The sequence below is a fragment of the Falco biarmicus genome, chromosome 2 (genome assembly GCF_023638135.1).
Source record: "Falco biarmicus isolate bFalBia1 chromosome 2, bFalBia1.pri, whole genome shotgun sequence".
Lineage (NCBI taxonomy): Eukaryota > Metazoa > Chordata > Aves > Falconiformes > Falconidae > Falco > Falco biarmicus.
In genome coordinates, this window is record NC_079289.1 from 57,394,367 (window position 1) to 57,676,676 (window position 282,310).

The window sequence follows — 282,310 nt, forward strand, 5'->3', positions numbered from 1 at the left end:
GAGAATTCACCCTGATGAGTAAAAATGTTTTGATATGCCCCACGGAGAAAGATAAAGGTCCACACAATTTCTTCACAGCTACTTGTGAGGTGGATTGGCTTCTGCTTCTGTTTCGTAAGCTGATGCCACAAGGCTGACCTCTGTGGGACGGCTGTTCCGTGGTTGTACTTGTTGGAGGGACAGAATTTGTTCTCGGAGGATTTGTTTCCTAGCAAGGCTCACTTTCTAGGAGAGCTCAGAGCATAGCAGCGCTGTTAAATACTCAGCGAACAAAGATGGAGATGTAATACCACTTTCTTCTACAAAACTCTGAACTGACAGGAGTACGTCTTCAAGGTATAATAGAAAACCGTAACTTTGAGTAATGAAGTATAAACCACAGTTGGTGATCAGCAAGTACAATATATGATTTCTGTAAACTCCGCAGGTTAAAATGACGCATTATTCCAAGACCATATCCTGGCACCAACTGTTTGGCTGTATGGGTAGAAATTTTAATTGATGGGTATCTTACTCTGTCATTACTTAAATGCCACAAACCATCACTCGGTTAAAGGTTGTAGGAAAGTGGGTAAGATTGTTTCCCTGTGTCTCGTAGGGAGGGAGAACACAGTCATTTCTGAGAAGCTGGTGAGGTAAATCCATAATATAGTGTAATTGGCAACATCTATTCATTATTTAAGGACTAACAACCTAAATTATGATTAAAGTATCTTAAAGAAAATTAAGAAAAACTACTGCTTGTTTAGAATATGTGTATTTTATAAATCTTAATAGATGTTTTTGACTCAGTATTTTGGATTGAAAAAAATACAATAAAGAAGTTGCAAAGGTGTGCAGCTCATTGTGGGATAGCCAGCAGTGGGCAGGATGCTGAAAACTGATTTAGGTAGCGCATTAGTTCCGTTATGAACAAAGGCTAATGGATTTTGCTCTATAACCACAATTTATTTGGCTTTCACGACACTAGTAGCCAAACACTAGTCACTTCCCAGTAACTACTTCTCCCAAGTTTACATATCCTTCCAAGGGAAGTTTATCCCCACCTTCCAGACAGGGAATCTGATGAAAAAAGTTATTAATGAATCAGCTGGTGCATACGAAAGCCTTCCACAGAGGAGCTGCACTTTCTAACGTAACTGAGGGAGCCCACTAAAACCATGGACACTCAGATCACAAAGAAAACAGTTTGTTTGTTCTGATCTTTCTCATAGCACTGTGTCTCGTTTTGTTTCTTGAAGATGGGGTTTTCTAGCAAAGCAAATAATTAGTGGGATGGTCTGGAAGAGATGGGGACCTCAGGGAGGGTGGGCACCAAGGTCTCAGAGAAGGGGTCCGCAGCAGTTCAGCTGCATTCAACCAGTGGTGATACAGGTGCCAGGTGCTGTGCACTTCCATAGGTGACACTAGGTTTGGTATTCAAGGTGGTCACTTAATTTCCATGGAAAGATCAACTTTGGGACTAAAACATATGGACTAGCAAATTCAGAAATTTGCTAAACCAGACCAGATGCAGAGAAAGGGAAGTTTTCTACCACCCCAGCCTGCCAGCCTGGCTCAGCAGCATTTGGCAGGTGTTCCTCCTCAGAAAAAGGAAAAGAGTTCATGCTCCGTGGCCCAGAAGGGACTTGGCTTCTCTGGCAGGTCTGCCTGTACACACACTCAGCGTGTGGGTGGAAGGGAAAGCAGGGGGATGGGAACTGGAGCAGACAGCTGTACGTAAATAAAGTATCTAAGTAAGCTTTATTTACCTGGAGCTGCCCCAGGCTGATGCCAAAAACCTTTGGCTCGCGAGCAGTGCCTGTGGCAACATGCAAAGTGAACGTTGGCCCAACGAGTTAATGGTAGACAATACACTGTGAAGTCCCTTCTGCCAAAAAGTGGGTTTGTGTTTTTTGGTTTTGCTAATAACATAACTGGAGGGCAATCATTCAGAGCGTTTTATTTCCGGTGTGTTTACCCTGTTTGATAACATAGTCTTCTCCGTAGAGCCGGTTACATTCCCTTGTATTTCCATTGATGAGGAGAGGGCAGGGCGGATTGCCAGTTAGGAAAAGCAGCCCCATGCAGACGTCTGTCCCAAGTAGATGAAATCCACCACGAGGAACAAGGGCTGCCCCTGCTGCGCTGGGATTTACCCCTTGTCTGCTTCCTCTTTATAGCCACCTCCATCGTAGCAACACCTTCGCTGCTTTTTTCCTCCACCGTTTTTCCCTTGGGGAATCTGAAGGATCGGTGTTTTGTGCAAAACCTGGATTTAACAGGGAACTTCAGTGTTTGGAGCGCAGGTGCGTATGAAAACCAGCATTAGCTGACAGTTGTGAGGAGGTGTTACAAATCTCGATTTCGGACTTCGAGATGTGACCATCCCTTCCAGCCTTGAAATACCTGTGTGGGTCCAGCCTCCAGCCTTGACCTTTGTACCATGTGCCACAGCCAAATGCAGAGAGCACACGCTGTGTTGTGCCTGTGCAATACATCAGGCATGAGACTGGGAGAACAGAAACACGCATAGTAAACCCAGTTTTGGTGCTGAGTTACTGTCAGACCTTGTGCAATCCATCTCTGAGACCGGGAGATTCTCACCTGCCAAGTGAGGGCACTCCCAGCAGGTATGTGGGGTAGACAAATAGGAGTGTTAGCGTAAGTATTAAGGGCAGCTGGTAAGGGAAGTAGGGCAGAACAAAAAGGTTTCTGATTCAAAGCCTTTATATATTCCTTTCTACTACAGAGAAACATGTGCCTTCAAAGCCTGTAACCGTATTTAAGAAAAAAAGATAACAATAAAGCTGTAAGTATCCTGCAGCAAGCTAGGATTCAAGTCTTTCATTAGGAGGTGAAAGCTTTTTTTATTCCAAATTACATACCTCTGCCTTTCTTCATCTTAGATTTGAATTTGGCTGGCACACAGCATCACACTGTCCACCTAAGGCAATGCAAGTTTGCTAAATGTTGCTCAAAGCATATTGAAACTGCCCAACCATCTCTTCAATGGTTTGTTTTCTTTGTACTTCCACATTGATATTCTTCTGAAATTTCAGATTTGTGTTGTGAGACCTGACATTTTCAAGATAAATTATTTTAGCTTTTTATTGCACGGTGCCTGCTGAAGTTTCATCACCAGCATGCTTTCAGACAAACTGTACTTAGCTTTTTCCTTATGGACAGCACATCAGAGTGTCAGCAGCACAGCAGCTGCTAGGGCTGGCTAGATTATCTTGTCAGTTTACACAACCAGCCCTACAAAATGAATCATGTTGTTGACTGGACAACGCAAGCACAAGTGTCATCCCTTGGCCGATCTGTGTTTTGACTTGAGCACATGTTAGAAGACTGGAGTTAAACTAACCTAATATTTAGGAAATAAAGTGTGATTTGTATTTTACTGGTAGACCTACTTAGATGATTATTTATAAGTGATGCACACGTTTTTCCCCCCTCTTCCAATAAATCATCTTATAAAATTGGACACTCACATATTCAAGGGGAAACATCCCTTGACTTTGTACATCATTTTTGGGGTGGGAAAGGTGGTGCTGCTATAAAAAACATTCATGACTTCAGATGTCATCGATGTCCACAGTGAAAATAATAAATTTTTAGTTCAGATAGTAAGACAAGATCATGTCATTTTCTAGAGAAGCATTTTCTGGTGTTGAAGTTCTGCAGCTGGAGACCAGAGCTGACACCACGCAGCTACTGCAGCCCTGTTGGAAGGTTGCAGATGGGCCTATGCCTCCTGAAATGGATTTTCACATTCTTTACACAGTTATTCATATTTTCACTACAGAATACAAAGCTTCCTTCTTTCCATTACCTATATCCTTACTGTATCTCAGATTTAAATGAAAATCTAGCAGCAATACCTGACAGAATTGAGTGTGTAATTATATGTCAGCAATGTCACTTATCTCACTGCTTTCTCACAAAGTTGCTATAAAGTCAACTTTTGTATTTCCTCTTAGAAATCTTGGTCAGTTTTGTTGCTACTGAAAGATCCAAACATCCAGGGCTCAACTGGATTAACTCAGCCCACTGTGTTTTGAGGCATCGGCGGGAGCAGAGGACAGAAGGGACACTGTAGTGGAGGAAAGGGCTAGAAGAGGGTTTTGTGGTGGGGGTCCCACACTGGAGTACTGTCTGAAGAGGGGTGTAGGAACATCTGTAGCTTACTAACCTGGGTAGGTGGTCAATGAGGTCCTTAAAAAGACAGGTCTCGCTGCCTACAGCCTTCATGAAATTTGTTTGAGACCTCCCAGGTCCTTCATTAGCTGTGAACACCCACACCAAACCCTCTCTTGTGAAGTGTCTCTCCCAGCCTCCAAACCCCTTTCACGCCTCCTGCTCCCCCTTTTGCACTCTCAGGCCCTCACCTGGACCCCCACTCCTGCAACACAGCTCGGTCTATGCCAGCAAGAAATATTGGGATGGCGCTGGACAATATGGGTTCACACGTGAAGCAACAAAAGCATCACCGGCACACTGCAGTGTCTCCGAGGGCTTTCCCACCTCTCTACTTCTCTTTAGTCTTTTCCAGTAGCACGTCTAACTTTCTTTAGCTGGCCTTCTTATTTTTTAATACTTGTCCAAACTTAAAAAAACCCAACCAAACAAAAAAGTGTTACAATTGACCCATGCAGTTATATTCTTATTTTCTTTGGGTTTGGCACTCTCTTGAGCAACTGATTCCCAGTAAGCAGCACAACACAATTCACTTTGTTCTTTCAGCTTTTAAAACAGGGTTGCCCCCTTATTTTCTTATGTTTGGAAAGCCCAGGATTTGCTATTACTTGGATTTGCTTACAGTTCCTGCTAACAGCTCAACCTATTTTGCTCTTAAGGGAGGGTGAGATTTTGAAAAGAAAGAAAAAAAAATCCCAACAAAGCAACAACAGAAAACCAGCCAGCAACAGCTTTTTGCTTCTTGCAGACATCTGAGTAAAACACATTCAATACAAAGGCAAGGTTACAATACAACAGCACATAAACTGCCTGAAATTACATAATATATTTCATAAACTGAAACTGAAGCACATAAATAACCTCATCCTGCGTGTCAGCATAACGTGTTGCTGGGTTACTCACTGCTTCCCTCAACATAAAGAGTTTTCCAAGAAACAGGAGATAGTCTTCCGAGAGTAACCAAAGGGAGAAACAGAAAACAGGAAGCATATTCCCACCGAGCAATGCTGTTATACAGAATTGCATGGAACCTACCCAATAATGGAAATAGGTTTTTAGGAAATTATCAAGAATTTTACCACAAAGGTTCATACTTCTTCTAAAGATGAAGCAAGTTGTATTCATTTTAGGTATTTTACCTTTTTTTTTTTTTTTTCCTTGGGGACACAGCTGTCAGGGCGCAGAGAGTACCAACAGACTCTGCAACCTCCACCTACAAACAACTTTGTAACTATAGCCAGATCAATTAATTTCATGTGGGAAACTTTGCAGTGTGAATCTGGGAGGAAAACCACAGATTCTCAAATGCGTCCTGTGGGAACGTAGGGCATCTAGAGTATTTTCAGGTCAGGCCAAAAGCAAAAAGCCTGGCAGCTTAAGAAGTGCTATTCCAAATGGTAGCATTTTTTCCTGTTCTGGATGCACTCGTTGTTGGAATACACCTGTTTTTGGAATATACCCAGCTGTTTCCTTCTTTTCAGTACACGTTATTCCTATGTGTTGAAACATATTCTGTTTGTCAGAAGCAACTCCCAGTGATCCCAACCACTGACTGAAAGAAAACTGACAATCTACTAGCAAAAAAGATTGCCTGTGGCCTTCTAGCAGTATCCTCATCAAAGAGGTAGCATCAGTAATGCAGAGATTTTGATTCTGTAATTTCAAATTGCAGTTTTGGTACTGAAAGCTGTCCTGCAAGGAGTGAATGAGAAGAGTCACTTTTCAGCAGATCTAGACAGAAAACATCTTCGATAGCTACATCACAACTAATGTTTTAAAGAACAGTAATGCTGGGAGACGGGTCCTTTTCCACCAGTGGGACTTTTTACCTTCTTTGCTCCCTCCTTCTCTCATAACTGAAAATCAAATCGCTGTCTCTCAGCCTCCTGCCTGAAATCCTGTTGTTGAGGGAATGTTGCAATGGGAAGAAAAATTAAGGCTGTAACATGATTGAGCTCTTGCAGTCTCCAAGTCTTCCGGTAGGCGTGGCTGCTACGTATGGAAAAGGTACTGACCACAAACCCTACTGCTTATTTTTGTAATCTTTTTTTTTTTTTAAAAAAAAACAATCACAACTAAACAGTGAATGTGATAATCGAGTTCTGCCACTCATAATTCACTTACTGTCTTTTGGGGGAAGAAGTTAGAAAAAAAGGTAGCAAAAACCAGGCCACAGTGTCCAATCAAATCAAACGTAAACAATGAATATAACCATGGAGCAGTGTATAATAATCTTTGTTGTCACAGATGTCACATTTTCAGAATTCTGATTATCCAGTGCTAAAAAAAAATTGAAGATATAGCTGAAGTTTCAGGAGACTCTGTAAATTATTCAAACATCTGCAGTTAGCTACATAAAAAAAGAAACTGTTTAAAAATAATATGCTGTCAAATCAGTCTTGCACAATATATTGATCAATACTTAATTTGCACCTCTCAACTGTCAAAGTTTGCAGAGCTTGCAATTATTTTTCTACTGCAAATTTTTATAAATGAGCAAGTTTTACAGAAAAAGCTGTTATTAACCAGAGGGTAACAGGCCTAATGGGTTGAAAACAGGGATTCAGAATTCGAAGCTTTAATTCTTTCTTTGCTATTAACACTTCAGTGAATAACCTAAACTTTTCTGTCTGTAAAAACCTAACGGTTACGAGCCTTTGCAGATATTAATCAGATTTTTACACAGAAAATTATCTACTTCTTTAATCTAAAAATGCTATATAATGTGATGATACCTTGCAGTCAAAATTGTCTAAGTCTTCTCAAAATGAGATCATGGAGTTCGCACGTTGTAAGTCGTGTGATCCCACACACACGCTACGTGGAAATGTTTCTTTTGAAAGATTTCAAATTGCTCGACCTATACAACAGATCCACTATATACAAAAGAAACATTTTCTATAATCGAAACTGTCCCACACAATGCAAAACCAACGCTGAGCATACTTTCCCTACAGTCTATGTTGAAAAGAAAAGAAAAAAAAAAATAAGGTGGGTAAAAGGTGGGTGGGTGGGTGGTGGTAGGAGTGAAGGGGAAGGGCATGCAAGCAGAATAAATTGCTCTATCTTTTTATTTGTTTGGAAACTGATGTGGAACAGATTAGCCTGCAACATAGTGCGTTCTTACATAAACAAGGAATTATATCTGGTTGATAGCACCAAACCTCTTTAAAGCACTCCTAGCTCATTATAGGTAAAAGCTCTTAAAAAAAGTAGCTTGAAATGGAAGGGCTCATTGTTAGGGAAAGGTCTTAAGACACTTGAGCGTTTTAGTAACAGGCTACAGAATCATCTTCCAGAGAAAATACATAGCATAAGCTACAAAAATCGCTTGCAGTGACTGAGGATCAGTTTGTGTATCAGAAGTTAATCCAGGCTTATCCCTCCAGAACTGTAGTTACTTTAGATGAAGCAAGTACTAGAACAGAGCCCACACTTACCTGTTTCAATAGCAGACCCAAACTGATATACTTTTAAATTCTATATAAGTTGAGCTTGTATACTGTTATTAGAAAGCAGTTCTTTATTAATACCAGTTTCTAGTACATTATTACATTCCTTTTTACAAATGTAATATTGATCAGAAATGTTTTCTTTCTCAAGTCCTGCCACTGCTGCAGTAGTACTTGCCTTATGCTTATGGTAAAAAATTAAGTCCATCCAAGCAGAAAAGGTTTCTCTGCATCTTCTCTGTAAGAAACAGGAATACCTGTTTCATTATGGCATACATATAGCTTTGTAATTCGTGACCTCCTTTCTGATAAAATCAAGTTGCTTATTAATTAAAACCTCTCCAGTGCTTCCTGCTGTGTCCCAAAAAGAGGTATCCACAGATGTATTCACCCTCATATTGGAAAAGATTAAGCTTATTCTCTCTTTTTGAGAATATTTTCTGAAAGTGGATGAGAAAACATGGCCAAAGAACAAGGTATCATCCTCTTGCTCCCACATCCATTCACTTAGTTCCTGTTTTTGCATCCTACTAAAACAACTTCATTTTCTTTCTGTTATCAGATAACATAAGCACCTAATGAGGCCTTTCGGCTACAGCTGGTTTCATTAATATTCACAGTGAACTTTATGGTTCACTTGGCAACAGCTGAGCTGGCTATCTGCCTGAGACTGGAAATACTCCAGCCAGTAATGCTTAACAAGCTTCTCTGCAGCTCTGCAAAACCTTCCAGAAAAGGTGTCTAATTGCACTCAGCTGAGACCACTGATTTGTCATAGGGCAAACACTGCCTACTATGGAAAAAATCCAGTATCTTTGGCAAGGTTGTACAGAGATGGATGCTGCCCCACCAAAGAGTCTCAATGATGCCCCACCTTGTTGTGTGGGGTCATTAATGAGCAGGAATGCAGATCTGTGGTGCAAGACGACCCTAGTAAGGATGGACTGAGATGAGATTTAGGACAATATTGTAGTACACATGCACAGTTCAAACTATTTGTGTCTGGCTCACTGTAAACAAGATGAGCTGAACCATGACATGGGAATGATGGTCAAGAAGATGCTCTGTCTAATGCTGACCATGAGTATTTTCTAAGCTTGAATGTTGCTGAAAGTGTACTATGAAAGAGGAGCTGAACATAGTGAAGGACTTTGGCTAAATGGCTTATTTGCAGGGGAGACATCTGCTCTGTTTGGCCGTAACAAGGCCCCCAGACCCGAAGAGGATGGAGAATGGCCAAAGCAGGGTGTGCAGAGACTGGGCTTTGCAGTCTGGTGAGGAGAAAGACCAGTGAGCAGTCTCCCTAGAGGGAGACCTTATCCAAAGGAAGCTACGGTACAGATGGGATCGAGCACCAACAGTATCTCAGCAGTCAAACAACTGAAAATTCACTGGCACATAAGCCAGGTTGAAAGGTTAGTCCTGGCAGGAGCGATGTGCTGCACTTGACCTATCTTCTCATGATCAAACATGTATTTTTCACTCCTGCTGTTATGCAACGCAGTTGTACATTATGAAACCATCACCCCATTCTCCTAACAGGTGTTGCTGCATTTTGTATCGAGGTGAAGTTGGAAACATATGAATCTGTTTTAAAATTAATTGGATAGAGAGGCGTTAATTAACTTGGTATTCAACTGTCATTGTAGTAACTCAATATTTTATTTTTTTTTGTTACAGCAGTCTGACATATTTTTGTAACCAGGACAGATATGAGGAACAGAAATAATAAAATGCACCCAACTGTTTATTTAATGGTTCAGTTCTCAGTCTTCCTTGCGAAGAGGTTCTCAAGAACATAGGTTCCAGTAAAGGAGAAGCTAGGCCTGAGTCAAGGTCAGGAAGCTGGATGACACTGTACTCTAACCAAAGATTTTCTCCTTTTGTATCACCAAAAAATAAATAAAATGCAGTTATTGTTAAATACAGGATCTGAAAAATGGTTCTGATGACAACTGTGCATATAAATTGCATACAATACATACAAAAAGGGAAAGGATGAGTTAGTACCAGTTTGGGCAGAATTTGTGAGCTTCAGTGGCAACGTAACAGATCCTGCCAGAAAAAGAGGGAGATTTGTTCATGTCTTGATTTACATATAGAGATATAAATCAGCTAAGGATAGAGTCAAGCTGATACGCATTAATGTCTTAATTGAAAGGAATAAAAGTTAATTAAAATAGACAAACAAGACAAGTAGATTAAGAAAAAAGGGTTGAAATAGTTTGAATCGAAATGCTTTCTATCAAATATTTAACTGTTTGACCAGTAACCCTAATGTAATTGCATCACATGTGAGTGCCTTGCAATTGGGTAAAAGGAAAAGAAAAAAAATGCCAAAATGAATGACTTATGAGCTCTAGGAGGATCACGGCTGAATAAATGACTTTTACATTTAAAGACAACAACAAAGTATGTTGTGGATTTTTTCATGTGCTTATTAATTTAAATTAACTCAGTTTTCAGTAGAGCCCCAGTCAGGTATCTGCAACTTGAGCAAGAACAGCTGTCAGTCAAGAAATAGGAAAAGGTTTAAGCCTGTAGCTGTTCCCAGTGCATCATCAAATGGCTATATCAAGTTGGAACAGTTTAAAAAAAGTCAAATTATGACACAAGATACCTCTGGTGTGAAATTGGATTGAGGAATTCCACGTTCTAAGAATTTCGACCCAGGGCCTGGTTTCTTTTAACAGGATTAGAAAAAAAACAAATAATCTAACTTTCATGCTGGATGGACCAAATGGTTTAACCGTCTTGTAGAAACTGATAGGTACCACCCAAAACTGAGATAAAGTAACTTTCTTGCTGCTGCCGGAAAGCTGGACGCAGAGGAAAGGAATGAGAATGAAGCTCTAGGTCTTCATACAAGATACCATTCTCTGGAGCAAACAGCCCAGGCATTTCTTCCCTTACAAGCATTTCAAATGGCTTTCAAACACCAGCAATATTAGCATATAATTGCTTGTCAACTGCTTCACTAGTGCTTGCAGTACGAGCTTGCAGTGATGAACAGCTGGCTGAAATCTGGCAGCTGAACATGTCTTCCGATACGTAACAACATGCTGTCCTGAACACAGACCCAGTCAACAATAAGACCACTTCCTAAAATCATCATGCTGGAGACTGCACACATCTATTTTTCAGAATGTTGTTATAAAATAGCCATGAATCAGAACAAGTTAGTAATAACTAACATTAGCTTAAGACAGCTAATGATTTCGTGCTATTTTTCAAATTTTGGCTTCAACATTTAGGCCTAAGAGAGGCCATTAGCTCTGAACTAAAGCACACAGCCTAAGCTTTGTACCACAGGTTACCTATACCTGAAATAAAGAAGTAATTAAATAAATAACACTCCCTTACTGTAAAGAATGTCTGACAGAAGAACCCAGACCTCTGGAATTCAGCACCATCAGTAGCATTCAGTGTAGTGGCTAATGGAGATTAAAAGCCTGATTTGAATTTGTAATCTGAATTTTCCTGGCTTCAGTATCCAATCTCTGTTATGTCTTCTTTCTCCACATTAAAAAAAGCCTCGCTGCATCTGTTATGCACTTCGGCAAGGCTGCTTTTCTGTCGTACACCCCTTCTCCATTTTCTACTTGGTAAGTTGAAACATTCTTCCCCCGCTGTCCGACCGTATAAATTTTTTCCTCTGCTCCTTGAACATTGTTTTTTGTGACTCTTGTGTAAATTCTTCAACATTTTAAAGCCTCAGCCCCAGTGCCTGTCCAGTAGCAGAGTGGTTTCATCGTGGTCCCACAGGTCCTGTAGGGCAGGGAGTAAAACCACCGTGATACGTTCCATTTACAACCACTTGCTGCATTAGCCCTCTTTACCACAGAATTACATTAGGCGTCTGCTTGTGGGAAGCTTGATGTTCAAAACAATCCTTAAATCCTCTCCGCTGGTGCTATTTTCCAAGAGGCAACACATACATTTAATTTTCGTTTCTTGTTCCTAGAAGTATAGCTTTGCAGCATACCGTGTTTAAAAGTCCTAGTTTGCAGCAGTTCAGATCGGTGAGGCTGGCCTTTGTTTTCATGCAGTTTATACCGGCAGTTTGGTCTTTTTAAAAAAAAATGTTTCCCGGATACTAATGAAAATGTTGAATAGTACCACTATGACACTAATAATTTTGGGAAGTCTTCTGGAAAGCATCTCCATTTCATTCTCCTTCAATGGTCTCTAAAAGCATTCGCCAGGCAGGCGCTTCGGTGCCGGACACACGCTATGTTACAACGGTCCCTCCGTGTGGGATGATCGCGTGGTGCCACAGGGAGCCGGGACAGGAGCACTGAGGTTGGCTTGAATGAAACAGGAGCGGGAATGATTTACATGAAAGCACAAACAGCAGCACAGGTTAAAGGAACGGCATGAATTGATAACCGAGGATGCAATTAACAGCAATTAAACTGGTAAACATTGAGGAATGTGCTGTTTACATCAAGACCAGGAGGCCTGAGCTCCGATAAGGCCACGGCAGGGTGACGTGTCAGCAGAAGACCTGAGGTCTGATAACAGGACAACGGCAGTTGGGGCTACAGCACATGGTGTGTGCCAGCCCGCTGCTTCTCATCCCAGCAGGAAGAGAGGGAGCGACCATAAAGATACCCAAATGAGGAAGGACGAACTACAAGCAGCAACCTTCCCTACGGTTTATAAGGGATGAAGTGAGCAAGATTATGGTGGAAAATCACATTGTAACAGCAGAAGGATAGAAATATGTGGATGGTTGTAGTGGTTTAACCCCAGTCGGCAGCTCAGCCCCACACAGATGCTTGCTCATCCCCCTACCCAGTGGGATGGGGGAGAGAATCAGAAGGGTGAAATTGCAATAACTTGTGGGTTGAGATAAAAATAGTTTAACAGTTAAAGCAAAAAACTAAACAACCCACTCCTCCTCAAAAAAAAAAAAAAAAAAAAAAAAAAAAAAAAAAAAAGAGAGAGAAGAAAAATAAAACAAAGATTAAAAAACCCCAAACCCAAGAAAAACCAGTGCTGGCAAAAGCCTGATCGCTCACCACCAACCATCCGATGCCCAGCCAGTCCCCAGACAGCTGCTGCCCTGGCCAACCTCCTTCTCCTGCAGTTTGATTGCTGAGCACGACATTACATGGTATGGGATGTCCCTTTGGCGAGTGAGGCCAGCTGTCCGGCTGTGCCCCCTCCCAGCTCCCTGTCACCCCCAGCCTGCTCACTGGTGGGGTGTGGTGACGAGCAGAAGAGACCTTGGCTCTGTGCAAGCGCTGCTCTGCAGTAACAAAAAAACCCCTGTGCTATCAGCACTGTTTCCAGCACAAATCCAAAACATAGCACTATAGCAGCTACTAGAAAGAAAATTAACCCTACCCCGGCCAAAACCAGCACACTGAAAAAGTTTTCCACTGCCCAGGAAGACCCCCAGGGACCTGGCATTTACTCAAGAGCCACCATTCCTTGTCTTCCACAGGGATCTCCAGCCTGCCTGCTGGGACACGGCCTTCTTGGTGCTCGTGAGCATGTGGGTGTGAAAATATGACCGGGTGCAGTCTATGAGACAGCCAATGTGACTGAGATTAGGTTTGTTTAAAATAAATACCGCCTTCCCTTTCCTTCTGGTCTCGAGTTGAATATTCACCATATTCATTTCCTACTGCACGCAGTCAATGAACTACAAAATAGTCTCTGAATTTGTAGTGACTGCGAAGGAGGAGGATAGCTGTATGACCAGACCTATTTTCTGCAGAAGCCTATTTCAGTTCTTTGTTATTTGAATCTCGTGACAGACCTTCCAGTCTGGTGTTTCACACCAGCACCATGGCAACAAGCATATCATCATCCCACACAATTTCTCTGAATATTGGGATGACGTGAACATTATTCTGAAATCTCTGTGTTCAGAGATCTCTTGTGAAGGAACGCCAGCAGGCCAGCCAGCACCTTTCAGTCTCCTCTGATACGCTGGTTTCAGTTTTCAGGCCTGTAGATACCGAATACCTGTAATAAACTTCCTGTTGGTTTATAAGGGAGCTATGAAATATTTCATTATCTTCATGCAAAAACATGTTTTTGTCACTGTTTCTAAAGATAGAACATAACCACTTTGAACACGCCTCCACACTTAATTTGACCTTTGACCACCTGCCTAGCAATGGGGCTCTATTGCAGCTAGCAAGGTATTTCAGTAAAATGCCTTAATATCTTCATCTGTGTAAGGCAGATTTTTCTGATCAACCTCTTAAATTCCTTAGCTATTTTCCAAACTTTGATTTCTATTTCCTTTTCTTTCCACTTGAATATTTGATTTTTTTAAGTGTCAGTATTTCATCGCTATCCTCAGTTTGTTAAAAAGCAAAAGCATTTCCTCTCTTACTGTCCATTCAGTCAATTTTTTTTTAAAAGCTTCTAGTTTTTACCAATTTATTTAATTAATAAGCTGAACAGATTCACTCATCTTTTGGAATAAATTGTGAATTTCATTTAGGGTTATCTCTGCCAGTTGGTAACAAATATTGTCAAGTTCTGATCACTGGTTCCTAGGCATGCACCAAAACCCAGTATGGCAATTATTTTAATTACACTAATCTATAATCCAAGCCGGCTGTGTATTGTCAGATACAATGGTTTTCTACAAGCATATCATAATCAGCACATTTTACTATTGGCTGCGAGTCATCTTCCCCTGCAGATGTGCACAGCAAGTTAATCATGCAGTTCTGAGCTTGAACAACACAGCTCTTCACCAACACATTGCTGCTCGCTCCGTGCTTTACCAGCTGGGGCATTCCTTCGTTTCTCATTCAGTTCCTGTGGTTCAGAGTTACCAGTATCTCCAAAACACACAACAATCAATCTTAGTATAGGGTGTCACCGCCCCCATTTTATCTTTCTCAAGTAAGTGCTTAAAAAAAAAAAAAAATCCAAGTCACATAATTACTCTAGGCACATTGAAATACATTGTTTCAAAGCTTTATGTATTTTCACAGTCTACTAGCACACCGTGGATGAGAAAAATACCCAGTTGTTTCAAATTATGCATACAGAACAGGGATCCACCACTGGTGATGAGAGAAAAAAGTTAAGCAACCAGAAGAAAAAGCCCTCAACAGGCTGCTGATGGATGAAAAGAAATTTTCTGTCTTTTCACAGGCCTTCTAAAAGTAAATAGTTACATTGACGATTCTTCCATTTCATTAGACCAATTATAAAAGGTGTTTGTCCCCTTTCATCCCTTGTTATTGATTACTACGGATAAAGCAGCTCCTAAACCTTCACTAAATGAAATACAGCTCTGGGCTCATCTCTCCCCAAGCAACACTCCCAGAGCTCCTTGGAGTTAGGGAATAAGCAATGAATTGAACTGTCTTGCTTAACTAAGGTTCTTTCCTTGCAGTTACCTGTACGTCCTTGGGAACTTACGATCTCTTTCATTTTCAGTTCATGTCACTGAAAAAAATGATGTTACTCAGCAGCTCTGTCAGGAGTTCCAGCTCTCTCTTGGTAGTTACGCTAACACCACTGATCAGAGCAAACCAATGCAATCCTTTTCTGTTCAGATTCCTTCCAGGCTCCAGATTCCATTTTTTCAAATACTAAATGCCAGCTCAAACTTATTTACTTAGTGGTTATCAGTATTTTCTTTCATATAGCCTGATAACTGTTTTAGATTGTATGAGGACAGTGGTCTACCACTCGAAGAAAGTCTGTTGTCTTGTTTTTATTAATTTGAAAATCACGTCTGTAATGTGGTATATATGTCTTTACCAATTCTTAAAATACTAAATAGAAACTAAACCAATTTAAAAGAGTATTTATTTTGGGACATGAGCCTGTATTAAAAGAACTCAGCTGCAGTTCTGTCAAATTTTGTTCACAATTTTCATGTCCCCCGTCTTTAATTTGTCAAGTCAAACATTTACATTTTTGGGAGTCTGCTATTACAGTGACAAACATGAAGAGATTATACAGCACTAGCTACAAAACCCACCATCCCAAGGAACCTGGTGTTCAGGTAGCCAGCATGAATGAATCTTACAGGACAGAGACAGGCAACATTAAAGAAATAAAAAAAAGGCAATATAAACCCAAGCATGTGTTAGCTGAATTCACGCAGTGTTGCTTTAAACTTGATGCAGCAAACCTGCAGTCTGTGGCTGCGTTATCCAGTATCTGAGGTAAGTATGTGAGTCTGTGGGGTAAGAAATAACAGACATGTCAACCCGAGATAGAAGGGAAGACTCTCCACCGAGGTGTTGGCTTCGGAAGGTATGGTACCCCATTACCCACAGCTGCGCGGCATTTGAAGTCGCTCAAGCCCTCAAGCTTGTTGTGTACGTAACTGCAGCAACAGTAAAACAGCATGCTCAGCACCTCGAAAAAAAGGTTTTTGAAGCACATGAATTTGAAAGGCTCAGTTTCATGATTTTCCCCGACCCCACACCCCTCATCTTTACTTGCCTTAAGCCCAACTTGCCTCCTCATTCCTTGGACTTCTCTTCCTCTGCAGTACGCGATACAGCGTATCGGGCCAGACTGATGGAGTCGGGTGTTGGGTCTCTGGTTCAGCCACAGCCTGTCTGTACAACTTCAGATCCACAGACCCTCTCTTCCCCGCGAGGGTGCTAAATAGCCTTGTAGGCATCGGTCAGGCCCCAGCATACAGTGGTAAGTTCTGTCTCTGGCATGGCCAGGCATCCTTTTTTCAAATATTCCATCACTTCTTCAAGACCCTGTACTTGTTCAGCGGCGAAGTCCCAGACAGTCAGAGGTGACAACCCTTCCAGGTACCGGCCCATACCCACCCGCATGCCCTGCTACCCATAACCATAGTGCCTGGGGACATATCCCTGTGGGACATTCTGAAATATCTGGTTAACCTTAGGAAAAGCTGGAAACATACTCTTGAAACATGCTAATAGGGAGTATGTTGGTTACCCAAGGATGTTCAAGATCCTGAAGAGTTACTGTAAAAAGGGAAAAAACATCAAACCCCCAGGAAAAGAAGAGGAAGGTGCCATTCTTCATTTCATCTACCAGTTTGTCCTTGGAGGAGAAAAGGGGAAAAGTGTAATTGTTAATTGCCTTCATGAGATGGTTCCCGACATAGGGGGAAGGCAACAACGCAGGGCCCAAATACCAGATTAGGCTCATGGCCAAGGCTTTTATTTTATTTCTCCCAGGCAAAACACAACCAAGTGCTACACTGTACAGCAAATGGCAGAAGTCAAATACAGCCTTTAACAAGCTCCCAAATTTGACGTACAGCAAAAAACCCAGGGAGCATGGCATCAACCAGATAAACCAAAGCTGAGAACAAGTGAATCAACATTGCAACCAGCAACTGTTAAAAAAGGTAAGGTTTTTTCCTGTTAAAACAGGAACATGCTGTGGGCATATCTGTTACCTCAAATGTTCAAGTCCCACATTGGGTGCTAAAAAGGACTGTTGTGGTTTAACTTCACATAGCAGCTAACTCACTCCTCTGGAGCAGGACAGGGAGAAAATCAGAAAAGTAAAAGTAAAAAAACTTGTGGGTTAAAATAAAGACAGTTTAATACATTAAACCCCACCCCCCCTAAAACAAAAAACCAAACCCAAGAAAAACAAATGATGCAAACCCCCCCTGCTTGCCACTAGCTGAGTGATGCCCAGCCAGTCCCTAAGCAACCACTGCCCTGGCAAACCTTCTCCAGAGTTTTTATTGCTGAGCATGACGACATGTGGTATGGAATATCCCTCTGGTCAGTTGGGGCCAGCTGTCCTGGCTGTGTCCCCTCCCAGCTCCTTGTGCCCCCCAGCCTGCTCGCTGGTGGGCTGGAGGAGCAGAAAAGGTCCTGGCTCTGTGCACGTGCTGTTTAGCAACAGTTAAAACATCCCAGTGCCACCAACACTGTTTCTATCAAATCAAAACCATAGCCCCATACCAGGTACTGTCAAGAAATTTACCTCTATCCCAGCCAAAACCAGCATAGAACCCAAGTCTTTATAGAAAAAATAACCCATATTAGACAGTTAATTTACATGTTGCAGAAGTAACAACAGAAAAGGGGAGCTGATACAGAATGAATTATTCAGGAGGAGGATGTAATTTAAATTATATCTAACGATTAGGCAGTATTTTTCCCTTTCAAGTTAACTGCAGTAGATAGTCTTTTTTTTTCTGGCATTTTCTACTTAAGGAGGCATTCTATAATTTTCTAGTGTATCTTAAAACCAAAACAATACATTAGAGGGTGTGTTCTCTCACATAAATGAATCATGTAAGACTATAAACAAAGTGTCCATGAACTCAGAGTTCCATACATGCTAATCATTAACACTACCCTATGTAAACCTACATCAACCTTTTGTCAACTACGTTTCGCTATTTTTCATAGGCCAACTTTCAGCAAGCAAGCAAAATAAGTTAAACATATATTTAGATGTATCTAAATCTACACAGATAACCATATTCAGTTATGAAAACATACTACATTTATAAGTTGGTTAGCAGATACAACTCCATCAAATTGAGGACACTGTGCAAAAGGTGTTGTACAACTGTAGGAAACCATCGGTTCTGCTCCCAGGGCAAAGGGGAAGTCAGGAAAAGTAGGGCAATTGCAAGAAGCCACCATGACGTACCTGATTTCTATTAATATATTGATACAGAAATCTTCCTGAATGGCAAAACAACTTTACGGGACCACTTTCTCCTAGTAATATTTTTTGAGAGCAATTACATTGCTAGATAACAAAGTTTTTCTATACCCACAAACAAAAAAGCAATAGCATATATGGTACAGCGGGAGAAAGGGGACTATCTTTTAACATATGTGTTCACTGTCTAGAAGTATTTATCTCTGGGTGGGTTTTGGTTTTTTTGCTTGTGTTTTTTGTTTTTGTTTTTTTTTTTAATTTAAGGAATATGCTTTTTAAACAAACAGGAAGCTTGTTTCGGAAGCGTAACTGGGAAAAGCACAGTTATCCAGCATTTCAGTCCCAGGACAAGCTGTTTCAGAAAAAACCTTTAATGATTAATGGCAACAGGAGTTTCAGGCTGTGCTACAGAAAATGACAGTAAACCATATGTCATTAAGGAAAAGATGATTTCTACTGTCATGTGATAAGGTTAGGAAGTCTTCAAAACTTCTTAACTGTATGGGTGAGTAACAACTTTTAGTTATGGTAACATGCTACTCGAGTCAAATGTGATGGATCCAAAACTGATGTCTCAATTAATAACCTAAATTCCCTTTGTTGACAAGGAATATGAAATAAACCCTAGAATTGTCTGCATCTCACACTTAAGCTGCAAAAAGCCAGCTTTTTTTCCCCCCCTCCCCCCTTTTTTTTTTTTTCCCCTCCAGTCAAGCCTTTCTCTTTCCCCAGTCTCAGGGACAAATGTAAAATAATAACCAGAGCACACGGTGAGAAAAGTAACTACCTTTTTCCTTTTAATATAGATGTAGTACAGAATGTTTAATTACAGCAGGACAGTGCTTCCAGTTAAATAAAATTAAAAACTTTTATTCTCCCAAATATAAAATTACTAAATTAATGTCTTAAAAGAATAAGAATATGGAAAAAGCTTTAAATTATACCACCATTTACCACAGTAACCATGATTACCAATTACATACTCCATTGCTTTGGCAAAAGTTTTTTTTCTTTTAATAACTGCTTATAAACCTAACATAGCAAAGACTGTATACATCTTTATATTGCACTTATTTATATACAGGAATAAATGAACTGTAAAGTCTGCATATACTTGGAATGAGCAAATTTTCACAATAAACTGAAAGCAGAAGGTTAAGAGCTGGTATGAATATTAAAAAATGCTTAGAAATGTAATACATTTATGTACAGACTGTACGGACTGTATTAACAAACAATATGTACATAACAATTTACTCCTATTGATATTTTAGTATAACTCAGTGTTCATTAATACAGACCTTTGGTTGCATTTAGTTGTTTAATAAGATCTAAGCTCACATACCTCCAAAACAACAAGGTATAAAATAAAGCACAACAATTTGCCAAATGGTACAAAAACTACTATTGTCAGTTCCATTAAACCCAAAAAACTAGTGTCTCTGTCTAGCCCCAAAATAGTTCTTGGACGTGGAATCAATCTCTATGTGCCATACACAAAAAGAACACCCAAATGTTACATATCTGCAAAATTACATCCCACAACACTTTTTAGTAATGTGCAATTCATTTTAATAATACTTTCTAATGAAAAAGAGAAATTAAATTTGACTTCATAATTTTCCAACACGCACTTCTGCAATGACATTGTGACTACTTTTAAAATGTTACCAGCAAGATTAAAAAAATAGATGTGCGCCTCCCTTACTCTAAAAACTATCACCAGTAACTGCTGTTTGCTAAGTGTGCTCAGACGTTCGTATGAATTATGCAGCTTGCACGTGCCCAACATTTAGCTTCAAAATCATCCTGAGTTTGCACACAACGAAGCAAATCCACATACTTTAAAAACAAACAAAAACCCCTGAACATACTTCCCTTTACAAAACAATCATGCAACTGAAGAAGAACTGGGCATCCCATGAACTGTTGTGCTTGTTGGAGTTCCACTTATGGCGTTGAAAATGTGTAGCGAATTAGGTATAACACTGGCCTTTTCTTCAACCGGAGTAATCTGAAAATGCAAAATACGTATTTACCAAAGTGTTACAAAATGACACAAGAATTTATAAAATAACGAACCACTTTCACAATATGCTGCTTATCAACTCAACTTTGCAGTACCTTCTCAATCGCACAGAACTTCTTTTTGAGGGTGGTCACCATTTCCAGCTATCCTCCTCTACTAGTTGTAGGAGGACAGTATTTATTTCTCCAATGTCAGTTCTCCTAATTTAGGTATTACACTGTCCTCTCTAGAGGAAGCTTGGACAGCTTCTCTCACTTCTCTTGTTAACTTTCAACAGGAGTTTCACAACAACAGGCATGCTTTTTCCCTTTTTTGTTTTCTTTTTTTTTTTTGACTTAAGAAATGCTCAAATCATACCTCTATCAAAAGCTTTCAGAGCACCAAAAAGACTTTACTCTTGACAGCTATAAATTTACTGCTAAGTAATGCTAAGATTAGAAATATTGGGGGAAAAAAGGAATGATATAAAAATCAGACAAACTAAGAGCACAAGTAAAGAAAATTAATTACCATCCCATCTGATCATATTGGCAAGCAGCAGAGAAGAAAAAAGAAACATCTGTTAAAATTCTTTTCTATATTCTTTGTAACAAAATTTTTGCAGTTGTTTAAAACCCCACACTATAATAAGACAGCTAATAGTTTCTTCAATGACATTAGAGTAAACATTGTGAGAAGCTTTTTCCAAATACAGCAATAGGCAGGCACATAAAGGTGACATTTTTAAAGATTTCAGTGAAAAGCCTCATGATTCTAAGCTTCCAGGGGAGTGACCTATCTCATTTAAAAACCCCAACCAAACCAATACCATGCTTTAATTACTTACAACTAATTACATTTGCATAAAAAGAACACAGTGGTAGGCTAATAGTAAACATTACTGCAGCCAGCGCTGTACTTCCATTTTCTGTTCACACTATCTTATAGGTATTAGTTGTTTGCCCCTTCTTTTCTTGGTTTACTTTTAGACAATGTGATTTACTCCTGAAGTTTCAAGCATTACATGCTTTTTCTTATCATCAAACTTTGGAAATTCACACACGAATATTCTTCTAATGTACATAATCTTGCATTGAATTAAAAGTATTTTTTCTTGTGTACATCCTGTTATTCTTTTATTTTTTCCTATGCTAGGGGAATAGTAATTTTTCATTTATTGTCATTAAACTATTTGATCAAAACATTCTCCTCTTTTCCAAAAGGGTCTTCTGTACAGCTGTCTAATCCTCCCACATACCTCGTTCATCTAAATCAGGTGTCCAATCAGTTCGTCTCCTTTCTAAAACCCTTCACTGCTCTCTGCTTTTCAGTAAGTCACACTGAAATACAGTCAAACTGTCCCATTTTTGTCAGCTAAGCAACCTCTTTTCCTGTTGAGGGATCTTTCAAAACTGTTTTCCTTGACATGCGTATCTGAAAGATACTGTTTTTTTATTAAAAAACCCAAGCAAGCCACACACAGATTCTGACCAAATGGTAACATTCCCTACAAACCTTGTACCACAATATTCTCCATCATTGGTAGTTAAGAAAAGCTAGTTTTGTGGTAAGTTTTTCCCTGTGATAGTATAACAAAAGAATACAAGAATGAAAATAAAGCCTATGTGCTTGCTGTATTCTTGTGCTTCACCATAATTATATCATAGCACAGCGCTACTCACAGCACAGTATCTGAGAAAACCACATCAGGAAATAACAGACAGCAAGAAGGCATGCGAAGTGAACTCTAGATACGACACATTTTTGAACAGGGGGAAAAAAATAGCCATAAAAGTTTTGGATACGATCTAAGCAAGGGTGGAATAAAGGCAAATCTCTCTTAGATAAGCCTATGGATAAGCTGTTAAACCAACAAGTGTCTACCTTTTCGAGCAAGTACTTCTTGGATAATAATAATTTAGAGATGTCAAAAAATTGCAGATGGGTAAAGTCATTGCACATCTAAAAGATGCAATCCTGAAAAAAACCCTGGAAGATTAATAGAGCATTTAAATGCCAGCTACACTGAACACCTCAGGTAGGTCTCAAGTTTAATTTTTACTGTACAATTTGATTTCTGAATAAAGCCTATAGTTTTTGTATGGACAAGAGAACCTCTAAGCTCCTCTTTGTATCAACTGGTTATCCAGACCAGGATGCATTGGTTCCTAGACTAAGAAAAGTTGCTATTATGGTCACACATCTAAGGAAGTCTCATAGACATGTGTATTTGTAAGGTAAAATATTATCAGAAAACACAAGTATTTCTTGTGGGACAGAAATACTAGCCTTGAGTGTTGAGAGCTATAAGCCACTCTATGGCTGTGGGAAAAGATTATACAAACACCCATGGATTAAAGAAAAGGAACCTGATGTGACGAATTTAAATGTCAAGACGACAGGGATCAAGTATGAATCTTCAGTTCTTCCTGTCCTCCCGGAAATAATATCCTTGCCTCTGAAGTGAGGAGACATTTCTACCATTGATCCCAGATGCAAGGTCCTACATCTCAGTCCATGAGAGTTTTGGCTTTCCTTCTCCTATATCCTCTTTGTCTGTAGTGGATTCTCCTCAAGAAAATGTGTTGGAATACTTCTTGAAAGAAGTTTAACTCTTTGTCGTGGAAGTAAATGCTTACATCTCCAAAATCTAAAGAAAAAGAGCTAACCTTGCAGATCCAATTCCCCTACAGTTACCAGGAAGTACAGACTAAAATGAGCTTTTTGGGTCATAGAGACCCTTGTAACCACACATATGAAGTATAAATGATACATATACTCATGTCAGTAAATTTGTTTTATCTTGGCTACAGTCTCTCTCCTGCAAAAAACCAGACTGGTGTGAACCAGATCTACTTTCTTAATGAGAAAGACTTGATTCTGAAGGTCAAGAAAGCATCTGCAGAAAATGCACAAACAAAAAAATGAGGAAGTTCCACAATTCCATGATATGCTTATACTCCAATAAAGAAAAAAAAGAAACAATCCTCTTGTATAAAGCATTACATACTCTTTTCCTAGTGGGTTCAACATTACAGCTACATTCTGAACGTTGGTATGTATGATTTAATATTAGCACATACTTGTTCATGCATTATTTCAGAAAGTTCTTTTGCCATTTCTCTGTAGTTTGCCTTCATTTCTTCTTGATATTCCAACTGATCTTCCTTTATAAGTCGTTCATTTACACCCAGAGCATGCCCACAAGCTTCAACAAATTGCCTGATTTAGATAAAAGAATAATAAAAAAATCTCAATTAGAAATACAAAATCCAAAAGATTAATTCAAAATGCCAGCTTAAAATATGTTTTCATACGGTCAGAAACTATAAAAGTAAAAAAAAAAGTCATTATGATATCAATCTTGGGGAAAAAAGTCAATTCCCCCCACCCCCCAAAAAATAAAACCCACCACCAAACAAAAAACCACATACCTAAAAACTTCCTTTAGTAGCTTTACTTTATTGTCTGGATATCTTTTGGTGTTTGTGTCATCTAAGAAAGCTCTTGCATATGCTAATGGACCAGCATTAACCTAAAAAGAATAAAGATTACAAAATAAAGTCAGTTCTCTGACATACGGTCTTAGCAATAACAGGTACTACAGGTGTGTGTCTGATTTCATTTTCTTGGAACACAGTGATTTCAAGAAAACTGGACTTATGAAGTAAGAAAACTGCTGGAGCTGGCACATAAGAGCATGAGAGGTCTCTACAGCACCCTGTATGAACCTGTCCTGGCACAAAGAAACCACTGATGAAGTGGCAAAGTAACTGCTGATAACAGCAATTTGTCATCTCTATTTATGAAAGTGAGGTGGGAAAATGAGGAAAATGAGCTAAATCTACTACTGTTTGATATGCTTATCTATTGAAAACACTCTTCCAAGCTGAAAATTCTGCAATAATTTTCTGAAATTTAACTGTGCTATTACGGCAGCTACATGAAAAGTGGATTCAATGATTTCTGACTCATCCCTATTATTCTTTTATGTTAACAGTGACAGCCCCTCCTTTCTCATCCAAAATGGTAGCTTGACAACTTGCAGATTCTGGAACCTTGGTTTATTGTTGCTTTTGTTTCTTTTGTTCTCTTCAACATGAAAACAGCTCATTTCAGATAGCTGTGTTTACCGTTCCTTTGATTTGAATCAACTAAAAATAACAGAGCAGCACTTTTGTCACTGCCTTCTTAAGACCCTGACCACACTGACTTGTACATGCTACAACTGTTTTAGGTACCCTATTTTGATAAATCTGATGGTTTCCTTATACATTCAAGTAACAAAATGTTGTACAGTGAGATTTTCTACTGTTACCCTCCTTCTATATTTTGGCATTCCCTCTTCATCTCCATAGGGATCTTACCAAAATACAAAAGCAATAATTACCATGTTGAACCTACTGTGAGCAGATCTGCATCTAGCCAAAATATGCTCATTCACTCTCATATGGGAAGTCACTGTTTCATGGTAGTTTCAGCTTTACAGCAATACCAGGTGGGGCTCAGACCACCATAGATTCCAGAGTTGAATCTTAACCCTTTTATGTAACTGTCCATGATCAGTGTTTACATGAAATATTTTTATTGCTTTTCCTATTCTGGAAATAAATGCAAACAGTGAGCGTATTTCTAATTTAGCACAGTCTTGAATATACATAACAAACTAATGATGAACCAACTACTTATATAATTTTCCAGGGACAGAAGCAAGTGGAAGAGCTGAATGACAAAGTATATGGTCTTACCTGAACACTGACACTTCCTTGTAGCTTCAGCTGCAATTTGATCATATCCACTTCAGCTGAAGAGCAAAGCTGCCGAAGTTCTGCAACTTTTTTACTCATTTCATCAATGGCTACTTCAATTGGGTTTAAATCAGTATGGTGCTGATACATTACTGGAATGCGCTTCTTCACATAAGGGAAACAATGTATAGCTACAGATGGGAACACATTTAATATAGTTAGAAAAAGGTTTTTGAATGAGGTGTGTTTTGAAATAATTTTATGCTAAAATCTCATTTTGATGTAATTAGTTGCCCAATTTAATACCCTATTATATAATTAGAAATACTACCAAATGTACTGGGAAACCAAATATTGAAAATGGAATTATGTATAGCTTTACATGTATTACAGCAAAGAAAGGTCACTGTCATTACTGCTTCTAACAACCAAAAATTAAACCATTTGAACTTGATTCATACAAGAACTGTAAAAAGAATTGTTTATCATCCACATATCTCTGAGAAGAATCAAAAATAGCAAAGCTGTTCCTCACAAGTATTATGTCAGCTGTCCATAGCTAAAGTCACTTATTTAAATTGGTTTTACCACTGTATTAAGATAAGTGTGAGCTTCTCACATTTGTCATTAAAGACAAACCCACAAAACAGTCTTTTTCTAAAAAGGAAAGCTAGACTCCAGATTCTTAATTCTTGAAGCTTAAGAAAAAAGACAACCCAAAAAGTATTTGAGGATTATCCCTTGAAGAAACCAGTCTGAAAAACCTAGTTTTGGCTAAAAATGCAAAAAGTTTTTTAGCGGACAGCTATGAAGGACTTTAAGTAAAATGGAAAAACCCATACAGAACAGAATTAGAATATTTGAATTAATGTTGCCACTCAAAGCAACTTGTTATTTCACAAATTCACATTTACGCCTTACACAGGAACACTGCCAAACACACTGTAACTATTTCCCTTAAAAAAAAAAGTACAATAAAATGTTTTGTATCAGTGAACTAAGTATCTTTAAAATTTGAGCCCATGGGAGATAGATGGGCACTCTCCGTTCTAAAGCCAACAAATGAGAAACTAAAGCACAGTGATTAGACCAAAGACACAATGAAACTGGAGCTGGAAATAAAACCAGACCTTGTCCTTCAGGCTCTCCTCGTGCTTTTAGCTAAAAGAACCAATGCCGCATTTTACACATCCGAAGACTGAAAGAATGTTGAAAAATGCCACACCCAAGACTGCAAGCATAATACCACTGTTCTTCAATGTTTTATAGCAAAGAAAGGTGAGCACAGGGAAGGGCAAAGAGCGAGATGCAGACTTATTAAAAAAAACCCCAAATTATTTAGAAGTCAAGGATAGTTAGAACTTAGTTGCATATGAGATTTTACTCTCTTTTTCCAGTGCTTAGGGGTTAAGAAATCACAGTCATATACGTATTCTCAGATGGTCATTTATAAGTGTTTGCATATCACATTTTGGAGTATTATTTTCAAGTATGCATTGATTTCAAAAGGTTGTTCTAACAGTATTTCGGTATACTTTGCAATTCTTATCATCTCTAACAGTTGCGTGCAATCTTCTAAAGGATTTTTTCTGACAAATACACAACATATAGAAAAACCTAAGTATCTAAGAAATAAGTGCAAAAAAGAAACAAAAAAGTAGTTTTAAATTAAAGGAAATTTCCATTCAATCAGTACCTGTCAAAATAGTCCTTCTCTTACACTGTTCTTCTACTCCTCCTTGTCTTTTACCAGCTTGTGTAAAAGGCATCTCAAACATAAAGCGACGAATGTTATGAGTCCTTTCAAAATCTGTTTTTCTTTCCTGCAATTCTTTTTCTTCAAAATATGGAATTACATGTGTAACTTGAATATATGCATATTTTGAATCTAAATCCTTAGGATTTACCTTAAAAACATGAAAAAAAAATTAAAATCAAATAGCTACATTGTGAATAAAGTGAATTTAATTGTAGTCACATAACCTTCAGAAATCAAATTTCATTTCTTAACCTTCAAATTATTGAAAATGCAGGAGATGTTAATGCTCTTATAGGGTTTCTCTGCATTGTTTCTATTGGGAAGACAACACAGCTAGATGCATTACAACATGTGGTTGTGGGGTTTTTTTGTTTGTTTTTTTTTAAAAAAACACATTCATTATTGATAATTGCTCTACGCAGAACTGCAAAAAAACCCATAATACACAGTTATACCCATGATTAACACTGGAAGGCACACAGATACAGAAAACCCAGAAACAAATACTTGTCCTACATGACTGCTGATACAACAGTAGATTGGAGACCAAAAATTGCTAGTGATAAAAAAAAGTTATAGAGTTAAAAATAAACCCCTACATTGTGAATAGCTCAGATATGGCCTTCAGAAGGCATTCCTCCCAACCTGTCTGTCTCCACTGTGACACCCTATGAAGGTTCCCAAAGAATGTAATGGTGGGAACAAGCCTTTACCACTCAAGCTCATTTTGTTTCTAGAACTGCAGAACTAAGAGCCTCATAGACTGCCAGGTCTTTAATTTGCTAAAAGCAGCAACGAGGCTCCAGTATCAATAGATAAGGACACTAAATCTTTGCCCAGCAGGGTCCCTAAATGGACCAAGGATGATGATTTTTTTTTGTAAATTCCCCCCAACTACAGGATAAAGCGGGCACCTTAAACCTGTGCATCTTTCTAAATGTTGTTGCCTACCACTTTAGTCTCATGTCAAATACTCACGTTATCTCTGCCTGTCTCTGACCCATTTCAATTCTATAAACTAAGTGGGAAAAATAGCAATGCAAATAGACACATGAAGTCACCAGGTAAGTTCTGGAGCAAACCGGGAACAGAGCTAAGATCTCCCTGCTGTAATCCATTTTTATTAGAACATGCTGCTTGATTATTATTACTTTTTTTATTTAATATTATTGGACTGGAATTTAAGTGGTAAATTATATAATTTACGTACTCATTCTGATATAGCTGATAGAAAAATGTTCCCTATAAATGCTGACAAACATATGCACTATAATTAATTGTAAAGAAATCAGGAGAGTACACTGGAAGAGCTGTGAAAAACTGAGATTACAATATAAATCTCTTGCCTTCCATGGCAAGAAACCTAGCCTTTGTGTAAGTCCTCCTCTCCTTAAGTTCCAGCATTGAAAAGCCCACCACTGCTGCACTTTCAGTCCAAGAAGTGCAGACCTTTGTGATCTTACTGGCAGAATCAAGTAACAGAAGAGACAGGAAATTATCTTAAGAAAAAATCACCATAAAGTCTGAGGCCAAACAAAAGTTAAAAATTGGCTGAGGAAGGGAACAAAAGGAATGCAGAGAGGCAATTTGCACAGTATGTGTTCTTCTCAGCATACGGGATATTGTAGCTCTCTTTAGTTCACCAGTTTTGGAGCCTTCAATTGCAAAGGAAAGTATTTCCTGCGACAATTCCAGATCTAACCAGATGACTCTGCGTGAGCATTTTTTTTTTCCTACAGTTTAAGTGTTTATAAAAATTGAACAGGCTCAGAGACATAGGCAAACCATAACAACTGATACAGAGTTAAAAGTATTAATTACATATGGTACTTTTCTCAGAAGAGGTACTTTTCTCTGTTTCCTACTTCTTTCCTGAAAGAAGTTCGGACTCTCAAGATGCAGAAAAGGGACAAACTTCCAAAGAATGAGTGTGCATGAACTGGCAAGAAATATAGCTAAAGTTAACACAAACTGATCATAATCCAAATTTGTCCTAAGACACAATTATTATTTTGAGAGGTAACACCATGGAAATTAAGGGGTTTTTTTGTTGTTCTTAAAGGTAACCTTAATAGAAGATGATATTTCTGTCATGCCCTTCAACCACTAGCATGTTTAGACACATATGTTTGTGTGCCAAATGAGTAACAGACAGTGATCCCACAGTATTTCAAGTGGATTAGTGGAAGTAATTTATTAGAATTTTTTATAGAGGATCAAGATCATACTTTGCCAGAATCCTGAATCATTTTGACATTTTCAGATCCAAATTTGTCAGAGTAGAGTTTTTGGAGTCTTTGGGAAATTTCTGAAAGAGGTGTGAGTTTAGGCTCTTTATAGATATATTCCTTTCCGTCTTCATCCTCAAAGAATCCCTGTAAAAAATAAAGTAATCAAAATCTTGGGAAAAAACCACATAGAGCAATGATTAAGATGAACATAATGCGTGTGGTTCAAAGCAAACAAACATTTAACATCAGGATTCAAGCAAACATAAATAAAGAGAAATTAGAATCTACGTAAAAAAGGTATTCCTAAGCAAATAAAAAAAAAACTCAGAAAAATGTAATTATCTACTACAGAATGAGTGAAAGATAATGACAACACACAGTTAAAATTTTAAAGGTTTTGTTGTAATTTTATGGTGTGCCAAGCCTTTGAGATAACTTTTTTCACTTTTATATAAAAGTGAACTTTCGGCACTGTTTCACTTGCCAAAAGAGTTGCAACAACAGTCTTGTTGCTCGACAGGACTATCTGATTCATAAGTGAGTACTTTGGCAATAGTTTCCATAAAAATAATCTGAAAAAATCTTTATGTAGTAATAAAAAAATAATCCCAGAAAGCGAAGTTTAATTTATGTAAAGATCTTAGGTTTATGTTGTACCATATTACCATATACTTCTTTATTTTTATTACATAAGGCATATGTTTTAAAACCGTAACTAAATGCAAAGTAGAGTACATGGGAAGTGAAACAGGTCATTGGTTTAAAACAAGAAGCCATGTCTGAGTTCAGGTTTGAAACAAGAAAATAAACACTTCTGTCATAAATGAAATAGACAAAATAGAAAAGCACAACATAACATGTATAAACACAGGCTAGATTGACAAAAATACCCACATCAAACTAAGGTGAAATGCAGTAGTTTTTACTGCATTGCTTGCTTTGTAAGCGGTTACTGTAATTACCTCAACATCTGTTTCACTGTCTGTAAACTGGTATTGCTATAAAGTTATAAAAGACAACAGAATACATGTAAAGTTATACTGCTCAGAGTATTTTACAATTCTCCATGCTCAGCTGAACAATTAGCAACTGGGCTATGCATGTAGAAAGGGTATTACTTGATGCTGTGTGATACCATACTGATGCATACGCAATTCTAGACACATATTGCAGGATGTGAAGCTGTCCAGTACACAGCCAGAACTTTTGTTCAAAGCATGCAATACTGATGCATAGAAAAGGGTGATTTGTTCCCTAAATGGAACTTAATGCTATTTTTTGAATTGCAATGGCTATCGATGCATACCAATCTAAGAAGCAGCCTTGCAAACCACACTGTAGCATTACAGACATTAAGTCAATACGTTGTTAAGAACTGACATTACAGAAAACTTACCGCTGCCTTAAGGTAGTAAATAAAAGAAGAAAAAAGAAAAAAAAAGTAAAAAATTTACTGAGGAAAATAATGAAGAATTGTATTGGAATTGATAAATGTTTTAAACTAAATTACTGATGGTGAATAAGTGTTTCTTAAAGAACACGTTTCTTGTCCTTTTTATGTCATGGTATCAATATAGATCATTAAATAGTATACCTTGTAAAATAAATTCAGGTTTTTCTTACTGCATAGAGCTGACAAATGATAGTTAAATAATACTCACCTGTCCAAAGAACGCTACCCTGAAATAAGTACCCAGCAGTCTCTTGCCTGTATGCATAACTTCTGTTACTTTACTGTATGCTCGATGAAGAGTGTCATATAAATGAGCAAGCCTCTAAAAATAAAAGAAAACAATCATAGTGTAGAGAATAACATAGAACTTTCCTACCTTAAGACAATAAATGATGTCCTTATAGCCAGTAAACATGTTTAACTGAACAGTAGTAACAGGTTTAGCACTTGTATCAGAATGACAGTATGCAAGATTAATTTTTAATTTTTATTTAAATAAAAATAAACTGTTTAAAATGAAAACAAATTTTTCAGCACGTTCAGATTTCAGTTAGTTTTAGTAATTTTGTTCTGTGATGTCCAACATGTCATGCAGTTAAGACTAGAAAAATCAGAATTTTTTTCTTCCTCAAATTTACTTATGATGAATTGAGTACCTCAAAATCTCTCCGTTTTTCATAAATGGGAATTATGAGTTTATATATGTCAGCAATGAGCTCATAGCGTTCTGCCTTCCAGAGTCCATCAGCACACTGCTCCAACAATTCCATCAGCACATCCTAGATTTGGACACACATTTGGTAACATACAACAATTCAGTACTTGTGAAAAGCACAGCAAATAATTATACCAAAGCTCTTCCTAATACAAAGGGAGATCTTGCCTCAAAACAAGATTATCTAAACAAAGTAATTTAAATTATTGTGGCAATCAATAACTGCTAAAAGGAAACAAAATAGAACAGAACGGTCTGAGTGTATCACATGTACTTTTTGTATTTCCCAGGAACAGTACTTTTCTTTTACGTACTCCTGACTTCTTAAGTTCTAAAAATGACACCTGTGTGAGAAGCCAAAGTCTTACCTTGAGACACCTGTCTTACTTGCAACACGCTTTTTTCCAAAGCGGTGTTTCCTTGGGTTTTTTTTTTTGGTTTTGCAGAGAGCGCATTATTTTTAAAAGACAGCAATACAAACATTTGACTGTAATGGTTCTGAAGGAAACTATCAAACAAATTACATCAACAATAAAACAAAAAGTTACAATACCAAAAATCTGTACTCAGAAGTAATTACCAAGGTACAACAGTGGAATTTGGTATATGTGGTCCAGAATGAAAATAAATATAACAACAGTTAGAGAAGAGAAAACCTGCAGGGTCAAAACAGAGTCATATAAGCAAGAAACCACCTTGGCTTTGTTGGGTTTGGTCCTAATACCCTTGTAGCAAAAACATAGTTATTTAAGGTTAACTAAGAACTATGCTTATCTGTATGTTAGAATGGAAGCATACATTTTGCATTTCTGCAGTTACATTGTAAATATAAAGTCTCTGCCTTCAGTTTGCCATAATTTTTTACTTTCCACTCATTTAATTTCTTCTACTTCAATAAGCATAACAAAACTAAGGTAACACTATTAGTTAGTCTAGTTTTCATAAATTTAAATTACTTGTCTAACTCCATTAACTCAGTTATAACAAACAATTTTACAGATGTTACGGAGCATCTTACAGCTCCTGTGATGAAGCTGTCATATACTTGCTCATGGCTTGAGTGTGACAGAATCACTGTGAAGAAGTCCGTTCCCATCCACGTACCCTAACACATCTCAGTCCATGTTTGGACCTCCAAGAATCTCCAAGAGAATCCAAGTCTCAGACAGAGATGTCAGAAGACATGAAATTTCTACTTCTTGAGACCTTCTGGTACCATTCTTGCATTGTACTGGTGAAGCCAGAATCTGGAAATAACTCCTTTTATCCTTAGAAGGGATCCAATGATACTCTATTCCCTTCCCACCTTTGGTAGATGACTACGACAACATAAAGACATCACTAAGAAAAGCCAACTTTAATACTGAGAGCAAAAAGAGACTGAAAAATGCCACCCTTATCTGTGTGCTGCAATGGTCCCTGAAACATATCCTTTCCCCCAGTCATTATGGGGCTGTACAGACTCCCCAGTATCTCCATCCTCAGCAACCAGGCAGTGAGAACGGAAAGACCAGTGTCACTGCTGGATGACAAGGGCTGCCCACAAACACTGTTTTATGACAAGAGACTTAGCTCAGACACCAGAGGGCATCCAAATGCAGAAAAGCAGTAAAATCTCATTTGCACATAGGAAAAAAATATAAAGAGCAAAAGCTTCATGTGTGAGAGCTGATAGGAGGGAGGAAAAGAACCCAAGATTTCTGGGCCACCTATCTCAGTGCTTATCCATTTGCACTGGAAGACTCCAGCAAGAGCTTCCCTCATAACCTGTGAGAACAGCTTCTTAACCCTTTTATGGCACACCTCTTAGAAGAGTCTGGTTCTGCCACTAACCCTCAGGAGCTGGACTTTTTCCAGTTTGTTGGTATCTCTCTTGACTTTGAGGGGTCAGCACTGGGCACAAGATTACAGATCAGGCACCAGAAATGCTAAGTAGAAGGGGGAAAACCCACTTCCCTCTACTTCTTGACTTTTTCTAATACAACTCAGCGTGCTACAACCACAAGGCTACACTGACGATTCCCATTCAACCTCTTGTCCACTAGTGAACTCCCAGGTCTTGCTGCAGAGCTGCTGCCCAGCCAGTCCATCCCCAGCCTGTACTGAGACCTTGGCTGATTTTTTCCACAGATGCAAGGCCTCGCACTTGTCTTTGTAGAACTCTTGAGAGGCTTCTGTGTTCCTTCAGTTTGAGATCCCTCTAAATGGCAGCCCTGCCCCCCGACGTATCAGTCACTCCTCTCCATTTAGTTTCATTCACAAACTTGATGATACACTGTATCCCGTGACCTAGATTGCTAATGAAGATGCTAGACAGTATCAGCCCGAGTATCAGCCTTCACCACCATACAAATTATCTTATATGTTTGTTAAGTACCTATTTCGGTTTTTCATAAAGTGCTTCAAATATATTGAATTACACTGCATGTGATCATGTGAGCTGTGATGCACTTTCATTTACAACTCTGCAAGTCAGAAATCCTCTCATGGAAAGTCAAACAAGAGACCAGAAAAAAACAAATAGGAAGGTAGAGATTGACTTAAAATCTGTGGTGGAGCTGCATTCTGGCAGAGTTTATTTTGGAAAAGTACAACAAAACTGAATGAAATTGCTTCCAACCTTAATCTGCATGGAATCTGGCACTTGCCACAGGCCTATTAGCCATAGCTCTGATCTCTCACAGATGGACTGCTTACAGTGAAGTCTAACATGGAAAGGGTGTATCAAGTTCCAGATTTTCACCTTCCTGTTTCTGACACCCAGAAAAGTTTTAGTTCTGCAAGAACAATTTGATTTGTGCTGCTGAATAGGCTGTCTAGGTAAACACCTGTTTTATTAAAAATGCACACAGTAACTTTGTTTAAAAAACAAAACTGAACCACAATTTTGGGTTTTTTTCTACTGGCTAGTTTAGGAAATTAGTCAGGGTAACCCTGGCCTGAGAAAGAATTCTTTTAAAATGAGAGAATTTTTAAAATTTCAATTTTTAAAATGAGAAACTACATGGTCTTAAGATAATTTCACTGAATTAGGGAGACTTTATATAAACTGGAGAATATAAAAGATGTTTTGCCCTTCTTAAAAACACGGAGGGACAGCCCCTGACCCCCCATACTTGTAATTACTCCTTTGGAGATTTAACTCTAAAGTAACTAGCTTCCAGGGAAACTCTAAGTCTTAAGAAACAAATGCCACATGAATCTTGTTACTGTGTATAGGAAGAATTCCCATCGGATCACCATTTTGCTCAGCAGTAGTAAATACAGCTTGAAAGATATTTCTGGTTTCTTGATTTCTGTACCCAATTGATCTATCACGTGATTTTTTTTCTTAGACTAATGTAGTTTTGCTTACAGAAGAACATACTGACTAAGCACTCCATACATGAATATGTTCCTACTCATGAAGCAACTAGACTACCTGTTTTGAAGTATTTCTGTAATATACTAGTAATCTTAATCTATCCATGATTTTTAGTCTACTAAAACCCAAACAATTCTACCCTATTATTACTCTTCCTGGGGTGAACTATATGAAGCTATCTGAAACATCATGACTTTTTTCAATATTTCATCAGTTAGAGTAATACATGGTTAAGTTTAAAAGGGCTGCATGCAGGGAAAACGGAAATTTGGCAAGGCTTGAACCTTTTGCGAGCTCAACAGGCTTATAATTTCACTCTTGGCTTACTTCCATTCCATGGAAATACTGAGGGATGGAAATAAATTTGCATAGGGTTCAATGACCTAGAAAAAGCAGTATATTCTTTTTGCAGGACCTGACTAACAAGAAAAAGAATAAAGACATTCCAATTTAAACAATACAAAAGAATTTAGCTCTGACAAATGGTTTGTCAGGTAGACACTGAGAAGAATTCCTAAGAAAAGTTTCCATCAGCAGTAGTCACTAGAAACCCAACTCTCCAACTCTTGGCTCGCTTAAAGCAGCATATATTTTGCTTTGAGTAACATGATAAATTTCATGCTAGATCAGGAGAATCAGTCATTTAAAGAATATAATATACACATTTTTTACAAAATCAATCTGCTATTGTCTTTGGAAAGGAAAAGCACTGTATTTCTCATTTCAAGTAATTCCAACTCCTGACTTCCCAGAAAGAGGCAAGTCAACGAATTTTGTCTTAAAACTATAGAGCAGAACAGTACCGAGGTACCCTAGGCCTAAAGCCAGGTTGAAACCATCAAGTCTTCTGTATGTTCCTCCTAAATCTGTCAGCATTGTCACAATTTGACCAGTCAAATAATTTTGTCATATACCTTTGCCATATACAAACTAGATCACAAAAGAAAAAAATTTTTGTTGTACAATTATGCTTACACACCAGTAATTTTTCCAACACAGCTACTGCAAGTAGTGGTCTGTCCCTCCCTCCCCTGCCTATACTGGCAAATATATAGTGTACACATAGCTCTTCATGAGCAAGATTATGAATAACCTTTTCATATAGGCTTCTTAAAAGTCACTGTAAAGCCAGCTCAGATGGATCAGCAAAGACACAAGGAGGGAAACTTAACCCAGGAAAAAAAAACCAACAGCATTGAGGCAAGCCTGGTGTGAGTAAAACCACTTTCACTGTTATGGCATTTTTGCTTAGGGAAACTGTACCAGCAAAAATCAGTGAATACATGTTCATGATTACTAGTGTAGTAATAATCTAAATCAAAGCCAGTTTCAAAACAAACCAGATCTTGCTTACTAATAAATAAACCACAGTAGTGTTCATCCTGTCAAGCAGCTTGAAAACCCCGTTTTGCTTGCTTTTATTCGATAGTGGTGGAGTCTATGTCCTAGTGCTTTATTTAAAAATATGCATAAAGTAAATTCTGTAAAGCTGCAACAGCTCACAGAAATTTTTTATTTCAGTTTTAGGATGAGGTTAGCAGCTAAGAAAACAATTATAATATCCATCATATTAGTCAGCCTCCAGATTGAAACACGAAACTTGGAAAAACAAACAGCACTTCAGTGTGCATCAATTTTAACACTTTTATGCTTGCTTACTTACTTCATTGAAGTGAACATCTTGCATTCCAACATCCTCCATCATTGAAGCTTCTTCATCTATATTAGGTGTGATTACTCTGAAAGCAGTACAACCTTGCCTAAACATCCCTGCCATTGAAAAAGAAAAATAGACAAATTTACTTTTCTGCACCAGGATAAAGTTAGGCCATTTTGTGATGCTGGAAAAGGCAGAAGCAATGTTTAAACATAATTACCACCAAACTGATAAATAAATAAAAAACATATCCATCCTCCCACTGCATGATTAGAATACTAGACCTCACATAACTCTGTAAGTATAAATATGTTTTAAAAAATTAACAGATGTTAATATCTGGACTCTTATCTACCAAAATAAGTAGAGTCTGATTCTTCCTGTTTTATCTTAAATTTGTGTCCAATCTACCCCACCCTGAATCTAAGATCTAATCAAGGTAACTTTTACAGTATTTAATTAAACTGGCATGAAGTCATGCTGGAACTCTGTACAGAAACAGGCCCTGGCATATCAGCTTCCTCAGTCTGAATAACATGAATGGACTGACAGCAACCATACAAAATAATCAAAAGATGCCAAACCAGGTTACTCAGCTGTACATATATGAAGTCAGTCTATAAACAAGACAAAAACCCCAGCAATCTAACTTCCTTTACTGAAATAAGTACTTGGCAAAAATTGGGTTTAGAACATGAAACCTACCACTTTTAGCCATTCTGTTCTGTTCTTTTTTATTATATCAGAATGTTGAATTAAGAAATCAGGATTTTTGGCCAAAACCTGTACTAAGTAAAGCCTCAAGAGCAATCTGTAAATACTACAGAAGCACAACGACTTGCAGATACTTATCTCATAGCGCATTCCTACAAAGATTCTTTCTGCTCAGGTGGCAGCCTGACCTCCGGAGATTTTATTGAATGACTGCCTCAAATCCATGTTTTTGTTTTACTCCCAGAAATATCACAGGTTCAACTCCTTTATATTACTAAGAGGAAATAACTTTGGTATGACAGTAGACAGAAATAGCAGATCACCCGAAGGAATACAACACAGATGATCACTAGTTAGTTGCTATCAGGCTTCCAAGAGGACACAGTAATTCTGACAAGCAACTTAATTTCAGATTTGGTCTCAGAGAAGCTTCTGAAATCACTGGAGCAGAAAGGACAGCCTTCACACTACACAAGTATCTGGCAAGAGGCACAAAAGGAACAGAGAAGAGCCATCTTGTAGACCCCGACTTTATTTCGTTTTGAACTGTCATGCAAAGGCAAAGCTAAAAAGCTGTGAATATGAATTTGTCTGTCTACAAAAAACCCACAACAGCTCAACATAATAACGTTGAGTCTTAACAGATTTCTGAAATTTTCCAGCAGATACCTATTTTTCTTATTAAAAGCCATATAGTATTTTAATTTTCTCAAATCCCTGAATGAGAACTCTTCTAATCCTACAGATAGAAGGTAGTTTTCTACCTTATGCCCCAGGTCATCAGAAACGCACTTTTACAGACACGCTAGCACAGAACACCAAGACAGGTGAAGAATTCTGGGCATTATTATCACTGACTCAGCATCTGAAAATCTGAATGAATTTATTTTGCCTTCTCTGGCAATGCCATATTTCCCTATATGCAGCGAGAGATTAATTGCTGAACAAGAATGTTCACCAATAAGTTTGCTTTAGAAAGGATCTGACTTCAGCTATTAGCAGCTCTGGTGTAAAACTAAAATTTTTACTTTCTTAAAAATTTTACTTTACCTTCAGCTGAAATGCTGCCTCTTAGGTATGCAAGTATACTCTTAAATGTGTGAGTATGCTATCCATTTAGGTGAGAATTTTTTCCTTGGGGAACACTGAAATGCCTACAACTTCTTCAGCAAAACTAATGCTTTTTCTAAACTATAATGAAAAAATATAAATATTAAAGTAAGATTTCAGAATCATACCTTTTCGTGTGAGATATTCTGCAACCAGTGCTGCTACATGGACATAGCACATTGCTGCCTAAAACAGAAATAGTTAACGATCTCATAAATTACAATTATAATGGAACTACTAAAACCAAGGTATATGAGAAGAGCCCTAGCTTGAGATAATGTCTTTAGTTTTCCTTTTTGCTGCTTTGCAGGAGATGTCCTATGACTGGTGTAAGAATTCTCCATCTCATTTATGCAAAAGACTATGCAAGAGCACTTGCTCCTCCTTTACCAGAGCATTGAGTAACACTGACAGCAATATACAATGTGAGAGCAACCACAGATCACAAATTACAAGGTAGGAAAACCATGCTATAATAAAACCAGGCAATTCTCTTTTGGGGATGTATTTTAAGTGTTATGTGAAATAAAAGAGCTATTAATTACTCCGCTCAACATTTGATGCTTCTGCTAACCTGTTTTGTCTGCCTTTTGGCTCCAGACTAAGAAAAATGTAGAAAAAAAAGTAGTGACAAACCGTCTACAAGCAGCAAAAGAAAAAGAGATCTGACCTATGAATAAAATTTGAAAGAATATGGTTGGTGCAGCCTGGAAAACAGAAGAAAGAGGAGGGACAGAGTAATCTTCAAATGCTTGAAATATTTTATGAAATTGACACTGATCCCTTTTCTCCACAGACAGGACAAAAACAAGATACAAGTTTTTTCTTTTAGTAAAAAGGTGTAGGCTTACAGCAAAATGTTATTCTAACTGTAATTATCAATTGAACAATTTACATAGAGGCTGCAGAATCTTAGACAACAGAGGTGAAGGAAAAAGTTTAAGTATCTGTCAGAAGCTTTAATTCATACTTTGTGTGGGGTTGTGCTTGGTGATTTACAGAGGTCCCTATCTAGTTGTACAGCCAAAGACTATGTTTTCAATAAGAAAACACTAAAAACAGACCTAAAAAAACCCACCTTGTGTTCCGAGAAAGGTGAAGTTGTTTCCTTCAAAATAAGGAAAAAAAAAAAATCTAACAACAGAGCATCGCATATGCCTTCTGTGTTGCTACCATATCAAAGAAAAGAATTCTAGTACTAGATGCCCCATCACTGGAAGTGTTCAAGGCCAGGTTGCTTTGATACTTGTTTAAATGATGCCAAGATTAACTCACATGCTTATGAAACAACTTGATATCATGCAACACTATGTTTTCAGATGGAACAAACTACCAGAGACAGAAAAATTCATTCTGTATGTTGATAAAATATTTAGATCAAGATATATAAAAATGCTCACTCCCAACTCTCCTTTTTGCTAGCAGTAAATACTTTAACAGCACAGTGAAATTAGATAGCTTTCTTTTTTTGAAACAAAAAAATTGGGATTTGTCAATTTTAAGAACATTAGGAGTTTCTATTAAGCAGTCTGGAATACAGTCAAGCTAATTCTATAAAGGCAACTGAAGAGGAATTCAAGGAGTGTCTTTAAGTGTTTTAGCAACTGATAACAAAGATATTTTTAAGTATAAGGTCTGTGTCTTCCATGGCTTGCATTGAGCATTTCTGGATTAGTAGTGTGTCAGCTATGGTAGTTAAACAAACACCTTACATTAGTAATCAGAAATTACACACATTTGGTAGGACAAAAACTTCTCAGTCATTCAAACTAATGCACTAACAATTCAAAATTTATTAAAAATGCTTATTATATTACACACTGACAACTACAATTAGCACCTTGCATTTCAAGAAAGACAAGCTTTAGCTTATCACAAAACTAAAACTAGTTTGATTTTTTTTCTCTTACCTCTGAAAGATCTCCATTTTTAACATGGATCCTTGCCATGCTGTCTAACCATGTCTTCCTTAATTCAGGTGTACTAGCGTAAGATTTTGCCAAACTGTACTGGAGGTCTACAAGCATTTCTGGATCATTCTCATGCTCCTTCATCTGAGCTGTAGCCATCAGTACTGTACGAATTCGTTTTGTTAAATCCTTAACATCAGAAGGGAATGTAGTGTGCTAAAACATAGAAAAGTGAGGTTAACAACTATCTTTTTCTACTCTTCACATAATAAAAAGTTGACACATGATTGCAAAAGATGCTATGAAAGAGTTTTCAAACATCATTCTACAGTATGAAAGAATAATAAATACAGACCTTTATAATTCTGTCATTATTGGCACAATTATTGATGATGGAAAGAGACTGCTGAAATCTAGTTCCTCCAATTCCAACAACATCAGCAATTAACTGGCTTACTGAAATAATAACCTTGACAGAAACAAATGTCTTGTTAGTGCATATTTCATGAAATACCCTTGAAATGTACCTATGAAACAGTTACAAAAGAAATTTTTTTTTTCTTAATTGAAAGATTACTCCCTTAAGTAAAATTGTATTTCATTTTTTCCCCCAGTTACTTGTATAGTAACACTGGCAAGAAAAAATAGGCTTGTGTAAATTTAATGCACACTCATCCTCTGCTCTAAAGACTGACTGCAAGGTGAACTAGTCAGAGGTCATAGAACTAGTAAATTATTACTCCCAGCTTTGTCAGAACACACTGTTTTCTATGTATTTGTTTTATTTTAGACTTTTACATGCTTGCAGCTGCACTTTTCCTTCTTCATACACAAGAGGGTATAGTACTTCAAAACAGAACATTTCCTACCAATGAACAAAAAATATTTCCTACGAAACACAGGGCCATCCAATTGTTTCCAAGTATTTCCTTGTACTGAACAATTTTATTGCCATTTTCTTACTCTTAGAATAGTACCAGCCTTACTTGAACCCAAAATAATTCCTTTTCTTTATCTGACAGGGCTTTGCATACTGGTATGCAACCGTGCACCTACAAATACAATATTTAAAAAATGAAGAATAAAGAAAGTATACTAACTTGCAGATGTGTCCTAACAAAAGACTTCTTCCCTGTGTAATCAAAATTATTTCTCATTAAGAAGTAAAGTAACTGTGAAGCCTCAGTACGAATTGAACTCAGTTTGGAATTACAATACTTCAGAATTTCATAACACAGTGCAGAACACATATCAGCTCTACCTTCATAAAACGTAGATGGAAACTGGGGAAAAAGTAGAAAAGAAAGTAGTTATTTGTTAAAACTAGTTTGAGTTCTTGATAAAACAAGCACGTCAAGAAAAACACAAATATATTAATATTCCCAAACTGGAAAATACAGACAGTTATGTTGGAAGAAGGGTTCGCCGGAGTCAAGACGACGCTCAATATGAGTTATGCATCTTGCTCAACTTTATTAGTTTCTAACACTACTTATATAGAACCGATACACATGCATATTCGTAAAGCAGAAATATAATTGGGTAGTAGTCTCTAAACATGCGCGGTTCTCACACCCCTAATTACCATGACTAAAATAAGCATTCTATCCATGTAGCTAATTGTGTTGCTGTGCTTCAGCCTTGTAGTTTGTTACTCCCTATTTTCCCATACCGGTCCTTATCTCTCTTGGCCCTGCACCTGCTTTCCCAGCAGCTGTAGCTTGTTACAGCCACAGCCTGTTGGCACAGCATAATTACTTGGTCTCAGGATTCAAGAATAGCTCAAGGCTACCTTTCTTGTTAACTTCAGCACAGCAACTTCAGTACAATTCTGATTACAGGCCTATTCTAATACCAGGCCTGGACTGTGCAGATCTTCAGAGATTCTAAGGCCATGCTTCTGCAGCCATTCTTCTACACAGTTATAGTAGTTCAAGACACAAACCAATTTTTACAGCAATTCAAAACACAAATATTCCACACTGTTGGGATTAGATCAGTCCTTATTAATCAATTTTAATTTGGGATTTCAGTTCTTATATTTTTACATAATATACTGTTAACTAAAGAACTAGATGAGTACTTGAAGATCATTTTTAAACTTCTTACCTTAAAAATAAGTGCCCTTAAAGCAATGAAGACATTTTTCAATGCTATTTCAGACTGATTCTTTTGAAGGAAGCAGAGGTATACATCAAATACTTTCTTCATCAGTGGATTATGTCCATGATCAGTCAGTAGTTGATTCTTTAAATCGATAGCAAAAATTTAGTTTTGTACAGTCATACATTTATACTGTTCTAAGAACACACACAGATCACGCAAAAGCCAGAAATCAAAAGAAATACAATCTGCACAGCATTACCAACATGTTTAATAATAAATAATAATCTGAATTTTAATTAGGTATGTATAACATTTCATTAATCTTGCTTTTAGCCAAAGTGTTGGCTTCTGAATAGACTTATAGGACACAACTGTATTTAACAGCTTTGATTAAATTAATTAGTATTAACAGTTCTTTGAGAGGCACACTCAAAGTATTAACACATTTTGCTCACACTGGCTTTAGCAGCTCAGACAGTGGAATTTTCCCATAGCAGTACCTCCTACTACAATGCTCTCAAAAAACCTCCTCCCAAAACAAACCCTCACCCACTAACCATCTTTCGTTACTGTCCTAGAACTGAAACTGAAAGGGCTCTTAAGGACAAAGATATTAGTTACTTTTCAGAGTTTTATCTGCATTGATATTCCAAAGCTCATTCTGAGGCATGCAATACACAGGGTTGCTCTTGATTTCTGTATCACCAACAGCTCCCTTCCATCCAAACTTTTTTTTTTTTTTAATCTGGTCTCCTCCAATTTCTCTAGCAGAAGTAACGACTGTACATCTACTTTTAACAGTTCATATTGCTTCTGGTTTTCTCTGGGGATGTTTTCTCCCTTTGTCCACTGAGCATATGCATTAGGTTCCTATGGGACTCTAGGATGAAACAATGAGGTCTCTCTTTTTACAAAACACTAAAATAGGGACTGCTCAACCTTGTCCAGGGAGTCCAGAGCTGAGAGGACCATGTCAGGTATTGCTCCCTCTGACTCCATTGGCCCTTCAACACAATTCTATAGGGCCTTGCACCTTCTGCAACTCCCCTCCGCTTGCCCCACTCTTGTCATTACTGTATATAGGCATCTAAACAGTATGCTGCACGGCAGCTCCATCACCATCTCAAGTAAGTTTTAAGGTAATACTAACCCAAATAATCTACTTCAACATTTTTTTTAAAAAGATACTTGAGGCTCAGCATAGACCTAAGATCTTGTAGCATGCCTTAAGCTCTCTCAAACATGGAAGAGATGTCTAACTACAGATGTCTCCTTTTCTATTCATGGAGACGCAGAAGGAATTCTTCAGGCTAAAGAATTTCAGCATAATCCTAGGTATTTTGGGTGTTTCTCAGTATTAAAAAATTGAAGGAGGCAGTCCTCCATTAGAAGCCATTCTGATAATGTGACCTGCAGACCAGAACTCAGCCTGGTTTTAAGCTGTGTGGATTAATAGATTCAAATGCTTGCAGGAGACCAAAGATCTCCAAATGCTGTCCAGTGAAGCCACAGGCAGGCCATTTTAGAGGCAGTCAGACATAAATAGTTCGACATAAGCCAGTCAAGCCTGTTTGGTCACAAGATGAAGTTTTCTCTCTTGGACCAGTATACAGATCTCTGTAGATGACCCAAAACTAAATACCTAACTAAGTTCTAAAAGATGGTAAGGCTCACTACTTCCAGATTTATAGAAAAATAATGAAATATTGTCTTACAAACCCCTGTCCTTATGAGGAAATTGATATAATATCCTTTCTTCAGATGTCCCAACATCAGAGGTAGGCAGTTCACTAAAACCACCTAGAGTAGTAGGAATTCACACAAGATCATTTAAAATTCTACCAAGAAGCAGACATAACTTGTGACACAGCCTGTAGTGACGGGACAAGGGGCAACAGTTTTATACCGAGGGTAGGTTTGGATTGGACATAAGGAGAAATTTTCTTTACAATGAGGGTGGTGAGACACCGAAACAGGTTGCCCATGGAAACTGTAGATGCCCCACCACTGGAATTTTTCAAGGGCAGGTTGGATGGGGCTTTGAGGCAACCTGATCTGAAGATGTCCCTGCCCATGGCAGGGGTTTGGACTAGGCAACCTTTCAAGGTTCCTTCCAACCAAAACTCTCCTATGATTCTACAGTTTTATGTATTTTAGTGCAGTTGATTGAATACAAGCTCCCGGTTCTCCTGTTTTGTTTGGATCTTGCAGACTATTCCAGTATACTCTTACCTACTTCCTCAACATAATACATACAGATAACCTTGAAGAACTATCGTTCCAAGCATGACGGGCAGCTGATAACTAAAAGATTAGTGTTCATTCTTCTTTAAATCTTTAAAACTAGGTATCTTCATTTTCTATTCTGTCATGAAGTCGTGGACAGAACTGGTTCTAAACTCTTAATTAAATTCCTAATAAAAGGACTCATTATAAATAAGCTCATGTTTTCATAACTGAAGACACTAAATCTGAATCTTCAAGCAAGGATCTGGATACATTGCTCTGAATAAGAGAAGCAGCCAGCCAGACCTATCATCTCTCCTTTTTATAGCTTTACCTTTAATGTCTGGAAAAACTAAAAAACAAAACAAAAAAAAACAAAACAACAAAAACAGGAGGGGTATGCAAGTGGGCATGCTGTAAAAAGATTCCACAGGAGAGCTACAGTAACTGATACAACTAAAAAGAAGTCTTATTAGTGAAGAAATTTAAATAAAGTTACAGAAAAGGAACACACACAAATTACTGTTAATTAACTGAGACTTAAGCAGCCACCAAATTCAATATATAAGTCTGATAGTGTCCAGCTATGACTTATGGTTTTGCCACACAATAGCTTTATCACCCCACACGGTCTTTCTAAAAGAGTTTTACCACTAATATTTGGTAGACATTGAAGTTTCTTTAGGTATTTTTAGGAAGTTAGGATGAGGAGGCACTCTTCCCACGGATTACTGCTGATCAGTAAGAAGTCTGTGTCCAATGTGTAACTAAGGCAAAGCATTCTGCTGCAAAAGGTTATCAGCTTTTACATGAAGTAATAATGAAATACAGTGCTAGAAATGCTAAAACCACAATGCTATGTTACTAAACTATAAAATATAAATATAATTCTAAAATATTTTTTCTGAAAGATAATTATGGGAGATATTAACACCAAGTCAAGAACAAACCTTAAAAGCCATTGTGAATAATGACAGAGTATCCAGAATCGTAAGGCAAACTTCAGTGGCAATATTTGCTTCAAGTAAAGACTGGTGAAGAACATCTGCATCTGAATGGCCATAGCCTACAGAAATTCCAAATGAAGTGTAAGTGCTGGGTATGCTCATTTAAACGTTTCTTTTTTCAAAAGACTTGTTGAAGTAGGAAAAGATTAACAAGCAAAAAGCCTAACAGAAGTTAGTATTCAATACAGAAAAGGAATTCATATGCATTTAAATATTTTTCAGATACGTGCATGTAATTATTCTATCATAATTTGCTCAAGATCACAAAATACATTAAGTATGAATATCAACAACAGAAGCATTAAACAGCAGTTAAAACATAAATGTCTGATGTTTCATATATGTGTATGTATACAGAGGTATACATATATAAACGTACAGAATTATATATATTTACACATATATTCTTAAAATAAGTACCGCAGGAGGGAGTTACAGCTGAAAATATGTATTGGTAATTTAGCAATGTTATAATGATCTCAAAGTCAATAATAAATCAACCATTATAAAAATACAAAATGCTAAGAGTTGAAGGAATACAATCATGAGAATTCAGCTGCTTTTAAGTACAAGTAATTAATTCCGCTCTGTAGCAATATCATGCAATTACTCCATATAATAATAATTATTAATAAAAATATTTCATTGCTTCTAGCTCCATACTGTATTTAAATAATTTTTAAAACATATCCCACTTCAGCACTGGTTGTAGTATGTTGTTTATGTTTCCTAACATTGATTTTTTAAGAACCAGATTGACAAATGTGCCCTGGTTGCTTTTTAAAAGTTTAGCCTGCATCACGTTTATGTGTTAGATTTACAGTCAACTTAGCATCGCTAAATCAATGACAACCATGACAAACATGTTGAGACCAAGAAAAATCAGAAGAAATGACATGTTCTTTTATAATGACATCTGGCCACTTCCTTCCACACCTTCTTGATTCCCTGGCTGAACTACGTATGCATACCTATAACCACTATTTTCTTTGGATTTATACATTTTTTTCTGTCAGGAAATATACACCTTTTTCCTATCATCTTTTGCATTCTCTTTGACTCCACCTCTTCCTACTCCCATGTATTTTCTTTGTGATTTAAATCCAACCACCTCCTTCACCTCTGTAATGATGGAAAGGAAAAATTGGCATTTAGAAGCAGTCTTAACACAACAGCTGTTTGCCAAATAGTTTACTTTTAGTAAAAGTGTTCTCTTCCTTAAAGAAGTTTAAAGTAAAATCCTTTTTCATAGCAAACACCTTTGGGTGACCAGAAACCCTTAAGTTAGCCTGCGGTTTTGGTAATGTTGAAGATACCAGAGAGGATGACTATTTTGAGAACTGCATTGAGGACAGGGGAATTATTCTTTAAAGTAGTAATTTGTTTGCTCTTCTGGTTCAGAAGAAAGGTACAAGGTTTATTGTAAATATTAAGTAAAAACTGTAGTCAACGGAGAGGATTCCAAAGAGTTCAAATGCTGTTCTTCACATAAATAATTTAGAAGAAACATATAAACAGGTTGATCACTCCACATTATTACTAGAGACAGAAGTTTTGGGCAGGATGTAAAAAAGGAACACTCAATTTGGTTGAGTTAAAAGACTGTGTTTGCACTGCTTTCTCCATACACATGCCAAAAACTATCCTTGTTTCAATTTGCTATTGTTTTAGAGAAGCTAATATTGTATTCTTCATGTATAACTAACACACCGGATTCTATTTTTCACACGTAACTTAAAAGGAAACTATGGAACTACAATTACCACATACAATATAGACATCTACCTGGGTATGCCCATGAACATGCGCCCATACCATCACACTACTGCAGAGTAACTGCATTTAAAACCATCTAAGAACACTAAAAATGGGATAATCTCTAACAACTTTGGGCTTGACAATGATCACATACTGCTATTGCAGATCACAGTGTATCTCTAGTATTTCAGTATGTTTGCATGTCACTGTTCTAGTGAGCATCCTCCTCCAGCCCCAACAATAGAAATACAAATTGACATTCTTGGAGTTTGTATTGAGATGCTTTAGACATTCAAACAAAAGGCCTAATTTGTTACATACTTAAGCACAAAACTACACTAAAATTTCTCAGAGATGTGAAATATCACACCATTACTTCAGTACTATTCCTTGCTTAAATGATTAGAAAGGAAGAAATTAAGTTTATAATTTACATTTATAGGCAACTACCTTGCCAAAGAATCATGATTTTAGGAACCAGTAAAGCAACTAATTCCACCAGATACGTCCTTCCTGTCTGCATCCCATACAGGATACGTACAATATTCATCCAAGTTCTGAAAAGTACGTTGGATACAAGATACAGGCAGACTGACAACTAAACAAAAAGTTAGACCACAACAAGACCAAAAATATAAAAACGAATTTCACATTTGACATGGCTTTTACAGCAACATATTTTCACTTTGTAAAACCTTGGTCAATACAAGGTGCAACATCCTGATATTCATTAAACATCCAACATTAAAAAAACTATTATCACTTTATGCCAAGTTAGCTGAACGAGACACCTTCCTTCATGATTTCCTTCAGATGGAAAAGAACAGAAAGTTTCTTTTTACATAAGCATGCATTTACTAAAATCTTTCAGCTCACTGTTTCCTAAAAATCAGTAAACTTTGCCAAGTTTGGGATGCATGAAATTTCTTTGTACAAGGCCCAGAAACAGCCATGTTATTTATTTCCCAGAAATTAGAAAAAAAAAAATTAAAAAAAAAAAAAATCAGTGTTTACCTACAAAGTATTTTACCTTACTGAATGTATAGTCACATAGTGTAAAAGCTTTTGTGCATCAAAAAACATCCATGAATTATTACAATACAGCAGTAGCAGACTGATTACAAGAAAAAAAAGTACTAATTTGCACACCTATATGGTTTTCTGACATTTTTAAAACCAAAAGAACTGCATTTCTCCTATTTAAACAGGCATGAGAATACATTTATAAACAGAGGTTTGGTGGGATTTAATTTTTCTTTTTTTCAGTTTTCCTCTAGACTATGTGGTAAGTCTTGTGCAATTATACTAACTGCTGCTCTATATTACAAGTAATGAGCTAAAAGATTTTAAGAGACAGTTAGATATGCTTTGGGAAATAGAAGGATGAACAGAGTGACCAAACAGTTAAATAATTGCTTTACTGCACACAATTCTTTTCAGTATCAGTGTTGAATTTTACTGGATTAGTCAGCCAGTTTCACTGTTTTTTAAAGCTGAAAATTGAAAAATGGTGCTTCAGAATACTTTACATACAGTATATTTTGCAATTTAAGAGCAGCATGTTTAAAAAGATAGGCCACAAGCAGATTTAGTTTTCAATACAGCAGTCTTATACAAGCTGACTTCAACCTGATTAAATCTTACCATTGTCTACAGAAATTCCAAGAATACTTGATATCTTTCTCACACTGAAAACAGAAAAATCACTTCATTATTGGACGCTTTTTCACTTCCAGACAAACCAAATCATGGGATTCACAATCTTGGTAGAAATTCTAAGAAACTTATTTCTCCTTAGAGGATGTCAAAACATGGAGATACGGTCAGAGCACATATATTTACTTTTAGACCTATCATTTGCAAGACCAAGTGGGGGGGAAGGGGAAATGAAGCTTAATAAAGCAAATGGAAAAAATACGTAATTTTTTTAACAATGTGCAGCACAAAGTTGAGGTGCGTATAATTAAAAAGCATTAAAATACAATTTTAAAATACACTGTGGTTAACCATGCTCCATGTTATGGCATCAGCCAGCATTGATTGTTCTGTTATAGAGCAGGGAACAGATCATTGACTGATTCCAGCTATGCGTTTGACCTAGAACAATAAAAGTCATTGAAATGCACTGGTGTGGCTCTGGGACCTGTCTCTGGTGTTGTGGTACTGGTTGAAGATGACAAATGTTATCATGTCATGAGACTTACTGTGGTTAAAAGTGAGAGAGTTATCCAGGCTGCTCAGCTGCTGCAATCTGGCATGCATCATTCCTGTTCTGTTACGGGAAACAGGCAATGTCTGAGATTTTCGATCATGAACTATGGATCCCAACCCCTCCTGGTTCCTGCAAGATGGGTGAAATGGGATAGAAGCAAAAGTTAGACATGTCAAACTGCAGCAAGACAGGAAGTGTTAGTTAAGCACGAGAAGTTTTACAGAAAGAATTATAATGCAACCTATTTAATGTTTTATTTATAAAACAAAAATAGGTAGCTTAAAAAAAAGCACCACAGCAAACTCTTTCTTAAAACCTCAAAGCACGAAAGCAAAAGCACACAAGCAGTTGCTCTTGAAGCACTAAGTTTACTTCAGAGCTTTTGAAAACATATTTGAGAACATAAATATTCTGAAAATATTCAGAACCCAAAACCAAATCCTCTATTTTGATTGTAAAAATTTTAGAAAAAAGTTAGAAGGACACACAGTGGTAAAATTAGAAAGCACACATGCAACAGGAGAGCAGGAATTAACTGAGGTATTATCATGTACATCTTACCCAAGCAGGAAGGGAGAAGAGCCATATGCTTTGTTAAACTTGCAGCAATCAAGTGAAGAAAACAGAAAAGTGATCTGTGTTAGCTATCAGTACAGGCTAACTTCCTATTGTGTACCACCACCAGAGCTGATGAAAAATGAAAACCAGTGCTTGAATTACAGAATACCCTGTTCCCTTTCATTCTCTGTCATTTGTGTATTTTAAGAGTACGTGCATTGACCATGATACGCTTCAGTGTAATGACAAAGTGAAAGACTAAAAAGCTACACTTACTGGGAAAATCCAGTACCTCTGCAGAACACCAGATGATTTCTATAGCTTAACATTTTTAGTGTTAAAATGCAGTACAGACTACACAATCAGTAAACAAAAAGTAAGAGTGGTAGTCTTCTCTACAAACTAGTTTAACAAATTAGCTCGAAGAATTTTTACAAAAAGCCTGAAAATTACAGACTCTTGTAAATCCAGAGTTCCAAGTACATTTAAACACAAAGGTTACAATAGCCAGATTTTTTTTTTGGCCTTTTTTTTTTTTTTTTTTTTTTTTTTTAAGGTATGTGAACAGAGATGAGATTTATTTCCAAAAAATCTCCAAGGACAAAGTTTGTTGTTTGCAGAAAGAGATTCACATACCATTAAATCTAAATTAAAAACAAAACCTTTAACATTGTAGTTAGAATGCTTTACCACCCAAAGTCAGCAAAAACTTTCTCACCGAGCTCAAGAGGGCCAGTATCTCAACGCCACAAGTTTAATTATAACAGTATTATCATGCCAACCACAGCATAAGGTCTAAACGAGTTGCTATATCTCATTTCATTAAAAAAATACTTTGCATTAAAAAACCCATTAATGCAAAGATGTTAAAATAATTTAGTACATGTTTTTGACTCCCACAGATTTTCTCCTAAACAGGCTTCAATGGGATCCTACAGGTATCTAACAGTAAGTACTTCAGACTTCAAACTGAGAAACAGCAGCATTGGAATGTTCACTACTCACCTTTCAGTAAAAACACTATATATAAAATTTCTAAAAGATTTCAATGGACATGGTTTTACGGCCAAGTGAGTAAACAAAACAATTAAATCATAAAATTTCTTCCCCAAAACCACAATTTCCAGGAAAAAATGCTGTAAAAGATAGCATTTAAGGGGTAGATTTTACAGTAACTGATAATAAACACAAGATGCACAATAACAGATACCAGACTTTCAGACAGGATACAGATTTGATAATACAAGAGCCAGTGACTTACTTCAAACTGTTATGTATCATTTCACAATAACTCTTCTACTCATGCAGTTTATTTGTAATAGAGATTCAAGGCTTATTGTACACACTATTAGTGAACAAGACAAGAATTTGAATTCCACACAGTACCTGGCTATGTATCGTTTTCCCATGTACTGGAACTGATGCAAGCATACTCTGCAGAGAACACATAAGTCAGAGAAGCAACACTTAAAACAATCTCTTCTAGATTTATGTACATCAGAATTATTCAACTATTATTTTTTTAACTTTAAACTCTTCGGTCATAAAACTTCTTTATTTCTTTATTTCTCCCACTCCCTTCCAGTCCCCAAGCCAAGAAAAGGTAAACATGTCTCTTCTGAAATCAGTCATGGATGGTTGTTGTTTTAGGCAAGTCTGGATTAACAACAAAAGGTACATAAGGCTGCCTCCAGAGCACACCTATCCCAATGGTCTGAATCAAAACAGCTAGTGCGAGCCCAACAGTCACACGGCAGAAGAGCCAAACGGCAAAAAAAACCAAAGCACCTTAGAAAACTGTAAACAGTGAGTTCAAATGCTTCATTTTGTATAGATTTTTACTATTTATAAAGGAGAAATGTTTAGAGTTCTTTAAAGTGTAAATTCAAACTGAAAGTCGATTTTCAGGCTTCCTCTTCCATGTGCCAGCTGTGAATGAGGGAGAAGACTGGGAAATAGTCTCTTCAACTCAGCTCCATTTTGTACTCAGACTTAAGTAGATTAGCCATCTCCAAACTGTGGAGTCAGAATGGTGTTTGCCTCTACCAAACTTTTGACTACATGCAAACTAACTGCAATTCCCCTTTCTGATATCTTCTTGTCTTTTTTAGATTCTTAGTTTTTCTGAAAAAGTTCTTTGCATGGCAAGTACCTACCTACCAGAAACACTATCTTACTGATGTAATGAGAAACTACCATAATGACCTGTATTAATAAAAATCATCATTGATACGAACGTTTTTTGCATTGGCAAAATACTCCTAGAATTAGAAGAGATGGATTTCATAAACCTTGTTCCTGTTCCAGTTTAAGGAACTGTGGTATCATCCACTGCAAGATGGAAATTTTCTTCTGTATTCTATATACTGCTATCGTGATGTAAATCATCTTTGATAATTTGTAATTTGAGATTACTGATTTGATCACAAACCAATCCTATCCAGTTCTTAAATAAGAAATATCTAATGGCAAAATACTGTTCACCACTGAATCTGTACAGTTTATGCCTCAGGCTTCAGAAAGTCTATTAAGTAGGCTCACTTACTTCGTCAGTTCTGTGTCTGATACAATCAATATCATGCCAGATGTAGTCACATGATGAATTAAAACACTATCTACAATATATTCCTAAAACAGACCTTGAGTAGCACATTCTACTACACAATTAACAACTGATACTACATTGATTGAGCCCCTACTACAAAGGAAAGCAGTCTAGTGAAACAAGTAAGGCAAGCAGAAAGGCTCCACTTCAAGCCAATAGCACCTTCTTTGCTTTTTATTACTGTATCAAGCAATTCTCATGAACAAATGCACCAAGTGTGCATAGGGATGGAGTGTAGCCATTGATAACAAATACTGGATTCAACCTGTATCTTCTCCCTTAGGGAATGGCACAAGCCACAAGAGGAATGCTAGGTGGACAGTTCACGACCCTTCGTATCTCAAGTTAAGCAATGCAATCAATTTTGATATGCAACCACTTAATTTCAGCAGTTCACGTTACAACATGCATTTTAATGCAAACAGGTAACAAGACAGCTGGCTCCTTTCCATGAGCACAGCAATATTCTGAGCACTACTTGCTGTTTAGGAACTTCCTGAGATCACTTCTGTATAGCCTACTTCCAGAATCTATCATGGAATTGGACAGACATGCAATTGTGCACATCAGGTTAAGGACTTCTAAACAGACCAAGATCGTGTTATTTTTTCAAACAAATAAATAAAACCATGTATACAAACTTACATCCACACTCATTTTTTTTAACAGCATAGCAAAATGTGATTTTATGAGAAGCTCAACAAAAATCTTACTCTGTAATCGTGAAAAAGTCCATGAGTTCAGATTTTGTAGCCTTGTTCCAATACGTAAACAGAGCGTCTAGGAAAATGAAAAATATTAAAAACAAGACAAAGGCAGCAAACACACAAAAGTATTTAACAGAAAAGTTAACTATGTTGGTTTTAATTTTCAGATAATGAGGATTCAGAGAATATGAAAATGGCTTATGTGGTACAGATAACTTACTATTTAATGTTTTCCTTTAAATTGATTGTACAAATGCACATATTAGTTCTCCAAATGAGTTTCTACAATATGCTTTTAATTAATCCCATATTAAAATATTCCCATACAGTTTCATATTTTAAATAGTAATAATTGTATAGTCAGCAGTGACTACAGTGTTCTAAAAATATAAGACTTCAAAATACTTTGAACTGTTAGTCCTATAACCTGCTTCTTTATAGACTGGTCTCAACATTTTTAAAATTCAAATTGACCATTTCTTCTTTTTTAATTTACAATGTTTTACTATGGATAGTTTTTCAGTACAGTTTCAAATTTTCTTTATTTGCACAGATTTCAAAAATGGCTATCTATTTTTTTACAAAGCTTTTAGTTACATAGCCAAGACCGGTCTCTCTTGCCAAAAAAACTTCAAAATTAGCTTACAAACTCAAAATTACAAAGATGTGTGGCAAAATTTGTTTGACACTCGTTCTTTTCCAGGAGAATTGAGACCAAACAAATCCCCACCATGCTTATGTCAATTTTAACTGGAATTTCCTAGAAATTCTAACTAATTTTTACATATTTCAAAGTGTAAAATAGTGAAAAGATATTAGAGTTTTATTATAATTTTAATTAAAATATGTAAAACAACATTATTATAACTACATGAAAAATCTCATTCGTGATTAATTGGGATAATAAATTAAGAGTTCAAGTAGTACATAAACTTGATTTTTAGAAATTAAAACCAAAACAGGCACAGAAAATAAATTAACTACTTTTGATATATGTTTAGCACAAACTGAAAAATTCAGTGTTTTTACAAAAAGGATTTGCCTTCTTTCTTAAATACTGATCAAGGATAGGGGAGTGATTCAGAGCTGTATGATCCTAGTAAAAAATTAAGGTTTGTCATTCATGCAGTGCTTCTATACCTCTGTAACCTTCACCTAGGTAAAACGACTCTCTCAAAAATTTGGTGGATCATCTCACAAACATCCCAGGAGAATGAAGAAGCACTAAATGTCCCCATTCCAGAAATAGAAATATACATTGCGATCAAACCATTTGTTTCCCTATCATACAGGAAGTTCTGCAAAATAAGAGGAATGGACTAGCCCAAGACTCTGCTACTGATCAATAAACTATTATTCACCTCTATTTTCCAAACTGGACTGCAAAATCACACACAAATATTCGCTTTCTTACCAAGTCCTTTAATTAACCTCGTACTTTGAAGGAATAATCCCTTAATGCTTACAAGGTTTCAGTCAGAGTTTAATTTGACCAGTCCCACATATTTGTAACATACAGCATAACATGGTACCTATACCTCAAATATTATGCTGATTTTGAGAAAGTATTGAAATCACGGGCATAAATCCAACACATTACTTGGAATTTATGAAAAATATGTGGAATTACTTACCTTCTGACATACTTCTTAAAATATGAAGGAAACACATGAGCAGACTTTTGATCTCTGCTTGGTCAAGTTTGTCATATCGAACTATAGAACTTCCTAAAGTGCTGCTCTGTTGGTTCTGAAAAAAAGACAGACAGACATATATTGGCTGAAGAGTTCTGAAACTGATATGAACTAAAATGTTTTAAACTGCCTTATTAATTCCTGCAACAGAAAAAGGATCCCAGAATAGAGACAAAAATGTTTCATGTAGAGACAGGTCACTAAAACACACACTACACACATGAAGTATACCAAATTAAGCCTCTTTACCTTTGTTTATTTCCTTCTTTGTATGAATTTTTCCCTCAGAGGGAGGAATAATAGGAAAAGTCACCTAATTACACATAGATACCCACATTGTGGAAATCAGGCATGCCCCTTCTGTTTAGATGAAATACTTTAAAAATAAATGCTGCTATTAGGTGACACATACATGCTCCTTTGCTTTTGAAGAGACTTTATTCTGAACCATAGACAGATCTGCACCTACAAAATTCTTTCCATTTAAAGATGTGAGAACCTCAAGGGAAACATACATGAATGGCAATAAGCATTTTGGAAGTTTAACTACTGATAAGTAACTTGCCCTTGCCTCAAAAGAAAAAAAAAACCAACCCAAACAAAAGCCAACAAACCCTGAAAACCAAACAAACACACCCCACATCCACACACCCCCAAGCATAAAAAAAACTTTCTCCCTGCTTCATTTGTTTATGCAAATTCTACACTTGTGGAAAGTTAATCAGCAATTCCTAATACTTAAATCTGTCAAAAAAGAAAAAAAAAAAAACCCAAACCTGATTTTTCAAAAATGTGTATCACGAAAAAAAATAAAACTGTGAGAATATATACATCGAACTTTGTACAAAGACTTACTTGTAAAAGAATAATTTCCACACAATCAAATGTTGCAAAATCCTCAGTCTGAGGCTTTTACACATATACTACATAAATATCTTTTAAAAAAATAAATTATGCCCTTTTTTGTGCCTAATTCTCACTTCCAATATAAGGCCACTTATGTGAATGGAAAAGGAACCGGACATTTAATAAGTTTTCTGTAAGTTCAACAGTCTAGTATGATTGATCTGTGCAACTCTGGTTTCTACAAGACAGCTGGATCACCTTGATGCTGTGACCTTTTTAAGGGGACATGCCAGTGTTGGAAGATATCCTGCAGACAGAGAAGTGCCAATACCTCAAGGGCAGAGCAACCCTTCCAGGAACACTCCTCACAGAGCAGGAGACATGCCAATCCATGAGGGAACATCTCACAGCATACACATCAATTGACTGGTAAGCGCTTTAACACATTCCATGTAAAAGGGAAGAATTGCTGTCCTAAAACAATCTGTGTAGATCTTGTCACATACTAGACACTGAATGGATGCACAGTGAAACTGAATGTGAAACTATGATTAATACTAGACACAAATTACTGTAATTTAGGAGAAAATGGACACCTATATAAGCCTGATTATTGCAGAGTAAAGACCTCACAAACTATGAAATATCTCTGGTGAACAAGGAGGTTCTACTATACAGCTTTATGGAAACAAATAGGGCAGGGAATTAATGGCTGGCAAAGCAGGAAAAGAATGAGTTTCCTAGACTTTCAGATACTGTCCAGAGCACTACGTATTATTTCTCTAAAATAGCTGAACAAGTACATGGATAAAACTAGGATTATAGCTACTCAAAACTTTATTTCAAAATCATGTCAATAACCTATAAATAAGCATGTATTAAAATAGAAACTGATATACTTTCAGCCAGTTCTGATTCCACAAGTGTAGTTCTACAGGTTATTCTATTAGAACGAAAACATGGCTCTTCAATAATGGTATCAACCAACGAGCAAAAAGTTGAAGATAACGTGCATGGAACAACTGATCTACTAGAAAGAAAGTTTGCAAAGCAACAAATAAGAAGCCAGGGTTAAGTATTATTGGGAAAAATACTAACAGCATGCTCAACAAATCCTGTATTACCTAAATTGGCAGACCAGAGCAGAATTTTCAAAGGATGTCGATTCCTTTGAAAACTCTTTTACTTGGTAAGAACACTACACATAAGTAATTAACAACATGACAGCTAAGTAATAGATGACAGCACTGCCATTGAGCAACAGTGTATGTACAAGATATTTATTTACTTGGTCAACGTCAAAGAAGATTTTTTTAAAAAGTTTATTTATATTAAAGACCCTCAGAGTCAAATTCTGCTGATATTTAAGCTGATTGGATTGTTATGCTTAAATTAAATCATGTACATGAACTATTCCAGGTTTGTCATTTAAAGGTATATTTTACATGGTTACATTGCACATATTTGGCTTGATATTCAACTGTTGCAAAGCAGTGGCAAAACTACTGATCACACACTTCACTCAGAAGCTTAACTATACCAAGCACAAAAACCAAATACTTCTTGTAACTGAAGAGAGAAAGCAGCATGCAAAATTTTCTCTGGCAAAGCTGGAATTGTCAGAAGTGAAAAATCCATAGTAACACGGTTTTTCTTTGCAGGGTGAGAATTTTCTTCTTCTTCTCCATTAGGGCGCATAGCATGAGCAGAGTGCCTTCTGAGAAGCTTCTCTCTCTGCCACACGAAGGCATGTCAGAGTCAAGGGGAAAAAGTTAACATGTTGTGACTTGCACAACAAGATCTAAGAAAATGAAATGTGATCAGTATCAACACAAGCTCTAGAAAGACATGACTGAATACCTCATAGCTACTGCAGCCAGAGCTCCTAATTTGTAACAGCTTTAAAAGTGAAATGATTTAGAAAATTCAAACTAATATAAAAGAAATCACCTAAAGAAAGCAGAGCAACTGTTTTTTCAGTATTTAAAAAATGCTATGCATATCGTGTACAGAACAAGATGGAGTGAAGGTGTCTACAAAATCAAGGAACCTGATCTAACTAGAATTCAGTTCTCTCAAGCAAAATTCAGTCCACTTCATCTAGTGCCTTTTCCTAGCAAAGGAAACAACAACTGTTTGCTTACATCTCTACATTGAAAATCTGTTTGTATTTTCTGCAAAACAGCTTAATAAATGCAATGCAAAAAGAGTTCATATGATACTTACTATGCAAAAGAAAAACTTGCATAAAATAACGGCTCTACAGTTATTCTAGAAAGCCCATTCCCAATGGAGATTAGAGAAGTTAACCACTATGAGAATTAAGATGAAACTTTAGGAATACAGGTTGGGGTTTTTATTTTGGTTTTGGTTTTTTTACCTTGTCAAGAGAATTGCTCTTGTCACTGTGTCTTTCTGGGAGACTGTTTCCCGAGTCTGTACTTATAAGAGAGCCTCTTGAGTCAGCATTCCTCACGCTATTAATATTTGGAGTTGATGTGGTGTAGGGGGAAGCTAAAAAAACCCAAAACAATGTAAAAGTCTCCAACAATACATACACTGAAAAAAGTCACTCTATAGTTTAGTCAGACTTCTAAAACCACCATATATGTATATATTTTTTAAAGGAGGCAAAGAGCTAATTCCATTCAGTTACTTTCAACGAAGACAAACTTATCCTAGAGGTTCAGCAAAGTATATCTTTATGTACATACACACAGACTTTTGTACAACTACAAACACACATGCATAAAAACAGATGTAGCAATACATATACACACTTACATGAAGAAGCATGTATATTTAAGAAGCTCACCTTCCCCATTTTTCATCTTTCTTTTTTTATTTTTTTTTTAAATTGAGTAATTGACAACTAATTACACCAGACAAAAAACAAACAGAAAACCACATTAAAGCGACAGACAGGAGGATGCCCACATGTGTGCACAAGCAGCACCTCTACTTAGAGGTGGTCTCCAACATCATATACAAAATGGTAAATTATGGCTTTCTGGCTATAAGTGACTAAGGCTAGTTTTGTCTCCTATTCCTCTGCATCAAGACAAGAACTATCATCTTTGAGGGGGGGAAAAGCATCTTTCTCCAGGAAATAGCTTTAGATTCAAAAAGAAAAGCAAGATCAAAAAGATCCCAAAAGAAAGATTTCATGTAGACTGTGAACAATGACTCATGATGAAGAGCCGATTGCATGAGGGTTCTGTTAATGAAAGTAGCGGTAACATTCACGTATATATGCAGAAAGCAACCAAAATTTGACACGGAACAATAAATTCTCGTAACAAATGAAAAAAGGAAACAGGCTCCTTTTAAAATTATTTTATTATTTTTTAAGTGCTTACCAATGCCAGAGATAACACCAAATAGATCTTTAGGAAGATTGTTATCCAATGTGTTTCCTGATTTTTGTGGTGTTACTAGCTGACTTGCAGTTGGCAAATTAAGCGCATCATCCTTTGCACTCTGGAAAAGAGGAAAAAGTGATTACTGTTTTCCAACATTATGGACTTAGTGAATATGACATATAAAAATATAGCTCTAGATGATAAAGTATATTTCTTTCTTAAATTTTAATTTCTATTAAATATGGTCAAAAGCACAGAATGAGATGTTCAGGTATTTGCACAAGCTTGGAATAGCCTAAAATATAAATTATCTTAGGAAATATTAAAGAAAATGAATACTAGATTCAATTATAAACACTATAAACCAGATATTTCCAAGAACTCAAACTACTATTCCAAACACATATTCTCTTGTTGGAAGGTTATCATGAATTTCTTTCTTAATACCAAATGGAACATAGCATGATACGGTCAAAAATAAAATACATTAATAATTAAATCTTAGATTCAATAACTGTATGCAACTATATCAATATACACCTTCACAAACTGCATTTGAATTCATTCTCCTGTAGCCCTGTTATACTACAGCTGTTCCAAAATCACACTCCTTTAAGGTTAAAAATTCTTCCTTAATTTCTAGAAAATTAATCTCTTTTTTGGTGGTCCATTTATTCCATTTATTTCAGTGTTGGACTGAATTGAAAAATAAGATTTTTTAAGAAGCAGCAATCTACTACCAATATACAATCTTTTCTGCTGAACAACGACAGTAACTACTGAAATTGTTGGGATTTTAGCAAACATAACTAATTCTCTATGTGTTAGATGACAGGGGAGAATCCTCCTGCATAAAAATGAAGCATGTGCAAGTGCCTCCCAGTGCCAGGATCTACAAGAATGGAGGCAAAATGTTCATGCAAACTGACAGACAGACTAAAGAGAAGTGTAACTTTTGAGTAAAAAACAGACAGAATTTAATGAAAACCCCTCTCACAGAAACTGCATCAAGACTAAGCAATAGATATAAATGGAAGGCCATTAAATTGCAGAAACAACAGGTTAATTTTAGTTTCAAATACACTGTTCCTTCAGTTTGTTTGACTGCTCTTCTTCAAACCCTTAAAAAGATGCAGTGTGTTCAATCCTGTGTGGTCTATAGTTTGTACTGAAATATAGGTGCATGCACTGGAGATACAGAAAAAGCAAGATGTTAATGGCAGTATAATCATATGGCATTAAAATAATGCTGTGGTAATCTGCGTGGCCTAGCATTCTCCAAAAATCTTCCGACGATCAGTAAGGGCACTGTAACCTGTATGTAGGACCAAACTAACCAATTACCACGTTAGACATAACTTAGCTTGGTAAGAGAAACTGCAGCCAAAACCAATAAATTACAATAAAGATAATTTAGAGTATCAAATAGAAATGTCACTTACATTGCTGGAAGGGTTAACGGGAAACGGAGACACATCTTTAACATTGATTCGCTGAACATTTTCTATGAGCAGTCCAAAGAGTGGCAAATACATAGTGGCTATTCTTGCCTGATGGCTCTAGAGTATAAACAGATGATTAATAAATTACAGATTTAATTTTAAATCACCAATTATTTTTTTAAGCTATTCACTCCTTAATTACAAAAAAAGAATATTTAATAAATATTTGTCAAGCCAGAGCCTACATTCATACCATCCCTATATTTCATTCTAATTCACAGGTCAGTAAATTTTATTTACTGTTTTAATAAAACGCAGAAAACCCCCTAAATTAATGTGACTTTTGCTAAGACTTAACCAATTAAATTAATATGATGATGGCTTGTAAATTAACGACATCTTCCATTAAAATTTTATGGCTTCTCCACAGCAGATCTGACGTTAAAAAAAAAAAAAAAAGTCAGCAAAATTAAAAATCACTCAAAATTTACTACCATGACTTGTAGCTTGCGTATACTCATTTTACAAATAATAGATGACAGGATAGCAGCCAAATATTAAGTGCTAATGTTTAATGAAAATAAGAGATTTAAAAACATTTGTAAAAATCCGATTACTTTACGAACAGCAGTTAGATTATACTGTGCTGAAACGTAAAAACATGTAATTATGTTAAAAGGTGCTTTGTGCTTTCACTTTGTAAAATCTGAGATTTTCAGATTGATTTTGGTATAATTTTCATACATTTTTTCATCACAGTCTGAACAGGAATAGCATTGCTACAAATTAACAAGTTTTTTGTGAAAGAGAAAAACTTCTTGTATGTGTGCACACTTACTCTATTATTTTGTACTACTAGTATAGCAACATACTTACCCTGGAAGCATATCTATCATCAAAAGAATGCTTTATCATCAAATTCTTGAGCACGCTAATAGCAATCTGCCGCACATCTCTGAACTCTTGTAATGCATTGCCCACCTCCCTGAGAAGCAGTCCAACTAAGAAGTGATTTTTACAGAACTCGTCCGTTAATGAATAGTCCAGGTGAAGGTCTGGAAGTAAAGTACGTAAGTTCTATGATGTATTTATATATATCATGTATAATCATAGTTACTCGTATATCCCTAGCTCAATTTACTGCATAACAATGCATTTATTAAACAATTATGATGTATATTCAAGCAATAGAAGCTGAAGAAATCAAAATACATTATTTTAAAAAAATAATTAAATACTGTCCAATATTCAAAAGTGTTCCTATTCAATTTACCTGGACCAGCATCTCATAGCTCCAAATTCAAATTTTAGATCTATATACAGGTACTGGAAACACAGAATGCACAAAGGCTGCACATATTCTACCTTTCAGGAACTTAGTTATATGGCAGAGTTTAATAGTTAGTCTGTGGTTCAGTCCCAGGTTAGCAAATATGAAGGACTGCAAGCAAAACATGGATTAAGAAGCTTTAGATTTTTGTACTGCAGTTTTAAGTTCCTTTTTCATTATCTTACCCCTGTATCTATTATGAATATAGACTATAGAGCCTCCTAACAACTGTGATCTTGGTTAACTGATATACTCTAAGAAAATAATCCCAAAAATTTGCAGTGTGTAGTAAGTGTAATTAACAGACTGCATTTGCAACACATACGTCCAAATTAAGCCATTTCTTCTCAATATATCAGAACACAATAATATTTAAACAAGATAACTTAAATCGATCTATGGAAATTAAACCAGTATTGTAATACAGTAGGCAATTTCCTGCTACAATTACACAAGACTTTTCAAGAAATATTTATATAATTGGTGTTAATTCCAACAGAATTGAAGTCAAAGAACATTTCATTTGAAATTTCTTCTTAAACCACCGCCATGCAAATTTATTTCATAAAGTATTCCTAGCAGTAACTAACTGTAAATCTATACTAAGCCTCATATAAATATTATATAGACACATACACACACAAAACCCAGGCACATCTGACAGAGTAAAGTCAGACTGCTCCCCCCTTTAGAAGTAATTTTTGTGCAATAAAATAATCCAGTTCATTTATGTACTGAATATATGACAGCTTAAGAGAAACTTTAGTTTGAAGACCTTATTTATTAGAATGCATATATGTTTAACCTTATAGATGAGCAGGTGTTCAAGAGTTGCTCGTATTCACTGTTATTGTTCCATACAGTAATCGGATACAGATGCTACTTTCTAAGCACTTTCATTTTTCAAAGAACTCTTTCAGTAAGGGAATCCATTAAGTCAGAAAGAAACATACATAAGACAGCACAAGCACAGACATTCTACAGGCATTCTTGCCACTCACTTAAGAGCCAGCTGCATCACACGAGGTCTCTTTTGCTTGAGACAGCAAAACAGAGTCAGAAACACTTCCGATAAAGTTTTCTTTCCTGGCTGAACTCCTAGTTCAGCAGGGAGCAGCATTTTACATGGTTCTTTACTGTGTAAGCAGAAACAGTATTTTCTCTAGTTTTGCTTTTAGGATCCCCTAAACCAACAACTCACAGTCTTTTTCTATGGAAATATTTATGCAATGTTGTTATCCAAGATGCTCCTGAAGGCTGAAAAAGCCAAAGACAGAAACAAGTTCTATGCAGCTCCAGCTCTTAGTTCCAAATCTTGTTCTGCCACCTCGATGAAAGTGTTGGTTAGTTATACTCAAATTTACTAAGCCAGCAGAGTCTACTGAATAAATATTTAAGAAAAAAAATAACCTTATCTACAAAAATATGTTAGGCAGGTTTTCTTATTGCTTATAAAAGCACCTTCCTCACCTCTGCTTATTGATGCCTGCTATAGTTCAATGCCTGGAAGAAATTAGTAATATCTTTACAGCCACAAATGCAATAGCTAACATACTATTTGTTTTAGCACAAGGCTAGATGTACCAGGATTCCAGGTGGGTGGAACAGGACATTCATGACTGAGCTCCAGTGTCAAAAAAAAAAATTATGCACATGAGGTAGAAGCAAGAACAAGCTACAAAAAGAGGAATACAGAAGCACCAATCAAGTACACAGGGACAGCACCAGGAAAGCCAAAAATCAGCTACAGCTGCAACTGGTAATGGACATCAATGGCTACAGGAACAGCTTCTACCACATCAGCATTAAAGGTCTAAACAAAGAAAACAAGGGATATTTGCTGAATAGGGACTGTGATTTAGAGACAGTGGACTTGGGTAAGGCTGTAATACTCCATGCCTTTGTTACCTTATCCTTCACTGCCATGGTTTCCAGGCCTTAAGAGTCTAGAGACTGTGACAAAGAGAATTACCAGCAGTGGACTAGGACCAGATCAGGGATCTCCTGAGACACCTCCAGTCATGCAAATCCACAGCACCGGATGAGATGCTGAGAAAGTTAGGTGATGTCATTGAAGACCACTCACTATCACCTTTAAGCCATGCCATGGTGATTAGGGGCCTCCCATAACTGGGACCTCACAATGCCTGAAGGTAGACATTGCGCACATCTGCAAAAAAGGGCAAGATAACTCAGGGAACCACAGACCTCACTTTGGTCCTTGGGAGAGTCATAGAGCAAGTCCTCTTGGAAGCCATTTTTCAACAAGTGAAGGAGAAGAGTGGGAATGGGCAGGATAGATTTACCCAGGGTAAACCATACTTGACTAGCTTGGCTTTTACAATCAACTCACTAGATCTGTGGATAAGGGGAGAATAGCAGATGTCCACATGGTCATTGTATCCAAAGTGGGACATTACAGTCTAGGTCAATAGATACCTAAATGTGCAAAAGAACTAGATGGATCATTGGGCTCAAAAGTTGGTGTTTCATGGCCTGTACCGTGCCTGCAGACCAGCTACAGGAGGAGTTTCCCAAGGTCTATCCTACTTAATGCTGCTTCATCAATGACCTGAAAGAGGAGATGGAGTGCACCCTCATCAAGTTTGCGGACAGGGTACAGTCCACACCCTCAAGAGCAGCACTGCATTTCAGAAGAATCTAGGTTCTACAGGGATGGGTCAACAGAAGTGCAATGAATTCAACAAAGACAAATGCAAAATTCTGCACCTGGGATGGGCAAACTTCCTGCAATGGTATCAGCTGTGGAATGACTAGCTTAGGAGCAGCTCTGCTGAAACACACCTATGGGTCCAGGTGGACAGTAGCTTCAACAGGAGTTAGCATGACACCCTGACAACATTGAAGGCTAATAGCATACTGGGCTGTATCAACAGGATCATAGCCAGAAGTGTTTATTTCCCTTTGCTTGGCATTTGTTAGACATATCTGTAATACTGTGTGTAGTATTTGGGTCTTCTAGTACAAAAAGGATCCTAACTTGAGTGAGTACAGTGAAAGACCACCAAGGTAGTTAGAGGGCTGGAGCATGTACCCTATCAGAAGAAACTGAGGGAACTGAGCTTGTTCCATCTGGATGAGGGAACGCCTGATGTGACCTGAGCAGAAGCCTGGACTACAGACCTAAGTAAGTCCCTTTTAACCTGAATGGGCATATGAAAAAAGTAAAAAGTACACCAAGCCTCACACTGCACATCTGTCTACAGGAGTGTTGCAGGCTTCTGTAGCTAGCGAATTAAAAGCTAACTCATGAAAAAAACCCAAACTTAATAATCATAGCAGGAAAGGGAGGCAGAGTTGAGGATGTAGTTTACCATATGTTTCAATGACTTTGGATAGATTACTCTGCTACCTAAACTATTCCTTTAAGATTAAATGAAAGGATTACCACTTCAGGCTTTCATTTAATAATTTTGAGGTTTCCAACATCTCATGGACCTGAAGTTACACAGTCTACACGTCTAATAATAAAAAGGTGACATCTAAGAAATAGAACATATTCTTCTTTGGAAGAACTTACCTTGGTATCTCTGCACTCTGCCTTTTCCAAATGGCATTGGTAGATTCAAAGGTATGTAGTGCTCATGATTACAGACTACACGGAGAAATTCAAATTTGAATTCAAAAAGAGTCTGCAAAGTAAAAGTATAAATTAAATAACCATGCAGTGATCTGAATAACACATTAAAAACAGCTTTCTAAGACAAAAGGGTGATTTCTCTCAGTCTTGCAGTATGAGGGATATAGACCTGTCAAAGTTCCATATGCCAGTATACGGTAATTCCAGCATAATTAATACTTGTCAACTGGATATAGTTTTATTTACCGTTCCCATTGTCCAAAGTTATTTGAGTTTACTAACATATTATGTACTTATGTAAGAAAAGTTTAGACCCACAAAAGAAATTCTTTGGATATCTGGTACATGTTTTCACCACTATAGTAAACATACAGAAATTTATCAGATACCAATTCCAACTTCAGCCTCTCTCACATTCATGCTTAAAATTTCTGCTTACGGTTGCTCCCCCACCCCTACCACTTTCACAATACAGAAGCTCTAGCATGGTAAAGTTGAATGTGAAGATGGGAATCAAAATATGAAAAAGATTAGATGAAAAAAACCCAACAAAGCCACCACCACAAATGCTCTAGCCACAGCACAGTGACTTCTAACGTAACTGCGAAGAAGTCTGAACACTTAATGCAGGATTCTATCCACACGCATCAAGAAGATGCAACTCCTAAAAATAGTTTGTTTAAAAATACTGAGTACCTTTGGATCTCCTGGGGCAAAGCCGCTGATGTAGTTATTGATTTGCTTGAAAACAAAGCCTCTATCCATAAAAGTAAAACATCTCTGGGGAAAACACGCAAAAACAAGATAGAATTGATTTAGTCACAGCGCTCAGTAGTTTTATTTCTATATTTAGTAAGTTTATTTTCCAGACATAGTATTTCAGTTTGAATGTAAAACACAATAAAACAAGCAAATTAAATGTATGTATACACATACAAATACCAAATTTTCCCCTTAGACTGTAGAATGTAAACAAATTGCAAATAAAAAGCAGTTGAAGAACTCTGCCTTTACAGAAATAAAAATGGCATGCCGCTAGCAGCTTTACCTATCACTATTTCTCATCTTTTCTTCTCCCTACTGGATCTTACTGACTGAAAAAGGAAAGACACTGAAAGTCTGTTTACATAAAATGCAGGCAAATAAAACACTACTCATTGTATGAAGCTTTTGTAGGATTAGAAGGTAGCTTAGATTATATTTGTAAAGAAAAAAGAAAAATCAAAATAGATTTTGGATGAAATATAAATTCATTTTAAAAAATATCACTTTTGAACAGATGGCTTCTTGATTACAAAAGATGCAAATTATACATCAATGCATTTTCACTTGGACATAAAATTATATTTAAAAAACATTATGCATATCCAGTTTTATGTGAGTTGGCTTTAATATTCTTTAAAATCCACGAGAAGCAGCATTATTAAAATATTGAGCCCAAGTCGCTTGTGTACCTACTTTTATAAAGGCAGCAAGGCTATGGTTTGCATTTTTTGAAGCCTCTGGATTGTCTCTGTACTTCTGAGTGATGTGTGGCATTAGCATATTAACAACTGTTTCAACTGCATGATGAAAGGAAGCAGAAAATCTCTGGTTTCGCAACAGCTGGAAACAAATTCAGATAAAATATTTAATATGATTTGTAACACTGAAGTGTTATCAGAAAATTTACTTCAGAGAAGATACAAATAATCTGACAGCGAGAGGAAAGACAAAGATAGTTTTCAAATTTTCTCATTTGTCATTTAAAATCAACATTTTCTTTAAATTCAAGATTTTCCTGAACTTTCTACACTGAAGGGTGAAAAGCATTTGGTTAAAAGAAATTATAACAACATGTGCTAGCATCTGTTATTAACATTCAAGCAAGGCAATCTGATGACAAAACACACAGGTATGAAAGTTCATAAGTGTAATGCATAACTACTTTTCTATACTACAATAAACTTGATGACAGAAGCTAGGGGTAAAAGAGAATCCTTTACCTATCTTCCTTTCCAAAGCAGATACCAGCTGGTTCACATATAGTAACTGCATTATCAGACTCACCTTACCGTCTTAAAAAGACGGTTTTTGCTGTTCTGCAACTATCTCTTTAATAAGTCCTTTACCTTTTGCTGTTGTCCGAGTTCTCATCCATACTTTTCTTTCTCTGGCTTGTCAGCAACTTCAAATCTCAGCTCTTCCAGACTTCAGAATCTTACTCCCCATGTTTCTCAGTTTCCACAATCAGAACTGTTTTCCCTTGCTTTTAGGTAGTAGTTGCCAATTACCTTAAAAGATTTCCTGTACATTCACAACCTCCTCCTTTCCACTCACCATCCTCATTACCTTTATCAATGATTTTGCACATTCTGACTAGTATGGGTCAGTAAGTTCTCTTCAGCTTTTTGGCACTAGAGAGTCTCTTTTACTTCTATAAATCTTACAATCTTTAATAAAGATTCTGTCTTTTGTCTGATGGGACTTCATGACAAGTGGTTGAAGGCTGAAAAAGTTGACATTAACAAAAACTGTTCAACTGTATAGTCATTTTGTCTTTTCAAACTGAAAACTGAAATCAAAACATCCAAGAGCTCCAAATACTTTATCTAAATAGTTTTTTGAACTACATGGAATGCAAAATTCCTAAGCAGATCAAACCATTGTGTCAAGGCCCTACATGTAACTGTGATTACACAATTTTGCTCCCTTTGGGTTTGAACTGTGGCCCAAAGACTCTAGCTTTGTTTTTAATAAATATTTTAAAAAATAGATATTAAGGTTGAAAAAGATCCTTGTCTAAATATCAACAGCACACATTAACGAAATAACAATTAAAAATTAAAAGTTCTGTTTGTGGGTATGCCAGTCAGTGTCCTGTGATATTCTTGTAAGCTCAGTCTTTGCTGGACAGTATTTTTTAAAATACTACGAAATTCTTGCTATAGAAATACTTTGCTGCACCCAGAAATGCATCTTTTTATCAGATCTCATAAGTAGGAAATATCTGAACGCATATTTCATTTATTACTTTACCCAGTAATACAAAAAACCCAATTTATTTGATATTTAATGGGCTTGTAAATCAAGAAGTGATGTTTGCATGTATCCTCATTCCTGGACAAGAGGCGAGTTCTGCTCCTTTTTCTTTCGTGTCACAGGGAAGATGACAATGAGGTTAGTTCTAAAAGTAGAACTGTCTTTTTTAACATGAAATTTGGAGACAACAACAAATATCTGTCATAAAAAGTCACTCCAGTAGTTTATAAGCTATGAACCCTACTTCATGTTATTGCTGGGGAAGAATAAGAAAGAACAGCAGTTCAAGGTGACACACAGCAAAGTACCAGAATCTAAAAGGTGCACGTCAAGATAATTTGTTTCCTTTGTACAACTGAACAGTTCAGATTTGAGGGTTGCTTTTGCAGATGCTATTAAAACTAAACAAAATGTGAACCTGAAATGAGTGGTGTTCCTACACAGGCATACCTCACATGCTGCAACACTCTATTGAATGGGGTATCAATAGAAACCAGACAGGTACATTCCAGTATCAAGCTTAGGGGTTTGGGGATGGGGATTTTTTTTTTTTTGGTTTGGGGATATTTTTCCTCTTCAGGTAGAATTACTGCATGCTTCTATACCTGTAGGTCCTAACAAAAAATGTGGCAACATTTTGGTAGTTTCAATGCTGCTTAAGAAAATCTCTGCATGAACAGAGCTTACCTAAATAATTTTGCATGATAGAAAGATTACCTAAAAAGACATTTTCAGAATTTATGATCATATAACCCCATGTAACAGACAAAATTTGATGTAACTAGTTGATGTAAAACATCACTGAAAGGTCATAATTCCTAGACCAATCTTCAGCAATATAAACATACACTGAATTGGCTCCTGTCTACATCTTTCGGGTGCATTTTACTGAAAACCCCAACCTTGCTTAAAAAAACCCTAGAAATTGATCTCAGAAGATCACAGCTTTTACAGCATGTTATTTATAGCATAGCATAAATTACAAGAGGAACTGCTCAGTATTTCAAGTACACCAAACCTGAAGCCATTAGATCTCAGCTACTGGCTGTTATTACTAAAAAAAGAAAATAATCAGTGCCTTCTCTCACAGTTACTTAGGTCACTTAGACATCAAAGAGAGAAAGCTTTTTCCAAATAAAAGTAATGGTTATGCCTGCTCCAACTCACACCATAACACCAGGTAATCAAATCTATCTCAGGCATGTGTAACTGACACACTATTCCTTTATCAACTTTGTTTTCCCTAAAATGAAAGTCATGTTAAATTGAATTTGTTCCTCAGATGTACACGCTGGTGCTCTACAAATATAATTATTAGGATTACACGGGTCAGTAAAGACACATTAGCTTTGAGTAAATGAGTCAGTATAGCACTTGTGGAGGAAAAAAATGGTAATAAGAAAACATAAAAAGATAGGAAGAACTAGTAGTAATGTGAATGCTCATCAATGGTAGTATACCATACTGTACAAGAGATCATAAGGGAGAGGATACCAAAACCATGGACACTGGCAGAGTCATTCTGAGAAGTAAATTACATTTGGTTTTTTTGTTTGTTTACACAGATTCCTGCTTTAGAAAAAGATTACATTCTACTGTACTTATTTTATCCACCATCTGATCTCAATTTAAAAATGTAATCCCTGTTGTAAGGAAGTTATAATTAAATTAAGGAAATGGGTTTGCATGGCAGCAAGTTAGTGGTTTCTCTTAAGTTTTTTTTAAAGCAATAAGATGTTTCCAAACTTGTGAGGACTTCTGTAAGTTTGTTAAGATCAGGAAAAATTATATAAACTTTGTTTAGCCAAGCAAAACCAGCATGCCATTGTTTTTTGGAGTATCACCTAGCAATTTCAATATAAAACTTCCTCAAGCTATGCCAAGTTTCACACACACACTATGTTTTGAAAGCCTTGGACAGATGCACCACATTCTGTAATTAGAAAAACTGCATCCTTCTCTCAGAGCTGAATACTGCAAAATAAAAAGTACTATCAGGTAAGTACTGAAACCAACAAAATTTTTTTCAGGTTTTTTCAATATAATTTTTTATAAAATTTTAATTCCATTCCAGAAGTCTCTAGAAAAATTCAGCTTTAAATGAGAAGTAGTGTTTTCTAAGACTATACTTCCATTTCAGCTGAATTAATTAAATGAATACAATTAATTTCACTGATTATAAGCAGCTCAAAATAGTGGGGTGGAATAAGAAATACTCCATTCGCAGAGTGAAGCATGAACTCCTTCCTCAAGGAATATCAAACCAATAATGGAAATTTAAGTTTAAAGGTCCAGTTATTTGAACAGATACTATGAAACAGAAAAAAGTGAAGAGCAGAAGTCTATCTAAATATTTTTCTTACTTCAGTTTGAATTAACGGTATTACTATTGATTAGTGGTAGAAAAAGTTGTCTTTTTGCTAGAAATTTTGAGGAATTCTCAAACAGCTGGTAAGTTAAAATGAGTAAGAAGTTTGACATTTTAAATGCAAAAGGATGCACTGGACTACATGGACAGCAAACCTTTTGCCTGTATACACACATTCTAAAACCCCCTAAATGAACAGCTGTCACACTTCCCTAGACAGTTTAAGAATTTAGTGATAAAAGCTTGCCTTTTTCCATGCTTCAGAAGGTACTTAAATCTGTAGTACTAGTACCATGTAAATAGTCGATTTCCCCCCCATCCCCTTAAACTAAAGGCCTATTTCTAGATTAAACAGACTACAAATAGCAGGTAAACGTTTATGTCCATACATCAGACTGCATCAGGTTGTTTTTGGCAAAATGTCTTCCCTGACAAGTATCTAACCTCCTTTAAAAAAATCTGCCAATAAAGGTCCCAGAATTTCCAGAACCACTGCTCCAACTAAAAGCTGAGATTTTATTAAAACCAAAATTATTTCACCTTTTCTTTTTAGAAACAGAAAGGAGATCACAGTCATCTTCATATTTTAAATTGAGACAACTCTTTTTTTCTTATATAAAACCACAACACAGCAGCTAGTGTCTCATGATGCTACCAGCAAAAATTTGAGGTCCTCTTCAAATGCAAATTATGTATCAGTAATTTGTGCTAAAATGAATCCAGTTGAATACAGTATGAAGGCAGATTTTTTTATCTACTACTAGATAACAGTCAGTCTGGTGATATGATTTAATTCTCGTAACTAAAAGTAAACCAGAAAAAAAAAAAACATTTTCATTCTGTATTAGTATTCTAAGAAAAAGCGATGGATACTAGGATTTGGACATCAAACACATTACTTTTAGAGAATATCCAATGATGAAAAAAATCGTTTGACCAATTACCATATGGAGTTCACATGCTTCTTAAATGAAAAATGAATCAGTAGCTTCTTTAAAGATTAAGTCTATTGAAATAGACAAAGTCCAGACCCATTGAACAGGGACTCAAACTTGCTGATCATACCACAGCAGAACAGTATTAGGTATAGCACTAAAGCTTTTTTTGCTGATCATTCTGCAATTGTTTTTTCCCCTGTGTACTGCAGACTTCCAGTTACGCTCTAAATACACAGTGAAAATACTGACAAAGATTTCAGAACAACCTGGTACGTTACTCAGCTGGGACTATTTTGTATACTTGAAACTTTACATTCAATACTTTTTTTAATACAGAAGTAAACAAACTAAAAAGCTGTCATCAATGTAAGAAAAATACCATTTACAGGACAAGCTTGTAGAAAAATGCCTATTTCTAAAATTTTAGCACTCTCCTTCCAACAGAGGAAATAACATAGAATTAAATATTGATACTTCTTATTGTATACAGAAGGACTGTAAACTGCATGATTTGCTGTTCTTAGTCATTTTATATCACAGCTACTGTATTGCTCAGGAAAAAGCCACAGATTTTGGGGTAGTACTTACACTAAAGTCCACAGTATTATCTATTGCTTCCAGCTTCACTGTGCCATAAGTATTAAGAAATCTTACTAGAGAGTCTGATGATTTACACAAATTGCTCTACTGTATAGATTTTAAGGGGTTTCTATCCTTTTATAATAATGTTAAGTCTAGCCCTGTAGCTTTTTCCATCCAATATTTCAACTGATTTCTCCTGCTGCTTGGCTCTTTCCCTCACTTTCTTACAAATAAAGTTATTATATAGAAATCATAACCATGTATATACAAAACTTTCTTCTAATATGGAATAAAAATATGTGAATGGAGAAACAAGAGCCTATACAAATTCTCTTTAGAATATTTTTTTTGCAGAAGTTGACATACCTTCACTTTAGAGTTTTCTATCAAATGCTGAGCCATTGATTTTATCAGAACATCAAAGAAAAACCATGAATACTGCAGAGAAAAGAAAACATCTTGTAAAATTGCCACATGCATTCAACAACTATTTCAATACACTTAGCTCCTATTCTTCAGTTATGACCAGATAAGAACATGAAGTAAAAAGCACAGTTCAACATATACCTTAAGTAGCTTGTTGCTTGTAAGAAAGTCAGCAGATGGCTTTAAAATTGTCGTCATTGACTTTGTCAATTCTTCATGTACTGTCTTATATTCAGAAGCAACATAGGGTTCAGCTTTATAAGCATACTTGGGGAGGAAAATCAGAATAAAACATGAAACTATGACATAATATGAAACAATTAAAATTGAACAGATACAACTGAATTTAAATATGCTTTTTTTAGAGAAATAAAAAAAAACACATTTAATTTACTTTTACCTACCTTGACATAAGATCTCAGGTAGCTATCCAAGCCTTCTTCATGACACTGAGCAACAATATGGATAATGACTCTAAACAGAAGTCAGAAACCAAGTAAGCCTACAAAGCAAGCTATGATTGCAATAACACAAACGCTACTCAGTTACAGATTTACGTGATAACCCAGTCATCACCTAATCTCTATGAAGCACTTCAAATTCTTTACCTTGTCACGTTGACTGCAACTTCCTCTTGAGTTGCTCTGGTGAGAACTCTAAACAACTGGTTTAGAACAGTTGGCAGGAAAGCTATCATCACATGGCCTTCCATAGCATGAAGGCTCTAAAAGAAAGCAGTAATACTGTGAGAAACAATGGCATTTAAATCACAAGTTCTAAACCGATAAAACTTACTGCAAGTCTTTTTCCAAAAATACACACTGCTTGCACTATTTGGTGTTAACTACCTGACATACTGCATAGAAAGCAATTGAGAATAGTTTCCAACATAAATATTTGGTAAATGTTTTCTACATTAAGGTAAATTAGGGGTAAAAATTAGGTTTTATTAAAAGCATTTTAAAGTAGTTATTCATACTTTCCTTGAAATGCATACTAGGTCATGTTTCAATGCAAAGGCTATCTGTGTACGCCACAGCAAGCTGACACTGACACTCTGGTATACTTTGTTATTTCATCCACCAATGCAGACACTTAGCAAACACAAGTTCCACAAAAACATACAGGTTGCTTACCTGTGGTAAATGCAATATTAGTTACTGCAAAACAATAAACTAATACGTTAAAAAACAGAATGAACTAAAATCCTTAACTACCTAATGCTGGAAATCGGAGTCAGCGAATTACTAACCATTCAGCTTCTTCATGATATGCCTTTGCATTCCATCACAAACAAAAGATATTATAGTCATAACCACCCTGACATAAAAGGCAGTGTATGGCATTTCATCCTACATTGTTTCATGCCACAAAATTCCCTCGAGTTCTAGGGAGTTTGAGGGGAAAAAAAAAAAAAAAAAAAAAAAAAAAAAAAAAAAAAGACTGAATGTGGTGAACGTGCATACAGACAACACATTGCAAACATTTAGATTCAGTGTTAACTAGCTGCCTTGTCTTTGAATGTTTGCCTGCATGCATATTCAACACTATTTAGAACTCAAAACAGTCTTCCTTCCTACATGATCTGTGATTTTTCTTGGAAACAGCAGTTATATGCTACAGTATCTTTTCTATAAGCCTTGCATATCAGAGCATTGGGTAAACATGCAAATAGTACTTTAGCTCACTTTTGTCCAGGATGCAGAAATTTCTTGGTAAAGGTGATGTTTTAAGTAGGACTCTGAAATGGACTCATAACACAACTTCTGACGCCTTTGAGTATTCAATTACACTCAGACAAAAGACACCAGAAGTAGCTGTGCCCTTTGATCTCTCAGGCAGCAACGGAGGTAACTGCAAGCAGATGCCTCAGCTTATGAGATGCTAAGTGGTGCTTGGGCTCATGAAACATGAAGGAGAGCATACAAACACCTCGAATCAGGTAAGTCTCAGAAAACCTTTAATTAGAAGTGTCAGGTGGTGCTTACACAAAATCCTGTTAGGGAGGGCAAGAACAGAAAAAAAGAGAACAGGACAACATTATCAGGTTTGGTAACCCAAGTTACTCTGCCAGTAGCACACCGACTTCGTGGAGAAGAGAAAATCTTAAGTATTTAAACATGTTATTGCCACTCCAGCATAGACATTAGCTGCAGGAAACTGCCACCAGAGAACTGGAATGTTGATCTTTAAGGAACATTTAGCAGTCAGGCTGGCCAAGTCTGGCCCAGGCAGGTACAAACTGACATACAAAAGGCAAACTCTCAATACACAGGAGAAGTAACAAGGATCTGGGTCCCTGTGAGGCCTAGCTAGACAGGAATTCGGCCCAACAGAATTGAGAATAGCCATAATTTGTAGTAGACACAGAAGATAGCATTAGTTTTCTGTTAACATGAAGCGAAGCAATAAAGTCAATCTGATGTGTTAATCTAGTGGTGTGGAACATGTTCACAGAATCATAGAATCATTTAGGTTGGAATAGACCTTCAAGATCATCAAGTCCAACTGTTAACCCAGGACTGCCAAGCCCACCACTAAACCATGCCTCTAAGCACCATATCTATGTGTTTTCTGAATGCTTCCAGGGACAGTGATTCTACCACCTCTCTGGGCAGCCTGTTCCAATGCTTGACCACCCTTTCAGTGAAGTATTTTTTTCCCAATACCCACTCTAAACCTCCACTGGTGCAACTTATGGCCACTTCCTCTTGTCCTGTCACTTGTTACCTGGGAGAAGAGAGCAACTCCCACCTTTCATACTGTACAGTGAGAGTGTTCTGGTGTTTAGTAACAAGCAAGAGCTGTAATGAGGTTCTGCAATTGCATTATTCTACCCCAGGAATTTTGGCAAGACACGGTCTTGTCACTGAACCTAAAGATTTTGCTGATGTAAAATTAATGTAACAATAAATAAATCATTTAAGCAAAGGAGTAAACTACCCAAACAGATTACAGTATATGTGATTATATACAACGGAAGTAAATCATGTGATCTGGGAGTGATCCAAAAAGTGGTTTTTTGAGCTTTCCCTAAAATGACGCTTTAATACCTGATAGTCACTTTGTTCTACCAGATTAACAAGAGTTTTAAGTACCAAGAAGAGAATCAAGCCTTTGATCCAGCCTGTCTTTTTTGACAGTCAGCAGGTAGCAAGATAAATCTCAAATTGCCATGCTAGTCCTTGAAGAGATTTTGATTATATCAGATCCAAGTAGAGCTCTGGTAAACTTAAGAAACAGTGGGACCTCTTGAAGCACTGTGAATCCTGATGAATCAAACAGGTCAGAAACTGACTGAGGGTTGTTTACAACTTCAGCTCCTGAGGTAAGAATCAACCAACTGCCCACAAAGTACAAGGTCGTTCCATTCCTCATAACATGAACAGTCACTGCTGCCAGAACCCTGGTAAAGAGGCTTTCTATGGTGTGCAAACTGATTTTTTAATTGTAGTGATTCAGACTTGTTATGTATACAGAGATTTTAGTAATAATGGTTCTTTTCATTTAACATCTGACTATTCCTTTGACAAACTGATCTATATTACAGCATCAAAAAGAGAAAATTCTGTTTTTTCACCTGAACTTATCAATAAAGACATTCAATTCCCTGAGTTCCAGCATGGGCAACAAACCTTCCTTTCTTCTTGATACCAGAAAACCTCTGCCATTTTCTCTGGCACCTCAAGCAGCAGGGAACTCACATCCGTTGAAAAAAAGTAATGGAAATGATACTGACCATTTTAAAGAGCTTTGGTGAGCCACAGGTCAGACTAAGACCTCTCATTCACACTGACAGATACTCAGAACATACCATCTTATTATGCAGAGAGAAAAAAAAGAGGCTAGATTCCAATTATAAAGTTTCAGTGTCCGAACTGATCTCAAAACTACTACCAGAGGACAAGACGGCAAAGCTGACCCAATGAGAAAAATGCCTTTTATGACTAGGACTGCTAAAAACCTGGATGATTCCATTGCAAGAGGACACTGAATACCAATAACTGTAAATTCCCTGCCAGAAAAGTACAGTCGGAAGTGAGAGGTAAAGAGGTTCCCTTCTTCAAACAGAAATCTCAGGCTGCAGGACCCACAGCGTCCCAGAGAGACAGAAATCCCCTTGACCCCAAGGCAAGATGAAACACTCTGAAGTGTGGTGAAGAGGTGGTTCTCCTCTTCTGAGATTTCTTCAGGGCACAAACCACATATACACAGTTAGAAAGACTATATTTTGAAAAGCATCACGATGACAGAGGATTTCCAAGTGTGGTATCAGGGAGGGATTCTGCACATAAGCTGTCTCCAGCTACAGTAGGACCTCTTGATGCTGTAGAGAGCTGACTTTGAAATTTATCTAGGGCAGGAAGTATCTTTGTGTTCTTTTTAAACTGCACATTCCATTAATAATGAGACCTACAAAATGTCTGAAGCTCCTCAGTTTTCCAAAATTATAAATACGTAATATAATCCGTTATTCACTATCATTTTATACCTTAAGGTATTTTACAAGATCAGTTCCTAGTGCACGAGCTCCAGACTCTGTTTTCTGACAGTACTGAAAAAAGTTATGCAAGTGCTGGTCCTGTCAAAGACAGAAAGAACAAGAAATAAAACAATATCTAATATTACTATTCATAATTCAAAAAAGAACACATTAAAAATATTTGTATGTAGAAATGCATATGCATGTACATAGATTAAATTTTCAAAAATAATTTAAGTGCACTACTCCAAAGACTAGTCTACTCTACATGTAACATTATTTTTTTTAACCCAGATAAGAAATTTCCAGTGATTTTTGAACACCTGTTATACAAAACACCACCTATATTTGCCTCAAACCAACCAACATGCAGAAAATATCATACTCAATGTTAGTTATCCCAACTGATCATAACATGTATTTTACAAGCAGCTATAATAAGATTCATTGCTTTGTATTTAGCTTACCAGTAAATAGCTTTCAGACAGCTATGACTTCTCATCTAACAGGAAAATTTAGACTGTAATGGATGACAACAGTAGACAAAATGCTCACATTCTGAGTAGTTTCCATTCAAGATCTACTGTTTTTCAGAGCTAATGTGAAAGACAGGTATCATGCAGAGTATCCAAGAGACAAAAAAGTAAGAGATCAGCATAATGAGTTTAAGAAACCTCCCAAATGTTGTCTAAACATATAAAAAACATTATTTCTGAAAATTTCTCTGATTTTATTTGTTTTATAACTCACCTGTGTATACACAGTTGACACCAGATGAGTGGATATTTTTAATAGTTGCTTGCCTCCATCTACCCATTTAATTTCAGGACCAGAGTGCTGCACACACACATGCAGAGGATAAGTACAATAATGCAGCAGTATACTAGATTAAAACAATTTGTTTATAGTACCACAAAAAACACTTTTTAAACAATAAGTTGAAGTAATGTGTGCAATGAATAAAGTCATAAAAAAAGGAAAATTATGCAGGCAATATTACCAAAAGCATTTATGAAGCTTAAAATGTTTTTTGGAAGTCCCACAGTAGTTTCCTCACTGGCTAAGAGAATTGCTTTTCGATGTTGATTTCATGTTTCCCCTACAGCTCTGCAAAGAAACTTCTGACTAGAGAGAAATATCTACCAGTTTTCTAAGAAAAATAACACAAGAGTTTACACAGATACTGACACAGTTTAATCCTCAATTTAGGTCACAGAGAGGCAGCATCCAGTGCTTCCTCCCCACCCCATTCCAAAGAACTGAGAATAGGAATGCTCAGCTCTCTACCCTGACAACCACTTAGGGAGAGATTTTACTGCTGTATCTATAACTAGTCATATTGGTCCTAGCCTTCCACCCATGGGCATGAGCAGAGACGAATAGCAGAGGCATAAAGAATACACCTACGATGTGAAAACATGAAAGATGTGAAGGAGATGATGGTTGGAAAGCTTACAGCAGAGTTTAAAAACTAAAAGGTTGTAGAATAAGAGGAGAGCAGCAGCTCTCGCTGTTGATTTTAGGCCTCCTCCACCACAATGAGTCAATTTTGTCTCTGCATTTCATTCTCTTAGTCAAATCCTCTATCACATTTTACATTTTGTATCCTCCTTGGTATTACTTTTACTACTACAATTTTGCAAGCTTTCTGCTTTGTAAAAGACAACCATAAATTTTACTAGTGAAGTATAAAGATCACAAAAATCAAGATGTGAGAATAAGACTTTTTCAGGAATAAAGGACTTACTGAAAGGAGACAGCATGAAATGCTAAAAAGAATTTAGTAAAGGACTTCAGATTATTTGCGTATCTTCATAAACTCGAAATAGTTTAATGTATTTTAATATTACTGTAACTTCTAGTTAATTATCACTACCAAAAAATGAAGCTTAAAACATTCTTAAGTACATCAGCTAAATAATAACAGAAATAAGTACTTAACAACTTAAAAGAAAAACTACATTAGGGCAGATTGATTCAAATTCTGGTAAGTCAGAATTTAGTCATAAGTTTTGTCTCCCATTTCTGTTTGGGTTGGTTTGTTTCCTCTAAGCCAGATGCCTAATTTTTGCAAAGTACTCAACTTCAACTACAAAAGAAAAATATTTCTACTAGAAAATTACTTAAATCTTATCAGACTGGGGAATTACAACAAAACCTTCTCTCCACTTAATTTTTTTTGTTAAGTATTAGAGTAATTTTATATAACATACCTTCCCAACCCCTACTTCTTGATAATTAAGATAGCCTGATGGAAGATTTGCTGACACTGGGATGTGTTGCTCATTGGTCACCACTCTTCCATCTTTTATTAGAGGAAGCCAAGAATATCCAACTATGGAACATGAAAGGCAAGTAATTTCAAATATGTTACAAATCTTTACATAAATTCTTACAAAAGTCTTACTGTACACTTTTGATACACAACTCAAACCAGACAATATTACTTTAAGGTATGATATGAGTTACATTTAAGGTAAAATGATTTGAGCTTAAATGATTAGAAATAATTAAAAAGTCAAATAAATTGCCACTGAGTTTGGAAAAAGCATACATTTGATGTACATTCTAAAACAACATTGGAAACATTTAAATTAAAATAAATACTTAGCAAAATCTTTCAGTCTACAATGTAATTAGGGAGCATTAAATGGATCACAAAAATCACGGGTTACCCGAACAGCATATTTCATAAAATCTCCTCAGTAGTTACTGAAAGTAAAGCATTAGCATACAAACCTTGTGTTTCAACAACATCCTTCTTCTTTGTACTCCCTTTGCTTGAATTATCACAACTAACATGGTAGAAGGTGAACAATAAATGGTGCTTTTCATGTAACTGCGTGGGCAACTCTATTTTAATCTGAAAGATAAAGAATCACCACCTTTGTAGAAGTCTTCAGCTAAAACAGTGACGTGCCTCACTGCTTGCAGTAAGCAAGTCCAGGTTATGTGTTATTTGAAGCATGATCAAGAATCACACAAACAAAACTTACAAAAATTTACTTATAGTGAAAAGGGCCCTGGTTTAACTGAAGTAACTTTGCAATCCTCAAATTTTTTCTTGTATTTTTGAAACTTACATAATATCTAAACCAGTAAAAGTTACCTCAGAAAGGTAGCTTACCTCATCATAAAACTCCGGATTTTGATGGTGATGAAGAACAGCAGCAAACGCACTTCTAGTAAATACTGGCCCACCTGGCCTACCATAGATACACTAATAATAGAAAAAAAAGGAAAAATAACAAAAAAACCCCCAGTGATTCTTTTTCTTTCTCCACTTAGAACCTGTTTCACCTAGAATTTGAAACATTTTAACTTGTGTTTAACTTGGTTCCTTTGCACAGACAGGGAATGACACAATGTGTACTCTGCCTGCTGTGCAGTAGAGCTCACACTGTGATTTCACCTTAGGATTCCTATACATTTTTCTACTTCTTTTCTTCCAGGCACCTCTTATACACTGTGGTAGCTCATGAATAAACACACTTGGCTCTGCAGTTGACCTAAAGTTTTACTGTTTTAAGTTAAAGAATTCCTCCTGTGGAGCAGGCATAAGCCACCCTTGTTTGCAACAAGTTTATTCTTGGAATTTTTGTTGATAGAAAGAAATTACATGCTCTGAGAGTTCTTTAGCAATCTTTTATATCAAAACCAAGCAAGTATCTAGAAGCTACTCTCATGCCAAATGCAAAAGGACAGAAAATCACCAGCCCAATTAATCCAGTGCTACTGTGTTACTTAGCTAACTGTTCACTATTTTCTTTCATCAGCTACAAAAATCAAAAGACTAACCTTTAAAGGCAAAGAATCCTCTTCATCAGAATCCTTGAACTCAATGCATACTGCAATATTTCTAGCCTAAAGCAGTATTTAAAAATAAAAAACCAACACTTAATGGAAGGCTTATCACAGAAATATAATATGTAAACAATCTTAACCAATCCTGAGAAAGAAGAATGTACGGTTTTCCTGTACTCACCTTTGCAAAAGACTTTTGACTGTCATATTTCAGATACTTGGGATAAACATAAAGATGATTGTTGTAGATGGTGAAAGGCTGAGTGTGTTTTGGTATGCAGGGAACAAACTCCTCTATTTCAAATGTTATTAGTGTCTTGGTACCATTTTCAAACTGTTTCATGGGAATGTATGATGAGTTAACATAATCTGAAAATAAATATAAGAAAACAATAAAAAACTGGGAAAAAAAGCTTGAATGTTCATTTAGTGGTGTTTATTAATACTTACTTGGAAAATCTGGTGACACATTATCAATTGTAACATCCAGATTTCCTAAAATAACAGGAAGTTTGGCCATCTTTTCAGGTCTATAGGAAGGAAAAAACCCACAAAATCAGGCTAAATGCAAAAATATCAGATGCCAGAGAAAAGAGGTAATAGGAAACAGAGGCAAAAGTAATACCCTGAAATAGGAGTATGAAAGGAAAGGTGGTTTGGGGGTGGATGACTGATCTGGTGTTGCTTTTTGCACAGATTTAGTTTTCTTCCCCTTTAAATTCTCAAAAAAAAAAAAAAAAGGCAAAAAAAGCATGCTTTATTCACAAGCGTGGAAAAGGTTAAGCAAAAAACCAATGTTTTTCTTTAAATCAAAATGAAAAACTTTGTTAGATAGGGGGGTTTTGCCAGGTAATAATATAGTTTGCAGAAAAGGGGGGACCTATAAGTAAGCTTTTTAAATCTCAATGGCCAGTAATAAGCGTTTATGGTAATGGGGTAGACTTGGGAGAACAGCAAAGGGGTAGAGAATCAGTAAGTTAACAAAATGCATCTTCTACTCTGTCTCCTCCTTTATCTGGAATAATAACTCATGCTGTAAAACATTTACTGTTAAATAGCCTACTATGAAATTTCTTAGATGTTATCATGCAACTAATTCAGAAATTTGATTTGAAGTAGGGGTATTTTCCATGTTAAACCACCAGTGCAGAATCCTTTATAAGTAAAGACAGTGAGCAGCATGATTTTTTAAAAATTATTGCAGAGGAAATGGATGCAAAGTTTTCCCAAAATGCAATCCTGTGCTGTGAAGCAAACAACTTTTTCTGTTTGGAGTCTGTATTGGAATTGTAATTGTAATAGCTAAAACTTAGACATTACAATCTCTTTCTTACTAAAATTCCTGTGAAATACTGTACACAACTCCACAAACAGGATGCTGAAATAACCAAAAGCATTTCCTTAATTCACAAAGGAAAGTGATGTGGCAGGCTAATTTACTATAATAGCTTCAGTGTCAATAATACTGTTTATGGCAAGGAGTATTTCAATGCTATGTAAACTTCAATGAAACTAAGAAGCTTGCCATAATATAATTAAAGTATCTGCTACAAACCTCATCTCCTTATTAGATTTGGTAAGCAAGAATAAAATAAAGAAAATACAGGCCAAGCCTTTTGCAATTAGCGATTGTTCAGATCGATACAACTCCAGCTAACTATACAACAGAAGTGGAAATGCTCAATATTGTGGAAATGAGTGGATTGCTCAATTATTTTACATCCAATTCAATAAGAAAGCGGATTAAAACTAGTTTATTCATATGGTCATGTCAGTAGGAGATTCTTAAGCCTTGCATACTAACTGATGCAATCTTTAGGAATACTTTGTAAGAAAGGATGACCACTGTTCTGTTACATAGGCATCTGGAGCGCATGCACTCCCAAGAAAGTGGACTTGATACTGGCATTCTCTGTCCAATGTCAGGGAACATGTGATTTCTGCTCATACTTGTTTTCCTTTGAGAACCAGAAGAGTGTACTGTGCACTCCTACCACAGAGCTACTTCAGGATATGATGCTTACTGCATGTTAGACACAGCATTATATTTCAATCCTGCTTGTAGCCCCCAGACACTGCAAAGAAAAGACCTGTAGCTTGTATGAAGGCCTTGATTATATTTATACAACTTATATATTTGAAGTGAAAACCATAAATACATACATCAGAAGATTAGATGCTCCAGTTCAAGATCATAACAAAAAATGGCACAGCTTGGGGTGGGAGGTGTTAGGGTGTGGTTGTCTTGTTTATTTCTTAAAGCGGGGAAATTAGACTTACTTCCTGAAATCTGCTAACAATTTCAGCATGTCTTCATTTGAAAGTTTATTACTGTCTTGTCTGAAGAGAGGGGAAAATCTTGAATTTTTGTCCAGAGTTCCTGAGGCATCTTTAAACAGTGTCCTGAAAGTCAAAATCTTACTTTCAGCTGAGTTTATAAAGTGTGGAAATTCACTTCAGGCAATTTCTTTACTAAAAATTAGAACATACTGCACTATCCTTCATATTAAGCATTTAACACTCTTGTCATTGTAGGTGAATTTTAAAATATAAATAGCTCAGTCTAACAAATCAGTTGTGAACCATTTCATTCTTAGCAAAATAAAAAATACTGACAATAGAAAACAGTTGGAAATATTCAATGGTTTGAATAATAATATAATGAATTTTTATAAATTTTTTTCATACTACAGAGCTGAAGTGTAAGTTTGTCAGAAATACTTGGTTAGTTGAAAGCAAAATAAGAAAAAACTTAAATAGCACCTTAAGTTTTACAGGAAGTGAGATAGAAAATTACATTAAAAAAAAAGTTAGGAAAAAATACAGATTGATAACATCTGTCCTTACCTAGCTGCCCAGGCAAAAGGCATTCTGTATTGACCTAATCTCTGGCATGCCTGCTTGGCATTCTTCAAAACCTTCTGTGCAACCTTCAAGGGACATAAGAAATAGCCACATTTTAAAAGCTACATTTTTTTGTACCGTTAGTACACAAGAAAAAAACCCCCATATATTGACACAGGTATGAATTGGAAAATCTTCTTTAGAAGATTAATCCTAAGTATGCAAGTGAAAGACAAATTAAAATATCTCTTAACATTTCAAGTTAAGCAGGTTGATTTACACCATTTCACAAGTGAAAACGCAGACCCGTCTACACTCCTGATAATACATATTTAATTAAACAAGAAAAAATTATTATATACAAAAACTCATACAAAAGATGGAGCAAAATTCAACTGGTTTTTAAGACAAAATTGTGACTCCAGATAAAAACATTTCCCCCTGACACTTGATCCCCTATTCACCACCCACTCTATATACTACAACACAATCCTGTAAAAAGTAAAATACTCTGCAATACTTGTATATTACAAGTATACACAGATTGATAGTGAAGAGTTCTATGAAGACCACATGGACAATCCTATGTATGAATATTGCAACATTGTTTACATTAGAGCTTTAAATTTTTGGTTTTGTTAACTTTTACGTGAAGAAACAATTGCATTGCACAGAACCAACATGTATAACAATCAGAGCTAGAAACCCACTAGCCTGAGATGTTCAACACTGAGCTGAATCATTTGAGTTAAAGCTGAAGCTCCTGACAGAGCAGTGGGATTTGCTCTTCCAGAAACCAGCTTCCCCTATGTACCTACACAGAGCAAAATTATTTGCCAGAGACAAAAATCCACAAAGTAAACCTGCCAGAATATTATCCCTGATCTCTGCTGATGACATTATGAAGGGTTGTTTCTATTAGTGTGTTGTTTGAGCCAACTCTCCATTATCCCTTCCTGTAAAAAGGGGGAAGTTGCACTCAGCAGCATAGAACCTTGGTAAGTAATCATCATTAATTCACTGTATTCAATGTTTAAGGGGAGAATAAGAGATCTCTTGGCTACAGAATTTGCTGCTTCCATTTTCCCTTTTTCTTGTCCAGAGCAGTAATTCTGCAAGGAACTGGAACTTGCTCATTGCATTGACACACATGGAGGCCTGTATAGCTGGTACTGAGTTTTTTTTTTCATATTTCAAATTAATACAGTGTAATTCCTGAGAACAAGAACAGAGAAAAAAAAAAAAAAAATCAAGCTAAGTGTTCAATTGTATAACATCATAAGCAAATGAATGCCAGAAATCCATATGAATGTTCCTATTGGCTATGCCTGCAGTACAGGTCAACACAAGCCTAGCACTTGGCATTAAATTTGGGAACACTTGGACTTAATTAACCTTCCCATGGGGCTCAGGCCCAAGACCACCAAGATCAGTTACTCAGTTCAGGTTTGTTTTAACTCAGTAACAGCATACACTTCAAAACCAGACTCCTGAAATACAAAGCTGCTGTTTTCCAATGATAGCTGAAAAAACAGTAACTCAAGTATTCCTGGAAAAGCAAATCAGTAGTCTGATCTATATTAAGACTAAGCGAAAAATACAAGGTTTTTTTATGTGTTAACTTAGCCAATATTAAATCAGTAGGAAAGAAGACTGTTCCTTTGCAGAGACTGAAAGTTAACCCTTCCTTCTTCCCTTTCACTAGCTGAAAACAGGAAGAATGTTGACAGTAGCTGATGTTGCTTACAAATAACCCCCACTTTTCAGAGTACCCTGGTCCAACTATTTAAGCATAACTGTAAGTCAACAAAATTAAAACTATTTCTTCAGCAACAAAAAAGAAGCAGCAACTGACAAAGCTTCTTGTAGATATGTTTCAGAAAATATTAAAATGTTCTAGCATCCTAGGTACCTGCAAACTTAGGATGTTTCAGTGGTTTATTACCAAAAGTAATTTGGAGTTCTATGAAATCTGCAAAGCATTTTATACATAAAAACAGAGGCGTAATGATCTTAAAGGCTCTTTAGGAAAAAACAGCAAGAGCGCAGATAAAGTTACAGTAAACTACAGTCACCAAAAAGCAACAATGATACAATAAATAAAGATGCATTAACTGAGACATACAGTTAACCTCTGACCTATATTTAATATTTCATTGTTCAACAAATTTCAACTTTTACATTGAAGTATAATACTCTTCTGTCAAAACAGTTCATTTAAAGCCATTATAAAAATTACAGATTATGTCACAATTATAAAAAGTAAAATAAATGTTAGTTTTAATTTTTAATGTTTCAGTTACTAGTAGCAACTACAACTTAAAATATCAAATCATTCAGTTATCTGAATTCTGTATAAAAGAACTAAGCTTTTAATTTATATTTATTAATTTGAAATCTACCAGTCTTGCCTCAGCATTTTTTCCATGTCACAGAAAAAGATAACATACCTTTGAAGAATCTGAACTCTTCATGTATGGTTCAGCACAATGTGTAATACTTCCCTGTAATACTTTTTCTATTCTAGCCACAAGGAAAATGTCAGTATGAGGACATGTGACAGAGAATATTCCCTGGAAATAAAAGAAGAGATAAATATAAAATGAAAATGCACACACATTTTACATCACATAATAAAAAGCTATCTGAAGCATGCAGGAAAACTCTCTATTCGTATCCAAAATCCTACTAATTCTTTAGGTTACTGGTTCTTACCTGCTTTGGATATTGTAACACAGTTTCGTGAATGTCTTGAATTCTGTGTAAGCTATCACCACTGCCATTCATCATTTGTTGAGATGCACTGGATATCATGTGCCTTACTGAGGTGTGGTTCAAATCAACATGGAAATCTGCCGAAATCTTTCGGTTGTTTTTAATATCAAATAGTGATAATGTAACAAAAAAAGGTTCTACCTAGACATTTAAAAAAAAAAGAATCAAGTGTCATTGCTGGTATCTATATTACTGTAAAAATGTGTATGAAAGGAAAATGAGTAACATTTTTATAAACATTTACACATGGCCATCACTCTAGATACTACTGACAAGATATAATAGTAAAAGAAAAATTCCACTTTCTACAACACAACAAAAAGATAAGCAGCAAAGTTACTTTTTGTAGGATTTAGGCTCTCATTTTGATTTAAAGGTGTAGAAAAAACCCCACTGCATGTTTCTCAATCACAGTAAGGACTTCCTGCTGTTAAGAATAGTGCCAACAAAATATTAAGACATTCATTACCATATTATGAGAAAAAAGTTATTTATTTACATTTGTCGTTGGTCCTTCTTCATTTTCTGCAACACAGCATTGCAAATTAAAAGATAAATCGTTACACTTCACAAGAATTTTTTTTCCAAGTTTCTCTTCAAATGGCTTTACTTCTGGTTCAATACCAGAAAAGTCAAGTTTCTTTAAAAAGAGAAAAGAAAAATTAAGGTAAATTGTCTTTCACCTCAAAAGTTTCAACATAAAAGAAAGTAACATGCTTCCTTGTAAAAATTCTAACCTGTGCATCTGGATCCAAGGCAAAAAGTTTAACTCTGCTTTCACTTTTCAACTTGATTTCTGCTTCTCTGGTACTCTGTTCAAAATAAGAAAAAAAAATATCTTAGTTTAACACTATTAAAGTGGTTTTCAACAACATTCCTTTTTCTGTAATGTTCAAAGCTTTACATTTTTTAATTCATGCACTCATATCTCCCTAACTGAGTTTTGCAACTCCTTAGTTTAAATTGCTCCATCATGTCCAAGTAAAAAGTGAGAGAAGATTCCTCTCTCCTCTAAAGGCTTGTCCAGGCCTAGAAACACAAAAATTTAAATCAGCAACATGCAACCTTCCAAGATCATGGGAATTATACTCCAGTATAGCTCGTATAGCACTTTGGCTCCTTAAACGATAAATTTTGTAACACTATTTTATTAAACAACAACAACAATAAAAAGAAAAAAAAAAAAAAGAAGGTGGTGGTATGAATGTGGGTTGAAGTTCAGAGCTATTCTGAGACCATATGATTGCTCAGGAAACAACAGGTTACCTAAATTAAGAAACACCATCATAGCTCAATTTTTTTCTTTTTCTTGTTTGGTTTTTTTGTTTGTGGTTGGTTTTTTTTTTTCCCTTAAGTCCTACCGCCAGAGTAGTGGTTTTCCTGTGGGTAGATGGAAAAAAACCCAAAAAACTTCCAAAAGATAAAACCCTCACACTGAAAACTCAGTTTGCAGAATACACTATACACTGATCCTGCCTGGGACCTGTGGATACCTGCCTATTACTTTTGTTTTACTGTTTGTTAAAGCAGAATAAAATAGAATGTGAAAACTGATGGTATACATTGGTTACTTTTTTTAAAAAAAGGTATTATTTAAAGACTATTCTATGATTTTTAAAGTCACAGGACATGACAAACAGACATGCATGTGCCAAAATTACCCATGTAGGAGAGTTGCCATTCCCAAAGTAGTAGCTGGCTAAACAGGGATACAAAGTATTACATTACAGACAGGTGTCTATTTTTGAATCAGCCTGTATGGGTTCGAAGAAGTTACCAACCCAAAAAGCACATCAGCAACCATCAGCTTGAAGGGATCTGCTGTCTACATCTGCTTTGCTGGAGGTTGAAGAAACTGCTACCATGTCTTAAGAAAAAAAAAAAAAGAAAAAAAGAAAAAAAGAAAAAACCCAACCCCCAAAACCATCAGCCCTAAGAGCTTGAAATCCTATTTTTGGTTGATAATAATAAAAAAAGAATTTGACTTAAAGGACGTATTACAGAAGAGGAACTTCTGAAGTGTGATTTTGAGTATAGATGCTTTAATGGATTTTGTTTACTTCATTATCTGCAACACACACAGAGGAAGAGACAAGATTTGCTGTGAAAGACACAACCCAGACATTGGTACCAGCAGAATATTGGCAGACGTTACTTGTTCAACAGCTGGTATGATTGAGAAATACAGGACTAAACTGTGAAGAAGATTAAAGATGGCAAGAAGGTTGCATGTATGTTTTAGAAAGGGAATAGTGAGTGGCAAGACCTGATGAGGAAGATGCTCTAGTCATAGCAGCAAGACAGAAACTGTTTCAGCTAAGGCACCTTGGATTGTTTTAGATTCTTAGGTGTTTTCTGCACTAAAGACAAGACAAAAATGCTTATCTGACAGACATGGGGCAGGCAGTCAGAACTCAAAAACTGAAAATGTATGTACTCATTGACCCTGTCCTTAGTACGGCAGTGACTCTGTAATTCCATTTCCTCATCTGTAAAACAGGGACAATGTTTTCCTACCTCAAGGAATACTGGGACCCACAATGATTAAGGAGGTACTTGGGTTCACTGATCATGACAGTCACATAGTTATTTAAGACAGGACAATCTGTATTCTCTGAAGATTGAAAAAACAAACAAACACACACACACCCCCCCATACCAGAACCCCTAATTCACTCCTGGTTACAGATACAAAGAACATGAAGTAGGCAGCACAGACAGAGACTTATGTGTGTACATCTGTGCACTGAAATGCACAATACCATCTTACTTAGTTTATAGTATAAACTAACAGCTGTTCAGAGAAAAATGAAGGCTTGGAGATGTACTCACAAGGGTTAAACCTTTCCTAGGAAGACTGTTTTTTCCCCTATTGTCAGGTGCTCTACAATCACCCCTGAAGGAATTTCTCTTTCCTCAAAAGGATATGAGGTCAGCTATTGTGAAAATCTCCCCCTAGAACCAACAAAAATAATAGAGCAGCTATAAACTCTTCTAAAAGAAGCCTCAGTGCCTTGTAAGTCTTCCACTAGGGTAAAAAGAACCAAACCCAAAAAACAGCTGAAAAGACAGTTCAGGCAAGAATAGAGGACAAAAAAGCTCTTGAAACAAACAGTATTAATATAAAGTTATCAAGCTAAGTCATAAACAGTGTACTAACACAAATCGGCAGATTTTTCCCTGTACTTTTCCTCAGGGAAAAAAGGATTGAAAAATACATTAGAGCAAATCATCTTGAAAGGTAGTGTTTAGTAAAGATGAACTTGAATGGGAAAACTGAAAGACTTATTTTTAAGGAAACAGAAATTTAAATAGGTTATAACCACGAAACAAAAAAAGTAAGTGTTTAAAGAGCCGAGAAAAATAACACGCTAGAAAAATACCTAGTTTAAAGAGCTGCAGGCTTCTGATCAGAAGGTTACGGAAACAGGAAGCAGCATTTGTAGTATTAAAACTATAAGCAGGTGCTGCAGTCCTGAATAAAAGTCCCCTCTGGAAGTCATATGGAACCTAAGAAATCCAATAACTAACTATAAACAAAGAAAAATTTCCCACACGATAAGAGCATCTGGTTTTATATTTGTTTCTGTAATAATTTTCATAGCCTCATGTAAGTATGCTGTTTGATGCTTGCAGTTCTTCCAACGAAAACTTGATTGTATGCACCACAGTCCCAATTAATTTCCAAATACAGCCATAGCTGGAGTTACACTGTCACATAATAGCTTATTGTGTACATGTGCTAAGTTGATTACAAAGCAGTAACAGAAAGAATTATGTCAGCCAGCCGTATTTGGGTGCTGAAAGCCTGTTAATGTATTCTGCCTGGACCTTTTGATATGTTAGATATTGTAATAGATAAAATTTATTTTACTGCTTGTACTCAAGTTTGTAAATACTCCTGAAGGGAGTGCAGCTTATTAGGTCATTCAGATTCTCAGAAAAGGAGGAGAGTGCATTCCAGAGCATGGTCAAGTAGAAAAGTTTCAAGACTGCCGGCTGTGCCCCACAGAAGAAAGAGTAAGAAAGTCACAGGAAGGAGTTTGGATTCTGCAACTTCAATAGAAAAAGGTCACCAGCTCCAGTCCTTACATGATTTAACAAAAATTTCTCTCTTACAGAATTCACAAAACTTACTGCAACACACAAGTCACAGATTTAACTGGAAAAGTCTGCAAATGAGCTGAGGAAAAGTTACTGATATTTTCTATTAATTTCTATTTTATTGTATTCTTATTTCTATTTCTACCACACCTCTGTAAGAACAAAGTTGAAAAGCAAGAACTATGTCAATACAGGAAGTATACTGAACTTGCCAGTTCATTACGAACACAAGCATCTTAAAATACACTCATACCATCACTGCTATTAAGCTCCTCTGGACTTCTAACTATAAAAATAAAACTTCAGTGTAACTAGATTGCTATAGAAATGCTTTAGCACTTACCTGCATATAATATAACAATGCCAAATATGCAAAATACAATAGACTAATAACATGATAAAACACACTGCTTTTAAACAGAATATCAAGGTTTACATAAGCAACAGACAGTAGGTAGTTTGCTTCCAAAACAGAAAATAAGCAGCTCAATAACCACATCTATTCATGTGGTCTACTCAAGCTTTCAAAGCACCACAAACTGACTGGAAGCTAGAAGCCAATACCTTACTTTTACTGAAAGTTCATGTGGCTAACATGTTTAGTACTTTATATCCTGAGCTGGCATTAACAATATATATTACCTTGGCAATTTCAGGATAGTAGTTATCAAAATTACTTGATGAGCTTTCTGTTCTGCTTTGTTCATCATCTGAAATTATAAAACAACATTAAAAAAATATTTTAAAAAAACAAGCGAACAAACAAATAAAATCCCAAACCCTCAAACTACTCATACAAGACTCCATCAAAAAACATCAAAAATATTTTTGCTATTTTTTTAAACTCCTACACCCTCAAAGAAGAAAATTGTTAACATAAACAAGTTGTGGATGACTCCCTCATTTCATTCTGATGCAGTGACTTCTTGGAGGCTGTAACCAGTTACATAAAATGATATAGTAGAAGTAATTTCTAGTTTTACCCAGAAAATAGCTTTAATATTAATTTTGACATCTGTACAAGGAAAAGAGATACTCATTGCACAAATTTACATTACCCTTTCCACTATGCATTGTAACTTGATTTCAAAACAAGTTCCCTCTGTTCATTAGGTTCCCATCTCTACTCTCCCATGGTTACTGAATTTACAAAGCAACTATTCAGTTCGCTAAAACCATCTTACAGTTTCAAGGTCATTTGGGGACCACTGACTAAAATGTCTTTCACAGAGGCACAGGCTTCCCTTTTTCTCGTTTGCTTTTATTGCAAACATTATGCTGAAGTCCAGCAATCGTCACCAAAGACTGTGATAACTCATTTTAATCTCTGATGATCCCTTTGGTACATTGTGCTATTTATAAGCAGAACATTCTTCTATAACCTCTTCCAGGTCCTTTTGGATATGTATACACTTGGTCTCAAACCAGTCGCCCTCTCCATCCACTCCCATGAAGAAAAATGCATGAGAGGACACCTAGACTATCCTTTTGTCACCAAACTATTAAATATACCTACATCAAATTTTTTACAGATACCTATTTTACCTATTCTTAAAAGGGCTCCAACAGAAAAGATTCTACACCCGAGCAATCTATTTCAGTACTTTAGGGAAGCATTTGTGGTAAAGGGAGTAATATCCAAAGTGCCCCACTGCAACCACAATTTCTTATTCTTCTACCTACAGTAATCACAGAACAGATTATTCCATTTTCAGCAGAATTTGACACATTTCAGAACAAGTCCCTCATAAGTTTTCTCTTTTCCTTAAACTGCCTCAGTCCTGATTTTTCCTTGTGAGTTCTATTTTTCTAGACTTCTGTCATTGTTCTCTTCTAGACTTATCTCAACCGGTATCAATACAGAACAATGCTATTTTAATGCCAAAAGGTCAAAACTCTCATCAGTTCAGACAGACAGCAGAAAGGCCTACAATTTTTATGACCAAAGAAAACAAAAAAATGTAGTCACAATAAAGCCTTTCTTTCCAAATGCATGCACATACATGCTGTCACATAACTGTATTAGCGTTGCTAGAAACCCTACTTACCTTCGTGAGACTCTCCATTTCTTTTTTCTTGCATTGCAGCCTCAAAATTAAGCTGAAGGATTTTGTTCAGAGTGTTTATCCATTCTTCCATTTCAAGTTCACTATCTGCAGCTAGAAGGTAACTACTTTTGTCTTGCATCTTGAGCTCAAAGGCAAAACGTCTGACTTTATTGTTCTATAAGAAAATTTAAAAATCTTTACAATATCTTTACATACCGTCTACTCACAATCAAAGGAAGTTATATGCTTTTCAGAACTTTTAATAAAAATACAGTTTAATATTTTGAACAAGCATATTATAATTACACTTTTTCCTCTCTGACATTTGACCTGAAGTTATTTGTACAGCTGCAACATGTGGAAGTATGAAAGATAACAGCCCATTTTTCAGTTTCCGCTCATCATTCTGTTTGTAATAATTTTTAAAAAACAAAAAATCCAATTTCCAAATATCAAGTCTTCCCGTACTCCTATCATCTAGAAATGAAGCTAACTAAGATCTACTGATGAAAAAAAAAAAAAGCATGAAACTATTAATATTTGAGTGAAAATCATTTGCAAATTGGGATGTCACACTGGAGGTTAAATCATAACCAACCTCAGCTCTGAATGCCATGATCTTGCTAGTCTTTTAAATGCACTTGAAATTGGGAATCAGTTCCTCCTTTGTTCCTCAACCATTACTGTCACCCTCTTTGCACAACTTAAATCAAGCCTTCAAAGGCTACCTAGCTTGACTCATGTTCCTGAGAATGAATTCACAAGTCTTATATGAAAACTCTATAGTCATCAATTTAATTTTAAAAATTGGTAATTCATTAGATAAACATTCAAACACACCATAAGACAGACTTAATGGTTGGGGTACTTTTTTTGTTTGGTTGTTTGAAGTTAAATTAAATGCCAAATCACATTTTAGTTTTGTTATAACTCAGATTTTTCAATTAACAGACTAACTACTCGGTAAAACAGTCTGCTTTCTACCAAAGATGAGTTTCCGTTAAGGAAAATAGAAACAAATGTATGGACTTCAGGTCTAAGGCAGTCTTAACAATTAAAATCAGTACTGAAATAAATGAAAAAAATCTTAGGAACAGTAACCTTTAACTTTCACAGCATAAAACCTTGATACAGGCCATACATATCACACTTCTCAGTTTTCACATATCACGGAACTGGAGCAACCATGCCTATATATGACTGTATGTGTGAATATATACACTGCATATATTATGTGACTGCACTTCTCTGTGATGCAGAAAAGTCTCAATATACTTCAGCATTAAAACAAAACAAGCAAAACAAAACAAGCAAAACAAAACAAACGCAAATGCAAACAGTATTTTGGGAACTGTCTTTTCATGTAAGTTGTGGAAAAAAAGCCCAAACAAAAAAAAAAAAAAAAAAAAAGAAGAAAAAAAAAAAGCCCAAAACAAAAGAGAAACACCCCAACAAACAACCCCTTCCATTGCATATATTCAGCATTGCTCTTATACAAGTACTGATGAAGGTGCATATTCTGCTCTATTCTGTTTTATCTTTAATGTCTCTTAGTGAAGTTGGCATTTTTCTTTCTTGTGCACCTACTGCCTTTGAAAAACAAGTAAGTATATGTACTAAATGAATTCAACACAGAAATGACAAATTTTATACGAATACAATAGGAACTAACAACCCCTCATCAAAAAGATATGCTATGAAACTGCTGGTACTGTAGAGTACAGTATGGTATTCAAGAGACAATCCAACTGTAAACTTTAAGCATCTAAAGTACAATTTTACTTAACGACTACTGTATCAGCCTAAAACCTTCCTGGCAGTAGAACAAAGGAACAGCAATTAAAAAAAAAAACAAACCACAACAGGCTTCTGACAGTCTGGAAATTTCAGGTTACTTGAATTGAACTGATGGAATAGAAAGCATGGAACAGTACTTCATGAAAAGATGGTTTTAAAAAAAGGGGGATTTTCAGAATTAAAAAAACCAAAACCACAGAATCACAGTATGGTTAGAGGTTGGAAGGGGCCTCTGGAGGTCATCTAGTCCAGCCTCCCTGCTCAAGCAGAGCCACCTACAGCCAGCTGGCCCAGGACCATGTCCAGGCAGCTTTTGATTATCTCCAAGAATGGAGAGTCTGTAACTTCTCTGGGTCACCTGTGCCTGCACTCAGTTACCTTTGTAGTGAAAAAAGTTTCCTGATGTTCAGAGGGAACCTCTTGTGTTTCAGGTTGTGCATGCTGCCACTGGGCCTGTCACCAAGCACCACTGAGCAGAACCCATAGTAAAATGTACACTGATGAAATCCCCCTGAGCCGTCTCTTCTCCAGGCTGAACAAACCCTGCTTTCTCAGCCTTTGGACTCTGTCCAGGATGTTCATGTCTGTCTCTTACTGGGGAGCCCAGAACAGCATGCAGGACTCCAGGTATGGCTTAGCCAGGGCTATTCATCTGTTCAGATGGGAAGAACTGCCACCCTCAGCCTGCTGACAACACTTGTCCTAACGCAGCCCAGGATACCATTAGCCCTCTTTGCAGCAAGGGCAGATTGCTGGCTAATGTTCAATTTGGTGTCCACCAGGACCCTCGGGTCCTTTTCTGCCGACTGCTTTCCAGATGTGTGGCCTGTCCAGCGTGTACTGGTGCCTGGGGCTGCTCTCCCCAGCTGCAACACTTCACACTTCCCTCTGCTGCAGTGCCTTTCTTTCATTTAACTTTGGAAAATCTCAGTGTTTTCTGATGATGTAAACTAATATTGTAGTGTCCACAACAGTCTGTACCAGAGCCACAGGCTGAGAGCCAGAAACAAGCCATCACCTAAGTGGGAAACAAAAGGAGCCAGAAACAGCCCAGAAGATGGAGAATACATATTATCAGAGAGAGGGACTCCAAAGCAGACTAAGTTGAGCAACAGAACGAAAGATACATGTTAAGTGGGGGAAAAAATAAAAAAAGACTACAATTGTGTTTAGGAACCAGTTTTTTTGTTTGTCAGTTTGTTTTGAAAAACACAAATCAAACTCATTTCAGTGGAGTTGGCAAGAATTATACCCCTAAGGCAAAACAATGTGTGTAAATCTGTATACAGAACTTGCAATATGATTAAATTTATTACAGTTATAAGACTTTCCATGCAAAGTGTCTATTAAGTATGTATCCAAAAACATTACTACAATATTTGGAAGAAAATAATCCTCTGTAAAGCTGTTGTACCTCTCTGCATAGATCTTCAAACAACTTCATGCTAAAATAAAAATCATGTAAGAAATACATTTTTATTAAACTTTGCCTACTTCTATCCAAGTTAACAAAATCCTAAAACTCAAAAGAGTTTTTTTCCACGTATGTTATGCCTAAGAGAACAGTTACATGTTGTACTCTTAAATACATAACAGAATCACAGAAAAAAACACCACCAAAACAAACCAAACCCAAAAACTTTTCTGTGGCACTTGGAAGGGTGACTGAATTTAATACAATTCGCACAATAAAAATCCCACACAAGAAGCTATGCAAAACATTTTGCAACTCATGTAAGCACAAAATGTAATTGAAATGAACTTTGATTTTATGCTGTCTTTACTTTGCCATGATTTAAGGTTGGGAGGAGTTTGTGTCTTTGCCTTAAGATTTTATTTGATATTTTTGATAAATACTCATCGTCAACTAGTAATCATGTTCTTTTCAGAAAGATTTTTCAAATTCAGCCTCCTGCCCTTTAAAAACTCATTCACTGCTTTTGCAAGATACAGATTGTCTAATTGTTCCTCTGCATAATAGGCACTTATCTATATCTGACAAGTTTATCTGTATTTTAACAAAATCCATTTGCTATCAAGCAGAATTAACTGGAGAACAGGAAGAAAAATTATAATTACCTGAACCACTCCCATACATGAATCTAGAAATATTGACCCTTTAGGTTCTTTTGATATTTTTTCATCTTTGTAGAAATTGAGATTATAGGATCCATCACCAAGTTGGATTAAGTGGAAAAATCTTCTTTTAAAAGACTAGCAAAAATAAAGGAGGAAAGAAAAACAATTGGAATACTAGTATTAATCAGCTTCATGTTACAAAACCTGTAAGTGCTATTTACCCAGTAAGTTATAGAAAAAAGCTTTTATTTACACATAACCTAGTCAGTATCCTCTGAAAATAAATCAGAAATCTTTAATTTAAAAAAAAAAACCACTTAAAAACATGAAGATTGTATTGTTACTGTCCTCTACAATGTTATACATAATAGATATTTATTGTCATAACCATAGAAGTACCTTAAGTTTGCTTCTAAATAAAGAGGCAATACAAATAAAAACATTATATAGCCCATTCTCTACTAATAACACACAACACGGTCCAGTTAAGAAAATTATTTTAAAAGCTGGACTTCTCCCATATACTGGATTTTTAATGCATTTTTTCTGATTCAAGTACAATAAAAGGAAATTAAGATTTCACAGATATAAATTACGTACAGGCTTCCCTCTTTCATCCCACACTATTTTTTTAGAAGTAAACCACATACAAATTGACTTCTCAAAGGCACAGTGACATTTAATATCGGTGCTCAGGTTTTACCACCCATAAGACATTCTTAAACTTACTCTCATTGTCACACTGATTGCACTATTCATGTTGCCTTTGTACAGCCATCCTTGTTTTGTTATTCCACCCTTCTGAGACCCAAGAGATGCTGCATCCTGAAGATGAAGAAAGGGAAACTTGAATCGAGATTTCTCAAACTATTTTGCTTTCTATGTTTTACTTCAAAGACATTACTTAAGAATTTACAGAGAACTACAACTCAATTTCTTGAATTGGATCCGCCCTTCTATAAATCAGAATCAAAACTTTCTAAAGAGAAAAGACCAAACTTGCCAGTAGTGGCAAGTTCAAAAACAGCAGACCCAATGCATTCATCACACATCACACCCACTGCCTGTATACCACTTCCATCTGCCAGTTGATGGAACAGAATAACTACATTAAAACACACAGGATGTTAACAACTACCAAAAAGCAGCACTCTACTATCAAAACCAATCAAAATGAGAGATTTATAATTGCCGCAGAATAAATATTGGATCACCAGTTCAAATAATCCTTTGGCATAGTACCAATATGATAATACCATAGTTTCCAGTTAATGTAACCCATTTTGACAAAGCAAAACCATCAATGCATTAGACATGTAGAAGATTTTCAGCCATCTAGAGCAGAAATACTCCTGATAGCTGATTTTGAATGTTAGGATAATAAATTAAGTATCCAGTTGAAAACAAAACCACAAAACTTCCTCAAATGCCTTGACTACTTTTTCTAATTCCTTTTCTCGGCTATTAACAGAACATACAACAAGAAGTAATTACATATTGGGGATAGAGTCATTAGTTCAACAACTGAACAGTAAAAGCAAATTTTGCAATAGTATGAATTAGTTTCCGGAACTAAATTAAGGAACATTCTGTAAAAAGTTACTATTCATTTACAACTTATTTACTCTGCCTAGCCTGCATATTCATATGCATATGCACATGAACTTCAAAAAAAGTGCAAACTGAAGTCAAAAGACGCATCAATCCGTTTCTTCAAAAATTCTAGTCAGCTTCACACTATGGAAGTTAGGCCCCATGAGGATGACATGGTCACCAACTATCAGAGCATCTGATACAACGCCCCAGAAGCATAGACCAAAAACACTCAGTACATTTTCATATGGCCCAGGAGGTCTCACTGTCCAAGTAAAACAGTCTATTTGTTTCATATTTTCAAGTCATTAGTCCCCACCCCCTTCTGTTATTCTAGATAAACATTTTTCTTGTACAACCACCAGGACACAGAAACAACTTAAAACACTGGGTTTCCAAGTACGATTCCCCACCTCCAGTGGCGGGAGTTATCCCCACGGAAAGGATGGTTTAAAACCATCTTTTACAGGAGTAAGATGATGAGTTATCATCAAAACTTGGCACAAACCAACCAGTGTTTTCCTGTAATTTCACAAACCATCCATATAGACAGACCTGACATTAAGAATTCCTTCATTACCTGTATCAACAAAAATTAAAATATAGCTCTATTTAAACTCTTTTTCCAATTCCAAGCCTCTGAGATGCACTGCTTCCCAGCTCTGTTGAGCTGCATACTGTTTTCCAACAATAAACCTGACTGTCATTTGGGCCTCTCTAGTTACACCATTTCTTTCTGTCAGGCAGAATTCCTGCTTACAGAGCCAAAAAGCTACTGACTTTCCAGCTGACCATCTGTTAATACAAAGGAACCCACAACTCAGTTAACACCCGACTTCTACACTGAAAACATACTTCCTGTTTCCAACTGGTAAGTTAATTTCCTCACTTTTATTATTACTGCTGCACACTGTGCTTCACTTTTTTAATGATCTTTCCCACAAACTCTGCTCCAAAATTTACTTCAACAGCAACTATTTCAACAAAACCAACTTCATATCTTGATCCCATACCCCAGGCTGATTTAAAAATTCCATTTACAAACATCAACCTGATGGCCAGATAGCGCAAATTTGTTTTGGAAAGGTATTCTCTCTTTTTTAACAATGCAAGATTAAACTAATCTTTATCTGGTTTTCCTCCAATTTTCAATCACTTGCAGCTTTTTGTTTTCTACCATTCTCTTAAACAAATCAGCTTGCTTAAACACACAAACAAAAGTGCAAAAAAAAGACCAAACAACTTTTAATCTAACATTTGTATACATGCTTTTTGGCATACAAAGATGTCAGTGCTTGACAGAAGAACGTCTTGCATTAATTCTTCCCTTAAGGAAAGAGTTTATGGTGCCCCCACCCTATTCCCATTAAGCTCTCTTTTCTTCCTAGCATGCTTTTTTCTTGTGTTTATATTTTAAGTTCCTGAAAGAATAGAAGACCTCTTCTCCAGTGGCTGTACCCCTGAAAAGAGATGTGACATTCCTGCCTGCTCTAACAGGAAACTGGGCAGAAGGAAACAGGAAGTCCTCTCCACTTACACTTCCTAGTAAAACACATACCACCTGACAACAGCCAAGCTATAGTTTTTCAGTGTTTAGCTAACTCTAGCCAGAAGTATTTCTCCGAGTCACAATCAGTCAATTATATCTTCACCTAACTTTTTTTCATGTTTAGCTCACTGTTTCTTAAAACACTTCTGTTGTCAGAAATGCTACCACAGTAAATAACGCCAAGTCTTTTCAACTTCAGTATAAATAGAAATCATAATTATTCACATCTTACAAATAGGAAGATTTGCATACAGACGCATGAATTTATTTGCCCAAATATCATACTGCAGATTAACAGCAGCACTGGAGAAATGGCATCCTGAGACTATCTGTTCAGGAATCTACCTATCCTGATGCACTCCCTGAACTACTTTTTCACATTTAATCCAGGAAAACTTGTAAGGAACTACTTTTATTTCATATGCATAAGTTCTGAATACGAGGAATTTATAAGCGAAGTAATTGTAAAAGGGTAAAAACTAAAAAACAATTATTTTGTTTTAATTCTTTTCTGTGACACAAGAGTTCAAGTACTTCTAAAAAAAACTACTGGTATTTAAACACTGTTTTGAAATAGGGCGTGGCATAAAAAAAATCACAAAAAGAACAGGAGCAGTTATTGAAAAAAAGTCTTTGACTTTTGAAACGTACTTGAAAATTGCTTGAGGCTATAGATCTATGGTCTCCCTAAGCCAGTGACAAAAAAAGAAAATACCTTGAGAGTTTTAGTTCATTTTTTTAGCTTTTGTTTCCATGATGGATCTCCAGGTCTTATCCTATACTCAAGTTTGTAACAAATCAACATTAATTCACACTGTGTGCTATACTGTCATGCATGCTTAAGTGTGTGCACTGACATTGTTGGAGCAGATTCATCTATGGTTTTACTCTACTTTGTGATTAAACTGCTTGAAACATTTCCCTATATATATCCATCTACACAGTAACAGTATAAGGCAAGACAGATTTTTTGAAAGCTGAAGGATTATAGATCACCACGCATTAAAACTTCAATTTCACCATCTGTCAAAACTTGTTCTACTCATGTGACAGACCTCAGGAGTACAAGGCTATGTGAAAGAAGATTGGCAAACAAATGCAGTTATTTTACCTATCGGGCTGTTCAAGCTAATCTCCATTGGCATTTACTGACATCAACACTTGGTTACCCAACTTGTAAACTCTTCTTACCCAACATGTTCTACCGAAAGCAAAAGAAAGTAAGGAATTACTATTATCTCACCTCATCTTTATCTGCTTCTTCATCCACTTCATATAAGTGAACTGGAAGCTTCTCTGATTTTGTCCCTTTACTAGGAAAGAAAAAGTTTCTAAAATACTAGAAATTTTGTGATTAATTACATATTTTATAGCTGCAAAAATAAAGATGTTATTTTCCTAACTGAAGGGAAAAAACCCACAAGAATAACAGAGAGTAAAAGCATGTATTTTTCATGAAATATATTTCTCAGCCAACAAATTTCCTAATTTGCACATCTGCCCACAGTCATCTTTCTGTTCTGATTGTCACTGTCCCTATGTGTAACTGAAGAGAACCAAATGCCTTCCTATTCACTGCACTCCTAATATCTTAGAAGCAAGAATTCATACCTGCAACTGTTGGCTCCTGTTCGGACAATGTGTTTAAATTCCTGCTGACTACCGTGGGTTTTGTTCAAGGCAAGTAAAAACCAGATACTGACTTCTACAAAACCTGTGAGCATACTGGAACTTTTCACAGGGAAAGGAAACTATTTCTTAACTGACAGATGTAGGAGAGTAGGTAGGGAAGACATAGATCTTCCAGAGTTGTGGGATTCAAAGTATTGAGCCACTCTCAGATATTTTAAGTGAAGGGTCTAATCCGTATACTCTCCCTGAAAAAATCTGAAGTTGGAAAAGATTTCTCTAACAGATGGTTTAGAAACTCTGTAATACATGTAGAACAGGCTTTTACTTTGAATCATCCTGTGAAAATCTGCACTAGTTCAAACACTTGCTCTAACCGTCTTGGTTAAGTTCTATTCCCTAAGCTCCTAAAGAGTGTTCCAAAAGCTGCCTTTGAAGCTACAAAAACAGGATATCACCATTTTAGTTTCGTCTAAACATTAGCCTGTTTTATTTATCATACGTACATTCACACTGACAATGATACAACTTCTTGTTTTGATCTGCCTATTAATAAGGCAGTGTTATTATGGTATCTTTCCAGAAAATGGTTTAACAAGATTTTACATCTTTGAGTTCATCATTATAAATTCCATCCAACGAATCTTTATCATCTCTACTGACAATTAAACACTGATACAGCATATTTCAAGTTACATATTACATATTAATGTATTTATTACATAAAGGTATTAATATATTAAATACAGGTAAAGTTCCTTCACCAATGCAAAATCTTTATTATACCACTAGATAACATACATACTTTGGAAGCTGTCGAAACTCTCCTGAGTAATCTTCATATCTATAGTTAACAACGTGCCAGTCTGAATTGTAGGTTTTGATGCACTGTTTTAATGAAAACCAAATATCAATATTAATTGGAAGGGGATTAACAGCATTCCCTAGACTCACACACAAAAAAACCCTCTTAAATTATGGCTGTTTATGAACTATCATGGTTACATGCAAATCTCTGAAAATTCTGGACACTTCCCTTCTTTTGCAATCCAGTCTAGTGCAATACAGCTTTTTCCAACAAGCGATATGTTTCAGTGGGATGCTATCATCTGCCAGATGTGTATTTTATAAAACCAGAAAATGGTGAATACACTCAGCATCTGGATTAACCATCTTCAGTTGTCTGAAAAGTTAAAGCAGCGTTTTGCTGCAGCTGAAAGCATGACTGAAACTTTAGAAAACACCATTAAAATACAGATATATTATTAAAATAGCATATTCAATTTCACACTTATACAGAGAAACTAAAAAACATCTTTACCTTAAATTTATACTTCTAGTGTAATTAAATTAATATTTAAACTGTATACTTGCAGATGTTGAAAAGCAATTATGTCATTAAGCTCTGGTCTAGATTACAGAAAATACCATTTTACTCCACTCATATTGCTACAACATAAAAGTACTGATTTATCTTGGCTTTGACATAAAACCAACAAAATCTGTTGCCAGCAATCGTATGGTACAAAAATTAATGTATCACACAAATACACTTACATGTACACAAACATAGCATCTAATAATTCAGAACTATTTTCTTTATATTTCAAAATACAAAGTTAGTACTTGCCAAGCAATCGTTTCTGCAGAAACTCATTAAACTTCATGAATTACCTGTAACACTCCTCCCTCCTTGTCTGTCTTCTTCAAATTTATCTTAGAACCTTATCTTAGAACTGTTTAGGTTAGGTATTAAGGGTATGTATCACTGCGGATAAATCACTTTGAGGTTCAAGGTAGATTCAGCTATTTGAAGCTCCTTCAGGTTTCTCAGAATTACGACATTCCTTTGTTTCAGAAGTTAAAATACCAGCTCAAAGTATATCAGTAGAAAACCAGTAGATAGTATTAAAAGACAAAAAATTGTAAACCTTTCATTCCTAAAAGGCTTCAACAAGACACTGAATGAAATGCTACATCAGTCAGAACCAAGGGTATGCCAACATAAGCAAGGAGTTATGAGAAACTTTACGTCTGAGGATGTTTCTTCTATATATTGCATACAAATGGAGCAGTCATAATGAATTTTGGCCTCTACAAGTATTACAGTTATGAATTATGAACAAACTAAGAACAACTTGTGCGAAACACTTTATCTGGAAATAAAGACACAACAATTCATTCTGGATTTACTGTTGCTCCCGATACTTATATATAGAAATCACCCATGCTCATCCGGGAAAGCCCAAAGCATGAAGAAGGTGGCAGAGAAGCATCTGCAAAAGCCAGTTACACAAACAAAGTAATTCAAAGCTATCCTGTAATCCTTCTTTTCCAGCCATTGATGGAAAAAATACTAGGTTTTCCTGGAAATTTTCCCTTGAAATCATTGACAAGTAAGTGGCAGTAAATATTTTTAAAAGTTTCAGGTTTTTCCCCCCGTTTTTTTAAATAAATGAAGCAGAAGAAAAACAACTCAAATATAATACTGTTATTACACAGCCACATACAATTCCAGTATTACCTCAGTTACAAACAAGCTTTGAGCTTCCTTCTCTGCATTTTCAGGAACTGTTGAACGAATGTATCGACTCTGCCGCTTCAATAATGCTGTCTGATAAACAACAAAAACAATGTAAGAAACTTGCAATTAAAGGAAAGATGACACATAGCAACACTCAGTTGTATCACTACAACTAAGACAGAAGCAGAAAACACTTAAGACATCTAAAAAAACCAGACAGCAGAAAACATCCTGTGAACACACCATTTCAGAAGAGCCAAGTAATGAGAATTTACTTTCGTTCAAAGATCAGCAACGTGTTCCTTCCTTCATAGCAAGGGCAAGATTGGAATCAGTAAGAAATAGATGCCATAGAAAAGTGTTTTCCTCTGTTTTGTTAACATCGGCAAGAAAACACCAATAAAAATAATTCCACTGTGACAACATAACTCCAATATTCTGAAGACAGATATTAGTGTTACTACAACACATAATAAAACCTGTTACTCAAAAAAAGTAACAAACCCACACCAAAATGAGTAGTTCAGATCTCAGCTGGCAAAAAAATGAAACTTGCACTGTTAAACTGAAGGTTTAAAAAGAAGGCTGGGATCACTGAAGCATGCACTTCAGCCTATCAAGTCAGAATTTATTCCTACTCTATACTGGAGTTCAAAGAGGCATAGAAAGGCTGCCAGAGAGCAAGAAATCTCTCCATGACCATGAAATTCTGCTTCTCAGACCAGGACTATAGCAAGCCTTAGGGTACTTTAAAAGCTTAGAAAATCTTCTGGGCCACAGATGAAAATAAATACACAGGAACAAAATTATTTTGCACCATGTGGAAAAGAATCTCACAGCTTCGGTCAGAGGCAGACAAGAGAGTTTGCATAGCCTGGACCAGAAGGGGGCTATGATCCCTCACCTCCTACCTATACTCCACATGTTGCAGCACCAGGAAGGATCACAAAAAAACATGAAAAAACTCCACCTACTAACAGTCAAAAAAGAAAGGGTACACAAGTACATTACCTTATCTCTGTTGAGAGTTTGGTTATTTCTGTCATTACCAAAGCCTCATCCCATTATCTGGGGAGGGTATTTGAAGTTAGAATATTCAAGTACAGTCAAGATTCAAAGAAAAAAAGAATTATCCCATACTCATGGTCAAGTCATTCATCTAGTCCAGGACTTCACTGAAAAGTAACAATGCTAACTGCTTGGGTAGGAGAGGTGGGGAGATATTAAAAGCAAAAACCATAAACCAAAAAATATGTCATTGGACCAATACATCTTGCAATATACAGTTTTTAAAAAACACAAAAAATCCCACGAACTGCAAGAAGATAGTCATTCATATGCTAGCAGCATTTAAGAATGAATTTTTCTAGAAACATATTCCTTATTTCAAACCATATTGAGTTTAAAGCATTTGTTTTCACAAGCTACAGAATTAAGAGCATTAAGCTATATTATAAGAGCTAAAGGCCAGAATGTCTAGATACTCTTCTCAACCTGCAATAGTCTGATATTTGATAGGAAATTATTTATAGTTTATATAATACATAACTAATATATGTAATATAAGTGTTTTCTATAATCATACAGGTAGACTGCTTTTTTAAAAGTTACTGTTATTTAAAAAATAAACAACCAAACCAACAGAGATTAGAGTGGCGTCTTTTCAGGTATTTTTCACAGGAAAGCCATGAACTCATGAATGAAGTCTAACCACTATAGCAAAACTCAGTAAAACTGAACTAGCAGAGTACATACTCCTAGAACATCTGCTGCTGTTATCCTGCTACACAATTATCAATATGATATTAAGTTTTTTCTCTATTCTTTCACATATAAAAAGATTTTTATCTTAGTACTGTAACAAGATCAGTGACAACAGAGAAAAAATCTAATTTGTCGATTTTGTCCATATTAGTGACTATCTTAATGCATGCTGACTCATTCTCAGCTCATCCATCAGCTGCAGTAGTTAATCAAGAAATTGATTGAGCAATATATTTTGATTTAGAGCAGACACCTAAAAATAATTACTGAAGCAACAGCACAAAAATATTTTAAAATGCAAGCATGCACCTATACATTATATTCCAAAAGAAAAATTAGGAAGGAAGGGTTGTCTACTCCACAAACTTTCTTCACAACTATGTTTTCATAGAAGTTAAATGTTTCAACTGTCTGGGTTTGAGTTATCATTTGATTTACGGCAGCATCAGGAACTACAAAGTGTTTGTCTCGTGCTCTCAAAGATGATCAAAAACCCCCCAAACTTCTAATTACTATGCTGTCAAACTAAGGAAGACCACTTTTACCACTAGCCAGGATTCACACACACATTACTGAAGCACACAGTTAACAGACTCTTGTATTTACTTATTTATTTAAAGACTACTTTCTGAGTGAGTCCCAGGATTTAGGATAGTAGTATTATGTGCTAAGGTTTCAGAGAAGACCAGAGCAGAAAGGACATTTCACCAAGTCTCACAGCCAAGGAATACTTGCTGCTCAAAACCTGATGGAATACAAATGGTGAACCTGTCCATAATCAGTACAGACTGCAATGGATATCGTTTCAGATTTCCAGACTTTTTCCTGTCACAAGGTTGTGCTTGCTCATGAGACTTAACATTATGTGGGATTTGGGAATGTATAACCAATTTGAAGTTTTATTTCCCATTTCACTTATCTCAGGCTAGGTGGTGTTTTCATGCTTGACAGTTTTAGCAAACTGCTCTGATTCTGAGGTTTAAAAAAATGATATATTTTACTGATATTAAAATCTGGCATGCACTTTTCTGAGTCATCTTAGTCCTCCTTGTGCATGCTTTTAAGGCAAAGCAATAGTAGGGTTCTTAAGACAAACATGCTTGCAGGTGGCACTAAATAACTGCCAAAATACAGCCAAGTATTTTGTAGTCTGGTGTCTTAGTACAATGCGTACTTATGCATCTAAAATAAACATATAAATACGTAGCTAAAGTGGGCCTTTTTCCACATCATAGTTTATACAAAAGTCAATGTTGCAAAGTATGAATCAACAAGATCAGTCTTCAGCTCTATCAAGATGAGAAATAAGCATGTGTAATTATTTTATATATAAAATATTTAATAAAATAAAATAAAACAAAAGTAAATCACACACAAAGAAGTCATTCTCAATCATTCACCTCATTCAGGGACATAAGGTGCCACCACCTACATTTTCATGGCAAAAAATAATGACGTATCTTAAATTTCCAGTGTAGGAAGGTATCTTCCTCAGCAATTCTACACTGATCAACAGGTCCACATGCAGACATTTTAGAGGAAAGGACTACAGTAGATGTAGGTGTGAGACAGAAGCCAGCCAACAGACAAGATTCCCCAAAACCATTTGACTTGTCTTCAGACACGTCCGTTTTCATTTGTTATTGCTTAGCTTTTGCCTTTCTCCTTCTTGTGTTTTTAACATGGTTATTTTATATTTTTCTCTCTACTTTGGAGGTGTTCAAGCAGTTTCTGTCATCTGATAAGGTTCTCCTTCCTTCTCTGTAAATCTGATGATGTCCACCTAGTGACAGTAGTCTTACCCTGAACAGGTTTCAGCAGCTACAGTGAACAAAAAGTACAAAATATTGCTGCTGAAACCACATACATACTGCCAACACCAGTTGTAAAAATTATTTTTTCCTCTTCACATGCTCTTTCCAGTGCTGGCTGTTTAATATGAGCTAGTAAACTTTCCTCCCCAAACCACTTCACCCTCAACATCCCTTTAGGATGCTTGAAATTATCATCATTCAAACTACTGGGAAAGGAATTCTTAAAAAAGCCACAACAGTGTACTTTTTTAAAAATATATATATCTATCTATAAAATACATATATCCAATGGAGGTTATTCATAAAGTCCTCTATCTTACTGGTAAAATAGTGCAAAATGCAGCAAAAATGGGGAGAAAAGTACAGGCTAACAATTCAACAGTCACGCATGCAGGTTATCCTTACTTTAGATGATGTTACAGAGAGACAAATGCTCAAGAAGTGACAAAAATTGTTTTAAAAGAGTCAATAATAAAAGATGGCACGCTGTATGTTAGACCATGCCCTTAAAGCTACTACATGCCAGAAGAGACTTATCAGTTGTATGGGAAGTGTTAGAAGATGTCTTATAAGGTGACTTCCAAACTAAATTAAAGCCTTGATTTAGAATAGTTGGCTAAAGACTCAAGGAAAAACAAAAAATAGATTTTAAAAGAAAAAACTTAGTGAAATTTATTTGAACATTTCAAAATATGTTATTTTATTCTGACCGTTTCACTTTGTGCTCTCTAAAATGAGGACTTCAATTGAAGTTTTTTTTTTTTGCTTGTTACTTCTATGCAAGATGTGCTTTCCTGTAGGATGACCTAGGTTTGCTTTTATTTCTGCAAAGCCAATGTATTATCTACTTTCAGAGGTATTTAACTCCTTTTAACTAAAAGCCAAAAGCTTTAAGTGAAAGTGTGTTAAATCCATATGGCTCAAACCCAAAACTAACAAAGGTGAAAATGTCTAAGCTAGGCACCTTCAAAGTATTAGTGGGATAACTTTGTAATGTCATATTTATATTGGGTAGGAATGCACCCACATTTTCTTAGTTACAAGTAAACTTATACTATATTGGGATAAGTATTTCCTGTTAAGAACCACAGAACATCAGGGTTGGAAGGGACCTTTGGAGCTCATCTCGTCCAAACCCCTGCGCTAAAGCAGATTCACCTACAATAGACTACAGAGGATTGTGTCCAGCCAAGTTTTGAATGTCTCCAGAGAAGGAGACTCCCTGGGCAGCCTGTTCCAGGGCTCTGTCACCCTCAAGGTAAAGAAGTTCTTCCCCATACTCAGATGGAATTTCCTCTGCTGCATTTTGTGCCCACTGCCCCTTGTGGGCAACACTGAAAAGAGCCTGCCCCCATCCTCCTGACACTCGCCCTTAAGATACTTGTAAACACTGCTAAGACCCCCTCTCAGTCTTCTCTTCTCCAGGCTGAACAGCCCCAGCTCTCTCAGCCTTTCCTCTTAAGGCAGATGCTCCAGTCTCCTAATCATTTTCGTAGCCCTCTGCTGGACCCTCTCCAGCAGTTCCCTGTCCCTCTTGAACTGGGGAGCCCAGATATGCACACAGTACTCCAGATGCAGCCTCACCAGGGCAGAGTAGAGGAGGAGGTATCTCTTTAGTATCCACCTATTAAATTACATTTCAGTTATCTAACTGCATTACCTGAAAAAAAGAAGTTATCCAAACTAATCACAAACATTTACCTCCAATTTCTCCAAAAGTAATTTCAACTTTAGCGCAAATTCTATAGGGGTATCAATCTGCCTCTTTGAAACTACGTAGCTTCTGTAATCTATGGAAAGTTGTAGAAGTGGTATCTAGTGCTGAAAAGTAAATATTCTCAGTGCCATTTTAAGTGCTACCCTTAAGGCCATGCTGGTTACAAAACTGCCTTACTCTTAATGTAATTACAAATTAACAGGGCTTGGCTTCCTTTTTAGGAAGGCATTCTCAGATTGTAATCCACTTAAATTAAGTGTGAGGACAAACGTGGTAAAAATAAAAACTGAATGCTCTAAGAGGAAATGGCTTGAGCAGGTTTTTTAGACAATGGTAGGAGTTTCCACCTATAAACTCTTTTAAGTGCATATTCAGGTAGTTCTAAATACTCTAGCTCAGTATTTTAAATTCATCATGTGGGGGATAAGGGCAGTAACAAAATCTGAGCCAAGGCTTACCCAAGAGCTGCCCACACATTGTGTGACAGCAACAAGTTAGGAAAAAGGAAAAAAATATCTATGTGAAGCAGCAGAATAGCAAATACAGAAAATACACCATTATTTAAATGATTCAAACAATATTCACAACCATATCAAGACTAAACGTTTTGAATCTGTAAATATGATTACAGAAAACTGCACGAGGTTAAAAGGTTTCACAAGGGGAAAAAAGCACATAAGGGATTTCTGTTCTCTGACTTGGTTAATATTTTCTTAATACACTGAACAACTGATTTAAACACATTGTGTTGTTGAAAACAAGCTAGACAGATCAAAGTAGCATTGGAGAGTCATGCATACAATAGTAAGTTTGTGCCAGCAAATCTTAAAAGGTAATAAAAGTTTGATAGATAATACAGTCTGATCGTACAAACCAGTCTTCATATAAATAAAGTATAAAATGAGACTCTGCCAAAGACCATATGGGGGAAATCCAGAAAATGTGTTCAGATACTACACTGCTGATGGATAAAGAAACAGGAAGTTTGACTATATTTGAAAATTGCGACTACCTGAAGGAAATCCTCTGATGTAACACACACTTTAATGACTGCCTTGATGAAAATCTGGCCACAGAATCCAAACACAGGATGACAAAAGGCATTAGAGTTTATGAACAAAATTCAGTCATTCCCTTTAAAGCATCAGACAGAGCTATGGACTAGCTTCATTCATATAGGCCTGAGATTAAGAATTGCAGAAGAGGCCATCTGAAACAGCAATTAAATACTTCAGACACCCTCCAGACTGCTCAAACAAAATGCCTGAGGATATTCTTGATTGGTTTGTTTCTTCTCCATTGATAATTCAGAGTTGTTCACAAGAACGACCCCCAGCAAGTGAACTAGTCAATTAGAGTACACTTAGCAGAAGTATCCTTCATTCCTATTGATAGAGAAGGGCCACACTGTAGAAGAGAATCTGGGTGATAAAGCCTATGCATGCTCTTCAGTCCCAAAGCCAACACCTGGTGTAGGGCTTCATGATGAGTGATTTGGGATTTGAACACTAGCATCATTACATAATGTTCATAGGCAATACAACTGCCTTTTGTAAGAAGTCTTACTTGGCAGTCCTTCAAATTTTCATATGTGGATGAGAACACATGAAGCCCAAACTACTCTCTAAATACCTGTAGTTTGCTAAAAACAAAATTTTAGCTCAGAGTGGGAAAGCTACAAGTAGAGTTATTCATGTAAGGGCCAGTAAAAATGAAGCACACAGACTATATTCAAAACAAAGTCCAGGTGCACTCAGGTCAATACTTTAATAGGCCAGGTAGAAATCCTCAAAAACTCTGTGTAATTTATGGGACTTTATATGCCCTTCTGTAGAAATACACCAACTGATCACCAACTTTCCCCGTGATAAAATATAAACTTAGCTTCAACTGCCTGGCTGAATAAAGTGCTCAGCTTTTCAGGTAGATTTTTAAAGAACTATTCTAAGGTATTCAATTATGATACAGTACCCAGAAGTAGTTAATTTACAGACAGTTCAGACATCTGCATACTTCTAAACTATAGATCGAAATTTTGACTTCAGGTATGGGTGTGTGTGAGAGACTTTCCTCACTATTTACACCAACTCCAGTTTCTAAGATGTTTGGTGGTTATCTTAACCATCTACAACAGGATTCACAAAAGCATACTTAAATAAACTATTTATTTAGATAAACATAGTTATTTGGTAGAAATACATCAATATGATCTTAAATCTTGGTTAAGTCTGGCTCAGTAAGTCAGAGCCCTGTTATGCAGGGTGTATTTTGCCAAAACTGAATTTTGGCTGGTAACACACTGCTGAGAATAACAGCTTTCATTTGATCAGGTTCAAACCCTTCACTGTTAAGAAGCAGGAGGGAACAGGACACAAAATAATCAATTTAACAGTTACAGCATGACAAAAAGTAGATACTTTTTTTGAACAGTATGACATGATTTCCTACATTAGAAAAGGGAGGAAATATCTAAAACTGACTGATCATCTACTTCAAAAGGCAGTAAAATTGCTGAGTTGCAGAAGTAGCCCTTATAATCTGGAGAGATGAAGAAACTGTGCTATCTCTTCTTCCTGACAGAATAAATCAAGCAGTGTAAAGGGACTCATGGCAAAGAGTCTGCAGGGCTTTTGTAGCTAGAATTAAGAAACAAACAAATGGGAAGTTATAATCTCATGACTACTACTGCTAAAAATCTATCTTAAAAAAAAAAAGGAGGGGGGTGGTGTGGTGTGGTGTGTTAAATTACCTGAAAGTCATCATAAGGGAACAGTAGCATCTCACGTAAAGCATCATTCAAAATTTGTGTTTTCCTCTGAACGATGACATTTTCATAGTCTATTGGTTCTATGACCTTTGGTTTTGCCTAGGAAAAAAAAAAAGAAAACAAAAAGGAAAAATAAATTCAGGTACATTGAGGAAAAATTACAATTGTTGACTCATTTTAAGAAGTTACTCTTTAAAAAATTGACAGAATGAGATTTCACCTAGAATGAAAACTTAAGAGTATTCAAAATGTAGACTTCATGTCACACTATACCATATGGATAATTACACTAAAATAAAACTAATAATTACACAGACAAGAACACTATTCACCACAGAAGAAGGAAACAACTATTTCACACAACACACCCTGTCAGCATTTATCAAAATAATCACATATGTATTCTCACTGCAAAAAAAATTATGAAGAAATTACTAGTCTCTTATGTTGGTGGTTGTGTTTGCTTGATACTGCCCAGAAAGCTCAGATCTGAGTTTAGCAGGGATTAAAACAACCTTAGTTCAAAGCAACGAATGAACCTTGTTATAATTCAGTAGTGAACTGCAGTTGGGGTAGGCTAATTGAAATTCCTCCTCCACAGTTTTTTTTCAAAATTCCGATAGGCCATCTGCTTCCTTTTAATTGCATGAGTAGCTTTCTTCAGTTACTATGCACTGATTCAACATTTAAACCCCACACCGCTGTCAAGGCACAGCTGGCTGTGCACAATCAGACAGAAAAACTTTACCCTGCCAAGCATTCTGTTAACGGCAAAGCAGGTTCAGAGAGAGCTCTCAGCAAGGCAGCACTGCCTTGGAGTGTGCAAAGTAATGCAAAACTGGAGTTGTAATCTAGCTTGCACATTCTGCAGCTAAAATTGTGTATCACAGTATCAGACATCAAATTATTTCCTTTTTCTTTTTTTTTTTTTTTTTTTAACATGGCAATTACAAGAGACTTCCGAATTGAAACTTTCTAAAGATCAGTGGTACCAATCTCAAAGTAACGTATATCAAACATAAGAACAACAGCAAGGTCAGCTTATACCATCATTATAGGTAATCAGACAAGATGAGATTCATATATAGTTTTGCATAACTTATGCTAATAACCTTTGAAATTCCAGCTGTACTACACAGAGCAAATATCTTTATGTCCAGCAGTAAGTGCTTAGCTCACAGGCTACTCAAAAGTTACTTGAGATTCCCTCATACCTACTACATGGCAGTTTTACTGTTAAGAAAAGTGCAAGAACATAACAGAGCATAACAGCTGAAAAGGCAAAAAAAGCAAAATCTGGAAATAAAGCTACCAAAAAACCGATGAACAAAATGTAGCTTTCTCAACAAAAATAGCTATCATTTACAATCACACTGGAAGGATTTACTAGAAGCTCTAAGCTACATAACAACATGCTCAGCACAGACCAATACAGCTAGGAGCCACAGCAGAAAACGTTACACTGAGCCGGTCATCGTTCTCCTCAGAGGAAATGGTGAACAGCTGTTCAGTTCACTGTATATTGTACCCCAACACATTTTGAGAGCTTAGCACCTGAAACACAGCTGCTGCTCCATCTTCGCCTTTTGTTCATGAAAATGTGTTATCACAGAGCCAAGAACTAACAACAGTGTCCACCATATAAGTTTTAAGTTTACTTTTATGCACCCTTCTGTAACTGAAGTAGTTGGATCATTTCGCTCAGAAAAGCATAAGAGAAGCACGTAAACACAACATAAGAAAAGGTTAATTTTCTCTAACGTACTCAGTATACATAATATTTTTGTTGCAAGGAAACTTTCTGTTAAGATTGCCTTTCAGTATTCAGGCTGCTGCAATGAATCCTGAACTACTGAAATGGTGTGCTCCGAGCTTCCTTAGTACGCAGGCAGCCAGATGCACCTTTGTCCTGGTTTTGGCTGGGATTAAGTTAGTTTTCTTCTTGGTGGCTAGTGCAGTGCCGCGGTTTGGATTTGGTGCGGGAACAGTGCGGTCAGGGACTTTTTGGTTTCTCAGGCCTTGTCAGTGGGAGGGCTGGAGGGGCACCAGAAATTGGGAGGGGACACAGCCAGGGCAGTGGAACTGAACTAGCCAGAGGTATGCCATACCATGGGATGGTAGTGGTTGGTATATGAAATGGGGGAGGGGGGGCATGGAGGGGTGGCCAGGGCTGCTAATCATTGCTCAGGGACTGGCTGGGCATCAGCCAGCGGGTGGTGAGCATCTGTATTGTGCATCACTAGTTTCCTTTCCTCCCTTCCCTTTGGATTTCACTCCTCTCCCCTTCTCCCTCCTTTTCATTGTATCTGTTACTGTTATTACTATATATGAACTATGAAGTTCTCTTATCAGCACAGAAACTTCTAGCACTAGAATCAGACTTGGGCAATGCTCTCAGTTGGAAAGATGGGCTCAGGTGTCTTACATTTTATACTGCCAGCACGTTTCCAAGCAGAAAGATGGCTTCCAGAAGTTCCAACTTCCCAGAAACATAATCTGATTTGATAAGCAGTTACTACTTCTGAATATTAGATGCAACTGAACAACATATGTACTAATTTGGTAACTTCTACTACAGCTAGTACAACAGCAGTTCATCCCAAGTAAGGTTCTGAGGCACCAACCGGAAAATCAAAATGCTTTTTCCATGGACTCTTCTTGCTGCTTAACCTCAAAAGCAAAAATTATGACACAATCTAATTCAAATCACAGGAAAACAAGAGAGCACACGTACTAACATATTGGCACTGAAAACAGCAGATGACTCCTTCTGTGAGCCTCCCTCCCTACCCAGGGAAAGTTAGTTCAGGCACAGGGCTCAATCAAATAACATTGTTTCAGTATCACATGGGACGCTTACAGTTATGAACACCCAGTTCCCTCAATACTCCAGCAGACTTTCTGTGAACTACATTCAAAAGAATTAAATGAGTATCACAGAAAACTTGTTGCTTCCTTGAAGTCCTGACAGCTGATTCTGTCTCATCTTTATTAAAAATACTCAAAAATCTCAAGTGCTAGGTAAATCACATCATAATTGCCCATCCACACCTGAAAGAGTTTTTGGCAATAGTCAGTGAGAAGTATTGCTAGAGAAAACCAGAAGCCCCCTGCTCCAAAGGCTTTTGAGGATTGCTATCTAATACAGTTCTAAGCTTTCTAATCAGAAAACAAGTTCTGCCGTTTACATTTTGTTCCACCAACTAGCAACAGTATCAGTCTCACTTATACCTTACTGCATCCTATACCAGTGAAAAAACACCTACCTTTCACTGTGGCAGTAAAAATGTACTGCAACGTCACAACCTAATGAAATAAAAATGGACTCAAACGTCAGTGTTAAATGATACATAGCGCCCTACTTTTCGCTTTCTGCCTAGCAGAACACTTAGTGCAAACTGTCCCTGCACCATTTCATCTCATTTTCCTCAATGAACTAGACAAAAGCAGAAGCAAAAAGGGATATTATACCATCTATAATTATATGCCATATATACTTGTCTATATATGTAACAGATTAAGACCAAAATAGCAACTGAAATGACAGCAAAGACATTTTTTTGTGTGACCTATGTGGAACCTGAATGTTCTTCCCTTGAAATATTGACCTTCATATTTTGAATGCACCCACTTCATCTGAAAATTAAAAAAAGGAGTGCAAACACCAGAGGTACATAATCCATGAACATTAAATGAAGTAGTGCATGGAAAATTTTAAGGATGTACTTCATAGATGGTTTTAAGTAAACACCGCAATGTTTTATACTTCCTTTTTTTGGAGCATATATGCTTGCTGATCAACTGTAGTACTCTTAAGTATCTGCAGAAACACTAATATCCTCTCTGAGTATTCATGGGGGAATAAAAATAGTTCTAAATAAAGTTAAACATTCCAAAGGCAGGAAAGCACACACAAGATTAGCTCATATTGTACTGATGAAAATCTGGACCAGAAATCAGAACACACCCATACAAAAAAAACCACGTTTTACTAACAACTGCTCTGAATAGAACAAAACTAAGGAAAACAGTGTAAAGGAAAAGAAGATTTGTCTTACTAACACACATGTAAGCTTTCAGTTATATACCGTAACAATTCCCATACAGTTACAGATGTGTATTACTATATATAGATAGCCAAAATGTTTTGGTTCAATTCTTAAATGCATAGCATGAAGCTCAAGGGGGGGGGTGGGGGTGGGGGGGTGCGGGCGGCAGGAGGATACATAATCTGAGGATAACAGCTCCCAATAACTTCAACCACTGCCAGACAAAGATAAGACCATCATCCTTTAATGCAGCGATTGAGTATGAGATATGACTAAGTAAAATTGGAATTTCAGTAAGGACTATCAAAGTACTACTTTCTACTGATGTGTAAGTTATTAGTTTAACAATCCTTCTCTGTTATTTGAAAAGGTTTATTGTCCTAGCTGGAGAGAGTTGGTGGATTCATTATAGCTTGCTTATTATGTTCTCTTGCTGTACTATTAAAATTCCAACAGAACTATGCATGTAACAATATAAAAAAAATAATAATAAGGGTTCTTATTTGATTACTTCCCACACACAGAGAAATATTTCCTTTTCCCTCACTGGAAGCTACTTTAAAACCTTAAGTTCCTAAATAATGTGCACTGAAGGCATTGAAAAATAGATCCTTTAACAGAAGTACACCTGAATTATCTAGACAGTTCTTCAAGTAACACTTAAGTAAAATTATTAAAATACACACACAGTCTTTAGAAAGTGCAAATTATTTTAAATATATTCTGGGCAGTTAAAAAATAGAGGTGCTAGAACGTATTTTAAAGCATAGATTGTTTTCATGCTAGGTTCAAAGAGCTGTACAGCTATGTAAGACAGAACAGACACTGAAAAGCAGCTACAATGAAAACCAAGTTCCAAAGTTACACTCCAAGAAAACCAAAGATTTGGTAAACCAGAACAGCAAAAATTAATTAAAAAGGCAGACAACACACAAACAATCCAACCTAAATCTTAAATACACCTTTTTCACAAGTAAGAATGCTGGAACTTCTCATTAGTGCCAGATTAAGCAGTTTTTCACTGGTAGACAGAACTAGAATTATTGAACGGAAGAGAAGAATTATTGAAGGGAAGAGACAGCTTGTTTAAACAATTCTTACCAGCACTACCACAGGAGACTCCACTTCTACTTCACAAGGACCTGCATCCTTGCGCTGCTGCGGAGGCTCAATAATAAGCTCTTTCTTAGGATTTCTGTTTGTTCTTGCCTGCATTCTTTGATTGAAAATAGGAAGAGCAGCAAAACCGTATGTTTTTTGGCATCAAAGTAATCAACATGCCAGTGATCCAGTGAAAACAATAGCTTTTTCCCCAGCACAGGCAGCAAAAAGTACAAACTAGTCTAACTTCTCAGCTGCAGTTTGCTAAATCTGTCATGGTGGGAATGCATGACCGACAAAGGCCAGCCCCCAAGAAAAAAAAAAGGTGGATCCATTTTAATGCCTAAAAGTTATGAGTCAAACAAAAAAAGAGAACGTGCATTTCTAAAATGACAATGTAAAACAGTTCAAGTCCTTTACAGCACTTACAAAACCAAGGCTTCGATACTGTAAAATATTTTTGTTGTAAATATTAGCTACTTACTGACAACTGGACCTTTTTACAAGTATAAAACCCTAGGGGTTTGGGGGGGGGGGGGGGGGGGGGGGGTTTGTTTGTTTTTACATCAGTATCACTTACTCTGGTACTATCAGCAACCAGTCACTAACCAAGTACATTTTCCAGGACCAGTGCCCTAAACAAATACATTGCTTTTTTTTTTTTTTTGGGGGGGGGGCGGCGATGTTAAGAGTGGGGATGCTCTTTTTCATCTCTGTGTTAAATCTGTATTAAAAGTTTACCTTAACATCAAATTGTCTTCACAGGAAAAAAAAATCTTACAAAATCTACAAAGATACTGACTCAAAACCACAACAAAAAAAACTCTGTATGTTCAAACTTTAAGCACTTAAAGTAAACTACCAGTCTCACTCAGCCTCTTTCCTTGACCCAGTTAGCTCACTTCTGTTTTGCACATTATTAATGCTCTCAGCTCATTCCTCCCTCCTCAGAACCCTTCAGCATTGTAGATGTCCATCACTGATCATCCTCAAAAAAACCACTGGGAAGACAATGCAACAAAATATTTTCTGATTTTAAGTCACTTGAGAGAGAATCAGCCACAAAGACCAGCCAGCCATCACTCGCTGCCTTTGGCTACCATAGGATTTTCTTTTTGCTGACAGTACAAAACACTGGGGGGTGTCTCCCTTGTACGGTGAACCGTTTTCAGAAGTGTCTCTCAGCTCTGTGATTGGCTCAAGGTTACACAGTGCTCAGTGGTTTTCATCTTCCGTTCTTCTCCTTACCTGCAACAAACTCAAGTCATGCTTCAACTTTGGTTTTGTAATCCAATCTACTCTCCTGCTATACCAGTACTTACAGACACTGTTCAGCATTACACACACTGGCAAAATAAGAGGCAGCAATTTTTATTGGGATCATTTCTGTACAATTATTTAGTGTAGTGCAAAGCAATTCTGTATGTAACCTAGTTGACACTGTTGCAATTTTGAAGGTTTGACTAACCTAGCTCCCACACACAACAGTTTTAGCATATGATTGTATGCTAAATTCCTCCTGGAAAAAAAAAAGTGAACTGTGATGAGCAGTTTTGTCCAGGTTTTGAGAGGGGTATTTTGGGTTTCCCTTTGTTTCTTTCTAACGAGCACAGCCTCCAAGTGCACAAACCTATGTGGCTGTATTTACAGAGCCAAAATACATCTGAGAGAAAATTCAACTTCCCAGGGCAGCACATCCCAATTTTAAGACTCCTTCCACTAGAGCAACCAAACAGCTGTGGAAACTAAGCCACCACCTTCATTCAAGTCTCAGCTCTGCTCCACTTCTTTGGATAGCTAATTATCTCACTTCAATTTAACTGACATCCTAAATTTAACTTGACATTAATTTTTTGTTATTCTCTAATAGAAGAGAAAGTCACCTTAATCTGCAGGAAGCGAATTAAGTTGTGGAAAAGCACAAATACCCTTCTTTTACAACTAGTATTTTTAACAAGCCACAACTTCAGGCACAGGTTGCTTACCCTTCAGACCTAACATAAGATGTTAAGATCCCTTTCTCTTCCCCTCCTCACTGCTTTCTCACCTGCCTAAGATACTGGTTTTTTCAGCTTGCTGCAAATCATGAAATTGAGTCTGACCAAGAGTTTGCCCATCACATCCACAATGCAAGCATATTCCTATGTAAGTGGACCAAAAGAAATAATAAAATTAACTATTAGTCAAGAAAATAGTGATTTATACTTCTTTTTCTCTAGGAAATTCAAGTTTAATGCATTTACTTTTTAAGCAGTCTCTAATACATAGACACTGAAGTCTAGAAAACTCTATAAAGCTTCTTTAAGAGTTAAGAATGAAACTAGCAGTTTAATCAAATTTACAAAAACAGATCTTCCTGTGTAAATCAAGGTAGACAATAGTTCAAGAACATTTAGTTACACTTTGCTTTTATTTTGCACCAGCCCCTTTTGTTTTCAGAAAACGGAAGTACAGAACAGCTCAGACTAAATTATACCATTATTTGAGGATGCAGCTGCCAAACAGGAATTTGTTTCATTGAAACGGGCGGCAATTATACTTAACTGCAACCAGAAATGCACAAGGCACTTAGAAACACTCACGCTAATAAAGACTTTAAAATATTATACACTTTAAATAGTATTTCTTCTGGTTAATTAAGCAAAGGATTTTAAACTGCAACATTGTTTTATCCTGGTCAGGTACTTCTTTTGAATGCATCTGAATTACTGTAATTCAATATAAATTATTTTCTTTCCCCATCACTCTCCCTATTCTTCTCAAAACATGATGAGGGACAAAACCAAAGCCAACATTTTTATAACATCAGTTTAAAGATATGGAATGATTAACGTAATTTCTAGTTTATATTTCATCAACACACATGTACTATTAGAGGAGGTTCATTTAACAACAGAAGTGTGAAGCAGTAGCTCTGAAGCTATATCCTGCATGAAATAGACCTTAATTGCTCAATTGATGTGTATTTCTAACATTCATTTTCTGCTGACTTAGTGATTATCTCAATAATTTAACTGACAAAAAAAAAAATATTTAGGAAAAAAAAACCCAAACTAAACCCCCCAAAACTATGAGGTACTGCTTACTCAGGCACCACACAGTCAAAAGAGGTAAGTTACTTTAATAAAGAAATACACTAAAAATTTCTACCTATAACTTACGATACAACAAGCAAAAGATGAAAAACAGGACTTTAAGACATGCTGAAAAGTTATCACTTTGTTATAGGACCTGTAGTCTTAAACCACTTAACTGCAATAAAAAAAAAAAGAAGATGACACTACTCAATTTGTTATTTCAGGCTGTTACCTGAATAAGGATCAACAGAGAATCCAGGGAAACAATGCACATACAAAAAGAATGTCATGGTACACAAGTTATTTGACTGCATTTCCAACATGGCTCCCAAAATTGCAGGAAAATACTAGCTAAATAGATACCTATCTGCAAAATAACTCAGGTTATTATGGAAACAATGCATTTCATCTTTGTACAAACACAGTGGCTTGAAGGACTTCCCATGGTACTTTTAACAATAGTTCTTTTCATATTACTTCCAACAGCCAAATCGTTGGCTCTCTTCTTGCATCATATACCCTTAAGGAACTACCTGTGCAATTACAAAATTACATGGGTGAAAAAGTTAATATTCCCAGCATACCTCAGTGAGTCACCCAGCAAATTTGCTGCCCAAAAGACATCTTCTCCACATACACCTTCCTATCCCTTCAAATCACTTTTCACTCCAAGAACTTGTTTCCTAATGCACAATACCACACAATGAGTAAGTGATAGCAAGGGAACAGGCAGCATATGAGAATTTCTTCTGAATGTTGATGGAAGAAAGGATGAATACCCAGTCTCACAGTAAGAACAAGCTAAAACCTGAGTAGTTTGGTTTAATGGCACTTCTTTTGCTCCAAGTCCCACTCAGAATCTGTGCCAAGGTCACTGAACCCTACTGAGCGGCCACTATCAGCATTCACTAAATCTACCAGATATAATTACAGCCATCAACCTTGCTCTGTTAGCTGTTCTAGGGAAAGAACTGTTGCTTAACCTGTAGCAGCTAGGGGGAGGGGGAGGAGGAAGGAATAATCTTGATATAGGTTTGCATGTCCTGCAAATGTGAAAACAGAAGGATTTGACAACATCATTTACAAAAACCTTACACCTGTTCTCTACTCCTTTGTGGCTCTTTAAATTGCCTGGCAACTCACAGCATCTCTTAAGAAATAATTCTCAAAACTGAGAAGGACAACTGGAGGGGTTTTGACGCTTTGTTTTGCTGGGGGGGTTGGGGTTGGTTTTGTTGTTTTATTTGTTGGTTAGGTTTTGGTATGGGTTGGATTTTTAAGTCAGTAGCTCATATGAAAATATGGACCCACTTTAGCAGAGTGACGAGCACCATTAATTAAAAGCTGGTACTTCTTGCTCTTGTCTGTATTAGTAAGAGATATTCTAGCACTGCCCTCCCACACCTGGCAGCCTGCCTTGCAGCTGTATTAAAGGCATAACATTTTACATGTCAGTGGAAGATTCAGTGTTGCAAGTATACATATCTTAGTAGTGCTGAGTTTCCAACAGACATGTACTTGCCCTGGAAGAATACACTCACAACTTCAAGAGAAAGGCTCAGCCAGCTGATAGCAGATGGAATACAGCATGCATTTCACCTGGTGACTCCCTGCCATACACACTGCATTTGGATGAAAAAGTGACAAGAAAATCAGTTAGGAAGACTCATTCCTCCTACGGCTAATACTGCAAACGTGTAACTTGCAGTCCCACCAATAGGAAGTCGATTATTGCAAGGGGAAAGAGAAAGGGGAAAGAGAAAAAAGATAAAACATAAGACATAGATACGAGTGTGCTACATAATTTTTTGTGTTGACAACAATATAACTAAAATACTCCCATTTCACTGACTTCCCCTGGTAAAGCAAGAATTAAGCCTATTCTGGAATAGGCAGAACCACAATCCCTCTTTGGAGAGGTATCTCTTTGTATCAAAATGAACTGTATAAATCTCACATTTTGCATTACAGTTAAAATTACTCTCCAAACATTATTTTTAGGAAGAGAGTCAAGTAGCTTGGACAGGACAAAAATGCCAAGATACCAGGAGGTGTCTATTATAAGTAGGTTACATTGATGAAAAAAGGAAACACCAATGTACAGGTTTGTATTACTACTCAAGAAGCTGGAATAAAAAAAATGGATTTACCTGTTTTAGTGGCAACATAAAGTTAAAGGATTCTCCCAGTCAGTGCCTCCGCTGGATCCACAATAATTTTGTACAATGCATTTTTTTAAAAGCCCTTTTACTTCATGGAATAAGGATTTGGCTAAAGTTGTTAACACCAACATGGCATATCTCATTAATACTCCTCAGCTAGACATTACTAACTGTCAGATAAGATACAGTACCTTAGTCTGGACACTCTTACTCTGTGACAAATACCAATTAAAGTGTAAAACCACAGCAGAGCTAAGCATATTATAGATTAACTTAAGATTTGTCTATGTCACACTTTTGCATACTATTACCTATGAAGTATCAACTTAAAGGGCATTTTCTTGAGTCACTGGTAACTGATTAGTTTCACACCATCTCAGTAGATGTTTTCTACAGAGATGTAGAAAGTAGATCTTTCTGTTTTCAGGGAAAACCTGACTTCCTTATGGTCCCAGGGGAAAGACAAGAAGTCAGCAGAATTTAATCAGGATATGAGACTTTAAGATTAAAACTGCGCTTCTGTTAAAGGATTTAACTATTGTTCTGACATACCTCCTTACAGACAAGACATGTACCAGCAGACTGACTATGAGAACAGTATCAGACCAAACACAGCTTTTTTCCTACTTGGACAGTACCTAACAATTATCAGAAACTAACACGACACTAAACCTAACACAGACACTAAACCAAAGACCAAAAGTGAGTCAAAACTCCAAGTCTGAAAATCTCTACAACTGAAGCAGTTCTGTGCCAAGCACAAGTAGGAGTCTTCCCGCTGTGTAACACCAACCTTAAAAGACTTTTTCCAGGAGTAATTTGCTCCTTGACAAGATTGTCTTCGGGCTGAAGTCCATCTTGGTTTGCCTCTAAACTGCAATACAAACCTGTCTTGGACATCAAACATTGGAGTTCTAAGAAACAAGAAGTTGCAGGAGTCAGCAGTTGACTCTCAAATTTACTTTAATTGCAATTAATTTCATGACAGAATAGTGTACCTGCATCTGTAGATGATTCAAATTAGCATTTCAGGCTGTTTCTAAAGCAGGTGGAAGGAAATATTAATCAGGGAGAAAGAGCAGAGAAGTCCAACTCCTTTTCTGCGTGTTCAACTAAGTCTAGACCAGGGGTCCTCAAACTTTTTAACCAGGGGGCCAGCGCGTGGATGCAGTGGCAGGCAGTCATCTGCGGCTGCTTGGTTTCCCCACCAACACCCGGCGGGGTGGGGGGGTGGGGTGGGGGGGTGTGTGCAGGGGAATCTGTAAATACCGGGGGCCAGATTGAGGACCCTGGGGGGCCGTATCTGGCCTGCGGGCCGTCGTTTGAAGACTCCTGGCCTAGACTCTAGTCTTGAAAGCACCACCCATGCAGCCTCTCCACCACAGAAATTGTCTTCCCATTCCTCAAGATCATATAAGGCTTTGATTTTATTTTTTTTTCCTGGTTTGGGGGGTTGGTTTTGGTTGTTAGAGGTTGTTTTGGTTGTTCTTTTTAACTCCAGACATTTTGCTTGCTTTCAAAGCAGTATATCCAGCTCCCACAAGACCCCATTTGCTGATACATTTGAAGTGAACGTGTTTTCTACCAGGATGCAACCTAATGACATATTTTTGGGGCCAGGTATCTTTCTGTACTAGTCCAACCCTATCCTTAGATTTCATCCACAGTCCTAAAGAATTTCTCCTGAAGATACCACATTTAGCCTTATCTTTTGCATGCCAGTGCACTGGGTGCCTACCAACCAATGTCTGATATTCCTCTCATTTGCAACTTTCAAAGAAGTGTATTTCCTGCAGGAACTACACATTTGGTGAATTTGTGCTGCAATTTCCCTTGCTAAGAGGGCAGAAGGATACCTGAGATGGACATTCAAGCATTCTTCCCAAAGGAGTCTAATGAAAGGTCAAAAAACCCCAAAAAAACCTCTACAGAAATCATCAGAAGATTTAGCCAAAACTACAAGCCAGCACATAAGACACATAAAAAAAATAAGGTTTTTATTTACCAAAGCAGTAAGATGAAAGGAGATAAAAGAAGTGCCCTCATTCAAGTGACCCATGAAAAACTATGCAACTGTTAGATGCTGTACTCATACATGTCTGTTTCTTCCTTATTAAGAGGCCTAATGAGGTCTATGCTCCAGTAACTGATGAATAAAAGCCACTTGTACTACAGTTACAAGTTGAAGCAAGTTATGAGAGAGAAGTAACACAGTAAGCCATACAAATTATCCGCACACCATTAGAGAATTGCTGCATAAGCCATTTAAGCACATTTAAAACACACAACTTCCACTTACTCAGCAGAATTACTTCCTTAGAACCCTCTCCTTTATACATTGCTACTTCAAACAAACAAGTTGATATGAATTTGTTAATTCAGACAGCAAGAACAGGCTCTGAATATAAGGCCCTTTAATAAATGAATGTTTTAAGATTTATTTTAAACACATCATATCTTAAATCAATAAAAGCCTTTTTTCAAAAATCATGCACATATAACTTAATACTATTCTGAAAACAAAATATTTGCAACTTGATTGCCTACTGTGGAGTTATTTCCAGAATGACACAGCTCATTACTGTCATTAACCAATCTTTGACCATGCACAGACTTTAGTAGACCTTGAAGATGTCACAGTTTATTAATAGACCACATGACTCATGAAGAGCATAGAAAGAGCAGTCACACAAAAAAACCCTCAGTAACACCTAATCATGATGTTGCTGTCAAGTCAACAGGTGACACAGACTAAGAAACTGCAGCTACTAAAATATAAAGTTAGTGGTTCTGTTTCCAGCAAGTATCTACATCTATCCTGTTAAAGACTGGACATACACTATTTCAAAATGCCCTGCAGGTCTCTCAAATTGTGTAAACACAAATTAAGTAATAGTTATTCCGTATCAGACATAGTAAATTTAAAGGCTACCTAAAATTATCAGGCCACATCTTGCACATGCTACAGGTACTAAACTACTTTAAGCATGTTTACCAAACTACAAGGTTCGCTGAATGAGAGAAATGGCAGTGCTAAATAGGCCATTAGAAGCAAACTGAGCAGAAAACATTACAAGCATCGAAAAAAGGCAAGTTGCTTTCTGCTTTAGATTTACAGACAAATCTAAAAAAAAAAAAATATGTTAATATTCTTCAGCATACAGTCTGTCTCAGTTGAGACTTTTCCAGCTCCTCCATTGGCATTGCTAGCACACTCACCTATCCTCTCCCTTCTCTCAATACTTCAAGGGGCTATTAGCAAAACCAATGCTTCTAAAATGTTGTTGGGTTTGTTGTCACTGTTCGTTCTCCCTTGCTTATTTCCCATTTTTGTCTACTATCTGAAACAGCTGTTTAGGCCCTAAACCATACAGTAACATTTCACTCCTAGATCACAAAAAAAAATCAAATTTGAATATAAAAATAAAAGCCATGAAAAAAAACCCTCCTAACTCAACACAGCTGAAATAAGATAGAGTAATATGCTGAGAATGGATTAAAAAAAAAATGATAGGAAAATCAAAACAAACCATGTAGATCATGCGTGTAAGCTAATATTTTGAAACTGTATCCTTCAACTTACTACAAAATTAAGTAAATTAGAATGTTTCCTCAACATTTGCAGAAAATAAATATGCTCTAGGTGGACATTTGGGGGCAACACTTTCAATAATTTTGATGCAACTTTTAATAGCATTTCATATTAGATTTATAATCTTTTACTAAAATATTGATTTTTATCCGTATAGACCTGAAGACCCTAAGAGATCCTGTGCTCTAGCAAGACAATGTGTATGTGAACAGGCTAGAAATGTTCCCAAATATAAAATATAGCATTTTCACTGCAAGTTTGAATGACATCAGATGGATAGAAATAAACTGTACTCCTGAGAAGACATTCTCACCCAGGCTTCATTTTATATCTTTCCTACAAGCAATCAAAAGAACAGGCCTGCTTAAGATAAAATTTTAATTAGATTTAATCAGACTTTAGACATAACCTCCCAAGCTCTGCATTATAGGATAAATAAGAAAAATATATGCTAAATCAACTACTTCAGTCTCCTTGTTTCTTCAAGGAACAGGAGATTTTTCCTTCAGGAGAACTACTTCCTGAGAGTTTTCTGTTCACAGGAAATTTTCACAGATTTTCAACACTGGTTTTGCAAGAGAATCAATACATTCTTAAAGGACTCCCTGAAATTCACTGGTGTTTTGACAACAGCTCTGTATCAGGAGTTGCTTAATCCAAAATAGCTAAATAGATCGGATAGCCGGTACAACCTAAAAGACAGAGGTAAAAGATTGCAGCTGAAATACGTGTTACAACACAAATAGGTGAAGCCTTATACCAATGCTTGCATCTGTTGCAACAGCCACCAAAAATAAAACACAGGGAAGTGATACACTGCCATGCTCTTTTAGTCTTGGCCATACAGCTCCTCTTTAGAGGAGAGGATTCCTGTAGTCTTCATCTCACTGCATGGCTTCTCAGTGAAAAGCAATGGAATTTCTCCTGAAAGCCACCTCTTCAAAGGTTGAAGAGCTGGCCAAATTAGCTCTTACAGCAAAGAGTACAAAAATTATGTAATTTAAGAGTTCTATATGCATACTTAGACCCAAGTTTCATAAAATCACTCATCACTATTGCCAGGACTGCAGTATTCTTTCCCCCTCTTCAGAGAACACTGCTTTCTACTCTTCAGGGGTAAGTTAGTAGCAACTGCTCTCCAGCCTCAGACAGCATCTCAGAAAGCAATAGCCAGCACCAGCTCTGAATATCACAAGCATGACCTTTCAATGAAGTCCCATTTTTGTATTTCGTAAAATTCTGACTTTTGTTATTATGGACTACACTAGCCCAGTACAATAAGTAGGAAGTCATTCTGACCCCTCAGTTCCACACACTTTTCCATACTAACCTTCAGGTATTTATCCCAGGACGAAACTTTTCTCAATCCACTACTTCCAGCTAAACCAAATGAACAAAGCCATACAAGGAAACCCCAAAAAAAGCCAGTATCATTATTTTAAAAAAAAAATAAAATTTTACTTTGAAAAAACCCAAACCAACCCTAAGTGACAGATGTGGAACTTTGGTTCTAAGTGGCAGACTAAGTATATTTGGCGCTTACTTTTGCTAGTTTGCAAACCAGTTCTGTAGGGCTAAATTAAAGATAAATTATTGCTGGAACAATACCACACAAAAACAAAAAAAAAAAAATACAAAAAATTTTCACTGCGACCTCCATGTTACAGTAATCCATACTACATTTTAAAAAAATTAGTTTTTCATTCATTCATCTAACTATATGTAGACCAGTAAATTTAAGGCCAGTAAAGGTGTTAGGTCTCAAATTCAGTGGAGTATAAAGTTATTGAAAGTAATAATTGTCCAGAGTTTAACAGATGTCTAATAACCATCTCTACAAGGCTAACTTAAAAATGGCTAACAGTGTAAAAAGGCTTCTAATACTTAGAGGAAGCCATTTTATTTTTAATATCAAACCATAGTAAGAGTTTTAAAAATGCAATACTATCATGAAGGGTAATGTACATACTGTAAGTCAATTTAAGCATCTAAAGACAGTTCAGATCATTCTGTATTTTCTCCTGGAAGCTTATGTGTATGTATCCATGCACATAAACATACATATAAGGGCATGTGTGCACATATATACACACATTCAGATACATATGTACACACACTCACACACACCCTTTTTTTCTTATATTTGAGTTCAGCAAGAAAGGACCTGAACAGCATAAAGGCAACAAAGCTCTGAAATTTCTAAAGGCTTTCCATAACTGCAGTTGCGGTGTCGGTATGCCAGCAGGCACTACAAGCTTGTCAAAATCCGTTCGGTTATTTCCGTGTACCACACCTCTCTTATTCTAACTATCTAGCCAGTGACAAAGCAATTAACAAGTAACCCCAAATTATTTTAAATAAATATTTAAAGCCTTAACTAGCCTAATTATGAAGCAAGCAGTGCACATCAGCTATTGCAATTCCACCCCCTCAAGCCTAAATGCAATACATCTGACGCACAAATGCGTCACTAACCTGGGGGGTACAAAGACAGTCTCACTTTAAAGCCTGTGTTCTTTGCATCAGGCAACACCTAAAAAAGCCTTTAAGAGCAAAGCAGGTTCACAAAACAGTTATGACTCCCTTTAATGATTTTTTTTTTTTCTTCTAGAATGCTCCTTTATCCCTTTCAGTAAGTTAAACAGATACAGAATAATTACAAGGGGGGGAGTAAGGAAAAAATGTACTCAAATCCATCTGCAAAAAATAAACCTTAAATCCTGGGTTACTGTTTTCGCAACAATGCATTCCTTAGTTTTTCCAAATAACATAATCATCTGTTGTTCTTCAATTGAAGTGCCAAATTCATTCCAAGAGTATGTTTAGAAAGATCTAACAGCAGACAATATTCTACAACAATCCTGTTTATGAAGTGAAAATTCTTCAGAGCTATCAATACAAATCTAATGATATAATGAATATGAATCCTAAGCTTTAACATTAAAGCTGCATGCACACATGTATTACATGTCACATACATGCACTAACATCCTACAATATCAAGACAAGGTATATTCATGTCTGTACATGGTAGATGTTAAATAAACATGCTATCCTGGGTTTAGTTTAGCTTTCAATTAGCAGATAGAATTATTAATGAAACAAGTTTATATTTACCAGGGATGAATGAATCAATATTCCTGAATCTTCATTTGGTGAGCTGAATGCTGTGTATTCAAGGGCATTGTTTTCCCCTTGCTGTTTGCAAATATAACCACAGTTTCTCTCAAAAACTGTACGAATACCTTTAAACAGAACCACACTTGTAGTGCAACCCATTCCAAATCTGTTGAATTTTGCATTTCTAGCAGCCCTGATTGCATTTGCAGAATGTCTTCTTCCTTTGCTCGACTCGAGTAATTTTCCTGTGCTTTGCAAAAATATTTCTTTGTACAATCTTCATTATGTCCGACATTTAGTATGTTCTTCGACTAGATCCCATCAGCTACTGAAATGTAATCCTATTTGCTTAAGCCAAGCACTGCCAAAAATCCAGCCGCAAAAGACAAAAATCAGAGGGTGATGAAAAGCAAACGATACCTCAACTGTAGAAGATAGGAGGCTTTCAGCATGGGCTATACTCTGCAATGGAGATGAAAAGATATTCCAGAGGGTCATGGAAAGAGCTCCTATACTTCAGAGATCCTCAGAATATAATCAAAGACGAAAGGAAACTGCAAAGATACTGCTGCAGTTTCTGCTGCCAGCCACAAAGAATCCATCTGCTGCAAGAAAGCACTCTCCCAGAATGCTTAGCACAGAGTTCGAACTGGCAAACATTTCTTTGCTTGACCTATATGTGCTTTTTAGTGTTTAAAACAAAAAACTTCAAAATAAAAAATGCAAAATCTAAGGGGAAAATTCTTAAAATCACTGCTGCTATGGGAAAAAAACCCCAGCATGTTACATAAACCTACTTCTATCAAATCTGTGTTATCAGTGTGCTGTTATCAGTTCAGGCAAACCACATGGGAGCTGAAGGCAGCTTTTACTTTTTCCTTCCTTCCTTGCACACAAAGTGATCAGTCAATTCTCACCTGCCAGAAACTGACCTTATCTAGTCCTTGATTGCAAATGGTCAATAGTCATTAAAAAAAAAAAAACAGCAACTGACTATCTAGCTACAGATCAACATCTACATCTAAAACAAAAATACAGAATTATTTTTAAAATACATACATTTCTTGGGTTTATAGTGAATCACACATGTATTGATTGTATTTATCACTACAGGATTCTACTTAACATACTGTACTGGTATCTGTTGTACAGGTATGTAAATAACACTGAGAAGAAGCATTAAAATTTTTAAACTACTTTTGAAGGCAAGGAATTTGCAAAAAATAACTGTTTCAATCCACACCGTAACAGTATCAATCACCCTGTCAGAGACTGCTGGTTAGTTCTATATTTCTGATAAACTGAAAGCACTGAGATGTATTTACTTACTTACTTACCAAATTGTAAAACTGGATGAAAGAGTGAACTTACAAACCCAAAATTGTTGCAATGGAGTTTGAACAAGCTAAATTAAAAGGACTTAAGTGAACTATGAAGGGAAGGAACAAACAGATTAATGATGTCAGCTACAGATTTGCCCCCATGCAAATTAACTTATCTCAAGGAAATACTTGCATGCTATAATGAGACATTCAGAATAAATATTCATTAGCGTTTTTCACTAATATCTGGCTAGTTAACACATCCCAGTATGCTTCTCATTACATTCTAACCTAAATACACCATAACAACATGCAGGCACATTGATTACAAAGAAAAAAAAAAAAAAATCAATATTTGACAGTGATCCAAGTAGTTCCTGCCAGTCTCACATTCTCAAAGGAAGCAGTTAGCACATTCCACATATTTTAAGAAAAACAAATTGTGTTAGGGCAGTTCTGTTAATAAGGAATAGCTTTTTGTGGGGGGAGAATAAAGAAAGCAACGGTGAAGAACTGGCCATAAATTCTACTATGAAGTGCAAAGATACTTCATACATAACCACGAACCTTGCACAGCAAGGTCTGTACCACCTTCTGCCTCTCTACCTATCCTACCCTCTTTGAAAAGGGGCAGCAGGTCAGTGAGGCAAATACTCTGCGACACTCACTAAGGCTGGATAAAGAAATCTTTGCAAATGCACAAGGGAAAAACAGTCATGGCAATTACCACGGAAGGCATTCCCAAAAAATACATTCAAGTTAACTATTTCTAGTGCAGAAGCCCATTTCACTCCCAGCTGGAATGTAGGATGATAGAGACCTGACAAACTCCAGGTTCCAAATGTGACATCAAAAGTTAAGTGATCATGAAACGAAAGCACCACTTAGAGGGTTTTCCATGGCATTTCAGAGACTTCATAATAGGAAATGTTTCTAGAAAAAAAACAAACAACAAAGTAGCTCATGCCTTATGAGAATATTTGAGAATATTCCTATGCCTTATAATACGAGAATATGAGAAAAATAAGTCAGTTTACAACAAATTATTACACACTAGACAGTTCCTTCAAATGCCTATAAAATTACAAGACTTTTAAAGCACTAAGTAGGATGTGGAGAAACAGGAAGACAAAAAGATTTCATTTGGAAAGACAAACATATGACAGAATCGTAGACTAAGTCAGGCTGGAAGTAACCCTGCGAGGTGTCCCAATTCAAAACCAATTAAGAGCAAATTTAATTCTGATTACATCTTGAATAAATTTAGCATCATGTTTCTATGATATTTTAGACATCGCAACTGAAACTGACTTGGATTAACACAGTGGTAACAATGACATAAAAAGCATTCCAAATAGAGCTTGAATGGGAGATAAATATGGGGACACAAGGGATGGGAGGACAGGGAGGAGGAGCTTGACCAGATGCAAAATTATTAACATGACCAGTAATCAGAATAGTAAGCAATGTAAAGCAGTCTGCCAACAAGCAGACTTTTTCCTAAGACATAAGTTTGGTGCAAAGTGGAAGCTACCAGCTTCACTAAGATTTCTGCAATTGTAACAAGCAACCACATTGCACAAGCAGTGAACATCCAGACAGAAATGTGACATAATACAATATTATCCATTACACTATTATAACTCAAAGTGAAATTGGAGGCTGGAAAAATTCCTGTGAAGGTCTGACAGAGCTTCCTCTACCAATTGAAGAGAGCCAAAAGACACGCTAAGGTAAGTAAAAATCTTAAACCAATAGTAACAGGCCAACAACAAAAAGCAGAACAAAAAAAAAAAAAAACCAACATATGAACAAGCCCAGAGTGTACATCATATGAGCAACAAGCTAGATATTACAAACTGCCTTTAGCTGTTATAGCCTAGGTTATAAAAAGGTCTTCTTCCATAAAAAAAAAAAAAAAAAAAAAAGAGTGGAAGGGAGGAAAGGAAGGCTGTAAAAAGGAAACATCACTAAAAAGCCAGTCTTCTCTTGGTTTGTGAAAAAGGGTCTGCACTAGAAAGCATGCAGACTTAGGAAGAGCTATTCTAGTTAGTATATATTCCAAATGTTACATCTCTAAGCCAAAATGCCTGTTTATACAGGGAGCAACACACTCCTCCCTGCTATATAATATATTGAATCTGTACTGACTGAACTAAAAGATTCCCAAAGACAAAAAGGTTAATTAGTAATCTTAGCTCCATGTTGTTCACAATCATGTATTTTTCAAACACGCTCCCTTGGACAAGTAATAAAGAAGAAGCTCTAGTTCCTCTCCAGAAAATTGCTGTGAACTGTTTAATAGTACAGTTATACAACTAAGGGTCTAACCCCACCAGTCCTCTTCTGATTACAATAAAGCCTAATAATCACTTTTTACTTGGGAACTGGAGGACTTAAATCAACACGTTAAGCAACCCTTTGAAAACCAAATTAATTCCATCTGACACTGGTTAACATTTACTAAAGTAGAAGTCCTTAGGGAATCATTACCTCCATTGACTTAAAATCTTCAGGGGATCCTACAAAATACTCATTAACAAAATGAGAACTTAGAGGCACCTAGACAGAAATTGGATAGTTAGGAGAATACAGATCAAACTAGGGAGACCTTTCAATTCAATGTGTTACTACAAAACAACATGGACATTGTGTCTTCAGACATGCCATCACTAAAGCAAAACAGTTCATAAACACAGGCCTGTATCTGCAAGAGAACATACTTCAGGCAGGATTCAAGCATCTAAATCCTAACATAAGAGCCACAAAAACATCCTTAATCTCTTAAAACATTAGAAGAAGGTACTTACATTTTCACCTACAAAGTTGTCCTTGATATTTAACATGTCCAACCTGAGGCCATCTTGACAGGAATGAACATCTGGTTCCCTAGAGATCTTAACACAACCTGACTGAATTCAGCTTTTCACAAAACATGACAGCATTTGTAGGTGGAGCACTGCCTTCCATCTGGCAGCTGCTTGTGGCTCAGAATGCTAGAGATGCGGGCCTAAAGCCTCCTCAGCCCAAAGAGATTAAAACCAACATCACTTATCACTCTTCGGAGTGCCTTAACAACCTGATGATAGTATATCAAAGCTAACATATTCACTTCTGCCTGATAAAGCCATGCTGCACAGAAGAACTGAAATCCCATAGACCTGCAAGAGGGAAAAGGAAGTGTATATGCAACAGTTCACACTTACTAAAACAGTAGAGAACAGGAAGAAAATTCAGGTGCTGGTTCCTGTTGCAAGGACCATTTCTGCAATGATTGCTTCATGCAAAGTTCATAGAAAAGCTCTGTCACGTGGTTCTCTTAAAGAACTCATGTTTCTTCAGAAAGGAGAGTTGTGCTAAAAGCTGCTTTGTGGCCACAACAGTCAGTCTTACTCTGTCTTAAGAGTAAAACTTTTCAGCACCTGATTTGTCAAAACTAGTGCAGAGTGTCTGTTTGGATATGGATTAATCTTTGCAAGCCTCATATCCACTTTCCAGAACAGCAAGGAGGAGGATACAGGGAACTACAGACTGGTCACGTTCACTCCAATATCCAGGAAAAGTATGATGCAAACCCTCCTGGAAGCCACTTCCTGATGTCTAAAGATTAAGAGTGTAGTTCCAAGTAAACAACATGGATTTACCAAGGACAAAGTATGCCTGACCAATCTGTTTACCTTCTGTGATGAGATGGTTAGCTCTATGGACAAGGAGGCAGCAACAGACACTGAATAAAGTTAGTCAAACAAGGCTTCTGACAGTCTCCCATAGCATCCTTGTAGCCAAATTAGGCAAATGTGGTCTGAATGAGTAAATAAGGATGACAGCCTGTTGGACAGCAAGTTGAACATACTGAGCATGCTTCTCAGTACAAGAAAGATACTGACACATTGGACTGAGTCCAATGGAGGGCCATCATCATAGTTTAGGGGCTGCAGCATATGATACATGAGAAAGCGATCTTGGATAGTTTAGCCTTAAGTGAAGGCTAAAGGAAGATCTTAGTGCTGTCTGCAACTATCTAATGGGAAGGCAGACAGAGGGTAGAGCCAGGCTCTTGAAGGTACAGTCACAGGACAAGAGGCAGACACAGAATATTCCATCTGCATAAAAGGATTTGGGTTTATTTTTTTAAACCATAAGGACTGTCAGCTTCTAGGGTTAAAGTATTTCCATCTTTGTGGATATTAAAACCAGACTGAGCAACTTGCTCTAACCAGATCTGTTCTGAGCAGGGGATTGTACTAGGCAGCTCCCAGAGATTTTCCTTTCAATGTGTACGTTTACGTGATTCTGTGGCATTACACACACTGGGTAGACACGCATTAACCACAGAGACAGAGAAAAACTCCAAGAGAATTCCACCCTTCTGAAGAAAGCCAGTATGATTACTCCAGGAGGTAGTCTTGAGAATAGCATGCTTGGATTCTTTTGCAATTCTACTGAGAATCTGCACATTCAGCAAAGCCCTATGCAGAGATTAGCATCCAACAAACAAAAAAAAATATTGTGACTTTAGAAATACTAAGTATACCACCAGGCTGAAGACCAGAGACAGTTTATCATTCATATGAGATACTCCTAACGTCAAAGATCACCTAAAATGTAAAACCTAATGCTTACAAATATCGGAGCAAGTTTTAGTTCTGTCCTATCTAGCCAAGGAAGCTGTCATAGCTGGCTAATATCACAAGTTTATTATAACTGACAAACAAGGGAATGTTTGTGTCTATTCTGCCTCTAAATGTATAGAAGAAGTGGGAAGGAGGCATAAATGATGCAACCCAAGAAATCCTATTCCAAATCTTGCATACACTGTATTATGTATGAGCTGATGGAGAGATGCACATAATTTTAAAACCCTGCTAGTTACAAAATGCTAAATATCACAGCTAATAGTTTTCGGTCACATAGTTGAGAGCTGTAGAAAGTTCAGTCTTCTCACAAGTCCATTCTTACATGAGTAGCAACACATTTTCATCCATAGATGAGCACTGGGAGCTGCCAGTAAAGCATGTGCCTTAAATTCCAACTTAACTCCAAGTATACCTTGAGGATAGACATACCAAGAATAACCTAGAGACCTTCAGGATGTTGTCCAAGTCAATCTGAACTGAACAAACGGACATTTATTGCTAAGCATGAGACACAAAACACTTAGCCCTTTTAACTGTTTTACATTTCAAGCCATAACATCAGATTTCTGGTATTGAAATATGCTCACAGGACTCCATCTAGCGGTCACATAACTTTCAGCTTTCTGAAGTTGAAGTGATTATTGTGGGCTCTTAAATAACCGCTAAGATAACCACAACAGAGTATTTTTTTATTAGAGAGCTACAGAACAAGTTGCTGATTATAGGATATTATTTTCAGAAACACTGATGAAACCATGCCAGAATAAATAATGGTCAACAGTACATCAGACTAGAAAAAAAAAGAAGTTGAAACCCAGCTTTTGAACAACTTTACTGTGTTCAGGGAAGAGCAGCAGAAACTTCCGGGCTCGTACAACCTTTTATACTTTTAATCCCTCTTTGAAAGTTATTCAGATTCAGGTCTTTCTCCTTTCTTTTGTTCCCAGCTCAGTCAGGAACAAGTTCCAGCTTCCCCTCCAGCAGATCATTAGCTGCCAAAATATTATGCCGGAAGTATTGTCCCCTGAACTTTACCAGCAAGACTGTACACAGAAGGATTATTAGGTTTTTTTCGTATTAGAAACCTCGGATTTCATGCAAGGAAAATCTTACTGGATCGTGCTGTATGGTCTGGCTAGGAAGAAACTAATATACAACATTACTGAGCAATCTAAGGCCATATACAACACCAGGCAAATAACTTTGAGGTGGTAACAAGCCTGGCAAGCAAAAATCCCAAGACAATTTCTGGAGGAAAGGAGAACAACATCCTTCAAATAATTAGTGTGTCATCTCTTCATTAATCCAAATGCTCTTTTTAAACTCAATGACATTCGAGGTTCAACATGAACTTATAATCCTTCTTGGACTAGCAAACAGTAAGAGCAAAGCCTCCTTGAACATTCCTTAAAGGCAAACATACTACTATGATTTTCAGCTAAACCACTCAGATGACATTACATTGCACAAGTATTAGTGCCAGTGCAAGTGGATGCAAATATGCCTGGCAGAAAGAGGTCTGAAATACCATTTGTCATCATCACTGTAGTGCAGCAAGTAAAGAATGGGCTAGGTGAGGTGCCTTTCAATCTTGTTTTTACAAAGCTTCAGTTCTGTATTATTCTACTGCCTGGGTGTGGTCACTTACAACCATGCCTACAAATGAGCCTACAGAGCCATCAAGTGAAGTGCAAGCAGATACTCTGTCAGTACCAGCGCCCTGCTGAAGAACAGTACTTCTGAAACCAAAGGATATAAAGACCATCACACAACATTACGGAACAAAAGCACAAAACAGCATGGGCAATGTGATCAAACTGGAAAATGGATGACTACCTTTCCATCACCTTAAAACCAAAGCCTCTTTCCCATACGTTAATATCCATAGTGCTAGACAGAATTTCCATTAGACTTTTTTACTCGATCCATTTGACATTTTCACAAACCTATTAAAATGAGATGGAGAGCTAGCTTACTAGCCATTGCCTCTTCCTACTGAAAACACCCAGTTCTTTCTGTAGAACTTTATTATTCTTATTCATGTTTCAGTACTTCTTTCAGCATATGAAGGGCAGCTATGTGCCTTGGGTAATCAATAAGATAGCAAGATCATGTATCCTAATGTCAAAATACAAACATCCAAGGGCAGTGGAGGCTCTGAACTTGCAAGCTGAAACTAAATTAAATGTCTGCTCTGGTACACTGAACTCCAGACTCCTGAAATCAACTACATTTCACTTATGATAACACAAAAATTGCAATGTATTACATCCTGCACTGATGTAACCAGATATTTAAATGCTTTCTCTACTTAAAATTATACAAGCATTATCCATGCTGGGCATAATGGGCAGTCACTCTTTGTTGAGGGATTAATTTTATAGTAGTAAAAATATAAACCCCTGTCTTATCTCTAAATTCACGAGATAACTCCTTCCCACCCATAGAGTACCTGAAAGTACTAAAAGCAGCTTAGTCTGTACCTCAAATTTCAAAATCTAGATCAGTATCTGTCAACATGCCATCTCCTATTAAGTCAATAGCTACACCTGAGTATCAAAAAGCAACCAGAAGTACACAAAGCAGCAGCTAAAAATTCTTTATTTACACTGATGGACCTATATTACGCACTTCCCTGTATTCTAGCAGACCTAGATAAGCATTACTCCTCCTCAGCTTTGTTGTTACTAAACTTAAGTCTTCACTTTTTTTTTTTTCCTCTCTTTTTTTTTTTTTTTTTTTCATTATTGCAGGAGCAGGGGGTAGGGTTGGTTTTCTTGTTTGGGGGCGGGGGCGGTGTGTGGGGGAGTTGTGTTTTAAAATGGTTTTGTTGCTTAGTTAATTTTATGTGAGGTCACTTGATATCCCCACTGCATTAATTGTTTCTTAGAAGAAACTTCAAAAGGGACTGTTTTATGTCAACTTGTAGGGATATAACATTGATTATGCACAAATTATTCATCCCTGAAAATTTCAAACAAGTTTAGAAGAGTAAGGCATCATGTTCAAAATTGTCACAAGTGAATGGTTTTGTTGATTTAGTGTCCCACATTTATTAATTTCTAGTATTCTTTCCCAGAATCATCACTAGAAGAAACTTTGCAAGAGTGCTACAGAAGCAGGTAGAAGAAAAAAAAAAGCCATTCTAAACCATGTTTCCTGATTTGCTCAGAATTACAAAGTTGACATTTCTCCCAGAATTACTGGCATTGACAATATTGTGCAGAACAAGGTCTACTTTAAATGTAACCTTTCCACAGAACTGCTGCGAATCAGATTTTTCAAACAATGTTCTGCCTCAACTGACTTATTTCTTCCTCCTCATTGTCTCAAGATAGAACAATGATCCAGAATTTTCATGTTCTTTTTAGACACAACAATTCCAAGAACTGAATAACAAATTTCCTTCTTAAACTACCTGATATCCTTTCCTTCAGCTGGTGAGCAGAAAGAAATTCTAGCTGGTCCTCTAATGGAAACAGGCCTTTTTATTCAGAGAGGGTCCCAAATAAAAGCTCAGCCTGGGCCCAGAGGCTTAAAACTAGAATTACAGATAAGGCTGTGATTTACACTGACACCAACAAGTACTCCAGTCTGAACCAGCTTGCAACTTCCTTGCCTCCTCAGCACACAGAGCTCAGATTACTCCATTCTTAAAAGCAAACTAACACCTTAGAATCATAGAATGGTTTGGATTGGGAGGGACTTTAAAGATCACCTAGTTCCAACGCCCTGCCATGGGCAGGGACACCTTCCACTAGACCAGGGTGCTCAAAGCCCCATCCAACCATGAGGATGGGGCATCCACAACTTCTCCAGGCAACCTGTTCCAGTGCCTCACCACCCTCACAGTAAAGAATCTCTTCCTAACATCTAACCTAAATCTACCCTCTGTCAGTTTCAAGCCATTCGCCCTTGCCCTATCACTACAAGCCCTTGTAAAAAGTCCCTCTCCAGCTTTCCTGTAGGCCCCCTTTAGGTACTAGAAGGCTGCTATAGGATCTCCCCAGCACCTTCTCTTCTCCAGGCTGAACAACCCCAACTGTCTCAGCCTGCCTTCATAGCAGAGGTGTTCCAGCCCCTGACCATCTTCGTGGCCCTCCTCTAGACTCACTCCAACAGGTCCACGTCCTTCTTGTGTTGGGGCCCCCAGATCTGAATGCAGTACTCCAGGTGGGGTCTGAAAAGAGCAGAGCAGAGGGGAGAGAATTGCCTTCCTCGGCCTGCTGACACCTTACAGAACAAATACACAGAAGAGTCCAGTTCCAGGCTCCTCTGCACAAGAGAGCCATGGACATACTGGAAAGTCCAGCAATGGGCCACAAAGATGATGAAAGGGCTGGAGCATCCCTCCTACGAGGAGAGGCTGAGGGAGCTGGGACTGTTCAGCCTGGAGAAGAGAGGGCTCAGGGGGTTCTCATCAACGTACATAAATACCTGCAGGGAGGGTGCAAAGAGGACAGAGCCAGGCTCTGCTCAGTGGTGCCCAGTGACAGGACCAGTGGCAATGGGCCCAAACTGAAACACGGGAGGTTCCCTCTGAACATCAGGAAATAATTTGTCACTGTGAGGGTGACCAGGTTGCCCAAGGCGGTGGCAGAGTCTCCATCCTTGGCAATACTCAAAAGCCACCTGGACACAGCCCTGGGCAAACAGCTCTAGGCAGCCCAGCTTGAGCACAGGGTTGGACCAAATGACCTCCAGAAGTCCCTTCCAACACCAGTCATCCTGTGATTGTGTGAGAGAACCACAGCACCCCTTGGCACCACATCCCTTGGAAAGATCTTTCCTGATGCTTTTTTATTATTATTCCGGATACTCACCAGCAGCCCCAAGGCAACACCACTACCTTAAACAGAGCACTACTCCCAGAATGGAGTAGTTAGTTTCACCAGTTTGACATGCTAGATCCAGACAGAGTTTTCAACAAAGGCTCCTGATTTCTTCTTTCCCTTCTCATTTTTCCTCACTTGAACTGCCTGAGTCTCCAAACCATGCAGCAACCTCTGGACACAGCAGGAGAATGCAGAAGACAGTATCTGGATTCCCCATTCCTCCTCTCATATCTGATTCATTTGGCACATATGAGGAGTTGACAAACTGTTCCAGCAGACACAGTAATTCGTCTTTACACCAAAAAGAGTCCTACCTCCCACCCCTGCAGTCAGATTAAGATTTTTATTTTCTTAATGTTTCTGCAGCAAAACTGCTATTTTTCTCAACTGGTCACAATAAGAGTTTCACAGAAGACAACCTCACCTACAGAGGTTGGATTCCTCTTGCCAAACTTCTGCTCCATAACAGTTTTTCTTCATAAAAATCCCTTCAGAGATTCTGCTGAAGTTTCTAAGACTTTAGACAACCTAGTAAGCATTTTCCCAAGGCAGAGTCCATTGTACCAGTGAAATTCTGGCCCTTATTTGGGACAAGAAATCTTGTCCATAACATTAACCAGGTTGGGTTTTAAGGCCTGTTAATTTATTGGGGTTTTAATATTACAGAAAGTCTCCATTTTGAGATAATATATGCTCACTTTCATTCTCATGCAAAAAAAACATTTAAGGACCCTTACAGAAGAATATTTTTTTAAAAAAATCCCATAGCTTTCTCATGATGTGATACCTCCTACTAATTCATAGATTATTAAATTTAAGATATGCCTGTGGAATAAGGCAGAATGTAAGCCTCCTTTCATAAACCTATCTATCTTCTAAATTAAGGTCTAAAATAAGTTACACTGTCAGAATTATTGGAGTACCTTCTCATCTTTAGACATAAATTATTTCAAAAATATTTCAATGAGAAAGCCATTGTGTAACACATGGACTACTTGTGCAACTTTATGCCTTCTCTGCCTTGCATTATTAATGCTTTTCATGGACACAGACAATGTATGGGGGGTGAGGGAAAATGAATTTGCCTTTACCCTCTTCCAGATGAAGGAATTTTGCCTTCAGTATCTAAATCAAGTGAAGTACTTGACATCATTCAACCTCAAAATTAAAAATAAGCACTAGCTAAAGAAGGAAGTTTTATGTAAATTTTTAGTATATAATATTTTTTCAGGTCACTGTATTAGTAAGTTCTTCAATCGCCATCAGGAATTTCAGGTCTAAGAGCTTCCTGGACACCAGCACCAAAGACGTTACACCTTTTCTTTATCTCCATAAAGAGCCACTGGTAACAAATCACCTCTAACAGTTACAGAAATTATTTAATAAAAGCAAGATAGACAATAACATTTCTCAGGAGAACAAAAACAAGGTCCTGAACTCCCCTCATTGGCTTCAATGACTTACCAGTAATTTTTCTTTACTATTTTTAAAGCAAGCATGCATGAATTTGGCAGAATCTTAAAGCTACCTCAAAAATACACATATATGTTTTATATTTTTATCATATATACATATATTTGTCATACTTATATTACTATATATGTATTATATACATAAATAAACCGCCAAATTCACAAATTTTTGAGCTTGCATATACATGCATATATATCTGATGGCTATCTAATCTCAGGCACCATATATGGTTAAAAGTAACACGTACATCTACACCTATGCAACAGAAAAAACAGTTGACATTAAAGGTCTAGTTTTCAAAATGCGTAATTACAAACCCTTTTGAAACATTTGCCTAGCAACACGATGCAGCATAACCAAATGACGTCAAGTGGGATATACAGTTTTAAGTTTATCGTGCAAGACCTTCAATACGGGAAAAAAATAGTGTCATGAAATTCCCAAGTTTAAATTCAGGCGTAATGAGTTCTACTTCCATGAATATACAAATACGTGATCCTGACTGTGTATTAAAGGGCATGAGGAGAAGGACAGGAAAGAGAAGGTATGCTGTGGTATTCCATGCTGCATGAGAGTTGCTGCCACCATAGACTGAAAACCCAGTACAGCATCACCCTACATCTGACATTTGCTGTATTAGGAACAACTACTTTTAAAGCACTTACTCTTCTGTTTCAAACGTAAGTATCCTGATCTAGCAGGACAGAAAAAGTTCAGGAAAATTATAAAGAAATAAGGTGCAGCTAACAAGAATGCTCTAATGCTGTTGAATGGTTAAATATATTTCTGTTAACACAGAAATTCATCTGTCTATATTTTTCCCCTCAAATTCCCTTTCTGAACAAGAAGCTTACCTACATTTAAAATTCAAATACATTTAATGGTATTTACTAACAGAAACTTCAGTACTATAGTCCAGCCTCTGAACCTTCACAACCACAGAAATGCCTATCACACCCACTTAGTCTTCTTAGCAGTATCAGGGTTGAAGAAATAGTTTTCTTACTAGTATTTTGTATCCAAAGAGATTTTTACATGCCCTTTGCTAAAATAAAATTAGCACCTTTATCAAAAAGATCATATTGTGTGTCAAATTTTATCTCCTTTAGGAAAGGTAAGCAGTACATGCCCTAAACTAAAATAACTTCAGGACTGACTATCAGGTTTTTTCCCCTCAGGTAAAGATTAAGTTCAACAGTTCAGAGAGCAACTCCATAAGCATTACCATTCACACAGAGTTCTTCCAAGATGAAATGTGTTAGGATGATGCTCATTGTCAGCAATGAGACTTTAATGAGCCCTTTTCCTTTAAAATCCTGTCAGTTTCCACCTGCTTTCACTCATCCATTCATAACAATTTGCTTCTTCCAAATTCCTTACATATACAACTTCACGTTCCATATACAGAAAGCTCAAGCTTTGTCCATGTTCCCAGCTCTTCTGTACCTATCAGCTCTAAAAGATCCCAGTCCTCCCTCATCTCTTCAGCATTATGTACCACTTCTGAATTCCTACTTCCCTAAAGCAAGCCATCAACTATCTCTTTCTACACAAACACTGCAACTGAAATCTCAGAATTAATGAGGTTCCAAATACTCCATTCATTGTACACAGAAAAGCCGCTTTGCAGAAAAGCATACAAGCCCTCTGTGCACAGGGCACATGAAAGGATAGACAAATCAGAAAGGAAAATACCAAACCAAAATGAATACTACATAATCCTCCCAGTAACTGTATTCTTGGGAAAACCCTATGTTAAAAACATTGTAATAATATAGCAAAGTGCACCGAGCTATCTTTTTTTATGCAGTTGAGATTCACAGAAAGCAGAGATCAGGACTGGAAAGACAAAGTTGACATTATGCCCCAAAATCAAGACTAAGTCTTCTTTAAAAAAAGAAAGAACACTAGTGATTTCAAGATCAAAGACTTCTTAGGAGATCCAAGCACTGCCTTTATGATATACCGATTTCGCTCCACATCTGAAATAATGAAATTCTGCAAGAGCTTTAGAACTCAAGATCTCTACCAGGTACCTGAAGTTAACATATAAAGCCCAAGACTGTATGAAGATACGATTATTTCAGCCTTCAAATACTTAAACCTATTTTATATGTCCAAATCAAAAAGGAGAATTGCACAGAACAATCTGGGGATCACTCAGATTTCATCCCGTTTTCCCATATCTCAAGTTTCTTCTGTACAACATTAATTTCAGCATAGGGGAGACAACTTTTGCTGTGTTAGTTGGTATATTCAAACATTTTCATTATCTGCATATTTGATATGGGTATTTTATTAACAGGTAGGCAAAAGCAGATCAAATCTGGTATGCCAAACATTCTCTTAATTATTAGCTTACTGTCTTTAAGCATCAGCTTAATTTAATAAATGGCAGAAAGCATTGTTTTGTCACTGAGACAATTTATCATTAACATATCATTGAGCAAGACAACACAAACACTTCCTGAAGTCCTACTGATCTGTATGCAACATGCTTAGTGTAACTCATCACCACTTAAAGAGACCACTTCCAATTATGCACAATAATAAAACTGCATTGAAAACCGCTCTTGGTAAGATTGCTGGCTTAAGAGACAGACTTATCCCCATAAGTCTTCCTCCCCAGACATAAATGTATTTGGACAGCCAGAGGCACCACATTAACTCATATCTGAAGTCAAATGATATTCAGCAAGGATGCTACTGTCAAGCAAAATACAACAAGAATTAAACCCAAATAATCAATACTATGTGCCTTATACCCCATTGAAAAGCTGATTGCCAAATACGAAGTTTTCAGTTCAGCCAACCAAACTGTATGTATTGGTTCAGCAAACTAAATCTAACAAGAAGAACATATGAGATGTCAAATGCTGACAAGGTAGCTTGCTTCATTCTGTGATGAAAACTAGCTTGGCCAACCACATCTGCTTAATGTTTGTTTACTACTCAGCTAAGCTAGTCTGTCAGTTGGCTGAAAATCTCCGAGTTTTAGTTCCAATGAACAGCAATCTGAAAGTTGAAGGTATACCATGTTATTCTATTGACATGCTGTTTTCAGTCCTCTTCCATCAGTATGAACATTTATAAAGCAGAAAAGAAAAGTGTATTTTAGGAATGTGACCTAATAAACCTAAATGAAATTGGGAAATGCTGCTTTTTTTAAAAAAAAAAAAGTCTAGCAACACATTGTCTATGGTAAAAATGGATGGAACTGTTAAACAGTAGCCACAATAGCAAGTTAAAGAATCTACACAACCGCAGAGGTATTAGCAGTTCACTTTTACCTGCTACTGCAAGAAACAACTGGATGATTTGCTCACTACATTCTGCTGCGGAGCTGTGCCGTCAGAAGTGATTTTTGGTTGTACGTATCCGGACAGATCCCCCACCAAGAACTGCTAGTTTGAATTCATTCTTTCCTACCTCCAGATTCTACACTGCAAGCCTAGATAATGGAAAACAGCACCAGTACTTCTTCAGTATTGGAAAATTTCAGCATTTGCTCACAAGCAAGTGACCACAGTAAGATCACATTAGTTACCAATGCTGAAAAATGTTTTACCCAAGACATCTTGCTGATGACCCAGTTCAAAAATCCTGAGGAAGTGCTCTATCAAAGAGCTTTGAGAGGTAGCTTAGGAAAGAAAACAGGTCTTCTTTTCTTTAAAGCCACACATCTGCATGGAGTATTGCACAACTACTATAATAATGGTAAGAATCTATGTTCACCAGGTCAGCCTAAGAGATTTTTCAGATAATAAAAGCCAGAAACACCAACAGCTAAGAAACAGGTCAATCAGTCAAACTTACAGAAGTAAATATTTTTTTTGGCTTTTAAAGTAAAGAAAAATACTATCCCACCTAAACTCCTTTTAAGGAAGAAAAGGAAAAAAAAAAACCACCCACACCACAATTTCATTCCAAACATCACAATGCTCAACAAAAGAGTTACAGTACATTCAAAGGAGGAAGAAAAGGTAAGAAGGCAAAGGTAAACCTGCAATCACTAGCCTCCTGTTTCATGATTTAAACAGTTTGTGAGCAGGAACATAGGAGATGAGTGATAAAATGCACAGCATTTATGACAGTAGGAAAGACTTCACAGCAGAGGCAAACTATGGCTAAAACAAGAAGGTGAACTTCAGCCCAAGACTGTATGGGAGACAGATGGGGATTTTGCTCCATGCCTGAAGCTAACAGAGAATGATCAACCTGACATGAATGCTAAATTGCCACAAATAGTAAACCACTAGTTTTGCTTTCTAAAACAGTGATGGAAGACCTTATCCAGAATAAGACTGAGCCAGTACACCACTTCACACCATCACTTCTTTCACCTCCTTAAAATTCTGCAGAATATGCTGTTGTGGCAAAAATACTTGAAATGTTTGTGAATGCCATCCTATTATGTATTTGGTCAACCTGAATGAATTAAGGAATTTCATAATTATTTTCCAACTCATCTCATTGACACTAGCCATAAGCGAACTAAACAACTTCAGGGCAAGGGGGGGGCGGGGGGAGGGGGGTGTTTGTGGGCAGGCAGGCTTGCCAATTACTGCAAAAGAAACATTTCTTTATGTCATGAAAAAAACTAAATCCATTTCATGTTCACTCAGTATGAAAAATATCTTTAGAAATCTATCTCCTTCTTCCACTCTTCTCAGGAAAGAGTTCATCCCTGGAGAAGCATTAACATGTATTGGATGCTTATTACATGTATATAGCGTCTTGTGGAAAGCTGTTAGCATTAAGGTGGACCCTGACCTATGCATATTAGGTCTTATGTACCCCATGATCTACAGTTAAATAAAGAGTAAATTAATTTTAGAGGCATTGATTTATTAAAGGTATTAATTTCTGAATTACAGCTACAGCATTTGTTACTCTCAACACATCGCAGTGACAACGCTGTTCTGACAAGCAGTTTAAAGAAGCTAGACGAGACCACGCTTACTGAAGTGTGAGGCATGAGTGAAAAACAAATGACAGATTAGCTTTCACGAACCCCAGCACCAAAAACTGAACCTGCACAGAGTTAAGTGCTTATTGAAACGTTCCCCTTGGAGATAACAAAACCACATGGAAGACAAATGCATAGCATGAATAAGAGCCCCAGGTGACAAGCTCTGAAAAATCTTGCCGAGGCTGTTTAAGATGTCGTCACCTGGGTACAGCCAGGCCAAAAAACCCATCCCTTCCTCCCTCCCTCCGTCCCCAGTTCACCATCTAACACCTCCACGCAAATTTACTTTCAGCAGTTTAAATTAAATCAAGGCACCCGATCATGAACTGGCAAGAACAGCAACCACGCGCTAGCACAATGCGGACAGCAGGGACAACTATTAAAACATTCCTGCCACACCGGCCAGCACTCATCCCTCGCTCTGCACGACACAACGCGAACGGCGGTTTGGCTGTAAAGCGAGCAGGCAGTCGTAAGAGGAAAAACCACTTTCGCACCACTCTTTCCACACAGGCACGAAAGCGCTCCAGCCCAGCAGGGCCGAGCGCCAGCTGCACCCGCTCCACAGGTGGAGGATCCTGGAGGGCGGCGCGCAGGCCCCTCCGCCCGGCCTCCGGCGGGGCCCGCCGCCTCCCGCACCGCCGCGGGCCGTCCCGCGCCGCCTCACGGCGAGCAGAAGTTTGCGGCGGGGAGTGCGGGCGGGAGCGCCCCACCGTGCCCGCCGGGCGCCGCATCCCATGGCGCCCGCCGCGCCGCTGCCGCTGGGAGCGTCCCCGCCCCGCCCGCGGCTGCGGCTGCACCCGCACCTCACCCCGCCCGCACCGCCGCTGCCTCACGGGCGGGCGAGGAGCCGCGCCGCTTCTCCCCCCGCCGCCGTGACAGCCCGGGAGGGATCAAAGGGCCCGTCTCCTCCCGCAGGGCCGCCGCCTGCCGTGCGCCCGCGCCCCCCCCCGCAGCCCCGAGAGGCCCCGGCGGAGGCTCCCCGCGGCCGCAGCCCCGCCGGGGCCCCCGGCAGGCCGCCCCCGTGCTCACCAGCAGGACGGAGCCGCGCACCACCTCGGAGACGCTCTGCCGCAGCTCGGCCGCCGTGCCGGGCTTGCTCAGCGCCCGCGTGAACTTCCGAGTCTCCGGGGCCACCAGTGCCATGGCTGCCTCCGCGCCTCTCGGCCCGAGCCGCCCGCTGCCCTCACGGCCCGGCCGCCGGGCGGCCCCTCAGGCGGCGGGGGGCGGGCAGGGGGCGAGCCCCGCCGGCGGGCGCCGCAGCCGGTGCCGCTCCGGGCAGGTAGCCCCTCCCCGCGGAGCCGGCGCGCGCCGCGCCCCCAACCTCCACGCACAGCCGCGCGCCGCCGGGCGGGGGGAGCGGGGCGCCGCCGCGGAGGCCGATTGGCGCGGCCGCGAGCGGTGCGCAGGGGCGGGGCCGCGCGCGCGGCACGCCGAGGCCCCGCCCCTACCTGTTCCCGCGGCGCCTTTCCGATTGGGCGCCCGGTTACCTGCCCGGCCGCGACTCCCCACCCTCATTGGCTTAGCGCGCACCGGCCAAGGTGAGGGGTGGGGTCGGCTGGAGCCGGAAGTTCCCGCCCTTGCCGGGCAGGCCCCGCCCCCGCCGGGGCGGGCTGGAGCAGGCGGTGGCAGCGGCGGCGGCGGCCGCGGCAGCGTCCTGGGGGTGGCGGTGGCAGCGGCAGCAGCAGGCCCTGCGGTGGCAGCGGAGCGCCGTGCTCCTCTCGGGTCCCCCGGGGCGCGGCGGTGAGCGCGGCTCCGTTCGGCCCCGAGCGATGCCAGTCGCCGGTAAAGCGCGGCCCGGAGCAGTGATCGCCGCCTCCCCGTCCCGGGGATACACGGCCGCGAGCGGCGCGGGCTAAGGGGCGACCCTGCCCCGCCGCCGTGTGCCCTGCGCTGCCCCCTCGCCGTGCACTGCGCCAGCGGCTTCTGCTTGTGCTTATACCTGCGCCTGTACATCTGCACACGTACGTCCCCGGGCCTGTATGAGCACGTGATATAGCGAGAAAGTAAAAAAGTTGGGAAATGGTTGTTGAAGCTACAACAGGCGCAGTTCGGAGCAAGCCATTTCGCCACTGTAGAAGCATCTTGTCAGCAGCGCTGCTCCTGCATTCCAGTGAAACTTTGGTTTTGAGGTTTTCCTTTGTACGGTTTTTCTTCTCACAAATTGTTTCTATTTGTAGTAAAGTTGCATGAATGTGTGCAAGGCTTGAGCTTTTTCAATTACAGTGAAATCCTGAGAGACTGGTTAGCAGTACTGTTAAATTGGGAAGGTATGCAGGCATTAAACACTTTATGGCTGCGTTTAAATGCTTGGAGCGTTTGACAGCATTAGGGCTTGCACACCTTTGCCTTCTCAGGTGTCTTTTTGTATAAATTAAAACTGCTTTTCGACACTGATACATACAGTTTACCACTGATGGAGGGAGCAACGGAATGCTGTGCGCAAGGCAGAGCAGAGGCTTGATCACAAAGTGATTGTGCCTCAGGCTACGTACACAAGAAATGCCTGCTGGAGGAAGGGCCTGCTTCTTTGGATGCTTCACAGGTGCACCAGTAACTAATGAGACTCCAGATAATTGAGGCAATTATTCCAGAAAGACAAGATGAGAAGTCCAAATACACAAATGTGTAGCTTACACCGAGGGAGTTTTTTTCAGTAAAGGATCTTTTTGCAGATACTTTCGAGACCTGTATCAGAGGCTCATTTTTTCAAATACATGAGCTATGTTTTTTTAGTAGGATGTCTGTCACAACTTGAGTGTTCATATTAGTTTATGCCTTCTTTAAGAAAGACAGAATGTGCAGAGAGGGAGACTTGCCACGTTCACTGAAGATAACCCGCGGTCCTGATTTCACAAATCCAAGACCTGCTGTGTTTATGAGTCACTGTTTAGTCTGATAAATCAGAAAATTGGGTAGTGGTGACACAGATTATCTGAATACAGAACTGGATGAGCGGCTATGTAAACATTTAGCTAGGGTAACTAGAATGAGCTATTTTAGGATTATATTTTTCAATCTCAATCTGTAGGATACGTCTAGATCTCAAACCTTCACAAGTAAACATGCCCTAGATTTTATATAAATAATAGATGATCATTTTCTAAAATAAACCCATGCTATTTTCAGAGCACTCAGGTGCTTTGAATTCTGACAATTCTGACCAAATAATCTTATGTACTGATTTTATGGTTTATTGAACTTAAAAAGGCTTAATTTAACTATATTTGCTATATACAAATATTTCCCATATGTATTATGCAGCTTTGTTGGAAAAGGGACAGTCTTCCAAGTCTGAAGAAAACTCTGATTGATACCTGTATAGCTAGAGACATGCAGGAATAATACATCAAATAGGTAAATGGTAGTTTATTTAGGAAGACCCAAAAGGTGACATTACCACAGTCATCAAAGTTTCTTTTCAGCTGAATGCATTCAGTTAAAGACAGAAAATGAAATCAATTGTTATGTGCATGAAACAAAAGGAAAAATATGGAAGTTGATAAGCAGAAATGGTAAATTAGCAGTTGTGAAGCAATGAGAATGAATAATTGTAGCTAAATATACGAATGAAAAGTTTTGGCTTATTGTCTAAATGACAAGGGGAATACATTTTTTAAAATGTCGGGATCAACAAAGAGAAAATCTTGACAGTGGCCTCGTTTCCCTCCTACTTTGAAATACACAGTTTTCAGTAACAGTGCCGATGTACGAAAGCATTTCTTTATTTAATAGAAACCTTGGAAAAGAAATAATAATTTATGGATATAACTGCAGATGTTTTATTCAGTTATTACTTAGTAAAGATGCTAAATAGCAACAAGTAAAGGTGAAAACATTCAAACTTTCAGGACCAACCAAGGAACGTCCCAGGATTTTATGGGATTCTGACTTATTCACGGTAATAATAAATCTGTCTGTGTTCCAGAAATGAAAGAGAACCGATTTGGTGCCCATTACAAATATAAAGCAAAAGGTTATTTGGGCTAAAATAACATGATGAGAAACTTTGACAAAATCACGAAAGAATAAGAATCACATGTAGAAATTAAATAATTACTGAATTTCTAATATCAGCAGGATTTGCTGGAATTTAGGTCTGTTTAATGAGATTAGTATTTTACCTAGGAAAGGTAACTGTATAATAGATTTGAGCTTCTGTGAAGACATTATGCCATATTCTATTTAAAAATATTCTTATACAAAACTTGCAGCATATATTTATCTGAACAGAAAGAATTACCCAGCAGTTCTGAAAGATTGATTATATCTTGAAAATCATCATTATATGGAGACTTGTTTAGCAAAGTACAAAAAGGATTTGGTTTTATCCCGATCCTATTCATAATCTCTATCAACTTACGTAAAGAAAACAAAATAATCACTAATAACACAGATGCAGCTGTAAATATTTATAGGGAGATGTTACTTTTGAAGCAGACACTGCTGTTTTTTGCAGTGGGTAGAATGGGACTTACTGAACTGTTCATTTGAATGCAGATGAGTGGAAAGGCATCTATGTGCAATGAATACTTTTAAGTCAAATTACAGAGGTGTTATAGTGTGATTATGAACAACTCAAAAAGAGTCATGCTTATGGTACAAATCTTGCATGTAAAAGCAGAGGGATATTAAGAAGTAGTAATAACGTTGTTATATATGGCATTCACCAAACTATTACTGAAATAGGGGTATTGCATTTTAATGCAAATAACTGACAAAGTGGAAAAGCCAGGAAAATCTGCCTTGCAGTGGGAGACTGAAGAAGCATCTGTTTAGCTTATACAAAAGCTTCATCATAACATGCTAGCATTTGTAAGAGAAGAAAATTCCAAATATTAGAAGTGTCTTTAATCTGTCAAGTAAGACAACGGTGAGAACCAGTAACTGGCAGGTGAAATTATACTGATTCAGAATAAGCACAAGATCCTTTTCTTTCAGCCACAAGAGGTGGTGTTTGGTATAATATCCCCAGGTATCTCCCAGCTTCTGAATGAAGATTCAGTATCTTTTTCTAAATCCTGGGCTCTAAGTCATCCCTCAAATTGCGGCCTGAAAGCAAAGTTCACGTTCTAAAATTTCTTGGCTTATATTGCTGTGGAGGTCAAGCTAGATGATCATAATAACCTTTCTGGCCTGCAAATCCATTCAGTTAAGAAAAGAAAAGAGCTGACAAGCTAATGGCCATCAGATCATAACAAATGATGTGATCAGAGTAAGTGGTAAAAGAATAGGAAGGAAGGGAGTACTTAACTAAATGTTTGATATGCAGACAGTCTGGAGGTTTTACAGATAATAGACAACTTAGAACTGGCTCTTAAAACCCGGAGAAGATGCTCTAAAAGGCAGAAGCATAAAATGCTACATTTTGATAGCATTTTATCAGTATTTCAATTTTAAATGAGCTACTAGTTCTGTATACTTGTAAAAATCAAAGTAAAATAATACTGCTGATGCATGCCTTTCTTAGCATCTTCAAACATACTAACCCATTCAAATGGTGTGCTGGAATCGGTTCATTTGAGCTCCTTTTTAAAATTCTCCCAAGGCCTGAAAGGAATAATGGAGTGGGTTTTTGGCATCTGGCTAAGACTGACGTTTTCCTAGATGCAGCAAATCTACCCTTACAAATACTTTGCAAGCAGTGCACACAGATATTTCTGAAAAGCACCTTTCAGTTCTTCTTCCCCCTCCCCCTGAGCCCCTGGTGGAATGTAACAGTGCACCAAAGTTTATGTACACAAATGTACAAACATTTACAGATTACTTTATTATACAACACTGATACACTTCATGAAATCCATAATATGCATTCTTAAGATAACATAATTTTTTATCAGACAGCATCCCCAGGTCTACAGAAACTTTTATTCTTCTTAAATTCAAATACCTGAAATCAGCTATTTAGTGTAAGGTAGAGGAAATGTGTACTTCCACTAAGCAGGTACACCATAAATTTCTTCAATTTTTGTTTCCTTTGATTACATTAGTAAGAAAGAGCACGTCTGTGCATATGTGTGTCTGTTGCTCATAAATGGAAATGCAAAAACATGTTCTGTTATATTCCTTTCCCAGAAATCTGGGTATATCATGTGGTGAAGGGCAGGAGGATTTAGTGGAAGTTTCTCAGTAAGTTGCAGCATGTTACTGTTCATAAAATTACATGTGTTACCTGCTCTGCAGAACTATGTCATCAGTTTCAGTGTAACTGTGTTTTAGGTTTTATTATTGTAATTATGCCAATAGAAACTTGAGGAAGGACCAAGTAAATGCTCTGTGATCTTCCTATCCATTCAGCTATGATTTTAAAAGCTCATTTTTCTAGTTATATTTCCCATGTTCAGCAGAGGTATTGCAGGATTAATATAAGCAACTAAATCTTACTCTGCCCTGATGCATGACATAAAGCTTCTCTTTTCTTAAAAGCAGAGGTAGTATTACCTCTCATGCCCTGGCTGAACACCAGCAAGGGTAACTATAGTTTTATGTAAACAAACTCCTATGCAAGTTCAGGAGGATACAAAATAGATCGCTTCCTGCCTTTTCCGCTGATTCATAAGACAATTATGACACTTCTTTTAGCTTATCAGTCAATTAATCAGTTTAATTCAGGCTTCAGGGGTAATATTTCTTCTTCAGTGTTAGTTGCAAGAACTTACCCATGAATATTAGTAATATCTTTTGGATAGTCAGGTAATATTGAACAGAATTCCACATAATTTTCTTCTGTTTTCAGTGGAGTACAACAAATGTGTGATTTAAAACCCAATAGGAAACTGATGCAGAACAACTGAGAGGCTACTCTGATTTTGGTTTAGATTATTTAGGTTTGTCTAAACTCATTTTAGATAGTTTGTGTTAAACCAAGGTAATGAAGGCTACATTTAACAAAAGTAAAAATGGATGCATAAGATTTTGTATCAATTAACTCAGATTTTTTTAATTATTTAGAGTTTAACTTCTACAATTTAAAATGTTTATTTCACAGCTTTCACTGAACTGCTGTTTAGGTTTGCTCTGTGCTTCTAAGAGATGCCTCATGTCATGTCATGATCACTAGCAGCTGCTTAAATGCACAACATGGGACACATCTTTCTTTTATTATCAGCATAAGAGTTGTTGTAGCCTTTAGAAGAGGGTTTTTCTGCTCAGTAGTGATGGAGATCTCCAGCTAAGCCAGACCATATGCCGATTCCTGGATTTCTTATCTGTAATCACTCTTTCTTGATGTTGTCAAAGATGTTTCCATTGAAACTGCAGAATGATTCTGGTACTTCCATTCTTCAGTGTTCAGGTACAATATTATGATAAGATGACACCCTTTACTACACAAACCAATAATCTTATTTCTCACAGTATCGGTATTTGTGACTCCTTGCCCACTTCAAACTAAGAGCTGTATGAAGATGGCTGATAACCCCCTAACACAGAAAAGTACTGACAAGGTCTCCTGCAGAGACTTTATGACTACAAATTTGAACTAGACTTTATGACTACAAATCCTCCATTATTGACTTGCCTGCTCATTCCCTTAATTTGGCATAGCTTGTATTTCTTTCATTCTGAGTAGGTAACTTCTTCAGACACAAAGAATTTGAATAAGTGTGCCTTGTTTCGAGGTCAGTTTAGCTACAGTTTCAAGACACGAGGTGAGGAATAAGTAAAAGGATGTGAGCTGTATTCAGCAAAGCCTTCAGGCGGTGTTTGTTTACACTGTATGTGAGCCCAAAAACTCATAGTTCTTACCCTCACAGCAGGGTAACTGATGCAGCAGAAATCCTTGCTGGCACCAGGGAGCAGTTTTCACCATATGCTGTTCACAAGAAAAGAAAAACAGATTTTATTTTATTTTATTTTATTTTATTTTATTTTATTTTATTTATTTTATTTTATTTTATTTTATTTTATTTTATTATTTATTTTTTAATTTTTATTTTTATTTAGTGCATGCTTGTCCGGTATCCATTACAGTAGTGTGTTCAGGAGCTTTTTTCTCCAGTATAAATATATACTCCAAAATACTAGACTTTAGTTCCTCTGCTTTCTTCCTTGCCAGTTCATCTGGATGTCATTTTTAATAATCATAGCAGTTATACTGTCACAAATAAATGTCATATACTGTTACAAAATAAAATAGTCTATGCGATATTTTATTGTATAGGTGTTTAATTTTTTATACAATGCACAGCTAATAAAAATAACTGCATAACTGCTAATTTCTGCTGGCTTAAGGTCTGGCAGATTTTGGAACTGCTTGCTATCCTGTAACTGACTGACTTAAAGTAAATCAGTGGAAGCGGCTTTTGAAATTTTTAAAGCTTTTTTTAAATAGCTGCAGGGCAATCTTGAAGCAAAACAAACAAAAAAACCCAAACAACCAAAGCAAACCCAAAAAAGAATGCATAACCAAAACCAAAGAAATTATTTAAAGGGTTTGAAAGTTTCCTGTCCCTTTATAATTTTTTGCATATTTGTAGCCTATGATGGTATACCACAACAATAAGCCTTATTCACATGGGTAACCACAATGAAACTACTAGAAATAATCACATGAGGAACAGCTGCAAGAGTGAATTTGTGGATGTGGTGTAAATGAGCAAATTTTAAAACAGAACGCTGAAATTATCATGACTCGTACAGAATGAAAGGGCAAAAGTCAGACATCTTTCCAAGAAATAAAGATAAATACTTCATCATCAATCCTGCACTATACGACAGGCTTTGGAATTTATAACCTGGTGCAATACTACCTAAAAGCAATTATCTCCTAATGAAAATAATCACTGAAATGTTTATTTGAAACTTTTCAAATGTGACCAGTGACTGATGTGACTTAGGATAAAACTCAGATTTCTTAGAAGGGCAGTTGGAATTTGCTTAGCTGTTAAGCACAACAGTCTTGGAGGAGGATCCCTGGGTGTGAATCAATACAGACCGGCTCTAGAGGCTTACTGTCTCCTATTTTCCTATGAAACACGATGAATGGAAGCTCATGAGTATTTGTCAGCCTTCTTTTGCAAGGACAAAGGAAGAAGGTCATTTTAGGCTTGATTTCCTAGGTTTTCCTGATGTACTGTTTCATATGTATTTCTATTGTTTTTTAAAAAAAAAAAACAACACACCAAAACCAAAAAAATCCCCAACAACAAACACAAAGGGAAAAAAACCCATATATTCACAACCGGTCTTGCTCCCAAAAGGATTTACATCACTTAGATTTTACTCCTCTGTCTTCCAAAAACTACCAAACAGTCCTTATATTTAATTTTGATGGCACATGAGCAAAATAAGTTGTCAACAAAATGAGCGGGTTATTGCCTATTTGCAAGCTACAGCTGCCTTGTTCTGTGTAGTATTATCTGTAGCAGCCATAAAATCTAAGAGCCTTCCAGAAGTTTATTAAGCAATGTGACTAATGTGTTTTTTTTCTCATGGAAAAAAGTGTGTCTTCTGGAATGTTTTGAGCGTTTTTTTTAGTAATACATATTCCATCCATTCATCCATCCACGTATTATCTTCTGTTTTCTGTTAGACGAGAAAAATTCACAGAAAGAAGCCTTCAAAGCCAGTGGTGTAGAGTGGGGAAGTAATTGCAGGAGATCCCTGGAAGGCTGTCTCATTCACTGGAAGTCTTTTCTCTGTGGAAAAGTCTCACATGTCAGAAGATGGAGTAGCCAAACACAGATTTATTTCAGAGCCATGTCATCCTTAGATTCTCTCCTGAACACTCCACAGCTGTCCTCTAAACTGATAAGTCCTTCAGAAGCTAACGTGGCTTGTGCTCCAAATATAAAGGCAGCTGTAAGGAGACACAGGGCCACAGATTTACTGGCACGTTCCAGTGGCTGCAGCAATGACAAATAGTCTGTAAGCCTTACATTTCCTATACAAACAACCATATAAACATATATATTATCTTTATATTTTACATATAAGTAGCAAGCATAAAGCCTTGTGTGTTATTTCTTCTGATGCAAATTTTATTTCCATACCCAGCATGATCGCTCAATTCTATGGTAACAGTGAGTAAAGTCTGACTAAAGACAAATGCTACTGCTTTCAACAAGCTTTGCATTTATTTTCCAAAGAAATCCATAATATGTCGGGCAGTGAAAAACTGGTCTTCAGACCTTATCATCTTTCAGATCTGTGTTCAAGTAACAGACAGATAGGATCAAACAAACTGTCCTCTGTCCCTGTGGCTCACTCAGCCAGCATTCCAGCCCTGTCCTTTCCCACTTTCTCACTTTCTCAGGGTCATCTCCTTGCATCTTAATTTAAAGAAAAGGGGTCATCTGAGTTTGCAGAGCACAGATCTGTTTGGGATACCATCTGTCTTGAGTATCATCCCTAGATGTTTGCCGAGTCTTATAAAATCATGTTTCTATTTCTTTCTTTAACTTTTCTATTATGCTCTAGTTATTTTCACTCATATTTTCTCACTGTCTAAGTTATTATTTGACGAAAAATCTCAGTGTCTTTCTTCTAACTGAATCCACCCATTACCTTCTTTCCTTTTCTTCCTTTCATTTGTGAAGTCTGCTTTGGTTTTGTTCCTTAGAGCAAAGACTTTTTTATTGTTCCTATCACAGGCTTTCCTGCTTACATTCTTCTTTGGATTACTGGCTATGTAATTAGGAAGCCTGGAAAGGAATAATAAAAAAAAAGGCTTTAACTTGTTTTAAGGATTGGACATATCCCTAATAAATTTAAACCTAGTAGAGTTGTTAGAAGATGCTGCTATAAGTAATAATCCAGTATAAGGTAAAAGAACCAGACCAAAGAACAAATAATTAGAGGTGAGGATCAGAAATAAAGTCAGTCACTAAAATAACAAAACAAACAATGTAGCAGAAAAAGAAAAGAAGCTAGCCCGTTAGGAGTAAGCATGAGGAACGGTGTAAAGGAAATTCTGACTTCCAGTGAACAATTCTGCTGCTGCAGTTTTAACTTCTTGTAATTGTAACCTAAGAGTTTCCTGGAAGCCACTAGCACGGAAACACATTCAGCCTACTGAAAGGCCAGTTTTGCAAGCCAAACATTTTACTTGCTGTTAAAAGGTACTTGAAATCTGAATTTAGTCCATTTTTCAAAGTGTATCACGCTGGGTATTATAAAGCTGCAGTGAACCAAGCTAAACGGTTGTAGCACCTGTAACTATGAGCTTAAAAAAGCAAATTCATCGAACAGTGAAATAAATAAATAAATGTGTGTATATATATATATATATATATATATACAATTTTGCTTGAGACCAGGCCTCTGAAAAACTACCGCCCTGTGTCACCTTCTCCTTAAAAAACTACCTGCTCCTTTGTCCACAATTCTATATTGGTTTAGACTGAAAAGACCAAATCCCTCTGATTAAAGAGCCAAGTAAGCAGGTGCCCTAGAAAACTGAGACTGTGCCTTTCCACTCAAAAGAGCATTTTGTTCCAGCAGCCAGAGCAGTGAATGAAACCTAACGGTCAGGTCCCTAAGCATGGGTGTGAGCACCGCACCAGGGCTGCCCTGTAACAGCGTCATTCCCACCAGTTCTCCTTGGCCACCAGCTGCCATCATAGCATGGGCTTTCCAGCCAGATCTCCAGCTCCTGGCAGCCTTTCTGTAGGCTGAGCTTCTCCTAAACTGTACCTTGTATCAGCTCCAGGTGTGCCAACAGCAGTGTAAGCTTTAGTGTGGACAAGTTGATTAGGTGTGCAGCACCCCACAGAAGAGGCACTGGGCTCTGCCAGACATGGTACATCAGTGAAAAATGTTAAGGAAAACCTACTGTAATGGCTGGACACTGCAAAACCTGAACGTCTGATACTGGCTTCTACCACAGCTTGTGTGAGCTGTCTTCACACAAACGGGTAACAAAGACCCTTATGCCTGTGATTTTTATTATCGTAAGACTGTTTTTCAGGTGGCAAAGAGTTGGCAGAATGGCCCCATTGTGCCCATCAGAATACCCCGAGACAGCAGCACAGGCAGAGACCATTTTGGCTGTGGCAAGAGCCAGGAGGTGTATGCTAGAGGGGGTGTCAGGTTGTTTGGGTTTACACCAAGTCCTGGAGAGGTACCGCTGCAGTCCTGAGGAAGCAACAAGTTTCCAGCAACCTTGGGATCCCACCAAAGGCTTTGTGTACAACCCCCACTTGGTGAAGGCCTAAATGGTTTAAATGGCTCAGTTCTGTTTTCAAAACAGCACAGACATTGAAGCTAGAGTGCATCTCACCACCTAAATACTTGCCTAAAGCCTGGTATATAGATAAAGGGCAGCAACAAGTATCTCCAGAGGGCAGTTCATTTGATCTACTTCAGCCATTTACCTTAGAGTGAGACGAATTCACCTCTGAAGGTATCTCTTTCTGACCATCAATGCTAAAGGATTTACAATGCAACTGGTATAGATATGAATATCCGTCTTTTAGATACTTAACTATCCTCCCCACAACTGTACTGTGTGAGATTCTCTCTCAAGCTGTAGCCTGAGGAAGGACAAAAATAAAAAAGTGGAGCATTGATAAAGATTCCAATGGGATACGTTTGCATCGTACAATCAAAATTAATTGTGAAATCACAGGATAGCTCCTCTAGTCGATACAGTCGTGTCAATGAAGTCAGCACAGTGCACGTAACCTGTGCCCCTTATAAGACAAACGCAAGATTGTGACCTGAACTCGTCCTGAGTAGTAATTTCCTTTGGCACTTCAAAATGTATTTGACCATACTTTTCATTCAGAGATGCAGAATGAAATAAACTTTCTGGTTTAGACTCAGAAATACACATGAACAAAATGTGTCGCAAAATGTGTCCTTAGATCAGGTGTCTGTGTTTCATACACTTTTAAACAGAAGAGGGGAGGGAGGGAAGGAAGGAAAATTACCCACAGTAGCATTCTGCATTAATAGAATTCTGTGGATTGTTAACAGATTTTGTACAGTTAAGTAACATTAGGCTTGGAAATATATTACATGTACCTCAATTATTTGACTGGTAAAATGAAACCTGGGAGTTTATATAATACAGTTTGTTGCCAATAAGCTTTCAATGGAAGTGTCAAGGAATGATTTATCTCTATTCATAACTAGTTTTGGTTCTAATAGATATATATAAAAAACTTTACGGGACTTAAACTTACAGTTTTGGACATAACAAGTAAAAATAAAATCCTGTAAGTTACTGCGTAACTAAATAAAACATCGCACATTATTCAGAGAAGTCTAGCAAAATCAGTGATTTGTTTACTAATAAAATCTACCCTAAAAGTGTTGCCAGCTCTTCTCACTCCAAGAAGTATCTTGGTCCCTGAAAAGCCCCCTTGAAATGAAAATATTTTTTGGAAAATATCGTAAGAATCCTAAAAAATGTAAAGTGAGGGTATTAGAAGTGCTAGCAGAATCAGACTTTACTTAATGATACTACGCCTGCAAATAGAAAATTAATGAGCCATTCAAGCACTAGCTTAGCTACAGATGATGTGCTGTAGGCATCAGTCCCCTCTGAATATACAAAGGCAGGCTAAATGTATGTTTTATTCAATTGTTCTAGATATCAAAAGCCCTATGATTTTCTAAAGAGAACTGTTTCCCATAGACAGGTTGATTTACCTACAATAGGTGCTGACACAGAATTTCAGAGATCTGCTGTGGTAAGAACAACTACTACTTGTACTGGAAAACCGTTTAAGTATAAGCTGGTTTAGAAGTCCAATTAAGTATATGCTTAATTGTGTGAAGATAATGTCTTTCAGGCTGACTGATCTTTGCTTATACCTTTAAATCTAGTTTTAATGATGATTTTCTAACCTTGCCCTTCTCAATAACATTCTTCTTTTCAAAAGTCTGCATCACCCAAAGTACACTTTTCACCTCTCATTGATTCGGCTGCTTTTAGGGTTGCCATAACCGTGGCAGTTCAATTACCTTATTTCTGCCTACCATTTCCTTTTCTCATTAAAGTTGAACATGCAGCTTTGAGAAGGAGCTTTTGCAACACTCTCTATGTAAGATAGTACTCAGAGGTAGTATGAATGAAATAGCTGACAGTGGTGATAGTCCTTGTGAAAGCTTTGCATTGATGCTTGAAAGGCTGCAGTGGTTTCCTATTTGTCACTACTTGTATATTGGCGTGTTGCAATTGGATCTGTAAAGTGCTATGTGGTCTGGATCCTATCTATTTACAATGCCACTTCCGTCCTAGTGACAGCTGAGATAATCACATCTGCTTTGGTTTGCAGCTTAGATACTAGTACATGACTAAAATAGCAAAAAGAGAAAAAGGAAAAAAAAAAAAAAGACAGCCCACCTCCAGCCTGGTGTCAGGTCCTTGACTCTGTCAGCAGTTGATCCAACAGAGTCCAAGGGCATGTCACAGAAATGCAAAAAACTATGTTTTAGAATGTTTGCTATCATACTTGTGATTAGCATGAATTTAGAAAGGCTTCATGGGACAAACAGTTTTGTTTTGAGCAAGACTAGGACAGAACCCAGGGATGACCACATCCACATCCACATCCAGATGTGGTCAGGAAAAAAAAGTTATTTTGTTTTTCTTGCAGTAACTGTGGGTCTTTGAAAAACTCTCCACATGAATTCCATTCTTGGGGTGCATATGAACTCATCAGTGATGTTAGCTGGGACTTGCACTCGCATCCTGAACAACATCAGTATATAGAGCAGACTGAATCATCATTTGGCTTCCCCTACAGGAAAGGATCCCCTGGTTGCAGGAATCTGTGGCGCTAGGAAAGAAACGGGCGTTATCATCTTGTAGGTGTCACTTCTCAAAATGTTGCCACTACTTTTTTCTCCATTAAGAAGAAATGGTAACAGAAATATTCTGTTCCTGGTGGTAACACACAGTTATCTAATGGCTTGTCACTGAATAACATAGCGTACATAATGACTGCAAGGTGTTCCCAAAGCAGCACTGGCTTCTGACAAGAGGCTTTGCTAAAGAGTAACATCTGTTAAGTGGGTGTCAAAAGTCCTCCTACCTGCTCTGCAAACACAGGCCGGTGGCAGAGCGTGGATGGACACGGCGATCTGCCTGTGCTCTGGGAGGATGAGCTGAAGCCCAACCATAAAATGCCTCGGCTTGGCATCAGGTTATTGTGGATAACCTTTAAAAGTTTCCCCTTCTTTCCTTCTGGGAATAGTACTGGCATATCTTTGAATTATCTTTCTTCTGCCTTAGCTGAAAACCCCTTGCAGCAAGTATTTGAAGTCTTACTTTTCTGGGATGAGGCAAAGTTTAGGAAAGCAGGTCAAGATGTGGAAGGGTGTTAGGCCCAAAAAGAGAAGTCCAGAACTAGTGAAAGGTGACATGATGTGGGCTGAGTGGTGTCTGCTATGTTTTCACAGCCCCTCACGATACTGCACTGCCCGGGCACAAGCCTTGGATTTCACTGGAAAGTGCAAGTTCACTAATTGCACTTGTGAACACAGTGTGAGCTGAGCTTTGTACTCAAGGGTGTTGTAAAGTTTTTGGAGGCTCAAGTCAGTGTAGGGAAGGCCTCTACTCTGCCTTGTAGTGTATGTAGATTGTCTCCACAGCGTGCATAAAGATCAAGTCTGGTCGACCGAGTGCCATGGGGCGGAGAGCTGTTCTGTGTGGCCACAGTGCACCTGGCTGCAGCGCCCGCACGGGTCGGATACGCAGTGCGAATGCACAAGGTCAGCTGAAGGCAGTATTGGAGATATGGCTTGTGTACAGTTTATCCATTCAAGTGCAGAAGCTGCTTACTGTCAGTCCCCAAGAGTGGCCAGCTGCTGTGAAAACACAAGAAAAGCCACATCTTCTGTAAAGCGATAACAGAGGGCCTGTGAAGTCCGCAGCCATCCAAGCCCTGCCTGATTAGTCTCACACTGAGGGCTTGGGCCTGCCACTGTTTCTGTGGCCTCACAAACCTTGACAAAGGCACCTTTCTCATGGCAGGTTTTTATGCACTCCCCTCCTGGATAGAACTAATCCTGTAGATTTGCCATTTTGGGAGTCAGCCCCTGGATGCCAGTCCTCTTGCTCACCCCCAGCTTTGCAGATGCTGGCAAAGCCACCTGCAGCAGGTATTGTTAAACACATCTCTCCAGGAAGCTGTGACCAGTCTTACTAAGTTGACACTGAACATTTCCCTTCAGGTAACTCCGCTCCCAATTCACCTAGAGATAGAGCAAACAGCAAAAAACAAGACACGCCGTTTCTCTCTTGCCTAAAGCCTTTCAGTGGTTGCAGTCCTTGCTGCACAGAGGGGCTTCAGATTCCCTACAACCATCCCACAGTCCTGCCTCAGTCTCTGCCAGATCACTCTCCTTGAGGCAGTGCACCACTGATGATCAGCTAGCCAGAGCAAGAACAGACTTTCTTCCCTTGCCAGCCTTTTACTGCTGTAGATTTTCCTGAGTACCAGTGGCCTTTGGCATCATGCTGACTTGCACACCTGAGTGCAAATATCCCATTTGTTCTCCGAACAATGCTTCCTTCTTCCCTTCCTTGCTTCTCTGGCTCATTCATTCCCCTGGTGTGCTGTAAAGTCGATGCTTGCACAAAGCATCCCTCTGAGCTGGCGGGGCTGCTGTCATCCCTCTGAGCCTGCTGTGAGCAACCTGCTACTGCTGGCAAGCTCTTGCAGAATGATGTAATCCTGTGCAGATCTTACACCACCATCCTGATGCCAGACATTGTGTGGGCTCATGTTGTTTGTTATAATGTGTATAGCTCCTTAATTTTATTTTTTTTTCTAAAGGATTTGAAATTTGATCCGTGCTTGTCTTTCTGCTTCTGGGCTTTTCTGTTAGAGAGTTCTGAAATCTCTGTGTTGGCATCTGTGTGAGGCTCCTTCCTCTTGTACGTTCCAGCTGAGCTAGGTAACTTCCTCCGTTTCACAAATTCTAGTTGTTTTGTTAACGTCTAACCCAAGTCTTCCAGCTTTCCAGTCTTATGTTCCTGATCCAAATAGCCTGGCCTCATCCAAATCAATTACTCAAAAGTCAGCCCTCAATCAGCCAACCTTCTCCAGCATCTCACCCTCGTTACCTATTTTCTGACGAAAACATTTTTCTTGCATGCTTAATTCACTTAATTCACTTAATTCACATTTTCATGTTCTGTAATACTCTTTCATGATTCAGCTGCCTGGTTTCATGAAACAGCATCAGAGGTATTAAGTGCTTCATCTTGCCAGAAAAAAAGCTGGGACCTGGCTGCCTTCCATTTTGCTGCAGTTATAGTATTGTTGTAGTCATTATCTTCCAAGCACCCAGGCAAAATATATTTTGTAGCCAAAAGGCAAAATACCTTTCATTAGGCAGACTTTTTACTGGCACCACTCTGATTTCTTCTCCCAGGTGAAAGTCAAAAACATCCCCTCCACATTTTCAGCACTAGTGGACCAACATGCAGCTCCACTGCCTCGCTCAGACATTTTCGTAGTTTCTTTTCTTCACAATAGTGTTTGTTTGCTCAACAATGACTCAGAACAGAAAAGTATGAAAGAGGTCAAACTATGTGTTTCTCAGCCTTGTAAATGTGCAGTTATCCACCCCAACAGGAAATTCAAGACTTTTTGTGAATGGATGTCACGGAGGCATAGAGGCAAGAGAAGTCACGGTGCTGTGGTCTGGCATGTATGCGAGGTGACTTGGCTTTAATTAATTAAATTAATTGAATGGACTCTTCCTTGAATTAAATACATTGAAAAGAGAAAGGATTTACAGACTGTGTTAAGAGGAACCTGAAAAGGGCCTGCTCCTCTCCCTGTGCCCTAAAATCCCATGCACTGGTGGAAACAGCCTGGAAGGGATTCACACAGGAATCCTCTCATCAGACCGCTGCTAAACCCTAACAGGTTAGAAAGGTGATTTATTCAGAATCAAGGTGGATAAATAACTTCAAATGTACAGCTTACATATTACTAAGTCAGACAATATAATCATGCCAGTATTACAATTCGGCAGCCGCTGTGTAACATAGGAAAACACAGATGTTCCAGTTGTGTTTGTAAGACACCTCACACACAGGGGGCTCTGAATTTTGAGGAACACCATGGAGATGACTGGAATCTCCCCTGTCCGTCTAAACGCATCCGGATCTGGATCAGCGAAGCTTGCTGAAGCAGATGTGCGCATTTCAGGATTTTCCATCTACCCTCTGCAACATCCCAGTATTGACTCAACTTCCAGTTTACTTGCTCTCGGATTTCCCCACCTTCAGATGTTGTTTCCTCTGTCTATTGTAGGAGTGAGATGTTGCAAAACAGGAGTTGAGATCCTTTTGTGAATGTTGCTTTTGAGTAAAATTCTGGGTTAACACAGAGTTATAATATCAGATTTTTTGGTTAATAATTGTCAGTAACTGAGACTTTTTTTTTTTTTTTTTTTTTTGAGGATTGACACTGATTTCTTGTTCCTCACTGAAGGAGACACAAAATCTTGAATCTGTACTATCAGCAGCCCTCTGGCAGCACTCTCTCCAGAATCATGCACCTTACTGTGGTAATTCTCTTGTAGCATTCTGCTTTGTAATCCATTACTTTAACAAAAATCAGATTTGTTTAACTTTCAAGGAGCAATCACTGAGAAGTGATGAGTCTCTGTTTCCTCACTTCTGAACAGGATGCGGAGAATGGCGCACCAGAATTTTAATTTGGGACAATGACTGTTCCACATAATATTCATAAGTACCTAAATCACACTTTGTTTCAGATGCTTTATCTAGTCTATTAATAAATCCTTACGTGACTCTCATCGAGTGACTACTGTGTGGGGAAGGAGAGGCCTATAGCAGCACAGGTCATGAGTGGAATGAGGATTATGACACAGGATTTCCTGCCTCCCAAATCTCTTCTGGTTCTTCCAGATCAGGCTGCCTCCCAAGCAGGTAATTACATACATATCAGTCACACCTCTCATAATTTGCTTATCTTATTTATGAGCTGTGATTCTCCTACTTAACTCTGTTGTACTTCACTGTATTAATTAGCTGTGCTTTACAAAACAACTCAGAGAAGCTTTTCATTTGCATGTTCATGAAGTCAGCTCCAAGAAAGGTGTTAACTAAGCTTTTAACAAGGCTAGACAAAAAAAACCCCAAAGCCCAATTACCTTATATTTAAAAGTGCTTACTTCTCTGCCAACCAAATAGGGCAAAGCCATTTAATCACCCACATCTATGAGAGCAACTTACTCACAAAGAAAATTATAGCTGCACATATTGTTTGTGTTCAGGCAAGAGAACTGCATGCTTAAACAAAATGAACTTTAACACAGTTAAAAGAAACTCACACATTTTGTAAATGAGATGCTTTTATACAAAGTGGTACGAGGAAGCTGCATCTGTGCTCAGTTGTGGAGGAGGATGCAAGCAGATCCTTAGCTACAACGAACTGATTTTTGTTGAAGGGTATGAATGGATGGAGATAGATTGTCTTAATCCATCTAAGGATCTGCATTAAATTTTCTTATAATGATAAAACTTACAAGACTTTCAACTCTGAAATTCATTCTGACAGGTGGAGAGAAAATGGATGTGTTGAAAGCAATCTTGCTTACGCATTGAGGAAACTCTTGGCCAGTTTCGTTAGATTTGTTGTGTTGTTTTATTTTCCATGTCATTGAAAAATTCTGCTTTCCATTCCAGTCATGCAGTATTTTATCATCTGGGGTTGGTGGGTTTGTTTAAAAATACCTTATCCTTTTGACATTTTATCCAAGCCAAACTCCTTCATTGCTTCTGAAGGATTCTTGCCTCTGTTGAAGAAAGGGCAAATAGCAATAGGGATGTTAGCTCTGCACACCAAGACAGTGACTAGATGATACTCCCCAGAACACCTAGAGAGGTGAGCATAAAGTCTGAGCATGGAGTTTCTGTATACTTTCAACTATTTTGGATGTCTAGAGGCACAATCCATTTCTTAAAATGAACCACTTTCTGACCTCCTGCCTCTGACCCCTTCTGACCTCGCCAAAGAAGAGCTGAGTTGGCTAGCTGTGTTTTAGGATCACCAGTAGGCTTGCCCAAGAAGTTCAAGAAAACACAACAGGACCGTTGCTCTACCCTTTGTATAGCTGGTCTGGACCAAGGAGCAAAGCATAATACAAAATAAGAGTAGTAATGATTTATAATTATTTTTTTGGTATAAGTGCTTGCATAGGTAAAGTAGGGCAGAGGTGACCCTACACAATATTGCAGATTGCATTTCCCAAAACACATGAGACAACCTCTCCAGAAAACAAAGTGCCTTTTATTATTTTCGGTGGTTTCTTTCTGAATCTCTGTGGCAAACTTACATCACATTTTTCAAATCTTTCTTTGCAATGTCAAGGCCTCAAAGCTTTTCCTTTGGAAAAAACAAAGCAGGGATTCTCAGGAAATACCTGTATTTCAGTCTCTGGAGTTAAAAGAAGACCACAAAATATAGTAAGTCTCATAATAAAATTACAGGATGCTGTAATATGTCTGGGCTACGTTTTCATCTTGCAGTCTCTCCAGTGCTGAGGCAGAATGGCAAAGGTGGATACTGAAACACACACTGCTACCAGCTTGTTTGTACATGTGCTCCAGACAAATAATTCCATGCTCTAGGGCTGTTGGTCCCGGTGAGCAAAAACTACATGCGTGTGCGTGTGTGTGTGCGTGTGTGTGTGTGTGTGTGTGTGTGTGTGTGTAAGAAATTTGATCTGAATGCATATGAATGTGAAAGGAGAAAGAAACTTTTACCTTTGCATAATTTTTGAGTACTTGTCTACACAAGGAACGGTCAAAACAGAAAAGGAAAAAGTAGAGTCAGCACATAACCTAGCCATGGGTTTTACAGACTCCATGTAATTTCCCATATAGCCAACCAAGCTGTTGACCTGGTACACAGAAATAGCCCCTCCTGAGCACTACATTCACAGGTCAGAGGGTGCTCGGGGCTGTGTGTGAAAGAGGTGAAATAGCTGAGCACTACAGAGCACTATAGTGTTTCTCTCCCATGTAAAGCCATGTTTCTCATGGAGGAAGTATTGATGAAGGTGATGGTGGAGTAGGTGAGTACTTTAGATCCCTGAATCACCTGGACAAATCCCCAGCTAGAGAGAGAGACATTTGACTCACACTTGTAAACCTGCACTGGAGAAGAAACTTTTAACCATCACTGCCTTGTTCCCAGCATGTTCTTGTGATCAGAGCACAGATGTCTGGATGCTGCTCGGTTTCTTTTTATGACCTGTAGCTGCAAGATGGCACTGGCCAGCATCCGTGTCTTCACACACCTTAACTTTTGTTCTCTCCATAATTCCTCTAAATACTAGCAGCACTATCTAGGAGCTGATGTGTCATTTAGCAGAACGCCCAGCATATCTTTTTGTTAGGCTTCTATTTCCCCCTTCATACACACAATTTTTTTCCTGGTGTCTGGGCTTGGAAACACAGAAATCCCACTGTCTGCATTTTGTGCACTTTCTCTTTTAAGGAAGAGTCCTTTAAAACAGTGAGCATTCTGGATCCCTTTTTTTATCTGAGTGAATGCTAAATCCTTGGTTAATATAACACCCCAAGATCCTTCTTAAAATGGACATCATGATCTTGATTCATTCACTTTTGAGTTTATTGTTTCTGAATCCCTGTATAAGTCCTCCTCTTTTAATGAGTAGTCTAGTGAGATTATAAATCATGTGTTTGACACTGCTCATCCACTGCTTCAGCACACATTCTAGTTAGGATTGATGGCACATGTCTAAGAAACAAACATCACTGGCTGGTGAGCAGAAGTTATGAAAAATCCCACCAAAGGTTTACATGAAGGAAAAGCCTGAAACAGCAAGTGCTAGAAAGATGCTGTGTGCAAAGTGATACTTGGTGTTCTTGTCTGGTCTGTTGCTGTTTTGTGTGGAAGTTATTCTGTGTTGGGTTATGCTAAACCTCAAGACAGCTCTTCTTGCAAAATAGGAAAGTCTATGCAGAGGGCAGGTATTAAATAATTATTAAATTCCAATTGTGTCTCATATGTATTGCACAAGAATTTCTGCACTGCTTAGAAACGGTCACTTGACATAGGAAGAGGGTGGATGAGGCATTTGGCCCCTGGCACTTTTGTCACACAGCATATGAGGCCACACCTCCATTTTCAGTCTTTTGAGCCCACATAATTTAATTAGGCTCCTCTCTTGCCATAAAGTGACATGGCTGGTTGAAAGACTAGGTGCCTGCGCAAAGAAACTGTGGCAGAGCCATAGTAGCAGCCAGCTCCCTTGTGCTTGGGCAGTGGGAATAGGTGGAATCAGTCCATCAAATTATGAGCATTCTCACAGCAAGGAAGAGACAAAATAACCCCTGCTGGGTCGAGAGGCAGTTTGGTTATGAAAGCAGTGCACCTATCAGCAGCTATTCACAGGTGTAGAAGTGATTTATCAGACAGACTACCCTGGCTTTTTATGAATAAAACCCCAGACATTCATTTGTACACTGTGATTTAAGGGGGTAGGGGTATTGGTCAGTAAAGCTTTGTAGGAGACGTGAACATCTGTTGTTTCATCATCTCCTCAAATAGACAGGCCAAACTATAGAGTTCCTTTCAAACATGCTTACATTTTTTTGCCCGACTAAATTGTTTTTGTAATTATATTCAAATCTACTTCGTTCCTTGGATCCGTGGGAAAGCCAGACAGAGTGCTGACAGAGGGATCGTAATTGCTGCAGTCTAGCCAAGACAGCATTAGCACCTGGGCTTTGACAGTATTGTCTACTGGTTCCCATTAATTCAGCTTTCCTGCTGCATGTGACAGCCCAAGAAAATATAGAATATTGCACCTCCACCCTTACCTCTGCCTACTATGAAAGTCTAGATTTTTTCCACACTCTAATTAAATCCTTGAGGGTCTTCATTCAGCAGTGAGTAATCTACTACCCATTCAGATCTCAGTTCTCTTCTTAAAGGTCTAAAACACTCTTATGTTGAATCCAGGCCAATGTCTGGTTAATTGCAGCTAAGTCTGAGAAGATCATCTTGTTGTTACTGTATTGGCAAGACAAAATGAAGAAATACAATACGTGATGAAAGACAGACACCCTTTATAATTTTCCATCTCGATAAAATGTTTCTCAGGCCTCACCCTAAATTCTTACCATAGGTGGTTACACAATGTCATTTGAATGAAGCGATCCACTTACCGATTTTCTTCCTCGATCTTCTTTCAAAAAAGGGAGAAGTTGGGTTGCATGCTCCCTGGATTTAGAAACTATTAGCCTTTTATTCACAAAGAACTTTGAAACTTCCTTAAGAGTGCTTGTAGTAATCACCAAAACACTGGTGAGTCATCAAATTTCAGTTTGAAGGCTGTATAAGTGAGTTGTAAATTATATTAAGATTTGTTCCAACAGCATGCTTAGATCTCTTCCCATTTTCTGCTTGTATCAGGCAAGGGTTCATTCTTTTCAGCTGAAGCTGCTGATGGGTCTTTTTTGCAAATGTCATTACTTCTGATTACTACAAAATAGCCACCTATTTCAGTCCAGGTTTCCATTAAGAACTTTCCATGACAGAAGCACCAATATTAGACAAAATGGGTTTTTAAACTGTGGGGTTTTTTTGCTGGAGCAGTACCCTGACCTCTTTTAGCTGGCCTCCCAGCACCTCCTCAGGTTAGCTCACAGATATGGATTGTGTGTATTGTGGTTGCATATGTGCATGTACACAGAGTATTTAATGACAGGCACTTCCCACGAGAAGTTACTTACCTGCACATTGTTTGGAGGGTTTTGCCATGTGTTGCCTACACACACAGACTCAGAAGGTCCTATAACATTTAAGTTTACAGAGGGAGGACGCTTTCTTGCACTTCTTTTGTACCTTGTGTGGAACACGAGGGTACACAGGACATCCTATCTAGACAGTGCAGCTCAGAAAACCCTTCCATTGCACAAACTGACAGAAAAAGTCTCTGTGGACACAACATACAAGGCAGCCAGAATTCTTCAAGATAATTCAGCAACTCTTCTTTTACTATTTTTCTTTATCTCATTTTCTCTTCCATTTTTTGCTTTCTCTTTCTTTCTAAGTCATCATTCCACCATGCACAGACCACCTGGGCTCCATCCCATTGGTGTTGCCTTCCTTGTCAGTCCCCCTTGCCACATCTCCTCCTCAGAGCTTTTTATGGATTCCTCCTCCGCCAGTAGCAGGTTTAAGACCTGCCAAGTTGCATAACCCCCAAGTGTGCCTCTGTTTTTTCCTCTGTCTCTTGCTCCACCCTGTGCTAATTCCGCACATTCCACCCAGCCTTCCCTTCGGACCACTCCCTCACTCATTTTGCCCTAGCGTTAATAACTTCTGTCATGCCATCGCCATCCCCATAGAGCAAAGGCGGTCTCCCACACAACGTTAGCCACGCAGCCTCCCACTCCCCTCTCAAAACAAAGCAGGAGTGCGGCAGAGCCCATCTGTTCCCTGAATCATCCCGCCTGTGACAGGCACTTTCCATCTGCCCCAGCTCAGTGCTGTACTGGCTGCGGTTTGGAAGTTTAAAGTGCACCCATCTGAGCCAAGCCCTGCTGAAAACACAACAGGACTCTCGCTGTTGAATTCAGGGCACTTTGAATCAGGACATAAATCCTCTGGGGCTGACATGCTCTTTTTTGTTGACATTTTTTTCTTTTCTCCTTTACAGCGTAATGTACTGACACATCTCAAGTGCTGCATCAAATGCAGGCACTTAAGCACCCAAAATTCGGTGCTTTTCCTGGACATCACATCTATCTTTTTACACAGTGACCTTCAGATGAAAACAGTTTATCTACAGGTGAGCAAAATTTCTGGTGTTTGTACAACACTGAAATGCAGCCTAGGACAAAATGGCTGAGTTTTTGCCCCAAAATGTATGTGTTGCCAGCAAGATCACTGATGTTGAATTCACCCTGCAAGCTGCTTCTCCTGTATATACAAACATAACCATTTTCACTCATAATGACCACATAATATGTTCAAATAATTTGTTATTGAGACCCCAACCATGCTGTTGTGGAAGGACTAACTGCACTGAAATCTGGGATCAAAGCCGTAGGAAAATAGCTGAAAATACTTTATTCTCAATATATATTCACGTATAATCAACAGCAGAGTCCTGTCCAGTGTTCATAAATTAAACCAATATTTGTACTAATACTTTTTTGTCATGTGTGTAACACAGCTTGTGTCGTAAATATATACTTATTAGCATATATATATACTCAGTAACCAAATATGTACTTAAGGAACAAATGTTGCAGCAAATGCTCATCTCGTATGTAAAAAGAGCTGATTGACCTTGTTGGCTTATTTTTCACCTACTTGAAAAGTTTGCTAACTTAGTTTACAGTAGGGACAAAATAATAAACTTGAGGTTTAGCACGAACTCATTTAGTATTCCATCATTATTTCTTAAGTGCCAGAAATGGCCTTAATGCAACCTTTAGCACAACAGGCAGAGCAGTATAAGAGCAGGTAGGATGTTGCTGGACTCAGCCGCCTGGTGCGGCCAGTTGCCTGCGCCCCCACAGCAGTCTGTGGCCCAAGTGCCAGCATGTGTGTGCAACAATGGAAAAGATTAATGCTGGTTTTACACACCCCTTCAGATAAGGCCTTCTAGTTCCTCCTCACCCAATGAATTCCTGCTTGCTGTCTCATTTTCCCTGGGTGCGGGTGCATTTGCTGGGAATGAGCCACTAAGCTGCCCAAGAACATGGAGGCATGGAGTCCAGGCTGGTTGGTCCAGGCTGCAAGCAGCATGGAAAGATCCCCTGGAAGCTTCATCATCCAGGCATTTTGGGGTTTACCTCAAAAATTACAGTGGCACAGAATGTTGGTGCTCATTTCTCTGATTTAACACCCCAGTTACATCTTTCCTGAGAGCTCAATAGAAAACCGCCCTCACCGTTGTGCCGGCTGACCGGGAAATGGCACCATCCCACCTTCTGGGTGAGGCGAGGGAAAGCCTAAAATGGCAGCAGAGCGCAAGTCCAGGACATCATCTTCAGGCAAGAAAAGATTTCTGTGCACAGGTGGTGATTTCTGCTACAACCTGCCCCACAGAGACTTTTGTAGTGTCCCCAACCCCAATTTATAAAGTGCTCCAGGTATATTAAAAAAACCCAAAATTTAAGTGTATTAAATTGTGTTCAGCAAGAAAAACAAGAAATAATTCCTACGTGCCGAGAACGGAGCTAAAGGAACAGTAAGAATGCCAGCTTTTGCATTTAATTTGTTTTATATTTCAGTTTTAGACTAGATCTAATCTTCAGTTTTAGAAATCTCCCTGGCATAATGGTGCTTGTAGCAGCAAACAGAAAACGGCCCATGCTGGAAAAAATATAGCATAGGATCAAATAATTATAATAAGCCATATTTTTTGCGTTTCTAATAGCTCCACTGGATTTAAATGTGATTTATGGATACACTGATTTTTTTTACAATAGCTACTCTCTCTGTTAATGGAAAGCAGTACAGTTTTCTGATGGCAATTTAAAGGCCACAGCTGGGCAAAATTATACACTATTGTATGATATAGATTTTTGGCACTTAACTTTGCCATTACTAACATTTCTCGAGGAAAAAAGAAACCCTGGGAATGCTTATTTCCTGGAGGCATACATACTTCCATTGCAAATATTATGCAAGTACACTTCCGAGGTGAACATCCTTTAACTTTTTGCAAGTTCTTCTGAGGGATCATTGTATTTCAGCAAAATTATATGAACCCAAACATCCTCTGGTATGGGTAATTAGAGGAAAAAAGACAAGAATATTTCTTCATGCTCAAATTGAGAAGAAATACAAATAAGAAAATGACATTTGAGGATAAGAACTGCTTAAAGTTTTATTGGTTTTTTTGATCTCTTCACAGTGTTATGCTACAGGCCTGATAACATCCTGATGTGGGTGGCCACGTATTCCCTTAAACAGTGATTTGCCTCCAAGTATAAATACAGACTTTAATAACCTCTGCACTATGTGGAGGTGCACAGCTAGGACTACAATACAGATGTGAAGCAAAAGGAGGAGGATATCTGAGAAATATGGACAGGTATGAGGGAGAAAAAACCTCCTTTAAATACCCCTATGAATATTTTCTAAAACCTAATTTTCAGGACAGGCAATTTCAGCACAGCCACACCTGTATGGAACAATGCAACTAATTTTCCTCATCTTAAAGGCTTAAGTTTTTTTGCTATTGCAAAACAGCTATCATGGGTAATTTAGCATATCCTCCAGGTCACAAAGGTACTCTGTGACATAAATTCAGTCTGAAATAGATGGCTAGTGCTTGATCTCTAGTATGGATAAGAGAGTACAGAAGAGTACAGATATGCAAAGTATGTTGTATTATGCAATGCTATACATAATACTTTGTCCTCCTAATGGATTCCTTAATGGGGTCTCCTGAGAACTAGGCTTAAATCTCGTAATTTGATGCTTACTGATGTTTCACAATTTACCTGGCAGTAAATTAATGCCCTTCAGATGAGCAATCTAAAATCCAGTGACAGCTGCTCAGCCAAGGGCAGCTGAACCAGTGTATTTTTAATTCTCACAAGAATGAGGTCTCACCTAAGTCAAATGGAACACAAACATAAGAACACTAAACAAAAACTGGGATCAAAATCAGCAATTAAGAAACATCAGAATCAATTTGCCTGTCGTAAACTTGTTTTCCTAATGTGTTTGCATTAGGATCTAGCTCCTGGTTATGTTACCATATGTTCTTGTTTTTCACAGGATCTCAACCTTCATTGAAATAAACAGCCTGGCTCCTGTGACAGAGAATTTAAGGATGACAGATTTAAGGGAGTGTTTTACAAGTATTTAAAGGCAAAGCTGATGGTCAAGTCCTTGGTTCTGCCCCTGAACACAGAGATGCCAACGTCTGGGTGCATGTGATGTCAGTGCTTAGGAACATGTGTTCAGCTGTTAAAAGGGAAGCAATGGTTAAGAATTTGTGTGAAACTGTTGGTGTGCATGTTCAGTCCACTAAGATGCAATACAAAGAAGAAAGCAAGATTGCCTCCACAGGTCCAGGCAAGCACTCTTCTTCTTGTGCTTACTCTGTGCATCTCTGCAGGATATGCTGCACCATTGTTCTTCCCTCATCTCCATTTGAGGGGCATGGCACAAAACCAGAAGGTGGCAGATGCAGCACATTTCTGGTGATTTGCTGGGACACCACAGAGACACTTGTTGGAAGGTGGTTAAGGTTGAGGGAGACCCAGCAATGAAGTAGGCACAAAAAGGCCCTGGCTGGGGATGGAGGTGAGCAATGCAAAGAGCATGAGCTTGTGGCTGCTGGTGGCCAGCAGCTAGTGACTTGGCTCAGCTCCAGATAAGCCAGTCCCTTAAACACTGTACTGTCATTGCCTGCCATTCTGGTGTTCTAGCTGAAAACTGAGATAGTGCTGTTTGAATTACATTTAAGTTATTGAAGCAATAGTTACTCACATATTTTATTACCAGACATTGATACGGAGCTCAGGTCTAACACAGTGTTTAAAGTTTTGCAAAAAACCTCACTGAAATGGCTAGAACTTTAACAAATGGAAAAATTTTGAGTACTCTTTATAATTTTTATAATAGTGTGATGAAAAATCAATGGCAAAAAAAACCCAGATAAACCCCAATACTCTTGCCATTTTTTCCACTAGATTGGCTTCCTTTGCACACTTCTCTAGAACTTAAGAAGCATCTAAAAGTTCCTCCTTTAGCCACTTCATTGCTCCTGACATTAACTGTAAGCCTACCAGCTCTACATGGGAGAACTGATCTCAAAAATGATCTGTATCTTCTAGCTACAGTAAAAAAATAAAAATCTGTGTAATGAAATGAACTCACTATGGTTTAAGAGAACAGCAGGTCTGCTGCAGTACAAGGCTTTATTCATTTCTGAGGGAGTGACAGAAATTATCTGATTTTGGAAAGGCACAGGACCAATCAGTCTGATTTCAGCGCAGTGAATTTCTGCCTTCTGCCCTTTCTCCTGTTCCCATGCAAGCTGCTATCAGATGCAAGCTGCACTGCCACAGAAGTCTTCCCTGCAGAGTACGTATGGTGCACAGCTTTCTTTTTTACAGTCTTTTGTAACTGAAGACAAGGGCTGGAAACTGTAGGAAGAAGTTACTGAAATCATTAAGTTTAACGTTAACCTCTTTTCAGGTTTCTGCTAATATTTCAGGCAATTGTAGTAACTGCAGGTGCTGATATGAATGCCACAGAAACCCCGGACCTCAGGGACACAGACCACCTGCCATTAACCTGCAGAATCATTAACCTGCACTGAATTAAGACAGAAATTCCTGAGCGAGGCATTGCAGTTCCACCCTGTTTTACTCTGCTGCTATCCTTCATTCTATATGGCAGGGGAGCATCCGACTGTTAGAGATTAATTAGTAATTAAGAGTTGGTTCAAAAACATCACAAGTTCAGAGAAGAGAGCAGCCTAATCCTGCCAGAAAATCGTTAGAAATACAAATTCCAGTCTCCTGGGATTTTCTTTTGAGCAGGAAATTTAAATAACTTTGTTTTGAACGTACCAAATTGACCCCACTAACTACATGTAATAAACAAATGGAGATATTTAAGCTGACATTTGAGCAGTGTCAAAGCCTTCTAAGCTTGTTCTGAGTAGATTAGTAGATAAGTGCTAGCCTTCCTATTCTGGGATATGTTCCAAGGCAAGCATGAGGAGTAATGATGTCATTTAACTCCAAAGTGGACAACACTGTGTATTTAAGTGGTGCAAATCATTTGTGTAATTCTTATGACAAGATAACATGCCACTGACAGTGTCGGGATAAAAAACCCTCTCTGCTTGGCACTCTATCTGAGGGCAAAACCTACATTTCCTCCCTGTTCAATCAGTATTTGAAACTATAATTATTAGCATGGGGTATGTTTTTTTCTCAAAAACACATTGTGCATCTCATCTGATAAAGTCTCAGAAAAAAATATTTAATACATCTTTTTTGAAACAAGGGGTATCATTAGATGTTTCATAGGCTCTGTAATACATGTATAGACTTAAATAAGACAGTGGCAAATAAATTCAGAGCCAGCTCCCTGTATCCCAGCAGTATTGTCAAATCTGCAAGTATTTTGGTATGTTGTTGGGAGAAGCTTGCCAACTATTGCTACTTCATTCAGTTTTGCTGTATCTGTCAGTGATATCAAGTCCACAGAGCTACTTTCAGAATAGTTCTTAAATATGTGCCCAAATGCATCCTTATTCAGCAAAATACATGTGCAAGTCTCTAGTATATTCAGTGATTCTGACTTCAATCCAATTCCAGTGCTCAGCGTTGTAGAGAAGAATCCCTCTAATATGATTTACCTTGTAGGACATCAATCTAGGGAAATCTTCAAAACTGAGCTTGTAAAACAGCAGAACAGTTAGTTCCTGGCTAACAGGACTGTAAACCTCTAAATTTATGATTGTTCTGTCACTCCATTCTGTGTGAGTGTGAAAAGAGATAAAAGCAAGCTTTATCTTCAGCACTAAAACAGAAATCCTAAGCCTATTACACAGGCAATACTGGAAAAGTTTTCAGGTTTTATCCTCACCTATATGAAAGACAGATCCACAAAAAGGCTTAATTACTTTAAGTGGATGTTAGTCAAAAAAGTCCAAAACGGCAATTAATTAATCCATAAGTACCTCATTAGATCCCTAAAGCTCCAGGAGGCACCTAAGCTTTTCCCAATGAGGTTTCACATTGGAATGATTACAACCTTTGCAGGCTTTGCAGCTCTTTATTTATCTTCCCTTTCCTTAGAAATGAGGGTTGCCCATGACTTATGTGTGGTTATGCACATTCAGCAGCGTACTGGCAAGACAGAGTTTGCTTATGTAACATACAGCAGCCAGAGCCATCTGCATTTGAAAGAAAGAAGAAGAATTTCTGTAGCAAATTACTTTTTCCAGATGTGCTTTAATGGCAAAGAGTAAGTCAGTTATCTGTAGCCAAAGACACAATGTACATGATGGGTTTTGTGCTGTGAATCTAATTTAGATTCTTTGATGAGGAAAGAAACTCAGCCTGGGAGAGAGTCAGGATTTCCAATGCACTATCTCTTTGGTTCTTCATTCTGGCTAGTTTATATACATACCTCCTGCTCTGTGAGCTGACTGTGAATCCCATTCCTGCCTGCCTGCCTGTGGGCCCTGTAGAGACAGAAGTGAGTGACAAAAATCTGAAATTAGTGCTGGGAGCTGGGCATTTTAAAATTATGTACGGATATGCAGAACTTTGCTTAAGTCTTTGTGGACCTCAGTGTAAGGTCTGTTTATGTCCCCTTGGCAGTGTTAAGAGATTATGTTTACAGAGATTGAGGATCTTTCACATTTACAAGTGCTGTTTAATAGTTACATTTTAATGTAATTATTAAAAGGCATTTGAATGTAAATATTGAAAGACATTTTTGGTTTTTGTGGTATATAAAAAAAATTATGGAACATAAATCTATGACTTGACTGAACAGTTTTTACTATCAGTTGCCTGTTTAAAAATTGTTGCTTAGCTGACAAGTCACGTTTTCCACATCCAGAGTGACATTCGTTCTCAGTCTTGTTCTGCAGTAAGCTAAATGTGACTTTGAGGCCCCCAATTCTGTCAAACGCACCAATACACAGCACACAAACCTTGTCCTGGTTCTTCCTGACGTTCACATCTGTGATGCAGAGCAGAGCATCGCCACCTTTCAAATGCCTAGCACGATGTAGTTCAGTAAGCTCTGATTTCTACATGGACTTGAAAATGCCATTGAAATTTGGTGCCTGAATAATGTCAGCCTTATTATACCACATCTGTATGAAATCAGGAATTTGCCTCACTTTGTATTAGATGTCTGCCATGTCGGTGTGTGTCTCACATACCATTACAGCTAGCGGAAATCAGCTCGTTACAGTCGGCAGAGCCTAGGGAACAATTAATTTCAACCTGAAGCAGACACCTCCACCTGCCCACCTGAGAAGCGTTCCAGACTCCACTGTCCGTACTGGCTACGTCTCCGTTAGCTGCAACAAGAGCTTGCCCTAGGCAGGCACCTGCCCTGGGAACTCCCCAAATTAGGGTGAGCCTCCAGCGCTGCAGTTTTCCCAAGCGTGAGGAGTCAGGCTTCCCCAAGGCACCCACCAATTTCAAATTCAAACCATATTTATAAAGACAGAAGTAATTATAGGTAATACACATAGACTGGCGTGCCTTTTATCCCTGTCTCACTACACCCCAGCTTTGAAGCGCCTGGCCCTGTGCCTCAGGGGCCTGACAGCGGCCTCTGACAGGAACAGCCACCAGCTGCCGCCAGCCTGACCGCTGGGCCTGACCGCCGGTTAGCCGGGCCTGACCGCCGGTTAGCCGAGCCCATGTATTCCGCCTGTACGGGCTCCGACAGGCTTCGCCGCGCACAGCGGGGGCGAGCAGGTGGCGATCCCGCTCTCTGGCAGCTGGCCCGCCCGCCAGGCCCCGGCAGGGGGCGCCGGCCGCTCGGCTGACGGCGGCGTTTGGCCCATCGCGGCCGCCTTAGCCGCGCCGTCGCCGGCCCGCCGCGGTTCCTCGGGGTCTGCCCGGCCTCTGGGGGTTCCGCCAGCGGCGCCCGCCGCGGCTGGGCCGGGCCGGCGCCATGTTCACCAGCACCGGCTCCAACGGGCTCTGTGAGTACCGGCCCCGCCGCAGCCCGCGGAGGACGGAGCCGGGGGAGGGCGGCGGCGAGGGGTGTGTCGGCGTCTCCCCGCGGCGGGTGGCCCGGCCCCCTACCGCCGGAGGACGGGACGCGGCCGCGCTGCCTGGGCGGGGGGCGCCGCCGTGAGGGACGTGGCGGGGCGGTGGCGCCGTGACCTCTGCGGGCGCCGCGGACGGGGGTGGCGGGGCCGCTCCCGCCGCCCGGCCTGGGCGCTGCTTCCCGCGGGGGAGCCGCCGGACTCGCTCCCCCTTCCCCACCGCCTGCCCTCGGCTGGACTTTTAAACTCGGGTTTTTGCCGCGTCTCCCGCTGCAGGACCGCGGGCGGGGAGCGGCGCCCGGCGGCACCGGAGGGGCGGGAGCCCTTGCGCTGGTCGCGGCGCTGTCCGCGGGGGCTGCGCTGCCCGGGCCGGCCGGGGCGGGGGGCTGCGCCTGGGCGGAGCGGGCCTCTCCCGGCGCGGCTGTCCGGGGCCGCCTGCCCCAGCGCTGTGTGTGCGTGTGGCTGCGTACATAGGTACGGAGCGGCGTGCCTGGCTATGTATAGGGGAACAGAAGGAATTCTTGCTGTGGGTTTTTTTAATGTGAGAGAAAGTTATTGTTTAAACCAGTTTATTGATAAGACTGACTTAAAGACAAACGCGTTCCCAGCTCTGTTCAACTTTATTTTTACCAACACCCTACGTAAATAATTCCCCATGGACGGGCGGGCGGTGAGGGTCGCTCGGAGCTTGCTCACAGGACAAAGAACGCAGCGGGGTGAGAAGTCTTAAACTTTGCTGACTAAGGGCGAGCTCCACGCAAAATCCAAGTCAAAGTCTGAAAGCACCTTCTGACTAGGGGGGAATAATTCTGGCGTTTAAGAAGGGGTATTACTTATAGCCGTGTTCTGTTTGAGGTGTCCAAGGATGGGGGGAGGTTTTTTGCAGATGGATCTGGTGATGCTGTACTTGATTTGCAGCTCCTGACTTTCCCCCACCCCCGCCAGTAACAGATAGCGCAGGAGAGCAGCCTTTTGGTGGCATGTGTCTGTGTGTAATTCTATGAGAAAGAAGGTGGGGTGCAAAGTATTCTTGTTTGGCTGAATGGGTGGGAAGTCACGGTCAGTATTTAAAAGTTTTTCCGAGGTAGATCCATCAGAAGGATGAGTGGAAAATTGTAGTCATAAGAAACATGGTTGTGCTAGGAGAAGAACCTAGACAGGATGCTGCTCTGCAAGAAGTAAATGTTTACATTTTGGGGTTTGGTTTTGTTGTGGGTTTTTTTCTTCTGGAAAACTTACAACTTACACTTTTACTGAACTCACTTGTTGACCTGAAGTGGTTTTTCACAGTAAGACTTGGCTGGTACAGGTGTACTAACAAACTCTAGTAGAGGCAAGGATTTAGGCTGCAGTGACGTACACTCACTAGTTCACAACTGTGGCAGTTTAAGATGGCCCTGTGCCTTCAAACTTTTGTTTCTGCCTTTGTAGCAGAAGTGTCTGCTGCAGTAGCAGCAGGTACATAGGATACAGTCACTGATGTGCAAAATCTGATGGTTTTAGGCAGTTAATGAATCTGTACCTGATGTTGCATCAGGTTTGTTGCACAGGATGTATGTGTGCATCCATGTCCTGTTCTGCCCCAGGGTCTTGGGAGCGGTAACCTCTGGCAGAAAGGCAGTGACAAACAGTTGGGGCACAGCTGGTGGATAAATGGACCTGTATCAGAGACCCTAGATAAAATAAGCAGACACCTTGTTCAACAGCAATAAGAATGATTGTGCCAGGTCAGACTGGAGGCTTCTGCAGCCTGCTGTGTCACCTCTGACAGATTTAACATCTGTAACAGTTGGTTTATTGCCGTATCACAATACCACTTGGTAAAACTTAGTAATACTAAGCTCTTTTTAGCCATGGGTACCGTAGGTCATTTAAAAATTGACCCAGTTGTTGATTATATTTATAGTAGATTAAGGGCTTTAGCATCTTCAGACATAGACACAGTGGTAAAAATGTCAGAGGTTACTGTATTCTTTTTGACTTGTCTTCACCAATTGCCTTGTTTTTACCTTTTCTGCAGAATTTCTTTCTTTAGCAACGGGAAGGCAAATGACAAATGACCCCAGAGCTCTATTACATTTTGGTAGTGTGATTCTTACTAGGCTTCTTATGCAAAGTGCTTTAACAAAAGTGCCAGAGACACCCTTGTCCCTGGTTTTCTAGAAGCAAGTCTGTGCTTCGCCTACTCACATTTTTAAAAACTTCATTTTGATTTTGAAACTTCTTGTCAGAACCTAAATAATTAACTAATTGTGAAATATTTTGATTCTTGTAAATTCTTCTGATTCGTTAATTCTTGAAATTGCATTTAATACTTTTCTGAAAGAGAGTAGCCAGTGGCTTGCAGTGACAGCAGTTGCAACTGGTTATAAACTTTTTGTTCCATCTGGTACTATTACTCTAATGAATCTTGAACGGGATATTATTGTCCATGTTCTTTGAATTCTTTTTTTTTTTTATTTCATCTGCTTATTTTAGAATAAACCAAAATAAATAACAATGGACTATATGGTATAATTCCAAGAGATTGCAGAAACAATTTAAAGATGCATTTAATAGTCTGTGTTGTTATGGTCTAAATGAGAGAAATAACTCAAGAATCCTTACATTTTGTTTGATGCAGTACATAGATCAAATTCGTAATCAATGTCCTACAAATCTTACCTCCTTTTGATTGATACTGTATTAGTCCCTTTCCCCTTCTTGTATCTGTCTTCTCAGTGTTTCTAGACTGCCTCTCTCATCTCTTATGTTTTCATGAAAACAAAACTCTAAACTACAGGGAGACTGACCTGATTTGGATATTTTCAAGCTGCTTGCTAAATATGCGTTTTAAACTGGTCTTTGGCCCTCATCACATAAAATAATTCCGTTGTCATTATACATTATTCCTCTTGCTGCAAAAATTCATGGAACTTTGATCCATTATGTCCCAGACACGGTAACTGTGTGTGCTCAAAACAAGATAGCTTAGGCTTCAAATAAAAAGCCTGTGTGCTTGTTAGAATTGTTAGTGTTTAATACTACAAGCACTTAATATGACAAAATGGGCAGAAGAGATGACTGAACTTTGGTAGACCAGCGCCGCTTAGCAGTATAGTGATGTACTGTTTCTAGGAAACATGGGAGGAAGACACTGTAGCTTCCTTTTAGCACAACTTATTTATAATGTTTATTTAGGAAAATCTTTGGCTGCATGCATAAACAAAACCTTGAGTGAGTAAATGAAAAACTTGGCTATTTTGATTTCACTAATAAAAGGCGTTCAGCTCTTTATCTGTTTGTGCAGATTAGCTTCATTTCCAAGTTTCTAGACCAAGAATACTTCATGTTTGTTTAATCTGGATGCATTTTGCTTTTGTATCACAAGATGGCCTTGACATACTCCTACTGGCTTAACAGAGCAAGTTTAGCTCAGCTAAGCTTTTCTGAAGTCCACTTATCTACTGTAGCTGTCCTGATTGTTATTGTTATTCATTCAGGGTAAGGATGCTGTTGTGTTATTTATAGTCAGTTGATAAAACAGTCCTAAAAAACATCACTTGGATTTAGCCACAGATAGACCCTTTGGCTGTTTTTGTTACATGGATTTTTGCTTGGTTGATGGCCAAATTTTAGTTCTGGTAATATACTACTACTGTGCTGAACGAACAATATTTTTCAAAGCTATTAGCAAATACAAACTAGTTCTCTTTGCTAATTTAATGGGTCATCTCTGTACTGTGGGTGCCAGCGGATGCTGCACTACAATACACGTCTACACAGAAAAGTTTATTTCATATTCTGGCTCCATAGTTGAGTGAGGTGAATGGTACTGTCTTTACGCAAGGAATATTCAAAACTTGTGAGTTCTTTACCACAGATTCAGCTGTTCCTCCTGAGTTTGACCACTTCTATTGAAGTTAAACTTTATTGTAAATAGTGCTTGAGTAGCCAGGCTTGTATAGTGAAGTACTTGACCTTGTCCATGTGCCTTTTAAGGAGATCTCACGTGACTTTGAGCACTGCAGCTGAGTTCTTATATAAAGTGTTTCTCTCATATTTCTTATCCTAGTTTGAGTTTCCTGGTATAAGTCCTCCGACCTACTTCTCTTGTTCAGTACTCTTTAAAATGACATGCATAAGCAGCGAGGTTCTTGAGAAGTGACATTGTAAGAGACATAAAAGCAAACCCTTCCAACAAACAGTCCAACCGTGGGTGCATGTGAGCCAGTTCAGACGAGTAGGTCCTTTGCTTGCAGCGATGTGCTGAATTCCAGACAGGCAGTATTGCATGTAGCAGATGATGGCTATGTTGGGGAGCTGATAACCTGCTCAGTGCATGACACTCAAAATTTTGGATGAGAAAGTGTAAAAAGAAACACATCTCCTACATGTTACAACTATGAGATACGGAAGTTGGGAAGCAAGCACCATTTAGAAGGACAAAGATGGTTTGCCCTTATTAAGGGAAACGGTTTCTGTTACCTGGAATATTGGAGGAGCGAGCTGGTATACCTTGGGGAAAAAGAAGCCAATTACTCTGGATAGTAGGAAGCACAGGAAAGGGATACTGGAATGACTCAGCAAAATGCTAACCCAGTTGAGTTGACTTGTAAACCAACATTGCAGTGTGCTTGGGAAGCATGCCTGCAGCACCTGGCTGTAGGGAAGTGGCTTGAGAGGTTGGCTGTGGTGCTGGACCCAGACAGGTTTCTTGCATTGCAGTCTGCCAGCAACTTGCATCCCATGAGGAATGCTGGTGAAACACTTCAGTGGCTCTGCAAAGGCTAACATGAGTGCATGGAGACTGATGCTGGGCTGGCTGTTTGATTGGCTGTAGTGCTGCCTAGCTGTATTTGCCGCTTGTTCGCCAACGTGCTGAGTCCCAGGAGCACACTGTGATGCACAGAAGGCTTTCCATTCTAAGACACCAAAGCCTTTCCAACAACTTAAACCTCTAAGACTAACGCCAAAGTTTTCTGAAGATATTGTAATACTGGCTCCCAATATTCTTCATGTTGTGTGCAATACTGCATGTGAGTATAGTAGGGAAGCCTGTTAGAGCTAGTCTTTATTAAGGTAAAATCTGAGTCCATGTTTTAAAGCCTATCCACTTGTTACATCTAGAAAATATTTGTCTATTTTGCCTATTACACACAAGCTATTTCTTGTAGTAGTAGGGAGTAGAGTCCTTTGAACTTGCGTGCAAGCATTTCTGCTAATGCATCTTATGCTTTCACCTCTCTGTGAACCTTGTAGTGCAGTGCTAGCAATTAGTTAAAAATCCCCAGGGCAAGAAGGGAATGCTGCCCTCCTGCTTGCATAACCTGCAGGACTGAACTGTGTTGTGCATAGGCATCAGGAAAAATAAAGGTAAGTTGATGCTTTGTGGTATGTCTGAAGGAAGAATGAATTATGTATTGAATATATCAGACTTCTGTGCGTAACAATATTATGCAGTACAGTACTATATGGGAAATTAGCTTGTACATCGACATGCCACAGTGCAACCTGGTTCACAATACTAGCTTGAGTCCTGGGAGCAGTGTAGCCGCATCAGTTCAATAAGCCATGCACTGAACACCACAAAAATGTAGCTATGCTGCTGCTGCAGAGCTAGCTCATTTCAAGCTAGAGTGGGGATCTCCACGTGATGTTGTGGTGTAGCCATACCTGAGAATTCTGACAGTGTATACTAATAGCAGTATGGTAATGTGTTCTGTGGTTGGGAGGAAGAGGGGTTCAACGAGGTGAGCATTTTTTATTTTCAACCTCTTTCACTTTCTATTTCTTTTCAAATGTTCCTTTTAGAAGCAAAGATTTTCTTCCTCTTTTTTTTCCTCCTTTTTTTTCTTTTTGTAGCTCCTCATTCTTTTGTAAGTTGTGACCTAGGCTAAACCCAGCAGTTTTCTAAACAGTAAATGTGTAGGTAACTAGTTTGATTACAGTCTTACCAGTGACTTTTTAAAACAGATTTAAAGCACGATCATAGTTGGTTTCTTTATTGACTTTCTTAATGTATATTCACCTCTCAGCTTCTGCATTAAGTTTATAAGCATTTGATGAAAAACTGTTCCTGCAGTGATACTCTTCCTGTGTTCACTTGCAGGCATCACAATGATTAACCACCAGAGTACGCTGTGAAGTGAGAGTCTGAACACAGGATCCCCTTCCTGTGTCTGTGCAGGGGCAAGAGCTGCCTTCCTGACCCAGAATACTTCGTTCAGTCATGTGATACTTTCAGGAAGCAGTAACTTCACTGCTTTTGCAGGGTCAGCTGGTATTGCATGTTTTTTTTTTTTTCAAAGAATGAAATATTAGAAAGATACTGCATTGAACAAACTGTAAAAAATCATCATACACTTAAATGCCATCCTACCAGTCAGCAGTCAGAAACCTGGTGTCTTCCAGATTTCTCAAGCAGTATTACTTACACGTGTCCGTATCTCTTGTCATCCTCCCTCCATGGCATACTCTCATTTGTTCTCAGCTACTGTTTAGGACTCAGCACGTGGTTATAATAAAGACAAGCTTTTACTCCTCAGATCTAGTAAGATTGCTGTAGCCTCCCAAAAGCACACACTAGTATCTGGGAAGCAGTTGAAAATTACTATTCAGATTTGCATATCTGACAGTGGGTTTCATCAACCATTACAACAAAGGACAAGCAAGGTTTCCAGGCATTCAGGAGGTGTTCATGCCGCTGTTTGATGTGTAGCAAGCTTGCATCTGAAGGGAATATAGCAGGCAACAGTCCTTGAAAAGCCTTGACCAATTTGAAATGTCACTGTCGGTTGGCAAACCTGCTGCAGGTTCTTGAAGAATCATGGAATAGGTGAATATTTGCATGATGGCTTAATGCAGGAAAAACACCCCCCCCAAAATACAGATTCCATAAGTGCATTTGGGAAGTATTGTGCGTTCAGATATGCATCAGTTATGGTTTAAAAGACTCACAGATCTTGTCTATCAGCACTAAAAAAGGGTTCATGCATGCCATTATAGTAGCCTCCAGCAGCTAATTCTCTGTATGAAAGCAGTGTGTCTGCCTCATAGCAACTGGGTTTGGGAAGTTTGCAGATGATAGTGGGGAAAAAAGCTGTTACGCAGCGTGTTCTGTCTGCAGGTGTGGTGTAAGCTTAGTAGGGATCCTGACAAAAAATATCCTGAGCGAATCTGAGTTTCTGCAGCCACTGCTCATCAACTGGCATCAGCAATGAGATCCTCTCCCAAGTCAGGGCTTGAGTCTCGGGCCTGGAATAGCAGTCCAGGAGCTGAAGTTGTTCCCTTAAAACCCTTCTGAAACAGTTGCTTGGCTGCCTGTTTTGACAATGCTCATCTGCTAAGTGTCTTCACCTGTGAGTGGTGAACGGGCAGGGAACAGGGAATCAAATCAAAAACTCGTAGCTGTTGCTGCTACCACAACTTTCATATTCTTCTCATTAGTGTAGTGGTGGCTTCTGAAGCTGCAGCTCTCTCAGTGGTTGTGCCATAAACCTCCCCCTCTGTTTGTGACATGCGGACACATATATTCCTCCACTCATTCTGTACTCTGAAAGTGATACTGGCAGCCAGAAAACTAGTAGTTTGTGGAAGAGGAGGATGTGTGGGCTTTGTATTGAGTGCAGGGGTGGTATGTGGTGACTAGGAGGTGATTTTCCTATACATGTTGCATTTTAGGGTCAGCTTCACATTGCACAGTGGTGGCACAACAGTTAGGACACTTGCCTGTGAGATTATGAGGGCAGTTTTGGGGGGGAACTTCTCTATTGCACCAGGGGGAAGCAAAGATCTGTAGTGAAAGCTAGTTCTTTGCTCTTCATCATAGCATAGGCATGTTCTGCAGGTTATTACCAAATTGCTCTGTTCACTTAGATGGAAGCTCAGCATGTGTGTTGCAGTGCTAATGCCTGTTGTTTTTGAAAGAGTTGCCACTTAAGGAGTATTTTTGGGTTGCAAATTTATTCCAAGGTCTTTGAAGATACTACTTTGATGTATTTTAATTCTTCAGGGTCAAAATGAGAGTTTATCTTTTCATTCTACTTTTTTTTATGTGGTGCAGAGGCACTGGGTTTTTCTCTTCCTTGTGCACATTTGTGTTAGTGCTGCTTGTGGACACTGGTACCCCAGCAGGCTGGTAGTACGTGTTTCCATGCCTGTGGTTGGAAATCCGTTGGACTAGAATTTTGCTTTCTAAGTCTTACCTTTGCAGTCTAAGTGAGGGATTTGTCTTGGATGTCAGAATGCCAGATTGTGCAGAATCTGGGATTGTTGGTCATTTCTGGTCTTACTGGTTGAGACATTCCACAGCAGTGGGAGGGTTGCTCCTTCACTGGTGACCTCACGGCATTCCTTGATAAGGATCTATATGCTGTTAAGGGGTAAAGCAAACTACTAGATTGTACAGTGAGACACTTGGAAAAAACACTTCAGCAGATGTGTTATTTATGTGGAAGAGTTTATCTTTCTCAAGTTTACTGGACAAGAATGAATTTATTGACCATGATGACATTTAGAGAAGCTTGAGAGCAGAATTTTCCATTACTCATGTGATGTTCCCCGTGAGTGACTGTTGCATGAATGGGTTAGTTACTTCTTTGGTTTTTCACTTGATGATATGCTTAAAAATAAGTACTGTTCCTCTAACAAGGTTTAAGGTGTCTAAGCTGAAAGCCAAAAGAGACTCATAATAAAAATGTGTGTTCACACTTCTGGAGAAAACAGATAAAGTTCTGTTGGTTATTCTGAATGCATTAAAATTAGGAATGAACTTGATAGGATAAAGTATTTCAAGTGTGTATTACCTGTAACGTAAAAATGATCTAATGATATAAAAATTACAGCAAGATCTAAATATAAATATTAAACCTGTACTGAAATATATAGTCATGGTGGGAAATCCAGTGATTTGCTTGTCACGTTTTTTTGTGGTAATGTGATCCTTCTGTGAAAAGCATTGTAGGACTTAGACAAATTTATTTAAACTCATGAGATAACTCAAGTAAGTGAATTTGATAGTAAAATAACAAGTTTTATCAAAATTTGGTTCAGAAATGTCTGCTGTTGTGACTACTACTGTTGTTCAGATTTAGGCTGCACTTTCAAATATCTTTTGTATCCTGGTTATAAAACCAACCTTTTCACATTAAGAAATGTTAAATTAACTAAGTTATCTAAGGGAGCATTGCCCGAGATTTTGAATGAACGTGTGTGTGCACAGTAACTTCTAGGCAGCTCCAGCTTCTTTTCCCCCCAGTGTTCTACAGTACTCTGATGGCTTCAAACTTTTTTGAAGCATCCAACTGAATCAGAGAAATGAATAATTTTAAAAATAGACATCTAAAGACTATAGACCTTATTTCTGGAGAGAAAAAAATCCGAAGAAAGATATTAAATTGAAAAGTGGATTGGTTTCTTGCATTAAAAAATAAAGCCACCAGGCTTTTTGCCCTCCTGATGTCTCATGCAAAAAAAAAAAAAATCTAATTATAAAAGCAGAGCCTATGGTTAGCAGAGTAACATCAACCTGTCTCAATGCAAGTCACTGCCTAATTTCTATAAAAGAACTCTTCAGGGCATTAATTGCTTAAATGGAGTAAGGAAACTGAGTCTGTAAATAATGAACTCAAGAGTTGTGGTTGCGGACTGAAATAAGATTTTTATGTACAAGTTTATGTTACGATACTCGTAGGAAGAGATGTTTTCTTCAAATGGTGAACATCAGAAGACATCAGATTTCAAGGTGGTGTGAGCTGAGAACAGCTAACTATCTCAAAATTGTTCTCGATGTCATCAGTTAGTACTTGGATGAGTAAATACAAAAAACTATTTTTTGCTTTGGTGCTATCTTGCTTTTCTAGTAGTTCTCTCTTCTAGTGTGCAGCAGATGTTGGCAAAATCATTCATGGTAGTCAGTTTATCTGAATACGTACTAAATGTTTCCTGTATTACACTTCTTAAATGCAATTTTGTTCTTCCTATGCTCCTGCTGTTTACTTCCCATTAGTACTTTTAAAGTAGTCGTGTTGCTCCTTCTGTTATCTAAGCACAATGACAGCAGAGCTGCAAAAAAAGCAGTTGTATGAAAATCAGTAGAATGTTTGGGAAGGAAGTAAATGTGATCCCGGTTGCATGTGTGAAAAGGAGAAAAGTAATAGAAAAAATATTTCAGACTTTCTGTATTGGCTTGAATTGTTGGGCAAGAATTTGTGTTTTGTTGCATCAACTACACCAACATCTTAGGGTGAATTGCTGGGTATATTCCTGCTGGATATTCCACTCTGCAGTTTGTAGTAAACGTGTATTGTAGACATCTCTGTTCTTTGCTTGCTTTCATCTGAATGTTCTTTCTGAAAGTCATACTAGTCAGGGAAAAGAAGTTCTGATTTCATAGATGTTCTGATAGTGTTATAGTCTTTGTTAATAATTGAATGGAAGGAAGAATGTGTAAATTAACTTAGATATGTTTCCTTGAATAGTGGATGCAGGTGTGGTGAGGAGAAAGTAAATTTACTCAGGTGGTTCATAGCTTTTAGAAAAAACCCTAATCTTAATCCCTAACACGAAGAAAATAAAGGTATTTGTTTTAACTCGATGTGCATGTATGTTTTGCTAGTGAAAAAGAGTGATCGCTTTGTTTCCTAAAATATGATTGAGCTTTAAGAGGGCTGCATGGGAGGGCATGACCTCTATAGGTGCAGAGAGCTTAGGTTTAATTATAGCCAAACCATTAATTTAATGAGAGAATGCTGAAAACAAAATGTCTGATTAATATTTAACTGTCATTAATATCTCTAGACTTCCTTTGGTTGGTGTGTTTTTCCTATCTGCTTGTAAGTTGTTGAGAACTTGGGAAGTTGTTGAGAGAAAAAGTCAAGGTGGTGCCACTGCTGTTATGTTTTCTGATCACCTGTTTAAATGTCACTTGTTAAGCATGAGAGACTTTTCTCTAAAATGGCTTTTTTGTTTGTTTGTTCTTTTGTCTTTAAGATAAAGCACCTTTGTCTAAGAGTCTGTTATTGGTCCCAAGTGCCATCTCAATTTTATTGACTCTGCTGTTCCAACATTATCAGAAGTTCTTTGCATATAACCTACAAGCTATAAAAGAGGATTTTCAGGTAAGAGTCAGTTCATTTTGTGTGGAAAGAGACTGCAAACTATTGTCTTCTATGCGATTTTTTTTCCATTTGTCCTGGTTTTTTCCCCTTTATTCATTGTTGTAGACCAGCTATTCCTTACCTTTCTTATGTCAGCTGAGCAGGCCATTTTCTGGAAGAAGTGAGAAAAAATGATGTGAAACGATCAACATACTTTTCACTTCTTCTTTTTTTTTTTTTTTGCCTGGGAAGTGATCGGGTTTGTATCATTTTTCCTTCCAGCCACTGGCATTTGGAAGCTTGCTGTGAATGAAGTGTGATTTAACTTGTGTAATAGTAGAAGTATTTTGATATGAATGTCAATGTCTTATTGCGCTTAGGTTTTAATGCTGAAGAAGGCTGCTGTAATCGGGTACTCTGATTATATCATTTATTTTAACAACAGAGGCCATAACTTTTACTCTGTAACTTCTGTTGTAGTCAGTTGTGGGAAACTAAACTTTGCCAGTAAAAGAGAACTGCAGCTTCTAATTTGAAGATACCAAGTGATGGGGGAGTTTGCTATGCTTCTCAGTAACCTGCTGAATTGGTTAATTATCTTACTAGACATTTCTTGCTCCTTCCCAGTTCAAACTGAGATACTGTATCTTTTAGGTATTGCATCTTGTAAGCTTTTGTTGTCAGCTTAATTAAGAATCCTCTAGTATCAGTTGTAGTTGTTGAAATAATGTACTTGGAAGTGATTAGGTAAGTTTTGTGGGAATTTGTTGGTGGGTTTTGGTGTGGGGGGAGGTTTTTTTTTTCTTTTTCTTTTTTTTTTTTTTAATGGCAAACTACTGCTCAACAGAGAAGGGTCAACACCTGCCTTTGTAATTATCTTACCCCACATTTTACAGGTACATGAAAAAGAAGTATGTGGTCCGTGTCTCTGAGGATGCCAACTGCAGCCTATAAACCTTAAAAGATTATTAGACCTAGCTAGTGGTACTCAGTGCTGTTCCACTGTCTGTGATCTTTCTTGTCAGGAACAAGAACTTTATTTTAGTATTGTAGATTACAACTCTGCAAGAGCACTGCTCGTATTTTCCAATGTCTTGCTAATGCAGTGCAGCAAAAATACATAAATTAATGTCTGCCTTTTAGAAGTGTTACAACCAGGTGCTTAAGGAGGGAGAGGAGAAAGTCTGAGAAACTATTCAAGTTTTAAGTGGAAATTTTGGGGGTTTGGGGTTTGTTTGCTTATTTGTTTTGCAGTTTTTATTTAAAAGAGCTCTTTCCTTTGTTTGATCTGCGGAAAAAGAGTAGTAGTTCAGTTTTATTCAAATAAACTGCCTTTACTGTGTCTTAAGCATAAATATTTGCAAGTATCTGTAGAAGCTATGATACTTTTATTGTGGTGCTTTGGGGAATTTCTGAGTTTGGATTTTTTCTTTCCTGAAATTGTTGTTTCATTTATTGTCATAGCCTTTGGACTAAGATACATACTACATAACTGTATACCTCTGAGATCAGGGAGAACAGATCACTTAACTCCTGTCTGATGCTAATATTCAAATGAGGACACTTAAAAGAAAATTTGTTTAGAATAAATTCATCTGTGGGGATGAGTTTAATGGAATGGATTTTTTTTCAGGGGGTGAACAAACACGTTGAATATTAAAACTTGTTAAAGCTGGTAGAGAGCATAGGAGATAAAGCACTCAGTTGAAAAAGAGCAAATTTGATTTGAAAGGCAAAATATGTACTGTCCAAAACTAAAAGGTATTTGCTTCCCTAAAGGGGACCCTCAAGAGCAGTGAAGATGCTGCGCGTGAAATGAAGATCTTGATTACATTAGATTTATGTATTTTTTTTAAGCTGGTTAAAGTAAAGAGCATTTAGTCTTAGAAGCCTTCCACAGTCCATGCGAGGGCTGTTCAGTTAATGCCTATCATGAAATGTTCAGCTGCAAGGTCACAGCCCTGCCAGTTTGGCCCTCAGGAGGGCTGGTACTCACGCTGCTGGCTAGGTTTTAACATCGGGTGTGTTGACATGGGACAGCTAGAATGGTGAGGTCCCACTTTCTTCTTGTTCAGTCCTTTGGTATGCTGGGGAGGTTAGAGGCAGAAGCATCGGCTGAGGTCTAAAGACCTTGAGAAACGTAAGGCTTAGGCAGTATGTTGGCACTTGGACTTCCATGGAGGAGAGAATGCCTACCAGGGTCTGGTTTAGGAGAGGGAGCAGGGAGAGCCAAAGCTGAGCTGGAAACTAGCAAGGGAGATGAGAGGCAGCAAGGAAGGTTTCAATAAGTACATCTGCAGCAGAAGAAAGGCTTAAGGAGAGTGTGGGCCCAGTCTTCATTGTGGTGAGGATCCTCCTGGTGACAAGGAGTGTGCAAAAGGCTGAGGTATTCAGGCAGATATTTTTTATCAGTTTGTGCTAGTGTGTTTTGCCTTCAAGCCTCCAAGGTCCCTAAGCCTCCTAGCAGAGTCTGTGAGGGTGAAGCAGTATCCACCATAAAGAAAAAGAGACACGTAACCCAGCTGTACACACTTAAGTTAATGGAACTAGACAGGTTACCTCTGAGGGTGCCAAAGGAGCTGGAAATGTAATCATGAGACCTTTCTCTAGCATCTTTGAAAGGTGATGGCAATTGGTGGAAGTACATAATGGCTGGAGAAAGGCAAATGTCACACCCATCTTCAGGAAGGGCAGAAAGGAGGATCCAAGTAACGTCAGGCCACTCGGCCTTACTTTGGTCCCTAGGAAGGTCATGGAGCAAATCTTCTTAGAAGCCATTTCTTAACACATGGAGGACACAAAGGTGACTGGGAGCAGCCAACCAAAGTCAAGTGGACAGATCCTGTGGATTACAGTGGGTTGCATGGCTGGTGTCAGCCACAGGGTTTTGGGTTTTGTGGCCATGGGACCCTCTCTGAGGATTGAGGACTACTTGGGTGAGACGGGATCTACCTGACCAAGTGGCACAAAAGCATCTTTGCTAACAGACAGTTCAGCCTGGTGAGGAGAACTTCCAGACAGGAACAACATAAGAGGGAGATGACAACCCTCAGTCAAGTGGGGAGGCAATGGACTGGGTTAGTCCAGCAAAGTGTAGAGGGTGACATGAACAGAAGGGATCTTGTAATTAACAAGGTAGGACTGAAGAGGACCTACTTCAAGTGTATGCCCATAAATAAGGAAGTGCCTATGGGACAGCATTATGTGGAACGCTCCCATGTGTGTTATGGGAAATGAGCGTGACCGGGTGCCTCTCTGAAGTGTCCGTATGCTAATGCGTGCTACATAGGGAACAAATAAGAGGAATTAAAGGTCATATGCCATTACAGGGCTGTGATCTCATTGGGGTTATGGAGATGTGGTAGGTTAGCTCATGTGATAGGAGTGCTGCAACAGGGAGATACAAGCTCTTCAGGAAGGACAGGCAAGGAGGGAAGTTGCTCTTTATTTGAAAGAACTGCTCAGAGCTTTGTCCTGGGACTAGGGTGTTTATGGGTCAGAATTAGGGGGGAGACCAGCACAGCTAACTTTGGTTGTGGTGTTTGCTACAGGCTGCCTGATCATGAAGAAGTAGATGAGGCCTTCATCAAACACCTGAAAGAAGCCTTATGATTTCAGGCCCTGACCCTCATGGAGGGTTTTAACTGTTCTGATACGTGCTGGGAGGTCAGCACAGCAGGGCACAAGCAGCCCAGGAAGTTTCTGGAGTGCACTGATAGCAACTTCCTAACACAGATGATCAAGGAGCTGATGAGGGGAGATACTGTGTCTGGACCTCATACTTACAAACAAGGAAGAAGAACCGGTTGGGAATGTGAAGGTCTGGGTGAGCCTTGGTTGCAGTGATCATGAGATGGTGAAGTTCAGGGTCCTGAGAGGAGGGGACGAGGCAAATTGCAGGATTTCAACCCTGGACTTCAGGAGAGTGGACTTTGGTCTGTTCAGAGATCTGCTTGAAAGTCTCCTATGTGATACGCTTCCTGAAAAAAGAGTGTACCAGCAGATCTGGTTGGTTTTCAAGGATATCTCCTTCAGAGAGAGAGATATATGTCTTCAAGAATGGATCATGTGCAGGAAGTCAAGCAAAGGTGTCAGATCTGCATGGATGAATGAGGAGCTCCTGAATAAACTCAAAATGAAGCACAGAAGCAGTGAAAGCAGATAAGTGACCTGGGAGGAATATGGAGACACTGTCTGAGTGTGCAGGGATGGATTAGAAAAGCCAGTGCTCACCTGGAGTTGAATCTGACAAAAGACGTGAAGGGCAACAAGAAGGGCTTCTACAGGAATATCAGCAAAAGGAAGACTAAAGAAAATGTGGGCCTGCTACTGCATGGGAACGGGGACCTGGAGACAGAAGACATGGAAAAGGCCAAGGTATCCAGTGGTGGCATTGCCTCGGTTCTTGTAAGACTTGTTTTCAGCAGTCCCAGGCTGCTGAGATCAGGGCAAAAATCTGGAGCAATGAAGGCTTAAACTCAGTGAAAGGAACTCAGGTGGGGAACATGTGAACTCCCTGAATATACACAAGTCCATGGGACCTGATGGTGTACACCCACAAGTTTTGAAATAGTTGGCTCTTGTCATTGCGAGGCCACTCTGGATTATCTCTGAAAGGTCATTGTGATCAAGGAAGGTTCCTGATGACTGGGAAGAAAGCAGACATCATTCCTGTCTTCAGGAAAGGCAAGAAAGCAGATTGGAGAACTACAGGCTAGTCAGCATCATCGGATCTCTGGCTAGGTCATGAAACAAGTCCTCCCAGAAATCATTTTCAGACACACAAAGAACAATAGAGTGACTGGGGATAGCACAGATTTATGAAGTGGAAATCTTGACTAACCTGATAGCCTTCCATGATGAGGTAGAGGACTGTCTTGGTGGGTGAGGGGAGAGAAGTGGATGTTGTTTATTTTGACCTTAGTATAGCTTTTTACACTGTCTCCCATAACATCCTCAGACAAACTGATGAAGTACGGATGAAGTAAGTGGGTAGTGGACTGAAACCTGGCTGACCTGACAGGCTCACAGGGTTGTGATCGGTGGCACAAAGTCCAGCAGGAGGCCAGTCATTAGTGGTGTACAGCAGGGATGAATATGGCGGCTAATACTGTTTAGTGTCTTCGTTCATAACCTGGACAGCAGGACAGAGTGTGCTCTCAACAAGCCTGTGGATGATGTAAGATTTGGGTGAGTGGTTGATAAATGAATTAGTTCTGCTGCCATTCAGAGGGGAAAAATGGTCATGTACCTGTACAAGCTGGAGGCTGACCAGCTGGAAATCAGCTTTACAGAGAAGGCCCTGGGGGTCCTAGTGGAGACTTAAGTTGAACATGAGCCATCAATGCAGCATTGTGGCTAAACAGGTCAACAGCATCCTCGGCTGCATTTGGAAGAGCCTCACAAGGAGGCCTGGTGGGGCAGTCCTTCCTCTCTACTCAGCCTTGGTAAGACCACATCTGGAGTGCTGTCCCTTGTGCTGGGCTCCTGAGTACAAGATACATCTTGACATGCTGCAGAGAGTCCAGCAGAGGGCCACCAGTATGGTCAGGGGCTGGAACATTTGGCATACGAGGAGAGGCTGAGAGAGCTGGGATTGTTTAGCCTGGAGAAGAGAAGGCATAGGGTCGACCTTACCAGGGTGTATAAATACCTGATGGGAGGGAACAAAGAAGAGGGAGACGGGCCCAGTGAAGAGACAAGAGGTAATGTGCTCAAACTGAAACACAAGAAATTCCATTTAAAGAAAAAGCTTTTTTACTGTTAAGACTGATGGACTAGAAAAACAGTTTCCCCAGAGAAGTTGCGTAGTCTCCATCCTTGGAGACAGTCAAAACCAGACTGACACGGTCAGTTAACATCCTGCTGTAGTTGATGTTGTTTTGAGTGTGGATGATCTCCAAGAGGTCCCTTCCTACCTCAGCCATTCAATGATTCTATGAAAACATGCCTGACCAGCTGATTGCTTTCTTCCATGAGGCAAGTGGTGCTGTGGACATGGGGGAGTCGGTGGATTTTACATGCCTTAACTTTATCAGTGCTTTTAACCCAGTCTCCCATTGTGTCCTTGAAGCCAGATTGGTGAGGTATGTACTGAATAACTGGACAAGAAGGGTGGAAAATTGGCTGGACTCTCGATGGAGTTATGGTCATTAGTGCAAAGTCCATTTGGCAGGTATTAATTAGGGGAGGACCCCTCAGAGATCAGTACTGGGACCAGTATTATTTAATGTCTTCATTAGCGACCTGGATGATAGGGTGGAGTGCACTTTAAACAAGTTTGTGGGTGATGCAAAATTGGTGGCAGTGGTCATATATGTTGGAAGGCAGGGCTGCTATTGAGAAAGACCTTGGCAAGCCCAAGAAATGGGCTGACAGGAACATGATGAATTGGCAAGTCCTGCTTCAGGGATGGAACAACCCCAGGCTGTCGCAGTGCAGGCTGGAGGGGGGAGAAGTGCTTGGGAAGTAGCTCTGCAGAGAAGGACCTGTTGATCTTGGTGGAAAACGAGTCAACGGTGTGCTCTTGCAGCCAAGAAGGCCAGCCATCTCCTGGACTGTATTAGTGAGAATCTGGCCAGTAGGTCAAGGCAAGTAACTCTGTTTGTCTAGTTGACACAGCACTCAAGATATGGTCTCACAAGTGCCCAGTTCTGGGATCCTCAGTACAAGAAAAATATGAACACACCGGAGCAGGTCCACCAAGTGTTGGAGCATGTGACATACAAGGAAGGGCTGAGAGAACTAGGTCTTCCCAGCCTCAAGAGGAGAAGGCAAAGAGGAGACACCTTACTGCTGTCTACAGGTAGCTGATCAGAAGCTATAGAGAAGCTGGGGCCAGACTCTGCTTGGAGGTGCACTGAGGTAGTGCCAGAAGTAGTGGATGCAAGGTGGAATGTGGGAAATTCTGCCTAGATGTAAGGGTTTGATTTAGTTTTTAAAACCATGGGGGTAGCCAAACACTGACAGAGGTTGCACAGAAGGATTGTGGAACTTCCATCCTTGGAGGTGTTCAAGGCTCAACTTGACATGGCCCTGAGCAAGCTGATTTGATAAGACCTGCTTAGAGCAGTGCGCTGGACTAGCTGATATCTGGAGGTTGCTTCAAAAATACTTTTTTCCTGAATTCTGCATTTTACTAGGGTTGTGATTTCCATTTTTATTTGTAAATGTGAAACAGGGACATAAAAATGTATTTGACTTAATTTCCGTTGTGGATTTATTTTAACAGATAAACTGCTTCCTTGAAAACATTCTATTTTTAAACAGACTTCTTGAACTCTCCATAACATTTGGATCTTACTACTCTCTACAACTAACTGAAAGAAGATTGTAGGCAGGTGGGGGTGGGTCTCTTCTCCAAAGTAACAAGTGACAGGACAAGAAGAAATGGCCTCAAGTTGCACCAGGGGAGGTTTAGATTGGATATTAGGAAGAATTTCTTCACTGAAAGGGTGGTGAAGCATTGGAATAGGCTGCCCAGGGAGGTGGTGGAATCACCCATCCCTGGAAGTGTTTAAAAAACATGTAGATGTGGCACTTAGGGGCATGGTTTAGTGGTGGGCTTGGCAGTCCTGGGTTAACGGTTCTTGATGATCTCAGGGGTCTTTTCCAACCTGAATGATTCTATGATTCTACTCTCTACATTTCTGACTTCAGCATTATATTCACTCTGAGCACAAATTCTGTGAAGGATTTCCTTGAAGGAAGAGAGTGTTAACATGATGATCTTTAACCTTTTAGATTTGGAGACTTGTATGTGGGAGAACAATATGTCTTGATTTGAAGGACACATTCTGCAGCTGTCTGCTCCTTTACAACTTTAGAATATTTGAAAGAAGATATGGCAGCAGAAAATTTTCAGTAAGTTCCAGTTACTTTTTTTTTTTTAACAAAACCTGTTTTAGAGTCTTGTAGCCTTGGATTAATATTACAGTTTTGTTACTGACATTTTATATAGAAATACATATTAAAGGGGTTGAAAGAGAATTTGGTTTCCATAAATAAGAATTTATATTGACAATGTCTTGCAGTCAGTGGATTATTCTAATTAAAATTTGCAGCTGTATCAGTTGAAAGTTACCAGACCCATATAATCTAATTTTGGTAACACCTGTAACTCTTAATTCTTCAGTATCTAGACATGTACATCTGGAATTATGTTGTACTAAAGATTTTATTTGTCTTTATTGGACTAGTATAGTGGTTTCCTTGTTTTTACTTTTAATTAGAGATACATTAAGACCTTATTTTTAACTGTTGAATTTGAATTAATTAAGATTAAACTTTTTCTTTCCAGTCCTTTTTACTGGGTGCTTGGATGCTCTCAGCTTTGTTTGATCTTCTCCTTGTAGAAATTGCTCAGTATATATTTGGCATCACCATCAACAGCTTGCCTTCTGGTTTGTAAGTAGCTCCTAATGGATTGGTTATTTTAGATACAGTTTCAAGTGATTATTTGGTGCAGATTTTAGTCAGAAAAAAACTTTCTTCATGTATCTCTTCAATTTAAATTTAATCTTCTTTTGAACTACAGTGTAAAAGTTCTTGGCATAGCTATTATATTTTCAAATGTTCATTTCTTAGTTGTAATCTGTGGTTAGTTAATTTATAATTTATCTATATAATGATTACTTTCCATTATGTTAGTCCCATTTCCACTGTTGGCATGATTGAAACATGGCTTGAAGTGCGCAAATTATTACTGTGTCTGGTTTTGCTCAATTTGCTAAATCTGAAAACTGAAGTCAGATGGGTGCTGATTTCTTTCTTAACACAAAGGCAGCACAACTGTAATCCATATTTTTATGTTCACTGTTAAATGCATATGTAGTTACATGCATTTCATACTGGTATTTTGTATTTTTTGTGTTTCAGAATTTGAGGGCTAAAGCACACTATTCCATTTAGTGCTTACATCTGAAGTTCTTAAAGCTTTAAGGTTATTTAGTGGTTCAGTTTAGCTAATACAATAACCTGTATTTGAGTTTTCTGCACTTAGTAAGAGATGTACATGATACAGTAGAACCGTAGAGCCTTTATGGTTAAGCTTCTGACAGTTGAGAGCAGCCTCATACAGACTTGGGTTTCTATGTGTGGCACACTCTGAAGTAATAATAAAAGCTCTTAGAGTAAGATTTTTAATTGTAAACACCATAATAGGCTTTTTTTATTTCTGATTTTTTAGTGTGTCCCTTGAAAGTAGCTAAAGGCTGATGTAATAAGGAAGAAAAAGCATGTGTTTGGCATTTTAAAGATACAGTTTTGGAAGTGTGTGAGTATTCAAAAGGAGCTGAAAGCTTGAGTAGTACAGTGGTTACTCATGTTTGCTATCTGAAGTTTGTTGCTGGGACATAGGCTGCTAGTGTGTCTGGAAAAAGTATTTTCAGCTGTGTAAAAAGATACTTGGTGCAAGAGTAGGGTGTTATAAATGTGCACATCATACCCACAGGGAAATAATGTTTGACTGTTACACGTTTTGGTGGTGTTTTTGTCTATGAATGCAGAATGTGGTCAGTTACAAAGTAGTCTGCATCAAAGCAGTTTTTTAGTTGAATGAAATATATATGGTACTTACATACTCTTCCTCTTTAAGTCATGCTAACACTGATCTTGGGAGAATGAATCTAATTTTGGAAGTGTGGGATATACAGTACTTTCAGGAGCTTTTGGTTGTGCAAATATAAAAAAGTAATATATACATTCCATCATCATTTTTCAGTGTTGCCTACTTTATTATACTAATAGTCACTTTTTCATGTCTGACTATACACAATCTTTTGAGATGACAAAAAGGATTTGCAAATCTAACACTGATAGTAGGCTTTAGTTAATTTCAGATTTACAAAAGTTGTTGAGCAAATGTAAAGAGGTGCAATTATTCTGCTTCTCTCATATTTACAGTGCAACAAATGTATCTGTTATTTCTGGCTATAGAACATTATTCAGTGTAGTCTAAATGCTAGAATTTCAAAAAAGAATCACTTGTTTATATTATAAAAATCCCCTGACATTCTTTTCTCTTTTTATATCATTTCACTGTTCATGTTACTGAGTGATCTTACACTTGCAGTTCGAAAACTTTTCCTGCGCACACTTCGAAGGTAATTGCGATAAAGGATTACACTGATGACTCTTGCCTGAAATTGTTTAGAAACAATATAGTACAGTATAACATCCAAGCATGTACTGAGATTCATGAGAAAGGTGGTAAAGGCTGCCCAGGGATTGTAAGATGTATCTTCAGCTTGCAACATCAGGAAGGTGAAGCAAATGTGGAAGGGTACAAAGCAGATGAGTACTTGAGCAATCAGAGTAACTATAATTCTTATGGATCTCTCCTTGGCCTTAGGCTTCAGTTTGGAAGTCTTGCCACGGATAAAATTGTAAATAATGACTAGGTAACACCCCATCATGATAAACAAAGGAATCAAAAAGAAAAAAATCAAGCGAGAAAAGTTCAATGTATTTACTTCCTTTAAATGGATGATATCAAGCATTTTCATGCAGGTGGTGAAATTTGAGGCTTTGTCTGGATCAGATTGTAAAAACAGCAATGGGGACGTTGTTGCAAGGGTCATTACCCAGATTCCAGTGCAAGCCAGCACAGCTTTTTTTGTATTTTTTAGTTCTTTGACATGTTTGGGCTGGACAATAGCCATAAATCTGTCTACACTTATAAAAGTGAGCAACCACAGAGCAATGGCTGGATAGAATATAGTGAAAGCACTGATAATCCGACAGAATGTATCTCCAAAAGGCCACGTTTCTTTTCCATGGTAGATTAACCGAAAAGGCAAGGAAAATATAAAAATTATGTCAAGTAATGCCACATTCATCATATATACAGTTATAGTTGTTCTCTTCTTGGTAGTGCAGCTGAAAACCCATAGTGCCGTGGCATTCACCAGCAATCCCACTGCGAACACAAAACTGTAGAAGACCAGCGATGCAATCCTGTATTCTTCAGGGTGGTGATTTCCAGGCATCATATTTTAATTTTGTTTAGGAATAGTTGTTGCACTCCATAAATAGCCTAAAACCAGACAAAATACAAAAATGTTATTCTCAGTCAAATAACAACTTTAAAAACAAGCAAGATTGTTGTAGGATGGTGTTTAGCGATGAGATTGTTGTTTAGCTGTGAAAATGTGCTAGCTTTGTTGCTTTTTCTGACTAACAATACATTATTGTGCTCTGAAGGAAATACATGTACTGTCAGACTTGTGAGAAATAGTATTTATAAGCTAGTTTTAATTAAATATTTTTAACTAAGAGATTTCTTTTATATTCTTTTTAATGTCTGACAATATTCACAATCTTTTGAGATGACAAAAGCATTGGAAAGTTTTTGGAAATACATTGGAAGCACTAGGGTTTAGTTCACTTCAGATTTACAAAAGCTGTTGAGCAAACGTAAAGAGGTGCAAAGGAATCAAAAAGTCAAGATTGACCAGCTACTTTGAGTGTGCCTCAGTAGCTGATAATTAGATTGAAACAGCTATAATTGAGGTGAGAGCTATTTTCTAAAGAAAATGTTTCAAGTTGTCCCTGTTGAATAGTTAATGACTGAAAGTAGTTACCCTAAGAACTAAGTGAGCATGGCATGTAGTGGTATTTGGATATGCAAAGTGGAGTGGACTTTGTGTTTCATCTGTGTCGGAGCTACTTAGCTCCCAAAAGAATAGATGCGTGCTGTTGCTCGTAAAAGACACTACAAAGCTATCTTAATAGCTCTATAACTTCTAATACAGTATTTAGTCCCAGGGCATCAGAACCAACTCCCTGACATATGGATGAGATTAAAATTGATAGATTTCCTGTTTTAAGAAAGTAAAAAAGATGGGAAGCAGTGCAGTCTCCAACCAGGCCCTATGTGAACAGGTATGTTGGGGGGGGATAGTTGCTGGCTGGTAGCCAGCTGCTCCAGAGCAAAGTGTGTTGCTTCCCTCAGCTTCTTGGTCATAGGAGTTTGACATCTGAAAAGTCATTATGCAGACTAAGGTGATGAGAGCTGAAAGAGATTATCACTTTGTTTACTCTGGAGCCATTTGAGGATGGCAGATCTTACCTGGTGTTGGCATGGGTGCTTTGGTTGACCTGCACACTCTCACTTTCCAGACTCTTCCTTTGGTCACAGTTTTGTGACTTTGCATGGGAAGGTTCCTCTTATTTGGCTTTTTACTCAGCCCTGTGGCCGCTTTGTGAAGAAGAGCAGGAGGAAAGAGTTAGTTGTTTGTTCTTCCCACTTGTGACAGACAGCCAAGTAGAAGTTTTACGGTATCAGTTAGGCACCAAAACTGTTCTTAAGAGCAGAAAAGTGCATAGTTCCTGCGTAGTTTATCTCCAGAAGTGGAGAATGCATTAAAGAAAGCTTATTATTGCTGCTTGTGTGGTTTATGATTTCACTATAATGTTACCAGGTACTTTTTTCAGTGGTATAGGAATACATAGGGGTTTGAACCAGTGGTTATTAATCTAGCATCCTGGTTTGAAATAGGCAAATATTAGCTTTTTGAGAAGAGTATCCGTGGTCTAACTAACTTAAGTGTGATTTATTAAATCTTTCTTCAGGTTAGTTTCTGCATTGAAATATGAAGTTTGGACTTCAATTTTCTTACAGTTCTCCAAGTTTACAGATTATTTTTTTTTTTTTAAAAAAAAACATACAGATATCTAGCCCTGACCTTTTGTCTCAAAGATATTTTTTTTCTAGCTGTACAAAATGAAAAGGTGTGTTTTCTGGTCTGAAGAGGTCATTAGAACCTGTAATAGATTCTGTGTTTTGTATGGGAAAAGCTGTATGTATAATACTGACAAAAAACAAGTTTGGAGGGCATCTGCATGAATACATCTACAATACCTCATTGCGTGAAGAACACTAAAAATAAAAAAAATCAAAGAGATAGCAGACCTTATGGAAAGATAGATGGCATGTGCTTGAAAGAAAATTTTTGTAGTGCGTGCACAGTTGAAATATTTGGCATACTGCCCCACTTCATTACTGTTGCATAAAATTGTCCAAATATTGCTTAACACCCCGTCCCTGCACATTTTAACGGGTTTTTTTCTTCTGTTTTGTTCTGGTTTTATTTCTCTTGCTAGTGGTTGTGTATGACATAGTGCATGACTATCTATCTGAAGATCCTGACTGATTTAGCAGGTGAATTTAGTAGTAATGTATAGGATAGTAGAATTCACTTCTCAAAGATTAATGTTAATAAACAGCCTGGGTTTTGGTTTTAGTTTTGCTCTTCTCTCCTTTGGACTTAAAGTGACTGTAATTGTTCCTGGGCAGGTCCTCCTTCCAAAATAACCAGCAGGCTGTTGTTGATGGGTAGAGAGGAAGCTGAATCAGGTGTGAGCTTCTATCAGGAAAACCTGTGTTTCCATCCTTGTTTGCTGGTTATCTCAAGTTTGTGCTGCTTTTGAGATATAGCAAATAATGGACCTACTGTAACAAATAGGGTTCTTATTTTGTTTAGTTGTTGAAGACACTGTTCCCAAACTTTGTGGGTTTAAATGCATGTCAGTGTTACAGTTCGGTATTTCTCCTAGAACTGATTTTTAAGAATCTAAAATTTAACAGTTATGTAGGTAAGAGATAATGAGATTTTTAGAAGGTGTGCAGTTACCTGTTTGCATTTATACACAAATGCAGATGTTCTCCTTTTTCATTTGTACTTGTCTGCATGGAGTTCAGGTTGATATCTCTCACATCAGCCCAAGTAGATCTTTGGGTGCTTCTGAGTGGATGGATTTGCCCTAGTTGCCATTTTTTGTAATGGGAACACTTGCTGCTATTGATTAAAGCACTTGCTGAAGAGCCCCTGGAGTCACTGGTTTCTGGAGTCTGTCTGTGTTAATACTGAATGATTACTCTGATGTTGGTCTGTATGTTTTATCAGTTGGTTATAATTTTTCAATGATAGCTGAGGTCCTGAATGTCTAATGTGAATTGTGAAGCCCATCTAGGTGCTGTGTACGAGAAGAAAGACTTTCAGAACAAAACTAGAATTAAATCTTTTCTTCCAGGTTCCTACTATGAGTTAAGCAACACTGAGTCCATTTAAAGGTGCATGTGTGTATGTCCCTTAGCAATCCCCCTTTTTTTTTTTCTTTGGCTGTCCCTTATGTTTGCTCATATTTCCCTGAGGAAAACATGGCTTTCAGTGAAGTACAGAGAGAGCAAGCAACACGATCTTCTGCTTTTAGTTTAATGAAAACAAATGCTTTTTTCCTTTAGTGGTAACACACCAGTGTTTTTAGTTATTGCATATTTTTAAATTTATTGTTAAAATCCTAAACAACAGTATTTATGGTACTATAGTACATTTTGCAAATGCAGTCATTTTGCTTTCAATGTTATTTATAGAATGCTACTGATACTTTGAAAGTGCATTGAAGAATTAAATCTTTTCACTAGTTCTAGAATTAATGCCTGTGTTCAGCTTCTGAAGAAAGAAGTCTATCTTAGCAACATGCATAAACATCCAAGTTACTTTGTGAGCGTAGCATAGTGGATTATTACTCACCTTTTGTGCACTACAGCGTTTCTTCAGAGATGCTCCTTTCATAGCCCCAAATCTGTAGAAGGTTTAGACTTCCTCTTCTCTGCTCAGCTTCACTTAGCTAAAATAGCTCCTCTTCAGACAGGAAGCAATGACGTAATCTAGCTGGTTCTGAGGTCTTTTATTGGTCATACTTAAAAGTTAATATTTCACTTATGTGTGGTGTCTGTGAAGTGATATTTCTAGTACCTTTCAACAGACAAGCGTTTGTGATGTTTCCAGTGTGGTCAAACTGGGCTTTGTACTATGTATCTTTTTAAAATACATTTTTAAATGTTTGTGGTATAGTGAAAGCGTATTTTTGGCTAATATTTACATGCAGTTGTATCTGTAAGCATAAACATCTTGATTGTGCAGAAGTTTCTAATAAGCATAATGTAAATGTATTTTCTGTAGAGCGTGTTGTGTTTTTTGTGGAAATCCCCATATTATTTATATTGCCTTGGATAGTAGTCAGTGTGAAAGTGACAGAAACTTGCTACATTTGAAATGAGAAGTTTGATTTGCTTGAGTACACGGCTTCGTTTACGCCTGTACCTGCCATATTTTACTAATGCAAGAAAAATGTTTCTAGATTTTATTTGCTGTCTGAAATAATAACACGACTATTTAAGAGCTTTGCAGAAAAGTGTTGTATAAAGAGAGGTTTTAGCTTTTGTTAAAATGGAGTAAAATTTCTCAACTGTGTTACTGCAACAGACATCTTTGGTGGGATGGGAGTACTCCCAAAGGCTAATGGGTAAAGAAAACTAACTTCCTACCCTTTCTCTTTTTCAACTCAAAATAAGATCTAACCTTTGAAAGAGCCATTCAGAGGAGGAGATCATTCCAAATTCTCTCTAGAGCACTCGCTAGTTCCAGGTCTCTGACCGGCAGTCTTTGCGACACTGAAGCACAATACAGTTTGGTACCTCCTGTGGCCTCCTTCCCCCCGACCCCCCCAAAATGAAGCAGAGACACGTGTGTTGAGGAAGGGAACGGTAATGTTTCAGTCTCCTCCTGGCATGCAGACAGGAATTTGCCAGGATGTGCACATGATGCCAGAAACAGCAAAGTCCTGCTGTTCAGATCTAGCCAGAGTCAGATTTGTTTTGGGGGGGACACAAACAGATTCCTTGCTGACTGTAAAAGTAATGTAGGCAGGTGATCCTCACTTTGTGCTAAAGATAACTTCAGTGAAAAATACCCTTTCTGCTGGAGTCATGTAATTTATCTCAGTTGAATGTGTTTATGGTACTGTGTAGGTATTTGCATAGGTCAGTGTGATGGGTGAAGTAATCATGGGGAGGGACCTGGGTATGGTTTTCAGTGCGTGGATTAATAATATATTTAAATATTTGGTCTTTCCTGTTTAAATGAACTAATAACAAACTTTGTGATCGTTCCAAAGACCTCTTAAATACAATGAGCTGGAAGTCCTACCCAGACCATCCTATAAAATTATAAATCTATTAAAAAGTCCGTAGTATTTTAGGATTATGGAGTATCTTAAAAGGACTAACCAGTGTTGAAAACTCTTCAGTGGCTTTATCATTAGCAAAATAACTCTGGAGCATGGTTCAGCAGGATGAGTCACTCATACTGTTTTCAAGTTTTAGTGAAAGCTCACTGACATTCAGTGACTTTTTTTTTTTTAAAAAAAAAAAGTTTTTAAAAAATGGGTGGTTCCTGGAAGAGAATAACCAGGCTTTTGAACTTTGCTAGGCAAGAGTACTTTGTTTCGGTAAGAATAACGTACAGAAGTCCAGAGGTCCCTTCCAACCTCAACTGTGCGATGAGTGTACTGAACCAGCAAGCAGATAAACAGTGCCCCCCCTAGCTAAAGGGAGTGCTGGATTTGGGTGGACGGCAGGCAGATGTTGCAGCTGGGATCAGAAAAGCTGTATGCTGTAAACTGCGTCTTGGCTTGCTGTCTTCTTGGGGGAGGGTTGGAAGGGTGACGTTTTATAGCTGTGTCTCATTTTGTCTGATGAGGGTGGCTGACATCTTGACCCTGCAGAGGAGGTCATGTCTTGTGAGGGCAGCTGGAATCACTTAGCAGTTTACACAGATGGATTAACAGCAGCCCAGTTGAGTTTACTGGCAGGTTAGCCATCCAGCTGGTTTGCCGTAGTGTATACATGTCGGCCTGTTCTGCTTCTACTCAGGCTTTTCACAGTCTGCCTGGTATAGAAGAGGCAGCCAAACTGCTCTGCTGCTGACAGGCTGGGAGGCCTTCCCCCTGAGCATGGAGGGGCAGCTCTCCCTGGCAGTGCTGTGCTGACAAGAGGTGTTTGTGCTACCAGCAAGTGCGTGTTCCTTCTCGTCTAGGTTCTCAGGCTGGCTGCAGCTGCAGAGTGATAAACATTTGGATATGAGCACCCAAGTGTGCTAATCGTGGTTTGCAAGAGGCAGTGGGCCAGTCTGCTGTGCCACAGTCCCCTGTTGCTTCAGTTTCTGTTGTAGGAAGCACCTGACTTCTTCTGTACTGTTTTATCAGCTAGAGATGAGTGTCTCGCATTGGTTTCCCTCAGATGGGTGAGTACTTCCAGCACTCCAGCTTTTACTGAAATAAATGCTCACTTCCCTCCAGGGTTATTTGGGGTTTTTTTGCTATTCTGAAGTATGTGGGGAGTAAAGAAGATAATTTTAGTTGCGTTATGTTGTGTTAAAGTTGTTTCTGAAAGGTTAAAAGCTAAGCCAATGCAATGGTGCTTCATGTTAGGATAAGGCAGAGCGCATGTGTGGTCTGTTACCGTGCCTTCACTAACTGTCAGTAAGCCTTACAAGAAATGAGCTTGATCACTTCCAACAGTGTGAAAGTGCAGCACTGAAGAGATTGTCTTCATGCTGTTGGTTTTGCAGGAGTGATGCACTGCTGGGTCTTTCTCTTTCAGTGTTTTAGTCATGGTAAAGAATAGTATGTTTTGCCCATCCACTTAGCATGTAATGTAAACTTTGTCCAGCTGATACAGAGAAGTTCTGCATGCAGAGGGGCTGAAGGGTCACCCTCCACTTCAGGTTGGTAAGGAGCAGGCTTGAGTTTGTGTTCTTCTCCTTCCAAACGTTCCATCTTTTGGACCTATTGAAAGGAAAGAACTGAGGCTTCTTGCACAGCCCAGTGCACCAGTGGTGCAGGAAGCAGCTCTCCCACGTGTCTGTTAACTTACTGGCTTGCTGTTGTTCACATGCAGTTCTGGGTTATTGTTCTCAGCCTTGATGAAATTGTGTTTTGGTTTTTATTCCCATACTGTGTTGTACCATAGTGAAAGTTTAAGAATAGACTACTGGTTCAAAGGTGTCATGGTACTGAACACATAAACTTACTGCAATTTTTTCCAGTTTTGCCATATGCATATTAGTCACAGGCTGCATCACGGTATAGCTGTCCCTCCTCTCCCACTCTTCAACCTGCAAGAGAGTGTAAATGCTGTGTGCTGCAGATCTGAAGGAATGGGAAACAGCAGCTTCGAAGGACTGCAGCCTGGTTAGCTGTATCTAACATGTCCTAATTGCTGTCACATTTTGCTTTCTCTTCTGTGTTTTGCTAGAATGTGGTATGGTTTGAGGAAGGAGTTACTGATTTTTTCTTAATTTTAAAAAGAGTCAGTAACGAAATTAACATTCCACATTTCTCCTGGTTTGTTTGGGTATTTTTCCCCCCTGCTCCTTCTCTCGTACAGCCAGGATACACACTCTGTGTCACGAAAAACCCTAAATATATGCAGTGCATCTGGCCTGCAGTTCCATCTGTTCAGCAGCGTCAGCCTTTGAAAGAAACAATACTTCAAAAATTAATTGAAATGGAAGTTGTATCTCTGAATGTCTGAGAGTGGGGCAGTGGACTAGAGACAGTGGTTTGTTACACAGCAAGCAGTTTCAGAATGTATTTAGTCCAAAATTCACTCATGGCAAATACCAACACAGCTCCGTGCTTGTTGGTGAACCCACATTGTGTGTGGCAGAGTTCTTCAAATGTTGTATTTGTGTTCTGGTTTCCACCTGTGTTCTGTTGTGTTGGGAAGCAGCTTTTTTTCCCAAAAGGTACAGATTCCTTATCACAAATATTTCATAGTTGTTTAAAATTGGCATGCATACTTAGCTGTTTGCATTTTTTTAAAATCTGTATGCATTGCCAGGAGCTATGCAATGAGTTAGTTGTTCCAGTTTGGAAGTGTCTAGGAGAGCTTTTTCAAATACTCTTTCCTTACCAAGTATATGTTATGTGATATTTTTGCTATTAAACTGCTCTCAAAAGTCTCGGGTGCGTAGGAGTACTGTTCTGAAACTTGATATGCCTCCCAGGGATAGAGTTAGTGTTTCAGGAGAAATGTCTTTACTGGGATCTGCTTATACTCAGATTCTTTTGATGAAGTCTAATGCAAAAGTAGGAGAAATCATTTTGACTCCTCCAGAGTTCACGGGCTTGGACAACCTCTGCTCAGTTACTAACCTGAGTATATTAACCAGAAATCAAATAATTTAAAATTGCTTTAGCATGCCAGTCAAGTGTTTAATCAAAAGTACCTGAAGTGAGAGTGAGCTGTGCAAGAATTTGAATTAGAATAAGCGCTGTCCTTTAAATTCAAGGGCACCTTGCTGTGTGTTGCATTCCTGTGTGTGAAGCCTAGCCCTGGTGGGTGCTTTGATGAAGTGACAGTCTTCTAATGTTCTCCCTGTGCCACCTGTCTCTGGCACAGATTAGCAAACACAATAATGTGTTGAGGTTATGAAGCTTGGTGTGCTGCAGTGGGGTTGAACCAACATGAACATGAGAGGGAGCATTCAAGATGGTAAAGGGGCTGCCATAATCTGGACTGGGACAGAGCAGCTCAGTTTCTGCCACACAGCAGGATCTCTGCAGGGCAGATGGCTGGTGTGTAGGCTCAGCACTGTCCTTGGATGGAAATGGAGAAGTTGAGTGTGAGTATGCTCAGTGTACCTGAATGCTGGGACAAGGCCAGCTGATGCTGTGAGCTGGCAAAGGATGACAGAAGAGCTGACTGCGAGCAGGTGATTTCAGAGAAGTCACTGTCTTTGCAGGTACAGAGCTGGGTCCTGTCAGAGGACTATACTTTCTGAACAACTATTCAACTTCAAAAAATATACATATTACACACTCACATGCATTTTAAAGGGAAGGAGCTTAAAATGCTGAGCATTATCATGACAAGAAGCCTAGCAGAATAAGGCAGGGCACAGATTGAAGATCAGTAATTTAAGCAGCAGTCTTCCTCATGTAGACATCGTGTTGGTAAAGGTGGCTTTAAGGGATGATGGGACAGTGAAACTGAACTGGGACTTGTGTACCTTGTATTCTCTGCGACTTTCATCCTTTGCCTTCAAATTGTACTGCCTGTTAATGCATCTTTATTTTTGTCCTGGAACATCTGGGACATTGCTTTCATTTGCTTGTAACTGAGCTCTGCGCTGTGTGGTGATACGGGTCACCAAATTGATAGCACTTACCCAGACAGCAGAAATGAAAGGGAGTGCAAAGCTTGTTTGAACAAGGTACAGTACAGGAAGAGAGGTGGTGGGATGTCGAACATCTCTGGTTTCCTTCTTCTTTCTAACTTGACAGCATATGGAGGTAACCATAAGAACTATACCAGCAGCTCACAGTGCTCATTACTGTCCAAATGATGTAGTTTATTTCCAGGATGACGGGACCTAAACTGTCACAGTTATTGGGCAAGTGCTTGGTATAGTATTGTTTATTAGTGATCCTGGATCTGGTATCTCTTTACTGCCAAACATTTCCTGGCCCAGTGCTTATACTGTCTGGTGCTAAGATCTCTGACATTTGAAAATGCGGCTTAGCCTCCAGTATGAAACAGTTTTGTGAAATTTGTTTTGACCACTGCTGTGGTGAAGGTTAATTACTGCATCAATGCTGCCATCTATGGATCTTCAGGTAGCATAGCAATGGATCTTTGGAACAGCAGAAAACGGCTGTAATGGGGTCATTGCTTTATACACCTGTACTACTCAGTTGTGCAGGAAAATTATTATGAAGAGTGAAAGCCACTTCGACTACCTCATGGGAAAGACGTACTGCATGGTGTGGAAGCTTTGTTCCTGTAGTTGTAGGACTGCAAATTCTGTTGTTTCTTGAAGAGTTATGTTTCATAAAGGTCTCCCCCTTGCATTTATTTACACAGTAAGATAACAAGTCTGAGAATGAGTTGTAATCAAGACTTCCTTACAGTGTATAGTCTGAATTTACCCTGAAAAAGTGAAGAATTAGAAGACACCTAGTGGGGAAGAAGAAGAATGACTGGAGGCAACATTTACCATTCTTCTGGCTTTATTATATAACACAAGGTTAAAACCTAAAATTAAAAATTAGCAACCCTGTGTTTTTAAAGCTACCCACCTCCCGATTTTGTTATTTGTTTTATATGTCTTTATCTGTATAAGACACAATAGAAACAACTTGCCACAGCACTTCATTTTTCTGAAGTGTTTGTGTTCTGAAAGTTTTATGATTAAATAAACAAAACATGAAAATAAACAATACCATGTTTCCTATGTGGGAATAGGGAGTCTTCTTTTTAGCTTAATAGTTGATCCTTGAAGCTTACTTTCAGTCTATGTGGGGATATTAACTCTTAAGAAAATTAGCTTTTCTTTCTGTCTTTACTGGCAGATTGTGGGTTTTTTTCCCCCTCCTCTGTACCTCTTTCGGGAAGTAGGAACACCTTGTTTGTTCCTCATGTTCAACCGTAGTAAAGGAAGACAGGGATGTGGAAGTCCCTTTGGACTTTAAAAGGAAATCCTGCATCTAATTGTAGATGTCTATGGCAAACAATTCTGGACAAATGATAATTTTGGCTATTGTTTGCAAATAAGCTTAGTGTCTGTGGTGCCCAGTGTTGCGTGATCTGAAGAAAAACAATCTCATAGTCATTACATCCTAGACACATCAGTTGTCTCCTATCTGTAGAAGTTCTGCTATGAGCATGGATTGCCACAATGTTTTTGTTTTAAGGATCTGGTATCCTTTCATATAAGGGATAAAATATCCCCCTTCATCATGGAATGAACTGCCTCCGTTCCAATGATGGTCTGTGTATCTCTCTTCCCTCCTTATATTTGTAGGGCAGCTAATTATTTGATTGGGGTGGAGGGAAAAGGAAGAAAAATGGATGAATAATTCTTCAAAGCACTTGGAGATGTTATTAGTATGAAGAGATACTGTATCTGTTGTGTCTTTTTGCAAAATAAGGAGTCTATGATCGCTTTCATAGGACAAGAGGAGGAGGGCTATTGAGTAACTTCTTTACAAAGGAGGTCTTGCAGTGACATGCTCTAAAGAAACTCCTCTTGATTTACCAAAGTAATGGACAGAAGTTGATTCAGTAAGTTCAGTGGTTTTCTGAGAAGGCACAGTTCTATGATTGAGACTTCAAAAAACAAATGCACATGAGATGGGAGACAGTGCAGATAATTAGTAAAAGACCTAACGTGATTGCTTCACTAAAGATTGAAGAAATTATAATGTCTCTTTTTCAGAGTTGAAGGACTTTGCAGACTTTCTGTATAAATATCAAGATTTGTTGGCATTACTTTCTTTTAAAATTTCCTCTTTGCTTTTATTTTATGCTTATTGAATACTGTCCTTTTGTTTAGTCATTGCTTTGCTTCAGACACCTTGGTCTGTAGTTATGAAAAACAGTTATATGGTGGTCTTAATGGGGAAGTATTTTTTTGCAAAGAAATCACTTCTCTGCTACAGCTTTTCTATTTTGCGGTGAACAAGCTAAACAATTTCCTGCCAGTGATTTGTGCCTTAGAATACTTACAGAGCTGTCTTTGGAAAAAGAAAAGATAAACTACAGCCATGAATCAAAAGGAGGTGCAAATGGTGCCTTGGCAAAAAAGAACCCAAAATTGTGGGAAGTGTTTTAATTTTCAAGTACTGTGAAGTAAGCCAAACTGTGAATAAGCTGAACATTAAAACCTCTTTTTACTAGTCTTTAGCCTCTGAAGACATGTTGTGATGTCCGTTAAGATGTAATTATAATGTGGTAAGTTATGAGAAGAGTTTTAATTTTCTTAATTTTTTTTAACCAAGAATTCAAAAATAGTTTAAAAAATGGCTCAGCCAAAAAATAGTGAATATTTACTGTAGAAGAGGACTGAGAGAGAGAGCCAATTACTAGGCTGTTCTACAGAATTGTGCTTAAAATCTTGAATAGCGGATATATGAGTCACATTTCAGTAGTTAATTCCAACTTATTGTCTCTACCATGAAAATAGGTGATGATAAATGAGGCAAAAATAGCTTACATGCTTTGCAACATAGGTCATCATAAATTGTCATCTTTTGGCTCTGCTCTGCCCGTGCTTTACACTAAATACAGTGTAAATACAGTGATAAAAGGTCATCATTTAGCGCTTAAATCAGCGGGGAGCTGGGAGTGAAGACTCTCTTCAGGCCACCACCATGAGGTGTGCCCTTGGGTTGCTTAGGTGTGGACTGGGTGCTGTGCTCCCTGTGTGGGGTTGGGAGGGTGGAGAGAACTGGGGTTTTTGTGCTGGAACATGGCAACTCATAGTGCAGTGGGGGATCAGATGCTGGAATGGTGGTAAGAGAGGCTGAAGCTCTCATTCTCCTGTAGTGCCCATCTCTCCCTCCCCAGCACAGGCAGCGGTCACATAGTTAAACTTGTCCATGCAAATGGTTCTGGGAGGTTGATGCTGCCCTGTGCTTCTCTGCACGTTCTTTACACCAGAAGCATGAAACAGGTGAAGTTATGTGAGCCATAAGTTCAGGTAGGACTTGCAAACTTTGGAAAGAAAGTATTTCTCAGCCAGAGTAGGAATGGCTATGAAACTAACCACATTCAAAAGCAAATGAAACTGTAACTCTGAATTTGGGCGTGCAACATACCAGGGTCCTGGATCACTGCTGATCAAATGTATGTTCTCCAAGACAAGAAGTTTGCAGAATGAAAATGTAGATATTAAATACAGAGTTAAAAGCTAATCCCCATTACAAGTTGGACCACTCCTAGTACAGGGTTCCACTTTTGAGGTTGTATGTGTTTCAAGGGCCTCTTGAAGTAAATGTCTGTCTTCAATGTAGTTGGCCTGCTCTTCTTGGTTCAGTGGAGTGGCTCATGAATGGCAGCTTACCAGAGGAAGTGTCAATATCCTTAACTGCTAGACAGCTCTCTGCTCTTTAGATTCATAAAAATCATAAAAGGCTCATCTGACCCTCATAGAAACATGATTTTCATTGCTTCCAGGCTACCAGGCTTGGAGGGCACTTTACTCAGTCTGTGATGTATATCTCCACGTCCCGCTGGACATGTCTATGCTTAGCTTCAGTGAGCCACTTAGCAGTATTTCCAAAAATGATGCTCTGCTCGTTGCTTGTCTTGCACATAGGCATAGTTTGAGAGAGTGTACAGTGGTGGTAAGACACCCACAGGACTGTAGCCTTTTGTCTTCAGCTATTATCAGGTGTGTAGTCACAGATTTCTATTACCTGAACCAGGAACTTTCTGATATCTTTGGAGGGACAGAGACCTTATGTCTTGAGTTTTTCTGTCTGTATACCAGGCACACAGTGGCTTCAGACTAGGTGGGCTAGATCAGGGGTCCTCAAACTTTTTAACCAGGGGGCCGGCATGCGGATGCAGTGGCAGGCAGGCATCTGCGGCTGCTTGGTTTCCCCCCCCAACCCCAGCGGGGGGGGAGTCTGTAAATACCGGGGGCCGGATTGAGGTCCCTGGGGGGCCATATTCAGCCCACGGGCCGTAGTTTGAGGACCCCTGGGCTAGATGATCCTTTTGTTTGTCAGGGTTCAACTTATCCACACAGTGATAGCTGACAGTACCAATGTGTGTTAAGCAGGCATGAAGGTGACACATCACCCTCTCTCTTGCTTTGATTAGGGATGTCAGTCATTTGGTGGAACTTACTTTACATATTGGCAAATTATTGAGTGGGATTTTGAGTGCTTCAGTCAGGTGTGTCTCAAGCAGGAAATCTTGAGATGATTTCTCAGAGCTATTTTAAAAGTGTTTTCCTCTGTTCTGAGGTCAATCAGACATGAGGCCACCTTTTCTAGTTTTCTGACGATACAGAGAGGTTGGTCAGGATGCAGAGCAGGCAGTTGTGATGGCACCGCTCCATCTGAGGGGCAGCTTTCATTCAAGACTATCTCAGCTAGCAATGCAGTCATCCCACACCTGCTTCTTTGCTTTTTGTCATTGCTTTCCAGCCTGGGGATAGCTTTTGGGGTTCGTAAAGCACATCCACTAAACCCTGGTAAGAAACAGTTAATCAAGAAGTACTTAGTCTTTTGCAGTTCTGATTTTCCCTTTGGTGTGAGACAAAATACCTTTCTGTGTTTTAAAACTTATGTTAATTTTTATTACATTTTTACTTACCTTCCTTGTACATTAAGAAAGAAGATGGGCTCCATAAAGGGATACTCAGCAGCGATCTCTGTGCTTTTCTATGGAGGGCTTTTTTGTCGCTTGTCACCAAGAGTTTTATCAAGGGCTTGGTAGGAGAAGCAGTTTTGTTTGTTTGCATTCGCTAATGATCCTTTTCCATAATGGGGTGTTAATTTGGTGCTGTATTTTCTCACACAGTTCTTTGAGCCTGTGGTCAGCGACTCTTTTCACCTTTTGATGAAGATAATGTTGGTAGCTGTGTGCTCTACCAGAAGTGTGAAACAAGATTCAAGCCCTTGTGGCTGAAGCAGTGTAACATCCTGTGCTTTCCCTCTCTTCTTTTTAAGATTCTCCTCAGCATTCATCCTAGATTCCTGCATCACTTGTCAAAAAGTCAGCCTGCTGGTGTTTGATCTGAACCCTCATATTTCTGGAATTGGGGCAACTGTACCTCCTGCATGTCAAACACACTTTCTTTTTTATAAAGGTCATTCATGAGTGTTTCTTACTACTTCAGTGCAATAACTGTCTCTGTACAGACTGTCATAGTGAACAGCAAACTGTGAGGTGACCAGGGAGCTAGAGGTAAACACCAGGCATGAGCCCCGGTGTCCACAGCGGAATCATTAAGGAATGTTGCCACTCTAGAAATAAAAACTGGAGTTTTATTTACATCTTAGTGAAAGTGATGATTTGGCTACAAGCCTGAGACGGCGTTTGCGGTAGCTGTTGCACAATGTGGTCTCTCTTACCCTGAGCATGACGTTCATTCAAGTAACTTCTCTGGGCCACAGTTAAGAGAGGTGAGTGTTTACAGCAATCCCAGTGAACACATACAAATATTCATTCAAAGGGAAAGAACTACTACTTGCTTATAAATGGAGATTGGGATGTGTTAACTATATGCATACCTCCATCTTCTCATCTACTTCTGAACCCCTTCTTTGTGTTGGAAGTACGAGATGGGCAAATAGAAAAGACCAGGTGTGCTTTACTCCTTCCACACTACGTTCAACCAAGGGAAGTAGACAGTTAGGAGTCTACCTTACAGGTATTCTTAAGCCAAGTCTTTGCCCTTAAGTGCTTAAGTTATGCGCTTCCAGACTGAATGATTTCCCCCATCCTCAAAAAATCTTTGGCCAAATATGTGCACCCACTCAAAGTAGTTCCTGCTTAATATAGCACTGATTGTGAAAAGAGATTAATGAGTAAGAGGACAGGATCAGAAAATGAGATCTAGTGTATTTAGACTTTTAAGGGAACTATGAAGATCTTAATACATGGGGCAGAAGAGGCAGAATAACGGTAGACAAAAAATACTCGTTAACAAATGCAAAGTGATGTTTGATCAGTGTAAGGGAGCTTGAGGCACCTGTACTCAGAACTGAGGGCCCTGAGTTGGGTTGACTTAATGGAAGGATCTGTGCTAGTTCAAAACAGAAACATGGCTTCACTGGCTGTGTTCTCCGCTGCTGTACCAGAGCCTTGCAAAGGAGACAGCAAGAACAAGTCCATGTGGCTTTGTTGCATCTGCTGAAGGTGCAGTTTTGTAGCAGGGCTGAGCTGGTTGACGCGTAGGCTGCCACTTACAGAGCAAGCACTTGGCCCCAGCCTGTGCTTTCCTATCTACCACTTGCAGTGCGAGTTGTCTGACTTCCTACAGGCAGTGGTTCTAGGGAGATAAAATAATGATTAAAAATAAAGCACGTATACATATGTATTTTTGCAGGGATCATTTCCCACTGGCTTAAGTATCTAAAGCTGCTCACTTCTGGTGGGTGAGTGCCAGCACCAGAGTGAGGAAAGCAATGGGATTGTGTGGCTGGAAGGCAGAACCGGGACTCTGTCCTTCTGTTACTCTGTACCACAAGATTTGCAGTTGATTGCTTCAGCCCAGGTTCATGTGCTTGAGGTTAAGGCATGCGTTGCTGCAGAATCAGTAACCTCTGCGGGAGGAGGAGGGCAGAAGACTATAACCTCTGAACCAGGAGTCTTCATGGTTTATCACACCAAGCCCCGATTTTAATAGCTGTAAGAGGCCAAGGAGTCATTATCAGCCTAAAGCTCTGCCCTATAAAAAGCTGTGCCATCTGAGATATCAGACTGTAATAACAAATGGATAATCAGCAAATCCTGACACTGGTTAAGAAATGGCTGAGGATTTTGAGAGTGTTTTTGAAATGGGGCAATGCTCCGTTTTCACAATAATTAGGATACTTACCTCTACATTGCAGTTGGGTTATGAAGTCGCTCTGCTATCACACCTCTCAGATAGGCACAGTGCACACAAAACACGCAGTTGGGTAACATTATTTAAGAGGGCAAAAGCAGTGGGAGGTAATTTGGCAAAAAGTGTTACAGGTAGTTGAATCTGTCTGGAAGCAAGGTGGTATACCTTTGAAAGGGCTTCACTGAGATGAGCTGCCCCTTTCAAATTCAGAGCACTAAGTGGCATTTGTAATTGCAGGCTGTCACCACTTTCACACTTACCATTTTAAATTGTTTTAATGAAGTGGAAAGTACCAAGCATGTCATTATTAGAGATCTGTGAACTAAGTGTAATTATTCAGATTGGAAATGTGTTTTTATTTAAGGGGAAAGAAACTGGTCTGCCCTGGGCAGGATTAATCTCTGCAGTCAGTGTTCTGTAAGCAGCTTATGGAGGTAAACATTACAAGTCTTGCCAACTTGGCTAAATACTGCCAGCTATCTTAACCCTTTTTAAAGATAAATGACCTGTAATTGGATTTCAGTACTGGATAATTTTAAATAAGGGCTATTAAAAGAAGCAGTAATTGTTATGAAGACACTCCACAATAAGCATATTATTGTGAGATTTTGTATCTCTCAGAGTGATTTAGTATTACTCTGTGAGAATCGGGGTAGCAGGTTAGAGAGAAATGTGCTTTCATTGGACAATTCCCATTATTCTTATTATGTGTGAGGGAACAGAAATGGTAATGAAGTTTAGGTTGAGTTGGCATGGGGAGGAGGTGATGTTACCAAGCGTTACTTTGAACCAACATTGTGAACTTCTCAAAATTAAATTGGAAGAAGTGGAAAGATAAATTGATTGCTACTTTTTATATTTCTACAGAACTTTTAAAAATAAAAGTAGATATTGTTTTTGTCTGCAGTAGTATACTTTTAAAAAATAATTTAAAAATTCTATCAGAAATTTTTTCTCCATACAACCAGTTTCTCTAGGAGGGAGGCACATATTAAGAGTGGAAAAAATTCTTTTCAGTAGAATTTTAACCACTGCGTTGGTAATCTTTGCTTAGTGCCTGTTGCAAAATATTAAAGAGTTAAAACTGAAGCTAAATGGGGAGAGCAGATTGTGATGTTGCCTACAGTATTTCATTTGTTTGATGTTGTTACCACAGGCCAACAAGTGTTTTTTGGGAAGCACAGATAAGACTACTGAAATAGTAATATTTAAGTCTTCAAATTAAGAGATATTTTATTTCACCAGTTTGTTTTGAACAAATAAAACACAAGTTTATTTAACTTCTGAGGTATTGCTGATTTTGATGACACCAGTATTTAAGCTTTTATCTATGAAGTACAGAAATCACTAAAATTTTTCCCGAGTTCATGTAGCATTAATGGGGGGTTATGCTTTTGTGTGTTTGTTGCCATCCTAAACACCCTAAAATGTGGGAGACTTTTCAAATCCATTTTTTGATTCCTTGTTTTCTTACATCTGCTGCTCGGTTACAGTTTTTCTCAGAGGAAGCACTGTTTGATTCTCTCTCACAGATTTTAGGATAGCTCACTGTTATGTTCTCCATGACTAGTAATTTGCTTGGTGGGTTTTTTTGGCTTTATTATTCTCTGAAAAGTCTTACAATTAGTTTGTTCACTTTCATTTCGCTCATAACAGAAGTTCATTAATTTAAATTTTTAACTTAGTCACTTCAGTCTTTCTGATTTGAAAGAATACTTTTCCTTTTTGGAGAAAAAGAATTATGACTTTTTATCCTGCTGGTGTTGGCAGCTGGAGAAATGATGGTTTTACCCCTCCCTGATTGCAACTCCGTGCTCTCTTTGCTCCTCCTTCCTTTTCTCCTGCAGGGTTCCAGACATTCAGCTAGCACCTGCATCCCATGTCCCTGGCCATGAGGAGTCCCTCTATACCCAGGAGCACAGGGAGAGCTGTCCGCAGCTAGGCAGACCCACGGAGGCCAAGCTCATGGCTGACCTGTAGATGGACCACTGTAGATAGAGAGTCTAGGGTCAGGGAATATACAGGGCAAATATACAAAACATACACCAACTTGTCACAGAATAGTCATCCAGTGCTGGCTGCTACAGTAGATAAATTACAGAATCATAGAATCATTTAGGTTGGAAAAGACCTTTAAGATCATCAAGTCACACCGTTAACCCAGCACTGCCAAGTCCACCATGTCCCCAAGCGCCACATCTACACATCTTTCAAATACTGGCAGGGATGGTGACTCAACCACTTCCCTGGGCAGCCTGTTCCAGTGCTTGACAACCCTTTTGGTGAAGAAAATTTTCCTCATACCCAATCTAAACCCCTGGTGCAACTGGAGGCTGTTTTCTCTTGTCCTATTGCTTGTTACTTGGGAGAAGACACTGACCCACACCTGCCTATAGCCCCTGTCAGGCAGTTGTAGGGAGCCATAAGGTCCCCTCAGCCTCCTTTTCTCCAGGGTAAACAACCCCAGTTCCCTCAGCCGCTCCTCACAGGACTTGTGCCCCAGACCCTTCACCAGCTCCGTTGCCCGTCTCTGGACACGCTCCAGCACCTCGGTGTCCCTCTTGCACTGAGGGGCCCAAACCTGAACACAGGATTTGAGGTGCGGCCCCACCAGTGCTGAGTGCAGGGGGACAATCACTGCCCTGGCCCTGCTGGCCACACTGTTTCTGACACAAGCCAGGATGCTGTTGGCCGTCTTGGCCATTATTGATTCATTGTTGATAAGGTTACTTCTGCAATTGCAAACGTTTTGGTTCAGAGTAATGCTGATTTTCTCATTTCTTATGAGTCAGAGAAGTATTTTTGTTCTAAGCGAAAGTCACTTAACTAAAGCAAAATTTCCTTTAATACTTTTGAGATGCTCTGTAGTTCTTGGTGCATCTTGCTAGAACACCCTGACATTCTCCCCCTGGCCACTGCTGTCATCATTCTGTGTGTGGAAGAGTCCTGTTATGAGCAGTTGAGTTATATACCACATGAGACAGAGTTTAAATCATGCGTCTTTGCTTAGACCTTTTTTTGAGATGCTGACAAAGTTGGGTAAAACTGTGAAAAGAGAGTAGCAAAAATGCTTTCCACCAATGTGTCTGTGGCCAGTGAGGCGTACTTGTTTCCTGTTTTTGTTTGTGACTAGGAAGTGGCACCTTGAGAAAGAATATTAGAATCAGATTTCTGAGAAGTAATTTCAGAATTCAAGCTACATTTTTATGCTTTGCTGATCATAGGTATTTTGACAGAGGATTTAAATAGTAAAGATAATTATTCTTTAGTCTCATTCCTGTGAATTATTATGTGCAACACCAATAAAAATGTCTCAGTCTTAAAGAACTGATGAAAACATTAAAGACAAATACTTTTTTTAAAACGTTTTTTATTTTAAAGTTCCAAAGACTATCTGGAACATATGACAATGAGACTTCATCTGTAGTTAAAATATGTTGTAGTACTAACTATTGATATCTGCTCCAAAAATCTTCCTTTATGGACATTTTTTAATTACAGTCCTGATCATGAATCATTTAATTTTGGCTGGAATTTACAGGGTGCAGCACAAGAAGCACAGCAAAAGGATAATATGATGGCAGTGGTGCTTGAATAGAAATGCTGAGCTGTACAGTAAGTGCCTCCACAGCACCAGCAACCACAGTATGAGGAGGGCAGGGCCGTAACCAGAAGAATTAATTTTTCCAAGTTCAGTTTGCACATGCAGTGGAAGAATGTAAAGAGTCATTTTATGGAGGAAGTAAAATCAGTTCAGACAACAGGAGGCATTTCCCTGACCCCTAGGGTCTGCTCTCCATCTGCAGTGGTCCTCAGCTAGTACCTCTCAGCCATGAGCTTGGCCTCTGTGGGTTTGCCTAGCTGTGGACAGCTCTCCCTGTGCTCCTGGGTATGGCCAGGGCATGGGATGCAGGTGCTAGCTGAATGTCTGGAGCCATGCAGGAGAAGAGCAAGGAGGAGCAAAGCGAGTGCAGAGTTGCAAGCAAGGAGGGGCAAAGAGAGCTCAGAGTTGCAGGCTGCCTGTCCTGCAGTCATCCCTGGTGTCAGCTTGCCAGTGGTGGTATCCAAGCATGCTAGTTTCAGAGCTTTTGCTCTAGCTTGTGGGCTAAGAGGAGTTACAGAGGAAAAACCTTTCATCTAATGAAATTAGTACAATGTAATCTGTTATGTCAGTAATTTCAGATGGCTTTATTTTTTTATTTTCACAGAACTGAGATACTTTCTTCCAGCTGACATTTTTAATATTGATATACAATGTGTTATTTTATTGCAGGCCCAGGCCTCTTTCTAGATGTCCTGTCTGATCATTTATGTCAGTTTTTGCCTAGAATAAAGCCACTAGGAGAGATCATGAGATGTGGCTAAGTGTTGGGGGTATGACCATGAAGCTTTGACCTCTATCCCTCTTTTAGCATAAATAACATTATTATGTAGCTAGCCCTGACACGTTTGAAATACTTGGTTTGCCGCTATCTGGGTGAATGGAGGAGTAAGGTTCTGATGGGTGTTTGGGCTGTTTCGAATAGTTGGTGTTGTGAATACACTGTGTTTATTTTTTAAAGGACAAAAATAAAGAATTGTCTCAGAGTTGCCTTTATAGTCTGATAACTTGTCAGGAGTCTTCAGTTGTCTCTTGTTGTCAAAAATACAGCTGGCATCAGTGTTTCATCTCTTCCTGTCCAACTGGTGACAAGAACGTGTTGTTGTTACTTCTGGACAGAATGGCTGTAACTGTCCATACTTGGAAGCTGTGATACTAAGGTGAAACCTTAAGTTTAAGTTTAAACCTTAAAACCTTTAAGTTCTTAGCCCCCTAGCATCAGTAGCTGCTGATGAAACACTATCTAGCTGCTTTGTAGGATTGTAGGCTGAGAATAATCAGTTTTCAGCATCTCTATATTTAAAGTAGGCTGCCTCAGAGTGCCTTCTGTCAACTAACCACAACTTCCCTCGAAAGTTACATGCCACAGGAAGGATGAAACTGCTAAGTCTAGCTTATTAGAGGGAGGAACATAACTATCCTTGTGCGTGGCATAAGAAAACATATACTTTTCTGGAGGGGACAGGATAACCACAAATGTTGCTGCCTTCAGAACAGGTGCAAAACTTGCGTTTTTAGTTTAGCCCTTTGCACAACATCTGTCACAACTGAGGAAAAGAAAAGAGGAAGAGGAGAAACTCATATTTTTGCACTGAGGAAAAATGAATGCAGCTTTTTGAAAGAAATCTAGGCCATGTCTTGACCTTTCTTTATTTTAGGAGGATGCTATTGACAGCATTTTGATAAGGGCTTAAATAGAGGACAATACTAGAAGATTTTACAGTTTTATCGTTTGTTAGTTTTACTGCAAGGACATTGAGTTTCATGTTACTTTCTTGTCTAACTTAAAGTTTTGGCTAAACTTGTTAGTTGTAGAAGGATGCAGGGTGAAAGGAGCCTCTGGGTATCATAAACCATAACCCTGGTAATGCCAATTAAATCAGGGCTGTGTCCAGTCAAGTTTTGAGTATCTCTAAGGATAGAGATGCCACAGGTTTTCTGTGCAACCTTTCCCAACGTCTGACTAACCTCGTGATGAAAAAATGCTTCCTAATGTTTAATTGTTCCTTGCTGCAACTTGTGCCTTTTACTGGGTGTTCCCACCTTTTCTGAACCCCTCTTCCTTAGGCAGTTGAAGACGGTGGTAACACCTCCTCTCAGTCTTCCCTTTCCAGGCTGAACCATCTCAGCTCTCTCAGCCTCTCCTCCTGTAGCATGTGCTGCAAGCCCCTTCATCATTTTTGGTGGCCTGCTGCCTGGTGGAACCTGTTCCAGTATGTCAGTATCTTTCTTGTACTGGGAAGCCCAAAACTGGGTACAGGACTCATAAGTATGATCTCACAAGAGCTGAACAGAGGGGGTTCCTTTCCTCCATGTTCTTTTGAACACAGTCCTATACATATTTGGCCTTGAGGTCACACTACCGACTCCTCTCTAACTTGTTGTCCACCAGGAGCCCAGACCTTTTTTTCCAGCTTCTTTTCTAACCAGGTGGTGCCCAGCCTGTAAGATTGTTTGGGTTTATACCATCTTGGATGCCAGACTTTGCACTTGAACTTCATGAGGTTCCTGTGAGCCCATTTTTCCAGCCCATTGAGGTTTTGTTCTTTATTTAATGCGTATGAGCAAGGTTATCCAAATTTGGCAGTTGTGGGGGAAGATCCTACTTTTGAGACTTCCCTGTACCCTACTGTGGTAGGAAAAGGGGATCAGTACACTGGTCTCCCTGTGTACAGAGATACCCTGTTCTCTTCTGCCACCCAGCTTGAACACAGTTGGATTTCCATTCTTTCTTTGCGCTTGCCTTCTTCCCTTCCTCTGTAGTTTGGGTGAAGTGGTAAAAAACTTTGATCTGACTGTTCGGAGAAGTGACTAGATGACTTGAAGGAAGGGGATTTGATGCAGGTCTGTAAAATCACAAGTAATGTGGGAAGGGTAAACAGAGTGGCTGTGTTCACTCATTTCTAATACAAGAAGCAGGGAACTTCAAATGAAACTAACAGGTGTCACAAGCGAAAATGGCTCCAGACAACATGGGTAGTTTGTCTGTGGAACTTCTTGCTGCAAGATGCTGCAGGCACAGACATTTGATTGGAGTTCAAAAAGGGACCAGATGATGGTGCAAAGATGAGCCATATACCTCAGGAAGTCCAAAGTTAGATGTTGCAGGAAGCCAAGAGAGTATTCTGAGGGGAAAAAAATGGAGGAAATATGTCTGAGCATTTACTACACAAACAGCATTTCCCCTATTTTTCTTCCAAAAAGGATTGCAGCTTGGCTGAATTATTTTGGTGCAATAGCCTTAGCCTGCAGGCTGTAGCTTAGCCAAGACTGTATTAGGAAATATTTCACTCCAATGAATTTGATGTTTTTCTAGTGATTCTTGGTGACTGTTGACCTTGCCTGTATTGAGCCAGCACAGTGGGATACTGCTAAGATACAAACCTTGGTTTGTCTTAAGTTCTTCCCCTGCTCTGTACCACAGACATGAAGATGGAAGAGACAGTCACTGTTTTTCAGTTCCTCCAAAACTGGTTGTATAAAGCAAAGCTTCTCTTCTCCTTCTCTTCAGCTCCACCTTATTTATTTTTCTTATGTTGCAGGCTGCCTCATAATTTTCTTGGAGTCTGTTCATTCCTTGCTTACCTAAAAGCTTTTGACTTTCAGAACAATGTTAGTCTTCAATGAAACATCCTTTTAAAAAAAACCAGAACCTTCCATGTTTTTCTTGATACTTGATGAAGCTTGCTGCTTCAGGAGGAGTCATTAACAGTCTTCAGGTATCGTGTTATTTGTGGTAGCATGTTGACCACTTTGGACACTTGCTGTTACTGTCTTTTGCTAGGAGATGACCATGTTGCCAACAGGTTCCTCATCGGCGCAGCTTTCAGGGCCACAGCCAAAAGAGTCAGGCAGCAGTGCCTTGGGGAATACCTGTCCTTTTCCACTGGGATGTAAGCCACAGGAAATTGTGTTATCTCCACACATTCAGTTAGGCTTCAATATCCTCAAGCCCAAGGTGGCTGAGGGAACCCATTTGAGCACTTGCATTAGTAGTCCTTAGTTTTGCATTCTCACCAAAAGGTGAAGGAACTATAGGCTCTTTTGATGAAAATGCATGTGTGTTGGGATTTTTCACATGATGCATTTTCACTTGGTAATGTGTTCAACAACAGGTGTCTGTACAACTTTCTTTTCTGGACTTGGACAGGGACAGCCAAAATGTACCATTTGGCCCCCCTTGTAATTTTTATTTCTATGTGGTCTGTCACATTCCCTACCAGCTAAGATTTGATGTCAGCAGTGGACATATAGTCTACTTGGAGTCTTCTTAGCAATTGCCCTAGCCCTACACTCTGAAGTGTAGAGTTAAAAGATATCCTATTGTTTTGTCATGAACACAGGTTTTAAGATCCTGACTGGACTTCACCCTCCAAACAGAGGCCCAGTTTCCCCAAAGAACCTAAGTCAGATCCTCATAATGAGCAAGCCATATGAACCTGTTGCTACTCATCAGCTGCTTTATTTTTAAGTGAAAAGGGTGAGTGAGCTCCAGATCTGATGACCATTTCCCAGCCTTTCATGTAGATGGGGGTACTTCCTAGAATGTATCAACAGCTTTTGCCTAAGCAAAAGCTAATTTCCTTTTACAAAGCTCATTACTGCTTCAGCCACATGTTGCATGGCATGGCATGCTGGTGTCTTTTCAGACAGACACATCCATTAATATACTTAGTATTGGAGAGGAGAAGAGATGCCAGGTATGGCTTTTACCCCCTTTATTCATGTCTGTGCAACATGCAGGAGGAGAGGGACTTGAGGTGTGCTGCTATAGGTAACTGGTATAGGTAAAAATACTCCAGCAGACAATACTGGGGCAAGAGTACCAGCAGGGTAAATGGATAAGGGCATCCTGAAGAAAACCAGTTGTTTGAGCTGTAAGTTTTCAGTATTACTGCTTTCCCTTGCTCCTATGCAGCAGCTTGTTACTGACTGGTGATGGCTACCAACCCCACAGCACAGCTGGTAGAAGAAATAGGACAGATGCTCTCTAAATTACTTCAATGCTGTGTCCCAGGCCGACTGAAACCACTGCCGCTACTTTTGGCAGTTTCAGATAAGCACACAGAAGAGAGGCTCCTCATTGATACGTGTGTGTGAGCTGTGAGTGCGTGCTGATGAGTAGTGAAGGGGAAGCAGTGGCATCAGCTGCCACAGCTATAAATTGTCACTTTCTGTGTCTGTGCCCTTAGGGCTCTTGCCAGGAAGCTGAGCTTATCTTAGCTTTTAAAGGTTTTCATTTTACTTGTTTCTTCAGCATTTGAGAAATACTAAAATAAGGAGAAAAACCCCAGCTTTTCTCAAACCTGTATCTAACTGGACCAATGCTCTAAGGCTTATTAGAGCAAAAGCAGTATTTTGATGTAAAGTTAGCTGTTTGAGAATGTTGAGGTGATTTAGAAACTTAAGTCTAAATTTGTTCAATAGCAGAATTGCTAACATAAGAAAATGTCGGTAGAGAGAGATTATCCATATAGATCTTCACTTTGTTTCCACTTAAAAGAGAATAGGTATCTGCATTATGTGGTGCTGTAATACATATTTGAGTTATATTTTACAGACAAGCATAAAAAAAGACTTCTTGCCTTTAAGGTTTTATAATCACAGTTAGATTAAATGCATAGCAAAAATTAAAACCCAGATGTTAGTAAAATAAAATCAGCTTGTACTGGTTTAATGTTAATAATACATATATTTTATTTTTACAGTTTCTAGGTATTCACGAGTGGTCTGTCTGTGGTTTTGTCAGGTTACCATTTGTTTACTTCGATAGGAACAAATTCTTAAATAATATTTAAATTAGTTTATTAAAAAAGCTGACAAGAACAGAACTACTATAGTATACAGAATTAAGTAGAACTTCTTCTGTTAATTCTTTCTCTTACTCCGTTTTCCTGTAGCTGCATAGTGTCTTTTGTAATTAAAAACTCAATTTTGACAAACTAAGTGGTATGAAATAAAAGGTCTTTTGCATTTTCTTTCCCATAAGAAAGTAATTGCTAATTTAATGTTTCCGTACTTATGTTCAGATATGACCCTTCTATGCTTGCAGGTAGGTGGAGGTCAACATGTGAGGAAGGAAGGAATTGCAAAGATGACAAATGTAACTATGTTTTTTTGACTTCCAGTACAACCTCAGTGCCAGAGAGATACAGCTGCAATAAATAACATTTATTCTGACATCTGGCATAGCTTTTACCAGCAATTATCAGCACTCTTTAATTTTCCTTTTCCATCACAAACTTACGGTGCAATTACCAAGTTGTGTTGGCGGGTGAAGGCATATTAATAAGATAGAAGACAAAAGAAAAGACAGGGGGGCCAGGAATAAAGTAGGGAAGGAAACTGACACAGGACGGAAGGGCATGACAGCAGGAACCCAGGGCTTGCATCCTGGATGCTCAACTGGTATTGAGCTGATGCCAGCAGGATGTGTTTAAGTCATTTGGTCTCTGCTGGCCCAACTTCAGTGTGCCCAAAGGGATCCCAGATATGCTTTATGAAGGCGTGGTGGGAAAGCTTGTTCTTTCCCAGCCAGGCCTGCTGTTCCCATTTATTGCTCTCTCAGGTAAACAGCACTTAAAAAGAGCTAGCCATCTCACCATCAGAATTAACCCATTAATGCAGGTTTTGGTGGCTTCAACTGTGAATACTTATTCATGTTTCTAAACCATTTGTCTCATGTCCATGTTTGACTTCAGCAGAAGTTCTGAAGAACCCTGTATCACTGCTCTTTTAACTGAAACAGTGCAATTTTCATATCACAGTCTCATACTTCAACTTATTTTTTGTGTTTATAAATTATTCATGTACAACTAGAGTAAATACTCTTTTACAATACACACTAGAAAGAAAAGTTCTCCTTTAGGAAAAGGAGTAAAGAGATAATACACCTTGCAAAGATGAGTGATTTAACATACAGGAGATACTCAGTGTTGGGGAGAACCAAGCAGTTCATTAACTTTTGATCTATTACATTTGACAATGTTATGTATGTGAATTGTCCAATAAGACATTTGTGCTCCAAATACTAAAAATGCAGTTTCACCTCCAAAGGGCTATAAACTAGGCACTTGTGATAGTCAAACGTGCACAGAGATTGTCCATTTTATCTCAAAGTCTGATTTCCTCTGCTTGTGTGACTTGACTAACAAAACCATTGCTGTAATTGGAGCACAGCTAGAGGTCTTGCAATGTTCAGATATTCTGGTTATTGTCAGTCTGAATTGTGGGCTATTTTTGTTTAATCCTTTCTCAGACACCCAAACTGTGAATCAAGTCTTTGCTTGAGTTAGTAACATCCAGGCATACATATGTGCCATATGGAATTGGAACATTCACACTGGTGTATATTTCCTGGAAAAAATAATGAGATCGGTCAAAACGATACAGCGAGGAAATTATAATGCTGAGTTTTCCTGCTGTCCTATGACAATTCTTTTTCAGTCCAGCATCACTCCTTGATTTCCTGAGAAACAGAATCTTACTTAAGCTGCTGTACAGGGAGCACTAAGAGTGTTTACTGTGGACCCAGGATTTTTAAATTTGCTCCACTGCAGTGTACTACAGTCTTCATTTCTCAGGTAGCTTTCCATTGGAAGATTTTGCAAGTGCCATCATTTGTGTTTCTCCTATGTCACGTGAGCTTTCTTCATGGTGTGACCTGACAGCACTTGAAATTGATACACTCACTTGTCGTCTCAGTATTTTCATTACGGTTCTCTTGTATCCTTTGCATGCAAAGAAATAGATGAAAGGATCTAGGCAGCAGTTAAAATTCATCAGAAACACGGTATAATGGAGTGACTTCTGGAAAATTTTCTTTTCTGTGCACAAGGGTTCATTCTGAAGCTTCTTAATCATGTGCTGTATGATTGCAACATGATAAGGGGTAAAGCAGATGATGAATACTATAATTACAAATATGATTGTATTGATGGCTTTTTTGTTTATCCCTGATTTTTCAGTCAGTGGATTTTCCTTGGCCGTTTGAAAAAGTTTGCAACTAATTTGAGAGTAACAAAATAGTATAATCCCCAGGGGAACAAGGTACCCTACTAAACAGGCAGCAAGAAGTATAAACGGTAGATGTGCAATTTTTTCGAAGTTTGGATATTCCATACACGTAGTCCTTTCTTTTTCTTCCTGTGACATGGGTTGTATAAGTAATGGGAAAGTTTGACTAAATACAAGAAACCAGATAAAGACACAAATGCCCTTGGCATACTTAATCCTTCTGATCTTGTATCGGAAGGGGTGGACAACAGCAAAAAACCTGTCAATGCTCAAACATGTCATGAAGTTTACACCCGCATAGGTGTTGATATAGAACATGAGAGCAGTTATTCGACATAATGCTTCTCCAAATGGCCAGTGAAATCCCAGGGCATAGTAGGCTATCCTTGTAGGCAAGGCAATACAGAACAGGAGATCAGAGAAGACGAGATTTGTTGAATAGAGGGTAGTGGAGTTGATCTTCTTTCTGTTTTTAAAAATGACGGTGAGGGCAATGGCGTTTCCAAGCACCCCAAGAATTAAGATGGAGCTGTAGAAGACAGGCAGTAGTATCCGTGCTGTGTCTTTGTGCTCATATAAGTCACAGGTGGAACTGTTTGTCTGAGAAGCTGTGAAGGTGTCCATTTCTGTAACCGTGGTTGTTGCAGGAAGATCCATAGGCCTAACATGAAAAAAAACCACAAAAGGGAACATTTTGTAATAAATACAAACTTCTTGTGCGTAAGAACAGCCAACGTCTGTTGCAAAAAGCAAGACTGTAAAAAACTGAAATGAAACTTCTTTATGGTGAAATACTTTTCAAGCCTCCTTCCAAAAACAAACAAACAAAAAGATGGCTCTGGCTTTTCTGTTTTGATCTCTTTCCTTCTCTTTGAAAAAAATCAGACTTGGCAAAATAATAAACCAGGGCTGTAATGTATTTGGAAAGTGAAGTTCATAGGTGATCAGGAGATGGAAGACTGTTTAAAGAAATCCGAGGGGACAAAGGAGTCTGAAGAAACACATGATAAGGGATCATATGAACTCCTCAAGGATCAGACAAGCAGGCAAAATCTTTTAAATGTGTTTCAGTAAATATGTAGGGATTTTTTTTAAAATTTTTAATTTGTTAATTTTTGTTGCTAACAATTCAAGTTGTGATGGTTTAACTTGTTTAGAGAAACTTAATTTTTTTCAGAATTATCATATTGGCATTATAGTAATTCAGCTTACTTAATACTAGTTTTAAGAATTGGCTTTTGGAATCTAATTCAGATATTGTTACATGCATAAATTTTTAAGACTGCTACTTTAGTCACTCTTTAGTGGTGCTGCAAAAGAGAGGTAACCGAGCTGGAATATTTTACACATTGTCAATTTAGTAGGTTTTACAACTTCTTTAACCTGCACAGTCAGAAGTAGCATGGCAGAGCTGCAAAGTGGCAGTGATTTGGGGGACTTAAAAATACAAAAAATTATCCAGCAGAATTTCAGAAACAGAACAGACCCTATCCTGTTGATATTGCTTCCAGTGCAAAATAATTCTTAGGTGTATTGTTACCTGACAGTTGCATAGTGTGAGCATAAATGTCAGAAAGGATGGGGCTTCTAATGTTACTCCTCAAGCAGCTGTTCTGCAAAATGGTGCCTTTTAGAGGCTGTTTGTGGATTAAAACAGCAGTCAAAGCAAGATTGCTTCTGCTTTAATGCAGAATACTATCTGGAGATAAAAGCTGTTGTAACCTGAGTTTTAAGTCTGTTGGGTACCTTTAATTAAAGCGTCTAGGTTATTTCTGAGGATCTGCCTTTCAACGCATGCTATTTATAAACAGCTGTAGCCTGTTGTACCTTAAAAAAGACTTTCTGGGAAATACCTCTCAGTTTTAAGACTTTTAAGCTGCACGTTTTAAAAAGTATCTATTATCCTTGTATTAACCTGTGAAAGCATTAAAAGGTTAGTATCTTCTTTCATGTTTTGAGGAGATTGTCCTACTTTTGGTTTTTCCACAATTAATGTACCTGCAACACATGCTGTATCATAAGCCAGGCTGGTCAGACTGCTGGCTAGGTCAGCAGGGGTGCATAAGGTTCTCTTTAAACAGTAAACCTGTGGATAGTGGATGATGTGTATTAGAATACGTAAATGAGTTATATTACTTATATTTAAGGAAGAAATTTAGCATCCAGATAGTATATTAAGTCTATGTTTGCTGTGTTGCACAGGCAGTAGGAAAGACAGGTGAGTGATTTCTGACTGATAGATGTACAGTGTTCTGATTCTTAGATACCCGTGAGGTAGGTACCTTGGGTCAAGAGGTGGGAATACTGCGTTCAGGGATGGAAGTCAAATCTGAATTGGGAGTTTTGTGGTTTGAATAAGGGAATTAAACTCTTAAATAGCAACTCCAACTGTAGTGCAGATTTAAGAATGTCTGTACTTTTATATTAGTTTTATTCTGTGTCGTTTACAGTATCTTAGTGTGTTTGATGATTGGTTAATACAGTGGTATTAATCAGTTATTGTCCTGAGGATAGTTCTAGTATACTTTCCTCCTGTTTCATATTTTCCTTTGTAGAAGCACATAGGATGGCTCTTGTTTTACGTAAGTGTAACAGACTGCTTTTTGCAGAAAATAGTGTGGGTTTGTGTAGGCACCTAGGTAAAAGTCACTGGGGTATTTTGTTTCTTAAATGCTTCTGATTACCTGCTCACACTCCCAGCATGACATCTATCTTCTACTCATCTCTTCCTTGAAATTTAGGAAAAATAATTTCTTAAGCATATATAAGGAACAATAATGTAAGATTTATGATAAACAGCAGTAACTAGATGCAGCATATTAACTGCATAATTTTATTTTCATTGCAAAGTTGTAATAGTTTTGGTTCCTTATGTGCATAATTGTCACATCCATTCATATGTCTTTCTGTAAATGTAAAATGTAGAATATCTATTATACAAACATGTTTAACTTTGGTTTAGGAAAAATCTGTAATTTCAGTGATTTTTTTTTTTTTTTTACATTAAGAGTAGAATTTGCATGTTACCTAATTTTGTGCTGTAAAGTTGGATCTTTAATGTAATACATTAATCTAGAACTTACTGTTGCTCAAAATAGGATGTTCAAACTTGCATAAAACCATGGCTATATTGAGAAGGCGCCCTCGCTGAGAGTTTGTTTATCCGTTGCATATTGATATGGTATCCATTGTACCACTATGGGTATACATGGGGAGCAGCTCAGTGGGAGACAAGCTGCCTCCAAACAGGCGAGAAGAAAGTTGGAGGACCACAGCTCACAGGCTTTCCGGGGTAGTGTGTGCATCAGCTAAACTGTGCTCTTTGACAGAGGATGTCAGGAGGCTTTTCTGTCTGCTGTGGGAGTCAGCCTTGTGTGTGGGAAGTGTTCTTTTTGATCCTCTGTTAGCCAAAAAATATTTTTGTTGTTTATGTAAGGAGCACATCTTATAATACTCTAGATGAGTATTAATATTTTCTCTATACGTAGGTATTTATGGCCGTTTCTGAGCAGCCACTGTTGGTGTCTAGGTGCTATATTACCTGAATATATGTAATTTTTTTTAATTTAAGAAAAAACAACACATTGAGATACTGTATCTGGTTTGGGGCCCAAACAGATGATAAAGTTGCTACCATCTGACAACTTAGCGTGTATCACCTGAGCTACAGTAACTCCTTTGTACATCTGAGCTCTTGTTGTTGTTGGATGAACTCTGTATTCACCTCAGCAGGTATTTCACTTGAACAGGGCTGCATTTAAAAAAAAAACCTTTCTTCCTAAAAGATGTCTAGACTACCAAGTAAGACAAGATTATTATTTTTTAAATCCTATTCCTTGTGTCAGGTTGCCATTTATTTCTTGGCAGCAATCAATAGTGATCAGCTTACTATACATACATTCTGTGGAGGATGTCATATGCTGTATCTGGAAGAACAGCAGCAGGCCCATTTTGTGTACTTTCTATGTGTTTTGCATTCTTGGAGGAAAAATGGAGAATGTTGTCTCCTTACTGCTGCAAACCTCAGACTAGGTGGACTTGAATTTAATGAGCTATGTGGCTGAATACCTAATGAGAACACAGCCATGTACTTACTGTCTCAAATCCAGGTGCATCATTGAAGCTACCCTCTAAAATCACTACCAAAATTTTTGCTCATATAGGTTGTTGGATTAAATAACCCTGCCCAGTGGCTTTCTGAGTTTATTAATGATATATTTTGAAATATATACCTGAAAGAAAGATAACGTTAATTTACCTTACCAATTCAATAATTTCAGAAAACATTTTTTGCATATAGGTACATGCAAAATAAGGCATAAAGTATTTAAAATTCCTGTCCTTGTATCTGTATTATAAAGCAGGTTGTGCAGGCTTTTATGTTTTCTGATTCTGCAGACACATAATACTCAGTGACACAGACACTTAATCATTTAATGTGACTTCCTTTATAATCCAGATTATGTTGTTATTTTAGTTATTTGTGTGTGGATTCCACTAACTTTTTATTTAAAGTGTATTTTCTAAAATGCTGTTTGGTCTTGATTTGGATAACTGTAGAGAAAGCAAATTAGCCATTTGTACTGTAATTTTTGATCAGGCAACCTCCCTATTAAAAAATGTGGGTGTCTCTTCTTTTTCTAAATTTCCCTTAAATTAATTTTCAGTTGCTGTTTTTGTTGAGCCTTTTGGTGATTCAAGGTGAACTTCTCAAATGTCTCACCACAAGGCAGAGTAGTCCTGTGACACCTGTTCTAACCCCAGCTTAGTTCCACACTAGAGATGGGGTTCCAGATACCTCTTGGTATCAGTGTACCTGAAAGCATGCTTCCTGCTACGTCCTTGCTTTTTCTGCTCAGTTGATGAGATACCTGAGATAGAGTTGTGTAACATTGTACCGAGAGCTTGTGAAGTTAGTTCACTGTGATCCCAGAGTACTTCTCAGACTCACTGTGCCCTAGGGTATCTCCAGTCTAGGGACATCGCCATTGCTCTCTGCTTCTGCCTTGGAGGACCTTATGCCTGGGAGAGTTTAAAATTAATTTTAATATTATGCCCAGGCTTGCAACCAGTGCACATTGTTCTTTAGTGTTCTCTCACTTGCCGTTCTCCAAGTCCTAGCATTGTATTTCCTTTCTGACCACCGATGGAAGAGAAGTTTCTCTTTAGCCAATTACTTTATGAGAAATGTTAGCTAGGCAACTTCTAGTCTATTCTGTGTGCGTTCTTGACATTTTACAGCAATAGTATCCACTTGGGGGGGAGGGGGAAATCACAGGACTGCGTGAAGCTGTTTACAAAATCTAACATGTCTGAGATCTGTGCAGGTGCCTTTCTAAGCCAATTTTGTAATCTCATCAAAGAAGGAAAGCAAACTGTTCTAGGAGATTGGTTTTCTGTGAAAACGGTTGACTAGCATTATTCATTCATTTTACCTTTATACTGCAGTACACAAGAGCCCAGCTCAGGGCAGAGTCCCCACTGCAAAGGGTATCTGATGGACAGAGTGGTAGCTCCAGTCTGGAAGTACTACATAATCCAAAGCCCTGGTTCATAGAGATTTTCATGTATGATGAGCTTTATGTGTAGTGCTGTAATGTTACATACATTCAACTATTAACAAGTACAGAGTTAAGCTATGAGCCAGCAATTGCAGTGTTGCAACCTTAGATTACACGGGTTTGGATTAGGTGCAAGCAGTGATGTGAAGCTCTCTCCGTATGCCACATGAGTTCTCTTCTTGTTCTCTCATCTCCTGCTTTTGATGAACAAGCACCATTTGTTTTTCCAGCAGAACCGGGAACACGCAGAAGGTTTTAACTGTGTATTGTAATCTAATGTGTCATCTATCTGTCTCAATAATTTTCATTCTTTGGAGATGAATTCATGGCCCATCCATCCAGTAGCTAATTTAAGAGGGACACTAATTAAATTTTTGGAAAGGCATGGCAGATCACCAGTAAGATCTCTCCTGACTGTATACATAGTGTGGTTTAATCACTTTGAGGTGGACAGTATTTTGTTAACAAATGGTATTGGGGAATAATGTTTATGTATACATAGAGAGTATAAATTATTTAAAAGGAATGGTCTGGAAAGAGACTTCTTTTTCCCTGCAGTGCCTGACCTGACGATTTCCTGAGCTTACAGTCCTCTATAGCTGTAAGCTGTGTAAATCTTATAGAGTTTAAAAACAGCAGAAGATGGGAAATAGGCAGTGCTCTGGCTATGTAGGTTTAATTTTTTCCTTAATCTCTGAAATCAATTGTTTTCTGTTTGAATTTCTAATTTATCATGCAAGCGATCTTCATTGTAGAGTGTTTTCTCTGTTTGAGAAAAAGGCTTGATTCAACTAGTCATACATTTATGTATGTTAAAAGGTGTGCATGCTAAGTTGCATAATAGAACTCTGTTGATACAGAAAGAACATATACCTAAGATACATATATATATATAGGTGTGTGTTATCTGGCAGCTTACGCATTACACGTGGTTTAATAAAAGCTGAGGCAAGACACAGGCGTGTCCTCAGGCTTCCTGTTTCTTTCTAATACTATAACACTCATATGCTTCTACTGCATTCTGTTAATTTAGGTTTTTTCAAAAGCTGCTGAGCTTCGTGTCCTAAATGACAATGAGTAGGCATAATGACCTGAAGACCGAATCCTCAGGTCACAACCCACAGCTAATTTTGGTGAGAGTTTCCAGGCTAGTGCTTCCTTGGTGTAGACCCAAATCTGTTGTTGTACTAAAGCCGAATTTGTAAGCCACATGTCAGAGAATCCCAAGTATACATTTTATGAATGAAATTGTCATAATGACAGCTATAAAGAATTAAAATATTCTTTTAAGTGCTTAACAGAATTTGCAGATGCACGCAGTGTGGGATCTTTATGGTCCTGCTTTTATCTGTTATTATAGATTTTGCAAAGTTGTATGACAGTTACATTTGGTGCTCAAAAATAAGGGAAGCTACAGTGAGCAAAATGGAAAATAAAAAAGTTAAGTGGAAATGTGGCCTAACTAGTTAAAGAAAAAGTGGAAGTCACTTGAAGTGTACATGTGGTGCTCTTATCTGTTGGATATCTCTTTCCAAACGGGATCTATCCTATGAAAAGTGGGAGAACTATCTAACATAAGTCATCTCTGCCAAAGATGCATGTGAAGAGCCATGCTGATGCTGAGATGATTAACCTCCCTTCAGTTTACTTGCCTAAGTATACTAAATGTAAAAAAGAGAGAGCCTAAACTATAACAAATACAGAAAATAAAAATCTGAGCCACTGACAATTACATTCCTGCAAGCAGAAGAAAAAAGGGGTCAAACAACTATTTGGGTTTTAGTCCTAGAAAACGTGCACACCTTTTATATGATTTTTTTTTTTTTCCCCCAGGGTGGTATGGGACCTGTACAGGTACAGTCTTTAATTTTAGGGATTACAACTTCAGAATGCTAGCTTAAATTTAATATTCATTATATGTACACATACTCCTCAATCTTTTGAACAGAAAGGGGTAAGATTTGAGCTCTTAAAGACTAATTGCCAGGTAAATTTTCAGTTCCCTTGTTTCTTCAGGAGGAGCCATGAAAATGTTAGATAGACCTCTTGTATTCTGTGCTGAAAGGCATGCGTGCAGTCTCTGTTTTTTAAGATAAATGATAGTTGAGTTATCATCTGTTGAACAGTCTGTCTTGTTTTGCCAGTATAATAGGAAAAATGGGAAAAATGTTTAATTGGAAAGATGCATTAAAATCATATCACTTGTAATTTTTCTTAGCTTTGTGGCATGAAGATCAGTAATAAGGAGAAAGATGTTTGGTGATTCCAATTCAGAAAATAATTCCTTCTAAAAACTTTGAAAGACATGCATGTCAGAAGGTAAAAGAGGAATTAGCTCATAAAACTCTGAATTATTAAAATATTGTTGCAAAATTTAGATGTGAGGAGAGTGGCTGAGGAGTTTTTGAGCTGACAATAAAAGCTGTTTCATAGCCAAGGAGTGCGTGTGATAGATAGAGCAAGCTGTGCATTCACGACCATAGTACGGGTTTTTTAAGGCTCTCTCCTACTATTAAAGTATTCTGCAGGGTTCAGTGCATTACTTAAGAACTGTAACGCTTCCCTTTCTACTGGTACAGTAGTTACTCCTGCATTAGTATAAATACTATTGCTAAAAAAATTGTCTAAACTAATGCACTATCAAATGTTTCCATGTGATTGTCAAAGGGCTGTATTATAAGAAAGGACTTGAAATAACTTGTTGATGCTGTGGGTCAAGAGATCCTTTTAATAAAAATTAACTGGCAGCATATTAATATGTGAACACAAATTATCACAAATTTCTTCCTCAAGCCTTGTCTCTCCCATCCAAAGATTATTTATCCTACCTACGCCATGAAAATAGCCAGTATAATGCAAAAAAAGAGAAATAATATTTCTGGAATTGTTTGCTGCTGTTCAGCGGGGGGAAAAAAGAGTTCATTCTTCTCTGTACTTACATATCTGTAGCTTCTTGGATCCTCTGAGCAGTTAAGGGCATTGGCAGGATGGCTTGAGTGCAAAAGCTTACCCGTGCACATTGTTTTCAAGAGTGATTACGTGAGTGTCTTTTGTGGGAGGGGTAAGCTTTTTCAAGTGCTTAAAAAAAACCCTTGTTGGTACGCTGGTCTTGATTTGCAGCCTACTGTTTTAGGGGATGTGAAAGCATCTATGTTTAATCCTTTTACAATTAGTCTGTTCGAAGAGAGTAATTAGAAACAACCCGCCTGCCTCCCCCCTGAAATTACACATTACTGACTTTCATGGAAGAAACTTTACCCAGAGGTTTGAGTGAAAAACTTTATATGCCATTTGCATTTAAAAATAACTTAACTATAGTTTGTAGCAAAGAGATGTATGATCAGTACATGCTTTAAAACTGCTGCTTACTGATCAGATCTGACACAGCACAAGAAAACCTCAGTACTGAGGCATACTGAGATGTGGTGTATAAGCAGACATCTCAACAGCCCGTGTACATTCCCAGCACTGTTTTGATATCATAATGATGAGGCTTTACAGAAATGCCCTTTGAAAATATGTGAGGGAGTTGAAGAACTGTGGTGGTTTGAGAGATTAATGAGGGTATGTGCCTTTGTAAGATGCTGAGTGCATTTTGAGCAAGGATAATAGTAACAATAATACACATGTAAGATAAATACATGAAAGATAAAAGCTTCTAAAACACAAATCTGATTTCCCTGAAATGATACTGATAAGAATGGGTGACTAGGGAGTAGAAAGGGATGGCATGTCAAATTCTGAGGTAACCCATTGTTAACCTGGAATAACCTTTTTTCTGGGTAAAGAGCATTGATGTAAGAGTTAAATTGTGTGTTTGTTAAGAAGGTTTTGGAGATCAGAGATAGATGGAAAATCCTGTCATTTGCTGTTACAGGCTGTGGTTGAGAGTTACCTGGGATTTCCCCCAAAAACTCATACTGTTAGTTCGTGACTGCAAAGGACTATTTATCTTTAAAGTGACCTCATTTAGTGGCCTGATTTGAAAGAACTAGCAAGTAGGCAAGATGATGCTATTTTTGGTGGGTCCAACCCATGTAGAGGGTGGAATGCCTCTTTGGAAGCCTTAGGGCTGTGTTCATGGCACAAGCATTTGCTGACATTGCGGTGTTGGAGGTGTGCAGAGACAAAATCTCAACTAACATATCCATCTCATCAGAAAGCCTATAGTAAATGCAGATCTAATGGCAAAGTTAAACTTTACTAAATGTTTCTGCTGTAGCAGAATGAAATAGAGCCTTGTGGGCTTACTTTTGTGCCTATTTGGAGCGTTTGGTTGGCACTATATGCTGGTTTTTCTGGAGTTGAACTCCCAATGCAGACATGGCTTGATTCTGCTTAGATGTCAGGGAGCTGAAAGACTCAATGAAGGGCTCTCAGCTCCTCGGTTTTTATGGGGCATTTATCTTCTAACACCAGATTAAGAAAGTCTTTGGGAGAATTTGCTGGTCTTATTCTGGATATTTTCTGTTCTTGTTTTTGAATCATATTTTAATTATTCAGCTTCATCACAGAGTAAAATCTGTTTAAATGAAGTAATGAGAATTAAAGACTGTTTAAAGGGAAATTGCAAAGGGAATTTGTTTGGTTTGTACACAAAGTAATACTTCAGCATGGTTTCCTGTCCAGCAACAAAAATATGTAGTAGAAATGGGAAATACTGATATACACAGGCATGTATGCTCAAGGGCTGACATTAGTACCACAGCTTCACATTAAATGAAATGTTATTTCAAAATAGTCTTACCATCATAAAGTGATGGGAATATGTGTTTCCTGCTCTGATAAAATGCTGCCTGCCTTTGATTAAGATACATTACTAGATGGTACTCTTTGAGTCACACTGATGTATTAGCCACCAGTCCAGTCTAGCATGATGTGATATTAATTGCTTGAGCTAAATAATACCAGTTGCATTCATTTACTCGCTATTTATCCTTCTAGCTCTTTGTTGTCTGTTCTTATACAGCTGCTGTTTCTCCAATATCTGTTTAACTGTCCCGGGGTTTGAACATTTAAACCAAGAAATGGTGCGTATCAAAAAGTGTGATGTATGTTTGGTTTTATCATTTGTGTGCAAAAGCTTACTGTTTTGCTGTTGGCACGCAAAGAGAGTAACATGCAAATTAATATACTAATTTATTACTTTCAGGGATGATGACATCAAAGCAGTGCAGTTAATATTTTGACCAGTATGTTATGATGCCTGTGATGATTTATTTTCTGTCTACTTGCTTAGTCCTTAATCTATTTGAGCAGCTTACAAATGGTACTGGTTTTAGCTTTACAATACTAGACAGCTACTACCCAGGGTAAGAAATTTCTTCTGAGTTACACAGGGTGTTTATGGATCAACCAGAAAATTAATCCAGCCAGCCTGTATCTTAACTGCAAAACTGCCTTTCCTTGCAAAACTAACTCCTTTTGTTTTCTGGGAGATAGATGAGGTGTCTAGAACTAACCTGTAGCTGAATCCTGTCTTTTTTTGTGGACAGACATGTTTTCTCAAGTGACTTCAATTAGAGGAACAGTAAACGATGACTCACCAGTGAGTCACGGTAACTCTGCAGAGGCCAGATAAAATGTGTTAGGTTTATGTAGATGAAGAAGAAGAAATTAATCACCCAAGCTTAGATGAACTTGGGACAACAAAAATTTCAGTACAGTTCTTGAGTTGTACATCCTCAACAAAATACTCTGCCATCTAAACCCCTTCAGCATTGCCTTGTGCCTTCATTTGTCTACTGCCTAGCTCCAGTTTCTGTTCCAGATTTAGCCAAGTATGGGATTCAGTGGGAGCCCCTTCCTTTTAGAAAGATGCAAGCTTCTCTCTCCTGCTGAACTCAAGCTCTGGTTCGGTTAATGTGATCAGTCATAAAAGCAAAGCTAACTGATAAGCTGTCACCGTCAATCACTGGCTGCAGACATCTGATGCAGAGCAGCAGCTGTCAGTGGGTAAGCATGAGTAACTAACTTTGTAACGCCTAGTTGACGTTAGTGACTTACCAGTTACGGATAAACAGTTTTCCCTGTGATACCGTACTTATTTGTGGCACAGGATTTGGCCAGCCATTCCTGTGCCACTCCATTGGCTTCATCTGTCTTTGGCCTTCACACGAATGGCAGCATGCTAATCATATATTAAGTGAAGGACAGGGGCCTCGTTTTAAAAAAAAAAATAAAAAAATATCTTCATAGTGCTGTAAGCTAAATAATCCTTTGATGGTATGTAGCAATTGCTTGCCTGAGTGAATGCCTAACTGAAGAAATTTTATATTGTACATTGCAGCAGGCTGTTAGAATAGAAATGGTCAGGTACCGTAAATCAGCTTTGCATGACAAAGGTTGAGGGGAGATAGGATTAACAGGCCTTTTTAGGAAAAGCTAAAGAGTAATGATTACATATGTTATCATTTTATTAATGATGACTAAATTAAAACTGAAACTGGGAGAAAGATTGTAGCCAGCAGAAAAGGAAAAGTGTGGATTAGCTCACCAATAGGAAGGGAGAGGAACCTGAAAACTGGTTTATGATAGAGCTGAGCAGTTTACAAAACAGATTGTTAGGTAGTCTTGGCATTAAAGAAATAAAGGATTTTTTAGGAGAGGTAGGTGTCTGACATGTCTTCATGAGTGGATTGTAAAGCGTTAGGTTGGTTGCGTATTTTAATGAACCCAATGTTGCAGTGATTATGCTGAGATATCCGTCGATAGGAGTAACCTTTTTTGTCCCTTCAAAATGTACAAAATCTTCAGATTTTTTCTTGGGGTTTTTTCCCCACTTTCTTCCTGCATTCCTGTGGAATAATGGCAGTTAGATACATGAGTATTTGGTAATGTATCCTAATGCTGTATTTAGAGGCCTCAGGCGCTGGGCTGTCCCACTGGTGTGTAGAGCAATGGTTGGGTGGAATAGATGGTTCCTTTGAGTCCTGGGCTCCACCAGGCAGAGGATCCCAACTATCAGGGGTAGTCATATTCCAGGGAGTTACCTAATTTTAAGGGTTGTTATTGAGAATGTTTAACATTTTCAGAATAAAGGCTGACACCTTAGGTGTAATATGGCAGTGTCTGAACAGCCTGTAGAACACAGAGCACTGAAGTAACTTAAAAACTTGAATTACAAGTACGTTGTTTACATGCTCTGTATTATCTGCAGCTGCTTTTCTAACTGGTATTTTTAGTCCCTAAAAAAAAATAAATACATGGTTGTGAGTTTGTCAGGTTAATGTTTTTTATGAAGAACTTAAATGAAGAAAAATACAGCACCGCAATTAGTAAGTGTAGTGAGTCACTCTGAACAAAATAGCAGGGTTTTTCTGCATGCTTAATGCCATGGAACTTGAATTGACAACAGCAGGCATTTTGCAGAAATAAAATTTGCTTTCTACCAGTTTGTTCATACGTCTTTAGAACTATTTTTTCTGTATTTTGTGCATATATTTACTGATGTTAAAATATATTATTTTGATCTACATTTAGTGTTCACCCTTTTAAAATCTAAGTGGAGTATTTCTCTTACAAGAAGTGTTTGCCCCTGATTCTTTCTTCTCTGCCAGAACTTTCTACATCTCTGGTTTATTTTTTTTAAGGTTATTGTTTCTTCAAGTTGTTTGGGTTTTTTTTTCTCTGTACAAAACCAATCTCATCGCTTCATACAATGTAGAATGTTACTCTCTGGTCTGCTGTGTTCTTTTTTCACTGCAAATGTTGGAAGTTAACATGCTCTTTGAAATGAGGATATAATTGATGTAGAGCCTGCTATTACAGTTCACCTTTGGGATGGACATGGTTTCCATATAGAGTGTTCAAACTCTAGAATTTTATCTTTCAGGTTTTAGAGTTTTCTGGTTTATTTGAAAATTTTGTTCTGTAACCCACATGACTGAAATTAACTTCCCAAACATTAAGTGGTCATAAACTCAGTTTAGAGTCAGTGTGTGTTTGTGTCTATGGCCCTTCTTTGCATACAGACATCTCAAGTTTCTAGTAGAAGTTAATCATGGCACTTGAAAGAGTGTTCCTGATGCCCGGGCCAGGATGAAAGCCTCTGGAAAAGGAAGGGAAATAGGGGAGAGGAGAGGAAAGGAAATTAAAAGGGATGAGGGAAAAAGCAAAAACAAGAGGAAGAGAGAGAAATGAAGGAAAAGAGGGAATTTTAGTAGTCCTTCAATAAGAGTGTGTTTTCCACTGGTACATGTTGAATCTGACTGTATGTTACCAATTAATTAACATAACTAAAATAGTTAAGAACAAGTCCTTTTATTGACAGTACATGGATGGATGTTTGTACCTGTCTAGTGAAACACGGGAACAGAAATCCCTCCAGTGATTGTGAGCTTCAGGAACAAGGCTTTGATTATTCACAGAAGAACAGAATAGCTTATGTTAGACAGGACCTGTGGCAGTCATCTAGCTCAACCCTGGGTTCAAAGCACATCCAACAAGAACAGGTTACTTGGGGCTGTGTGCTCAGGCTGTATCTCTGAGGATGGGGTTCTAGCTATGGGAAACCTGGTACAGTACTGGACCATCATTACCCTCAGCTGGACTTGCTGCAGTGTATGAATGCCTCTCAAAGAGAGGAGCCCAAAAGTAGACACAATAATTTGTGTTCAGGCTCAGAAGTGCTGAGCAATCACTTCTTTTGGCCTGGTGACTACACACTTGATAATGCGGCTGTGTATGCAATTGACCTTTCCTGCAAGGATGAACTGCTGATTAATATTCAAAGAATTCCCCAGCTCTTTGTCTGCAAATCTGTTTTCTAGCCAGTCTATGCCATTGCACAGCATTATTTGAACGCAGGTGGAAGACTCTGCAGTTGCTGTTGTTGAATTCTGTACGGTTCCTGTTAGCCCATTTCTCCAGCCTATCAAGGAATATCTGAATGTGGTCCTGCTCTCCAAAGTATTGGCTGTTCCCTCCGATTTGATGTTATTCACCAGCTTGCTGAGAGCACACTGCCCATCATCCAGGTTGTTGATAAAGACAATAAATCGTGTTGGCCCCAGTGTGGATCCCCGAGGGAAGCTGTTAGTAACTGGCTGCTGCTTGGACTTTTTACTGCTGGTCAGAACCCTTTGAGTCCAGCAGTGCAGCCAGTTTCCCTCAAATCTGCTTATTCAGTCCATCTCTCCCCAGTTTTTCTTCAGGGACTCAAGAGGAGACCGAGTCAAAGGCCATCCTAAAGTCAGAATGTGTAGCATTCGGTGCCTTCCCCTTCCTTGTCCACAGCACCAGAGTCACCCTTGGTAAATCCATATGGGATGTTAGCAATCGCCTTGTCCATCATGTGGCTGACAGTGGCTTCTAGGAGACCTGCTCTGTAACTTTCCTAGGGACAGAGGTGAGGCTTGTAGCTACCTGAATCCTCTTCTTGCCCTCTTTGAAGATGGGTATGACATTTGCATTTTTCCAGTCATCAGGAACCTGCCCTGATCATCACAATGTTTCAGTGACAGTAACATCAGCCATCTCCCTCAGCACCCTGAGGTACATCCCATCTGGTCCTGTTGACTCCTGTGTGGCCAGTTGGGCTCAAGAGCTTCCTAACTGTCTTCCTCTACAGCAGGTGTTGCTTCAGTCCCACAGGAGGCTCAGGAAACTGGGAGGTCTGAGGGCAAAACTAACCAGTGAAAGTTGAGGCCAAAAGGGCATCAAGTACCTTGGCTTTTTTCATGTCCTTTGACACTAGGTCCATTTCTCCACCAGGCAGTGGGTCCATATATTCCTTTGCGATCAGTTTCTTGTCCCTTACTACATCAGTCATATTCTAGTATTGTTATGTAGATAACTTCTCTGATAGACCTGCCGTAGGTAAGCAGTGTTTCCATATAGATAATCTGAAACAAGGCATGAGTAATGTACAGAAAGTTCTGAAGGCAGCAGAAAAGATTAATTGAAATTTGCAAAATAAAAGTACAGAATTATATAATGGAAGTTGAGGGTGAAAGTTTAAAATTAATTGGAATAAATTTTCACACAGTGGAGTCACCTGTACAAATGAGTTTCACAAAATATTTTGAAGGGCGTTAGTTTTGAAATTCTAAAAAAAGATGCCGGAGTCAGTATTTGTGTAATACCTGTTTATGCTAGATGTGAACTCTGTTTAAAAAACCAAAACCTGATGTCTTTGGAGGCATACGTCTGTGGTGCCTACAAACTTGCTGTTTTAGGAGAAAAAGTCCATCACTGGGTTTCCTCTGGTCCTCTAGATGGTCAGGTACTGAGCAGCATCAGACACTGAGCTTTGGATTACATGGATTACTACCCTGGACTGGGGTGGTGCTTTCTATAGTCTCTGTTGACGTTTGTGATGAATATTGACATTTAAGGAACCTTTCAACATTCTCTCATCTCTTTTTAAAACATACTTGCAGTCGTGGGGATTTCCTTTTTGTACTTTCCCATCTTATCGAGTGCACTCTTGCATGTGAAATCGGTGTCTGAGTCGCTATTCATCACAGGAGGAATAAAACCTAAAAAGCATGCCACAGTTTTGGTACTCCCTCAGGTCATTTAGTAAAAGTAGAAAGAAATCATTTAAAATTACTTTTCAAAGAAAGGAAGAGGTATTTTGTCTTTGTTTTTTCTTCTCTCTTCACTTACAAAACCTAATTTACTTCAGTGAATATCGTCTACAATGGAAGCACTTCTAATGAGGAATTATTTTTGCATGTGGCGCTCTTACAGCTGTGCCTATCAAATCCTACAACTTAATTATGATTTGTTTTAAGAATGTGTTGTGTGTCTTTATACAGGTGGGTGGGGTTTTGTTTGTGTAAGAAGGATTATATGCAAAATTGAACATTTTTCAGTAGTTCCTTAGTTAATGTTCTCTATACTTTCAAGTGCATCTGACTGTATTAAACGGATGGTACTAAAAATGTTTCTATAAATAAACTGTACATAAGTCCTCAGAGAGGAAGCTTTTCAGCAAGTAAACTTCAAATGTAACAAACAAAATGATAACAAAACGCTCTTAGGCAACAGCCCACTAAATGAGTAAAAATAATATTTGAAGGGTTTTTTTATAGCTGTGGGTGTTGCATTTGGCAGTTATTCAGGAAATGCTTTATTATTCAGACCATCATTTCACATGGTATTACTCCTATCAGTAGCTCCTCCAGAAGGGAAATTTATTTTTGAGCAAAAATTTCAAGTTATTTACGTCTTGGTTTGTGCCGTTGCACAATTCCTGCTGATAATTCACATATAATAAGATCCCTTTCATGTAAAGGCCTGTGGAAACTGCAACTCTTGAAAGTTTTGATAAGCCGGTGAGCAGTGAAAAGTTACGCCGTGCAGCATCCCACGCCTGTCGGACACCAGACAGCACAGAACCATGAGCAAGGATTCAGCTGGGGTAGATGTGAGCCTCTCCCTGCCTGCTGCCTGCAGTTTGCTGCCTGGAGGTCACCATCACTGCAGCTCTGCTGGTGGAGCAGGTCGTGTCCACCTGAAGTGACCATTTTTGCTTGCCCTTCTCCATCCTAGGAAGTGTTTTTCTTCTAGAGTCTCCCATATGCATGCCTTTGGCATTGGTTCTGCTGCAGCCTCTCCTGGTTTTAATAAATGGTTTCGTTTTCTGGGTGTTTTATCATGAGGAACACAGGCTTTGTATCTGGGTATATGGATGAAATGCACTAGTTTATGTTCACAAGTTCAGTCTAGGTATCTGGTCGTTGTAAAAGGTGCTTGAGTCTTAAATTCTATGACACTGCTTCCAATGAGGTTTTGGAAACGTAATAAACTTACTGTGGTTAAGGTGAGGACCCTAAAGAAAGTTATTTGTAGGGCCATGGAAGTCAACGGCAAAGGGAAGTTAAATGGAACTGTCGATACTCACATCTTGGTCTGCTGACAATCCTGTAACAGCTTAAGCCTGGGTAAATATTAGGAGCTTAACTTCATAAGTGAAGTGGTTTCTATAACCTTTTGGGAAAGCTATAATCCTTATATTTATCCATTTGAATTGAAGAGGTTTTGCTCTGATGCAGAAGACTACTGCTGATCTTTTTGTGTGCTGTATTTTATAGAAACAGCCTGCTATTAGACTAAATACATTGCCTTCTCTGCTGCCTCCAGTCCTAAACATTTGGAAATAAGATACTTTTTGTCACCTGTTCTTACTTGCTAATGAATCTATTGTCCTGAATGCCACACATTATCTGATCACTGGTTCCCAAGGAAGACCTTTTTTTGCAAGATGGTATTACATTTTGATTGTTATGTACTTAAGATTAATTACACTTGATTGTTTTACATTACTGTTGCTACTATCATTCTTATTAACCATCTGTATCTTCCTTTTTGCAGCTTGGGTCCTGTGTTTGCTCTGTTTGTACCATTTTATTCCTCCATTCCAAGAGTGCAGGTGACACAAGTATTAGGCCACTTTTCTATCACAAACAAGACACTGGTTTATATACTGGGTTTACAGGTATGGTATGTACTTGCTTGTTCACCTTTTAATGAATTACTAATGTAGTAGTTAGCATTTCTGGATGTTCATCTATGAATCTTGATGTTTCCACATGTATGATTCCACATATGTTTAGCTAGTGACAGTCCCATCAACTAAAATATTGAAAAACATGTTGCTAGTATGCATTTCTACTTGTTGAAGTGGTGGGCAAGTGATCTGTTCTTCCGTTGTCTTCTGTCTTGATTGTCTTGCACAGGAAAATAAAATGAGACAATTCTACAATTTTTTGTTGCTGTTTTTGGTCAACAAAATTAACTAGATGAAAACAGATGAAAACAGAACCTGATGCTAAGGCATTTGTGACCTTCACCTTTCTCATTTGCTTATATTCTTGATCTTGTTTATTTTCCCCTTGTCTGTAGAATACAGTGTTTTTCTGTGGTAAGACTGTTGGTAAATAATCAAAGCTTTGGCTTAGTTCCACTGATGTAAATTAATATTATCTGTATATCAAGCATTACCATGTCACAGGTAATTTAAAATAGTGAACACAGAGCACAGCAATATCATGTAGCATTATGTTAAATATGAGTGCAAAAATATAAGTACTTGGTACCTTACCTATATTTTTGCCACAGAAAAGCAGTGTTGCTCAAAAAAACAACAGAAAACCCCAGCAGCCTAGAAATGAAGGGACAGTCTTGTCACAATCTGAATTATGAAACAGGAGTTGTGCAGACTTATGAGAAATTATACTAATTTTTATATATTCCAGGGACTCAAAAATAGCTCTAGGAGTAGCAGTGGAAAGCACCATAGTTATGTGAAGTGTGGTAGAGAGTATTTTAGAATGAATGGCCAGTTTCAGAATATAGACTCATGCTCTAGTGAACATTTAATTCATCCCTTTTGCTGTTCAGCCTTTGGATTCCTTCAATTTCTGCTCTAACACCTTATTTTCTTGATCTTTCAGAAACCTTGTTACCTCTCTTCTGAACCCATCAATACCACTATTATTCTGGTCTTTGGGAAAGTGGAAAGCTGGGATATTGTCTAAGCTCTTTTCCATTTTTTTGCCTTTTTTTGTCTTTTGCCTTTTGCTTTCATACAAACACCACCTCCAGTACAGATCACTGTTGTTACTAATCTCTGTACCTTTGCTTTCCCTGCTGCGTACAGAATGGTTGCTGCTGTCACACAGAGGCTGAGGGAAAAATCACTTGCCTTCTCCTTATTTGTAAACTCTGCCCTTATCTCAAGTCACTCTTTCCATAGTCAGAAGACTAGAGAGGAGGTGTTCTCGTGATTCAGTCGGCATTGTGCAGAACTAGTTTGGTAACCAGTATCAGTCTAGTTTTCAGCCCTTTCTTGCAGTTGGTAATAACCTTTTCCAGGTGATTAATCATATACTTTACTAGAAATGATGGGCTGTCCTGTTGGCTTATCAGGATCTTTTTAATAATTCATTCAGACCTACTTCTATGATTTCATGTCGACTGTTATGCTGCTGGGTGAGAAATTTATTTCTTTGATTCTGATGCTCATGTTTAATCTCTCCATGACTGCACATCCGAGAGCTTCACTTGCACTGCCTGCCCCACTTGGAACTCTTCTCCTGTTGCTGCTGAGTCATTTCCTTTGCTTCAGTCTATCTTTCAGACTTGTTTTTCTGTGCAGCCTATAACTGACATCCTGTTATACTTGGTATACTATATGAAAATAAAATGTATTGTTCTGTAGAAGGAGAACAATTGTTGGATCCCTGTGTTTTTTCCACTTCTACTTCTGGAATACATCTTTTTTTTAATGTTAAACCGAATTTTCACAGAGATAAATGTCTAACTTCTCCCATTGTAGTGATAAGCACCTAGCCTATACAATACTGCAACATAGTAGTTCATACAACAGCAGCTTTGTAAAATTAAAATTCTAAATCACTGTTCTTGTCTTCTAGCTTGTAACCTCTGGTTCCTACATCTGGATTTTAGCCTTAAGTGGATTGGTGAGTCTTGCTGTTTTAAAAATAATGTGTTGCTTAAAAAACTGTTGTGTATATAATCAGCACAGTGTACTTGGATTCAAAAAGAACAGAAATTTCTGAGTAATGTTTTTATTTGTGATGGTAAGTATAAAGTTTTCATCTTTTAACTTCCGAAGGTGTAAAGCACTGGCTGGATGGTGATAAACTGACAGACAACAAAAGAGCTGGGTAATATTTGCAGGGTGCCGCTGTTCTCTGAGCCCCTAAGATTACTTTTACTGCCATGGATATAGCTTTAGACCCACAACTATAAATAAGACTGTTGAAGAAATGGTAGAAATGTTTACCCTACTGTTTGTTTCTTCTTCGGTTGTCAGCAAGCCTCAAGATTTTATTCCAAAAAGCAACTTTTAACAACTTTGTTGTGAGGATTTTTTCATGTTTTTCTGTTTTCCTAGGACATCTGTAGCTGTTTCTCGCTATGATAACAACCATCAGGATGCAAAATCACTTTCTTCACACCAATCAGATAGTGTGGTCTGTCTTTTTCCTTCCGACTCTGTTCTTAGCACTAAGGCACTTAGCACTCAAACAGATTAGCAATCTGGAAGATTTAGTACAGATAAGCTTCTTTTAAAAATTTTACAAACTTAGAAATTAGGAGTTCAGACCCTGATTTCTTGGTTCAAAAGACTGTCTGCTTTTCAAACAGATAAAGTGCCACCATTTCCAAAGCAGCTCATTATTCAATTGATGCAATCTTAAGAAGAGCTTAAATTGTGCCCTTGCTATTTAGAACCTACTAATTTGTGGTAAGCTCAGAGCGAAGTGCCTGTGGACACTTCACATATTGCTGCTGTAATGTAGTAGTTTGGTCTCTCACCATTTGCACTGACTGTTCCAAAATATTCTGTGAGCTTGCAGGGTAACTAAAAGGAGTGACCCAGCAGTAGTAAATAGGGAAGTCTGCTCAGCAATTTGGTCTGACCATACATATCAATGAAAATGGTGCAAGTAACAAGCCAGAATTTCTCTGTCCTGGCGATCAGCCCAAGCCTCTATGCACCCCTAAGGATCTGTAACTTCCTCCACATGCACGACCCTTCCTGTTACTTTTCTGGCTCTTTTAATAGCCCTTCCTTTTGAACAGGTGTTCATTAGAGAGGGAAGGAAAGGACAGAAAAGGAAAGGCATTTTAATTCCTCCTTTACTGGTAGTAGAAACTGTACGTATACTTGGTTATACAGACTTACAAAAAACAGCTCAATTTTTTTTTTTTCAGAATATATTTTGCAGTTGTTATTTAAATTCCCTTTTAACATACAGTTTTATTTAGCTGTATAATGCAACTTTCTTAGGATTCTTTTTCATAAATGATATATTTTTGATTGCGGATTGACAGTATGTTTTACATAGGTAAAAGTCCATAAGAATAAACAGAGCTTTCTCTGTCGCAGGAAGGCTTAAAAAAATCATTTGGTTTTCATATTGCTTCAGTTGGCATGAATTAAGTCATCATCAGTGGTGATATGTTTTCAGTCTCAATTTTTTCTGTAGCAAGAGCTGCACTCTACAGTTTTGTAATAAGTGCTACAATTTGGAAAGAAGTTAATGTAGTGAGTTTCAGCTGGTTTTTGCACAGCATGTCTGTCATACTTCTGTGAATAAGAAGCCTCTTTTCCTTCTCTATTAGAAATTATAATTTGGCATCTTTTGAGAGAACTTGATAAAGGAGTAAAGTTTCATGGTATATTGAATAAACTGAAGAAAGATATGAAACACTATGAACGCACCTTTTAGCACTACAGGTGTGGATAGTTGATAACATATGTACATGTACAATTACAGAAATACACAGGTTGTCAAATCAGTGTTAAGTCATTCTGTGTCAGCCTGTGTGTTTTTGTAATTCTTACTGCTTTTGACATTTTCTAACATACGATACCTTTGTTGAATCACATTTTCTTGCATTTTAACAAAAAGGCTGAGTAAATGCATGAACACCAAGTCAGCTAGGTGTGATACTCAGTCACTAGTTCGTTGCCTGTTAGATACTTCACTGTCTGTATTTTCAGCTCGAAAGATCACTTAGACATTCATGACTGTATATGATGCTGTTCTGCAGTTTAGTTTTTGTTGCACTTCTGCTTATGTGGAGTATTAAAATGGATGGTGCCAATATGATTTCTGAATTGTCAGTTTCTACTTTCTCTTCACCATGTTCCCAGTTTAGGTTTACTTAAATTCACACAATTTGTATTTTTAACATGTAATGAACACTCTCAGATGAAACAGGATCTGACTTTCCAGGTACAAGATATGGCACTGGAGATTGATTTCTGTGTTCACCCAAGTCACTAATTTGACTTTAAGCCAGAAATTCTTTCAACAGTTGTTTACAGAAGTGCTTCCATATAATGCATATCATTCAGTTTAGTGAAGGCCAGAAGCAGTTTCCCTACTATTTTTTTCTTTAAAACAGTCAAAACACCTTAGTAAATGGTATCCACTTGAATGTTTCGTTGGACACATACATATCAGCCCATGTTCTCTCCATTATTTTCTCCCCCTTTAAAATCTCTTGGGTTCTCAGCTTACATTTCTCATTGCTATACTTTTGCAGGATTGAAATTTGAGGGGCATGTTAAGGCTTACTGAATCATAGCTACCACATACCTGCTTCAAGAGGTAAATTCAAGTTGGTACCAACAGATGAGATATGCCCTCTAGGACATGCAGTTCCCTCCACTCATTAGTATGATGTTGTTGTCATACAGGTCACATGCCAGGGTTACTGCTAACCATGTAGCTAGGTTATTTCATAGGGAAAAGGTATCTTTCGGGCCCTTTCTGTGATTTTAGTGTTGCAGCCTCTTTTTTCTTATCAAGTGTCATTTGTTTGTTTGCAAGGTGCCCTGCATTGCATAAAGTTCAAAATTTGGAATACCCCAAGTCTTCTGTGAGCTGCTTTGGATTTGTGTAGAGTTCAGTTCAGATCTTAAGAAGTTGAAATTGTCTTAACCTTACAAACGCTGAAGTTTCTAAAACCTTGTTTACTTTGCAGATTTCACTAAGCCAAGCGCAACAGCCTTCTACATTGTTTCTATGCTACAGTCATTTGCTTTTCTCAGATCATATGAAAAGTTGCACTTTTTATACTTCAGATACTGGAAAACTATAGAGAATCTGTAATTTAGAACATGTACTTTAAAGGCTTAGGGTTAAGATAGTGCAGACAGCGTTGAGTGCATGGTTTGAATTTAAATTCTGATTTTTGACTGCTTTAGTTCTTATTCATGATTTTGAAGTTGTTAACTTGGTTTTGCATAGACTGCAGGTATCTGTTGTTAAATGCTTCTGACTGTACTTTAGATTGTTTTGAGTTCTGTTTGTTAAGAACTTTATTCATCCTTTCCGTTAGCTAATTGTTCAGCTGAGGTGTTTTTTCTGTAGTGAATTCCTTTCCCTTAAGATTGGCATTTATAGGGTAGGATGTGATTGGGATGGGGAACAAAATACTTATACTAGACTTTCATTTTTGTAGTTCTTGTCTTAAAAAATAACATGATGTAGTTAACATCTGATCAGACCTAAGATTCATTGATTTTTCTTGTTGTTCTTCTTCCTCTTGCACATCTTTCTTAAATTATTTTGAACGATCCTTACTGAACTCTTTTTGTTATAAAAAATGTTTTGAAGGGAATGCAGAAGCATTTGTATTACCCCACAGTGCTGTATTCACACTTAAAATATCAGCCCTTCTACGTACTTAAAATTAGTATTAAATATGTGCTGACTTTCTTGAGAATCTTTGATCAGAGCCTGATAATGTAGGACGCAGTTACCTTCACATTCATGTCCTGCCACGTGCCCTTCTTCATCTTCCAGTTAGCCTGGACATCCTCCGGTCATCCACATTTAGTCTTGTGTAGGTCTTTAGTCAACGTCAGAGTATGATACTCCTTGAATTCTTTGTGTAATTATAAATGGTGATTCAGGTAAGTCTGCTTACATCTAGTTAAATGTCTTGTGGAAGTGCTCTGGTGACAGACAAGAGAGTCAGTCTAATAGGATTGATTTTGGATCATTTACAAAATATGTGAAAGCTATGCATTAATTAGTTTTTATGCTGTTGGTTTATAGCCAAGCAATATTTCAATTGGAGTTCACGATAGGTAAAAGTTAATTATTTGCAATAACTGAAATCAAATTTTAAATTCATTCTTTTAAATATGGAATTATGAAAAGCTATAGTGAAGGCAAAACTTACTAGAAGTGTGAAATTCAAATAAGACAGTTTTAAAATATTTAAATAAGAAGTTTTTTCTCATATTCAGGTAGAACTTCTGTGTTTCAGTTTATGCCCACCGCCCCTTGTCCTGGCGCTGGGCACCACTAAAAAAAGCCTAGTCCCATCCTCTTGACACTCGCCTTTAAGATACTTGTATACATTGATAAGGTCCCCTCTCAAGTCTTCTCCAGGCTGAACAGCACCACCTCTCTCGGCCTTTCCTCTTAAGGCAGATGCTCCAGTCCCCTCATCATCTTTGTAGCCCTCTGCTAGACCCTCTCCAGCAGTTCCTGTCTCTTTTGAACTGGGGAGCCCAGAATGGGACACAGTACCCCAGATGTGGCCTCACCAGGGCAGAGTAGAGGGGGAGGATCACCTCCCTCAACCTGATGGCCACGATCCTCCTGATGCACCCCAGGCTACCATTGGCCTTCTTGGCCACCAGGGCACACTGCTGGCCCAGGGGCAACTTGCTGTCCACTAGAACTCCCAGGTCCTTCTCTGCAAAACTGCTTTCCAGCAGGTCAGCCCGGAGCCTGTCCTGGTCCAGATGGCTTTTGAATGTCTCCAAGGATGGAGACTACCACCTCTCTGACCAACCTGTGCCAGTGCTCAGTCACCCTCACAGTGACAGAGTGTTTCCTGATTTTCAGAGGGAACCTCCCGTGTTTCAGGTTGTGCCCATTGCCACTGGTCCTGTCACTGGGCACCACTAAGAAAAGCCTGACTCTGTCCTCTTCATTCTCTCCCTTCAGGCATTTATATATTTTGATAAAATCCCCCTGAGCCTTCTCTTCTCCAGGCTGAACAGTCCCACTTCTCTTAGCCTCTCCTCATGTGAAAGATGCTCCAGTCCCTTCATCATCTTCGTGGCCCTGCATTGAACTTGCTCCAGCAAGTCCATGTCTTTCCTGTCGCAGGGCGTGCAGATCTCAATGCACTACTCCAGCTGCAGCCTCGCTGATGCTGAGACAAGAGGAAGGATCACTTCCCTTAACCTGCTGGCCACGCAGTTCAGGAAGCTCAGCACGTAGGTTGTGAAGTGCATAGTCTGAAATAAGAAATGGAGAAGCAATAGAATAACAGAGATTAGGGAATGAACAAGAAGGATTGTCAGTGTCTCCTAACTTTAGGACAGGTGCAGATATCCATATGTATGCTAACAGATGTGCTGAATCCCACTCAAAACTAATGCGAGGTATTTGCAAGTGGGCAGTGGTCAATATTGAGTTCAGTGACTGTAGATGACTTAATTTGAGACGAGTGTCTCTGTGTTCTACGGACTGTAACGACTTAAATCTCCTGTGTGGTGGGAGCTTAGACACCTTGCTTACGTCTAGGTAGCTAGATGTAGACACATGGCAACTGACTAAGCTGATAACACTCCCTCCTGCATCAGTTAAAGCATCTAAGAAGAAAAGTAGTTGAATCCTGGAACTTATTCCAGTTCTGGAAGAAGGAGAAAATAGTGTGAAAGGAGGAGAGAGGGTAATAATGTGTCATAAGGTACTTTCTCTTTTGTATCCACGGCTTCTGAGATCCTGTAGGAAAGTGGATTTTAGTTTTCAGTTTGTATTTCACTTCTAGGTTTTTAGTTTCTTTCTCAGAGTTGAGGAGTATGTGTGCCCAAAATCTGGTCTACTTGCTCAGCTATGCCAGCTAGTTCAGTAAGAGGTAGATTGCTTCTCTCAAGTTTTTCTGGCCTGTACACGTACACCGTCATGGCTGCAGTGTTACCATTGCTTAGAGAGGGAACCTGTGAGAGTAATTTAGCTGTGAGGGTACTTCGGAGATGTCTGCCAGAGGATGAGTCACATCTTAACAGTGTCCATTTCTCTCTGGTGACTAGGCAACCAACTTTAAACAACCAGCTCATAAGTAGGCTTTTAAATTACGGACATCTCCATTGGGGCAGATATAAATCCAATCGTGATCTTTTATGTAAAGAGGTTTGGTTAACAGTATGGTGACAGTCACCTGCAGAATTCTAGCAGAGACACGAGGGAACCTATCCTTAGGTCATAAGTACAAGTTAAGAATATATGTACTGTGCTGAAATGGCAGTGCAGTCATGCTTGCACGTACACCAAGAATGATTGGGATATCATAATGATTGCACCTGACCAATGAAGACAGCATTGATGCACTCTGGAAAAAAAAATTCAAGGTATCTGGAAAATCTGCGAGCCCAGTCAACTGGGAAGCAAATTGAAGAGAATTAGTTTGTTATTATCTTATTTTTATGTCAAGCTAACCATTGCAAAAGGCTGTTTATACTCTTACAAAGTATTTCCTCAAACAAAACCGAAACAAAACAATCTGTTGTGTTAAAATTACATTGGAGGTTATAACTACAGGTTGAAAATACACGTGCAGTGAGTTTATTTGTTGGGTGGTTTTCACACAATCTCTTTTGTTTGCTAAATGTGTTTCTTTAATCAAGATAAAGACAGAATCTCAGCACAAATTTTAACCTCTTGTTTTGGTTCTAGTTGTATAGAATTTGAAGCATACTAAGGATAAAGCAGATAAGATAGGGATAACAATGTCATTTCCCCTTAAGAACACTGCTGTTTGCTTTCAATTTTTTGGTATCTGAAAACAGCAAAGTCTTGAATACAGGTAATGAATATATTTAAATTATTCAGAACAAAATAATTATTTGCTGTCAAGTTATAACCATTAGGCAAAATAATTTCCAACATAATCTTTCTTCTACACCAATCTGCCTGCTGTTTTTTCCATTTGCTTTCCTTTTTTTAGTGTTAATCAAGTACGGTGATTTTAAATATCTCAGTAGTGGAGTGTATGTTTCTTTGTCATGTAAAATGTTGGAGGGCTTCTATATTTGGTTTACCTAATATAAAAGAGTAACTACAGCTACTTCCTTTTTCTAAAAAGTGTACAATTTTGGAGGGACATGAGGAAAGGGTAGGGGAAGTTGGGCTTTATGCAGCGGTGGGAAGAGGTTAGGACACTTCATGTGAAGGACTAGTAGTAAGCCATGATGTTAAGAAGCTGGAAACATGCAAGCACACTTTTTTCTGCAGCATGCTAATTTCCAGCATACTCCATTGCCTCTGCCTAGTGTTGTGCCTCATACGATATGGTGGATGAAGTTGCAGGTGTAAACTTAACTACAGTGTCCTTCTGTGGTGACTTTTTAGAACCTAAATTATTCTGGAGGCTCATCTGTTTGGGGAAGGTAGCCCTTTGATGTACAGTGCTGAAGCTGGGATATGAGATCATCATATCTTCATTGAATAAACAAAGTTGGTTTGCTTCCTTAAGCACTAGAAACTCACCACATGTCTGTAACAAAAATGGTGTAAAAAGTTACTTTATACTTTGTCAGAGTTTGGGGGTTTTAAAATAATATATATCAAGTTCTGCATATGAACCAGCCAAAGAGGAAGTTCTTTGGAAATACTTGACATTAAGATGAGTATGACACTAAACCAGACTGAATCACAAGACCTATTTTAACTACAAATGTCTCCATTCTGGGTTTATTGGAAATATGCAAATAGGCATCTCTTTCTCACTGGATAAAACTTCTTGAAAATTTGTTAAAACTGATCACAGCGTTTAAAGTTTCTTATGCTTCCATCTAATTGATTTATAAACATAGTAGTAAGTCAAGGGAGAGAAGAACGGGAGTGGCACTGAAATCCTAACAGATGTGGAGGTAACAAGGTAGATTGCCAGTGTACACTTGGTGCTCTTCACAGCTGAGTCTGGCTTTCCATCTCTTTATACTGATGAAGAATTGAAGTTTCACGTTTGCTCTGACCAGTTACTGGTCCGCAGTAAGTTTCTTGGCAGCTATATGCAGAAGATATACCTATCTTCTGCTAGTGTCACACAGTTTTGTCTTGTTCCTTCACCAGGTGCTTTGCATTTTAGGTTTTACTGTGGACTTTATAGTCAGACTTTTTGACTTCCTGCACTGTGAGCACAGAAGTCCACACGTTTGGGTTATGCAATGAGTTTCTGTTTAAGGTAGGACAAGGAGGAACCAAGACACTAGTCTGCTGTTGAGGAGCAGCAAGGAGAGAGAAGACAACCCAATGCAGCTGGTGCATTGGCTATAGACCAAGCATGCTACTCCAATGAGCTCAGTAAAGCTAGGAAGGCAGGTGGGAGTCATGCATATGAGTCTCACATGCCATGCTAAGTGCCATTCTCCATTTTAGCAGTGTTCATAAACTTTTAGCCTTATAAAGCCTTTTCTTCTGATTAAATGCTCTGGAATGACTTGCTCTCTTACAAGTACCTGAAAGAAGGTTGTAACAAGGTGGATGTCGGTCTCTTACCAAATAGGACAAGAGGAAACAGCCTCAAGTTGTGCCAGGGGAGGTTTAGATTGGGTATTAGGAAAAATTTCTTCACCGAAAGGGTTGTCAAGCACTGGAACAGGCTGCCCAGGGAAGCAGCTGAGTCACCATCCCTGGAGGTATTTAAAAGATGTGTAGATGTGGCACTTAGGGACATGGTTTAGTGGTGGACTTGGCAGTGTTAGGTTAACAGTTGGACTCAATTATCTTAAAGGTCTTTTCCAGCCTGAATGATTCTTTGATTCTATAAGTAGCTGTCTCTAATTAAAAATATATTCTCTACTTAAAAATATATGAGAATTCTTTTACTGATGCAGCTACTAGCTGATGCTTGCAGTACACTTTCCCTTCTGAGACAAAAAAGTCCCAAACTACTGACACTAAAGACATGCTGCTGCTCTCTTTGCTGTATGTTCTATCTTGAGTTGATAAGAGAATGATTCTGTTTGTGGTTAATGTGTTCAGACACGTGTCAAGATTTGTCATGCGTTCAGGGAGATGTAGATTTTCCTATCGCCACTTGCTCTGTTTTGTTCTTGTGACTTTTTGAACCTGTTCAAGGTTTAGGGTGCCTTGAAAACATTAGACCTTAACAAAGGACTGTAGGTGATAAGAGGGAACAGAGATCAGTAGCTGGAAGGGACATTTCGAAGAAGTGAGGATATACCGGTATGATGTTGAACAAAGTATTTTGAGCAAGAGTGCTTCCTCTGCCAGGTTACACCTGTGCAACCAGGAATGCAGAATCCCTTGGACCAATAAGAGGGGGGCCTGGCTCTGTAGCCTAGTGATGGGAGGTGGGAGAAAGGAAGATAATTTGTAGGTTCTGGTGCTGCTTTTGCATTTTGTATCTAAGAAATCATCATAATAATTATCAAAATCATCATCAAAATAATAATATATTAAATGTATACATAATATTTGCAACCTAGTTCAATAATTCTTGCTCCCAAGAAAGTGAGCTTTCCGGCAGCCCTACAGTCTAGGTTTTCTCAAGTGAGAAGCCTATCTATGTAATTCTTGGAACCAGACAGTTGGCTTCTGAGGGACCTTCTTGCTGGGTAGATGCTTCAAGTACTACACGCAGAAGTGATATGAATTTTCCTCCTCATTCTTCAGCAGTTATAGATCTATCTTAGTTACCAGTTGACGTGCACAAGTTTTGGTTGTGGGCTTGCAGTCATCTGGAACAGTTTCACTAGAGCTGATGAAAGAATTTCTGAAGTGATGAAGCTTCTGTTCCGGTGCCCTGTCATTCCTGGAGTCCAGTCAGGACCTTTCTTTGAATACGGAACATTTAGTTAAAAACAGCCTTCATTATGATGCTAGTGATTATGGCTTTCCTATTATCCCATCCTATTTACCTCCTTCCTCGTAGCATGGGAAGAGCGAAGGGGTTAAGGGTAGTTTAAAATATTCTTTCTCATTTTAGAATGGTACCCTGTGTTTGGTGTTATAACCAACCCTGACGGCAGTCCCAAAAGGAAAGTAGAATAAAATGAAAATCAGTGCTTCCCAAAGCGGAGTGTTTTCTCATTATCTCACTAGATAATTAACAGTAACTTTGTAAATAATCTGAAAAATATCCCGCTTCCAAAGAATGTTGCATTTTCCTGTACTGTCTTCCTTTGTATATGGGGCAATGCATTTGTTATGTTTATAAAAATAGCCCAGAAAGTGGAGAACCCAAAATGAAGTGCCCAAAAACTCCAGAAATGGAATTTCTACATTGCTTCTAGCATAATTGCATTGTGTGGGTATGTTTACAGTTTTGAGTTCGTATCTCTTCCTGTTCATTTCACTCTGTTGTCATAGCATAATTCTTCTGACATAAGAGACAATGAATAGTCACGAATACTGAAACATGGCATGAAGTAGAAACCAGGCTTGGAGTTTGTGTAAGAACTTTGGCCTTCCTGCTGGACCACTTTGGGCTCAAGTGCTAGGCCTTCATTATGGGATTTAAAAAGACGATGGAGTGATGACTGTAGGTCATTTATGGGGCACATGGATTTCTTTTGCTTCTTTTGAACCTGAAATGAGATCAAGCCCCAAAGCAAGCACAAATGTGAATGCAGAAAATTGGTATTTTTTTTATAGGTGGGAGAAGGGCATCACAAAAGGTGGCTTTTTCAGTACGACAGTTTTTAATTGAACTGGGTTTTTGCAACTTTTTTTTTTTTCTTCTAGAAGGTAGATGGGATCCTTTTGGAATAAGGCTGTACATATTCTTAGATTTAACTTCAAATCACCTGTTTTGCTTTTATTTTTACTAGAAGGGAGACACTTGGGTGGTCAGGACAGAAGCCTTAAGGGGGTTGTTTTCTTAAGGAGTGTTTAAAATGTTTCACCATCCTCAAGGGCAGCTTTAATCTTCTGAGGTCAGCACACAGCATACCCTGACCAGTTCCTTTACTAGAAATGAGAATTTTGTTGAATTTTGACCTGTTTGAGAAAGGGTCATTTAGTTTGAGCTTAAATTCTGAAATAAACAAAGAACCCCAAGCACCTTTATGAGTCAGAGGCAATGCAGTACACAGATTTTAGAAAGTAATAGTCTGTAGTTGTGAGGAAGTTGGAGGTAAAGAAATCCCCTATTCTTTCTCTGATTCTTGACTGAGAACTCTGGGTAAGTACAATAAAAAGTGCTTCAAAAAACAGAAAGACCAACTGCTGTCTGCAGCTAAACACAAAGAAAATTTGGTGTATGAAAGTTTTTTGGATTTTTTTTTTAACATTTCATTTTTGCTTTTAGGTTTCTGGTATTTGCTACAATAGCAGTATATTAAAAGTTCATCGAATTCTTTGTGTACCCAGCTGGGTAGCAAAGATATTTTCTTGGACTCTTGAACCAATCTTCTCATCTGCGGAACCAACAAATGAAGTTCGAGTGGGAATGGGGGGCAACAGTTGATATCCAGAGGCAGCAGAGAATGGAGTTATTGGATCGTCAAATCATGATGTCTCAGGTTGCCCAGATGAGGCGGCAGAGGCAGCAGCAGGTATTGGTATGCATTCTGTAAGGATTATATTGGTATGGGTTCCTGTTTCTTAAAAATAATGTATTGCTTTATTCTTCTCCATTTGTCTTTTCATACACTTGCACTGCTAATAGCCATTTAAATATTTTATGTAGCTTAATATGTTAAAACTGCTTCACAAAGCGTAAGCAGAATGTCAGACAGTCCTGTAAGGGTATTAGTACTTGTGGCATTCTTTTACCAAAAAGGAAGCTGAAAGTTAAAGTGGTTGCTTCTTGGTGGTCTTTAGTAATAGCCATTGTGGAAAGTTAGGAAATCAAAATGTTCCTGACTCTTCTGAGTATTTTTATTGTTAGCATCCTTTTCAGACAGGTTGAAAACTGTCTACATAACTCCTCTGTTTGCAGATAATGTACATTGAATAAAGCTTGTTTCTTTTTAAAAAGTGCACAAATTAAATTCTCTAACTTTCTTACAGAGGTCAACCACAGGGGCTTTCGGTTTGCCATGTTTAATGCTTTTATTTCCTTTTGAATGGAATAGCAGAGCCCTTTTACTTTCTCTGCTTCAGTCAAACAAGCAAATGCAGATATTCACGTACTTTCCGTTGTAGGGCAGTCAAACAAGGCATGTGATGTCTCAATTCACTTTTTCCTGTGTCTTAGATATATGTGTTACTACTCTGTCAAACCTAGCAGGCAACATAGGCCTTGCATTGCTTTATGTGAATGCATGTTGCTCATAATTTAAGTTACAATTTGAGGTCTTTGCTGAGTTCCCTCTGTCTGAAACGTAGCTCTGTATACACAAGTTCTTGTGTTTGAGGTAGCTTAGTGCAAGGAGGTATAGCTGTGTTACCGTTAGTATGTTGCCAGAATTAGAGGTGTGGTGGCATAAAGCTTTGGCCGACAACTTGGGTGTGAATCTTTGTTTCCAGTCCCTGATAATGTAATTCTGTTTTCCTTGATTTCTTTACATTTCAATCTGATTCAATTGTTCCTCAAGTGGAAAGATCCCAATCTACTTTTCTCTATTCCCATGAGAACAACAGTTTAACCAGTTTTAATGTAAGAACTGAACTAGAAATTACTCATTTCGTGAACGTCGCTGTTGTAATAGTAAATGTGTTGAAAGTGTATGTTGGGCTACATGCTGCTGGGCAGAGTGTAGCCAAGTTTCTTCAGACAGGAGGAAGAAGCCAGTTCCAGTTTTGAAAAACTATCTTGGTAATACATCTTTACTTGCAGAAAGCGGTAAATAAGTTCAGAACAGTAAAAAGATAAAAGAGGAGTTGATAACATTCTCTTCTCATCTTGTCCTTTCCTTAGGCTATGAACAATGAAAATGGAAAAAGTCTTTTCATGTTTGACTTCAAACAGAGTTCTTTAAAAAGGGGAAGGGTTTAAGTAAAATAAATGGACGTTGTTTGAACATCAGTATGATGCTTCCCTTTACAAGTTGCTGAAACACTTTCAAGTTACCTTCATGTTTAGCCTTTAATATGAGCGCAGCGTTTAGTTAACTGATAGTGCTAATCTGAGAAACCAGCAATCAGAAGGTGATGGGATCAATGTATGAATGTTTCGCAGAGACTCTTTAGAAAAGGTATGTCATGAAACTTTTGACCAGCCTTTTTTTTGACTCACAGAATTTACTGGCCATCAACTAAATCACAAAAAGCATCATTCACAAATATTGAGACATAGTGGTAAAAATTAAAAGCAGGCTAATTTCAGTCTCAAAATAATATTTTAAAAAATGAAAAATATTTAGTCTCTAATTAATTAATATCATATAATTAATTGTGTATAAATTATTATATGTAAATATAAAATATATATTATAAAATGTGATTATATAATTAATAATTTTATTAATAATTTACTATTTTAAAATAATATTTAAAAATTGCTGTATTTGGGCAATACTTTTGCATTTAGAGGCTTGGAAGGGTATAATTTGAAGACCACGGAGTTGAAGAGATCATGTTACAGATGGAATTTAGATTAGAATTTTTTATCTTTTCTTTTTTTTTTTTCTGCTGTTCACTGAGCGCTTTTATTCAAAGCAGAATTCACTTTGGATCCTATAAAAAAAAAAAAAAAAAAAAAAACAACAACAAAAAAAAAAAAAAAAAAAAAAACAACCACCAAAAAAAACAACAGCAAACACCAACCACCCCAGAATTTCTTTGCTGGCTTTACCTTTCCCAGTCTTTCTCTAGCTGACATGTTCAGATCTGAAGGAGCCTGAAGCATGGAGCTGTGAGTGTGAGTGCTGGGTTGTCAGACACCCATAATTTCGAGGAGCAGGCTGAGTGTGTGGGAGAATTTAAACAAAACCCACCAACTTAATTACTTGATATACCTCATTTTGGTGTTTAAATGTTCAGTGGTACTGTGTGTAAATATGTTGTTAGAAACTGAAAAACTTATCTTACATTGCTAGTTTCTCAGGGGAGTGTGGTTACTTGGTGACTGATTTTTGTCTTGGTTTCTAGTTGCTGTGGATACAGCCCTTAAACAGATGGTAGTGTACATATTGAAAACGTCCCGTTCTTTTTTTTCTTCCACAAATAATCCTGAGAAATGATGAACTTGTCACAAATGGAGAATTACTGAGCATCACCTTCATGCGCCTTTTGAGGCAGTAGAATAAAATGTGTGCCACATGTATTCATTCCCTAAAAAATACCAGCTTGCTATTTTGTTTCTGCTTTTAAAACTTTAGTTTCTTAGTTCTTTTCTTTCCCACTCTTTTGTCTGTCCTCTTCTCTAATTTAAATAATTTATCCTAATTTTCTTTTTTCCCAATTATCTGATCTCTTTTTTTCTATCACTTTCATGTTTTTATTCCCCACTGTGCCATTTTCCTCCCACATTTTCATCATCTCTTCCCCTTCACCTCCATTGTTTCCCATACTTTATGTTTGCTTTTGTAACAAAATCCTTCTTTGCTTTGGGGAAGTTCTCTCCCATCACATCTCACCACCAGTAATCATTTGCTGATGCATCATGAAGCTCATAGGATTTTAGGGATGGATGCCTTTTGCATTTTTCTCGTTCAGACAAGATGTAGTTGAGGTCTTCGGGTGCTATTTTATTCTTTCGATATTGTAATACCAATGAACAGTTTGGTCTTCTCTCCTGAATTTTCTATTTCTTGATCTCTTTCATTTCTCAGCATTTTTCTAAAGTTTATCTTTCTGTAACCCAAATGAAAGCCCTGGTGGGAAAAGGGAAGCTGCATCTGTCCACCAGTGTGGTAGCAGGGAGTCAACTTGACTTTCACTTCCTATTGAGAAGGGAGGCTGGCAGATAACCAAATTGCAAATACAGGAGGAGTCATGCCCAAGTTGTCACTAAAGATGGATATGTGGAAGGTGGAAAGTTGCAGAAAAGGTAGTCAGCACCTTCTGTTGGCAACTAAATACCGCCTCTCCTTTGAATGCTCGTCCCTGCGCCCATTCAGGAGGGACAGTGTATGAACCTCAATCCCTTCATCTTGAAAAAGTGCCTTTTGTATCCACAGAACATTTATTCCTTCATTCATGCTGAGCATGTTAAAGATACCATATTACCTGCTTTTTGGTTTCTCTTAAGTTTCTTGTCTCAGAAAAGAGCTTCACGGCTTGCTCCAGACTGTGTGATAAGCCTACAGCTATATATGAAAATATTCATTTCACTACCTCTTTTCTGCCCTATCTTCTGCTTTAAGCTTCTTTTGTCCTTTCCCTCCTGTCCTTTTGTTCATCTATTCCAGCTGCCATTATTTTTCGGTGAGGCCAGACTCCTTTGGTTCGTATTACATGGCATCTCTGTACGAGATTCTACTGCTTGCAAGGACCAGATTTCTTCTATAACAATGTGACTTCCTCTAATTGTTCATTTGTTAGCTGTCTTTCTCCTGGGACACTGGAGAGATGCTCTGTGGGTAGGCACACTGAGAGTCTTTATTGTTACGGGGAGTCTCATATCCTGAGAAATATGCAAGCTTCACATTTTGTCAACTAAGGACTGTGAGACTAGGCTGCTGATTTACCTTCTGGTTGTATCTAAGCAGTAAACTCCTGACCTTGGGAAAAAATAGATTAATGGAGCAAAGACTTTCTTGACACAAGAATTCCTCCTCAGGAATGTTATCCTCATTCATGATGGTAGAAAAAAAATCCCTCAGTGAATATACTCCCAGAGCATCCATTTCTGCTTTCTCCAAGAAGTGTAAGAATTAGACCTGAGCATATTCTTTAGCTTTCCCACTGGCACTGAGGGATAACAATTTGACAAAGTTGTCTTGAATAACTTCACACGTTTGAGTACCAAGTCCTTCAACAGACATTTTGAACTGTGAAGACCTTCTGCAACCTTTATACATTGCTGTGTCCATATAAACTCTTGCTCTCTTAGCCAGAACTTTGGATGGAAGCAGGTTGTTTGTATTGTTTCACAGATGTATGTATTATTGTCGGGAAGGAATCTACCAGGCTGCTTTACCTCAATGAATGGGTGAGATTTTCAGCCAAGTGTTAGGCAAAGTCTTTTTCTCTAATTAGGTTTCCATTCCAATTAGTCTATGTTACCTAAGGCTACTTTGGGTTTTTGTGATGTAATTGAATAGAAACTGCCTTTAGCAGTGTTGCCATAAATTTCGAAGACAACTATACTTAGGGTACCAATGGGATAAAATGATTCTTTGAACTCAGACTCCTGACGTGTGTGTACAAGATTTGACATCATATTTTTAAATAATTCTGTTAACTAAGTGATTTATGAGTTTTTTCAGCCCATGAATGAAGCATGTATGCAGAGGCTAAATTTACATTCAGTATTCCTTCATTCTTGCTTTCCCCTGCATGCTGATGTACATTTGTGAATACGCACCAAGCCTTTTTTGAAATTACAGGCAGCTTCCATTTTTGTAGAGAAAACAGTATCTTCTTGCACAGACTGCAGGGAGTCTTTAATTCATCCTTTGCTTTGTGTCACTCTTCTGGCATTTTCTCTGTAATTTTTTAATAGTGTTTTCTTTGTGCTGAGAATAAGCCTGGTTTTATTTCAAAAAGGGAGTTTTACTCTTGAAGGTTGTGAGTATAAAAACTGCATATACTGCTGATCTTGGCATGAGTGAACTCTTTGGTTTTTTACTGTTTCATTTCAATAACGTATTTGCAGCAGTTAATAACGCACTGCTATTTAGATATTTCTGTTTTCTTTTTCTGAATAACTTTTTTCATGGATTCTAGGTGTGAAATTAAAAATGTTGAATTTCCAGGGTGCTGATCCAAGTAGTGAACAATTTATGACTATTTCTTCTACAGACTACCACTTTATTTTTGTCTCTTTTTCACGGAAATTGGCAATTCCACAAGCTGGCAGACACTAGTAGTACTACTAGAATAAACTGTATGTGTCTCATTAGCAGCCAGATGTCACCGTCACAAGGCTGCCTGCCTCTAACTCCTACTCCTCGGTAGCGCCCCGCTCACACGTTCAACTATCTTTTTTTTTTTCTTGGACCGGAGTTACGAAATTCTCTTTCCATCTGACGGGGCTTTTGAGCTACAGCCTTAGAATTCGGTTTAATATTTGTAATCAATCTCCCTAGAGAAGCAGTGGTTGATACAGTGGCTGGACAGCTTCCTAAAGCAACATACTGTTTTATTTCAAAGCAAATATTTTTTTGAGAAATAGTGTATGTTTATTCTCCTATGTGATTGTTCTATATCTTTTTCCTCTGATAATTTAACTTGAGACAGTTCCCCTTAAAGAGTGCCTGGCTTATAAATCTCCCCAGGCATTTCCAGAGTATTTAATTCTCCATTGTGTGATCAATTCCTGTTTACAGAAGGCAAGTTTCTTTTTAGCTGTACCTGTCCCTTCATTTCTAGCTTTGAACAGGGGGCAAATAAGGCATCCACTTTGGGGGTGGTTACTTACTGGATTCCAGGGCTTCTGTTGTCCTTCCTGTCCACACTGAGAGAATCTGGACGGGCCATTTCTTCTTCCTAGTATCATCTTCCCTGGTACGTAGTAAACAAGAAGCAGGTAGTTCATGTAGTAAGTGGTCCATCTTAGTATTTAGGTTTTCTGATTAGGACTCTGATGCTAGCACATAACAACTGCAGGCCGGTTTCACCAATTGTTCCTTAATGCACTACCCTGAGACGCAAAATGGATACTAAAGTTTTGCCAAGCAGCGCTGCAGGCGTGGCACCTTGTATGTTGGCTTTGGGATGTCAGTAAATGGAAGCCCCTCCTATTTGCCACCTAAGACAGAACTTGATTTTTTTAACATCCCAAAATGGGATGCTGATCTGTTTTTTTCCCCCCCTGCATCATCATAGACCAACCCTTTATATACTCAAATACATGCTTATGCTAGTATATTGGAGAATTTGGTTTTGAGGTTTTTTGTGCCCAGAGTTTTATCGTAGCTTGCCAAATCAAAACAATTTTAGAACTCTAATTTCTCACTTTTGTTTTGGCCTCTACTTATTCCTTATTACTTTTTGAAAGCATTCGTGCACAAGAGGTGGATGAAGGACTATCTGTCTAAACATCATGCTTTAGTAACAGTCCAGTGTTACCAGTCAGCATTCAAAGTGCTATGTAGTAAGGATTAGAATTGTCTGCTTTTTGTGTAAAATGTCTAAAACAGAGCTAACATTATTTCCTTAAGTATAGACTCTGTGTTCAAGCTGGTGGACCTGCCTTCAGCGTTTGGCACGCTGGACCCCACCCCCACCTGATTATCTCACTCAGCAAGTGTTGAATGCCAAACATAAGAACAGCTCCAAATCATGTCATTCCTTTAAAATTCAGCTGGCGATTATGATTGACAGCTTCACCTCTCACAAGGCACTCACTTAAAAAGATTAATTTTTAATAATGGGAACTGACTTTTCTATATATACCTGAGATTTCTGTGGGGAAAACTGACAAGCCCTACTGCCAATAGTATGACATAGGTGGGTGTTTTCAGCTGATGTAGCCATGACCGTGTCTGTGATGTCACAGCACCAGCAAGAGCTCAGTTTGGATGAAGAACAGCTGACACAAGTAAGGGAAGCATGCAAGTTTGGAAAAGGAAGTGCTTTGAAAAGGCAGTTGAAGACCTGTCTCTAACTGTCTAGAGAAGATCCAAATCTCCATTCGTTATTGCAAACAAAGTCTGAGGGACCTGCTCAACACCTCCCCGATGCTGGACGAATGAATAACATCAGTTCTCAAAAATGCCATCTTTCAGCTTCTGCTTGATATGAAATGTTTCTTTCTTCTTGGCATAGCGATCCATCACTTCATGGCTGAATTATTGCATCACAGCAGTAATAAAAAGTGGATGTTACTATGATGAACAGCTTGGTACAGAATAGGTATTTACCCTTACTGTAACAGTTTAAATGCAGAGTAGCCTGACTCTGTCCGTGTTCTGAGCTAATCACCAGTTTGGGGAGTACCTACACAGCTCTTCACTTACTGCCAGCCAGTCATGTGTCTGAGTCAAATTATGGCACCCTTTCCTGTTGTGTGTGACAAGCAGCGCTCTACAAGGTCAAGTGCTAGGGCATGCATGAGTGTGCAAGGAAGCACACTCAACTCTCTGCACCTCCTTTGAATGCAGTTGAAGAAGCAGCCATTCCCACCTTGCCTCCAAGGAGCAGATGTGCCTGCCCGTTGGCATTTCTGGCTTCTGCTGCTATGAAGGCATCATGCCTGTGTTGAAATCCCTTCCATTGTTTCTCAGGCAGCTTCAGAGGCCAGATTAAGGTGCTCCTCCTAGATTTCAAAGGAAATAGCTGATCAGGCTTCAGAAAAGACCACATGCAGATTTCTGAACTTCTGTGACACATGAGCTCCTCTGGGACAATGCAGACGTCAAAGTTCAGGATGCAGCAACTAGGAGTCAGACAGAGCCTCTTAGCTAAAGAGACTTGTCTGTAGGTTAAATTTCCAGAGGAAATTGGAGTATCATTAGAAATTCCTGGAGTGCTTTCCTTGGTGAAAAATTCTTTCCATCATTAAGAACGATACTCAGAACACTAATACTGTTAAATTTCTACCCTCTTTCAAAAGAAGGGAGTTATTAAAAGAAAAAAAAAAGGGGGGGGGGGGGGCAAAAAATAAAAAAAAAAGGGGGGGTGCAAAGGCAAAAAAACAGAAGTTTTGTCCTCACAAAAAGAGGCAGGCTAGACATTCAAATGGAAATTTCACCCTTGTCATTGATTTTTCTTACACAGTGTTCAGGGTAGCAGGTATCGTTGCGTTATTCATGGCTGTGCCTTTTTCCTAATTTCTATCATCAGTATGTGTACTTTGAAGTCAATAATTTGTAGAAAAATTTATGCCTGAAAAGCAAGTCAGTGTTTCTTGCTTTCAGTATGTGTTTTAAAATTCTTATATGAAAGAAGACAATATTGATGTCTGTACCAAGTAATTGCTCCTATACAGAGTAGCAAATTTTAAAATGTTACTTTAAAAGATGAAATGCAAAGCAATTTCCTTTTTCTTTTTTTTTTTTTCTCTCTGTGGTTGTTATGTTAAGTAAAGGTGAACAGGACAGATATCAGGAGGTGCTTCCTGTTTGTGCAAACAGATGGCAAGCTGGCATTAGCCATATATATGAGATAACATTATCAGAATATCTTAACCACATGCGTCACTTTCAAGAGGACTTTTTAGAAAGCATTTTCTTTAATTTTTTTTAATTAATCTAATTAAAATATGTGCAGATGTGACAGCTGCTTAACTGGTTATTTGTTAATTGTCCGTAATACAGCATTTTTAATTGTCAAGCTTTGGATAAGAAGTGTTTTCACAAAATATGCCATAGCAGGTATGTATATGGGAAACAGGTAGAGCTGCTTTTCAAAAAGAGAGGAAGGAGATTACCTGAAAAGAAGTGGCATGTCTGGGGTTTTAGCAGACTGTACAATCAGAGACATTTGCTAGCTCTAAGTATCTCTTCCTTATTCCGTAGGAAAGGAGGATACTCCTTTCCTTGTAAATAGCATTGTCCCAGACACCATAAAAAACAACCAACCCAACCCAAAACGAAAAAAGACATCAAGGATGTGACCTCATAAGGCACAACTTCAGTACGTAAAGCCCTGGCAGCTATCCAAGAATAAGTCATCAATATGGCATTTCCTTACAGCCTTTTCTGCGATGAAGACCTGCTATTTTGTTTTCCCATTCGCTAAATCCAGTCTGTTCTTAAATCTCTTTCTTTGTTTGTTCTCTTCTTGTAACAGAAATTCCAGCATCACCAGCATTCTCCTAATCCACTTCTAGTAGTAATTTATCAGAGACCAATAAAATGGTCTTCTTGGTATGATTGTCTCCTATCAGGCAGTAACAAATACTTGCAATCAACTGATTAACTCAGTCTTTGCCTGCTAAACTAAAGGAAACTGGATTTGGAAAGCAAAGTATGAGGTCTACAAAATAATTTCTGTGAGGCAAGGCAGAGTATTGCTCTAGAAATCTTCTTCTGCACATGTTTTAACTGGAATTTGCAATATTTACTTCATTTAAGACATTTTTGCTGTTTGCTCTGGGTCAAACTAAAATTCATAGATCTTCGTATTATTCTGCTGTGACAGTTAAAGTTGTCTTAAAGTCTTCACACAGTCACCATCCACACTGGAAATCCATAGCCTTGATCTCCGTCTTCTGTGGATCTAAGACATTAGCTGCACTTCCTAATTTTTCCGTACCTTTACTCGGGGATTGGCCACAGTACCAGTCCCATAGCTCCAGCTGCAGTTCCCTGAGTCTCTGCTCTTTGGAGCCTGACTGTGTGCATGTCCATCATGTAATTAGAGGCAAGTCTGTGAGGGGAAACAATTTTTTTGCAGGTAAGATAAAGAAGTTTAATGTGCCTGGGTTTGGTGCAGTTTGTAAAGTAATACATGGATGAGAAGTGGACCGTGATGCTGGGATTAATCCTAAACACTACTGTTCACATACCATTAAGAGTTTCAGCCTTTAATACTGATTGTTGTTGTATGTTGGATAGTCTTACTTCATTAATGTAGTTAAGAACTGATGGGTTATGATTGTCACGGTTTCCAAAGGTAACTGAAATACTCTGAGGGCAATCGCAGAAGATCTTTTCACAGCTATTTTGGTCTAATTTGTTATTATCTAGTCTATTAGTTCTGGGAAAGGATTAGCAGTTTTCGCATGGAACTTCTCTGAATACATCAGTCCACATCTGTAGTTATCAAAATATTTGCTGTAAACCTTCAAAACTAAATAGTTATCTTTGTAAGGAATCTGCATTTTTTTCTTGAAAGTAACGAATTTTGTGTACATTAATTTGAAATGTATTGTAAATTTAGGGTAAGGAAGTGGACAAGTCTCTTTGTAGTGTTAGGTGACAGCACGCAGAACAGGGAAGATGCAAAACCAAGCTGGAATAGGTGCAGCTCAGTATTGAAGCTGAGGGCACAGCTGGAAAGGTATGTTTATTTCAGTCTTCAGATCTACTGGAATACTGCTAAATACATTTACTGTAGTTTTTATGTTTCATATACATGATTCTGTATGACTTCTGGTGCCTCAAAGGAATGTGTCATAGTCCTGTTGGCAATTTTCAATACGCCAATTTAATGTGAATGACCCATGGAATCGTTATTTTCTACTCCTCAGTTTTTTTCAAAAGAATAAAAACAGGCAAAGCAGCATTAGTGCAGTATTCTTGCTGAGCTATAGAGCTTAGTAGACTTTCAGAAACTGGAAGTTAATGAATTAAAATTCAACATAGTTCTGAGTTAGAGGAAATTGTAGAAGGGGAAGTACAGGACGTGATTTTCCAAGACCCTGGTGTAGTGCAGTGGTGTCAGTAGGAGGTCTGAAATCCCTCTCTGGGTTTAAACCACAAACCAGTTCTCCTTTTTACTACACTACACTGTTTGGCTAATGCAAGGCTTATACTGTATCCTTTGGTTGAAACCTCATGGATTTAAGCAAGTATTTTATACAGTATGCAAGACAGAAATACAGATAGGCAATCATTTTTTAAATTCAGAATCACTCACAGTGGAAACTGTCTTGAAAATGGGTGATGACTCCTAGCTAGTGCACATTTTCACAAGTTAAAATGCACTTTAGTATAGAAGGGACTGGAACACTTCACAAGGTAGCCTTTCAAATCTCCAAATGGTTTTTAAGTGTACTGTTGCACTGCCCCCTGTGGTGTCTGGGCTGGTTGGGTCTCCTCTGGAGAGAAAGGAAGAAAACAAAGGAAAGGGCAGGAAAACTAAATAAACAATTATTTTTTTTTGGGGGGGTGGGGGTGGGCAGCGGGTCTGGGAGCAGGTTTAGCTGATGGTGATCTGATTGAGCAGAGAACATTTTAATGCTCTAGGGGTACATAAAGTCAGGAAGAGCCCTTGCTGAGAGAAGAAAGGAAAAAAACTCTTTAAGAGGAAGGTCTTCTGAGAAGCAACATTATAGAACTAAAATAGAGCAACTAGAGGAAGGAAGTCCTGTCCTATATATACAGAAAGGGAGGGGGATCTTCTCCATAGTAACAAAGGGAGCAGGGGAGGAAGAAAAGGACAACACAAACTGCTAAAGATGTTTTAACAAATTGTATAGAAGAGAGAGATGTGGGGTTTGCTCTTTTTCCCTGCTTGTAGGGCCTGTGGTTTTGGTGTGATACAAAATCCCTTAAAAAAAAAAAAAGTTTGTTTAAGCTAATAAAATGAGGATTAATTATTTCTGGACAATTATAAAGCTTGTACTTTAGTATTTGTACTTTATATTCTAGCTGTCTTATTACTAGAGTTGAAGCTTGGTTGTTAAAAGAAAGTTTCAGTTCTGTGATTTACACCATCTGTACGTTACTGCTGTGTATTTGTATTACTACTATGCAGTTACAAAATGTTTTGGTGCTGGAATACAGCCAGATTTTGCAATGGTATTTAACATGCGGAAGTTAGGTGAGGTGATCTGTCTGTAACAGTCACGTCGGTGTCACAGAAGTAATGACCTGAGTAGAAATCACAGGTATCCTGAAGGTTGGACTTGTTCTGAGTTCCCTCGTGTGGTTTTGCTGATGCACTGAGAATTCATTTTTGCTCCACACACCCCCCCACCCCCCCCAGTTATTTCTCTGGGTAACTCCAGCAGCAGTCTTGCAAAGCATTTGCAGGACCCGCTGTTGCACCACTTGCCAGGCAAATCCTTATCAGTAAAGACAGTGGTCTTTAAGCCTCAGAAGTCTAGCACTGTAGTAAACCAGATCTTTCACAGTGGATGTGAAACATCCTTTCCTCCTCATGTTAGCACTTTTCCAAACTTCAGTTTGCAGTGATTACTTCTAATAAATAACTAGTAAAGCAGTAACCAATTTTTACTTCATAAGAGACTGCAGCAGTTTTTTGTAGTTTCAATTATGAATATGTTACTCAAAACATTTGCCTTTTGTATTACATGGGATGAATAATCCTTTTGTTTAAGAATATCTATAGTTCTTTTTGCAAACACTGACAGTGGTGTCTGGTTTCAGGGTGGGATGATTAACTGGAATAGACTGTTTCCTCCTTTACGTCATAGACATAATGTGAATTACCAAGATCATCACCCGTCTGAACAAGACACACCTCCACCTACCGAGGTTTCTGAAGAGCAGGTAAACATTTTTCTGTTTCAAAATGGCATTAAAAAACTGGTTAGGAATTAAGTCTACTAATTTTTTATCATCTGTTGACACAGTTTCTTAAACGTTCTCTATAGCAGCGCAAATCAGAATATCAGATAACGGTCGCAATACAGAGACAGCAAATTGTCATTACCATCCAAACCAGAGTTACAGATCAACTCTGCAGTTTCTGCTTTTTTGTGTAGCTGCTTGTCTTTCGTATTTAAAAGACAGTTGAGACTGTTTGAGATGGTTTCACAAATGTTTCAGAGAAGGAAGAATGATAATTTGATTTCATTATTTGTTTCCTATTCAGTCACATATTTTTTTGGAAATGAGAGTGTTATGCCAGCTGTGATCTAAAACTTGGATGTTTCCCTCAATAATGTGGCTGACTGATTTCACATGTTGATGCCACAGAGAAGTTTGTCTTTTCTGTCAAGTATAGATTTAGACTTACCGTAGATGTAGAGATTTAGACTTTTGTTAGCTTTATTCTGAAAAGACAGGATGATTTTCTAGGAAATGTTAAGGATTTTAAGATTAGTCCTATTTCTGTATTTAGGATTTATTGCATGCAGGGAAGTTCTCCAGGTTGTAGCCTATCTGAAGTCAGCTGCATTAGCCGTTTTATAGTCTGAGGTCTCAGCTACCCTTGAACAAGAGTAGGTTTCAAGGGTGAATCTTTCTTTTCCTTTTTCCTTTTTTTAGGGACTTGATAGCACCATGCTGTTATTTTTAGTTAGTTTAAAATGAACTTGTTCCAAACAGAAATCTTTGCTAAGAGCTCATTTCTAGTTTTGATTCAAGGTTAGATTATGTTCACAATGTTCAAAACTTTAATTGCGCTAGTGGTTTTGTCTGCAAACCTGCTGGGCTACATCCAAAAATGGAGGGGGGGAAAAAAAGAGAAAAAAAAAAAATGAAAAAGAGAAACTCTTAAGAACCAATGAACACTTGAGACAGAAACTTAGTTTTGGTCAGCCTGGAAGCCTACTTGGTGCCAAGTATGGAGTGGACCAAAAGGTTTCCCTGCTGCGTAGGTTTGTTTACTTGTTTTATTGAAAAAATACTGCTTATGCGAACTTTTATTGTTGGGCTGGAGCTAATGGAATAGTTACTAGTCTGACTTATGCTGGATTCTTACCCAAAGCCTTTAGGCCAAGATTTAGGAAGGCAGTATACACTTGTATTTTCTCATGCGTTGAAGTCGTAGAGCTCACCTGATTGTTGTCATTTGCAATGTTGTCTAGTTACCCTGCAAAGAAAGAAGTAATATAAGCACCTTGAATTTCCCAGAACTGTGCTAATAACTGCATGAGCAGAAATGCAAAGTTTTCCTCTGTTCTTCAGATGAAAATTTGCAAGCCTTTGCAACACTTTTGGTACAAAACTCTGCATTTCTTATGGGTTTTTTAGCACCTTAAATTACAGTTACTAGTATGCTTCTCTGTTTCCTGGAGCTGGATTCAGTTCCTGTGGTTAATATATACTCAGATGAAAAGAGCTTTTCCTTGTTACAATCTATTCCTTGTGATAATCACTGGATATTTCTGTAAACGAGAAAATGAGCATTCCATCCACCGCTTCTTAAGGTTAGAATTCATGGCAACTGGAGTAAAAACCTTTCTTCTGAAACTTATTTCTGTGGTTAGCTTCTATTCCACTGCTTGCCCTTTTTCTCATAAAACCCACAATCTTAGATGAAAAATCAGAGGAAACTTTCTAAAGTTACAGGTTACGAAATACAGTTTGAAGTTACACTATTGTTGCAGAGGTGTTGAAAGTAAAAATTCGATTCTCTTTCTACAAGAAGGTGAGAAACTGACATTGGCTGGTAAGGGAGGAAAAAGGAGGAAAGGCACAAAAAACGATCAGTACTGTATTTGATATTCAGACAACCAAGGCAGCCATTTTCAAACCTTTTGTAATGGTGTATTTAGATTAAGAAAAGGAGGACCCCCACCTCCGGGCGTACTTGGCAGCAGTGTATTTCTCAGCAAACTGCCAAAGCAGAGAAGATTAAAAATACTGAAAGTTGTGGAGGTGTCTTAGAGGAAGGGGAGGTTGCCTTAAATAGCACCTTTCTTTTAAAAGGCCTTTAAAGTACTTTCAGTGCTAATGCACATTGCTCTTGCACCCTGGGAAGATTCCTCCTGAGACGTAAACAGCCTCTGCTGCATTCCTGCTCAGCTTCGTTCTGCTGCTGCAGGCTCCATACAAGCAGACAGCTCCTGTAGCCCCGGCCTTCCAGGTTCAGGAGCTGTGGTGTCTGGTCACAGGGCCCTTTGGAACAGCGTGGGGAATGCTTTATGCTGTCAGCAGCCACAGTTAATTTTACACACTGCTCCCCCCACCCCCACCCCGTTTTGCCCCTCTCTGGAAGATTAACTATAAAAGCGAATGAGTTATATTGTGACTTTCAGTCATACCTGATTGAGAATTGTAGATTGGAATTTAACCATAAATTAGATTTGAGTATACATACATTGCTTTTTACATGTGGTAGTTTGGATACCTGTTAGCACAGAGCAAAAAGGTTAGGTGCCAAGTACATGATATTATAGAGAGGGATGGCCAAGTGGCTATTGATTACCAAAATCACTTTCTTAATGTGCCCTTTTCCAGGTAATTCCTCCATCAAATTTCATTGACTTACGCCGTTTTGAGATTAGGTAGAATCCTTCCAAAATTTTTACTTTAAGTGTATTGTACTGCCACTGTTTTAGAGCTAACTTTCAGGTTTATTTTAAAAACCACCTAGTATGAATAGTTTTGAGTGTTTTCATGCCCTCTGGAGAAATAGGTCTGTTCAAGGAAAGCTAGGATGTCTAGAACAGGTTTTCGCATCTGCTGTAAAATTCTGTATTTTGGTCAGCGTTGGGTTCTTGAGGTCCTGTTCCTGTCAAGAGCACCAAGCCCCAGGGTCAGATTGTAGTTGTCACATGTGTAGCCATACTTTCTATTTTACTGTTCTTTCGAAACTGGACTGGCTAGGAAAACGCAGGTGTGGCATTTTCAGCAAATGGTTGATTTTGAATAAAGTATTAGAAAGCAGTCATTTCTGTGGCAGTGTTTTCAAGCATGCTGTCCCAGGTACATCTTTGTGGTGGTGCTCAGCCATGCTTGCTTATGCTCTGGAAAGGTACACTTTCGAACAGTGTGATCCGGGGAAAAGTGATGTCTGGTACTGCTAACATGACTAATGCGTACACAGTGTGAATAAAACGCTGGTTATAAAATGGTGTTATATTATTTCTTTTCCAGGTTGCACGACTTATGGAAATGGGCTTTTCCAGGGGCGATGCTCTAGAAGCTCTGAGGGCTTCAAATAATGACTTAAATGTAGCCACTAATTTTCTACTGCAGCACTGATGGTTTTCTGTGTGAAGGAACTCGCTCAATGGGTCGTACACATGTGAAAGAGGATCAAAGCCACCTGCTGGACAGACTCACAAAGGTCGTCCCTGCAAGAGCATCAGAAAAGAGAAACTGGCTCCGTGTGACTGGTGATTCAAAGCGATGTTAACGAATGATGAATGACGTGAACTCTTCCCCAGCCTTCAGATCACTTGGTGGTTTCTAGTCTGGTTATCCTTTTCAAAGTAACTTTAGTTTCTACTTATTACTGGATATCACCTATATTTGTTTTTAAAATAAAGTAGGTGGTTTTTTCTTGTAAGTCCTTGTTAGACATGTTATCATACTTAATGACTAGGAAAATAAGCTACAACAACGACAACTTGATTTACCTATCAAGAAAAATTATATTTTCTTCATTTACCAGTCTAATTTCTCTAGCTTACATGTTATTTTACAGTACTTGATTTTTGGTTACAGTAATACGAGGTTTAAAGATCGCTTTGTTTTCAACTCAGTAGAGGGTTGTGGGACTATTATGTCATTCTTGGAAAGTTTTATTAATGCCTGTAATATTTTATTTCTTTAATTCCTTTTTAAAATAAAAGTTGTCTTTCAGCACATAATGCACAGATAGGGTGAGAGAAAATTCATGTGCATATTGCAAGCTATGGTAAGTGACCGCTGTACATTTAAATTTTTACAAACTGAGTGAATTGCTATTCAGATACAGGTCATGAAGATACTCACTGGAAGCAATAAGGATGGATCAAATGATACAGTAAGGTCAGAACTGAAATGATTGGAAGGGACTTCCACGTCTAATTCAGACACTTCTGTAACAAGGGATATATGCTCAGTGTCCTATGTGCTGGTTTCTTTTTTTGAGCTGGCTACATACTGTCTTAAAAGAAAATGATAAAAAGCTAACTTTTATATATAATAGTTCTAGTTTTCTACTGTCAAAGATGTGGATGACCCTGCATTTTCTGAATCCTCACTGTCTGAAGCAACTTACTGGTGATCACAGGCTGGAATAATTAACCTTAAGGGCAGTTCAGGTTTAACACAGGAGTTAACAGGACGGTAATGTCAAGGTCGTACAGTATTGGTTTTGAAGTTTAGATTGCTAAGTAAGTTTGCTCAGCTTGACTCTCAGAAGCCTTTAGTATTAGCACCTTCAGAGTTTCAGGAGGTAGGGTGGAGAGAGGTGAACATCTCTATAAAACCGAGCTGAAGTAATACAAGTTTCCAAACTGCGACTCCGTGAAAACAATCTGCACATGTATCTCAAAGCATTTAATGTACGTTTCTGTATGTACTTGTGTTTGTATATTGTGTGTATATGTGTCTATTTATATACACACAGGCATATTTAATACATACATACATTTAGAGTAAGATATAGGTCATTGGAAGCATAACAAAGGCACTAGCAAGCGCAGAGGGGAGGAGATGAAAGAATACAGGGGAGAGGAGGATCTTTAGGAAATCCAAATGAACATGTGTGTTCCAAAGTACAGATCTGCGCAGTCTCACTCAGCCTGGAAAATATGCCAGGCAATTATAGGACAGATCTAGGGAGAGAGGGAGATAAGTTTTATTTTTTAATTGACCGAAAACTGAAAAAAGTCCTTCAGGCATACAGGTCCTTATCCAGAAGTAACAGCAGATTTGTGCAGCTTTTGGCACGTGACGTAATTTTTAATAAAGTCAATGTCTGGATGGGGTTTTTTTTAGTATTTTCCAGTGGGTGAAATAAGGAATTTTTTGAATGACTGTGTGTTTTTCCTGGGCTTTGGTCAGCCTCCTTCAGGGTTTGGCTTGCTGCTATGATCACAGTATTTAAGCAGGGTCTGCTTTTTAATTGAAAGGTTTTGTTTGTGTGAAGCTGAGCGGCTCTCTGTGTGTGTACACTGGGGACATTTCTGTACCCAGAGAACTCTGAAAACCTGCTGTCTTACAAAGCAAAGGGCAAATGTAAGGGGAAAAGCACTACAATAATTTGTATATGCAAACTAGTTAAATATTTTGAAACATACACAGGTTTTAATTTTGAAATGTACAGATTCTTCCTTCACAAATATTTTATCAAAAGTAACAATAAAGACGAGTGAATTACTTCAGAAGTCAAATTCTGTCTGTAGGTAATAAAGGTCCACCTAGCCCAGGGTAAATTAAACATGCCCTGTTCTAGGGACAAGCACAAAGAGCTTTTATTCCTTGGAATTTTAAGTGGCATCTGGAACATATAAGTGGATATTCTCCACGTCTGAATCCTTTCTTACTATTATCTGTACAAGGGGTATCCAAATGTCACAGTTGTGTGGAAAACCCCATTTAGCTGGGCATTTCACAAAACATGGTCAGTCGTAAGGGGTAAAATTCAGGTCTTGGTGACGTCAGTTGAAAACTCCCCTTGATATCTGTGAGAATAGTTTCCAGGGTTGTGATTTCCAATTAAAAAAAATGAAGTGGTAAAGGGAAGGGTCTCAGATGCCGTTGAGTGCAGTTCCTGTTTCATGCAAGAAGTACAGAAGAAAAATTCACACACTAGAGCTGGAAAACAACTCTGTTTCCACTTGATGGTAAAACTTTCACAGACCATTTCTGGGAATGTGAGGAACGTGTTCTTCACAGCCTACGCAATGTTTGTCCAATACGGTTTTGAGTATCTCGTCACACAGTTGCTATTTCGTGTGTGACACAATGAGATATTTTTTTTTTAGGCAACAAGAGAATGCAGAATACTTTTCTATGGAGAAGATTTAAGTCCCTGGGAAATTCACATTGGTTTTAGTAAAGCCGAGATTTGGTCTTTTGAAAGAAAAGTAGCTAACATTTCTCTACTAAACTGGGAATGTTGTCTTTTGAGACAACATCGGAGTAATTTATTGGGGACTTTCCTGGATGGTTATGTGGTACTTTGAAATACACGCACAGTGAGGTTTGTATTTGTGGAAATCTGCCTGATAAGGCACCAGGTTCTCAAGCCTTAACTTTTTGCTAAGATGCAGGAGGATTGGGCTCCGTACCTACCAAAACTATTCTCCTCTCTCAAAACAAGCGCTGGCAGTTGCCCGCTACTTAGTGAGCGCATGGACTGTCGCAGCTGGTTCATGTACCAACCTGTGCTGTCCAGCGCTTGTTGGTGCCTTTGTGAACATGTGATGGAGAAAAGGGTTCGTTATTTTTGTCTGAAACAGAAGAACAAGCAAGCAAAATGTAATCACAAGGTACTAGGGAAAGGGCAACATTTGTGGCTTTCCTGTTTGTGTGTGTATGTATATATATGCATCTATGTGCCTGTATGCATATGTATATATACAGAGAAAGAATGAGAATATTTATGTATCGGTTTGATGAATTTAACTGGAGCTAAGAGTTTGTTGAAGAAAATTAAAAGTCTGTATTCAAAGTCTCCCATCTCTCAAACACGTGTGTATCTGGAGTATCTATGCAGTTGCCAAGGCACCCGAATTTGAAAACACTCAGAATGACAACTTTCATGTTGTAGGGGAACTGCATCTGAGGATAAAGAAGTGCACAGTATTCATCTGAACTATTCGAGGTTTTTGATAAGTGCAATTAATCTCCTGCATGTGTTTTTCCACAAGAAGAACCTAAATGAGATTAGCCTTCTTTAACTGGGTAGCCATAGTAATAAGTATTTTATATAAATGAGTATAAATGCTATTTTATTAGCAGTCACATGAACACACAAGCACTATATGTGTTTATATATATGCATGTGTGTGTGTATCTATATGTATATGCTTACTTAAAATATACTGGGCTTGGCTTAATTTTTAGTAAGATTGCATTCCTCCTGTTTCCATATATAAAGGGATGCTTTGACCATAGGAAGTCCACTCATCATTGAAATTCAAAGAGGGTATGTGCCACCGATAGTTTTTGGTCCACATAGAAGAAAAGAAACGAATGATGGGAGCAGAGGAACAGTATGACCTGATGAATGGGTGTGGCTGTTGAGAATCTCAACAAATCGATAGTTCAGCTGGTGGCATTTGACTTTTTTGAAAGGAGAGTTGTAAGAGGAAACAAAAAGTTAGCTGGGCTTACACATGTTTGTAGGGGATTTTTTTTCTAAACCTGAATGGTAGCATGGGAGAAAGCAGGAATATACAGACTTTAAAAAATGGGTGGAAGAATTCCAGGACCGTGGCCTTTTGACCAAAGGTAAGTAGGGATCATAAATGTCCTTTAAGATTAGCAAAGGAGAGGGTTTGAGGGAAATGAGGGAGGTGGAACTGAGCAAAACCAGAGAGTTTGGAGAAAAGGAACAAAGTAGAAGATAGGCTGCAGAGGACAAAAAAAAAAGGCCTGCTGAGAGAAGGGGGGTGGGATGTCACATTGTGCTTAGTTCAATTTTGAAAGGATTGACAGAAGTTCAGTGTGGAAAATGCAGGTACACAATAATGTAGTTATTCTTGTACTGAAAATCTGTTGTTTTCAGTGGTGTCCAGCAGGGGAATCCTTCCATTTTATTTGGTCGATTTTGCATGAGATGATGCGTGTAGCAAGGGAGAAAGCAGTGTCATCCCAGCAGCTCTGCACTGAAGCAAACCCTGGTCAGCCACAGCATGTGAGAAAGCAGGCGTGTTTCTGGTTTTCAGCGCCCAGTTGGTCCTGTCAACCTGACTCTTCTCCTTGCACCCCATCCCAGCTGCAGAGAGACCTGCTCCAGAAGGGGCACAGCTCCTCACAGATCCCTCTGCTCTTCCCACCAAAGGTTATTTATAAATTGCTGTGCCTTGAGAGCACACCAATTTCCAGGGGAAACAAAGGGGTCCTGTATAAACGAGGTGGACGGAGGACTTGTGCTTGTCCCTTGCCACTTCTGAACGTTAGCTTTGCTTGCAGGAGGGAGAGGCACGCATCCACCTCTGAGAAGAAAACTGTTCCCCACATCAGGTAGCCCAAACAATCACACCAGGGCTTGTTACTCAGCCATGAGAAGCTTTTATTTTGAGTAGGTAAGTGCATTTTTACATGACAGTATTTTACTGACTTACAAAGATGGATGTCACGACATGCAATAGCTTCAATTCAGGACAACTTAAAGCACAGGCTGAAGAGATGTGTTGTACGGCACAGGGACTTTACCAACAGGCAATGTGTAACTGCAACCAGGAGCTGTTGTCCCCTGGTGCTCTCCTGGAAATTTATGCTTTTAGCTGAAAGCATAAAGTTGGGAACCGCTGCGAAGCGAGACAACAGTGCTGTTTGAGCTCCGTGTGCTTCTTTGCCATCAAGATAACAGCTCGACAGGCAGGCAGGTTGTCTGCGGAGATCCTGTCAACTGTCTGTACTCCATTCGGTTGCGTGAGATTGTCACCCTTTTGCAGAAGTTAGGAGAAACCTGAAATGCACCATGTTAGGGGCGTCTGGCTCACAAGGGGCTTCGAGCCACAAGGGTCACGGCATGAGCTGGCTATGAGAATCTGAGTTTGTGTCGTGTGCGTATATAATCTGTAGGACTGCATGCAGGTGCGGTAGTGTGCGGCCACAAAAAGTGTACTCACCACCCGTAGGTAAAAATGCAGTTTTCGTAGAATCGTTTAGGTTGAAAAAGACCCTTAAGATCATAGAGTCCAACCGTTGAGGACTGCCACGTGCGATGCTAAGCGATGTTCCTGAAGTGCCACATTTGTGCATTTTTCAAACACCCCCAGGGATGGTGGTTGCACCAACCTCCCTGGGCAGCCTTTCCCGATGCCTGACCACCCTTGCTGTGAAGACATTTTACCTCACACCTAACCTAAACC

General features: G+C 38.5%; 4 protein-coding genes across 19 annotated transcripts; 1 reads left to right on the forward strand and 3 right to left on the reverse strand.

Moving 5' to 3' along the window:
- Positions 1-19,028: 19,028 nt before the first annotated feature.
- DOCK9 (dedicator of cytokinesis 9) lies at positions 19,029-147,841 on the reverse strand. Of its 13 annotated transcripts, none has more exons than XM_056328226.1 (54): positions 147,376-147,841; positions 111,986-112,102; positions 103,942-104,031; positions 102,223-102,305; positions 101,032-101,101; positions 97,376-97,471; positions 96,647-96,781; positions 92,771-92,945; positions 91,365-91,432; positions 87,356-87,430; positions 87,118-87,258; positions 86,559-86,759; positions 86,294-86,416; positions 83,847-83,929; positions 83,280-83,402; positions 81,450-81,529; positions 81,181-81,368; positions 80,994-81,059; positions 80,323-80,415; positions 79,935-80,058; positions 79,409-79,530; positions 77,946-78,032; positions 77,205-77,294; positions 73,321-73,436; positions 73,117-73,186; positions 72,854-72,979; positions 72,653-72,724; positions 66,836-66,982; positions 66,074-66,157; positions 65,318-65,429; positions 61,323-61,501; positions 60,447-60,563; positions 59,002-59,122; positions 58,023-58,156; positions 54,737-54,851; positions 53,109-53,175; positions 51,177-51,224; positions 49,225-49,292; positions 45,206-45,321; positions 42,033-42,170; positions 41,024-41,206; positions 40,279-40,392; positions 39,924-40,139; positions 38,142-38,199; positions 36,196-36,302; positions 31,110-31,232; positions 30,662-30,775; positions 29,963-29,998; positions 28,998-29,144; positions 26,707-26,917; positions 25,011-25,201; positions 23,697-23,797; positions 23,346-23,484; positions 19,029-20,268 (listed from the first exon to the last, which is right to left on the reverse strand). In XM_056328226.1, the coding sequence occupies exons 1-54, from the start codon at positions 147,487-147,489 to the stop codon at positions 20,146-20,148; spliced, it is 6,237 nt and encodes a 2,078-aa protein (XP_056184201.1). In that variant the 5' UTR covers positions 147,490-147,841; the 3' UTR covers positions 19,029-20,145. The 13 variants fall into 13 exon arrangements, with proteins under 13 accessions (XP_056184201.1, XP_056184196.1, XP_056184200.1 ...); XM_056328221.1 differs by having other exon boundaries at positions 49,225-49,361; XM_056328225.1 differs by lacking the exons at positions 49,225-49,292; positions 147,376-147,841 and adding exons at positions 48,665-48,708; positions 129,102-129,675.
- Positions 147,842-178,818: 30,977 nt separating this feature from the next.
- On the forward strand, positions 178,819-279,942 carry UBAC2 (UBA domain containing 2). Its single transcript, XM_056327380.1, is given in 10 exon segments — positions 178,819-178,977; positions 190,015-190,142; positions 197,865-197,984; positions 198,421-198,527; positions 246,815-246,938; positions 248,878-248,925; positions 260,288-260,431; positions 260,433-260,534; positions 273,030-273,152; positions 276,429-279,942. Coding segments are annotated over 10 exon segments (1,035 nt in total). The 5' UTR covers positions 178,819-178,946; the 3' UTR covers positions 276,537-279,942.
- On the reverse strand, positions 199,832-204,777 carry GPR18 (G protein-coupled receptor 18). 4 transcript variants are annotated; one of them, XM_056327382.1, is made up of 4 exons: positions 204,656-204,720; positions 203,756-204,098; positions 202,192-202,320; positions 199,832-201,156 (listed from the first exon to the last, which is right to left on the reverse strand). In XM_056327382.1, the coding sequence occupies exon 4, from the start codon at positions 201,110-201,112 to the stop codon at positions 200,147-200,149; it is 966 nt and encodes a 321-aa protein (XP_056183357.1). In that variant the 5' UTR covers positions 201,113-201,156; positions 202,192-202,320; positions 203,756-204,098; positions 204,656-204,720; the 3' UTR covers positions 199,832-200,146. The 4 variants fall into 4 exon arrangements, with proteins under 4 accessions (XP_056183357.1, XP_056183358.1, XP_056183356.1 ...); XM_056327383.1 differs by having other exon boundaries at positions 203,756-203,977; positions 204,656-204,708; XM_056327381.1 differs by lacking the exon at positions 203,756-204,098 and having other exon boundaries at positions 204,656-204,777.
- Positions 226,570-237,571, reverse strand: GPR183 (G protein-coupled receptor 183). The gene is made up of 2 exons (XM_056327378.1): positions 237,433-237,571; positions 226,570-229,593 (listed from the first exon to the last, which is right to left on the reverse strand). The coding sequence occupies exons 1-2, from the start codon at positions 237,471-237,473 to the stop codon at positions 228,489-228,491; spliced, it is 1,146 nt and encodes a 381-aa protein (XP_056183353.1). The 5' UTR covers positions 237,474-237,571; the 3' UTR covers positions 226,570-228,488.
- Positions 279,943-282,310: the final 2,368 nt, after the last annotated feature.

Excerpts from the sequence above, each read along its gene's own strand:
- GPR18 (XM_056327381.1), bottom strand. The coding sequence starts at position 201,112 with ATGATGCCTGGAAATCACCACCCTGAAGAATACAGGATTGCATCGCTG.
- DOCK9 (XM_056328218.1), bottom strand. The coding sequence starts at position 129,263 with ATGGGTTGCACTACAAGTGTGGTTCTGTTTAAAGGTATTCGTACAGTT. Across the intron at positions 45,322-49,224 it reads CTCTCTCACTTTTAACCACA|GCTATGGCCATTCAGATGCA; the intron begins GTAAGTCTCATG and ends GAATTTCTGTAG. Across the intron at positions 31,233-36,195 it reads AAGATGTTCACTTCAATGAA|GATGTGCTGATGGAATTGTT; the intron begins GTAAGTAAGCAA and ends GTCCAAATCTAG.
- GPR183 (XM_056327378.1), bottom strand. The coding sequence starts at position 237,473 with ATGCCCTTAACTGCTCAGAGGATCCAAGAAGCTACAGATAT. Across the intron at positions 229,594-237,432 it reads ATCCAAGAAGCTACAGATAT|GCCTATGGATCTTCCTGCAA; the intron begins GTAAGTACAGAG and ends TTTTCATGTTAG.